The 288,358-nt window shown below is 44.5% G+C and overlaps 2 protein-coding genes and 1 long non-coding RNA gene across 3 annotated transcripts in view; 1 reads left to right on the top strand and 2 right to left on the bottom strand.

Annotated features, from left to right (window-relative positions):
• Positions 1-409, top strand: part of LOC311160671 — a 7,859-nt gene extending 7,450 nt beyond the window's left edge. The window contains exon 2 of the long non-coding RNA XR_014616600.1: positions 1-409. This exon is cut by the window's left edge and continues 4,087 nt beyond it. This is a non-coding gene — a long non-coding RNA (uncharacterized lncRNA).
• Positions 410-54,696: 54,287 nt separating this feature from the next.
• On the bottom strand, positions 54,697-74,943 carry EXOG (exo/endonuclease G). The gene is made up of 6 exons (XM_084203299.1): positions 74,792-74,943; positions 73,520-73,669; positions 71,799-71,938; positions 69,993-70,069; positions 66,864-66,978; positions 54,697-56,122 (listed from the first exon to the last, which is right to left on the bottom strand). Exons 1-6 carry the CDS (start codon positions 74,937-74,939, stop codon positions 55,661-55,663), a joined length of 1,092 nt encoding a protein of 363 aa, XP_084059425.1. The 5' UTR covers positions 74,940-74,943; the 3' UTR covers positions 54,697-55,660.
• Positions 74,944-85,620: 10,677 nt separating this feature from the next.
• ACVR2B (activin A receptor type 2B) lies at positions 85,621-185,906 on the bottom strand. Its single transcript, XM_084201958.1, has 11 exons — positions 185,444-185,906; positions 107,409-107,616; positions 103,326-103,435; positions 100,904-101,055; positions 98,845-98,988; positions 97,612-97,755; positions 96,616-96,764; positions 92,927-93,041; positions 91,187-91,325; positions 88,742-88,872; positions 85,621-86,049 (listed from the first exon to the last, which is right to left on the bottom strand). Exons 1-11 carry the CDS (start codon positions 185,493-185,495, stop codon positions 85,855-85,857), a joined length of 1,539 nt encoding a protein of 512 aa, XP_084058084.1. The 5' UTR covers positions 185,496-185,906; the 3' UTR covers positions 85,621-85,854.
• Positions 185,907-288,358: the final 102,452 nt, after the last annotated feature.

Here is a 288,358-nt window from a genome sequence, read left to right as displayed (position 1 = left end):
GGAGTTGCTAGGCAGCCATGGCAGAGCAGCAAGCAAGGACAAATAAACAGCTCAAGGAACACGAGCTGCAGCAGGGTAGACCCTGCCCCTGCAAGCATGTGCAAACCACACATTCTGTGAGCAGAAAATTATGCAATTAGGAGAGGAGTAAGGCAAACTGCTTATGAAGCTGCTCTGAAACTTTTCAGCATTTTTTTCCCTTTCAGAAATTTCAGGCAGGAACAAGTCAGTACCCAGGTTCCCTCCTACTCTCCCCTATGGAGCAGAGACACAAGGGACTGGCTCCATTTCTATTATAGGACACTCTCCAGGAGAAAAATTCAGCCTGGGAATTTCAGAAACTTCAGAGCAGTTCAGGTTTTTCATTTTACAAAAAGCACCATACTTGTAATTATCAATTAAACGGGGGGGGGGGGGAAAGGTACAATATTTCACACTGGCATAATCTTTCCAGAGGCTCAAGAGGACACTGTCTCCACTGTCAGAAGGAACTTTGGTTCCTGATATCCTGACACCTGTTTCTTTTGCAAAACTGACCATATAAGTCCTGATTTCACTCCAAAAATTACCAGGTGCTAAGACATCCTTCTGCAGCATCTTCTGACATAATTCATGTTGGTGCATGGGCAACCAGGTAGAGGTTATAGTCATGAAGGAGCAGGGATCATGGAGAAAGGTGCATTCCTCTCCTGGGAAGAGGAGAATTTCCCCACTGGGAAATTGACCCTGGGCACTCTGAGTCTGGCTTATGAACAGCATCCTTTGGTGGAGCACCATGGGCTTTATGAAGCTGGATATATCCAGAGCTGTTCTTCAGCTGCAAAGTGACTATAATAAAGTTCAAAAGGAGATGTATGTCAGTAAATGCAGCAACCACTGACCTTGTTTTTTGGGTTTTTTTTACTTTCAAAAGCAAAACAGCTGTTTTGAGTTGAGTCTGACAAGGCTGGAATTTTGTCACAAATTTACAAGTTCTTGACTTGGAAAGAATGGTTCATATTTATTAAAAAAATCTTTCAAGAAGCTTAGTTTTCTGGATACAAACAACAATCATGAACTGCCTTAACAACATGTCATTTTCTTCTGGAATACTTACATGAAGTGCTTTTCATCTATTTGAAGATGAAAGAACATATTCATTAAAACAAACAAAAAAATAAGGCTGAGTAATTATTTTTGAAGTGGGGGTGGGAAAAAAGGTATCTAAAGATGTGGCAGGTTTCACATGCAACTGATGGGTTTGATTGTCTAAGTGAGAAGGTCTGGGTCTGGTGGGGCACCAACTGGTACAGCCAGAGAGGAGTAAAACACTTCATGATCTCCATGGTGTGGCTCCAACCAGGGCAGAAAAACAGTGCTAGAAGTGCTCCTGTCTCTATAGTGACCTCAGTGGGAGTTTGCAGCATTTCTGCAGGTGTCTGCATGGTAGACACCTTAACTGAAATGAGAATAATCCCCTCCCAAGGTGGTCACAGCAGGCAGAGAGGCTGCACTGCTCTGGGATCAGCTTTTAGAGGGAGTGGTTGGAAGATGAGCTCTGTCTCTGCACTGGGGCTTTCTGCCTGCTGTCTGACCCCTTACAGAGCTGCCTAATGCACCAGATATTTGGGAGATCTGAGCCCATCCAGCCCTGCCATATAAGGGATTTCCCAGAGCGTGTCTCCATCATGCCTGTTGGGTATTATCTGTATAACCCCTTCAGGCTGGATTATCTCCTTTACTGAAATCTGTTCCATATAAGGGGCTGGGAAAGGGCTGTGCTCCTCCATCTGCTCGTGCCTTGGAGTGGTGAAAGGACTGTGTGCCTGCAAGGGCTTGGCTCCAGCCCCAAACCCCCCCATGCTGACAGGGCTGGAGCAGTTGGCATGGGATGGGAGTTTGCTCTCCCTGTGATTTGCCACCCTCCAGACCTTCCCTGTGAAAGCTCTTCAGAAATTGGGTGGTTTGGTTGGATAATGGTCTGTAGTGCTGGGTAGGTGATGCCCAAATGCTGATGCAGGGTATGAAATCAGCTCTGGAACATGGCATCCCTGGGAGAAGTCAACATCCTGAAAGTGTGGTCAGTTTTTGTTGCCATCAAACTGCTACGATTCATTTTATTTTCTGGCAAATGCACTGTCTAATCTCCTTTGCAAGTACTAAGATGCAGTAGCTTTAGGTAAGATTGATGTACAACAGCAAATGAGAGACTGTTGTGCCTGCTACATTCCACCCATTCCTAGGATGCATATTTATAAGTTAATGGCACAAAACAACCCCTGGTCAAAGCAACTTTCACATCCCCCCCGTGAGTATGTGGTCTGTTTTGTATATGACTGATTCTTTATAGAATTTTACTCCCATAAAAGCTTTTCTTTCCTCATTTTGTACATGTGCCAAGTGGCAAGGAAAGCCAGAGGCAATTAAAACAAATATGGCTTGAATTACAGGCCATGTGATCAGTAAATGGGTTAAGATGTGCAACAAGGAGAAGTAGATGTTGTAGAGAATCCACTTTCCCATCATTGGCATTGGCCTGGTTCTCTTGTGCTCACCCCTCTCCCTGTGAGCCAGGGTCTCTCCAGCAGCACTCCATGCAAAGGGGATGAAGAGGGCTGCACCTCCATCCAGTGCCTGGTTCCCATCATCCTGCAGAGTGGAGTCACGTCTGTTAAAAGGCCAAGTTTTACCTCCCTAGCCCAAATTCCAACACCTAATTCCAATGTGGTTTTTTCTGTGGGTGAAAGCAAGTAAAGAGCTTCATGTCCCCAAAGAAAAAGAGTAAGAATATCAAAGTACTGAAGGATGGGGAAAAATGAAAAAGGGTTGTCCATCTTAGACCTCTGCTGTCATATCAGATCAAGTAAAGCAGAAAAGGTCAGAATATTTATTATTTCAATAGTGCATTTCCTCTGGTGAACTCTTGTTCGTGCCACCCTCTTCCCTGTGATAAGATAAAAGGATTGGGATTTGGGGGAATGCTGAGTCCTGCACAAGCACTGAGGAAGGCCAAGTGCAAGCTCAGTCACATCCAAAGGGACACCTTCAGGGTGTGCCAAATCTTTCCATTCATTTTGACACAGATTTGAGAAGGGAATTGAAGAAATGCTGTATGCAGAGTGACCCCAATGCAAGTGTTGATCAGGAAAGTATTGATATGTGTGCATATTGATATGTCTCTAGAGTAGGGCATGAGATTCCTGCAAAATGTCAAGGAGGAGAAATCATCTGGACATCACTGTGGTGCCCCTTTCTTAAGGCAAATTTCTCTTCCACACAACAACAATCCTTTACACTGTTGTGATCAATACATTAAACTTTGTACTCAGCCCTTTTCCATGAAATTCTGGGCTTAACCCTCCTTTTGCATTACATTTCTGGTAACTGGGATGGACATGGGCAGGTCTTGACATCACCAAGGGTTTGAGTCACAGTAACACCATTAATCACCAGGGAAAATGATGTCCCAATAGAGAGCTTTGAACAAAGTCACACTTCAATATCTTCAAATTGTTTAATGTCCTCAAAAGCCAGGGCTTGGTCCACATCTCTGATTGGTCTGGCACAGAACCATTTGAATGGATAGCTGGTAATTCCCCTCTGGCTTTTGGCCAAAACTCTCCATAAGAAATTTTTATTCAGCTGACTTTCTTCTTTCTTTTTCTTTTTTTTTTTTTTTTTCTTTTTAAGTTGGCAAAATAATTTTGAAGACTAGGAAAAAATGCTGCCTTTGGAATGGTGCCTGTGCTTCCCTGAGGTGAGGGAGATTAGGAGAAAGAGAAATCTTCCTTCTTTTACTATCAAGGAAAATTAGCCAGACAGCTTAATTTGAAAATTCTATCTAAAATTATGCTATTTTCACAACTTTTGCCATTTTTTCCTCGACAAAATGTTTATTAGCACTTTTCCTTCATTGTCCTATCACTCGTAGGGGAAGGAGTCTCTGGGTAGAATACTTGTTGCAAAGTAGAGGGGAGAGGTAGCGGGAGGAACAAGGTGACTTTTAGAAATATTTGGGCAAGGTTCTCGGGGACATGGTGGGATTTTTGGGGTGTTGTGTGCAGGGCCAGGATGCTGATGGATCCCTTCCAACCCAGCATATTCTGTGAACAAAGAAGGAAGGAGGGAACATGTGAGTATCTGAGTTAAAGTCTTAACACAGACCACAAATTTGGACAGCTAGGAAGAGGTGAATAGGGTCAAAAAAAGCTTAGTTTATAGTTTAAATAGATAAATAAATATAACATATATATAAATACATGGTTTAAATAGATAAAGAAATATAACATATATAAAAATACATAGTTTAAATAGATAAATAAATATAACAAATCTGCTTACCTGTTTTTCCTTGCCAGATCTCATTGCCCATTGAAAACAGTCACTAATGTTGAATATTTACAACACATACATCAATTTATCAGCCTTCCTTCACCCAGGCTGCTGTGCCAGAGATGTTTTTAAATCTTTTGCTTACAGAGGAAATCTGTCCTGAAAGGAAATTTGTGAGCTGGTCAACACATGCTCTAGGTCTGACCCCCCATAAATTTATGGCAGTATTATTGAGGGTGCAAACAGCAATAATGCAATTTCCCTTAACCCAGTGCAAAGAATTGTGCAATATTTTGCTGGCCTAAGAGGTCAGACTGTCCTCAGCTGGGTCCCTGCTTTGGCAAAATGATCTGGCTTGGCCCTGTACCAAACCTGGGTGATGGCTCCAGTTGTTGCAGTTTGCTTTTTAGGCACCCACCTCACCTCAGCACTGATCCCAAAACACTCTTCTTCCAGTCCAGCAAGAGGAAAGGAATAATCCCCCAGGAGCACAGGTCAGTCCAGTGTGAACTTCTTCTCAATACAGCCCTGTATGATTTGGGGGAAAAAACTTTTGCATGTGGCAAATCCTCTTGTGATGATGAAAACTCTTATTTTACCATCTTTGTGCCTTTTAATGATCACGTTATACTGAGCCCCACCATGCTGCTTTAATCAGTCTCTAGGTCAGCTGTGGGTCGTGTGTGGGTGAGCACAAACTGCCCTGAGCCTCAGCCATGCCTCCTACAACAGGGGTAAAGCTGGGGAGGATGAGCACCAACCAGAATTATGATTACCATGGCTGAATGAGCAGGTACAGCCCTCCTAAGAGGGTGGAAAACATTGATTTTTACCGGATTTATTGCTATTTATGCACATGCTTATCCTGTCTCCCGGAAATGGATACAAAGGTTTCAGCTGATCGACTCATGTGAGTTGAGTAGTTCAGAGTTTGCAGGCTCTGGGCCTAAATCCATGACAGCAGAGCATCTTGCTGCATGCCTTGAATTTATCTAGACCAGAAACCTCTATTTCAGCTTGAAACTTCCCAGACCCTCTGCCTGTGCTTTCATAAGAGGATGACCGTAAGCCCCCGACATATTCTATTGAAATGTGATTTAAAGTTCTGGCAGAAAGGCAAAACTACTTCTTTTTTTTTTTTTTTCCCTAAAAAAACCACAATAAACAAACATAAGCTGCTGCCTTTCTCTGGCTCTTTACTTATTCTAGTAGATGGATTCCTCGGTCAGACAGGTAAGACACAATTGAATTTGTGAGCCTAATGCATATCAGTTCATGCACCCTAGACTAGCTCCCAAAACTGCACATCACACCATCTGTCGTGAATAGGTGGAGGGCAAATGGCAAAAGAAAATCTGCCTTGCAACACAGAAGAAAATCATCAGCACTGGGAAGGGGAAAGGGTGCTGTTACCTGAAAAAAAGGCAACACACGCCTCAGGGAATGAGAGCTCATTAGAGTGCTTGTCTCTGTTTCCTTTATTGTTAACCTTCGTGGGTAAACACAAGCCCAAATGTTCATTTAAAGGATTTTAATGCTCAGCCACACGTAATTTTCAAGCACTTCCTAGATGTCTGTTCTTGCCAGGAGCTGTTTTTTCTCTCCTTCACAGCATTTGGGCTTTCCCTCAGTATCGCTCCTCATCTCAGGCTGTGGAACTCCGTGACAGCCTCTCTCAAAATGCCTCATTTTCTCAGTCCACCTCCTCACAAAACACCACCAGAAGCCATCAGCTTCCTCCCAGAGCTGCTGTCCACAGAGGCTCAGTGTAAGGAACAGGCTGAAACAAGATGGTTTTGAGAGGAATAGGGGGTTTGTCTTTACAAACAAGCTGTGGTAGATAAAACTGGCACTGGGAGATAAAAGAAATAATGGGAAGGATTCCACTGATTGATGAATGGAAATAGAGATTTGCTTTTAGAAATAAACTTTAGGTTGGCTGATAAACGAAATTAGACATTGAAAGAGGAAAGAAACGATGGGGAAGAAAAAGCCCTAAATTCCATAAGGATTAAAAATGAAAAGGAAGGGTTATGCATTAGAGAGGAATCTTTGGGAAATCTTCAGTATCAGGCATATCGAGGTGTCTGTACCTCTCAAGTACCTCAGGCAATGGGGAAAGAGAGAAGGGAAATGTGGCTGGGAAATTGGGATAAAAAGGAGGCTGCGTCCTCCAAAAATTGGAGAGATCCCAGGGGAATGCCCCATGGCCTCTCCCTTTATTGGAATAAAGTAAAAGGACCCCTCTGTCTCCTTTTTGGACATAAACCTCTGGTGTTTGTGGATTAATTTTCCTAACAGTTTCAAGACAGTCTGTACAATCAAGGATCCAAATTACATCAGTCAGGCATTTGTAAAACATCATCACCACATTCCCCAGTATTTCCCCTAATTCCAGGTGGACTCAAACAGTTGTGTGAATGGGTTGTGCCTTCAGGGAGGTTTGGGGAATGCTCCTTCCATATGATACAGGGGTGCTGCCATGCCAAAATCTCTGTTTTATTATCACTCATTAGCCTAGAGGATGACAACATCCCCTTTTAATTTAAATGATTCAATTATGAACTTCTCCAGTGCTTGCTCTGTAATGAATTGCTTGATCAGAAATACTTGAGACGTTGCTAGTCCTGGCTATAATTGAATCTTTGTTCTGTGACTTGAACCTGCTATCAATACTTATTGAAGAACTGAACACACACTTGTCCACTGAGTGCTTAAAAGTGACTCAGGTTATTATGTTGTGGTTGATTTACAACAAAACCATCTGAATTATGAACTGCGTGAGGAAGAGCTAATTGAATTTGAAATGTTAAGGCTGATGGTGCTTCAGACTGTGATTAATGCCAAGTCAAAAGCCTTCCCCAGGGATGTTGGCATCAAGAGATGTTCAACAGCTCCACAGACATGTTTTATAGTGGGACAAGCCTTTCATTGGCAAAATGGGATTTATCTTTTTCAAGGAGGTTAATCCACCAGTTAAACCAGTATGAGCTGCAAAAAGTTACAATGGGAAAGTTGTTGAATTGTGAGAGAATATAGAAAAACAATAAAATGCTGCATCAGGCTGATTTTCTCTCTTTATATTTTAGCTCTCAAATTTATGGAGGCAGTTTTAACCAGGTGCCTACATGCAACTTAACTTGAAGATTTAAATGGCAAGAGCAAGTTTGCTGTGATTGCTACTGCTCAGCAAATGCCAAACTCTACATTATTAATTGAACCTAACAAATAGTTGGTGGAGAGGGATAAATTCCTCCAGAGTCAGATTCATCTCCCTTACCTGAGATATCTAATTTAAGAGGGGCATAATTGTCCTTTGTGGGGAGCCTGTGTCTCATCAGAGACTTCAAAAGGTCCTTTTCATACCTAACCTTGAGAAAAACTATATTGAAGGAAATACAGCTTGGAATGGCCAAGTGAGACAGGAGATAACCTCCTGTTCAGTTGGTGTGACCAGCCCTTGCTCCTGTTTTCTCTGCTGCACACCTGTATATATATTTTCCTCCCAGTGATGAGACCTGGGTGTCTGGCCCATCAATGCAGAGAGCAGAAAAGCTGCAGAGGCACACAGCATGCAAGATTAATTCCCTTCAAATTCAGGTCCTTGCCATCCAGGCTCCTGCATGTCATCAGGCTCAGCTCTTGTTGCACTCAGTGCAGAGGAACACTCACTTTGTGGACATGATTCATCTGATCAGCTTTGGAGGACAAGGTGGGTTGTGCTTCCAAACCTTCTAACTCCCAAACTGCATTGTCTATAAGAAAAGCAGATAAATAATTCATACATGGGTGTTTCCAGCAGTGTTTAATCACATGTGGCCCACTTTCAGTCATTACCACGCTGACTGGGATGGATCCAAATCACAGACCAGAGCAGGAAAGGTTTGGGTGGCTGCTCCTTGAGCAAGAGAGCTGATTAAATGTCCAGGATAAGTGTTCAAATTAGATTAATGCACTTGATGTCAGGTATTTATTTTTAAGGTCTACCACCTCCCTTCTGAAAACATCTTCATGGGGTTGTTTCCCTCAGTACACTTTAGTCCCTCCTCAAACAGGTGATGGATGAGATCCTTTCTTTCCCTCATTTATTCTGGGTCTGTTTCTCTAAAAACAAGACAGCTTTTAGGGGAAGGAAGGCTTTTGCTCTGATTCTGGCTCCCAGAAGTCTTATGCTCAGGAAAGATAAATTTTCAAGGTTTCTTTCAGCTCTGGGGTTTTTTTGTTTGGTTGGCTTTGGGGTTTTTTTTATGAATAGCTGACTTCCACTTTCTATGAAAAGGCACATTTTTCATAGACTTATCACACACAGTTGTCAAGATTACAAGATCTGTTCCTACTGCTTTTTGTGTTGGCAAAAATAATTCCTAACTCCAGAAGAGTCAGTTATTTGTGGGCAGCCTTAAAGGATAGGTTTGTGTTTCTTGCTGAATTAATAGCTGCAGATGTGGAAGCACAGAAAAATTTGAGTCCTTAACCAATCCTACTTCTGCAAATACATAAACCAGATGTTCTTGTGATTTCTAAGCTGACATATATTCACTTCAGTGGAGTTAAAGGGATTTCCTGGGTGGATAAGGATTTAAGCCATTAACCCTGGTCATTCCCTCCTCCAAGCTTCCCAAAGTATCAGCTGTCCTCAGTGCCTTTCTCCTTGAACCCCTCTGTGTTGGACCCTCTTCACCTCTGATCAGTTTTTTCCGGCTACACATTTCGATGACTCTTACTGAAATACTTGTGGGGATGGTAAAATATAGAATAAATATTTTATTCTCCAAGAACCCCATCGTAAGAGCATTATCATGTGCCTGGGGAGGGGTTTTTCATGCAGTGTTTCTGCCTTGCCAGGCTGTTAAAAAAAAAATGCTGAGCTTGCTGAGCATGGGATGACAGATGCCTTTTCTTCTGTAATACCAATATTACATTCCTGACTCAGGGTCCCCTCTGACTGTGAGCTGATGCAGAGGAATGTGTCCATGTCTGCAGCCCCCACCACCACCAAAAACAGGATTCCCCTCACTCCCTCAATAACCAGATTGTGATATTGGCAATAAACTTTGGTGATGGCACAGCATTAACCACTTCATGCATGGTCCCAACAGTGAATAGAAAAAGGTTCAGACTGAGAAACAAGCTCAGGGCAGAAATTTTGTGTCAGCTGCAAGAAAGCAAATATAGAAGAAAGAGCAGATCCAGATGAGGGGGAAAGTGAGAATAAAGAGAAAGGAAAATGCAATATCCTCAAAATGGATTGACACCAAAACCTTGAGCTCATGCCTCACCACACATTTTCTGGTGAAGAACACATTTTTACACTGCTACAAACCACTGGCCAACAGTGGTGATCACTCTGTCTGCATTATGAGATGGAGAAACCTTCCTTTAGCCTTGGCCTACAGGATGTTAAATGTAAAATCTGATCTTTTTCCACAGGCAAATGTGACGCTCCTTGACCAGGCAATGATTGAAATAGTTTTCATTAATTTCCTAGATTAAAACACATCTATACTCTTTGGAAATTCCTGCAAATTCAACCTCCCCCCTCTCCCTCCAGGCTTCAAGTTCCTGTCTAAATCAACTGCAGAAATGGAGTTTTCTCTCTGCCCATGAGCAGCTGAGACAGGCTTTGCAGTAAGGCTGAGAGGAGAGTAGACCTCTATTAAGAGAGGTGGCAGCAAAGAACAACAGAGTGATTAAATGCAAAATTGAAATCATAATGGAAATTGGGGCACTGAAAAGAAATTTTAATTAAGTAAGCAACTGCAAATCAAACAAATGTATTCATTATTTAATCAACTAGTGAGTGCAGAAATCTCAACTAATCAGGAAAGTCTCAGGGAGCAGATAAAGAAACAAATCAAGAAACCAATTTAAAAGCCATAAGAAAATAGCACACATCCTCACTACAAAAGACTGTTTGTCTAAGAAACAGAAGACAAGCTTCTTTTTTTTTCCCCAAACATCATATTTCTTATCTTTTTAAGGCTCTATTTTTTAATTTTTGCTGGGATTTGTGATGCTATTTTCTTGCATAGTTGCTTTTAATCTGTTCCATCACGGAAAGATTGACTGTAAAGTGATGTATTTCTCTGCCTACTTCCTCCCATTTTTCACCTGCTGCACAGACCCCTCGAGGTGTCACGATAAATGAATTTTTACTACAGTAGATAAAACACTGGGTGCCCCGAGCCACTGCCCAGCTCCATGTCTGAGGTGAGACACTGGCAGTGCAGAGCACAAAGGAGAGGTGGCTGGGCTATCTCAGATGTCAGCAGGGCCAGCAGAGAAATGTGATTTATTATTAACTAGAGCTTTGCCACAACTCTGCCACCTTGCTCCTGCTTCAGCAAAGGTGATGCTGGGAACCTCATCTGTGTGGTCCAGAGGAGGGGCACGGAGGAGGACAGAGGACTGGGCACTCTCCTGTGAGGAAAGGCTTGAGAGAGCAGCAGTTGTTCATCCTGGAGAAGAGGAGGCTCCAGGGAGACCTTAGAGCCCTTTCCAAAGCCTAAAGGAACTCCAAGAGAGCTGGGGAGGGACTTTGGACAGGGGCATGTGTCACCTTGGTTTTTTGAGATTCTCTAAGGCTTCTGATGTTGACATTCTTGCAAAGAACTTTCTCACACACTTTCTGTAAACAACTCATTGTTTTGCATTCCTTTATGGAGGAGGAGAGAGTTGATGGACTGTTGGTTAAACCAGTGTCAGTGGAGATGTGGCACTGTCACCCTCCAATCCACTGTCACCTTTGTAAAACTATAAATGTTGGAGTCAGAAAATAAACTGCCTCTTTTCTTCTTCACCCTGAGAGCGGTGTGTGCGTGTTCTTTTGTGTCCTACAGCAACAGGCATGGAGTGATGGGACAAGGGGAAATGGCTTTAAATGGAAAAAGGAGACATTTAGATGAAAAATTAGGAAGAAATTCTTTACAGTGAGGGTGGTGAGGCACTGGAACAGGTTATCAGGGAAGCTGTGGCTGCCCCGTCCCTGGAAGTGCCCAAGGCCAGGTTGGAAGGGGCTTGAAGCAGCCTGGGATAGCGGAAGGTGCCCTGCCCATGGCAGGGAAGTTGGAATCAGATAATCTTTCAAGCCCTTTCCAGCCCAAACCAGTCTGTGATTCTGTGATTCTGTGATTCAGACCTGCATAAGACTGTGCCCCCAGGCACGTTTCCACCCTGAATTTTTTCTGACTGACCCATGTGAGTGCCAGAGCAGGAATTCCCTCCAATGAACTCCTTGCAAAGTCAGCAAACAGCTCAGCATGAGCACAGGGAGCCCTTTCAAGCCTCAGAGCTACTTCAGGGTAACCAAATGAGTCACAAGCAGCCATGCAATTACTTTTCCAGGCTTCCTTACTTAAGGATGTGGATCTGTTTACAAAAAGCATGAATCCAGAGAGAATTTGCCATCATACCTTGTGAGTGTAGACATGTTTGCACTCAACGCAGTTGGGTAGGGGCAGGAGATAAGTTAAAGAATAGTACAAACAAGTCATTTACCTCCCCATCTTGTAAGTATAGCCTGTCTACAACCTAATAAAAATCACATCTTTAATTAGTGGCTTCATTCAGCATTGTGTGAACAGTGATTCACTGTGCCAAGCCAGAGGAAACGGGTAAAAAATAGACCTTGCATGAGATAGCTGAGAAAAAATAAAAAAGCTGTAAAAAAAAAGGAGTAAAAATCAGCTATGTAACAAAGATACATGAGAAAATATGGTGGGGCTTTTAAAACACAAGTGTAGCAAACCCTTACATAGAACTAGAGGAAAGTGAGTCCACTTTGCACCGAAGGGAAAGGAGTCTGATTTTACCCCCAGACTCAGGGACTGGGACAGCAGATCTCTGGTTTCTTATTCTTTCCCTGTGGCTGGAGCACAGCTCAAACACTTTTTGTATTTCTGCTTGTCTGCATTATCTGGTTCCTCCTACTGTCAAAAGAGCCAAGTCCTCCACACTCACAGTTTTTCTCCTGATCTCACCCCTTTTGCAGATCAAAGTGCACATCCTCTGCACTGAGGTCCCCGTGGCCTCCACAGCTGCTTGGGGCTGCAAGGTGCAAACCCCCTGTTCTGCAGAGGCAGGGCTCAGGAGGCTCAGAGCAGCTAATATCTTTTTAAATTAGCATTTCCAGGTACTTCAGGGTCTGACAATAGCACTTCCCAATGCACCCATCTTGGGAGAAGCAAATATCCCAGCGCTGTGAGAAACAACTGCTCACTTTGAAAAATTTAAAAAGGTTTATTAAACCTTGCTCATTCCTCAAGCTGATCATACAGCAAATTTAGGAGCCACCAGGTGCAGTGTGGGCTGCAGATGTGCCTCAAGGGTGCTTGCAAGGTCATGCTTTGCCCTCTCTAAAATTCAACAGCTCCTCATGCCCGTCCTGAAGGTCCACAGCCAAGGAAGCTGATTATTTTGTGGAAGACTAAATCTAGTTCTGCCTCCAACAATAGGAGGGGAACCTCCCATGGTGAAAGGGGTGAGAACCAAACGATCTTTAGGGTCCTTTCTAACCCAAACCATTATAAAATGTGAAATACAAAGCTGTGTTTCGTGTCTGGTACAGACAGGCAATGTGTGTACTTGTGATTGTGATATGTGTGGACACCAACCATGGGATGGCTGCAAATTCTAATAATAACTGAGGAAAGTAAAGCATGGAAGAAGGCCTCTGAACCCAGCCTGTGTTTGCAATTAACCTGGATTGATTTAGGAGCATTTGAATTACAGCATTCGAGATGTTGCTCTTTGGTTGTAGTCAGGCCTTAAAGAGTTCTGCAATAATAACCTTTTTGAGTATAATTTTAAAATATTGTTTGTATCCTTGAAACTATAGCTTTGGAATATACATAAAGGAAATATGCTTATCTCACTCCTGAACAAAACTGAGAAAAACAGCTTGAGAAAGGAAGATGGACATCATCTCAAGGATTTACAACTTCACCAAGGGAAGCTGGACATCACTGTTATGAGATTTATAGTCATTGTAATAACAAGGGGGACCCACATCTGGGGAGCTGGACTTCACCAGAGGGGATTTGTCTTTATTCTTGAGGAAACTGGACCAACGTCCCGGAGGCTGCCACCACCATCTGGGGATCTTCCTTTTTGGGACACATCCTGAGAAAAACCAAATCACAATTGTGTATAGAATTGTGATGTAAACAAGTAGAAATAGAAACTGCTGAGAGAGCCTCTGAGTACCCCTATAAATACCTGTAAGCCCCAAATATCGGTGTGCAGTTGGAGGGAAAACTGCCTCCACTGTACTCAGCGCTGTTTTGCTCCTACTTTACCAGAATTAATTAGTACATTGATTGTTGCTTGAATATTGGCCTAGTCAAACTTCTTATTTACAACAATAAGAACCAATTTCCTGGGCTCTGTGTCTGCAGAATCGTAGAGGATGCTGAAGGGGTGATGTGTGCTTCATTCCCTGGTGTTGATGCAATGTTGGTCTTTGAAATAATTGCATTGTAACTGGGCTGGGCTGGCAGGAAAGGAGAAGTGTGATCCTGTAGCTTTATGTTTAGGGTGCTTTGCTAGGAAGAAGGGTAGCAGACTTCCAGTTCCACTTAATATCTTACTGCTTAATAAGGAAAAAGTTTTGTTTTGTCCAGCTCTGCTGTGAGCTTGGTGTCCCAGCATGGGAGAGAGGAAGCATTGCAAGACCAATGGATGCTTACCACTCCTGTCTCTAGAGGGTCTGTGGAGCATCTGCCCATCAGGAGCTCATGGACAGTCATGGGAAAGCCCAGCTCAAGCTTCACACAGGTTTATTTTTTGCTGAATCAGAGTTGATTTGTCTTAAACAGCAGAAATCACTACAGAAAATTAATTTTACACGGGTCTCACGCAGCTGCCTAATGCTGCTCAGAGCAGTCTCATCACAGGACCTGCTGCAGTGTCCCAGCTCCAATTTTTTGCTGAGGATCCCTGATGTTATGGTCAGCATCCCTGTGCCCTGCAAGCTGCAAGTGCCCCCACAGCCCAGGGTTTGCACACGTGCTCTGGTGCTGCTTCACCACCTCCAGCCAGCATCCCAGAGCACCTCCTGCTCCCTCCTAACCACATTAGCAGGAGGTAATGACGTTGTTGGGATCGAAAGGAAGCAGCAAATTGGATTGTGACCCCCTGGCAGGATGGGTGTGATGGGTGTGCTGTCAGCCAGCACACGCACACGGGGGGACCTGGGCTCACACACACTCCAGGGCTGGGCTCTGCAAACACACTCCCTGGTAATTAGGCAGAGATCAGAAACGAGCCTCTTAGTCTGCTACGGGAGGCAATGCCTTTCAGGGCTAAAAATAAATCTATCAGCTGGAAACTGGATGAATAAGACTGGTTTTAAGGAGGGTGAGGTAATTTTTGAGTTACATCATGCAGTGGTGTTGCATCCCATTTGATATACTATGAGAGCATATAGCAATTTCAGCTCTGCTCTAAGACCATGTTTGAGTGAGCAGACTCAGGAAAGAGGACAGAAATCTCTCCATGCCCAGAAAGCTGCTTTATGAACTTCTCCATCCTGCAGCAAAGAGGCATTTTTATCCCCAGAAAATCCATCTTCCCAAAATCCCTTCTTATATGTGGAGCTGGAGGTCAGAATTGTGCTTGCTGGAGGGAAATCCCAGTCAGCACACATCTAATTATGCTGCTGTCTTCCAGATCCCACATAGCAGCTCCTGATAAAAGAACAGACAGGAGAAGTTGAATCAGTTGCAGGCTGGTTTATGATTTTGCATTATTAAGCCATTGGGAACTGCCTGACAAGCTGAGAGCTTAGTGAACTGAACTCTCTAAGACCTGCTAAGTACTCAGGAGGCACTATGCAAACCCACAAAACAGGAGCATTAATCATCAGGCAGACTTGTCAGGATACTCAATACATGAGTGACAGATGAGAACTGAGCGGAAAAGAGGGAAGGGCAAACAAATAAGAATTAGGAGCATTCCACAAACCCCTCCTCAAAATGTTAGAGTTCTTCAGAACTTTCCTCTTTTTTTTTTTTTTTTTTTGAGCAAGCCTTTGTTTTTTATGTCATAAGGGCATCTTCATGCTTTAGCACTGATTTCACTGGAATTACTCCAGATTTACTGCGGTCTAGCTGCACGGCATTGGCGCTTTATAATAATGTGCCTCATTAGCAGCTACTTAGAGTGTAACTGAATTATAGCACATCTAGTTCTGGGCAGTTGCTGCAAAACGGGGCACTGACGTGACACCTAATAAAGTACTTGTTAGAGCCTCCTGGGAGTTACAATGCTGTATTATTTACGAAGTGCCATTGTGTTTTAGAAACAGAAGACCAGATGTTAAAATCTGTTTTATTTACACGCTGTCACCAAGGATTAAATCCATTGTCTTGGCTGAGAATATCCCAATCTATGCAATGCATATGTTGGAGTGGAGCATCCCTGGAGGCTCAGGGGTCGGGCATGCCAGGGTACTCCAACACCATCTTTGGAGACAGAGCAATTCAAAAGGGATGTGGCCTGGTTTGAACACTGAGACAGATGTTGAAAAGTAGGGGATTGTGTTCTTCCCAGATCTGACTTCCCACAAAGCTTTTTTCTGATAACTCCTGCAGCACTCCTGCTGGCTGAAGGGTGCTCTTCAGCAGCAGGACACCTCCTAAACAAACAAGGGTTCCCCTTTGGGACTTTTGGCAACAAACAGATTCTTACCAGTTGCTTTTTTGCTTTTTTGTTTTTTTGGTTTTTTTTCCTAAGAAACAAACCTCTGTATACGAGCTCTGAGTGTGCACTAGAAGAGGTTTTTGCTGGGAGGAGATAAATGCAGTGTAAACTTCAATCTCCACAGCAGCAACATGCCATACCCACACTTGCTGCTCCTGCTGCTGGGTGCCCGAGGGCAGCACGCTGCCTGGAGTCCCAGAGCACGTAGGCAGAGGTGTCTCCTGCCACCTAGGAAGTTTAGCCTGGTCCTGCCCCCAGGCTCTGCCACCAGGCTGTCACATCTCAGTGCTGCAGAGCCCTCCCTGCCCAGTGTCCCATGAAGGAGAGCCACGCCGAGCTAGCTTCAGAGTGCTCTCTTGGGGGAAAAGAAAAATAAAAATAAATTTTTAAAAAGTGGATTTGGGAGCTCTGAGGATGTTCTCCTCCTTGAACTGAAGCGGATCCAGCTTTTCTGAAACCCACACATTGGTGGAGTGTGGTGTTTGTGAGGTCCCCAGGACGAGGTGAGAGATGAGAATCTGACTCCATGTTCTCAGAAGGCTGAGTTATTATTTTATGATATTATATTTTAAAATGATATACTAAAACTAAAACTATACTAAAGAAAGAGAAAGGATACATCAGAAGGTTTAACAAGAATTATTAATAAAAACTCATGATTGACTAGAGAGTCTGACACAGCTGGACTGGGATTGGCCTTTAAGAAAAAACAATTCACATGGAACCAATCAAGCATTCACCTGTTGTAAACAATGTCCACACCACGTTCCAAAGCAGCAAAAACAGGAGCAGCAATCAGATAATTATTGTTTTCATTCGTCTCTGAGGCTTCTCAGCCTCCCAGGAGAAAATCCTGGGCAAAGAGGATTTTTCAGAAAATGTCATGGTGACAGTGAAGCATCTCTCTTGCCAGGCTGGTGCCCAAAGTGCTGCTGAGGCATTTCTGAGCAGGCAGCTTTTGTGAGCTCCCACACATCCTCAGCCATGGGGCCCACCACTCCCCTGGGCTCATCTCCAGCTCTGAATATCACATTGGGTAAAGTCACTCCAGTGGAGATATTTTCCTTTTTTTTCCACCAACACATAAAAGCAAGAAACACCTTACCCTCAAAAATGCTCTGTTTTTCAAGGTGCTTTCCTGAGGTGAATTGAGCATTCCTGGAGCCCTCCCAACAGGTGTGACCAGCAGTGTCCAACAGTGTGAGCTGCTGTAAGCAGCCAGGGCAGCCCCAGCACCACAGAGGTTGTGCTGCAAATGTTAGAGCTCCCCTGCCTGAAGCTTTGCTGAATTTTTGAAGAACACCTGAAGTGGAAGCTTGGCTGACCACAAATGTTGACCTGATTAAAGTAAGCACTTCACTAGGAAGTGGGTTTGTCCCTGGGCTTGTTAGAGGACTCTGGGACTTGTTCTTTGCTTGGGTCCTGCTCGTGCAGTTGTTCACCATCCTCACTTCCCACTGGCTTCCATATTCCCACTGTCCCTGTGTTTTCCCCATGGGAGGGAAACAATTTGCCCCATGAAAGTACCACTGATCCCCTTCCCACCCTGCAGCCAAGCCCCACAAGTCTCTCCCAACCATCATCCCTCTCTGAATTCATGCTGACTGCTCCAGGGATTTTGAAAGATATAAGTTTTGCTAAAATAACTCTGTAGGCAAAAGGGTTTAGTTCATTTTCTAGAGGGAACGAGTTTAAATTGTGAAATGCTTAAAACCCAAGACTGCTTTTACTTCCACAACACTGAAGGAAGGCAAACTAGAAATCCTGAGATGGATTAACTGAAAAGTTAATTTCTGTACAGGAGGCCACTGTGCTCACATCTGCCTTCGAAGTTTTCCTTATAAAAAAACCCAAAGAGGCTTGAAGGGGGCAAGGTTTTGGACAGGATTTCACAGTGGAAACCTCCAAAACCATGAGGGTAATCAGGATGGCAAAGGCTGGGGTGGATGTGATGGTGATGGGAAAGATGTGTGCTGATGTCTGCAAACAATTCCATGGTGGGTGGATGGGTGTTGACTTTGATAAGGATCTTTATCTTTGGTGTCTACCAGCTTCAAGCCACAGAGTTGTCACAGAACCCTGACAGTTTGCCAAAGGATTGGTACAAGCCCAAGTTACTGAACCTTGGGGGAAAAGGACGTGTTTAAAGGGGAGAATGTGTGGAAGGCTGTACCTTCCTGGTGCCTTAGCAATGGGGAAAGGAAGAGGGCAATGTATGGCCAGGAGTTTGAGATAAAAGGAGGCTGAACCTGCCAAAACCTGAGACAGAAAACCCCGTGGACAATGTCTCCCTTTATTCAAATAAAGTAGCAGGGCTCCTCTGTCTCCTTTGTGAACACTGGTTTTTCAAAGTGGGATTTTCCATACAAGGGCAAGGTTCCTCTTGAACAGGAATTCTGGAGCTCCAGGAATCCATCATCCAGCACTAGGGCAGCAGTGGGCTTGTGCAGGGACATGGAGTAGCTGATGAGCTTTGGATAGGACCAAAATTAACCTGTGTTGCAAAATGTCCCAAGAGAAATGCTCTATAAAAATAATTGCTTTCCTGTAACTCCTTCAATCTCTAACAAGACACATCCCACGTGGGGTGAACCTAAGAGTGCATTGTTCTCCCTCTGTGGAGACACCTGGGTGTTGAAGGGGTTTGGGACCTGGTCCCAGCCGTGCTCCATGAAGGTGGGATGGTCATTCCTTATTCAGGAGAGATGGAGGTGGAAAATAAGCTTTTTACAATGAAAAGAGCTGAGTTGCAAGACTGATCAGGGGAACATGTGAGGGTGATCAGAATGATACCATGCAAGAAGAATCTGGCTTTAGGACTGGATCCAGAGCATAAACCTGTGCACTGGCACTGGAAGACTTCTGTGTGTTTAGGAAAAATTGGGGGAGGAAAGAATTATTATTAAATTTATTATTTATTGTATGTTATATATCATTACATATTAATTATAATAATTATATGGTTAATTAGACTTGAATATTGGTATATAATATGCAAGTATGTGTTGCAATATTTTATTTATTTATTTGGTTTTTTATTGTTAAAAAGGTATAGAACAAGTTAGGAAAAATTACAGAGAAAGGTTGAGGCACTGACTGGAGGAGAGAGCCCAGAAGAGGAGACATGTGATCTTATTTGGTTCCTGAAGTGCTGAGGCACCAAACATGTGCAAGATGACAGACAGTTCCCATCCCACCTGGAAGCAGCCTATGGACCCCTCAGCATCCAGTAACTTCTTGACTCAAACTGGGGAACAGTAATTCCCACCTTGCAATGAGGGCAGTGCTGTGACTCTGATGGGTAGGAAAGGCTGTCTCAGAGATAATTTTGCATTTCTCAGGCCTGTGGCTGTGTCACACACCCCTTTACACACCACCTGCTGCGGGGTTCTCCTCCCAGATCCTGCTCAGCTCAGAGCTGGGATGTTCAATCAGCTGTTTGAGCACACCACGGGCAGGGAGTGCATTTCTCCTCTGCTGAAAGCTCAGGAGGACCTCCTAAACTATCTGGGATAAATTAAACCTTGACTCAGCTCCAGTGGCACAGTGAAACTGAAGCAAGGATGGATTTAATCACAGGATGGCTGGTATGGAGGGGCAGAAGGGTCTCCCTTTGCTGTCCTTGCCATAATGTGAAATGGTGCCGGAGAGGGGAAGCTGCCTCTTGCAGGTAACTCCAAAGAGATGCCTGGGAAATATTAATGTACTCCCTGTTCAGATGGGTACAAGCTGCAGTGGCCTCTGTAGGCGCACACAAAATCCTTTTGTAGGAACAGCGCTTCCGAGCTGTGATATCTTTCCCCTGAGGCTACCAGCAGGAAAGTGTGACGTTCACTGGTTTCCTAAAGCAGCCCTGTTTGTAAACACAAACGGAGTTTTACCTTGGGAAAAGCTCTCCCTGCATTTGGCAGCACGTTTAGCCTCGGAGAGCGTTTTGCCACAGGGAGCATCCGGACGAGGCGGATCCGAGCGGTGACCCTGGCAGAGCCCGGCTCAGGAGGGGACGAGCAGGAGCAGGGGGCACAGGAAGCACAGGGTATTGATTTCAGACTTGCAGGCTCCTGCCAAAGGGAGGCTGTGAGTGCCCTGTCATGCCATGAGCTGCTGTCATTTCCCAGAAGCGAGGCCGTGCCGTGGGCTCCCCTCGCTAATCCGCGAGGCACATTGCCACGCTGTAGGTTTGTTTTGGGGTGGCGGGCAGGGGGGAGGCAGGCAGGAGATCAAATTATCCTCCTAGGCATGTACACAGGCACATTGCCCCCCTCCTGCCTCTCCAGGATCTGCTGCCTGCACTGGGCTCACAATAAGAGAGCCTCACTAAATGCAATCAGCGGGGGAATGCAGTGAGCGCTTTTCCCCTCTCCAGGAGTGCCCCAGGGACAGCACCAAAGAGCTGAACCTGTGAGCAGCTGCCTCCTGTGAAGCTGCAACATTTGTGACTCTGCTTCTGACTGCTCAGTGCAGGGCAATTCCCCCAGCTGGGGAAAAAACCCACCGGGGCTCCCTGACGCAGGTGTCCCACAGGAAGAGCTGTGACCATCAGTCCCAAGGGGCTCCACGGGGACTTGTGGCAGTTTTTCAGACCAGGTGAAGACTACAACCACCCCCACAACATTCCCCAGACATGTCCAAGCTGACCTGTATCTCACTGAATCCACAGTGGGACCATCCTCATCACCCCAAAGAGAGCCCCACCACCATCACCCCAAAGAGAACCCCACCACCCTGGCCCTAAAGAGAACCTCATCAGCATCACCCCAAAGAGAACTCCACCATCCTCACCCCACAGAGAACCCCATCACCCTGGCCCTAAAGAGAAACCCACTACCCTGGCCCTAAAGAGAACCTCAACACCATCACCCCAAAGAGAACCCCACTACCGTCACCCTAAAAAGTACTCCACCATCATCACCCCAAAGAGAACCCCACTACCCTCACCCCAAAGAGAACCCCACCACCCTGACTCCAAAGAGAACCCCACAACCCTCACCCCAAAGAGAACCTCACCAGCCTGTCCCTAAAGAGAACCTCACCACCCTGACCCTAAAGGGAACCTCATCACCATCACCCCAAAGAGAACTCCACCATCCTCACCCCAAAGAGAACCCCACCACCCTGACCCTAAAGAGAACCCCACTACCCTCACCCTAAAGAGAACCCCACCACCCTGGTCCTAAAGAGAACCTCATCACCATCACCCCAAAGAGAACTCCACCACCCTCACCCCAAAGAGAACCCCACTACCCTCACCCTAAAGAGAAACCCACTACCCTCACCCCAAAGAGAACCTCATCATCCTCACCCCAAAGAGAACCCCACTACCCTCACCCCAAAGAGAACCCCATCATCCTGGCCCTAAAGAGAACCCCACTACCCTCACCCCAAAGAGAACCTCACCACCCTGACCCTAAAGAGAACCCCATCACCCTGACCCCAAAGAGAACCTCATCAGCATCACCCCAAAAAGAGCCCCACCACCCTCACCCCAAAGAGAACCTCACCACCCTGACCCTAAAGAGAAACCCACCACCCTCACCCCAAAGGGAATCCTGGGGAGAGCACGGGGATGAACTTGACCCGCTCGTGCTGCTAATGAGTATGTGTGTGCAAACACTGCCCTCTGCCTCCTGCAGGAAGGTTTCATTGTTGGGCTGGGGATCTGATGGGTTTTTAATTTTCATCTCCCATGATTACAGAGATTCCTCCAGCCTGGCTGCACGCCAGCACACAAAATGTTGAGAGCGAAACGCTGGAGTGCCCGGCTTGGCACTGGGAGTGCCAGCCCAAATACTCAGAGCCATGTGGTGAGTGGGCTGCACAATTCTTCAGCCCTACAATAAGGAAAACCTGGAGATTTTCTTGTATGTCTTATGAAAGGGAGAAATTTGGGCTTGTTTCACCCTTTAGGCTCATATTTTCCAGCATTTCTCTCTTAGGGGAAAGGTTAGGAATGTTTTTGTTGGTTTTAACTAAGTTGAATCTCTCAAGGGAAGGGGAAAATAAAATGCCATCAGACCTAAATACCCAACCAGAGACACCTGGCTCTGATTCCCAGAGCAATCCTGGAGGACCAGCAGTGTAGATAAGCACAGCAAAGCCAAAGCTGAGCAAGGGAATGTGGGAGTAGAGCAATGAAATGATGTTTCCCAAAGTGACAGCTGGCCCAGGGCATGTCCAGAAGCCAAATCTGTGCTTCTGTCTGGAGCACAGATGAAGTCCCCAAGCCTGGCAGGCTGTTCTCAGCTGGCCCCAGGAGGGTACATGAGCTGTGTCCCATTGTTGATGCCCCTGGACCTCTTGTGGGGTGCCCACAAATCACCCAAAAGTCATCCCTTCCCTTCACCCCGTGAAGGGCAGCACAGCCAGAACCTCCCAGCAGAAGGGAGGTGCCTCTCCTGTCACATTTTGGGAAACCCCCTTGGCCTTTTGTCAGCATCACCTATGGCCCCTGATAGTGTCAGGCTGGAAGAGGAGGCACAGGGAGCAGCAAAGCAGATCCTGTGAAGAGAAGAACATGCATGGAGGTTGCACCACACAAACTGCTCCCAAACCAGCCTGCAAGGAGAGCTGGATCTCCCAGCCATGGTCTGTCCTTCCCCAGCCTCTGGTTTCTCTGCTGAGGGGGCAGCTCTGCTCCCATTTCATGCTGTTTTGTCATGGAGGATATCACAGGGAACTCTCCTCTAAAGAATGCATCCTTTTTTTGGTGTTTTTTTTTTTCCCTTTCCGGTCAATAAAACTGCATTTTGACTTTAGGGTGAAGATTTGGATCAATTCTCATTTTCTACAAAATGATTCTTTCTTATACACCAAGGAATAGAATTGAAAATGTAATCTATCTTGTTGAGAGGTAGAGTCAGGGTCATGAAAATTAACCCCCAAGTGCCATTTAGTGTGTCTTTTCACATGCCAGCAAATAGCAAAGAACATATTTGGGTTGCTAAACAGTAATTTTGTAAAAAATACAATCAGTTTTGCCCAGGCCTCTGAAGGAATCCTGCCACTAAGTCACTTTTTCTCCACAGTGTAATAATAAGTTAAAACAACCATTTTCAGCCATGATTTGCTGGCAAATACTCTTGCCAGGTGAAAATTGGGATCTGGGTGACTTCATCTCGCAGCATTATATTCTAATATTTGGCTATATAAATTGAAGCAGAACTGGACTCCTTTAATTAAACAATTTCACTTTCAGAATCCATAGGATTCCAAATTGAAAAAATACAGAATAAAATGCTATGAGTGTTCTCATTTAAGGCCAGGAAAATGTGACTTTTTAAAATGACTCAGACTGATGAAGAGAGAATGAGGTGTAGCTGGGCCAACAGAGATAGCTTTGAGGAGACACTACCCTGATATTGCCTTCAGAGTTATAATTTAGACTTTATACTGCAAGCAGGGGTACTGGAGGCAGACATTTAATTCATCATGTCACTTGGACAGTTGTTTTTGCTGATCACCAGAGATAAAGCTCATAAAGGAGTCCTGGGCTGGATAAATGGGCAGTGTGTTCCACCGGGGTGTGCAAGAAATGTTGAGGTTTGTGGATGAGGAAGGAGGATGTGGAAGTCTTTCTTCACTGAAAGGGTGTCCAGGCTGCCAGGGAAGTGGTGGAATCATCATCCCTGGAAATGTTCAGAAATGTGCAGGTGTGATGCTTGGGGACATGGTTTAGTGGTGGGCCTGGCTGGGCTGGTTTAATGGTTGGACTTGGTGATCTCAGAGTTCTTTTCCAACTTTATTATTCTGTGAAATAGGACAAGACCTAGGGATGGCTCCTCCTGGCGCAAAGATTTTGCGTCAGCACCAAGACACACCCATGGATCAGCTCTGCAAAAAGCAGCTGGAATCTCATCTGGGTGTCAGGCTGATGGGGGGAAATTCATTATGGAACTCATTCTGTGGAATTCATTCAGCAGTTGTCTGCCAGGGGCTTGACCCAGCACTTTATTGTCTTTAAAGCAAGGAGGGTCTGCTTTCCATTGCTTTGTGCTTTCCATTTGGACTGATTACTTAAAGCAAGGGGAAAAGTGTTACTCAGGAGATTCCTGGTGATGGATGGCAGCAGTTTATACTTTGTGAATCAGGTTTGGTCATGTCTCAATATGCTGTTTTCAGGATCTGCATGGTAACACAGGGACTGTGATGCACCACAGCAGTGATGTGGGGAGCAGGCAGGGAAAAGATTTTTGTTAAAATCTCAAGGCTTCAATTCTTTGGGAAAAAAAAATAGAAACAGAAAATGAACAAACAAACAAAACCCAACAAAAGCAATCAAGCAAAAACAACAACAAAGCAAAGAAATAAACAAACAAATAAAACCCACCAAAAAACCCACCAGAAGGAAGGAATTTTCACAGAGGCACTGGAAACAAACTAGCCAAGTTTACAAAGAAAAGAGCCTTTGGATTCCATTCAAATGATGCATAAAGGAGAAAATTTTGAAACCAATTTTTATCCTCAGCTCTGAACTACATGGAAGAGGTCGGCTCTAAATGACTATTCTTTTATTTGGCACCTAAGTTCCTATAGGACTTGAGAAAGTCCAGGATATCTTTGTTCCAGCATCTAAAAATGTCAAATAAAAAACCCTCACAAGAGTTTCCAGGCTGAAGGAAAGAAAACATTTAATAACAGGTGCAGTGGATTACTGGGAAATGATGAAGTGGTATCTGTCAGCATAGTGGCCATGATACTTGTCCATCAAAGACTTAATTACTACCCAGGGCTCTCTTGCAGCAAGGCAAGTTCAAAGGAGGGCAATGAGGGCACTTTACAGATATTTCTAGGTGCCTATAGGAAAACACAAAATTGCTTGTTTAAAAATTGTATGAGTGACAAGGAGAAGGTGTGGGGCAGGTTAGAGCTGGGAATTAGAGACAGAAGGAAACAGACAGGAGAGGTCTTGGAAACACAATCTGATTGCTCTGCCTGATGCAAAAGGAAGGCAAAGCAGGGGAAAGTTAAAAGCAGAGAGGTGTGCCAGCCAACACAGAGGGGTGGTGAAATGCCAAAGGCCAGGGAAAATACTGCTGCAAATTTGAATAATGTAAATTTGGAGCAAACTTTTGCCTTTTAGGTCTGTGTGACCATAGGAGCAGTGGTGTCTGCTGGATGGTAGGAAGAACCAACCAGAAAGAACAAGCAACAACCTGTGCAGGGACAGAATGGAGGGGTAGAATGAGATTCTTATTAAGGGCATTGATAGGAACCCAGTTCATGCTGTCCACAGAGATTTGCCAGGGATGGAGTCAGCAGCTGAGTTTGGATGCCCAAATGCCAGTGAGATAGCTCAGCCCTGAGAATCAGAGGAACCCATTTGAACACCTCCCTGCCTGTTTCTGCCATCCCCACACTCAGCAAGTGCACCTCTGTAGAACCAAACCCAGCAGAGCCACCAACGTGCCCGGGGCAGGGGCGCCCATGGGTGGGAGATGTCTGCCCGAAACCACCCCCTGCCATCCCCTGCTGTGACACCCCTGGGTGACGAGGAGAGATGCCCCCATCACAAAGACATCACCCTGCCCAGGTCCCTGGTGGCCTGTGCTGTTTTCAGGGACTCTTGCAGCGGGTTTGTTCAGCGCTGTGTCAGCTTTTCCGCTCCCGCCGCAGCCGCTCGAGTGCTGCTCCAGCACTTCAAAAGGGGCTCTCGGAGTGGCACTGCTGCAGCCACCGAGCAAGCTGTGCTATCTCTCTTCAGGGATAAGATAAGACATCAAAGTGATTGATTCCCAGCTCTCCACGTCAGAGCAGAGTGTGGGGGCCGGTGACAGCCCACGCATCCCCCCATCCTGCAGGAGTGTGGCTGCATGTGGGGAGGGCTGTCAGATTCCCAATGGCTTTTCTTTTTTTGGTTTTTTTTTGGTTTTTTTTTTTTTCCCCATCTTTATCTGTTTCCTGTTGGCAACCAAGCTTAATTTGTGCTTTTGAAAGTATTTTTTTACCTTTAAATAACAATAAGGAACGCCCACGGAAAAATGTCTTGGTGCCCTGACAAGCAGATTTTCAATGGGAAATGGTGACCACCCAGCAGCAAAAAATGATCATTACAGGCACATAATCCATTCTATCAGTCCACCAATCACCACAGCATGAAATGGCCCCATTAACACCCCCCAAGACCTAATCATTCACCTTCCTCTAATACCCTGTCAAATAAACAGCTCATGGAAATGCCTGCTATTTTTGCTGGATGCAAAAGCCTGCCTGCTAGCCAGTGGAAAAATGAGGGAAAGTTGTAGAAAAGAACTATTCCCTGATTTCTTTTAAATTTCCTAGCAGATAGATGTTGATGGTCTACTTGAGAAGCAGCTGTCAGGCTGTTTTGCCCTCCCTCTCCACTCTCCTTGTTGCCTAATACCCGTGGTATCATCCCTCCTCAGCAGCACTGGGACGAATACGTTTGTCACACTGCGAACCCGAAGAGAACGAGGACATCTCTTATCAGAGCTGAGCCACCCTGAGAAGGTGCTGGCTGATGGGAGATAAGGAAGAGGCTTGTTTGAGGGACCTCTGAAAGCTCCTTATGGCCTGTTGTGAGGTATCCAGATACAGGCTGCCACAGGGTGTCTGAGACTATGTTTAATACGTGAGTTTTTAACAGCAGGAAGGAAAATGCATTGTCCCTACTTCCCCCCAGAGTGACTTCTGGGCTGCCATAAGGTCCCAGGTTTATGGTTCTCCTGGTTGATGGATATTCTCACCAGGGAGAACTCAGCTTGCTGTGTTGATATGGCATTTTTAGGGACTCTTGTAGGTTGGTTTGCTCAGCCTGGAGAAGGGAAGACTGAGGGGAGATCTCATCACGGTCTGCAGCTTCTGTGACCAGTGAAGGCACCCAAGGGAACAGTATGAAGTTGTGTCTGGGGGAGTTTAGGTAGGATATTAAGAAAAGGTTCTTCCTTCAGAGGGTGGTTGGGCACTGGAACAGGCTCTCCAGGACAGTGGTGACAGCACAAAACCTGACAGAGCTCAAGAAGCATTTGAAAAATGCTCTCAAGGCACAGGGTGTGAATCCTGGGGTGTCCGGTCAGGGCCAGGAGCTGGATTCGATGATCCTTGTGGGTCCCTTCCAACTCAGCTTCTTCTGTGATTCTGCTCCTTGAGTGAAGGTCCCCAGCCAATGTTTCTTTCACATCCTTCACTCGTGAAGCCCCCATTCCTGGGGCCCACACAAAAACACCTATGAAGACACAAAATTAGGAAACTACTTGGGAAAACGCAAATCTCTGTACAAAACAGAGTATGGAGGTGAATAGAGTGGTCCTGGAAAGCCAGAGATGAATAAACCCCACTTGTTTTTCATTGAAAAACATCGAGCTGCCTAACACATGGTGTGGAGGACCGAGGATGTGCTGCCTACTGTCCTAAAATCACCTCCCGCTGCACAGCAGTGACCAAATAGATGTGAGAAATCGAGTCCTGAGGCAGCTGGACTGGCAGAAAAGGGAAGGAAAAAAAAAAGAAAAAAGAGAGAGAAAGAAGGATTACAATCAGTTAAGCAGCAGAATTCCTCTCCGAGGAGGCAGTCAATAAGGCAGGGACACGGGATACGAATAGCCTGGAGGAACACGCTGGCGGCTTTAGCGCTTTTCCATTAGCGCGGAGGCGCGGCTCAGCCGGACACGCCAGCTCGCTTTCCACCGGGGATCCTCCCAATCAACAGCTCAACCAACAGGTGCAACCTGGAGCTTAAATCTGCTCAGGGCCCGTGGAGAGCTGCCAGGGCAGCGAGGAGAGGAGCGGCGGCCGAGATGAAAGCGGGACACACGGGCCCCAGGGAGGGACAGGGAGGAACAGAGAGCTCCAGCCCAGCCCCAGCACCGCGGGCTGGATATCCCCTGAAACATGAGTGGGGCACAATCACAAGGGGAACGCTTCAGAAAGCTGTGGAAACCACAGGAAGTGGTTATTCATAGCCATAGCAGAGCGCTGAGGGCTTGGCAGGTGGTCCTTTCACAAGAGGGATGTACCTGTTTCGCAGGGGAAAGCGAGGTCTTGCCCCTTGGTGAGAAGGGGCAAGAGAAGGTCTCTGCTGCAGGAAAAATGCCATGGCAGTGGCTGGATGTGTGTCCTGCTCTGCCCCAGCCTTTATGTGGAACCATGGGCAAAGCCTCCCCGTGCCATCCCATTTCCCATCCCACATCAGCAAATGAGTGTCGCCACATTTCTCTTCACAGAGAAAAGCAAGGCACAATTCTTCCCAAGAACATTTCTGGGTTTCACATTCTCTGAACCTCAGAGAAAGAAAAAGCAATTCTCATCTTATTTGCTGTGCCTGTGTCGTGCCAAAGTAGAATGCAACATGGAGATTGTTTATCCAAAGTGATGGTGTTTTGTTCCTTGGCCTGTGTGTGTGTGTGGGACTGTCAGCTGACAGTCACGAGGTTCAGTGCAGTGGTGAGCAGAGTGGAGTGCCTGGCAGATTCAGTTTAGATGTAAGGTAATATAGTGTAATATAATATAGAATAACATAGTATTATAAAGTAATTAATTAGCCTTCTGATATCAGTGGAGTCCTCCTCATCATTCTCTCCCCTTGTTGGGGGTAGCCTGCAAATTCGATAAATGATTATTGATTATTTTCTCTCTTTCTCTTGTGGCCAAGCATTGGACTGATGAGGCCCATGGGAATCCTGAGATGGTTTTCAAAGAAGCCCAGGAGCCTTGAGTCAGGCTTAATGCCCTGCCTTGTGACTTCTCAGCTGTGTGGGCAAAATCTGGTTTTCTTAGCCCTAAAAATGCAGGTATGGGACATGCCTTGGGGTCAAGAGGATCTTCCCTGAAGAGCAGGACTTCCACTTCTTCCAGCAGCCATGAGATCCAGCAGCAGCTTCTGCTTTGGGCTGGGTGTCACACATCACAGAACACACCAGGTCACGAGCCAGCATTTTGGTCACCACTATCAGGAGTTTCAGAGCTTTCATCCAAACCAAGGCAGGAGCAAGGCCATTTTCTCTCTCTGGATGGGTGACTTCCCATGAAACAGCTTTGTTTCTGCCAATCTTGTCCTTTGTTTGCCTCCCTAATTTGGGCTTCTGTATTTAATCTAGAATTCAGTTACCCGAAATACCCAATTTTACAATAATTTCCTATCCTGGGAGACACCAGAATGTAACAGGCTGGTGCAGAATTCTCCTCAGTAAAACACAAATAGTTTTCAAAATGGTTTAGCTTTCAGGGGAAGGAGGACATTGGACCAAACTCCATCCAGGAGCAGCACTGAGGATGTTGCCAGATTTTGGGAAACCCCTGAGGATGATTCCAGATTTGAGGCAGTTAGTTCTCTGGTCAGAAAAACTCTTTCTCTCTGGGTGTAAGGATGAGAAAGGTGTGGTGTGTGTTCCTTCAGGGGGGTTGGGTGGCAGATGCATCTCTGATGTTTTCTTTGAAACAACTCTTTCTCCTCCACTCAAGTGGAAAAAGAGCTCACAAAACCTGAATTTCCAGGGCACCTTATGTCTCTGGTAGTTTGAAGCCCAGAACTGTTCCTGTATCTGATGCACGAAATAATTTGTAGGTGTAAAATGATCAGAAAATCCCCCATTTGCTAGGCAATAAATATCATCAGTGCTGCTTTGTTCGCTCCAAGAGTCTGCAAAAACAAAAAGGCCAAAAATTTGAAAATGTAGATTACCAGCAAACCTTAAAGGTCATCTTGACACATAAGATATTTAATGAATTCTGGATTGATCTTTTTCTTAGTTCTTCTGGAATTGGATAATAATGATTGTATTTGCACAGTCTTTTTTAATTTATTTTTTTTCTGGAAACAAAGTGTTTGGTTTCATTAAATAAACTGGGGGCTTTGCTTTGGGAAGTTTAATTGCAACTAAAATATGGATGTAGATGTTGCAATAATCCAGTTCCATTATTGTTTCAGTAATTCAAGTCATCTGACATACAAGAAAAGAAAGTAAATTCAGCTTTGAATCGAAAGCTATGTAAATTTGGCATTTTTGACTTCAGGGGATATTTATCAGCAGATTATTTTTGGGGAACTTATGTACATATGACTAGGATTGCATTTTTAAAGAGATTCTGTACAGACACCAAAATAAATGGTCAGTGCTTGTGATAGTCCAGCCTGAAGATCCTCTAATAATGTAGGTCCAAGCACTTGAAAAAACCCAGATCCAGGGCTTCCTTACACAGAGGTCATGGCATTTTTATAAATGCTTAAATCTACACAGGAATTATCACTAATTCCAACCTCCAAGAGCCACATTGAAAATGTGCTTATTTAAAATTGCTATTCAGCAGTTCCTTAATTACAGTTTACAAAGCCTGAGTGTGCAGGAACTCCCACTGGAAGACCTGTAATTTTTTGGCAAAGGGCAGAATTGAAGACGTGGCACTTTTTTTCACGCTCCTGTAAGACAGCCTCGGGAGCTTTCTGCCATTCAGCCTTGCTGGTCCTACACTAAGGCACCAAACCTCTCCAGATTCTGTGTGCAGCTCCCTCCTGCCCAGCTCAAGGCTGCAGGGCCCATGGGATGTCAAATAAAAAGTCAGGATGAATATTGTAGAGTTTAACCCATGTGAGCCAGGTTTCCAGGGGGATTTATGTCCTAGCACTGACTGCAGCAGTTAGTCCTGTAACAAGTGTGAAGCTTTTGAAGCCTTATCTTCTCTTTATCAGTTCAATAATACAGGCCTCTGCTTAACCAGACTAAATGGGATTGTAATTGAGTGTTTTCTTAAAAAAAATCAATGGCATGGAAACGACAGGGTCAGTGTTCCATCTTCCCAAATGATGGCATGCACCCCCCAAACACATCCATGTGAGCAGTGCATCTCTAGTGTAATTATCACTATTATAAATTCTTCTGAAATCTGCATTCACCTCTCTTTTTTGGGCTATGGGTAGGCACACACTTGGGGAGCAGGCAGGGAATTATAAATGTTGCAGCTGGTGCCCATCACCTCACCCAAAAAGCCTGGGAATGCTGCAGGAATCGCTGGGCACATCCTCATGACCTTCCCTCACCGTGCAGAAAGGCAAATCAGATGATCACTGTGGTGTCTTCTTGTTTGTGTCCTTGCTAAAATAGAAGTCACCCTGTTCCTCACCCCGTGGTTGGTTCCCAAAGGCAAGGGCTGGCTCTCACATGGCTCCTCCAAAAACCCACGCACTGCAGTTTGGATGGGCTTTTGCCTGCCCTGATCTGATTGCAGGAGACAGCTGGCTGTGGATCTGCTTGGGATGGGGCTGTCTTTAAGGGCTGGCCTGGTCTTTGGTCTAAACAGAGAAAAAAAATATCCCTCCAAATGAGTTGGAAAGGCTGGGACTCGATGTGAGCCCTTGGCTGCTTCAGAGCAAGCTTCACCCATCCACAAACAGAGCTGTGCCTCAGACTTGGCCTCAGGCACCCTTGGTGTCCCAGTCTCAGCCCTCCCTAGCAGGAGGGGTGGCCTGAGCAGTGGTTTCATGGTGCTGGGGTCCCAGCACAACTTGGATGACCCAAGCTTGGAGATGCTTCTGCTCCATCTCCCCTCCACGGATGGGATGGGTATTCCCAGCTCAGCTTCTGCAGGTGGTTCATAGTGGCATCAGGGCTCTGTTCCTGAATTTTTCTGCCCTTTCCCATGCCCACAACCCATGTCCCTTCATCTTCCCCTTCTCAGTAAATCCCTGTGCACTGCCTCAGGCCACAGGGCTGATTCTGTGCTGTGTGCTGTAATTCCTGCTGGATTTCTTTCCTGAGCCTTAAAAGGCTCATGTTGCTCCCACAACCAAAACTGAACTTGCTTTGCCATGCATGCTCTGAGCCCTTTGCTGGATTTCCTGGCCCCTCTGAAGAACCTCTGCAAATCTGTCCCCTTTTCCTACACATCCCCTGTGCTTTCCCCACATCATTCTGTTCACTGTGTCCAGACTTACCAAACTTTGAAGCTCTGGCTCAAACAGGAACATTTTTAAGCTGTGTGAGCACTCTAGAGTTAAATCCCTCTCCAGACTTCCCTTTTATTTTTTTCATTCTTTACCCAAAATAAGGATGTCTTTTTCTGGTTAACTCATGATGTCTGCATCCCTCTTTGCTCCCAGCTACAGCCCAGCCACTTCCCAGTAGTAACAGAGAGAGAAGAATTCTGTGCAGTGTGAGCAGGAGAGGCAGGGGCTGCTGTGCAGCAGCATCTGCTTCTGGGGCCACTGCTCATCTCCCCTGCCCCTTCTCACCTGAGCAGAGCCTGCATGGATGACTCAGAGCTAAAAAAGGTGTGTGCCCAGTTCTGTCTGCACAGCAGAAATCAAACCCTGTGCTTGTGGAGCTGGAAACTGTAGAATTTGTACCAAGGTCAAAATGCAGTAATCCCTTTCAAATCCCAATTCAGTGAGGAGGGATATCAGTCATCTTCCAGGTCATCACAGCCTCCCTTCTCCAACCATTGCTTTCCAAGCTTTGTTTTCCCAACCTGAAGTTTCAGGAATTTTCAAAATATTGCAGTAAGGCAGTTGCAGTTTCTGGGACATTGATGCCAGTTTAACCAATATAATGGAGAAAACCTTTAAAAATCCTTTTCCTTGTATTTTATTTTCCAGTTAAAAATTGTGCTTTTCCCTTTAAAAGAGCAGCTACTATTAAAATCAGATGTTCTGTAGCCCTCATAGCTCTAGGATGGGCTAATCTTGCCCTACCCATGTTACAGCACATCAACCTCAGCAGCATCAAGGCAATTTTTTCCCTTTCACCTCCAGGCTTGTGTTACCCATGAGCTGATGGAGGGGGATGCAAAGGATGTGGTTTGACTTTGGGGTGAGCTTTTTGGGGGACCATGTGCCTCTTGCTTTGCCACTGAGCAAGGCAGAGCTGTCCCTCCACATCCCCTCTGGTGTTTGGCTGCCTTGGTCCCCCTGATAACCCAGCAGTGCCCAGGCTCCTTCAGACAGTGCCCTGGCTCAGCATCCATCCATCCCCTGGGCTCTCCAGGAAAAGGGATATTGGAGAGAACATGCTTCCCTTCAACTCCCCCTGGATCACTCAGGCTTGGAAGTTCTCCATTCACAGCTGGCTGCAGCAAAGGTCAGGGTTTTCTGTCAGCTTTTTTCTTTCCTCTCTCCAGCCTGGGGAAAAGCAGCAGAACCACAGGTGATGCAATTTGATTAGAAGTTCCTGAGGCTTAAATTAAACAGAATTATTTATCAAATGTCCCAGCCATTAGCCCTGTCTCTAGTAACAGCCATGCCAGGACCTCTCCCTCTCTCCTCCAACATACATTTCTCTTCCCTTCCAAAGGTTCAGTGAGATAAAATAAAATAAAAAATAAAATAGAATAAAATAAATAAAATAAAAATTAAAATTAAAATTAAATTAAATTAAATTAAATTAAATTAAATTAAATTAAATTAAATTTTAAAAAATACCTGCCCTCCTTTTCAAAAAGAGGGAAATGGCAATGACAATAACAAACAAACAATTGAGGGCAGAACTGGATGCTGGATGCTTTGCATGGCTGACTGTGCTGCATCCTGGGGAGCTGTGATGCCCCTCCAAGGACCACAGGAGTCTTGTGAGGGTGGCAGTGCTGCCCACTGCCATTGATCTTTCCTTCATCCTCATCCTCAGCCAGCCCAGCCTTCATCTGTATGAACAAATCAGAGACCCAGGGGGTGTAAGCTCACTGCCAGGCAAACTTGGGGTGATGCAGACTGCTCTCAGCACTCATACATTCCCTCAATCCCTTCCAAGGACTGATGCTCCCTATGCCACCACTAATATCCACCCCATCCTCACTGAGGGGCACCCTGAAGAACCCAGGTCTCATGGCTGAGACTGTGGGCATTTCATTATTTTCCTTTTGAAATTTCTCTTTAGTTATTTGTTTTATTTTATTTTTTTGTTCTTTGGTTGATGAGAATTTAGGCTTCAGGAGAGCTGGACTTGTGCATATTTCACCTCTGCCACAGCAGCTGGGCTTTATCTGGGGTGAGACCTTGCCATGAATGTCAGACTCAGCTCTGCCTTGTTGCTGGTGCTAGGAGCCCCAAGTCAATCATCAAGTTATTTTGCAATGTAAGGTAAATCTGTAGCAGCTGGTAATGTGGCAAATGATCTCTGTGTTGCTGAAAGAAAATCAATAAACTGTCTGAGCCTGGAAATTTTTACTTCTCTGGCTTTCACATTTTATCCCATAGGTTCTGTTTGTCTGATCGAGGGTTTTTTTTTCCTCTGGGACAAAATCAGTGTGACAGACATGAAATTTCTGTTTACACTGAGAAACTTTGTTCTTTTCTGTTTTCCTGCCTAGGCAAACTAAACACTTTAAATTTTAGTCATCTCCAGCATGCCTGCCCTGCAGGAATGTTACTTGTGCTATTTGCAGAGAAATGATGCTGAATAAAAGAGCACAACTCATCCCTTGGTATTTTACACTTCCCCTACCCTTGGCTGATTATCAGAGATTTCAGTTCTATTTAGTACTTCTTCCCAGCTTTGTCCAAATTATTTGTCTTCAACAATTTTTGTCTTGAAAGCTTGTTCAGTATTCCCTGTGGGAATCCCAGGACTTCCACACCAGCCAGGAAATGCTGTGAGTGCAGCCTGCTCCAAAGCAAATAAATCAGCTTGCACAAGGAGAAGTGGCAGGAAAGTCTTCCCTCTAAAATATCATTTACCTCTTGGGCCAAAGTTTAGAACTGCTTCTGTTTGACTTACAGCCATTTATCTGTTCCCAAATGAAATAACCACACAGCCCAAAGCTGTCAGAAAATGTAGAAAACAGGGGGATAAGAAACCCACAGAGCTTTTATGAAGTCTCTACACTTATTTACTTATTTATATGTAAAAAGACAAATTTTACAAATACAAAGAAGGTATGGGTTTACCATCTCTAAAGAAGAGAGGTCTGTGTTTCATTTAATATTTAATTACAAATATCACCCATAAAAGTTCTTTTAAGCTCTTGTTTACTAACTGGAGGCCTGTCATGATGCTTTGAAATGATATTCAAAGGGAACCTGTGTTGAAATAAATGAAGTAATAGACATGATTAAGATAAACATAGCAATTGTCTGATTAGGTGCACAAGTAATACAATAAATACTATTTGAAAGTGTGTTCTGACTGCTTCCTGAGCTGCAAGGCAAATAAGAATTTAAAAGCAATGAAAAATGCAACTCAAAATGTATCAGGCCAGAATTGTTCTTTAGATAAAGGTCCCAAGGCTTAGTGGTCACTTCTAAAAAAAGGAGTTCAGGCCTTCTGAGTGGGCCCTACCTTTGACAAAACAAGCCATCCTATGTCTGCATTAAATCATAACCTGAAAATAAAGGGCATTTCAAATGTCACAGTGATGTAGCTCTCTGACATGGCTGTATTTTGCTAAGAAACCTATCTTTAGCTAGATTTCTCTTTAAAGTTTGCACAGGACTCAGCATCCTTTTGATGTTCTGCTGCAGCACCACAGAGATAACCTCAATTCTGGCCTTTTTCCCCTTGTCTGAGCTGGGCTGCCCAGCCTTAAACCCATTGTCTGTATGTGGCAATATTCCCTTCATTGAATATTGAGACATTGAGGGGCTGGAGTGTGTCCAGAGAAGGGCAACAGAGCTGGAGAAAGGTCTGGGGAGTGAATTTAGCAGCAGCTGAGGGAGCTGGGGGGGTTTAGCCTGGAGGAAGGAGGCTCAGGGGAAACCTTCTCACTCCCTACAGCTCCTGGCAGGAGGGGGCAGCCAGCTGGGGTCAGGCTCTGCTCCTGGGAAGCAGTGACAGGAGGAGATGACAGCCTCAAGCTGAGCCAGGGAGGGTCAGTTTGGACACCACTAAAAAATTTCTTCCCAGAAGGGGTGGTCAGGCACTGAGTGGGCTGCCCAGGGAGGTGATGGAGTCTCCATCCCTCGAGGGGTCCAGGGAATGATTGGACTGAGCACTCTGGGCCTTGGTCCTGTTGACACAGTGTTGATGGGTCAAAGGTTGGACTTGATGGTCTTAGAAGACTTTTCCAACCTAAATGATTCTGGGATTCTGTGAAATACAGATTCTATTTCTCCTTTTCCTTAATTTTGCTCTGGTCATTCAGACCCAAGGTCAGTGCAAAATGTCACAACTGTGCTCATGCAAGGTCAGTCAATGCCAGTAATGTGCCTCAAAGTTAATTACCCCCTACTTATGGGCAGGGGGAGCAAAATTATGAATATGATCCTGAATTTAACAAACACAAAAGAGCATCTAATTATTTTGGTTACATTGTTATCCCCAGACACTTTCTTGTTCTGGACAGGATCTGCTCCTCTAGGGCACGAGGTAATTGCTTATTTCCTTGTACACTTCAGTGATGGCTCTGGAGTAGTTAATGATTTATTAGGAGAGCTGGGAGTGTTCAGCTGCTCTTCAAGTCAGCCAGCATCGCTGTGCCCAGCACCTCTGATGCTGATAACAAAAAATCCAACAGCCCAGAATCAGGGTCACTAATCAGGAGTGCTGCCAGGCGGTGACACAGTGATGACACAGGCTCTCTGCAGAGATTCCCCTCCTGCCACGAATCAGGCTTTGGGAAGAAAAGATAATTCTGCTGTTCTGAGGACTCTCCTACCCCTTGTTTACCTGCTGCAAAAACCTCCTCCAAGCCAGGGGAAGCCCAGCTGCGTTGGCACAAAGCCTGTGGTCTGGCTGGAACTCTCCCCAGACTTACAGGTTGTCAAACGAACATTTGCATCAATTTAATTTTCAATGACTCATGACTGAGTGATTCAGTCCCTCTCTGGACAGACTTCAAATGGACCTGACCTTTCTTTCAAAGCCTGACTTCAGGTGGGGGATTTAGAGGAGGAACAGGACAGTGATTCAAGCACACACACCAGGGTCAGGGGACTTTAGCCTGACAAGGTGCAGCCCACAGAGGAAGGGCTGGCACTGCACAGACACCCCTGATTCCTGCTTTCCTGCTGCCTTGGATCCACTAGCATGGATAGGGATAGGGCACTGCAAGGCAGAACAAGAGCATTGAGACTGAAATGTGTCTGTGAGGCAGGACCTACCCCTTGTGTGAGACTTTCCCTGCTGAGCCTCTTTGCCCTTGAGGTGTCTTTTTTACCCAGGACAAGCTGGGACACACTAATGTTAACTATCAGTAGAAGGGAGTACAGAGAAGTATTTGTGGGGACACACCAAATTCTCTGAAGGCACAAAGGTCCATCCCTTTTCAACCTCTGCCTGTGTTGCCTCCAGACACCTCTCTAGTGCACAGAAAATTGATTTAACACCCAAGCAGTCAGGCAGGGGAGTTTGAAGAGCAGTCCCTGTGCAGGGGACTTGCAGAGGGACTGTGGACCCATAACTGCTGGGGAAACAGGGGGAGCTGCAGAACATGGTTTGGAGGATGCAGAAATCATTGTGGGGGTGATTTTTGTGCTTTGAGAGAGGGGGAAGGCAAAATTCTGAGGGAAGACAAGCACCAGAGCAGGACCCCACTGACCCCTGGGTATGATTTGCCAACCCACCCCTCCAGAGGCATCTCCTGCTCTCACAAAACCAGCAGGGGAACAAACATCTAAAGTAGGTGCTCAGTCAGTCTGAACTCTCTCTGTTGTCAATGCTTGTCCAAAGTTGCCAAAATGTGGTTGCACAAGGCTGGGCTCAGCCTGGCAGTCCCTCCTGAGTGCAGCATGTCACTCTTACCATCACCAGCTCATGGGCCACCCAACTGCAGCTTTTTGAGGATGCCCTGGGCAAAGACACAAAGTCTACATTTAACTCATGGAGATCATCCTCCACACCTCCCTTCCCTGCCTGTGTCACATATTTTGTATCTACAAAGCTGCAGTATTAAATGGTTTCTCTTAAGCACCTCCATCTTTACACCATCCCAAACGGTTCAGAGGAAAACTCAGCTTGGACAAAACCTGCTCCAGTCCTCCTGTGCTCTCCCACTCTGCTTCTTGGAGGAAAATTAAAGGCTTTTAAGGAATAAGGAGGAACTGCTGGGTTTAGGAAGGTCCTGGAAAAGTTACTACCTTGAGCCCACCCCACCAAAGTCAGGTCTCCTGTGCTCCAAAGTGACCCCATTCCCATCACTTCCCTCCCCTTCTTCTTGTGTGCTCCCACTCTTCAGCATCCTCCCCATCAAAAATCCTCCTTGCTTCTCTCAAGAGCTCATTTCTCTCAGTTGTTTGACTTACACCAGTTTTTGGGAGCCACCAGTAGCCTCTGTACCCTGCTGCAGCCAAGAGGGGCACGAGCCTGATGTGGAACATTCTGTCTTCTCCTGAAGGCCTGTTTTTTGGGAACTCTCTGTTTTCAGAGGTTACTGGCTTGCTCTTATCATGAAAGCTGCCCCTGGCAACACTCGTCCTTCCTTGGTGAGGAAAACATCCCAGGCCTGAAGTTACATAAGTGTCACATGGGTTTAAGGCATTTTTTCCCCTCTCACTCATAAGTGTCAGCCAGAGTTTCTTATCCACAGGCTGGGAGTCCAGGAGCAGTTTGTGTTTCTTTGGCTCCCCTATCTCATCACAGGGCACTTTTCACTTCAGAAATCTCTCTTCCCTTCTCAGGCTGCTCCTCAAGTCAGGAGAAGGACAATCAACTGATGTCTGAAGGAGGGGGGACAGCCCAGAAAGTGGCTTGTCAGGGGTATTTGTGAGCTGGAAAGATGCAGGGTTCTGACCCTTTCACCTCACATTTCACTGGAAGGGGTTTGAACTGGTAGTTTTCCCAAGCATCATCCAAAGGGGCACCAAAGAAAGTCCCTAAAAACTCCTGTGAAAACTGCACAGCAAGAGTCCCTTTGCTTGGCAAGTGACTGTGCTCCCAAACCTGTAGATAAGCATGAAAAGCTCTGGAAAACAGAGACAAAAAGCAAGAGAAATAAAAGTAGTCCCAGGCTGCCCCCATATGTGGTATTTTTGGGGTCTCCCATAGCAGGAAGGAAATGATGAATCTGACTCCATGTTCTCAGAAGGATAATTTATTATTTTATGATATTATATTATATTAAAGAGTGCTGTACTAAACTATACTGAAGAATAGAGAAGCGATACAGACAGAAAGCTTAACAAGATACTAATGAAAAACCTGTGACACTCTCCAGAGTCCCAACACAGCTGGCTGTGATTGGTCATTAGGTCAAAACAATTCACATGTTGGACAAACAATCTCCAACCACATTCCAAAGCAGCAAAACACAGGAGAAGAAAATGAGATAATTATTGTTTTCCTTTTTCTCTGAGGCTTCTCAGCTTCCCAGCAGAAGAAATCCTGGCGAAGGGATTTTTCCAGAAAATGTGACAATGACACCCATACTCGAGCACTGAGCCAGGCTCAAGCTGGAAAAGCCCAGCACATCTTTGTCCTTTGCTCTGTTGTGGGAATGTTCCTGCATAAGCATTGCCAAAATCTCCCAGAAACCACAACCTCTCAGGGTGGGAAGCTGTGGTTTGTTCCACACAAGAACACAAGACAATCACAAACTGGAGTTAGGCTCAAATGTCTCACAAATTGGACAAGATTGATAGGATGGGAAGAGGTCATCCCATTTTTTTCCTGACCAGGAAAAATTCCATTTATAGTGGTTGTGAGCAAGACACTTTTAGAGGGAAGCACAGGATTTGGATGAATGCTTCTTGTACCTCTGAAATTTGCCTTGCTGATCTGTAAACTGTTCCTATGACTCAGCCACAATTCCAGCCATGGTTTAATAGAGGCCTCTTTTTCCTCCTGCTACATATGCCTGATTCACCTCTTTTCACAGAATCATAGAATCATTAAGGTTGGAAAAGACCTCCAAGATCAAGCCAAATAAAATAAAATTCAGCTAAATACATCCTATGTCACAGAAGCACAGCTGCTGCCAAGCAAGGAAATACTTTCCAGAGCTGAGGTTTGTGTTCTTTTTCTCTCTTTCTCCTACGTGCTTACACATTATGATTGGCAGAAAAGTTTAATAAAAAATTGAAAGCTTAAGAATTTAAAAGTTTAAAAGTCAAAATTTAAAAGTTTAATCTAAAATCAGAGTCCCACTGTGGGCACTGTCATGTTAATGACTCAGCCAATTCCCTTAATCCTTTAGAAGGGTGGTTTACCTGGTTTTAGTTTAAACAAATATTGCTTTTTTTTTTCTGCTCTTCTGATCCTTTTCAATACCTTTACAGCTCACCACTGGGCTCTTTTGATGTGAACTGTCACTGATCAGGACTGATGATACAGTCAAAGTGTGACATGATGGGTTTCTTCACACCTCAATCATCCATATGTTGATGAGAGCAGTTCCAAATCAGTTGTGTTACTGTGCATAAAACCCTGTGAAATAAAATATTTTGATACACAGCTTGTTTTGAGGTTTTATTTGGTTGGATTTTTTTTTGTTGGTTGGTTGGGTTTCTTTACAGGGTACAGGAATATATCTTGTTTAATATAAACTCAAAATGAGGGAATAAATGTAGACCAAAAGCAACTTAGACCCTTGGGGCACCTACAAATAAGAGAACAGCTGAGCTGCAGCATTTAGAGCTTGGTTTATGCCAAAATGACTGTCTTTAATGTTTTTCTTTTGGTTTTTCAGTTAAAGTTTCAAGAGATTGAAATTCCCAATTAATTTTACTCCTCCAGAATGTTGTAATGGGTCATTAATATGTGCAGTTTATTAAGCAGGCGATAATAGCATTACAACAGGAAAAGAAGGGAAAAAATCAGTGCAGTAACTCAATCAAGTGGCTCAGCCTGAAAAATGGGGCAAAGGCTTCTGGGTTTCACTGGCTCCAGGTTTGACCTTGAGACAGCCCTGTCCATCTGTTCATTCATCTTCAAAATTAGAGGAATGGTGGATTTGTCTTTCCAAACCAGCTGTGGGTCTGGTGGTAGATAAAACTAGCACTGGGAAACAATGGGAAGGATTCCACTGATTGATGAATGGAAAAAGAGATTTGCTTTTAGAAATAAACTTTAGGTTTGCTGATAAATTAAATTAGACATTGAGAGACGAAAGAAACAATGGGGAAGAAAAACCTCTAAATTCCATAAGAATTAAAAATTAAAAGGGAGGGTTAGACATGTATATTAGAGGGTTATATAGAGGGAAATCTTTGGGAAATCTTCAGTATCAGGCGTTCCAGGAAGTCTGAACCTCTCAAGTACCTCAGCCAATGGGGAAAGAGAGAAGGGAAATGTGGCTGGGAAATTGGGATAAAAAGGGAGGCTGCGTCCTCCAAAAATTGGAGAGATCCCAGGGGAATGTCCCATGGCCTCTCCCTTTATTGGAATAAATCCAGAAAGGACTCCTCTGTTTCCTTTTTGGACATAAACCTCTGGTGTTTGTGGATTAATTTTCCTAACAAAAATTATAACCTGCATTATGGACGTGCTGCAAACTTCCAGTCCTGCCTAGGGAGACCTTGAGGAGCAGGTGATGAGTGGCACCTCGGTGCCCTTCCCAAACCGAGTTTGCAGCACAGCTGGCAGGGAAATCCTGTCAGCAGAGACAGGAGAGCAGTGCCTGTGAAACCACAGCAGCACCCGCCGTTCCCTCATTTCCATTTCTTTTAGTAAACTTTTCTCATCACCATTGATTGTTCTGCCCAGCGACCAGCCCTGGATCAATTACCTGAGCAGGCATCACGCCCCATCACCTGCCTAATTGCATCCCCGAAAGAAATGGTGCTCAGCCCTGTAATGCTCTACTCAAAGGTAATACACTTGTTATGGGAAGCTGCTAATGGCGCTGCACCGCGTCTGGAAACAACACAGCTGTTAAAAACTCATTTGGGAGGAAGACACTGATGGTAGGTATTGAGAGGAGGAGTGATGGAAAGCCTCTGTGTTTGCTGTTCTAATTGTTTAATGCGGGAAAATGGGCCGAGGTTGTCATCTCTGTCTTTGTTTTAAAGACAGAGCCCGTAATGAGAGGGCACACACAGGGAGGAAGGGGCACACGGCCGCTGGCAGGGGATGGCATTGACCCATCAGGGTCACCTCACAGCTTTCCCATCAGCAGCAAATCTGGCTCCACAGTTGCACCTCTCCGAGGAGATAATTGCATGTTTCATGGCAGGCAGAGCGGTCCTTGATGCTGACTCCTAAACAAAAGTGCATCTCAGAAGGGTTTGACACCAGAGGCTGCCAGCACCATTTGGGTGATCTGCTGAGGGGACTGATGTGTGCACAGGGACAGCAAAAATACTGTGTGCATGCTACACTGGGATGATCCTGACTGCCTAGGTCATGTCTTGCTACATTGGGATGATCCTGACTGCCTAAATCATGTCTTGTGACATTGGGGTGATCCTCTCTGCCTAAATCATGTCTTGTGACATTGGGATGATCCTGCCCAAATTATGTCTTGCTACACTGGGATGACCCTGACTGCCTAAATCATGTCTTGCTACACTGGGATGATCCAGACTGCCTAAATCATGTCTTGCTACACTGGGATGATCCAGACTGCCTAAGTCATGTCTTGCTACACTGGGATGATCCTGCCTAAATCATGCCTTGCTACACTGGGATGATCCTGGCTGCCTAAATCATGCCTTGCTATGTTGGGATGATCCAGACTGCCTAAATCTCTTCTGCCCTCAGCAGGAGGAGGAGATCTCTGAGGGTTGAAGCCAGGAAGCTGAAGCTGAACCAGCAGAGTAGGAGGCACCAGGCAGAGACAGGTACCTGAATTCCTGCCTTTCCTGGAGCTTGGGTCTCCCATCAAGTATCTTCAGCCACTTTGAACTCCCATGTGGAAATCAAACGAGAGCTCCTGCTCCCCAAAACAGGACCAGTGAGGGAGCCAGCACCCAGCCTGTGCAGGATGTGCTGGCTCTGTGCATCCTCAGGGGGTGTCAGAGGTTGTCAGATGGGAGGTTGAGTTTCTAAGCAGCAAGGACAGGGTCAAAACTGCAGCTCCTCAATTCCCTCCTCCAACAGGCTGTGGCTGTGCCAAGACTCAGGTTTTCTCCATATCCAGCTCTGGAGCTGGAATGGCCAAGATGGACCACTGCCAGGCCAGAGAGATGGAAAATTAGACCATCACCCTGTAGAGCAGGCCACACATAGGACCATTCCTGAGTTTTTCAGTCAATGTCTGTCACCCCCTAAGGGAATAAGCCCTGCTTAAAGCAGGGATCAGCACCCTCAGAGAAGACTCAGCAGCACCCAAGGATCACCTGAGCCAGTGTCACACGTCACTTCATGCTTAGGATGGTTTTCCCTGAAGCCTTTGATTTTCTTGGATGATAAAATATGGCAATTTATCCCTGCTCCTCCTACACAGACATTCCCCACCATCCCAGATTAGAAATTCCTGGCACACAGAGTAGGGCTGTATCTGCTCATTTCTACTTTCTGCTCACCATTTTCTTTAGTCACACCTCTGTAATATTTAGTAAGTCCTCACTGGTTGTGATTGCAGTCATATGCCAGAAGCACAGACATGGCATTAGTCATATTTCCTCTGGGCTGGAGTAATGCAATCATGGCTGGGTAATTAAAACTTCCCCACAATAAGGTTTGGCTTCATGCTTTTCCTTTTGTATATTTGAAATCTTGTCATTTTTCCCTGCTTATCAGCCCTGTCTGAAGTGGGCAACACCTTGTGAAGGCAGTGCCAGAACACCAAGGAACTAGGGAAGAACAAGTGAAATAAAACCAAACAAAACACACAAAACAAAAAACAAAACAACAACAACAAAAAAAGGAAAAAGTACATGAAAACAGTAAGATAGATGGAAAAATGAGTGAGAGACTATCTGCAAGCCACAAATATCTTGGGCCATTTTCTAGTACCCATGCAAAATGAAGCGACAACACAGCTCTACCTCCAAAGAGAAAAATTCCCTTTTTATGAAGAGCCCCTTTGGAAGTAATTGAGAATACTTGTGTGAATAAGGGTTTGTAGGATCACACCTGAAAACCTTTAAGCCATTTGGGTAGGAACCTCACCTTCTTATTCATACACAGGTGCAGGAAATAAACCCATAAGTCCTGTTGAATTATATGTCATAGCCAAGACCATGCTGGATCTGTTCTGTGCTCCATTAAAAAGAGTGGGTCTACTCAACAGCTACTGGAACTGAAAATCTCACCCTGTTTTTGCAGATACAATGTCAGAATCAGAGGGACCCACGTTTAGGATGAACTCCTCAAGCAAGCCTGTCCTTTTGTGGCTTTAAGGCATAGTCAGGTATGCCTGTACTAGTAAATTAAATGGTGTGAATACAGAATGGCTTGCATTAATTGCTGTGCCTCTTCCTTACAGACTGGCTGCTTTTATCCCAATTTCTCAGGAAGAAAAGCCCCCAGCCCATGTCATCACCCCACCTATGCCCTGGTGCCCCACGGAAGAGCGGCAGGTGGCATGAGCCAAGCTTGGGATAGAAACTGTGCTGCCACTTTGCATGGTGCCAGCATGATCCCTGCTGCCTTGGAGTTCCCAAAAGCAGGTTCTCCAGCCCCTGGAGTTCCCAAAAGCAGGTTCTCCAGCCCTTGGAGATCCCAAAAGCAGGTTCTCCATCTCTTGGAGTTCCCAAAAGCAGGTTCTCCAGCCCCTGGAGTTCCCAAAAGCAGGTTCTCCAGCCCCTGGAGTTCCCAAAAGCAGGTTCTCCAGCCCTTGGAGATCCCAAAAGCAGGTTCTCCAGCCCTTGGAGTTCCCAAAAGCAGGTTCTCCAGCCCCTGGAGTTCCCAAAAGCAGGTTCTCCAGCCCTTGGAGTTCCCAAAAGCAGGTTCTCCAGCCCTTGGAGTTCCCAAAAGCAGGTTCTCCAGCCCTTGGAGTTCCCAAAAGCAGGTTCTCCAGCCCTCTGCCCAGCTCAGGCAGCCCCTCTGCCTGGGCACAACCCCCTCCAGGGATGCTGGGCACAGGACTATTGTGTCACCATGGGGGATTTCACCTGCACCAGGTGTCCTCTGGCATTTTTTGTCCTGTCTCCACTAAAATGTGGTGGACTTTTGCTGCCAGCTGCCCATAGGCAGCCTCAGGAGGAACTGGGCAGCTGCTTCTGCTGTGTCCCAGCAGACTCATGTTGGCAAGCCCTGCCAGGGTGAAAGCAGATCCTTTTGGAGTCTGAGCCCACTGAAACCACACCTCTCCTGTCCCTCAGCTGGAAAACAATACTACACTTCCTTTTGTTAGCCCACTCCTTCTTTCCAGTTCCCAGGGATCTCTGAAGGTCATGAAAGCTGCAATAACAATCTTTAGCAATAGGTCTCTGTTCTGCTTGTGCTATGTGTTGGACACTGCTCAATAAAACATTTACAGGAAGGGCACAGAAACACCCCCTCAGATACAGACACATATATCCCGTGGGTGAAAGATCCCTCTAATTGCAACAGGAAATGTGACATTTCAAATTGGATGGATGAAGGCACAAACCATCCCTGGTGAGGAACGGTCCTGTGGGGATCAGGAGAGGGAGTGGGCAATGGAGCTGCTCCTTTCCATCTCAGTGCCAACGTGCTATGGAGCATATTTTCTTAATTTAATTAACAGGCCTTCCCCCCCTCACACTACCCACTGCTCAGGAAGCAAATCCAAAGTGGGGAGAGCCTGTGCTGCAGCAAAGGTGGGGAGCTGGTTCTGCTTGTGAGAAAGTTCCTCCACTTGTTTGTGCCATGTGCAGATTATCTCCTGATTCCAGGCTGTTGAAGAGGCAGGGGGTTCATTGCCATTGACAGACTTGCAGTTCCCATTTCATTCTTTTCTATCTCAAAAGGGAGGAAATCTGTTTCACATTTATTCGAATACAAACATATATCTTCAATACACCACACATAAAGCTGCTTTACTGCCTGTTGCTCTCCACTCCCCCAGGCTGTCCCAGCTCCTGCAGGAAAGCCAAAGAATTATGGCAGATTCAGACCTTCACCTCAGTGTCAACCCACATAAATGCAGTGGAATGCCACTAGCTGAAAGGCACTTCAAATGACACATTGACACATGAGCACACAGATAACAAATTACCCATCTCTAATTAAAAAAAAAATCTCATCTCCCCTTTCCTCATCACCAACCACTCCCTCTCAGGCACACATTTGCTGCATGGATTATTTTTTCTGTTTTTCTTCCTTATCCTGCCTCCTTTCACAGGCCCAGCCACTGCCATGGGAGGTGCAGGGAGCAAGGCTCAGCCCAGGGTGCCCAGAGCCTGGAGACCCAGCCCAGGCTCAGCACTGATGAGGTGGGCACAAGGTCCACGAGAGGCCACCAGGAAGGGCTGAATGCTGCCTGCTTAACTCAGACTCCTCCAGGCTTGAACATGCCAAAACTGGGACAGTGTTGCCATCACCAAAGACACCTTCCTGCAGACAAGATGAATTTTAGAAAGTCTTTCAGGCTGGTGCACCTCCTGACCCTCCTTTGGGCAGTGCAAGAAAGGTGAGATTCATCCTGGACTGATAAATTTCATCCTTCCCTGCCAAGGCCTTGGCTCAGCACATAAAGGAGAGGAGGACTCCCCGTGGGGAGGCAGGGGAAGCATCAGCAGTGTTTTCAATGAGCAAGCTGTGCAGGATCAGGCATCAGGGACAGTTGGGGTGCTCACATGGAAAACAGGAGACCCCATTCCATGCACTGAGGAAAAACTGAGCACTGTTACAGCTCAGTGAGAAGTGGCTGGTCTAACACCGGGAGCTGGGAAATGTTTCATGGCTGGCACTGGTGGGCACCTTGTCCTAGGGCTCTCCTTGCCCCAGGGGTAGCCGTGGCCATCAAGGTGGAGGGGACAGTGTCAGGAGGGACAGGCACTGTGCTCCTCCCATCCACCTCCCATTTGGTGACAGTTTGGTGACAGGTACATACAAGATAGGGGACACCCCACACAGGGACACAGAGGTGAGTACTGGCATATGGTGCCTTCTTGGGGGTCACATTCACATTTCCTCACAAATCCCTTCTCCCAGGATTTTTCTCTTGGGAAGCTGAGAAGCCTCAGAGAAAAGGGAAACAATTCTTATCTCATTTGCTTCTCCTGTGTTTTACCCCTTTGGAATGTGTTTGGAGATTGTTCACCCACAGGTGATTGTTCCATTGGGTTCTGCTGTGAGTTGTTTTCACTCATTGGCCAATCAGGGCCAAGCTGTGTTGGGACTCTGGTGAGAGTCAGGAGTTTTCATTATTATCTTTTTAGCCTTCTGTAAGTGTCCTTTCTGTATTCTTTAATATAATATAGTATCTTAAAATAATAAATTCATTTTCTGAGAACATGGAGTTGGATGCATCATTCCTTCCTTCCTGCCACAGGGGTCCCAGCAAATACAATACTTGGGCTACCTAAAAACAGAGGCCAGATAAAATTAAGAGAATAAAAAGCGGTTTTATTTATTGTAGGGCCTTCAGGGACATTTTGAAGCCCCCCACCAGGGGCAACACCCAAAATGGACCACAGATCACAGGTTTTCATATTTTTATAAATTTGGTCCATTTGCATATTGGGGGTTAATCTTCCAGTTACAGCTTCAGGTAATTAAGTCATTTACCCCAAGTTTGCTCCCCCCTAACTCACTTTTGTTTACATCTCTTGGGGCCTGAGGCAGTGAGGTGTCCTTGATTCCCAGGCCTGGAAAGGAATTGTGTCTGACCAAAATGGGAAAGCAGTAGCTGACACTCTTACGGAGTTTAGACTTACACACTCAAGAATTGCAGGATTACAAATAAATGAAAACATAAAATTTCATTTTATGAAATCCTAAGGCATCAGATATTTGCCCACAGGACACTGACCATGGGACAGGAAAACCTGACTCAGGGGAAAAAGGGATCTGGTTGTGAGTGGCAGCATCATCCTGGGAGCAGGTACCAGGCTTTGTGCTCAAGGGATGTCCCTTGGCAGGGTGCCACCACTGCCAGGTGCTTCCTAGCCCCTCACTGGCATATCTTGCTTTTCTTGATACGTGTCATTTCAGTATTACAGTACAGCTGTACTTGAGGTAAAAATTTGTTGTCTTGGCGGAAAGGGAAAAAAAAAAAAGTAATTTACTGTGAAGCACTGGCTGAAAATCATTTTCTGAACCACTGCACAATTTTAATCAGACAACCATACTGTATCCAATCAAGGGAGGATTTGTGAGGGGGGCAGAGGGGTGTTTCACTGTGGCCTTCCCCAGAGGACAGTAAATCCAAGCTCTGCTCAGGAAGACAAGACATCTCAGGCTTCACCGCCTGCCCAAACCTAATTTGCACTAGAATTACATGGCCATTACTAATGTATACAGTGACTCAAATTGATTACCTTGCTATTAGTAAGAGCAACATGCTGGCTTTGGTGATGGCAGCTTCCAACAGAGGAGGAGGACAAAGGGGTAAGAGAGAAGTGAAACTGCTTTGTACCTGGAGATGGGGGGGTGAGGGGCTGAGGAGGACCATGGGGGTGAGGAAGGTCATGCTCTGGGGAGAGTTCAACATGAAAAAGAGCGTGCAAATGCCTGGACTTCACATCTTCTGTGCTTGTCACATGTTGCATTAAAAAAAAATATTCACCTGGCTTAATCTTCAAGTGCCTGAAATCTCAGCACCTGTAACAGGAGTGTCTCTAAGTCAGGACTCCTAAGGCCATGGGAAATCCCAGATCTCCCAGGCTTCTCCTGTTCATGTGTGCAGCACTGGGGGTGCTGCTGGTAGGGAGACCCCAAACATGGCCCTGCACAGCATCACCCACCTCCTCCCAGCACCTACAGCCTCTCTGGGGCACAGACTCACATCTCGCAGCACCCACAAGCTCTGCAGAGAATACTGCACCCTCCCTTGTTGGCCCAGTGGTATCCAAACATTCTGAGCAGTTTAGGGACAGTAGATGCACTTTAGCAGGAGAGTTCCCATCCCTCTTTTTCCTACATCCCCACTAAAGATGTGTCCCCCTGAAACTGGGAATGTGGAGTTCAAATCTCCAGTGAAAATCAGACACAAGGGTGGCTGAATATTGGCCTCCAGCGTGCCCTGGACACCAAGCACCCGGCAAGGGTTCAGGACAGGCAAGCCCAGAAGTGAAAATGTTGCTCTGCTCCCAGTGGGACTTACCCTGATGGCAGCAACAGTAATTTCTTTCCTGAAATCTCCCACACGCCTCAGCACAGATATCACATAACAAAAACACAACCCTGGAGCCAAAACTCCTCTCCCACACAGCCACACACCAATCCCAGCTCCACACAAACACACATTTTACATTCCCACCCACAGGAATCTCCCCACACTTTAAAACACCTGAAGACTGGAGCAGAGACAAGAGAGGATGGGGAAATTTCCATGATGGTTTTTGCTGCTCCTGTTTAGCTTTTTCCCTTTAAACTTGCTTGACATTCCTGGATGCCTGTGACACAGGACAAGGCAAGGAGTAAGGTGTTGTCTCCCAGGATTACACACACCAAGCAATCTCTGCATTTGCTTTTTAACCCTGGCAGAATTTGCAGGGCTCCAAAGACGCCACAGAAAATGGGGAAAGGCAGCCCTGTCACCAGCATGCCTCCCACCAGTGAGGTCCTGAACTCTCAGTGAGCACTACTGGATTCTGTGATTAGATTTCCCTCAGCTGGAAAGTCAGTCTGATGTATTAATAATACAAAAATACCAGGGTAGTATTGTATTTGTGGGGTCCCCCATGGCAGGAAGGAAGGATGAATCTGACTCCATGCTCTCAGAAGGCTAATTTATTATTTTATGGTACTATATTATTTTCAAGAATAGTACACTAATTTATACTAAAGAATACAGAAAGGATACTTACAGAATGCTAAAAAGATAATAATGAAAACTCCTGACTCTTTCCAGAGTCCTGACACAGCTTGGCCCTGACTGGCCAAAGAGTGAAAACAACTCCCAGCAGAATGCAATGGAACAATCACAAGTGGGTGAACAATCTCCAAACACATTCCCACAGGAGCACAACACAGGAGAAGCAAATGAGATAAGAATTGTTTCCCTTTTCTCTGAGGCTTCTCAGCTTCCTAGGAGAAAAATCTTGGGCAAAGAGATTTTTCCAGAAAATGTGAATGCCACAGGGTAGCAGTAGGAATAGCAGTACAGATGTCTTCAGGGTGCTGATAAATCTTTCTCTGGAGCTCTAGCACACCAGAGCTTGAGGTGAGCTGATGCCTGCAGTCAGGGTGATGCTCTGCAGTCCTGCAGTTCCCACTGAAGTGGCTCAGGTTCAGTCCAAGGGACCTGCTGAGGGGCACAGTTTGGCATCCTCCCCTCTAGCAATGCCATCAGTTAGGTCAGCTCTCTCACCACTTTCGAATCTCCCATTTTAGTTTTCCTTGCACCTTACGACACCCTGTAACCAAATCCAAGCTTAAGCCCAGTTTTGCAGCCAGGCTGCCTAATCCTGTGTCCCACTGTGGCTCCCTAGGAGGTGGCCACGGCCACCTCACTTTTGGAGGCACTGCAGAACAGAGAGTCATGTGGACAGGAATACCATTTTTCCTAATATAAGGAAGAAAAAGTAGGCTGTCAGGGAGATGGGATGGGATGGTCTTTCTCCATGTGGATGTATCCAAGGTGGGACAGGACTGAGGGCTGTGAACACCAGCAGCTCAGCATGAGATTCCCTCCCTGGCTCCAGCCTGCTCGATGCTGAGCGCCACCCCATCAGAGAGCTTCTAGGGAAAAGTTGCATGGGCTCTTATTTGTTGTCTTGGGAAATATTCATTCTTGACACAAGCCAAATTTACTTCTTTGATCTGCTAAATATTTCTGCTCTGTTTCTTAAGCAGAGTTGCAGAGTGGGAAGCATTTCCTTCTAGACCTGTTTCCTGCCTCTCTCCACACCCCACTGATGGAGACACCGGGATGGCAGCTATCCTACTCCTCAAACCACATTATCAGCCTCGTGTTCAGCTCTTGGGAGTGAGTATTTTGGGAATACTATGTTGCCACAGATGTTCATTTTTCACACAGCAGGTGGGGAACCTGCCCTGTTTGAATGGCACGATGGGAAAGACCGGTTGCTCCATCATAATTTACAACACGGCAAAGTGGGGGGTGTTCAGCACCAAAATCCATCCCAGAGCAACCACACACACACACTTCAGTTATTTTAAGCAAACACTCAAAGCTCTGGTTCAGTCTTTTCCTCCAAACTACAGCAAAAGCAGGAAAGCCATTAATTGCATGGGCAGATGGTTATTAGGAAGTGTGCGAGATCTGGCTGCACCACCACTGTGTGGGTGGAGCTGATGAGATGGACCTGTATCAAAAAATAACCAAAAAAAAAGAGAAACAGTGAAACATTTCCGACATTTCCTTTGCTGCATGGTGAGAAAAGCTTTTCCCATGTGACTGCAGAAGACAACTCAAAAATAACAGCAAAATTGCTCCTCACCTCCCCACTGAGCCAAGTTCTATGAAATTCCTCCCCAGCCTCACTGCTGGGAAACAAACACACGGGCACCAGGATGGGCACAGGAGGCTTTGGGGTTTCCTTCTCCAAGCTGGCAAAGGTTAAACATGTAAAGAGACCCAGGTGCTACAGTACCAGAGGTGCCACTGCTCTGCAAACTGCCTCCAAAAAGCCCCCACCTCTTCCTCTGCTGTCCTCTGCTTTACCCACCTGGCTGGCCCTACCTGGGGAATCATCTTTAGAGCAGGTTCACCATGGAGACTCCCACCAAAACCAGACAAAGCAAGGCTGATTTACTTCCAGAAACCCACTCCACCCACCAGCACAGATGACAAAAGCACTTGGCAGGCAGGATCCTCTGGATCCTCTGGGGCTGACAGGGCTGTGTCTTCAGTGAGAGCCCCAGGGACAGCACGGCTCTAGCTGCCCAGTTTGGCAAGAATTGTACAAACTGGGAGTTTCCACCCAGAAAGGTCGGGGGATTCCAGTCCATGAACCAAATAAAACAAGGCTGTAAAAGCACATCTGCTCGAACACCTCACTAAACCAGGTGGTGTGCTGAAAGAAGCATGGAATCATGGAATTGTTGAGGAAAGAAATCGTCAGATTTCTGGTTATCTTGTTGTATCTTCTGCCCCTCCAATTGTTCCCTGGTGTATACATCACCTTATCTAGCAAGAAACTGCTTCTCCATAGTTTAGTGCAGCACTCAATACAATTGGCAAAGATCCATCTTCAAAACTACAGGATAAATTGAAAATTTCTCTGAAATAAACCAACCACACAAAAATTAAAAGGAGAACTTTAAATTCCACCCCGCTCTCCCCACCCAATTGTTTTTATTGCTGTAAATCAACAGCACTGCAAGACATCAGTGCAGGGTTAAATCCTCAGTTAAATCCTTACCAAGAAGAAAATTCATGAAGAAGCTGGGGACAAAATTGTCTTTGTAGCAGATACACAACTTGGATGGTCAAAGTGAATGCACTTCCAGATATTACTGTCAAAACCCTTATCTAGGAAAAATCATTAGCTTCATACTGCTCTTGATTTAACACTTCAATATAATGCTTGAAACAGCTCATTTTAAATGGGTATTTCAGCATCACAAAGAGAAATACAGTTATTATGGGCCAGAGACACTCGAGCCATGTCCCCCATCATTTTGTCTGCTGGGGCTGACACTGTGGAAGGAGTCTGCCCTCAAAAGGCCAAACACTAAAGTGCACAGAGCACAGCCCGAAGTCCATGAGCTCAGCAGCAGCTCACCCCGGCATTCCCTTCCCATCTGCCTCTTGTCTCCCACCACTTTACCCTGATTCTAGTCCACCAGAAACAATCAAGAGCAGCCAGCCAGGAAAACACCAGCAAATCACTGTATCGGTCTGTGGACAGCCTGGCTGTCAACTTTCCCCTGTGATTTGGTTATTCATCTTCTAAAACAAACATAGAAGAACCGTGAAGTACAAAAAACCAAATTTCTCCATTTCCAGGACTCCTGCTGTTTAGCTGCAGCACAGAGGTTTGTTCCCACTGTCACTACAGATGCAGGTGATTAATTGTGCCACAGGAATGACAGATGGACACAGAGACCAGCACAGTTCTCACGGACCTTGAATCAATTACTCACAGAGGTGGCTCAAACAAGTGTGGAAAACCTCACCCCTTTGCTATTACTCATCTTGTATTTCCTACTGTAAAGAAAGCACATTTTTTCTGCTCCATGCCAGACTCCACAGTTAATTGAGATCAGGAAAGCAGCAGGAGGGGAGCAGGTGAATGTTCTCTTTGGCACAGAGCAGCTCTGGAAGTGGTTTCACGGTTCACCACCTGCTGCTGCCCTCTGAGGGGAGCTGAGGAACACCAACCACGCTCAAACAGGGCTGAAAATGATCCCAGGCCATGCTGTAAGCCACAAGGCATGGAAATTATGGTAATTGGGGCTTGCAGGAATCCAAGGGGGCATGTAAGGCCTGAAGAGGTTCTCTTAGGGAGCAGCTGTCTCCATAGCAGGGCTCCACAGGAATGCACTCAGTGCTTCTGCTGCTGCCACAGTGGTGAGCTGTCAGCAGCAAGGGATGGTACCTGGAGCTCCTCACACACACCTGGAGCTTCTTACGCACACCTGGAGTTCCTCACACATCTGAACTCCTCATACACACCTGGAGTTCCTCACACACACCTGGAGCTCTTCATGCACACCTGGAGATCCTCAGGCACACCTGAGCTCTTCACACACACCTGGAACTCCTCACACACACCAGGACCTTCTTAACACAGACCTGGAGTTCTTCACACATCTGGAACTCCTCATGCACACCTGGAGCTCCTCACACACATCTGAGCTCTTCACACACACCTGGAGCTCCTCACACACATCTGGAGCTCTTCACACACACCTGGAGCACCTTATGCACATCTGGAGCTCCTCATGCCCCCCTGGAGCTTCTCACACACATCTGGAGCTCCTCATGCTCCCCTGGGGCTTGTCACATACACCTGGAGCTCCTCACCACAGCTGGAGCTCCTCGTGCACACCTGGCACTGTCCCAAGGCAGGTTTTGCTACGGCAGGACCCAGATCTGTAGCACTGAGTTCTGCTTCAGCCATCCATGGGCGTGTGAGCACCACAGGGGAGATCTGTAACCTCTCAGCTGAAGGGTGAGGAGGAACGTGAAAAGCTGAATTAAAAACCATAATAACTGAAATAATGGGCAAAAAGAGAATGCAAAGGGCAGTGAACAGGTACCTGTTTTAAAGGGTGACACCACAGCAGTGCTCAAAGGCTGCCTGGACTCCGGTGAAGCACTCACTGGACAACCAAGAGGCACGTGAAGAATTTGGCATTTTGTTATTCTAGGCAAGCCCCCCCTTCCCAACATCTCCCACATTCTGCAAAGGAAACGTGGCTTCTTGTTTTGCAATTTACTACTTTTGATACATTTGATGGGATTTACAACCACGCTTCCGGGCTAAAATCGAAATGAGCAAACATTTTGTCAGGATTTCACACAACTTCTCTCTAATTCATGTGAGCAGCAGGCTTTTATGATGTCCTTAGCTAGTGACATTTCTCTGGATTCAAATGTCTGGATTTTGAGTACATGTTCTTGGCAAACACAAAAGTGTCATGGGAACCATGGCTTGCTTTATGAAGTGATCTGCTTTGGGCTACTGCAACTGAGCAAAGAAGGAAACTACAGAGTTCTTAGAACCTCCAGGTGATGATTCACAGCATCCAAATAATGCTCCTGACTCATCCTTTATGAAAACAGCCCCATTCAGCCAGGCACTACATGACCCTTCTTTCATATGAAAACTACTGAAGGTGTTTTTATGGCACACACTCCAAATGTCTATCAATTCTCACCATCAAAAAAAAAATTCTAAATACTTCCAGATTTTATTCTTTCTTTCCAGATGTAAGATGTCAGAGTCACAGTAAGTTGCACAAATATAGTAAGAAAGCAATGAAAAAAAAATTCATTGAATTTTCCAAGTAGATGCAAATCCAAAAAACATCAGTTACCACTGAAAAAGAACTGGAACAAGTTTTGTTGCAGTTTATAGTCCAAAGGCAGATGTTGATAAAAAAGCCAGTGACTACAACAACCAAAAAGAAAGTAATGCTCACCTCTGAGATCAAACAATATGCCAGAAAACATGTTTATCCAAACTTAGTGGTGAAAATTAAATATTAAGCTTACATTAATTTGTGAAAACCCACACTACACTGGTAGGCACTTGATTAAACTTTAGTTCTGTTGGGGTTTTCTTACAAAAAATTGCAGACTTATACATGATGAAGTAAGTTTGCTGCAAATGATAACTGCGAGCTCCTGACATGCTGAAGTATCCAAAGCACAAAGATCAGGAGAGGTTTTGGTTAATAAAACGAAGGGAAGACCAGATTATGTCTTACATGTCTCTAACAAAAGAGTGCTAAATGAAATATTTTTAATTAATTTTCAAAATATTCCAGAAAGTACAATTGCTTCTACAGCACTGCAGTGAGAGAGATTTGTGGGCGGAATTCCATTTAAACACGTTCCAGCTGTACTCCCAAGGTGTCTACTGTCTATTTTTGTGATATTCCTAGAAGGGATTCCACACAAATCCTAAGTCTGACGTGCCAGGTGGAAAATAGCACAAAGCCTTTCCTGGAGGTGCAGTGATCTACTCAGGCCACAAAAGGGTCATTTACACTTCCCATATCTAAGCAGTGCAGCAAACCACGTGTCTGCATCGTGTTACACAAGAATGAGCATTATTCCAAGCCCATTAGCTTCCAAATATTTCTTTATTGTTCTCACAGCTCAAAAAAGGATGATTCAAGGAGCCCTCGTCTTCGCGTCTGCCTTCAGTTCCCCTTTCCAAAAACCCAAACAACTTCCTGAATACTCAGCCACCTCTCCCCTCTCTAGCTGCTATTGGGTTTTCCTGCAGCAGCTCTTCCTCCTTCTTCTTGTAAAGCTTCAGGAGATACTCATCAGGCTCAATTCCTGCCTCCTGTAGCTCTGCCATGGCTTTCTCCAGCCGGCGCAGCGTCCGGGCGCTCTGCACTTTGCGGGCAGTGATGTACAGAGTGAATTCCTTGAAGCCCATCAGTTTGCAGGTATCCACCTCACAGATGTTTTTAACGTCTTTGGTCTTGTCCACCTGGGGGAAGAAAACTAAACCTGACATTCTTTCCAGGTCTTCAACGCTGACTTGGAAGTCAGTGAGCTGGTGGCTGAAGCCTATGGGATCGTTTGGCACCACGAAAGCCCCCAGCACCAGGGGCTCTGAGGATGTTCTGCTCCTCCTGGCCAGGATCACCTTGTACAGGTGGGATGGTACAGCCACATCATCCTTTCCAATCACCTGCCAAAAGGAAAGGACTGTTACAGATAAAAAAATCATAGCATTGTTTTGCTTGGAAAAGATCTTTAAAATAATCAAATGCAATCATGAATCCAGCACTGCCAAGACCACCACTAAACCGTGTCCCTAAGCACCACATCTTCATGGTCCCTCTCCCTGGAGCTGCTCTCCTCTGTGTAACTACAATAACTTATACAATAAAAGTTCCTGACCTGATAGTTCCAAATCATGGAGGTTTTAATATACATTTCAAATCAACTCTAAGTTACTGTCTGTCACTTTTTTTTTCTCTCTCTATTACCCAGATCCAGGTAGCATTTAAAAGCTACTTTACCTAAGTAAGCATTTTTTTTTTGAGGGGGTCCAGATATAAAGTACATTCAGTGACTCAGTATCCTCTTGGAAGAGAAGCCTATCCAAAGAAAATGCACCTATTTCTTCCATAAATTCCCTACAATCCAACTTCAGTGCTCATCCATGTCGAGTTTCTTCCTGTGTCACTCAGACCAGGATCCACGATTCAAGGGGAGTCCCAAGAGTGGAGGATCAGGACTGTTAAAGTCTCACACTTTAAAGTGTATAAAGTCTCACTCCACCCTGTGCCAGGGATAACTCCAAGGGAATACACCTACTGATGGCAAATGTAATCTCTCTAGGACTCAAGAAGTTATGCTCATGCATGCACTGAACTAAGCTTTTTTGTTTCTTTGCTATTGGTGAACTGAATCTGTCATCTTAAGAGAGTGTAACAGGCTCACACATGGAAAATCTGAGTTTTGCATAACTCTTCTGTAAGTACCCTTCTCAAATCCATGCTTTTATTCTAATTGCAATGGAAGAAAAAGATGCAGATCCCTTACAAAAACTACAAAGGCATTTTATTCTGTATATAAAATCCAGTAATTTGGTGCTGTTTCTAGAATTTGCAATACCTGCGAAAGCAAACACTGACTGTTTTTTTGATTTTTTTGACAGTTTTTGTTAGATACAGTTAAAATACCATTTCAGGGAAAGCAGGTATTTATCACACTAATTGAAAGTGTCAACAGTTCAGACATGCCTTGTCCACTCATATATTGAGTATAACTCAATCACATAATAAACACTTCCTATGCACACTTTTTTCTGATTATTCAGCCCTTCTGCAAATGGAAATACATTTTTAAAATTAAATTTTGCCTGTGGCTATTGAACCAAGATTCATGTTGGTCTATTCCAATATTAATTAAATTTGAGTTACAAATGCTTTCAGTGATTTGTGTCCTCTACCTCTGTTGCCAGTTTTTTAAATGAGTGGTCCTAGAGTCTTATTGGTTAGACCAAAACCAGACAAAGTACGTTCAGGAGAAAGGGAAAACTCTGATAAATTTTTTTCATGTTTTATGCAATAATGTAGTAGAAACATTACTCCTGTTTCTGGAAAACACATGCTCTTAGATTTCTTTACTGTGTTCTAAAATACATGCCTCCCTTGCCCTAAATTAGGCTATTTAATAGTTTTGCTGTAGTTTAAACTTTTTTGACTGGGTTTTTTCAGGGGGTGTGGTTTTGTGAGGGTTTTGGTGGGTTTGTTCTTGTTGTGGGGTTTATTTGTTTGGTTGGATTTGGTTTTGATTTTTTGAGGGGGGGTTGGATTATTTGGTTTTTGTTTTCTTACAGAAATTGTCATGGTTATGCCACCAACCTTCTCCCAGGTAACACTCTGCCTAGACATCAAACAGTCTCTGAAACTGGTTAAGGAAAAAATGCCCTATGCCAAATCTCCTCTCCCTTTCAATGATGACAGATGTGTTGATAGGTAAATGAGAGCTCCTGAGTGTCAAAGCACTTTGCATTTAGCATTCTGTGCATGTGAAACCAGAGCTACACCTCCCCAGGACCAACACCATAAATAATCAAAACTGACTTGATGCACAGGTAATGCTCAAATGTACTAAAACCAGTGCAGCAACACACTGTTGTATCTGGTGAGTTAACACTGAATTACAAAATAAATGGTGCTGGGAGCTTTAATCTATTTGAGATCAGTGGCATTCGAGCCACTGAGAGCTTTAATCTATTTGAGATTAGTGGCACTCGAGCAGGGAAGTACCTGCAAAATACTGGGGGTGAGAGGGAGGGAGCCAAGAAAATCCCTGGAGGGGAGAGTAAGGAGTTCATATTTCCCTGTTCATCCAAAGGCACCCAGTGATGACACTGCCAAAGGCTGTAGGCTGGGGCTCCTTTTCTCCCCTGGAGCAGGGAGCTTGCAGAGCCTGCACTGCAATCCCACCTCCTGCCCATTCCTAGGGCAGGGAGGAAGGTGAAGAAGAGAAGGAAGGGGCAGTAGCCTCTTGAGACAGGGCAGCAGTGAGGCTAAACCCCAGCCCTCAGCATCTCCTTGGGCCAAAAATCTCCTGACCTGCAGCATTCCTGCCTTTTCCAGGCCTCTCTGCATACTTTTCCCCACTACAAATCCATGGATATGTAGCAGGTCCTCCTTAGCTCAGCTCCCTCCTTCTCCACACCTCCCACACACATCCACATCCCAGCATCCTCGCTCTGCTGCATAAAAGACCAGAGGAAGGGTGAGCACACAGATGGAGCTGCACAAGGATCTCCAATTAGTGGGGGTACACGGAATATGTAAAACAAACAGGTGAATGCATGTGGAGCGAGCTCAGGGAACTGGGGATTGAGGCTGAGGGCTGAGTGGGTGGATAAAGAGGCTGGGGAATGAATAGAGCTGCACACAAAACAGTTAGGTATGAGATGGAAATGCTGAACGCCTCAAGTGGGTGTTAAGGGAAAACAGACCCGGTTCTTATGTAATATTATGCAAATATATATATTCTATGCAAAATAATGCACATTTATGCACAGTATGGGCACCTAGGAAGAGAGAGGAGAAGAAACTGAGAGGACTAGTTCAAAATGAAGGAAGGGCTGGCCTTTTGAGAAATCTGGATCTTAATTCAGCTCCATACATGTAATGGTCAGGTATGTAATTTATGTACCATTTCAGTTCCATGTAAACTCTCTTTTGAGAATTTTAATAAAATTCAAGCAGTGCACAGGATTCATACTAACTTCTCTGAACAGCAGCAAACTACTACAGCAATAACTGAGTGTTCATAGTGTTAAAGCAGATAAAACTGTCTTCAGTTGCCCTAATTTCCAGAGTGCACAGGTGTCCCTTCCTTACTCAGGCATAAAAGTTCTATCCCCAGCTAATTCTGTTGGAGAACACCATCAAAGGGCAGTGCCTGTTTTCTCTGACAGAGTAAATATGCATGACTAAGAATAAATATCTTTTTCTGCAGTTTAACACTTTTGTGCACCATCACCAGTAATTTCTGCAGTGTGACCTAATGATTTCTGTTAAAAAAGGAAATGCAGTTCTGGAGCATGGCACAGTACCTCCATCATGACTCCCTGTAATATCCCAAACTCTTCTGTTTTATGGGAGTAAATAGAGAAGCTGCAGAGCAATGTTTCCATAGAGTTGCCTCCTCACCAGCTCAACTCCCCGAGAAAGAAGTGTGACACTACAAAAGTGAAATTTGGAATAGAAGAAAGAGGTAGAAAAAACAAACTCCACAATTCCATTTCCTATTGCCACCTAGAGGATTTTCCTCCTAAACTTCAGCAGCCTCAATCCCTACCCAGATCTGCACCATCCCATTTATCTCAGTGCTTTGCCTGGCAGAGGCAGAGAGCATATGCTCCTATTGTAACAGGATGGAAAATGGTTCAAGAATATCCAAGCACAGATGTTGACTTTGATTTGCGCCTGTCCATCCACAGGCAGCAGATGATCTTTTAGAAATCAAGGCCTAAAACAGCTCTCTGTCCCAGCTGGAGAAGAACAGGAGGTTTTAAAGAGCATCTCTGATTCTAAAAGGAATTTTGTGCCCCAATACAAGCAAGAAAATACAGCAATTGCCTGTTGAAATCACTGCTGTCCCACATGCTTTCACACCATGTTGGTAACAGCCAACAAGGCAAATTTTTGTGCAATTCATTGAAAATCCCCATTTTGCTATTGCTATAAAATTTTGCTTAATCTTCCGAATTTTCAACAGGCTCATGCAACATGAAAAAAAAAAAGGCACTCAAGCTAAAAGCCTTCTTTTTATAGCATTAAATATATTTCTTTCCCATCATCATTTGTGAAATCAATGTAAAATTTCAGATGCTTTGCTGTCTGTATCAGTTCAATGTAAAAATGTGCATTGCCCTAAATTTTTGCAGCTACTTTCATTTTTGTTTTGTTTCTTTAACTGAACTCATATCTCTTAATAATCTAACATTATCATAATGTCATTTCCAGAGCAGTGTTTATTATTTTTCTATCATTACTGACATACCACAAATGTGTGTGAATTTGTTATTGTTCTCAAAGTCCAATTAAACATGGACAGCTATCATGAGGGCAGGCCATTAAAATGTGTGCAATTCCTGACATTCAGAGATGTCACTCAGAGAACTGATGTCACTAAAACAACAAACGTGTTTGGTAAGCAGTTGTAAAAGAAACCTAAAGAGTTCACAGGGACAGATAGGGACAGATAAGGGCAGAACATTTCTTAAACCTGAGAGAATTCAGAGCTTTGATAAATTCAGTCTCACAGCCAAGTCACTGGATTAGGATTTGTCTTAAGCTTGGCTCTCCTCCCACTTTAGGTCAAATCCTGCTCTTGACTGCAGATTTTAAAAACAGAGAAAGCAAATTTGATAATACCTGTGGTGTCCTTAAATATCAAAATAAGTTTAAACACCTGGCATTAACTAATGCCACCTTCATGGGAGTAATCAGATAAATTACAAGGCAGTCCCTAAAAATGTCAGTTTGGAGTTTATGAGATAGAAAACTCCATGAACAAGTGAAAAGTAATATAAGAAGTATAATGGCAGAACAGCTGAGATTATATGAGAAGAAAACAGAGTGTTACTATTACTGGAAATTCTACACACAAACCATTGTTATCAAATTTTAATTTTACACTGGACTTGTTACAACTTCCCAGACTGCAAAAAAATTATCTTCCTCTGCAAGGGTACAGATCATTTTAATAAGAAAGGGCTCATGAATCCAAAAGTAAAATTTTGCCACCTAGTGACCGAAAACTGAAAATTCACTGCACAGAGAATGAGCAGAAGGGACTAAGGAGCTCTTCATCAGCAAGAGCCAGCTCTAGATTGTCAATTACCCGTGACTCCCTCAGAACCTGGCAAACAGAAATCACTCTCAATCATGTCTTAACCACCAGCATACACTGCAGAATTCTTGCAGCAGACAGTACCACCATCAAACACTGGAAAATATCAGCTCCAGAAATTCCCTTGACACTTCAATAGCTGTTTCTTCACTCTCTGTGAAATTCTAACCTGAGTTTAGAACTGAGCCAGAACTGCAAACAGAACTGTCTGAAAAGAAGCACACCCAGCTCCTGTGACAGAGTCGTTCCCCCTCCACCTGGCAGTAGCAAAATTAACATCACATTAATTCCATCACATTTCTTGGTGGACAGAATTCAAGGAATCATTCCTGTTCCCCAAGAGTGATACTGACCAGGTCCATCAGATCTGTAGATAACATCATTCCTGCTGATGTGACACCATGTTTGACAACCCAGAGCTTTGTTATAATTTGATACTGAATTCTGTAGAGAAACAGACTTTCTGGCAGTACAAAACATTCCATTTACTATCAGTGTAACTTTATTTACTCAATCATTGTGACAGCATTAACTGCCTTCACTCAAGTTCCTTCTGGGTTTGTTAGGCAGCACTGATTCTGCCAAGAGTGTTTTCCCCCAATATTTGAGAGAGCTCTGTCAGATGGCACTGAGAAGAACTGAGGGGTGTGAAGGCAGACCTAGCAACACACAGACCACAAAACACTACAGATAAAAATCATAGTAACAATCTGCACAGCCAAGCACTCCAAAATGCAAATGTAAGTACTTCAGGAAAATTTAATTTGTTATGGCTGGTCTGACTGTTATTGCCAAATCATTTGGCAATCCTAAAAAGGGAAGGAAAAAAGAAAAGAGATGGCAAAAAACCTCCTATTCCTGAATACAGAGTTATGACATTAAAAGACAGATGCCTCAACCCCTTTTTATTTTTCTTTAATAAAGAAGGTATGTGTGTATATATATATATATATATATATATATATATATATAAAATTATGTAATAAACTGTATTTACATTATGACAGATTACTTCTGCCACAGAATTCACTTAGATTAACTTAAAAAAAGAATCCACCACAGTCCTTAACACCTCTTTTCCTGTAACAAGCATAACCTTCAGGATGGGTACACTGCTAAATAAAAGCAATTCCAAATAATCTCTCCTACACCTTCAGTGTCTCTTCTCCCACCTTAACTCAGTGTCCATTCCATTCATTTGTACCTCACATCTAAATTTAGGGCTGACAGAGCTCTGGTGGTTTACACCAGCTGATCTAAGACTGAACCCTTTGCATAAAGTTTATGGGACATTTACAATGGACCCGCATCCAGTCGGAATCTCTGTAGCCTTGGGACCACTTGGAGCAGACAACAAACAAGGAATAGTTCCCAGGCTTACTCCTCCCTTAACAAGCATTCCTTCCCCTATAGTCTCTCAGTAGAAGACAACCTCTACTACTTCTGCAACTTAACTGGGTAAAACCATGCAGTACCATCTCATATTTGAGAGTGCAATTTGTTTCCCAGTTTGTTTCCAGTCATTTGTCACAGACAGAGATGACAACTGTACCTTCTGGAATGATTATTGTGCCTCTCTGGCCCAGCCTGGTGATCAAATTTAGAATATTAAACAACAAACACGATTCCAGTATAAACCTCGTGTACCAGTAAAAAGTAGATTAAAATGTCTTTTTCAAACAACAAAGAAAACATTATCTAAACTGCATTTTCAATTGCCAGCCACAGTTAATTCTTCTTAAACTAGCATTCACTAGCATGGCCTTGGGAATGGGGAGGGTGGAGCACTGAGCATGATGTAGTTAATTATTGTAAAATTTGTATTCAAAACTCCAAATCTGCTGACAGAGGAAAATCACTAAAGTGATAGTCACTGGATAGCAATAATATATAAAACAAGACAATGTCATTTTGATTTGATCTGGACAAAGATGAAAAACCTGCATCTGCCTCTCCAATGACACAGAACAGATTTTTCCTGTTGGCATTCTATTCTACATATATTCTCAAAATACATTTTTCAGATACCAAGCACAATCATCAATCTCCTCTTTGCAATAAAAATCTCCACTGGAGACAGATGAAATGACAGAACATATCTGAGGATATCACAAGTTAAGCCAATAGACAGAACAATGCTGGCATCTAAGGAGTTCAAGGTTAATTCCCTTTCAGGAATTAAAGAGCAAATGGTACCAGAGTCCAAGCAGGAACTGGGAACAAAGCCATGACCAATGCTCTGTTTCTCCTCTATAGTGATCTAAAAATAACCTTTTTGGATGCCTGATGAGAAAAACACCAGCATGTAAAACCACAGATACATATTTCACCATTTCTTTAGCCAAAAACAAGGCAACTAAGATTGAAGAGAGGATCTGAAACAAATCAATGCAGACACATTCACTGTAGCACTTCAGTGTTTTTTTTTTCTTTTCACAGCTCTGTCTGAGAGAGCAAAAACATTAGAGAGGAGCTGAGCCTTAAGAGTGGCATTGGCAGATTACAGGTTGTGAGTTTCAGCACTCTCATGTGTACTGCAGCACTTCTCCTTGAACAGCACGGACAAAGGAAAGGACATCTTCTCACATCAGCTTCTCATGCCCAAACAATGAGGACTACAACCCCTTTCTGAAGTCATTTGTGTGAACTCTGCTGAGTTCACTCTGAAAGATAGCTAAGAGATACCTTCCCTTCACAACCATTACTGTTCTTCCTTAAGGGGCAGAATCCCAGACTACCAAAATCAATGGCAATGACTGCAATTATATCCAAGGTGTCTGTTTGAAAAGAACTACTCTTCAGTGCTTTGACACGTTGTGCTTCCTCGTCTAAGTGTATGTGTTGATAAAAGAAAAACAAACAAACAAACCCAACACACCCCTCTACTCTGAAGTTTCCCTCCTCAAAGTACAACTGCAATGCAAAGCACAAAAACTTAAGCCATGAAAAAATTTGAAAATAAAAGAACCCCAACATTCTCTGCCTGTACTTATTTAGAGGACTTAAACCAAACAGCTTAACATTTTAAACAAACAAACAAAAAACCCACAAAATCATTATTTTACTTTTCCCACCTGGAGACAGCATTATCTGTACTTAAATGAAAACCAATTTACATAATGAATCTCGCTGTAGGAAGCTGAGTAAAAGGATTTATGAATGTGAAAAAGTGGTGACACACCAACAGGAACACCATCACTTCACCATTTTCAATCCCATACTAAACTTCAGTTCTTAGTAAGACCAAAACTGGTAAAACATTCCTAAAATATCTGTGTTGTCATCAAACCCAAAGATGATGAAGACAAAAGACAAGAACTGAATGAGATCACAAGCATTACAGTGTGGGCATTTTGTGCCACTATTATTTCATCACAGTATCCAGGTATCAAGTTATTTTGAATAAAGTCAGTAAGATGCAGTGTCTGCTCTGATTTTTACCTGTGGAATACTAAAATTTACATTTCAAAACCAAGACTGAGAATGACAATCATTTTTCAAAAAATGCAATCTTCCTCTTCTAAGTAAACACTTTCTCTAGAGAAGAATGAGAGAAAGATGAGCAAGATTAAAGTGAAGCCATTGATACATGGAGTTGACAGATGATTTAACTTCTTCCTGGAAATGATTTCCACTTACAAAATGCTCAAGTCAGCTCAGGGTTTTTAATTCTTTGCTATGTAAGATGAATATATTTTTTAAGGAAGAAAAATAAATGCAATATCCTGACAGCTACAAGGAAGCAAATCCCAGCAAGCCGTGTGTAAGCCTGGAGAACTCTGTACCCTTCTGAGTGACAGGAAGCCAAATGCTCAGCTGAAGATTGGTGAGAGAGAACATCTCCCTCCTGCTCCCAGCTGTGTGCTTCTGGACATATCTCATGCTGTCACCAGGAAGCACTGGACTACTCTGTGCTGCCTCAATCTTCCTACAGCAGTACAAAACTAGCCCAGCAAACCCAGAATGGTTTTGTATTGCACTGGATTATCAAGCATTTTGGGGCAGGATCTGACAGTCATCAGGGCTTGCAGACAAAAGAAAGGCAGAGGAAGGCCTGGAAAGTAGAAAGGGCAATGGTGAAATGAGCACCCATGGGTGGCACAGGATGACTGCCAATCTAAAGCTGGCTTTGCCACTAATTTATCATCTGGCACTGGTCATACCCCTTAACCATGGCTTACTTATCCACTTGAAAAATGTGGAGCACAGTCTGCACACCCCTCACAAAGATGTGGTGAGAGCTGAAGTTTGGAACTGCCGCTAAACATAAAGAAGCTAAATTATTACTACTGCACTTTCATATGCTTAACTCCCCCCAAAAATAGCAAACCCAAATCCAAAACTATGATTTTGTGAAAGTTAAGGTTTGACATGTGTGGCTGGGGACATAAGAGACAGTTTCTCAAGAAGCAAAAAGGTAAAAGCAAATGGGAAAAATCATATTCTATCACGACCGAGTTCCAAGTTCAATCAAAAGGAAATCAGCTGTGTATTTATACACAGGAGAAATAGTGCCTAACTCTTACTGCTAAACAAACCAGTGCTGGGAGCTGAACATCTCTCCCTTTTGTGTCTCTCACATCCCTGTGAAATAGGGGGTTGTTTCAGCAAGCTCATCCATTGCTCCTCAGAGAAGGAGCTGGTTGGAAGCTGAATTGCTCACAAGCTGAAGTTGCAGTTGATACAACTACATATTTTCAAGGAAAAGTGTTTCTTTCAAGAGGTGCAAAATGCAGCATTTATTATTTGCATTATTCCAGCTTTCATCTGCAACTGCACATAGCAATAATACCTCATTGCAGTGGGAGCAGAAGTAACACTCCCTTGAGTCACTTACCATGCTCAAACCCTACAGATGTCTAAACACAATCCTACTAAGAGTAAGTCTGGGTGAGCAACAATAAATTCACCTCTCACCTTCACAGCCTGTCCCATCTGCCTGTCAGTGATGGTTTCTACAGATTATGCAAGATAAACCTTCAGAGTATTTTAAGCAGGTAATAAAAATAGGGAACTAAAAGAAGGGGAGTATCAGTACCATTGACACTGCACTTGAGTGAAGTCTTCCAAGTGGCTCTGGCATGCTCAGAATCTCAACTGCAAGGCCTCAATCCAAGTAATGCCTCAGGTGTAGCAGCAAACAGCTGCTTGTGAAATTAACAGAGCACTGACACTCCAATACCCTACAGAGTTTTGAGAGACCCATCCTACCTCTGCATTCCACTGTTTCTGAAGCACATGAAGAAATTTATTATATAGATGCCTGTGCATTAGCAAACCCCACTGATTCTGACTGGATAAACAGTTCTACTGCTGACTGTGGAAATGAAATAGGTCTCTGTAAATAGACAAATTATTTTTAAATTATGCTTTTTTAGGTACAGGCAAGATGTAATGCTTCTGCTAATCTTGTCCCAACAACTATTGCACATTTTACACATTTTTCCTGTACTAAGATGCCCAACTTTTGTTCTGTCATGATAACTATTTTAAATAAATAAACACTCCTGCACTATTATCCCAGCAACATGTATACATACCTGATAAGTAACACACTTCTTTCCATCACCATCTGTTTGAGGCAAGGTAAGAGGTCCAGAAACAACCCAAACATCTTCAAATCTCTCAGTCAGTTCCCGACAGTACATTTCCATTCTGGAACACATTTGTCAGATAGGGAAAAGTCAGCTAGGAAGATTTAATCTTTGAGAGACACTATAAAGGGAAGGGTGAACTACTGACAGGGAGCATTTGTCCAGATTCATCTGAGTGATTCACAAGCCAAAATAGGTAAAATGTAGGCCCAAGTCCTGCTTCCCATTTGTCCTCTGTAAATAAGGTTCATTTATTTACAGATAGACATGTGTTACTGTACACATCCGAAAATGGTTTCTGCAGCCTTAGCACATGTCTGAATAGCTGAGTTCTCTACTTACACCCACACCTGACACTAGAAATATACTGTTGGTGGTCACTTGGGATTGGAAAAATAGAATTGTTCTAAGCAGCAAGCTGAAGCATTTTTACTTTGAAAGGTTTTATCATATTATTGGATTTGTGTGTTTATCCCCAAGGAATCAAAGTCCTGCAACACAGTTCTTTCTGTAGTTCAAGTTTCTGTTTGCTATTTCCACTAATTCTACTGGTTTTCTTTATAGATATAAAGCTGTTCCCTAATAAAGTAGTAACTCCAGAAACACTACCATATTTTTGCTTTTTAAACTGATTCAGTTTACAGCATATAACATTTCTCAAATAAGAAGGTTCCTGGATCACACCTACTTTACAGAAAACAAAAGATTAACAAGGCTAGGTTGGATGGGCTTTGAGAATCTCATCTAGAGGAAGGTGTCACTGCCCATGGCAGTGGGGTTGGAAATAGGTGATATTTAAGGTTCCTTCCAATCCAAATAATTCTATAATTCTATGAATATAGCACATTTTTGATTTAACAGCCCAACTGTTAAAGAAATCAGATACAGTGAGCAAGCATTGGTCCTCTACAAAGGTGAGTTGCATTTCACACAAATGGACAGAGTATAGAACAGATTATCCCAGCTAATCAGGCTGCCTCTGAAATGGGGAGGTTTCACCCCCTTCTCTAATTCCTGCTCCTCACACCTTTCCCTTGGGCCACTTCAATATTCCTTATCTGTCAACTCTGAACAAAACCAGTATTTTTTGGTTTTTTTTGTGCTGGGTTAGTGAGTTAAATCAGCAAGAATGAGCCACACAAATGAGAATGAGCAAGAATGAGCATTTTCTTCACGTGCTACACTGAAGCATTGACTACAAATGAATTCTTTTCCTACTGTCACCAGCTTTGCTCCCAAGCAGCCCAGCTCCTCAGGCTGTCTCATGGTAAGGAAATACAAACACCACCTGGAAAGAATGGGAATAAATGCAGTTAGGGAGCAAACTGCTTTTGGTGGCAGGAGGGTCAGAGGTCAGATTACAGTGACCATGAAATCAAAACCATGACACTCAAATATCATTTGAAAAAGAATGAGGAATACTAAGGTAGAGTTGGAGCATACCACAGAGCCAGTCCAGCAGTTTACTATTAACAGCTTGCTGGATGTTTGTAGTCCTGCTCTCCCCTTTCCTACTCTTCCCTTTATCTGTCCCAGCTGACCACTCCTAATCCATCTTCCATGCTGGCTCTAGAACTCATCTCATGAGTTGATCCAATTTTCTAATATAGCAAAAACATAACCAAGCAAAACAAAATGAGAATCAGTTTTTAACTAGGCTAGCAAATGAAACTGACTCACCACAGTCAGGCTATTACCAAAGCTGGAAATGGGAAACCAGCAAAAACACAAGGCAGGAGGGCAAACACCACTTTAGAAAATAAAAGACACTTCTACTGACTAAGCTGCATTGTCTGCCTGCACCTCAGAAAATAAGTCAAGAAGCAAGCAATTAAAACAAGAGAAAGGAAGAGACTATTGAAGCTAGGAAAGGATGCAAGACATGTGAAATACAGTATACTTAAAAATATTTATTATTAATGAAATGACTTAACAAAAAAAAGTGGCATTATTGTCTTTTTCATGAATTTAAATTCTTGGAACAGGGTGCTGGGGTTGGGAAAAAGTGGCAATAATTGCTTAAATTGCAGGGTTGATAGTGCCAGAGGAAACTTTCAAACACTCCCCATGATTTCCTAATTAGGCAGAGATCCTCCTTAAGGGAAACAAAGAGGGTTTCCCTACCTTGAATTCATACAAATGCCGAGCTTTGGTATAAGGAAAATTTATGCTCAAATACTTGAGTTATTAAAAAAGAAAAAAACCCTCTTAAAATGTTATGGCATTTTATTTGTCTATAAAACAGTATAACCTTACTGAAAGGCTCATCTGATTTTTTACACATTCCTGTAAAACAGGAAAGCAGTGAGCAGATGAATGATGACGCAGTTTTGATGGACTTTTATTACAACACTGTATATAATTTTGCTGACCTTCCCTTGAGTGAACTTTGAGAAATCTATCATTTTCCCCCCTGTTCCTGAGCCTTCACATTCTCTTAGTCCTATGCAAGAAGCACTGGATGAAGGCTACTTTTACTATGTTCTCTGCTCAGAGGAAGGGAAGAACAAAAATCTTACATGAAGTAAGTTTAAATTTATCAACCACTCCACCTCAAAGTCAATCCAGTCAGCACTCACAAGTGACAGAAACCCTGCCTGACTGCTCCTTGGGAGCCAGGACCTGAAGGAACACCTCAGACCTGAAGAGTGATGGCTCAGTGGGGAGCACTCAGTTCTGCAATTCAAAGGGAACCAACATCCACACGCAGACATGGAAATACTCTCACACTGCAAGTGCTTCTTTGAGGAAGACCTAAACCCTCTCCTTGCTTCTGCTGGAACTTCCTTAAGGACAGTTAAGCCTGGTACTTTTTATCAGCCAGAAGAAATAATTCTATCAATTTTAAATAAATGTCCTCAACAGTTTGACTGAATAAAGAACTAAAGTAGTTGTTACACTGTTCTTTCACTGAGAGGACTGAGCTGCCTTTCATTTCAGAGAAAGGTCCTATGACCTCTACAGAAAAACTGTTCTAAAATACTTGGATGTGAAGAACCTTTAAAAATAAAGCATTTTTGATTGATGCTGCTGCCTGGTATTTTTCACTTTGTTTACTTACAAGTAATTTCTCACCTGTTCCAAAACCCAGCATTATTTTCATAATTCTGAGGCACAATGTTAGACAGATAAAACGTTTCAGCCATAGCTCTCTGCACAGAGAAAGAAAATACTGTAATTTCACTGAAACAATCATGAGCTGAAGACACGTTTTAGCAGTTTGTGGATCAGAATCCCATTTCTAGTTTAGTTTTAACAACTTTTAACACAGAAAATCAGAAAAACCTAAGTCAGAAGACCTACAAAATTATTTATGATTAAGAGGTGCACAACTGAGGTGAAACCTTGCAAAGTTATCTACTTTTTTTTCCTGGCAGAAACGGCATGAGAATGCCCAACTCTAGAGGCACAGGCATTACTATCACCCAGTGTCAGTTTGGTAATGTCTTTGAAAGCAACTAGTCATTTTTCATTTTGAAAGTGAAGGACACTTTAAAGCATGCTTTTCATTTATTTGACTGCTTAATGGCTAACTTTTTCTTTCTTTTACAAGAAAAAGTTTTATTAGATATACTCATCAATATATTACACATATATAATGTACAGGCAATGAAATGATTTATGAGACCATAATGGTCAAACATCCATATATCTGCTTAATTTCATCTTGTAGAAGTGTCATAAACATCTCTGAACAGAAGCTCACATACCTCCAGAGGTGAAGGACCTGGTGATAAATCACTACACATATACAGGGAAATACAGAAAGAAAAAATTCCAAGATCTTACTCTAGAATTTTCACAGGTCCTGTATTTTTCACATACTACTACTGCAAAGTGATGGGACTGACAGAACTATTTAGGATAATGAGGAAACTACGTCCACTAATTAGACTGTGAAAATAAATTTTTATAATCCTATATCTGAAAGACTGTATCATCTCACTGCATTTCAAACCAGGTCCAGGATCTCTGTGCACAGGGAGCTCACCAGCAAAAATACCCCAGATATCACAAATAAATCACAACAAAGACATTTCCAATAAAAATAAAACTACTGATTCTTTCATTTACCACATGCCACTGTGCTGTCACTCCACCCCACTTGAATACTATCTGCCTGGAGAAATACAAATTCAAACTGCTTCTTAATTAACAAATTGCTGCATTAGGCACATTTCACATGAGGATCCAATAAATTCAAAGCTGCTTTGTGAGTCAGCCAAGGCATTAAGGCATGCTTCTTTTACAGCCTGAATAAATGGCAGGTGAAGACATTTTATAGACTGAAAGAACTATGGCAAAAGGGTCTAATTTACCTCATACACATTGCAAGGAAGGAAAAAGCCTTTTAAATCATCCAGGCAATCCCCTTGCCAATACAGAACAGTACTTAACAGCATCTTTGCTTTGCTCAATCTAGCCTTAAATATCTCAGCAGCTGCTGGCCACAATGATATCATTGTCCCTGTCTCCCTTTAACTGAGCTTTGAAGACTTGCAGGGTTTTCTTGGTGAAGGTTATCTTCATTTTACATGTCGAAAAAGTGACATGCAAGAGGCTGAGAACACTTGCTTAACACCACACTGTTCAAGACATCATCTCTGCCAAACAAGCTGATGTAGGTGTGATTTAATGAAGAGAGGTATGTCACCAGAGCATGCACCTGATTTAGATGCCTGAAGCACACTGGGAGAGCATCCTACACTGCTCAGTCAGGAACAGACCTTGTAACTCCAAATCCAGCTCTGTGCATCAATAATGACATCATGCTCCACCTAGAAACAAACACCTGGGAACATTGCACATTACTTCTAAGGGTCTTTTGACCCTTTCCAACTGATAAACACAAATTAAAAAGATGGGAGGAAAAAGTCCTACTGTTGAAAATTTGTTATCTCCTGCTGGTGCCATGTGTCCTCGTGACCATCCACTGCCAAGGTAGTCTTCATTGGCAGCACTGAACATCAGAGGGATGTTAGGGTCTGGTCTGAATTTACAGTGCCTTCGATCTGCATCACCTGAATAAAAACACATTATTAAATGGTCAGATTATCATGAAACCATCAAAATCACAAGACAAAAAGATCTAATTCTGCCATATCTTGCCAGATGACCCATGCTTAAGGATTCAGTACATTAATCTGAATTCTGTACATCTCATTTACAGGTAATGTTAATTTCTTTCTGCCATGTGTGTTAAATATTTAAGTTCTTACCAATAAAATAGATGGGGTTTTATTGCACCATGACTATTCAGTCTTCCCCCAACAAAACAGGTCTGCCTCAAACCTCAAATCAAGTAGCTACAGACATAAATCAGAATTGAATGCCTCAAGATGTTTAATTTCAACTTGAAGTTAGTTGTATCTGATTATCTGGAAAACATTTTAACAATTCAGCTGTTAAGGCCCACTTGAAATAAGCCTGTTTTCTTCTCAGAAAGAAGTGGAATCAATGATGCTACTTAAGAGTTGGTCATAATGTTTTCAAGATCTTGCTTTTAATTTTCAAAGGTAATTTGAAGACAGTGATTTATATACATTTAGAGGGCTATTGCTTTCATAAAGCATTTTACAATTACATGGTTACCTCCATTACTAATAATCTGCCTTATAAAAACTGAACTAATGCTATAAACTTAATTTACAATGACTGTATACCACTCATATTTCATTCACCACTGACACCAAAAATTCACTGAGCCTCTGTCTTGCATAAAGAACAGGAAAAGAGTATGAGAACTGTATCAGAGTAAATAATGGCTGCAGTGAGGAGCTAATGCCCAATCTAGCTCTGAAGAATTGATGCCCTTTGCTCAGTTTTTATCTCACAAATGGACATTCTCCTCCCATTCTGAGCAAATCTCTAAGATCTGTACATTAAAAGCTCTGCCTACCACTGGCATTGACTCCACTGACTTAAATTGGACCTCAGAACTAACTCCACTGCTAAGGAAGCAGAAACCATTTTTATGCACTTGAGCAACTTTGCAGATCCAAATCAAGTAAGGAAAGGTTAATTTTCATTGTTTCATCTTCTCTCCATTCCTGTTATAAAAACTCAAGTTGAACTTCCCTCCTTGAGATCACTACAGGACTTTTCTCCCTGACTGCTCCAGGGTCCACCTTCTGTGAGCAGCAAAGGTCATTCAGATCACCACAAATGTAAGGAGATAAATGTTGCATACAGGCAGAGATATTATAAAAGAAATCCCTTTAAAAATATGGTTTAGGCCCTGCTACTCTAGCAGTTAGCTTGTAACTTCCCATGTGAAAACACCATAAGAATGAAAGTCAGTTAGCACAACAATCTATTCTGGTAACAGAACCCTTCACACCTGCAAAAACATAAAGTCTATCCCATGAGAATCAGTGAACAAAATATGCAAACTATACAGGAAGAGAGAAATTTGATGGACATGTAAAATGCCATTTACTAACCAATGAACTGAGTGGCAAGAAAGTTATGAACCAATTACAGTTATACACCAGGTCTTGAAAACTGTATAAAAATGAGCTGTAACATTAAAAATTGGCTTTTCTGCATGAAGAAACTGAGTCCTGTCTACTTATTACTACAACAAATAAACACCTACATACCCAGCATCTTTTGTTTTGAAATGTGTTCAATCACCCATCTAGGCACCCGTTTTGCCTGGTCATAAGACAGTGCATGATTTGTGTAACATCTGGTCTCTGTTCCAGCCTCAGGAAATCCGTATCTTTCCAGCACAGCCTCTTCTATTGGTTCTAAGGAAAAAATAAACAGAAAACCATCCAAAGATGAAATGTGATCATTAACAGGACAGTAAAAAATACCATCTCAGTGGGTTTAAACCTACTGCATAGGGAATTACTTGAGGTTACAGCCATAATTAGGACCTAAAATATATTGAGAGCTATCCAGTGAAACTCTCATCTGCCAAAATAGTTGTGGTTCTCATCATGTTTTAACATGAGGATCTTAGCTCTAGGACTAAGTCATCTATCTACTCTAATGACTACAAAAGGCAGAAGAAAAGCTATGAGATATTTTCTTTCTACAGAAGGAAAGCTCTCAAATGTATAGGGACAAATCAGGCAACAAGGAGTTACAGACACAAGTGACCAAAACATACATTTCACCCTTTGGAGCTGAAATTCAAATTCCTCACAAACTGAGATTTACAAGGTGGGCACAAGCAAGTCCTGCCCTCTCTGGGAACGCTTTTACTCTGCTCAATGAATGAAAGTTTCGCTGAATTTTCACTATTTTTTCAAGCAACATTTTTTTTTCTCATGGAGGAATATTTACATCCATCTTACTGTCTTGCTCATTCTCCAGCCATCTGTCCAACAGCAACTCATGTTTTTAGAGCCATTCTTCCTCTCCTTTCCAATAATCATCCGGTACTTTTAAAGCCTTGAAGCTGTAGAGAAAACCATTCACTCCCTCAGGTGCCCCAAACACCTCTCCCCACACCTGAGCCCCACCAGACCCCAGACCTGATAAACGAGCCTCAGCTCAGGGCAGCAACAGCTGAAATTTAGCGATGGTCTGACCCGAATTGTGTGTTTAAAACTGAATATGCATTCCTCTCCTGCCGCCAACACTCCGCCGTGAGCAGGTGCAAAGGGAAGCGCTGTTAATGACAAGCTACAGCCCAGCATCCCCAGACAACCTCCTCCCCACTCAGCCCGCCGCAGGCACTAGGGGAACCCCACGGCCTCCCGGCAGTATTTGGGCATTCCGAGAATGGGGCAAGGAGGGAAAAGGCGCTTCTGAGGGGAAGGAGAGAGTTCAGGGACAAAAGCGGCTGTGGGGAGCGGGGCTCCGGGACCCGGGACCGCGCTGAACCGGCCGCTCCCGCCTCGCCCGCCCGCGGCTCTTACCCTGTGCTGGGTCCCGCCCGGGGCCCGGCTCCGGCTGGCTCTGGCTGCGGAGGAGCCGCCATGTAGCCCAGCAGGACGCAGCAGCCCCGGCCGCGGCCCCGCAGACGAAGCCGCCGAGGAAGCGGCGGTGGCGGGGCAAGGCCGCCATGGCGGCGGCGGGAAGGGAAGGGAAGGAAAGGGAAGGGGCGGGCGCGGCCCCGCAGCGCCCCCTCACGGCACAGCCCTGAGGGCCCATGGCGGCGTCGCCTCCGTGCGGGGACACCGCGTGAGGGGCTGAGGCCGGCGGGGCTTCCCCGATGGCTGCGGAAAAATAAAGTGAGTTCCTAAACGGGGATACAGGGACTCTAGTGGCTAAACTGCCCCCATCCAGCCCGGGCTCCAAGCGCAGAGGATCACTGAATCATAGGAACATAGAATGGTTTGGGTCAAAAAGGAGCTGTAAAGTCTTTAGCTGGAGAAGATCACCTCCCTTACGAGGAGAGACTGCGGGAGCTGGGTGTGTTCAGTCTAGAGAAGACTGAGAGAAGATCTCATTAATACATTTAAGTATCTCAAAGGTGGGTGCCAAGAGGACCGTGCTGGACACTTTTCAGTGATGCCCAGCCACCGGATGAGGAGCAATGGCCACGAAGTAAAAGTTTCACCCCAACATGAGGAAGAACTTCTTTACACCGAGGGTGGCAGAGCACCGGAACAGGGAGGTCACAGTTTTCCCTCTCTGGAGACATTCCAAACCCACCTGGACACATTCCTGTATCCCCTGCTCCAGGTGATGCGGCCTTGGCAGGAGGGTTGGACTGGGTGATCTCCAGAGGATCCTTCCAGCCCAGACAATTCAGTGATTCTGTGATAGTCCAACCCTTCTGCAATGACCAGGGACATTTTCAACCGGACCAGGTTGCTCAGAGCCCCATCCAGCCTGACCTTGAATGTTCCCAGAAATGGGGCATCACCACCTCTCTGTGCCACCTACCTCACCACCCTCATTGTAAAACATTTCTTCCTTTTATCTAATTTACTTCAACCCTCTTTTGGTTTTAAACCATTCCTCCTTGTCCTGTCTCAACAGCCCTTGTTAAAATTTTGTCCTTATCTTCCTTAAAAGTCCCCTTTAGGTACTGGAAGGTCACCAGAAGATCCTCTCCAGGCTGAAGACTGGTATGGGGTTGGCTTTAGTCAATATAGGGTGATGTTACATTGGGCTTCTTTTCAGGAAAACCACCAGCCTGATTATTACTATTTTTCCCTTCCAAATGCCTGATAATGTTCATATTTGCCTCATATCCACCCAAACTAAGCATTTTCAACCCAGCACCAAGCCAGAGGCAATTTTCTGAAAAATAGGATTGGTTTAGCAATGGAAAACACCAGAATATAAGGATTTCTTGGCCACACCATCACTTTACAGCAGGCAGCTTTCCTGGAGAGGTCTGGCCATGCTTCAATGTGTGGCTGAGGGGAACTTCATACCTCATGTGAGGATTACAGACCTCAGTGTGGTGCTGTGAGTACAGGGAACTCAGGCTTTTTTTTTTTAATTTTAATCTTTTTCCTGGTCAAGTTCCCCTGCCTTTGGCTTCTGGCAGTTGCAGCTACATTGCTGGACTGCCTTGATACAGCTTCACATGCACATATTGCCCTGTGTGAACAGTTCTTTGCTAGGAGTGATAAGCAGTGTTACCACAGTGCTACAGGAGGCAACACACTCAAAAGGGAAATGAATAATAATAATAATAATAATAATAATAATAATAATAATAATAATAGTAGTAGTACTGGAACAGAGATGTTGTGGATGGATGTCGTGGATGTCTCATCTCTGAAGGTGTTCAAGGCCAGGCTGGGTGGGGCTTGGAGCAACCTGGTCTAGTGGAAGGTGTCCCTTAGCAGGGGAGTTGGAACTGGATGATCTTTAAAGTCTCTTCCAACCCAAACCATTCTATGATTCTGTGCCACTTCTCTTTGGAACTGTTTGCAAGTGGTGGGTAGAAAAGGCAGGCTTCAGCTATGCCTCTGCAGGGACTTTTTAGGGATTTTGGATAGCAGAAATGCCATTGAAACACTAAAAACACTCATCTATGAAGAAGGAAATCCTCCAGCTGGATGCCAAAGACAAATAACAATGATTTTTAATGTCACACCAACGAGGGAAACAGTTATTTGTAATTTACTGTTTATTTTCATATACAAAAAGATAAACTTGAAATAGTTCTTTCTAGGTTTTTTTCCTCCTATTTGTTGGGGTGTAGCTGCTTCACACAGGGCAAATACTACATTCATACTGGTTTATTCAGACACCCAGTGCAAAGCTGAAGCAGCAAAACTCCAACTTGGCAGATCTAATTTCAAACTTGAGACTCTCTCTAAAATACCACAGTAAAAAGGAACAAAGATCCACTGCAAATTCATGAACTATGATACAATGTTCTTTCCAAAATGTCTTCATTTCATAACTGCAATACAATGGATGTCTGCATTAGGCCATTTTATACATACATTTTATATATGTATACTTCTGCAGAATATCTATATATAAAATGTACATATATGAAAATCAGCACACTTCAATCCAAAAGGGGTTACAGCAACGAGCTTAACTCTCTATACTTTTTTCTTTAACAGGATACTTTAGTATAACTTTTGTTAACTCAGTAGTACAAGCTATCTCTGTTCTACATTTTTATAGCTACAAGAGTGAAATATAACCTACAACATTTACATTTCACATATCTTGGTATACAAACAGTACTTAGTGAATTTGAGCCAAGGACCAAAAGACTCTTTAAAAATTATTTCACCATCTGATAGAGCTTCCTGTAATTTACACTCAGTCTATTCTGCAATCTTCTAAATCATTTAATCTCATAGTTTGAGTTTAAATCCATTCCAACTGGGAATCCTGGAGAAACAGGTTACTGCAAACTCTTATGTATACTCTATATATACAAGTTAAGTAACACAGCGTAATAAGACTTAGCTATTTATCCTAAAACTGATATACACATATTCCACTATGCTAGACAAGTCTTAGGATTTTATTTTATTTCTTTAAATAAAGCACAAATTTAGAAGTAGCTGGTAAAACTTACAATAGCATGATTATAAAATGACAAATGGTTAGGGTGAGATTTCTTCCTGCTGGTGCCAAAACATTTTCTTGTGAGTTTTTGTACTATGCTGTGTTGTTTAACTGTATGCATCTAATGTTACATGCAGAAAGCTCTTTCCACAAGAATTGACATCAAACTGTACTTAAGTCAACTTTACAGTACAAAATTTGTCAAACTTAAGGACGAATGTGAAAATATTAACAGGTGAAAGATCAGGCTTTCAACTCTATCATGAGGATCATGCAGAATTCATAAGCAGATAGTTTGAACAGATTGACAATGGCATTGTGCAGGCTTATGGCATAGAATTGAGGCCAAAAATGTTACTTAGTTTGCAGTAACCACCTCCTTCAATCCTCACCCACTACGAGATTGATTTTTGCATCATAGTTATTCCATTGGAAGGCCAGCAGCCTTGCAAAATACCTCCTCCTGGGAGATTTTAGTACTGTGATTTACCAGAGATAATAATCATCAACCATCAATAGCCATAGAAACATTAGGCAGTCAAGAAAAAAAATGGGGAAGGGGAAATATCATGTTCTCTTCCTTTAGGAACAGTAAATTAATTACTATCCATTCATTACCAGTAATTAAATGAATTACTAGTAATAGTAAATTCATTAGTATTTGGAAAGCTACAGGAAAGCTACTATGCTGTCCAAGTAAAATACAGGCTAATGTTGTATCAACTACATGGATACATTAAAAAAAAAACAAAAACAAAACAGACATTTGGGAGGGCAACACATTAAATAAAAAAGGTAATTTTAAAAATGGTCCCACTTTTATTTTTCCCCAAAAAATATATCCTGAACATAATTCTCTTCAGCAAAGTACCATTAAGAAGTTGCTGTAGTTGAAGGTCTGATTTTATGAGTTGGTTCTTGGGAGTAGGTATTTGGAAAAGCAAAGGGCCAGACAGGTTCTAGTCTTGCCAACATATTTTTGTTATCCACAAACTTGCTAAGTCCACTTTCCAAAGCTATGAGATGCTCAAATCTCCTTCTCCTCTATCATGGCTGGATTTTTGGTTTCGATTGTTTTTTAGTTTGGAATTTATTTTGGTGTTCTAACAGACGTGGCAATGCAGAGATGCCAGTGACTACTGAATTAGGATTTTCATTGACTAGGATGGTTACTGGTTCAACTTCAGTTCCTCAGAATACTGGAAAATTGAATTAAGTATGGCCTTCCTTGTCACAAAAACAGAAGCTATGGAATTTTCCTAGAACATGTTTAAGTTTTGCAATACCAACCTTATTGGAATGTTATAAACTGAGTTTTTGTTTCTTTTAACAACTGGAAAGACTAAGGGGCTTCTGCTTCAAAATGGGCCAAAAATGCAGAAGTGGTGTTTTATTCATATCATGTGCCCCATTAAAATACTGAAATAAAAGGCTAATAAAGGAAGCACTTTTCAGAAAACACTTTTTCTTTGTAGATATCCAGCACAATGCCATTATAGAGCTTCAAAAAAGCCCTTTTGGTTTCAATGTTGGAATACAAAATAAGTTTTGCTTTTTTCCTTCAGTCCTTGGGGATCACTTTCCATTTACATATATATATCATATATATACATGTATATATGTATATGATACATATATATAAACACCCATATAGAGCAAGGTTCCTGTTTGTGTATGTTACAATATTGTAGTATCAAGGAGAATCCAGATAGCAACACTGTTTAACATGAGGTTTGAGGTAATTGGTTCTTGAAATACCTGGATCACAGACTGCATCCAGAAACGACAGCTGGGCAATGAAAAGTGGTTTTTTTTCAGACAGAGATTTAAAAAAAAAATAAAACTAGTAAAAGAAAAAGAAAGCTTACAGCAGTTGCTTTTACATGGAAAAATAAAGGCACAACAGAATAGCATTACATTTCAGAACAGCTGGATGGACATAACACAAGTATGGTCTCTTTCTGTGGAAGTGTCCTGACAAAAACCATTGCTGCTTATTCCATAGGCTACTACTTCAGTCAGGGAACTGAGCATCACCCTAAAACAAGTCATGGAAAAGGAGGTCCCATGTAAATAAGGGACCAGGTGTGCTTAGAAAGTGTTCCAGGAACACACACACACACGTGGTCACAGAGGGTTGGATGGAAACTCTCCTCCGGGTATCCACAGGGCTAGGACTTCACCAGGACACAGCTGAGGGACTCAGTAATTGCAGGAGTCTGCTTGAATTAGTGAGCACTAATTGCAAAAGGCACACTGTCAAACCAGTTCCAAGGCAGTGCCATGTGTTGTTTGGTTTAAAGCTTTTTTTCAGTACCTCTCACCTGCTGACACTGTGCTGTCGTGGCTGAGAGGACTGAAAAGACTGGAGTGAATATTAAGTTAGGTTACACCCCCCCCCCCCCTTTTTTTTTTCCTTTAATACTTTTGTAATACCTTGGATTGCTTACACAGATTGGGGAGCTCTCTCTCTTAGTAGGACTTTGGACATGACAGTGCTCCTTTTCTTTAGTGCCTCCAACACAGACTATTAAATCTGATTTTGAGAGAGCAGAGCACATAGCTGTGTGCTCTGGTGAAGCCTGATCAGTTGTTTCACTTCAGAGAGAAGGAATTTCTAGGAACTGGTTTTATCAGGATTCCACTGGCAACAGCTCCTTACAGATCATATTGTCAGTGCAGCAGACACAGCTGCTATGAGCGGATACGGCAGCGAGTGAGATCAGCCCGGCTATTTGGCCTCGGTAAATTCTTAACACCCTGACTTCACAACTCACTGCAGCACCACAGCATATGCCAAAAGACACTCTGCCCACACATGGCTACTCGCATGAACACGTGAAAAAACTCCTCCTGGGTTAACTGAAGATGGCCATAGAAAAGCAATAAGCATCTTTAGCAGAAGGGTTGTGACATGCAAGATAATCTAAACATGTACTCAGTGCTGTCCTCAAAGCATGTCCAAGTACATCCAAACTTTCTCCTCAAACTGTTTTCAGGCTACACTTGTTCTATCCTCTAGACTTTGATGTAGTGCACACTTAATTTAAACATTATATATATATTTCTTTATTTATTTGCTGTGCATACACAGACCTTTCTCCCTTTTCCCTGCAGAAACATATTAGACATATTACAAAAATAATTTGTGGTATAAAAGAATTCTCACACAATGTAGAATTTTTGTTTGTATATGTAACTAAAATATATATATATTTTTCCAAAAGTAAAAAAGTCAAAATGTCCTTATTTTTCCTCTACTATATAGTCTATTTTATTTACAATGTTACCAAACAATATCCTGTATGTAAAAGTGACAAAACTTTGTGGGACACTTCCTGCTTAGCAACTTCCCAAGCGGAGTGTGGCTTGAAGAGGACTGCAACAACAGCACTGTCACACCTTATCACCCAGCACCTTCCTCTGCAGTATGAGTTCCTTCCATGCTAAGTGAAACCAGACCTTTCCCTGCAAAACAGGGCAAGCTCTGACACTCTGCCTAGAAAGTCCTACAAGAGGAATCAAACATTTCAGTGCTGCAATGTTGAGGGAGATCAGGATTCCTAACAGCCAAGCCTGACCCAGCCAGCCTGGAAATGTCAGCTTCCACTGAAACCACTGACTTCAAGTGGGAACAGCAGGGAGTCAGGAGACCCAAGGAAACACAGGGGAGTTACTGGGGGGCACTCACAAACCTTCTCTTCAAAACAAAGACCTCTGCACTTCCATAGGTGTAACTGTCTAGCACATAAAGATATCCTGTAAGAGGATTTCAGCAGAATAAAACGTGGGTTATTTTTGTCTTAAATAGAGATTTCTTAGTGATCAGGACCAGCTAAAATCCTTAATTATAATGAATAGGCCTGGTACCACTTATCTGATGGTTAGGCTGGTTTATAGCCATCTCTTATAAAATGCATGTACATTTCAAAATAAGCCATATACAATTTCCAGCCTTGCTGTATTAATGCAATTTCATCAGCAAGTCACAGCTCTACCATCTCAAAAAAACACCCCAGTTTTAGTTCCTGTGGTATTTCCACTTTAAAATGTGGAGTCAAATTTTCTGCACCTGGAAACCATCCCAGCCAGTGCAATAAATTCATAAAAGGGCGTTCCACCAGAGAGATGAGGAATCCTGGCTCCTAAAGTCAAGGAGAATTTTTACCCAGGATATTCAGCAGTAATATTCACCTAAGAACTTCCATATTAGAGAGGGAAATGACCAATAAAATTCTGCAACCAAATTTTTGAAGAGCTTCTTCCTCTAACTCTGAATGGGAAGTGAAATTCAGCACTTGGGAAATAACCTAAGAGGTGTTGTCACCATCTTATTCAAGGGAGTGTTAAAAGGAAAAGAGCTGCAGTTGCTTATGACAGCTACACCTATGAATGTGCCCAATTCCTGACTTGGAAAAAGCCTCTGCAGTACCAAACAGAACCAAATCATGTTGTCAATGAGAGTTCAAATGGATTAGAGGTGAGGAAACTACTTGCTTGACAGCTCAACTGCTGAAAGACCAACAAGTTAATCAGAGCTTGTCTTTGTTAATAAAATAAAATAAATACCATTTTTAAAACCAGCTTTATCCAAATTGGTACACAATTAAAAGTTCAGGATTTCTTCTATGCTGCAATAGCAAGACACACGTACCTACATACACATAACACTTGTTATCCAGCACACACCCAATTTGGAAATTCTTTTTCCAATCAGTTTCTGAATCCTGCTGACAAGATGATCTATAAGGAACCATTACACCTGGAAGATGTAACACTTTACAATCAACATTCGGTCAAGGTTTGTACGGTCATGCAGTTCCCCGCAGTAAGATAAGCTACATGTGAGAATTTGTGTTTATGCTTTCTCAAAAGAGAAGATTTCAGACACTGTTTAATAGGCTATTAAAATAATATGGCACTTTCAATAAATACTTTAAAGCTTCTTAAAGAAATCAAGATTAAAAAGCAACTGCTGTAACGAGTCTGTTTTAGCTATAATATGTAATGCTGAAGGAAAAAATCCAGAAGAGCAAACAGATATTAACAGTTAAAAGACAGTACAGCTTTTTTTCTTTCTGCAGCAATAGGAACTGGCTCCCACTCCCTGGGGAAGGGGAGCAAGCCCACCTCGAAACAAGTATTCACTCAGTCTTAACTGCTCTACGCTCCACCCCAACCCTTACATCACTTCACTTCTAAGACATAGTCACATTTTCATATAAATCTCAGTGCAGAAATGTATTAAACATGAAAAATACCGATCCTGCAAACATTTACAACCACACTTAACATTAAGTGAGTGCCTAATGTCATGACACCAGAAGAGCTACCTACACCCTCAATGCTAAGCATAGGTATGTTGCAGCATCAGGCCCAAAGGTGCCAATGGCCACCGGGGACATTGGCTGGGTCAAAATGGTATCGTTCTGTCTGGTTTTGTCAAGGTTTTCTCAACAGAAGCACATCAAGAAACAGAAACTTTCAAACCTACACACGGAAACACAGTTACATGTGTGTACATACTAATATGCAATATACATTCAGTAACTTGAAAGAATAGGTTAAGACTTTATTCAGATAGACAAATTAAGGCAATTCTCTTAATGTCTCTTCAAGATAAAGGACCATGTCCTCATTTGTGACCTCTAGGTTTTAAAGCTATACTTTTCAAGAAATATATTTCAATTTTTTTTTAATATTTTCTCCAATTAGCAGTTTCTTTTGCTTAATAAATTATATCTGTGCAAGGGTGCACACTGATAATTTGGCAGTGGAGAGAAGTCCAATTCATTTATATATAATACAGACTTTTTACATTTCCATTACAGGGTGATTAGTTTGGGACTGCATTTTGGCTTAACACAAAGAAAAATTTAGAAGATCTGGCCATCCAATGGACATAACTTTGTCAGTCTAGCAAGACACAGAATTCATGTTATATTCAAAGAAAAAAAAAGAAAACATAATTAAAAAAAAAAAAAGGAAAAGAAAAAAAAAAAGATGTACTGTCCTTTCATTAAAACAGACCAAAAAAACCAAAAAACAACACAACACAGAATGGAAACAGCCTTCACAAATAAGAGTGAATAATGCCCAGGTACCTTATATAGGCAGTTATTCCACAACTGTATACAGTTATTTACAATGGTGCTTTATTAAACAAAACAACAAAAAAATGGTAGCACTTCCTAAAAGATTTTGGAACTTTTTTTCTTTTTTTAATTTTTTTAAAACTCCCTTGTCATAAAAGCCAACTTACATTAAAATATACTTACTACAAGACAACACAACTAACAAAATATATAATAAAACTCATACAAGTAGAAAATTTTGAGGTATTTCTGGTTTGAGGTGGTCTGTGGTCATGAAGTTTTTAATTTTTTTTCAGTTTAAACCTCGGAAGCCACGTAACGTGTGTGTGTATGTTTTGTGTTTGGTTTTTTTTTTTTTAAGTTTTTTCTTTTTTTAAACATTGCATGTTTTGCAAATTAAAAAAATATTTCAATGTTGAATCAGCAGCATTAGGAACATTCACTGACTAGAGCGAGTTTATGGCATAATAAGAGTAACGGTATTTTCGAATATGCACCACTTTAAGACAAAAGAGTTTCATCACAGAGTAAGGAGAAAGCAGCGTCAAAGAAACCAGTGGGAGAGGTGCTGTGGGAATCACTGCTGCTGCTGAGCTGCCTCAGCTCCCTGCAGCCAGGCAGCTCTCAGGCTTCTCAGATGCTACAGGAGCCAGCTGCCACCATTCACTCCCCCAGTCCCAAATTAATAAAGAAAAAAAAATTATATAACCAGCTTTCACCCTTTTCCTCTTTCCACCATCTGTACCATTAGCTTGGGCTGAAAGATAATCAACCCAAAGCCAAATTCTCTCAGCTGACTCACACTTAAAATGAGATGCAAAAATTTTCTCATCTTCCAGTATTGACCAAAGTGCTTCTGAAATCACACTTCCTCACCTGTCCTGATGACATTGAAAGCATCCTTCCTCCTACTACCTGGAATTGAAAAATAAAAGCTATAGTCCTGCTTTGTTCTTTTACCCACCAACCCCAGACTCTGGAGGAAGAAACAAGTGCCTGTCTTCCAACCACTGCCTCTTTAACTCCACTTTCTCCATACGCTGCAGCTGTAAATACTCTGCCCAGAAATGTCCTTCCCCTCCTCTAATGGTTACCTGAGAAGTAGCTCCATAGCAAATGATGTTTCCCCAAATGCTGCCAAGTCCAACGTCACTCTCCCCACCCCTATTCTACGCTCCCCCCTTCAATTATACCATCAAGAATTAACATTCTTTGCCCAGTTACTTTTTTTTTTCCCATGTTACAATGACACCCGTTAGATCCGTAAAAGACACATCTGCTGTTTTTTTCTGAAGCTCACTTCCAAAAAAAAAATTAAAAAAATAAAAAAGGAACTGAACCCAAAACCAACATGGGGAAAAAATGCTTTTGAGGAAGGTGTATTCTTTACATAACAGTCTTAAGTTTCCTCCACAGTTTGCAGCATTGCGTTTTCGAAGGTGGTAGGTGGTTTTCCTTTATGTCACGTAAGCTTTATGTCACAGATGCTCCGCTCAGAAGACAAACTGATAAAGAGAAACCCAGAAAACTGAATAAAATAAAAACAACTGAAGTGAGTTTGTTGAGGTTCTGAGGTACCTGCACCTTTTCTGCATTCATTAGTCGGCACCTGAATGCTTGCTGAAATGTCCTTTTTTTTTAATACAGTAGAGCAATGTGCTGGTAAAATTGATCCAATCCAAAAAAATAATAATAATAATAATAACAATAATAATAAAAAGTCAAGATAAAATAGCAGCTGCATTCATGGGTTTGTTGAATTTTTGTGATTTTGTTTTTTTGTACTTTTTTTTTTCTTTAAACTCTTTTTCTTGTTGTTTTTTTTGTTTGTTTGTTTGTTTTTGAATCCGCTGAGTCTGGAAAGACAAAAGTGAACCAGGACCCAGCGCTCAGATACTAGACTCTTTGGGTGGCAAGTCCACGTTGGTGACGGACGTCACGATGGAGACGAGGCAGTCCGAGGTAGTGCCGTTGACGGATTTGCGGATCTGCGCGATGCGCTCCTCGACGCAGCCGGCCGAGAGCCGCGCCTCCGCGTCGTGGTCCCAGCACTCTTCGATGGTCACGCAGAGCTGCGCCAGGCCCTGCGGACACAACGGCGAGAAAACACCTTCAGCAACATCGCCTGCCCTACCATGAGCGTCGTGCAGAATTCATGACCAACATCGCCTGCCCTACCGTGAGCATCGTGCAGAATTCAGATGCAACATCGCCTGCCCTATCATGAGCATCATGCAGAAGTCGTAATTAATGTCACCTGCCCTACCATGAGCATCGTGCAGAATTCATAACCAACCTCACCTGCCCTATCGTGAGCATCGTGCAGAATTCATAACCAACGTTACCTGCCCTACCATGAGCATCATGCAGAATTCATAAGCAGATAGTTTGAACAGATTGGCAATGGCATCGTGCAGGCTTACGGCATAGAATTGAGGCCAAAAGTGTTACTTAGTTTGCAGTAAGCACCTCCTTCAATCGTCACCCACTACAAGATTGATTTTTGAATCACAGTTATACCATTGGAAGGCCAGCAGCATTGCAAAATACCTCCTCCTGGGAGATGTTAGTACTTTTAGTACTGTAGCAACGTCACCTGCCCTGGGGGAGGCTGCTAGAACCCTAGTCACAGAAAATTTTAAACTTTCTAAAGTAATAAATGCCAACCCCCTAAGAAAACACTGCATTTAACCTACAGCCGTAGAAAAAACATCCAAAATTAAATGATAGAACTAAGATTATACGTGTATAATTTAAATAATAATGTGTAACATCACATAATAAAAAGCTTAAAGCTTTAAAATATAATAGTACAAAACAAAATAGAAGCTTTTGGGGATATAGGTAGGGAGAGTGACATTTGTTTATAATATAAAACAAAATAGAAATTTTAAAACAGAAACTAGTCCTTCTTCTTTACCTTCTTCACCTCCTTTTTCATAAGTTTAAGTAATATTGTGGAATTAAATAATCTACATTACAAAACACAAGGAGTTAGTTATTAAGTTAAAAATAAAAATAATTTAAGTATCATTTCTTGATTTAAAAGCTTACCCTTAAAAACCCTTACAAAAAAGGAAATACAACTCAATTTTTTACCTTATTAGTAAAATACTATAAAACTCACAACTTATGAAACTATAATTTAAATAAAAACTAATAAACATCTTAATCCGAACAAAAAATACCATCTCACAATTTAATCCCAACCTTAACAAAGAAAAAACAAAAAAATCAGCATTAGTGGTGTCCCATGTGAGGATCAAACTCACAACGTTCAGGATGCCAAAGGGATTTTTGCTTTTGTGTTTCCTTCATACATGTTCATAGCTCTGTAGACTATTGCTGTATAATTATATAACTCCTAGCTAGCTCCAGCATTTTTCCTACCCTGATAGGCAGAAAGACAAAACACATTCCAAAGGCTCCTGTCCTACCTTGTGTTTTTCTGGGAACCAAGGATGCACTACCCTCCCAAGCTACACTTTCTCATAAACAGAGTACAGCTGTTACCAATGGTGGGCTCCAGAAGAGGTTGAACCAAGAGGGGGAGTTACCTCATCACCCGTGTTTCTAACTTCTTGTTAATTATGCTAATCAGCTAAACTTATAAAGCTGCATTTGCCCTATGTGGGGTGGGCATTTTTCCACATCTGCCCCTGGAGGCCTCCAATCAAAGACCAGTTTTTATATTACTTCCTGTGCTAATATTGTCTCAAAAGTGTGTTGTTTTTATTTTTATATCTTTAAGGCATCATGGGCACCACCTTGTCAGTGGGTGGAGAGATCCACTCAACACAGCCAATGCTCTAAAAAACCCCTACAAGTATTTTTTCTACTGTATGCCAATTACCATGAGATAAGCTTCAAAAATTTCTTTAAATATGTGTTTTCATAGTTCTTTTTAAGCACCTGCTTTCTAAGGCTTGGTCGCATTCTGCCCCAGAAGTGCTTTTTTTAATATCAAAATAAATCCCAAGATTCAGCAGATGAAGCTTTAAAAGACAACAAGTATTAAGATTCCCATGGTGAAACTGTGAGAGCTGGCAGCACTGTATCAGTTACTATGAAACCATTTGCTTTGTTTGCAATCACTTCTCTCGATATCCCCAAAAACCTGAATTCAACAGTGTTTGAAGAATGCAGCTCTTATTTGAGCCCTCATTTGAAGTGGAACACACTTTTTTTCCTACAATCCACAGCTCTCCCTAACTTCTGGGAAATGAGTCTAGCATATCTGTAGCAGTTTGGGCAAAATAGAAGCATTTGACTTCTTACTGAAGCCCAGTGAGATGTCATCATCTCTTATCTCCCCGATCTAAGGAAAATCAACTCTTTTATTAAAAACATGAGCCTGAAATGAACTGCCTCTGGGAAACCCACACTACATTTTGCTTCATTGTCTGCTTGCTTTCACATCTAATTAATTTTTCCTCCATAAACTGCTCCAAGTCTTGCATGGTATCTAGCTTGTGAGGGGTCTGTCTCCAATGGTATGGATGGTTTTGTTTTTCTTAATGAAAGGACTTTATTTTCCATTTTTTCACCATGTTAAAGGAGCCCTACTAAAGCACAACATGCTCCACATTCAGCACTAGCTGATTATTCAGCTTGTTTAGTCTCTAAAAACAAGAGATAAAAAGAAAAGGGAGCACAAAGGTGTTGAGCAACCCCTCATCCCCCAGAGCTGACTGGCTAACACTGGGAATGCATAACCAATCCCTTATTCCCATCACACAGGAAAATATTTTGCACAGTTAACCAGGAGGGACGTACAGGATGTTTTAGCCAGTGATCCTTGAACACGGGGCGCATCTTCTTGTGAACCACCACTTCTTGCAGGTCCTCAAGGGATGGGTGCTGACCTATTTCTTCTTCAAAAGGCAGCATGTATTCATCCACTGGACCTACAGTGCACACAGAGAATCAGGTTAGGGTAGGAATGGCCTCTGCAGGGCCACAGTGTCCCCATGCATGAGTGAGTTGCAGCTCTGGAGCAACTCAACCCACTGCAACAAAGGCTGATGTTCACATGTCACTGCAGACAAATGTGATTTACATTCCTCCTGCACAATGGTCTCTGCTGTCCCTGCTGCTTGTCTGGCCGTGCATTTTCCACCTCGCTGAGTTACAAATCCAAACCCTCAGCCAGGCTTCCAGATCCCACCATTTCCTTGAGGAAGTTTGCCAGGTAATCCGTGATTTATTTTAATATAAAGAGCAGATGAACTCATCCTCCCCACATTTTAACACAATTCAACACACAATAACCTAGAGAAAGATTTCAGTATGAGCATAATTTCATTTTGGCACTGACTAACAAGGTCAAGTATATACAACACATAATTTCTTGCTTTGTGATCTGGTTTGTTCATAGGTTTGAGTCAGCCCTGACACACAGGAGCCAGATGCAGTTGTCCCAAGTACTGGCTCCTAAGTGTAAAATGATTTCTGAATGCTTTACTTATACCAGTTATGGCTGTGAACTGCCCAGGGCCACGGGAATGAGACAACTGTTATGAGTATCAGTGCAGATGCTGGATGATAGCAGTAACTTCTGCTTATTGAAACATCATTTGGCTTTTGGCAATGTGTAGATGCTCTCTCAGAAAGAGCAGCCCAGCTTAACTGATGGGCTTCTCAGGGTGCTCCATGGCACCACTTATGGTTTCTCAGTAGCAAAAAATGACCTCTTTTTAGAGTGGAGATACCTCAAAAGTGTCTTTCCAGACTAAAATAAAAGAGCTGACCACTTCATCTGGTCATGAATTGTGACACCAACAGCACAATGTTTACTCTAAAGAATGAAATCACTAAAGTGGCTTATCATTATTCTTGTTTACTCAGTGGCAGTCACTAAACCAAACTGAAACACTTGCTCCAATCAGGGTCACTTATGACTTTCCTTTTCCTCCAAGTGGAACCCAGGCTGTGAAGAGCTGCACTGGTGATCTGCAAGCTAAATGTGCTGTTTACACAGCATCACTTCTGAGCTGAGGTGCAGATGAGGCTCAGTGAAACTCCCCATCATCCCAAAGGAAGTCTTCCCTCTGACTCAGTGGTGCTGTGTGTGGCACCTGGGGTATCTCAGCTGCCTGGATTGGCAGGAGATCACAAACATGACAGGAAAAATGAAAGTGGATACTTGGGGCACCTCAACAGAGAAGGGCATTTCCTATATGAGTGATTTGTGTATCACTGTTTTACCCTTCTGTGCTCCCAGCTCCTCCAGCATTTTACCTCATTGGACTGTACATTTCTGAAAAGGAGACATTCTATTACCACACGCTTATGGGAGGCATTTTAATTATAATCACGCTCCTCAGTCCTACTGTAATGCTAACAAAATGTAATGCTAACAAAAACATTTCAAGTCTAGGTGAGGTGCTGTTGTTTTACAAACTTGATTTTCAGTTCAGAGCACCCATATCTATACAAGAAAAAAGTTGGAGGAAGCAGCCTTGGAGCTACTACAGCGATGTGACTGCTTCCCTGTCCTGCAAATGTCAAGGTCACTAAAGGACAGATGTGCTGACTGGACAGAAAAGATGGCCCACTTCACAGCATCATTTTAAGATTTAAAAAAAAGGAGAAAAGAGACACCATGAAGTTCATTACTTTTAGATCCTCCAAAGCTGTAAATGAAGCAACAAACCTAGCCCACTGCTGAGAGAGGGCTTGATCAGCAAAAGATCAATAACTAATTACTTATAATAGCAGGGAAATGGGCTTGCTGACCCAGGAAGATCCTTCCAGCCCTGTGTTCCTGCTATTTCACTAAGGTGCTTTCCATTCAGGCTACCCCCCTGCCCTGCATAATCCAGGTGACAGCCAAGCTGGCTGTGTGGCTCTTCTCAGGAGCCCAAGACATGCCCTGGTCACAGGCAGAAACGTAGAGTGCCACTGAGAGCAGCACAGAGCAGGCTCAGGAGTAAAGGACACCTCCTGAAAGGATCACCTTCTCCCTCTGAATTCTCAGCAATATGCAAGGTAACCAACACAGTAAAAAGTTCTTTGAGGTTGGAGAACTTACAAAGGTTATGATATACAGAGAGTAACACCTTATGTTAAAAAACAAAGGAAAAACAGGTTAGCTGCTTTTAATAAAAATATGCCATTGATTTTTTTTTTTTTTTTTTAAAGAGACAGATCCATTCTCTGGGCAACTGTACCACACTGAAACAGAACTCTCCCCAGGGAAGAGAGGATCTTTGTTCTTACCATCAACTGCTCTACATCTGGAGACTAGCTCCCACAACACCAGTCCCATTGCATACATGTCTATTCTCAGGAAGGCGTCTCGTTGGAAGTTGATTGCTCCCTCCAACACTTCAGGAGCCATGTACCTCCTTGTTCCCACCTACAGAGAAAAAACACAGCTCAAGTCACATTGCATTTGGGCCTCTCAGCCTCTGCTGCTTGGAGGTGAGTGACAGCTGGTTTCATTAGCCTGGAGGCCACTGCTGCTAAAGGTGCACCTTGCTCAAAAAACAAGCAAAGGGGACCTGTTTCTTCTGACACTGATTCTTATTAAGATCACTCCAGTCCAGATAAGCAACATAAAGGAGGAAGCCAAAGTGCAAGGCTACATGTGTGATACTCATTCAGTGCACACTATTGCTCTGGCAGAACACCCTGCATGAGAAAATGCTGTCTTTGGAGACACACAGAACACCCTGAGGTCAATTCTGGCTTGGTTATCTCAACTGTTGAAAGCTCAATCCTCTTTCACTCAAAAAAAAAAAATCAACAAAAACCTCAAAATTCAAACAAACAACCCCCTGAATAAACAAAAACAGAATTAAAAAAAACAGAAAAGAGAAAAAATTATATATCCTGAAATGGTAGGAAAAGGTGTTGGTTTGATGCCCTACATAAAACAAGTCTCCTACATCCACAGAGGTAGTAAAACATGAACCCTGGCTTGCCATGGTTTGGAAAAGATCTTGTTTTGAGGGAATAGACATTATAGTGCCTCCATTGTTATATTTAGTATGGTTCATAATGTAGGAGAGTAGACAGGACAGCAAATAAAAAAGCAGCTTTCTTGAGAATTGAAACACTTTTAATAATTTCCTTTAAGGATATTCTCATCTCTTCTTGTTGTTAGCTGAGGCAGTGGGGACAGAGTGAAGCCAGGATATAGAAAGATGCGCAAAATACTGGAAAAGTCAAAAAAAGGTGACAAAAATGAGGAAAGCTGAGTAAGGCTAACCCAGGAGAGTGTTCATTCCTTCTGAGACAAAGGTAAAAAAGGGAGACTACACTGGAGATGGGAATTCAGAAAGCACTGGAGGCACAAGGAGGGGATGATGGACTTGCTGTCCTGGCATGAGAGCAGAATGAGGGGCTGCTTGCTGCAACACAAAGGCAGAAAATTAAGAACCCATAAAATTGTAGTACATTGTTTACACAGTGCACAGCCAGTTGTGCCAAAGGTCACTCAAGCAGCCAGCCTGGCTGAATTCTTAAAATTAAATCAATAATTTTAGGATTATTTATACTAGTATTGTGGTATCAGTATTAATATTTAGGAACTTTAATATTTGTGTTATAGACTAGAGAAGTGGTATGTGCAGCAGACTCCAAAACTAAACACTTTTAAGATTCAGCTGGGCTGTCTTGCCTTGCTTTGGTCAAGAAAGGTTGGGCCAGATGATCCTTGAGTCCCTCCCAACATGATATTCTGTGATTCTGTGGATATTTATACCGAAACAGTAAAGAGGTAGTGAGCCCTGTGCCTGAAGGAGGAAGCCACTTGACCCCAGAGCAATCAGAAAGTTTGAACACCCTCCCCACTCACTCAGATTAAAGCAGCTCACAGAATTAATGTCTGAGCACAAGTTTTTATGGAAAAAATACACATCCCAAAGAGAATTAAATGCATCTACACAACCTAGCCCCCACTCTAGAGAAGCTATGGTAAGGCCAACTTTTTAAAAAGTTAAAGGTAATGATTACCTGTCCATGAGTGTCCCCTGGAGGTTTTCCAGGTTCAAACCGTACAGCCAGTCCAAAATCAGCTAGCACAGCTGTCAGGTCATTCTTCAGTAAGACATTTTTACTCTTGAAGTCCCTATGGACAAGGCAAGAAGTAAGGGAAAGGTTTATCATGGCATGTGTCTAAATCACACTGCAGGACTCACATTGTCTATAGGCTCAGCAGCTCCCAGTAAATCAGCTCCTTTCTTCCTTTCTTCCCAGAGTCCCAGCACGGCCAGTGCTGCAAACTTGGCTGCTCCTCACTGCCCTTGCCCCCAAAACAACAACCAAGCAGCCTGAGCTGACCAGCACAGAGTCAGCCAAACTCTATAGTGAATTAATCTCCAAATAAAATCTGGTCTGAAGGGGCTCTTTTAATTAGAGCAAGCTGTATGTAAGGCACCATTTCTTGCTCCAAGCACCAGCTCTGGACGCCCATCTTCTGGGCCCTTCTCATTCCCAAGAACAAAACCAAGGCAGGTCGAGAGAGTACATTACTCTTTATCCTAGTAAGGATGTTTGCTCCTATCTACAAAATTATATCTTTCTGGAAATCAGCAGATGCTGGTGAGACTCTCTCCACCCTGACTACATGCTTCAACAGACTTTTGCCATAGTCATCTATCAGCCTTCTGCTGTAATTGTTGGATTGATCTTCCCTGGAGAATTCAGAGGGCTGGAAAGCAAGCAGGGAAGGGGGTGAGGCCACACAGGCACGCTGTCAGGGTCAGAGCAGGCAGCTGACAGGCAGGTGTAAGAATTTGCACTAGAGATGGCGGCTCTGTGCTGGAAGGGGACATTTGTGTCAGTCCTGTGCTGCAGAAGGATCATTTCAGGGCAGCTCAGGTAAATCTGCAGGGGCTGGGAAGGGTGGGGGGTGGAGGAAGATCACACTGAGATGCCGAACCAGTTGAGCCCTGTTCCCTGGGCTTCCTGCATTTTCATCTGAAAAGGAATGTTTGGCAATCTAATTAAATTACAGACCTTAGACAGCAGATGGCAATTGTCCTGTATGCTCAGCATTATAACTTCCCTATCATCAATTCACTCGGTGACCCTGCTGATTGCAGGACATTGCAGGCCTGCACAAAATAATTAATGAGGGCAGATACGATTGTTCTGCACTAGAGAGACCTGTCAAAATTCTTTGTGAAGAGAGAAACTGCTGGACCATAGAGAAGGGGCTGCTCCCTGCAGCCTCAGATGCCAGAGCATCAGCTCAAAGCACTGCAAGCAAAAATCACCCAGCCCCTGATTCTGAGCTTAAAATATCAGAGGAGAGGATTTATCCTCTCTAAGCTAAACACAGCGTGATGGGCATTTCTGGCTTGAGGATTAAGATGGGGAAGTGGGTGTGAAGTTGGAGGGCACTGTGCAGACAGTGAACCCCAGCAGAAACCAGCCTCCATCAGCTCTAGGGACTCAGTACAGCTTTGCAGAGCCTCCCAAACATTGGTACCCCTCCATTACACAGAAGAACTGCATTTCCCACTATCTGGCATCTCAGAGACTGCCTGCTTCCATGCTATAGCAGTTTCCCTACAGGCTTAGGAAACAGCCATCATCTAATGACATGGATAAACGCCTTTGCTCGTTCAGCTTTAGGGGATTATGCCCTCAGGATGGTACAGATTGTGCACGAGATTTTTGCAAAGCAGTGGCTCGATGAGGACCACACAGAAATTATCAGACAATCTGCCTGAATGATGAGGTTCCAAGGTGAAACAAGATGTAAACCACCATTACTGTACCAGCATGTGCTGCTGCTTCTCACCTGCAGTGCCCTTCAGGCATGCAACAGTTAACTCCTACATCTTGATACACAAGCAGGGATTTCCCTTTGCAATTCCATTTTTTCCCCCCATTTCCATACATTTCCCCATTTTTCCATGCTTTCCTTCCTTCCTTTCACAAACCACCTTGAACTGGCAAGTCTGAGCTGCAATGCAAATGTATGCAGACCAGGGAGAAGAACTTAATCCAGGCTGTGCCAAGCAGATTTCCCATAACATCATATGCATTAGACCATCCTAAAATGGTCACTGCCACAGAAAAGTGGCGTGAAAAGAAGAATTTTTTTTTTCATATAGCACTTCAAACTAGGGAATACAGAGCAAGCAGACTATGAGCAATGGGTGAGTTAATTCGATTGAGACACTGGAGATTTTATTTGCAGCTTCCACGTGGGGGCACTTTTGGACCAACAAGTGATTCCATAACCTTAATCCTCCTTGTAGTGCCGGGGGCCGGAGAGGAGTTGGCTGAACCCCTGCCCAGCAGTGACTGGGGAGTCCCACCTGGCAACCCCAGCATCTCCATCCATGTGCACTGTGGGAAGCCGCTCAGAAACACCCCCCACGCCCCCCTTTCTAGATTTAAAATGCATTTAGTGTTTTCTTTCAAAAATAAAATTAAAAGCAGTGGGGTAATCCGAGGGAAATCCCTTGTGTCCTGAAACCCCTCCTCCACTACGTATGTGCTAAATTCACACAAATGCTGCATTCTACAGCTTTTATCACTCGCTAAATGGACAGGGACACTAATGAGCACGATCTGTTGCTTTAAAGCCTTTCTATAGCCTTCCTCTGTTCCCCACCCTCAGGAATTTTCATCTATAAACCACTGCCTTTATTCTACAGGGACAAATGTCAGGGACACAGGGGTCAGCTCCAGGAGCAGCACAAAGGCAGCTGCAGGTTCTTTCAAAAGCCCCCAGCTCTCCAAAACTTTCAGGTTTGGGGAGGTAGGGTGTTTTGGGGGGAGGGATACCCAAGCAAAAACAGGGATTATCTTGCCATACATGAAGCCAGGCCTGCTAGATCAGGTACAAATTGCTGCAGCTACGTGGTCTTTAAGTCCCTCCTAGATGAAATGCGGTGGGTGGCGGGGGAGTATGGCCACGGATTACAGTCTGTAAATCCCTTCTGGAAATCTCCCCCATCCTGCCCCGCCACAGCAAACCATTCAGAAGAGATGCTTTAATCTAGGGCAAGCAGTGTGGGACTTTGGAGAAGGGCTGAAGCATGAGGATGGTTTAACCCAACTGCTTTTTTGCTGTCCCCTCTGCATTGACACCCAGGTGGGTTGAAGCATGTGCCAGGAGGTCTCAGGAGCAGGGTGGCGCCTGCTGTGGTGTCTCTCCTAAGCACCCTGGCACGATTTGGGCCTTTTAAAACTACAGGGATAAGTAACTAGCAACCATTTCCTGACTTTCCACAATTTCTCCATTTTTTACCTAATGATCAAAGGCTCTGTGGGAAGACACACAGTGGAGTTATCAGTCTAAATCAGGGAAAAATAGGGTCCAGCTCCTGGTACAGCCATAGAAATACACAGACAGTAATGTGATGGATGATATTAGCAAGCCAAGTCCTTTCAAAGAGAGGTTCTGCAGCAGCAGAATTCCTTTCTACCAGAAGGGAAGAGTTGATGGAAGAGGGAAGCCCCTACTCTTTGGACATTCACCATCAGCCACTACCAACTGCGTTATTCCACAAGCAAGACACTTACTTGCCCCTCACCATTTTATTCGTGGTTGAAAAAAATTCTTGTCTTAGCACAGGATTTGCTGGGTTAAAAGGCCTTTATTTCCTTAAAGCACTTAAAAAAACTTCCTCCTCCATTCAACAGCATCATTTTAAAGACAGTGTCAACAAAGGAGGCATTACCTGTGTGCTATGGCAGGTTTGTGTCCTTCACCTTTGCACCAGGGCACATCTTCATGAAGGTAGGACAAGCCACGGGCCATTGTTTCTGCAACATGGCAGAGCTCATTCCAGCTGATAATGTTGCCCTTCAGGTAATCTGTAAGAGAACCCTGCAGAACAGGACACTGTCAGTTCTTAATCATAGACCCCTCTATATGACAGACGTGCCAACTCATCAGTTTATAGAATGGCTTAGAGAGTGCTTGAAAAATCTGAGCCTTGACTTAATGGGGGGGGGGGGGGGGGGGCAGGGAAATCACTAGTGAAAGCAAAAAGAAGAAATAAAAATCAGAAGTGTCCATGAGTTTTCAGCCCTTGACAGCACAGACCTCCTGATGTCTACTTATCTGCCAGGGAAAGAGGTAAGGAAGGGAAAAAAATCACCTTTAACCAGAGCAATTAATCCAACTTCAGCAAGGAGAAAGCCTTCCATGCAAGATGAAGCATTGCATCAGCTGGCTGTGGCAATGATTGACTCAAGAAGACCTTGGATTTACCAGGGGGATAACAACTGCTGGCTCAACCCCAGATTTGCACGTTTGTTTTAAGTGTTAGTCATGGTTTATAACTGAAGCAATCCATGAAGGGAGAGATGTGCCCCAAGCCTCAAAAGCAAACACGGAGCCCATCTGCAAGGGGCAAGTTGGGTCTGTGAGATCTGTCTCCCATGATGCTCACCTATGCACATCAAGACATGGTGACCACTACAGATGTGAGCTGTGGCCTTTTGTGCCCCTCTCCCTTCCTAAATCCCACTTTGATTAATCTTTTGTTCGCATAGGAAAGCTTTGAAAACTAAAGGAAGGGCATTTGAAGCAGAGGAGCAGGAGCACTTTGCCACCACAAAATCATGGCCCACCAGCAACAGACTGGGGGGATTACAAGGATTATAATCCTGCTGTATCACAACCAGCTCCCTCTCTGCCTTCCCAAAATGTACATGCAATGATACATTACCTTGTCGTGGAAAGCTGTGATCAGCCAGAGCTCTGTCTCCAGGTTTGTCCCCCTTTTCTCTGCTGCTATAAATTGCAAAAGGTTTTCATGCTTCATGCCAGGAGTGTTGAAAATCTCCCTCTCACTCTGCCAAGATTGCTTATCCTGAAGCAGGGAGAAAGGCACCATCAAAGATCACACTTCCCTTTAAAGCAAACAGCTCCTTCAGTTCAGTCAGAGCTGCTCACACTCCTCTAAAAATCATGCTCCTGTGTTAGGATGTGATGCATCCGTTCAAAAGGAGGCTGTTTTCCCTAAAGAAGAAAGACAAGTTGCTGTCCTCAGTCCCCTCTCCAAAATGATCCTCAGCTGTTCCTAAAGGACATGTGTGGGGAGCAGAGAGGAAGCCAAGCCCAACCTTACTGAGAAATAATATTTTTCAAGATTTCCTAAGGATTCTTGCAAGAAGAAAGCCTGAGCAAACAGCACCCAGGATCAGCCTTGCAGTGTAATTGCTGCAATTGCAAAATCTAATCTAGGCTCTATTGAATATTTACTAGTAGGTCACAGCTGGCTTGGACAGAAGATATGCAGATCTCCTTTAGCAACGTATGACAATAAATATGAGGTGAAAAAGTGATGCAGGAGACAGCAGAGGAGCACAAAGATGTTTCTTGTAATTTTTATTTCACTTGACTTTTGATTGCTTTACTCTCTTCATCTGCAATTCCTAGAGAATCAAGTCAGGAGTGTTCAAAGGTTTCCTAGAGCAGAAGACAGGAGCTGACAGAAATACTGCAGCACAATTAGCTCTCACAGCACCAGGGCTCTGCCTTTGGAGGCTGTAAACTGCTTACAAGGTTTGGATCCAGATTTACAACCCACCCAGGCAGGACACACAAAGCCAGGGTTCTGGCCCTTTGTGTGCACTCTGGGCACTGCAGCTGCACCCTGCCTTGTGGGATTTAAACAACACAGGCATTTGCAGGGAAGTTACCATACCCTGTAGATTTCAGAATGTGCTTGTTTTTGCCCTTCTTGCAACAAGTACTACTGCAGGAAGCATTTGGTAATGAGATAATGCAGGGAGAAGTGTAGGAAGGAAGGGTCCTTGAACTTTTTCCCCCAGCAGAAGAGCCCAAATGCATCTTTGTTGTGGTCTCAAAAACCATAATCTCTACAGGCACTTAGAGCATCTCAGCACCAGTGGGGAAGCCCCTGGCAAGTAAGAACCTAATGCAGTGTCCCTCTCACCTGAATAGGGAAGATTTTCACTGCTACATAGTCGTTCATCAGCTGAGCCTTCCACACACAGCCAAAGCGTCCCCTTGCCTTGATCTCCAAGAGCTGCAGGGGCTTTAGGCCAACCAGGGGAGAAGGGGGTGGTGGGCCAGGATCCTGCACAAGAGAAAAAACACTGTCACCAGCTGAAGCTGGACTGTAAAATAAAGGGAGGGGAGAAACTGAGATACTGCACATGAGGAAAGGAGTGTGAAGTGACATTTATTTAATACAAATTATTTAGGTACACTCTTTGCAGCAAGAACAGCCTGAAATTCCCTGTCTTGCTTGCTCTGTAGGGTTTTGGTATAGAATATGTAAAACAATCACTTTGTGACACTACTGCCAGCCATGCTCTGGGCAAAACCTGAATTCTCCTGTGTTTTCAAAGCAAAAGTTATTTTGGGTGTAAAGCACCGATGTCCTCAAGGCTACCTCCTGCTGGAAGTGGGAACCTTTAGATCTTTGTGACCAGAGAGCCAACTCCATCTAAAACCTCCCACTGCTCTTCACTACATTAGCATGTTCCATGCCACCCCAGCCATGGGCAGTGAACAGGTCTGTCAGCATCACACAGATCACATCTGTTTCAACTCTGCATTTGTCCAGGAGAACAGTGTGACCCTGTAGAACCTGTGGGGTTGGAGCTCTGTCCTACCTGCTTTCAGATGGGAAAGGTTCACAGTATCATAGAATGGTTTGGGTTGGAAGGGAACCTTAAAGGTCAGCCTCTTCCAACCCCCCTACTATGGGCAGGGACACCTTCCACTAGGCCAGGTTGGTCAGAGCCCCATCCAATCCAGCCTTGAACACTGTCAGGGATGGGGCAGCCACAGCTTCTCTGGCACTCTGTGCCAGGGCCTCACCACCCTCACAGAGAATTTTTTCCTAATATCTAATCTAAACCTGTTCTCTTTCAATCTGAACCCATTCCCACTTGTCCTGTCACCATATGCTCTTGTAAAAAGTCCCCCTTCCATCCTTCTTGTGGGCTCCCTTCAGGTACTGGAAGGCTGCAATTAGGCCACCCCAAAGCTTCCTGCACCATTCTCTCAGGGTTCATAAAACCTGAGCTTCATCAGGGAAAGCATCTTCCCTCTTCTCATAGAGCTGGCAGGAACTTTATCATCTCTTAGATCTCTGATGCTCTACAAAGTTGTCTGAAATCAGGCAATGGGTTTGAGAGTTTGGGAGGGAGGGCAGCCATCAAGCAGGGCTGTTTTAAATCCCTCCCTCAGCTATCTCAGACAAGGTGGTAACCCCCTAAACCCATCAGTCTGACACTTCCATGGAGGCCAACTGTCCCACCAACTTCAAAAATTAGTGAAGTGTCGGAACCCACGGAATTCCTCTGGCTGCCCTGGAGGACTCGAGCCTCTGCCCAGGGGGCTCAGAGACCTTGGCACAGGGCCCAAGACCCCTGTGCCTGTGATTTAGCCCTTGGAAAAAACAATTACCAACCTTTATATGAAGAATTACAAGTCAAGAAAGTTTAAGTAAAATGATAGTTAATTTATCATGGGGTGAAAAATAGATTTTTGAGGTTTTTAGCGTGGGGGCTCGGGGTCACAAGATGGAGGAATTTGGGTGTGCCTTGTCCTTTTTCTTTCTTCTTCCTAGCCTCCATCTTCTGGGTGATGTTGGCATTTTTAGATTGGTTTAGAGTAGAAGCTCACTGTGTAACATAGGTGATAGGTGTTGGGAAGTTAATGTAAATAGTGTACTATAGTGTTTCTATAGTAGTTTTTAGTATAAGATAACACCACCTCTGAGGCGGGCAGTGTGCCTCAACCGACCTGCCAGACAGACCTCGGTGGGCCGGAGAAAGAATTTTACAGATAAGAAACAATAAACAACCTTGAGAACGAGAACTGAAGAGCTCTGACTCCTTCTTCGACCTCCAGGCTGGGAAAAAAGACTTTCTAACGCATCTCAGGGTCGCTCTGACCAGCAGAGATTGCGAGAAGAAGAAAAGTTAGGCCACCTGACAAGAGTTTTGCAAGGCTCAGACAAAGAGGAGCGAGTCCCTGACCTCAATGATGTCCACGTGGCCGTAGGGAGGCTTGCGGTGCCGGTACATCCAGAAGGCCAGCAGGATGGCCATGGACAGCACGGCGATGGGCAGCAGCGAGTACACCAGGATGTTCAGCAGGGAGGGCGTCGGCGGCGGCGGCTCGTATATGACTGTGAGGAAAGAGCAGGGTCAGAGAGGAAAGAGGAGCTTCAGGAATGCAGCAGCACTGTCAGCTGCACATCCAGAGGCAACCAAACCCCGTGTGTCCCTCCAATCCAAAGATGGCAGTGCTGGCTGGCATGTCCCATGATGAGAGCCCCAAGGTTCAAAATCATCTTTACAGTCTGATTCGTACTGATGGACAAACCTTTTTCCTCTGTGTTTATGGTCTTTAGTCATATTTACACTGGGTGCCAGCAAACCAATGCTACATGGACCACCTTTGGTGTTTGACAGGATGGCTGGCCAAGCTCTAGCTCCACAGATGAAAAACATCCCCCGTGGTAATTGTAAAGGGGCATGACTAGGTGCTAAAAACATAACTGAGGTACAATTACACCAAGAATCTGCATCTTTATACGCAAGCTAAACAGGAAGTGACATCTGAAGTTTTGTCCTTGTTTCATTCAAGCCCAAAAATGCCAAATTTGATGCAAAAATCTATTTTTACAGAACCAAGAATTTCCAGTTCTTGGGGTTCAAAGGACGCTTCAGGAAGGAATTTGGTCCATACACCCCATCCATCAGAGGGATTTATAATGAAATGTGAAAGGTGTGGAGGAATGGTTTTCAGTATTGGCCAAGTGTCTACCAGCAAACTGAAGCTGAAAACGAGTTTTCAGGGCTTGAATGAGTTAAACATATGGTATCTAAGCCTGATGCATTGGCTAAGGTTACCCAAACATTGGTTTTTGGCTGATCAATGGGCAAAAGCACGTTGCTGAGGGCAAACAAAACAAAAAGACATAAACATGACATCAGATTCAACTCCATGTTCACAGTTCTTGTATGTAAAACAGCAGCATTCAGAAGGCTCCATGGTTTTCTCTTCTCCCTAGAAGTAATGTTAGTAATGGAGTTACAATGGCCCAAACCACACTTTGCAAGCTGAGCCTCCATCTGACCTTTATTTGAGCTAGGTATTTCTTGTTGGGATACATAAAAGCAGAACATTTCCTCCTCTTAACCCCTCCAAATGTATTAAGACAGCACGAAATCCCTTGCAGCATTGCTTTACCTTTCACAGTGATTGACAAGTTGTCAGTTTTTAGTAAAATGCTGCCGGAGCCACAATCAAATGCACTATTCCCACAGTAGTTCTTGTTCCAAATTACATCAGTGCAGTTGAGACACAAACAATGGGAATACTAAATGGAGCCATGTTGCTATGTTGGAGACAGGGAAGGAAAAAATAGCAAGACTTGCCAAATTAAACAAAAAAACTGTGAGAGAAAGAATATTTGCTACTAGGTTGCTACGGGTACGTTAATAACAGGAGATAATATAACCCATGTAAACAATTAAAAACCTATCAGGACAGCCCAGGAAAATCTGATAAAGGTCTATTGGAACATCTCAGTAAATGCAGATAGTTCAAACCAACCTAAGGAAAAGATTCACCTGTTTTAATAGTTTTTATTGAATGATACTTTAAATATTATACATGATAAAAGAATCGCTGTTTTTCTATTAGCCTCTGAAGAAGGTCCTGCTATTACTTTTCTTCCTTGATGCATATCCACAGACTCTGAAAGCTGACACACACCCTTTCCCTTTCAATCCCCAGACCAACAAAACAGAATCAAATGCAAAAATTCCAGATGGTCAAGGTATCTGGAAACTCATGACCTGTGAATTTAGTGAGGAAGGTGTTAAACACCTTTTAAGAGTTTGAGGCTCAATCCATGCTTTATAAATCACTCTGCCCTCTTCCCCTTGTGTGGGATTTTGTTTTGTAACATCCCACAGTGAACTGTCCTCATAAAGAAAACCTAACCCTTACTGATGGTATCCAAAGTGTTGGTACAGCCTTAGCCATAGAGTGAAACAACCTTAAAAAACTATTCTTAAAGAACTGTAGCAAAAGGATTTCTGACTTCATAACCAAAACATCCAACAACTTAATGTTGACATGAAGCAGAATCAGGGGAGGTTTAGGACAGATATTAGGAAAAGGTTCTTCACCCACAGGGTGGTTGGGTACTGGAACAGGCTCCCCATGGAAGTGGTGACAGCACCCAGCTCAGAGCTCAAGGAGCTTTTGGACAACACTCCCAGGCACATGGTGTGGATCTTGGGGGTTTCCTATGCAGGGCCAGGAGTTGGACTCGAGGATCCTTGTGAGTCCCTCCTGACTCAGGACATTCTATGTTTCTATTAAAGTCGTTGGAAAATGAGTCTAAGGAAAAGACCCCAACTCCCCAGCCTCCCAGTCACTCACCTTCTGGGCCGGTGACTTCAGGCAAGTGAGTAAATTTCTCATTGCAATAGTTGCCCTCGCAGCAGCAGAAAAACACCTGAGGGTTTTCTTCTGTGGCTACACACTCCTGCCTGCACCAGGGAGGGACAGACACAGAATGAAGGGGAGAGAAAAACATTGTCAGCCAACTCCTTCCTCTTGTCTTTGGGAGCCAACCTGCCCCAAATTGTCTTCTCCACACACCTTTTCCTGCACTGCACAGATCAGCAGTCTCCACTTATGGAGAACAACTTGGCACTCAAACACCCCTGTGGATAGCAAAGACCCTTGAAAAGACTGCAAAGGAAACAAATGCTTCCATATGTACTGAGGGCATTAGATGGTGAGTAATAAATAACAGCTACTGCTGCTAACAGAATAAGAAGGAGAAAAACGACAGAGAGATGCCTCAGTCCCTGAGCAGTGACTTTCCCACAGCCCATATGAACACTGCCAGGGCAGAGAAGTATTTGATGATGCAATTAAAGATTGTGCTATAAAGCACACACGACGAGGGCTGAGCTAAGGCTGCTCCCACAGCCTTGAGCATCCCCAGCTCTGCACACTCGAAGGGCACCAGAAGCAGCAGCCAGAGCCCTGCTGCAGCAGGAGAGAGCTGCAGGTCTGAGGGCATGCAGTGATAGCTCAAGGTAATGGCTTTAAACTGAAAGAGGGCAGGTTTAGGTTGGATATGAGGTACAAATTCTTTACTGTGAGGGTGGTGAGGCACTGGAACAGGTTGTCCAGGGAAGCTGTGGATGCCTCATCCCTGGAAGTGTTATAAGGTTAGGTTGGATGGGACTTGGATCATCCTTGGTCCTGTGGAATGTATCCCTTCCCATGGCAGGGGACTTGAACTAGATGATCTTTAAAAGTCTCTTCCAACCCTAACCATTTGAGGCTCCTGTGATTCTCATTTTGTTTCCAGCGTTTTTAAGTTTAATTTTCAAGTGCAATCTCCTTCATAAAAAGCTTATTTCTGCACAAAAACCTTTAAGAAAATCAGGTTGCAGCTCTCATTTTCTGCCTCTGCCTCTTATCCAGGTACTGCTACAGCCTTCCCAGCACTGAGATTTCCTTCCACATTGTGCAAGGCCTTAGGGGACTTCCATGGATCAAACCAACTCCACTTCCACACATCCTCCCTCTCCCCACAGATCAATGCCAAAAGAGATGTGCAGTGATTTTTGCAGTACTTTACCTGTCATGTCTTTCTGTTTCTTAAATGCTGCTTCCCTTCCCTGCCACCTTTTGCTGTGCTATGCTCTGGTTTTAGTTATTATGCTTGCAAAGCTCCTCTCCACAGAGAACTGTATCAAACTGTTTCCTGAAGCCCAGCTAAATTATATGCATAACTTCCTTCCCTCGACCACTTGGAGGAAGTAGCAAAACAATCATAAGCGTTTGACATTATTACTCATTTCTGAACCCCTGCCAAGCCTCCCTTTCTGTGTTATCACTGACATACTGCCACGAGAAGAATGGAAAGGGCTCTCTTCAATCCTAGCACTGGGTAGTTTTCAGTGTTTTTCTCCCTTTGGGGGAAAAAAATGGATATAGCCAAACTGTCTCTTCCAAGGTCTCAGCTGGGAAGCACTTGGTTTGTTTTTCAGGCTCTCATTTTTTTCAACTTCAAAGCAAAAAAGCAGCCATTTGACTTATTCAAATGAACAAAGATGTTTCAACAAGTTAAACAGCGTTTCCAGATGCTTTTTTGTGAAATCAGATAACAAGCCCTTTGGATTTAACAGCATCAGTGTTGGAGCCTTCAATAGAAAACACATCCTTTGCTAAATCTGTTGGTTAAAAAATCAAACTAATGAGTGAAAACAGCCTGCTCCACATCTGCAGTTCATTATCCCTGTCTCTGAGTGAAGCCATCCAGGTATGCATGACATGTTACACTTAGCAAATACTACAGCTGAGGCAGAGGGAGAGAATGACACATTTTTCTGTGGCAGCTTTCAGAGAGGTTCACGTGCTCTGCAGGGGAATGTGAACATGACCTCTCCAGCAGGGCTGTGTAAATAAACGAGAGCACACAAGTTGATTTTTAAACACTACCTTTTTCCTATAACCTTAAATGTACATGTGCCACGTTCTTGTTTCCTCAAGATAAAGAACAGAGTAAGGAGTTGTCACCCTCAACAACCCAACCCTTGAACTCCAAAATTTTTCCACCTTCTGGTGACAAAGGAGGCAGCATTTGGCACATCCCAGCATGTGCTGCTCCAAAAGCAGCTGCAACAGCCAGAACAGGACCATGCCCTGCATCCAGGGACACAGAATACAGGTGCATCTGCCAAGGCTGCTCCCAGAAACTCGGCATCCAATGGTGCCAGAGACACAAAGGGCATCAGCAGAGCACCACTGATCGAAAAATCATCTTCCTAGCCACTTCTGCCACCTTGGGATCCAACACTGCCTGCATGGAAGTCTGCCAAGCACACTCGAGGGAAGAGAAAAAATGAAAAGGACTGCATTTAAAGAGGGTTTACTCCTTTATATAATTAAAGATAACCTTTATTTCAAATGTTGCATTTGATATTTTTACTGTTTTTTAATTCTCAGAAGGGCTTTTAGCTTTGACCTGGAACTTGTGGCTTTGAAAAGTCAGGCAGTGGAATACTGGATGCTCAATTCTAGGGCTGCAAAAGGCTGGTGAGGAGCCCTGGAAACTTTTTACCATTGTAACAGAGCAACACATTATGACAGAGTTTAAGAAACACTACATCCCTGCAGAGACACTCAGTGACAATACAAGTGTCACTGGATATGAGAGCAGGCACTGAAAGGAGAATTCTGTTTACAGTAAACATTTCTGCTTGCAAGTAGGAAACTCCAGTGACCTTCTATTCTCAGAAGAATCGGCATTAAGATGACTAATGGGCCAAGGAGGATTGATTTATTGGGAAAGAATAAAAATTTAACTATATATAGAGCCTGGCTACTCAATTGGCAAGGGAATAGGTGTGGTAGGAAAGTAACTCTGGCGCTAATAATAGAACAAAGATGAGGAACAACTTACAGTTGAGATAAGCCAAGACAGCAGGCACAAAAGCAGGGGAAGTGTACAGCACCAAAGGGAGAAAACACTGCAGCCATGGGACAAATCTAGTTCCAGCTTAACCCCACAGCTTAGCACCTGATCTTCTTAAAACTTTCAGAACGAGACGCTACAAAGATGCGCAGCTGAGAATTGCACAAAGGTGAGATCGACTCACATCGGTGTTATATCAAGGGAAATCCTTCAATTTTATGTTGCTAATCCTTATTGAAAGGGCTGGGCTTGGCTTGGTTGGTTGGTCATTGGTTTGGGTGTTTTTTTTAACAAAACCCCTGAGCTCAGAGCTACTCAACATTGTCCTTTTCAACTGCAAAACTTCATAGGGCTGTTTTCTTTAGCTGTAATTCTTTCCCCCTTTGTAGAATTGCATCAAGGGAAGTGAGAAAAGACTAGTTAATTTTCCCAGCTATTTAATGAGCCTGGAGCCTTCACACTACAAAACCTCACTCCTTTTCAGCTTGCAACAAGCAGTGACACACAAACTCACATTGCTTTTGCTCCCCACTCTTTCTCCTGGCCCTCCTCTTCACTCAGCCAAAGAACAGTGGAACTTTTTGCAACATCACAAACGTCAGAATATCTCAACCCCTAACCACCCCCAGATATCTGTGCTTTTCTAGACAGCTCCAAATGATTCCAAGTTTTCACTTCTATCACCAAATGCTCCTGGAAGAACATATTGCTCTTCATTTGATGGTACAGGACAGGTTTTTCAAAGAATGCCAGAATTATCAAAGCTTTGCTGGGGAAAGAACAAACAAAACAAAACACAACACAACACAAAACCCCTAAAAGTGATTTTTGCAGCTTCTATTTAGAAAGTCAAAGCAGGTAAGTGACAATTCTGAGAGCTGCATTAGCAACAGAAGCAATTACAGGGAACGCTTTTGCCAATTAACTTGGACTTGCCTTCTTTTCCTCTACGCAAAAAAATCACGAGCTTTTACACTTAGAGGGTCAATTAAACCTGTATTTGGCTAAACCAGCTGGGCTATTACCTGTCATAGCAGTTGAAGTCATCTAACCAGCAGCCTTTCTTCACCAGCTCGATGGAGCCCGAGTTGTTTCTCCAGGAGGCGTAGCAGTGCAGCCGCTTGTCCTTCTCCCCCTCGCAGCGCTCCACGCCGCTCTGGTTGGTCTTCTCCAGCTCCCAGTTGGCATTGTAGTAGATGCACTCCCTTGTCTCAGCCTCCCCGTGGCCTGGCCCTGAAAACAAAAATCAAGCCCCAAGAACATTCAGGTGAAATCAGAAATAGGGAATTGTATGGGTCTGTTTTAGGTGATGCATTTGATGCCCTAGGAGCTGAGGAGCTCAGCATGAAAGCTTCAGCACAGAGTGGAGATTATTCTTCTCCTCTGGGGTGAGGTGGGAGATGGAGAGGTCAGGTTTGCCTAAGCTCACACAGTATGGTAAAGTCAAGAGCCAAGCTGAGACCTTCCCAGATCTCTTCTGGACAATGCTTCAATCTTAAGACCCTAAAACAGGGGATGCACAAGGCAACACATACCCAGGAACGTCTAACATTCACAGAAACCTTGTTTAGGAAAGACAGCCTGCCAGGGTGCTACTTGATGCTTGCTTGGATGTCATGCAGTGGAGTTACTCTCCCTCTGCACCACTACTTTGGGAAACACCACCTTAAAATACCCAGCTTCTTCCATGGTTATAACTGAGAACAGATAATATTCATCCTGCAGAGGAAGGCCAGACCAGTGGCCATTCCTCACTTAGATCCTGGTTCAGGCTTACTTGGGTAAGACTCCATATGATAAATGTCATGGTTTTAGCTGCATTTGACACAGCTCACGGCACCTCTCCACCCAAGCAAGACCTTCAGCCACAGAAAATTCTGCTGCCCAAACAACACTGGCCACCCCAAACGGGTGCTTGGCCACCCCAAACAAAGGAGTCCCCATAGCCTGTGGGTCTTCCCTCCTTTAGAGCCTTGTACCAAAGGACTGTGGAGCTCCTCCTGCCCCAGGGAAGCAATTCTCCCATAGCCACCATGGGGCAGAACTGAAATACAACTGCAGACACATCCATTAAAGACAGAGTCAAATAAGGGAACACTGATATTTGCAGGTGACCTGTTCTGTCCCAAACCTTAGAAATCCTCTCTTCATCTGGAAATATTCTGCTTTGTGGCATTTTGAGGATTAGTTTAAAACAAAATGTAGAATGAAACAAACACACATCTTGTAAGCAGACAAACACAAAAGATACCATGAGCCCTGTACCATGATGATTCTGTAAATCATGAAACGCCCTGCAGCCATCTCTCCCTGGGATTACCCAACCTAAGGTAAGGTCAGGCCTGGCCATTATTTTGATGGATTGCAATCATGGAAAATGTAGGTATCTCAATAAAATGTGTTGACAGCTGGGTAGAAAACACAAATAGGTCCCTCAGGATGGTGAAACAAAAGTGCTGTTCTCCCAAAATAGCCAGACCTCTGTGAAGCCTAGAAAACCACAGTTCTGAATAAGCTAGGGGTGATGGATCCAACCTGCTCCCAATCCCAACACCTGGACTCAGCAATGGGTAATTTTCATGGCACAGAACACTCATCACACTGGGAAGATCTCTTTGCAAGCTGCTGAGGTGTTCAATCCTTCAATAACACTTTTTAGGAAGACTGCTTAATCTGCATCGTGGGAGAGACTGCAAGGGAATAAGGGTATGAGAATGTCATAAAGCTGACTTCTGAAACTGGAAATTATATTCAAAGCACACACGAACAAGAGCTCAATTTCAATAGCACCTGCAGGTTTTATCAGCTCTTGCAAAGCTCCATCAGAGTTTTCCTCTGACAAGTTGCTTACAATAATGAAAACAACCTACCAATATCCCTCAACACAGAACAATGTCAATATTGACACTCCTTGTTAAAGCCTTGATATTTGTTCTCTTGATACTTACATCGTGCTTCTTTAGGGCAGATTAAGCATTTTTGCTAAATACTTGTTAAATCAGCAGGAAAGCAAAAGAGCTTTCTCTTGTGTGTGGGGGTGGAGAGCAATATCTTTTTACTTATAAAGGAAATAATAAATATCTTAACTGCATAGAATCATAGAATGGTTTGGGTTGGAAAGGATTTTTAAAGGTCATCTAGTCTGATATCCCTGCAATGAGCAGGGACATCTTCAACTAGGCCAGGTTGCTCAGAGCCCCATCCAACCTGACCTTGAACACTTCTAGAGCCACCACCTCTGTGGACAACCTGAGCTAGAGTTTCACCACCCTCATTGCAATAAGTCATATGTCTTCCTGCTGGTACCTGACACCTAATCCTCACTCATGATCTTCTTCTCCACTCCTGGAAATACACTTTGTGATATCATTTTTATCATCCCAATCTGAATATCGCTTTTGATCAAGACAGAAATTTCCTCTCCCTCCCCAACTCTGTCTCCCAGAAAGCTGGAAGGCTTAATGAACAATTTCACTGGAAAGCAGCCCCAAAATCTAATCCTAGCTCAGCCACCATCATCTGCAACCTCAGGCAATATTGTGTAGCCTCTGTTTTCCCCACCATAAACGACAGCCAATGCGATGCGCAGAGCTGCGGTGAGATTTGATATTTCCACTGTGCTTTGCAAAGGGAATGTTGAAAAGATGTGAAGCAGGAGCTGTATCGGCTCTGGGACCAGCAAACCAAGGCTGCTAAATCCTGTTTTGAGCCCAGGCTCCCTTCCCCCAAGACAGTTGTCTTTTCTGGAACAAGTTTCAGCTGAAGAGTAAGAGCTGCTTGCAAACACGCAAACCCAACTCTGCAAACAGCGGCCGCGCCAGGAAAAAGGCCTTTCCCAGTTTTCCCTCCCGCTGTTAAAGTTTAGATGATTTGAATAAAAGCATGCATAAAGTTTGAGATGACTAAATAGATGTATGCTTTCTTTATAACAGCTCCTAAGGATGCTTGCATTAAGAAGACACTTTAAAAACCTGTGTGTTTGTTACCTGCTCTCAGATCTCTTTAAAAGCCATTTGGTAGGATCCTCGCCCCGCTGGGTGCTCACGACTGCAAGAAACCCTTCTGTTTGTACCCAAGATGGTCTCAGCAGGAAGGGGCACGGCTCCAGGTCTGGGTATTAATTTACCTGCTGCTTTAGCTCATCAAGAAACACTCACACCTTGCTCTGTAATGGATCACGCAGAGACCAAAGTTTGCAGCTAACTGCCTGTTCTGCACTCACTGCGGTAAAACCCTCGCCGAGCAGAGGGAGGGGGAGTCAAAACAGGGGCTTGTCCCTTTGAGAGAGAAAGGTGGTGACTAAGAGAAGGAAATCTGAGCTTTGCTCATCCATCCCCAGGGAGCTGTGCAGATTTTCCTGCCTCCTCTTCCCCCACTGAGCAATGGATAGCCCCAAGGCCACCGTAGGTCTGTAAGAAACACTGAGCTGGACATTAGGTAATGGTTTTAAATGAAAAAATATTTAGATTTGATATAAGGATGAAATATTTTTCTATGAGGGTGATAAAGCACTGGAACAGGTTGCCTAGGGAGGTGGTCGATGCCTCATCTCTGGAAACATTCATGGTCAGGTTGGAGAGAGCTCTGAGCAACCTGATGTCATTGAAGATGTCTCAACTGAAGGAGAGTGAACTAGATGCCCTTTAAAGGTCCCTGCCAGCCCAAACCATTCTATGATTCTGCCAAGTGACAGAGGCATGGATAACCATGTCCTTCTTCTCATTTCAAGTTGAAGAAGAATCAGAGGGTGTTCCCCCAAGATATGTGCAGGAAGCACTTGTCTCCCTGCACTGGGCACAGCTGATGCATCAGCACAACAAGGATTTGACTGGGCTCCCCTGTGCCCCCAGCAGTACAACCTGGCTCAAGAGAAGTCTTGTACCAAACCTGAGCATCTGACAGGAGTAACACCATTCATTTTGGCCAAAAGGGCCTTTCCTGACACAAAAGTCTTTCAGTGCAGTCACAAACCACAGCTTGAGACAGATTAAAGGGGTTGTGTCCCCACCGTCCTGCTCTCCCCCTTCTTATTCCTGTCATCTCCCTCATAGCAGCCTCGGTACATGGGAAAGCTCCTGAGTGCCTTCATTTGGTGGCACTGCCTGGTAACATCCTGCTCATTTGGGAAGGCAAATAAACACCCCAGAGAGCTGCTCAACTTTTGGCAAAAAAATCAATGGCACTTGGGTGCAACGAGATATTAAAACCTTTGCTAAGCAAGTGTTTGAAGATCTCTGTTGGAACCTGGTCTCATTTATTGGGCCCCCATTCCTCTCCTGCCTAAGCCTATTCCACCAGCCACAGAGCAAAATTTGGGAAAAAAAAGTTGCAAAGCAGAAGCATGTATGTGGGGCAGGAGCATGGACATGGGGCAGGAGCACAGCATCCCCTGCACTGCATCCCACTCTCAGCCCCAGCTCTCTCCATGGAAAAGAGCCTCGTGCCAGCAGCCAGGCAGAAACAATCAACTTTTTAATATCACAATCCACAAATAGTCATTTAAGCAATAAAGCCTGACGTCCTGTTTGAAATCAAAGTCTCAGGAAGAATCAGGCTTTGCAGGAGCAGATGGGTTTCTGGCATCCCACTGCATCCACCCAGCGCTTCGGGGATGACGCAGCGTGGCTTGTCCTCGAACAAAAGCTGCACAGAAATACCTTTACACAAAATACCGAGCCCAAAGAACTCCCATACATCACGCAGGCAGAGGGAGGCTACCCACCATCACCCATTTTTGGGGTGGAAATCAACATTTTGACCTCAGTCCTGAGGAGCTGTCATTATGCTGATTCCCCTGGGTCAATTTTCTGCTCCAAATGACTGGAGTATCACTAGGTTTTTGCCAAGCAAGACCTCCAGCACCCATCTGAGGCACATAATGATGGGAAGAGCAGTCGAAGCACCACGCGACATGGGAAGACCTCTCGCCTCTACTTGGGAGTTACAAGGCACAGAGGGAGCTCATTAAAAAAAGATCCTCGTGAACTGAAGGACTTCAGCCTGCTGAGACATGGGACCTTGCTGCTGATCTGAGACTAAACCCTGCTCTCCTAATTTGGAGTCGCTGACAGATCACTGAGGCTGTATCATTATCCAACAGCTTCTAAATTATAGCCAAGATCCAGTGTAGCAACTTCCAGGTCTAGGTGTTAGCAGTTGCCAGGCTCCTAACTCATAATTAGATACATAGGGAATATCTTCCCCAAGGCTGAAGGCTGCTATAAATCTCAGCTCTTTATCTCTGCCTGTCCCCTTTTGAAAACCTAAAATGAAAGTATATACGAAAAGATGGGATGTGTCAAAATAGTCTGCATAAACACTGAGTGATTTACCAGACAGTCTGTTTGCCTGACTGTCAAAACCACCGGGCTTTCTATATGAAGCAGTGTATGCAACTGAAGTTATTTGCAAACACTTCGTTATGTCCCTATATAGCTATTTGTACATGTAATTTTATAATATAAAACGGAGGAGATTGTACACTGAATTGGGGTAATTGCCCTCTAATTTGGAGGGTAATTGCAGGCAGCAATTAAGCAACTGCGGATGCATTCTTGCACGTGTGATTATGGAAGTCGGGCCCTTTGTTTGAGGTTTGGGTTTGCTTTCAAGAGCTCTCCCTCAAACCCTGGCAGGATGAGCAGAGCTGGGAAGTCAGGAGCTGCTGGGAGCTCACCTTGCAGCACAGCATCTGCTGGGATGAGCCACTCACCCCCTTCCCAGGGGATGCTAAACCAGCTGCCTCCAAACCCACAGCTGCATTTTGGCACAGCCTTCAGGGGGGGACCACAATCTCAGCACGTGTGGAGCGCTCTCGGAGGCGCTGGTGGGGAGGGAAAGGCAGGGAAAGAGGGCTGCTGCCTCCCAGCCCTCCCTCTGCCAGACACCTGCCCAGAAATCACGTGCAGGACTGCAAATTAAAGAATTTCAAATAGTTGTTGCTAGAAATTCAAAATCAAGCCAGATTGAAGAAGGCTTGCAACTGGGAATGTTTGGAAAATGTTGCTCTGGAGAGACCACCCAGTTGCATCTCTCCAAAACGAATGTGAGATTTCTAAGCCTTGCTCCAGCACTTATTCCCCAAGCAGGGTGATTTCATTCCTGCTGTACTTACATAATAGGGGCTAAATACATTTTTAGGCAAAGCATCAAACTCGTGATGACATCTGTGGTTAAGCACGTAACTGCACATGAGGATTTGGAGACTTGTTGCTTTTATCCCCTGTTCTTTCACTAAAGTCTTTAAACAGCAGAGCAGAAACAAGCCCCACTGACTCTGCAGAGCCTCCTTCTCAAGCCAAAACTTCACCCCACCTTTGGGGACCTCAGTGGGCAGGGTTTGTCCAGGCAGAGATGCCCCAGCCAACCAGCTGGATGCAGGGATGGCTAATTGGAAGCATTTATCAGTGCAAAATGTTTTGGTTCTTAAGCCAGATCAGGTAAATCTGGGCACAGGCAGCACAGAGAAAGCAAAGGTGTAATGCCAAGGGAAGGTAGTACTTGGAATTTTGATTTCTGTCAATAGATTTGGCTTATCCCACAGTAAAAGAGCTCCAAGTTTTCAAGTCAATCAATGGCTGTTAATCTATTATCTCAGCATATATCGCCATGGTAACCTGCAATGATGCCATTGACAACTACTCTCGAAAGGACAGGAGGCTTTAAGACATTTTCTTTTAAAATTAAAAAAGGAACTTTAATATTAAGAAATACATCCTCCCTGCTCACCAGGGATGACAACTCAGGGCTTCTAAATTCACACCATGACTCACACTTCACAGCTTCCACGGACATCTGTGTAGCAACCCCCCCCCAATATATCTCTTTTTTAACTTGGGTTTTAACTCAGTAAACGATAAGAAAATTATTCCAAAGAATTAGATCTTCATTAGAATTTTCCCCCAAACAGACTGCAAAACCTGTTTTATAAAATGTAAGGAGTGTGTTTTAGGACCAGCTCAGGGAAAGGATGGTTTCATTGGTTTCATTTCAACGGTTTCATTCCTCTGAATAATTTCCCTGGTATTTTAAGTCAAACAGGATGGGAAGGAGAAGGATCTGGAGAAGGACATGGAATATCCCAGCTCCTCACAAGGCCACAAAACCAGGCAGACCCTGCAGAGGGAGGATGGAGCCGAGTGAGATGACAGCAATACTCAGCTGAGTGAAATATTGAGTGTCCACACACACATACATGCACACAGAGCTGATGAGAGTAATCTCTTGGCCCAAGGGGGAGGATCACTCAGGAAAAGGTTTAGTAAATCATTCCTCTGGCCAGGCAGAGTGATCCAAGGAGGTTTGGCCAGGTTGCTGGCTGGCCTGGTGCACAGCAGGACAGAAACATTGCCAGCAGTTAATCAATTTTTGGAAGCAGAGCATTTTTGACTTGAACTCAGAGGGTCACTTCTATATTTTATTTAAAGAAGAGATCATTTTAGTTATCCATTAGAAAAATCCTATTTTGTATCATTTCAGTTAAGGACAAAGCCAAAAATGTAATTACATTTCTCCCTTCACATCACTAACTGTATCTGTCTCCCCCAAAAAGGTTTTAGTTCTTTAATAAAACCATCAGGGAGATCAATCAAAAGCATTTAATGCTGTGGTGCTTTTGCAGTTCATGTTTAAATGCACTTTGGGTCACAAACGAGGCAATTTGGACAGCAAAGCTCAAATCAGATTAGTAATAACACACAAAAAAGGCCTAATTCCTAATTTATTTTTCTTTTTTTTTTTTTGTTGCACAGATACATACTCCTCCTCAGTCATGAGAGAATGAAATCAAACTCAAGGCAGCCCCAACAAGCACGAAGTCACAGATCCAAAAAGGGCAGTGATGCTGCCTGCCTGTGCATGGCATGGGGTGCAGGAGAAGCTGCAGATCCCATCCAAACCCCCAGAGCTGCTCTCTGTCCGTGTGTGGCCAGCCCTGATGATGCCACCCCAGGCAACATCTCTGAAATGATGCTCCTCCATCCCCCAGTTCACTAGAAGACACCTCCAGGCTTCCTTTGCACAGCCACCCCAAGAAAATCCCTTGCTCCACAGAGGAATTCCATAAGGACGGGTTGTGTTTTCTCCCCCCAGACCATGAGTTTCCAAACTGGCATAAAGTTATTATTTTTTTTTATTTCTTTGAGTTTGAGGTGTGCATTTATAAAAGCATTAAGCAGGCCATTTATTTGGCTTGTAACAGCACTGACTACTCTTTGGCATGAAAAATGGCCCCTTGTGGGCTGAGCACTCTGCACACAAGCTACCAGCAAGGTGTCTCAGCAGCCAAACTTTGCAGCCTCTGAAACAGAAAATATGAGAGCTTAATTGCAAGAGTAAGGTATTTCCAATTACACTCCTGAAAATCAAATAGAGGGCAAGCTTTGACCAGATTCCACAAATCACAAAGTAAAATATGCAGCAAGTTCTGAAATGACATTTAGAACACAATCATTTGTTCTCTCCATTCTCCTCAAGAGCCAGCAAGGGGTCTGCAAAGAGCATGGGAGGAGGAAGTGAAATCACATACGTTCATAAATATTTTCCCCACACAGAGTGAAGTTTGGAAAAGCCTTCAAAGCAAGCCTGGAAAATGAATTTCTTCCCAGGCAGAGGAATGAGGGTATGGGAGCATCTCCTTGTAGAGTGCAGAGGTTTAAAGAACAGCAATAATCATGTGGTGATGCCTTTCCCAGCTTTTTCACATGCATCTGCTCCATCCCACTGTCCTCATCCCACTGTGACACTGCCACCAGCAGAAATGCTTTTCAGAGCTCCTGATTTTTAAGGTCTTCTCCAGGGAGAGAGTGATGTGTGTCCAACAGAGCACAGCACACCTGGCAAGCCTCAGAGAGCTTTGGTACCAGAACAGCAGCACCTCAATTCATAATCTACACAGGGTCCTCTGAGACTTATCAGCAGGGACATTTCAAATATGCTTTAAAATGTGCTGAGTCTACTAAGATTGGGCCCCAAGTGCTTTTCTATTGATTCTGCTTGACATTTCCAAATACCACAATTCCAAATTTAATTCACTGGTAATTGGAAAAACTGTAATGCATGTAAATGGACAAGAAGATGTGGGAAGTCCAAAAGGTCAAGCATCAGGAAAACGTGTCCCCAAGAACTAAATGATGCTTGTTTGTGTTTCTGTCACCCTCTTCTACTTGAATAATCAAAGCTTGGAGCTGAGCAGTTTTCTCAGCAGGATGGAGGAAGAAAGGCAAAAAAAACCACAACCACTCTAAACCATGGAACTGGTTCAAAAATCACTGTTTTAAACTCCATCACTGACCAGAATTCAAACACACCATAGAGATGAGTCACTTCATCAGCAGATTACATGAGCAAGTGGGAAACTCAAGGAAGAATTAATTTGAAAATGTTCTCAGTAGAATAAGATTATCTCTACCTAGAAATCAGGTTTCTAAGATTTCTGCTACATCACAGCTTCTCCTTGCCAGCCAGTTGAAGGGGAGGCAGTGACAGAGGGAAAACCTTAGAGATGATCTAATAGTTCAAACCTCAGATCCAGCATGATGATGGATGGCTGTTGGCAGGTGCCAACTGGGGTCTCTTCTTTTCTGACCTGAGGAAACCAAACCTTCAGAGGAACCAAGGGCTTCAGTGACAAGAAATGGTGCAGAGCATGCAGGGGATGCTTGCCCAGCTCTTTGCAAAGAGGCCTGAGCTGCAGCAAAGCTTGAGGGTTCGCTGTGTGGATGGGGAATCAAGCCCTTTTGGGCAAAGACCATTCATAAGCTATACAAAATACACCATGACAGAAATCCCCATATTTCCTCATGTTCTAGAGAATGAACATACATATTTTACATTATAGCTGCCAGTCTGACCTGCATTCCCCCCAGCACATGAGCAGTCACTGATGCTCAGACACCTTTCAGCTCAGAGGGTAAGAGCTGATGGAAGTGCAGTGCACAAAAAAGCACAAGCACAATTTATAGCCAGTCTTACATTGATGAAGGACAAGCATCCATTAGCACATCCCAAAGAGAGATTCCTCCATCCAGCCCACAGCAGTACATGTGAAAATACTTGATAACTCCTTGGTGCAAGCAACATCTTTTGCATCACACTCTAGACCTTCAGACCATTCAAGGTTTGCAGAAGAAACCACTGATTTTTAAAATGCTCTTTCCCCAGTGTACACTGGTATTTCAAGAGTTAACAAGCCAGCAGAACCCAGCCCTAAAAAGAGAAGGGAGGCAGGAAAAAAGCAAGACTCTGGCCCTTGCAATCACAAACTAGCCTTAAGCCCTCCAAAAGGAAGTAAAGACATTCCTAAAATTCCTCGAGGATGAGAAGCAAGTTGCCAGCCAAATCAGAAGTCCATTTCTCCAGTCTTTATGCTCTTAATGGCAAATCCCACATGAGCAATTTTAAGAGCCTCTTTTACAATGGAATTTTCTCCCAACAGCACATCTAGGACTTGTCTCATGTTTACAGAAATGCACCTTTCTCCTTTGGGTCTACTGAAAAAAGCTGCTGTCAAACGACCTGAGGAAGGAATGCAGCACAACCCAATACCATCATGCAATTTCCAGTGATTGTTTCTCTTACAATAATGAAAGGCACGGAAGAAATGTCTGGATAACTGCAGTGATTCTCCAAAGACAAGTTATAAAAGAGATGCTGAAGAGATTTTATGTAAAGGGGCATGGGGGGAAATAAAGTCACTTATTAGCTTTTATTTTGATTGCATGCATTAAGCAGCATCCAGATCCCACTTTGAAATAAAAATGGTTTTGAGCAGATTGTCCCAGGAAGTTGAAATCCTGCCTGTTTCATGGGTGGGAAGCAATAAAATAACTGTGTGCTCTGGGACAGGTCTTTTCCTTCCTGGTTTTCTCACACCAGAGGAAAACTAAAACACTAAAACACTAAATAACCGTGTGCACATGGAGTGAAAGAATGACTTACCCTTCATCCACATCCAAGCTTTCTGGATGACCTGAGCTCAACAGCTCCAGCCCAAAATCTGGGTACATTCCCTTCCAGTTCAACTTTCTATTTGGATGCCATTTAGTTCCCATGGTGACCAGGGTCCAATATTACATAAAAGAGCATAAAGTAATATTCTAAGATTCAGCACAGTACTCTCAATTTCCTGACCTTGGATAAGTGGGGATCTCCACCAGCACCATCTCTGATGCTGCTCCCATATATTTAGATGCTGATGTATGTGAATAAGGAGATGAGGGTGCCCTTGTCTGGGCACTTTCAGAGACACCATGAATATTTAGAGGGATTTATCACTGAAAATGCAATAAGAATCCAAGAAAAGAAGACTCCAGGGAGATCTTACTGCAGCCTTTCAGTGTACAAAGGAGGTTTACAAGAAAGGTGGGAGAAGACTTCTTACTGTAGTCTTAGGACAAGGAGAAATAGTTTAAAAATTAAAGATGTTGAGTATAAATTAGGAAGAAACTCTTTCCTGTGTGGGTGATGATGCACTGCAATGGGTTGCCCAGAAAAAATGTGGATGCCCTATCCCTGAAGGTGTTCAAGACCAGTTTGGATGGGATGTGGAACAACCTGGTCAAGGTGTCCCTCTCTGCCCATGATGGGGGGGTTGGAACAAAAGAATCTTTAAAGGTCCCTTCCAAATGTTTCAAATACTCCTCCATAAGCTGTAACAAGACCATTTTTGGCTGCAGTAAAACCCTTTCCTTTTTCCTCAAGAGCTTCATCAGCAAGATGCAATAATCACTTGTTTTGGTCCACATGCTTGAGTTGAAAGATTGGAGAGGTGTCTGCAGGAATGTACACACAGAGGACTGGCAGCTATAGAGGCATGAGCAAACTACAACCCTGAACACATCTTTTCACTGCCTCCCCTTGCTCAGATTTACCTGGGGGACACAGGCATGCAAAGTCTCTAATAAAAAGGTACTTTCTGTGACATTACTGCACACTCCTGCTCATCAGCAGGAACAGAAATGGAAGACATGCCACCAGTAAATTCCATTTTTCACTAAAGAAAATAGAAAGTTCCAAGGCAATGTGAGAAGCCTCACAGAGACAGCAGCCAGCTGAGCAATAAAACCACTAATCTCCCCACTAGGTTGGGGCACATGGATCCCAGAGCTCTTCAGCAAATTCCCCTGAACTTTGGTAAGGCCTTGCAGCCATCTGGGAAGAGCAAACAAAACTTTTGATAACTTTTGGGAAGGTGCAGGACCATCTGTTTCCACACCAACAAGCAGGTGAACACCCCTGCTTGGTGTGTTGGGAATCCCTCCACCTTTATATCTTTCTTTGGGAACAAAGAAAAGACCACAGGAAAGTGTCAGCCCAAGCTGCCTGTATGTATTTTCCATGGGCATCATGTCACAGTTCAAGGTTTTCAATATAAATACTTTAGTACAGGATTCACTTTCTTTAATACAATAAACCCAGGAAAACATAACCTGCTGTTCTGGCTATATCCTGGCAGCTCTGGTGAGCACTAAGAGAGGCACTCTTCTTCTGAATGCTGCTGAATGAAAACCAGAGAATAAAACTGCTGATCAACCTCATCATCTCTACCATGGCCCCTGCTTGGCAAGAAAACAACTGCTAAGAGTGAAACAAGTAATGAAGGATGAAACAAGTGGTAAAAAAAAAGAGATGAAGGGTGAACCATTCACAGCTGGTGGGATCAGGCTCAAAGCACACCTGGAGAAGGCAGTTCCTCACCTAAAGGGCAGCTGATGTGGGAAACCCCTCCTGAGAAAATTCCCCATAATGTTTTAAGAAGAATCACGTGCACTTGCTTGTTCTGCTGCTCCTCCCCTGTCACCTTTCAGCAAAAGGTGGAGTCAGACCACCAGGCTGGGTGGGCTTTTGTTCTGGCCTAGTCTGGCCACTGTCCAGTGTTCCTACACTAAATATCATCAGCCTAAAAACATCATTTAAGAATAATTCAAATGTTGAAAGACCCAAGCAGCTACTGACCAACCAATTGCACTATGTCATTGACTGCAACTTTGCTCTTGATTTCCATCCCCATCCAGACAGCCTGCATTTCTTTTCATGTTGGGATTTGAGAAACCCAATCCCCCTGAACAACTGCCCTGAGCCCAGAAGTGCCATTTGGAGCTGACAGCTGCTGAGAGAAGAAAACAAAGCCCTCTTCCTGCCAGAGTCCTTCCCTGATACCCCTGCAACCATTTCCCAAGAGACAGAGATTTTGCACAGGCTTTTTATCTCTTTGCTGGTATTTTCCATCTTAACAAGTTTTTAATGCTTTATGTAGCAAGGATGCCCCTGCCATTTAAAGAGGGAAGCATGCAGCAGTAATTATTCATTAAAAACACATCATAAGTGACCTTTACACTGAAGCAGAGGAAGCCACGTGCCTGCCTGGCTGTATTCTGGAAGGGCCAGAAGTTTCAAAGGGAGCAAATATTTTCATGAAGGATAGCCAGCTTAAGCTATCTTGAAAAGGTGCCTCATTCTTGAGAGAACAAAAACTGTTTAAAACCTCTCAGATTAAGTATCCACAAGTCAATATACAGTTTTGAAAAATCCAGGTGGAAAGGAGAAGTCACCATAGTGCTTGGTCCAAGCTAGCACCACACAATCCCCTTTCCTCTCAACACAGTGAAAAATTAACATTTTGTCAGCTTTGCTATACAAAATACAATTTCTAGACAGGACAACTAACGGGGACTAGCTGTCTGACCATGAAATATGAAGAATATTGGTGTTTCTACTGAAAAGTAAATCTACAGACTGAATCAAACTCCAAGGCATACCTACAAGCCTTACAGCAAGAGCTGGAGCCCTTTGTTTGCAGCAGCTGTTTTAGTGGGATATGCAGGTTAGTTTTGCTCATACAAGCCACACATCCCTAATGCAGCCAAGATATAAACCCTGGTTTTGCAGAAGGAGGTAAAGTAGCTCCTTCATTCCTGGAAGGGGACGAGTCCCACCTTCGGGTTGTGTTTCAGGCACGCATGTAGGAAGCAGAGCACCACACAAGCCAGTGAGAAGCAGAGCCAACACACACACAGAATCCAGGCACCAGAATCATTTGCAAAGCAAAACTAACGTCCATCACTTTATGCATGATTACATTTTCAAAAGCAAGAAGTGTTAGGAAATATTTTTGAAGACAGTCAGTAATGTTTTGCAAGAATTGCTGACTCAAGCCCTTGATCCGGCCATTTAGCTGATGACTAGAAAACAGCCCTGGCTATGTTTATTCTTTAGACAAAGTCCAGCTAAAAATGCATCCAGGCTTCAATAATCTGTGTAACAATGACCTCAAAACCCCAAATACAACACTGCATTGCATGCAGCTTTCCCAACAGGATGGAGCATTGTCAGGGCTCACACCCAGCTATCCGCTTTCCATGCACAGTCTCCCAACACGGCATTTTCATCTTTAGACCACTCTTGGAAGTACTGCACTATTTCATTTCCATTTGCATTTCAATATGGCCCCAAGGGCTTTACATACATCTGGTCCTGGCTGTGTTGAGATTCTTCCCAAACACCATATTGCCTAAAGATGGTGAGACAAAGGATGGATGTGGTGCATTTTGAGCAACCTCATGCGTCGGCTCTCGGCCAGAGCAGTGAACAGAGCATCCTGCATCCTACCCCGTTTCACTCTGCAGGTCTCCATGCCAGCTCTGCTTTACAAACAGCAGCAAATGTCACCATCCCAGTTATCTCAGGTGGGGAGAGCCAGAGGAGGAGGCACAGCTCCAAGCTCAAGGTTATACATGGAGTCAGGAACGAGCCACCAGGAATATTTGACTCATCCATGTCAGAAGATCCCAAACTTTCCATGTTACCTAAACAACAAAAGCCTAAGGGAAGACACTCCAACGGGTCTGCTGTGCACAGCTTGGGAACTACAGCTCTCACACACAGGCTGGGAGCTATTTATCCATCACCTTGCTGTAAGTGCTTCCCTCTCTTCTCCCATACAGCCCAACCCAGCAGCAGTTTTGCTCCCATCATGCATGTCACCTTCAGTGGGAGAGGACTTCATATTTTTTTAAGACATTCATATTTTTGTACAGTATTATTATTTAGGATCTGTGAGCTCTTCCAGAGGGTGAAATCCTGCTTTTTTCTAGTCTGAGAAGTATTTTTATTCATGCTTGCGGTGTCTCCCGCTCCAACGCTGGCCCTAATTCCCCTGGCACACCCACCATCGTGGGGCTGAGCACAGGCAGAGATGATAAATGAGACCAAGTGCCTCAGACCAGCCATGAGGCTGATTAACCCTCTCTTCTCCTCAGAGAGCTCAGGTTGGACACATCAATTCTGCTTGTGACATCCAGGAGACTGGCAGTGGGGAGATGGTCCCTCCTGCCTGGAACAGGGTCAGCATCTGGCTGCTGGTAAGCAGAGAACTGCAGACAGGAGGATTCTCAGACCCATTTTAAAACCATCTTAAAATAGGGTGCTGCCTCTCAGTCGAGCCAGCAGCACCAGCCTTGCCAAGATGCTGAAGCTTTCACTCTTCACATGGGTGTTTACTCCTCCCCAGTCACCCACACGCCCCAGCCCTTGCCAGCCTCCACCACCGACTGCTGAGCATCCTTTTGGCACAGGTGTCTCCAGCAAGGGCTCACTGACGTGGAGCACAGCACACTTACCTCTCCATCTGTAAAATAAATATATAATTTTCGAAGCAAGGACACATATCAAAGAGCACAGGATGCAGCACAGTGACTCATGCAAGCAGCAAAGTAGAAACTTGGCTGCATCCGTGCCCGCACAGGGCATTCTGCATCTCTTCCTATAATTAGTCCTTCAAATGCTAGAGGGGAAAGGAACAAATTCAAAGAGGTTTTACTTCCCAATTATTCACATATTTCCAAATCAAATGGTTGTCTGTCAGAGAGCAACATGCCATTGCCCTAGGATATCAAAATGCAAACTGAAAAGTCTCTCCAGGAACAGGATTTGCTTTCATTACATTTATATCACCTAATTCATTTTAAGATTATATATAATTAGTCTCTCCCTCCCTTCCCCACCCCAATCCAATATACTCTCCCAAGCAATTTCAGAACATGCCACACATGCCAATGGCACTTCTAAGGCAGCAGTCTCTTGCCTTTCAAACAATACATGGAATTTTAATTTCTTTTTTTTAGCATTTTTTTTCTTTGAATTGCCAAATCTTTCAGGTATGCATCAGTATTTATATCTTAATTTTTTTCTTTTTGAAGCAAACACCTCTAAGGAACTTTTTATCTTTCCTCATTTGCCTTCTGACTGAGATTTCAGTCTGCCATCCCTAATGTTTCACAGCCATTTTCCATCACCATCAGACTCTGTGTGCTACCTTCATTTGAATGTCTCCATTTTCATTTAAAATCCTCCTGATTCCAGCAGGTAAACCTGCAGTAAGGTTTAATTGAGAGAAAGCCAAAATTCCTGGATCACTTCCCCACCAACACATTATTACAGCATCGCTCCCAGCAAGGATGAAATTTCCTTGAATCATGGAATGGTTTGGGCTGGAAGGGACCTTAAAAATGTTCTCATTCCAATCCCCTGAAATGGGCAGAGACATCTTTCACCAGACAGGGTTGCTCCAGAGCCCAGTCCTGCCTGGCCTTGAGTACTTCCAGGGGTGTGAACTAGAAAAAAGTGACCCCCCTGATCCTGTAAAAACTCCCAGCAAATGCATGAGGAAAGTCTGGAGACAGGCAAGGGTATCCTGACCAGCTGTGAATAGAAAATAATTATTTCATTCTTGTTCATCTCCTAATAGGGAAGGAGGAGGATCTTTCCCCATGAGGGAGAGACAGTGTTTGCTGCTGCTTCCTGCTCTGCTCCACCCTTCTGCTGTGATTTCCCTGGATTTAGGGGGAAAAAATCACATCAACCATCAACCACTTTAGCACACATGATGTTGGGGCTGGATGAAAAGCATCCCATTTCTACCAGAGGTGGAACAGCACATTATCAAATACAAGGAATCTGCCTGGAGTGTCACTGCTGTTATCCCAAACCACTTGTTGGGTTTAAGTGAGATGAAATCCAGCGTTTCCCTATGGCAAGAAGATGCCACAGGGGTGTGATGAGTCCAGGATCCCACAGCATTTTAATGCTTTCACTTTCAGCTGCAGCCCTGTACCTCTTCTCTTCACTCTTTTGAAACAGCAACAAAGCAGGAAAATCAGTTTGAGAGCTTCTTCCACTTTGCAAGAGCCAGTTTACACAAAAACCCAAAAAGCCAAGGGGTATTTCACCCAGTTTCCACACAAGTCCTTGACCCTGGGAGGCTGGAACTTGGATCAGCTGTTTGGCACCAAGGCTTTGAGCACCTCTAAATGACCAAGAGAGAAACACCAGAGCTGTTAACTCGGTTAACACACAGCCCTAATGGTAACACTGGAGTGAAGATGAGCTCATTTTATCACAGAATAAAGGTGAAGACAACCTCAGAGGAAGGAGCTGCTCTGTGCTGAAATAGGGACCAGCACCAGCAGGCAGGGTTGTCTGGATGTATAAACACCCAAAGCAAAAAAAGCATCACGACCTCCCATGAAAAGAGAAGGCAAGAAAGAATATAAAAGGGGAAAAAAAATCATTATTAAACTCTATCAAGGAGAAAATGTGGCATCCTGCACTGCTTCCAAGAGGACCCAGGAGTCTAAAATAACATCAGTTCTGAGTGTGAGGACACTGGGGACAATGAGCCTGCCTGGCATCACTGGCACAATGCCAGCTGTAGAGGCAGGGAGAGGATGAGGAGGCAGCCTGGGGTGGAAACTGCTGCTGCTGCAAAGGCACCTCAAGCCCTGTGAGCTGGGAACTCCTTTCCCTACCCAGAGTCTGCCCAAAGGGGTCAGGGAGGGGAATTTCTGCTTGGGCATGTCCACAAGCACCAAGAGAGGAGGGGGTGATGGAGGGGTGAGGCAGCCCAGCTCAGGCACATTGGAAGGGGAAAGAACAGTGATGGCTTACACCCACCACAGATTTATGTGGGGGTTTTAGCCTAATGAGTTCCCAGAAGCACTTTGAAAAATTCCTCATCTCCTCACACGACCCTCAGTGCAAGCCTGCAGAGCCACCTGTGACAGAGCTGGCTAACTCAGAGCAGCCTGCTGCCAGCACCCCAGAATATGCTCCTTTGCAAGGAATTTTGATTGATCTTGCTGCTTTTTAAACACTGATCAAGATCAGGAGCACCAGCTCGCATTTCTGTTTTTTTCAACTGTTTTTACTTCTTTTTCTCCAACATTAAAAACACTTGTTCCCCTCACTGCAATTCCTCAGTAAATCCCAGCATCTTATTTCTAGATTTACTCAATTTTTTAACCAGCTACTCACTTTCAGCTGGGAAGCAAAAGTGCTGTTTGTTATCCCTCCCTCCTGGCTGATCCTCAGGTATGACTGACATATCATCTGCAAGGGATTTTCCACATCATGGGCTCCCTCTTACAGCTGCAGCTGCCTGCAATGGGTTTGTGGCTTGTGCCCACGTGGAGCTGCTCCAGCAGAGCTGCTCAGGCTCCTGTTCCTTCTCAATACCCACAGGAGAGCCTGTTTAGCCTGCAATAATACTGTTTTGTTTCAATTTAGCCTCGTGGATACAGAGCAGTGAAATAAACCAGATTAAAAATTAATCTCCACTCCAGATTAGGAATATCTAGATGGATGCAGCCATTTGGGAGCAGCTATTTCACATTAAATCCATATCGTGTTTTAATTTCAACAGCTCATCTGATCACATCTGCAGCAGCCCCTTCCTAAAAGCTGCAGTGCTGAAAAGCAGGGAAGCTGCTGAGCTCCTGCAGAGAGTTCCTGCAGTCAGGAACTAGTAACACTTTAAACCAGCTAGGCAAACAGGGGCTGTGCTGAGCCAGGGCATTACAACAGTGGTCCAAAGAGCTCTGCCCAGTGCAGCATCCAAGGAGCTGCTGGCAGCAGCTCCAGGCAGCTTTGTGTCACTGGAGGAAAGCCTCACGTGGATGGGATTTCACTGGTGATTTCCCACCTTCCCAGGGACTCAAAGTCACTCAAGGACTCAAAGAGCACAGCACTCAGCACAGGGACACCTTCTCCACTTCTTTTCTTTTTTTTTTTTTTTTTTTGTTTTAGCACCAAGATTTGCTGGTTGCATCTAAATTCCCATATTCCTGACCTGTCCCCTTCTGAGAGCATTGCCTTGCTCACCATCAAGGAGAGTTTGCAAAGCAGAAATGCTCTCATTTTATCTGTACTGGAAATCCCTCCCACAGCTCTGGGAATGCCCTCTGTGTCTCCCTGTGCTGAATCTGTGCTGGATCTGGGTCTTCTAACAGTGATCACCACGAAGGCAAAACATGCTGAGACCTGCTGCAGGACAGGAATGAAAAGCCTTCAGGAATGCTGACTATCTGCTCTCCACAAAATCTTTGTTGCAAAAAGCTGCAGACAGAAAGATCAAAGCACATGTGGAAGTCCCCACTGACCCGAGCAACTCCAGGAGGAGTTTCCAAGTGCCTCAGCAGATATTTCCCTTGGATTCTGGAAGCAGGGCTGAGTCAATATCATGTGCTTTTGGGAATCCCTCCTTGCAAACCATCTGCCTAAGGGGTGGCAAGGACAGAGCTCATTGCAGCAGTGTTAAAAATCCAGCAACTTTCTCATGCTTTTTAGCACACAGGGAAATCCAATGAATCTGCAAATGTTTTCTGTTGCACAAGAGGAATCCCAAACTCAGGGCATCCTCAGTAAGACACTAAGAAATTACTTTTTTTTTTTTTCCTTTTCTTTTTTCAGAGGAATCATCTCCATCAGCCAAATGTGCATTCCAGGTATTTTCTCTGGTGCTCATCTCACTATCCTAGGATGGAAGATTCCTTCATTATCACAGGATGAAAGATTTCTATCCCCTGATTCTTATTTCCATCTTCCACTTAGAGAGGAAGGACACAACTCCTTCCCACACTGTCTTCCCATGCTGGACTAGCAGGAGAACTCAGGCAGATGGTTTTCAATAAAAACCCCATGATGCATTAGGTTTCTTGGTCCTGCTCCTTCAGCAGAGCTTTCTGCCACATCATGGGCATCCCTTCAGGATTTGGAATTGATTTACCCAGTATAATTTTGCTCCTCACCTGACTGTGCTGTTTCCAGCTCTACTGACTGCTAAGCAATCTTAAAGGCTTAAGTAGCCTCTTATCTTGCAATGGATTTTAAGCCTCCAGCAAAAAAAGACAGGTTGTGGCTATCAGAAAATCAAGTTCCTCTGTCCATGCTGTGTAGAAGGTTAAATCAGTGCACAGTCCTCTTAAACAACCTTAACACCTAGGAAATCTCAAGCCCATCATGCTAAACTTCTGCTGGGTAATTCCTTTTGTCATCCCAACTCTTCCCTGAATGGTCAGCCTGTGGCTGAGTATCCCACAGCAAATTCCAAGCACACAGATCCATCCTAAATCCTTCTGAAGACAGCATCTCTCCAGCCCTGTTTGACCAGGGCAACGGAGTAGGTTTGACTGGTTGCAGTTTAGTCCTGTTTTTAGAATGTGCTTGTTGAAAAGAAAGTGAGAAATACACATCCCACCCTCCAAAAATGAGATATTTTGGAAAGTAAAGCTCAGGGCTCATTAGAGACGAGCTTCACTTAATCACAAAGCACTTCTCCCAGCTGGCCTGAAAAATGCCATGGTTAATCCAGCCTCATTGCAAGTGGATATTTTTTGATAATGCATCAGGTGCAAAGCAGTAATTTCCTCGTGACGAGGCTGAGTTAGGAGGGGCTGCAGCTCCAGCAGAGCAGACCAGGATTTCTTTCCATCTATCCCCCTCTGGGGAAGGGGGACACATGCCACTGATTTTCCACATGGGCATTTCATGGGGTAAAGATGATCCCTTGACTGTTACACAGGACAAGCAGACCATGCTGTGCCTCTTTGGAGCCGCTGCTCCTGCGGGAGGGATTTCCCAGCAGATCTGAGCCCACCTCTGCCCTCTGCAAACCACACCCCACGCTCCTGTGTGAACGAGGTAAGATAATGGGACAGAAAGGGAGATGAATAGCTGAGCAATTACATGTATATGATGTATTATGTGCATTTTTCCTCAACCAAAACAAACCACCTCCATTGTTACTGGCGGGATGAGTGTGTACTTTACATTCCCCACGGAACAATTGCTCTGTTTCAAGAGGGTGGGAGATTCAGAAGGTGAAAGAGACGTGGTCCTCATGAAAAAGATACTGTCCTTGAAGCAGTGATTGCAATGACGTGTGCCCATGAGAAAACACCTCCCTTAAAAGCAGGATTCCAGCTGTAATATACAGTGATATAACAGTATTTCTATTATAGGGTCAGAGCCCATCTGAGGGTGACACCTCTAACTAAAGGCAGAGATTTTCCTATCAGTTTATGTAGGCAGAATCAAGCCTCTGTTTGAAGGATTTCCCCCCAAAAGCAAAAGATCTGCCAGGTTTCTGGATGCCTTTAATTACTGCAGCATCTCTGTTCCAAAGCCAAACTGCTCACCCTTTTACCCTAACACACAACAGAGATTTTCCTTTGTTAACATTAAAACATTCATGCCCATAAGTGTCTGTTCTCCATTTCATTTACAGCACAGTTAAACTGAGAGTCCCTGGCCAAACAAAATCAGCAGCCCAGTGTTCAAAGTGTGACTAATCTTCCTGTACATTGTGAAATTACAGACAGATCACAAGCAGGTTTTTTAAACGTGATTTCCTACAACTTCCACTTTTTTTTTTTCTCTCCCCCTCCATGAAATCCCTGTGGCAAGTACCATTAGAAACTACAAGTCACATTCAGCAATCAGTGGCTGGGTGGTGCATGCTCACCCTCAGTCACTAACACAGCTGGCCAAGTTTGCCCAGCCCAGCTGTGGCAGCTCTGCCAGTGGTGTGCAGTTTGTCTGTCCCACAACATAAATCACAGAGATTCCTCACTGATTTTTCCTTCCATCGACATTTTTCATCTTTTTAATTGTTTTTTTTCTTTTTTAACAGGATGATGTTAATATAAAACACCAAGTCTTGATGAGAAGACACTTATTCTGTATTTACAAAGGAACACAGACTAAGTCACAGCAGCCATGGGAGGAATTAATACAATGGCAGCTCACATATTTCCATACTAGGGCCAAAATAAGCCCAAATAGAAGCAGCACATCTGCTCCCACTATCCTCAGTGTATTCTTCAAACAATGGGAAGAAAAGCCTGGAGAAGCACTGACCCTCACTTCATTCAAAGAGTGCCCCTGCTCAATTCATGAAAGTTTGCCTTTCCTTTTCAAGTGAAAAGGCCAGAAGAATACTTAGGAAACCAAAAGATTGCTTGGGAAAAAAAAAAATCATTTTAATTGAGGGAGGCTTCAAACCATCAAACCTCATAAACTTGTGTTAAAAGATTTACAGCAAACTAGCGTGCTGGAGATTTGATTTTTTCTCCTGGGTTTTTAACAGCAGAAAGCAAATACAGTTTTTAACCAATTTTCCACAAAGAGATTTACAACACTAATGTGCTGAAGCATAAACTGATACAGTGACAAACCCCCTTTCTCCTTGAATGTGCTAATAAGGTTGATCCTTTCTCCAAAGCTTTGTTCTTGGGAGGTTTCTGCAATGAGTTCACTTCTTTCACCAGCAGAGCCCTGCTCATGTGGAAAACATCGGGCTGAATACATTCACTGCTTCATCTGGCCCTCAGCATCAGGTCTCAATTGGGATTTGGGGTGGTGGGCAAAGGACTGGACAGCAATGCAAAAGAAAAAAAAAAAGAAAAGAAAAAAAAAGAGATGAAGAAAAAGAAAAAAAGAGGGAGGGTTGCTTTTACAATGCAAAGTGAAGCATCGTTTAAAATGAGCTGTCTGGGAGTGGAAACAGCTATCACAGGGCATGCCAGTCCTGGACTGCAGCTTCCCAGCACCTTCATGTTAATGAGCAGCAGCATCCACCTGCAGAGTCATCCCAGCTGGCCAGGAAGCCCCATCCCATGCCACCCATTTATCAATGACCCCACACCATGAGAGTTTATGTAACAACAGAAACACTAAACTGAAGTTACCTGCAGGGGTAAAAGGCCCTAAAGCAGAAAGTTAAGCCAAATTTAAGAAATCCCACCCCGCTGAGACACACAGGGGAGTGGTTTGACTTTTCAAGAGCAGTGAACTTTGCACACACAGCCAAAGGGAGACAGCGAATTCTCAGGGTCAATATCCATCTTGCCCAGTAACACAGCAAGCCAGGCACCTTGCTCAGAGAGGAAGTTTTGGGGTCACAGAGGGATTCCTGCCCTTCTCCTCAGCCTCCACCTCTGTGCAGCAGCAGATTGAGGGTGCTCCTCAGTGTGACAAAGGTGCTCCATCCTGCAGCTACCAAAGTTCAACTCATCCCAGTAACCTCCAGGATTTTGCTTTTCCAGGTCTCCTCAAGCAAAGCCAGCAGCCTCCTCCAACTCATGTTGCAAATAGCTGCCCAGAAGTCCTACTCCATGGCCATCAGTGGATGCAAACAAAGGTCAACAGGGACTTTGGCTCTTCTGACACCACAGGACAGCATCACTTTGAAGACAGATGAAGTTTAAAAACAAACAAAATCCCTGCGACTCCCAGCTGCTCTCCTATATCGGAGCTGTGGCCAAGGAAGGATTCCTCCCGCAATATTTTTAGCTGAACACGTGCTCCATTTATTTCTTGAAGACAAGAAATCTCCTCAAGGCTGTGGCAATGAACACATGTGACAAGACATTTTACTCTTTCCCACTAAAGAGCCTTGGAGAGAAATGTGAGGATAAGTGCACTAGCAACATGGGACAACAGAGATTTTCTTTAATATCTCACAAGTTTCAAAACCTTTTTTTCCACCCCAAACCAAGAGTCATCTCCAAACCCCTTTTACTCATCTGAGTTCCCAAGGAGGAAAATGTATATTATACAGCACTTTCCCACTTTCACAAGTGGGATCACTGCCATATGAGCAGGACCAACACCTGCTAAAAAATTATCATATGCGTGGACCTGTGATTGCTCCCAGCCCAAGGCACCTGCAAATATTTCCAGTGCTGAAAATTGAGCTGCCCAGGGATGGAGAACAGAGGCTTTGCATCACCCAGCCCACTGTTACCTGCCAGCTGCTGTAAGGTGCAGGATGTTGTCCTTGGGAAGGGACTAAACCCCATTTAAACCCCCCTCCCCAGCCAGACTCCTCTGGCTGGTATCCAAACTGAGTACCATGCCCTAGATGTGGTCCTTGGGAAGGGACTAAATCCTATTTCAAGCTCCCTTCCCAACCATATTCCTCCATCCAAGCTGCATCCTATGGTGCCCTGCTCTTGCTGCTGACTGCTGGTTAGAGCAGTATTTATGGCACAGCTCTTTCTCCATAAAATAAACATAAACGACTTAGCAGCACAAACACGGGCTGGACACGCAAGACAGAGTATAAATAACCTGCTTACCCTTAAAACCTTTTTCCAGCTCACCTATGCCAAGTGTTTGTGCAGAATCCCTGTCTCAATTTAGAAACCAAATGTATTTTGAAGAGGAGCTGACACCGAGTGTCCCCCGCCTCCAGGCCAGCAGCGCGGCCACGCCGGCGCCGCTGACGAGCGGGGAGCCAGATCCTTCCAGCTCATGGTTTCACCTTCCCAGCAGGGAAATACTGCAGGGGAAGGGCAAGGAATCAAATGGAGATGAATGAGGAGGCTTCTGTTTAGACATGCCTTCTCCTTCCTTCCTTCTAAACGGGGCCTCAGAGCAGCCTGGAAAGGCAGAGCGCAGCCGGAGGTGCTGGGATCCACAGAAGGGGCAATGCCAGCCTGCTGGCAGCACTCAGGTGAGCTGGCCAAGAGGGATTTGAGGCTTGGCCCTGAAGCCCATGGTGTGCGTGCCAGCTGCCTCTCAAGCCCATCATGAGTTCAGATGTAAGCAAGGCTCTTAAGGACAGGAGTTCTGCTAATCTGAGCTCATCTCACCCAGTGCCACCCTGCTGAACGCGAGACATCGACTCCTTGGCACCACAGTGCCAGCCCCACCCTCACCTCTTAGCAGGGGCATTTCAATCTTTTATTTGGTCCCTTTTGTCAGAACCCAAAAAATTCCTCTGACTGCCCTAAAAATCTCAAGACCCTGACAAAAAGCTCAAAGACCTTAGCACAGAGTCAAAAACACCTGTGCCTTCGATCTCAGCCCATAGCAACAATTACCAACTTGGTGCAAAGAGTTCCAAGCCACAAAAGTTTGAATAAAATGACGGTGAATTTATCACCTAGTGAAAAAGTAAAATTTTAAAGTTTTTAGGATGAGAGTTCAAGAAGCAAAATAGAAGAATTTAAACATGTCCAGTCTTTCTCCTTCTTCTTGTGCTCCATCTTCTGCTGTAGTAGTAGCATTTTTAAATTAGTTTAGAGTAAAAACAAACTAATATAAGTATTAAAAAATTATTGTAAATAATGCACACATAGTTTTTAATATTAAAAAAACCACCACCCTAAAAGCAGTCAGCGTGCCTCAATCCAACCTGTTAAACAGACCTCAGCAAGTCAAAGAAAAAATGTTATAGATAAGAAAAAAATAAACAACCTTAAGAACAAAAGCCAAAAAATCCTGTCTTCTTCAGTCTCAAAACTAAGAGAAAGAGACTTTCTAACACCTTGAAGTCATCTCAACACCAAAAACCTCGTCACCTTTCTTCTGTTTAAAGCTGAAAGCAGCAGTCTCTGGCCAGATGTCACAGAAAGAACAGTTCATGGAGTACAGCTGGGGCCCTGCAGCACCCACCTTCTCCCCACGTGGCTTTTTGGCTGTGAAACGTGGTTCCTGCTCATCTGAGTCAGGAACAGCTCATGGATGAGCTGGCACTGAGCTCCATCACTGCTCTTGGCACAGCCCACCCCAGGGAGGCAGGGATGACACCAGGCAGAGCTGATGGAGGGACAGCACACCCTGGCATTCCTGAATTTTCATCTCTGGTACCAAGGATGGAAGGCCAAACTCAAAGTTTACAAGCTGAAGCTGTGTTTACTCATGCAATAAGAGATGCAGGGGGCGAGATTATCACAAGATAATCACTCCCTTGATTTGTTATAAAGCAAAGCCAGCTGCTTCTAATTCCTGCATGGTACCAGCTGCTTTCCAGGAACCCAGCAGCACAGAAGAAGTTTCAATTGCTTTCCTCCTCAACTGTTTCATTCCAAACTTTAGAAAATAATCACACTGCAAACAGTCCTGCATCCATGTCCCAAAAGCACTCGCTGCTTAAATGGGATGGATTGCTGCTTAAACATGAAAAAAACCACCCAGTCATACAAAAACTACTCATTCAAGATTCATCTGTGCTCAATTAAAGAACAGAGGAGCAGCTGATGAAAACATTTACAAGCTATTATTAAATTTTACCAGGTGGGGAAGCCAAGAGGAATCCAGATATTCAAATTTTTGCCAGGATTGATTTTTATTCCAGGCGCACAAATAAAAAAAGCAGTCGTAGAAGGTTGTTTGCCTCAACAGAATTGGTACGTGCAGCTATCAATAACCATTGCAATAAATAAAACATTTGCAAGGAATAAAATACCTGCATAATCAGAAATTCAATGGAAGTCATCTTTCCTAAGCACAGGGTACATGGCCTGGCACTAATTACTCATACAGCAAAGTATTCTGGGACACAAAATCCAGGGGGACAAATGGGAACAACAATGATAAAAATGGTGAAAATGGGGACAGCCCAGATGGGTCCAGCATCATCCCCACCTCCCACAACATGGGCATAAGCGGGGAAATCACTGAACCTGCTGAACTCCTTCCCAGTGAGGGAGAATTGGCAATTCCCCAAGAGTGATCCCAGAAGGAGCAAATCTCCATTTGCCTCATTCCCCAGAACAACCCTTGGGGACCAGCTGTGATGCCCATGGGTAGCAGGTCCCCAGGGCACTCATGGGGCTGATTGTGTGTTCCCCAACTCTTTGGGGGACTCTGCTGGGCATCACTGCTGCTCTTTGAGCCTTGGGACAATTCCAGCAGCTTTTTGTGGCTGTGAATTCACCCATGACACTTGTATGAAAGGGAACCTGCGCTGCAGAGCTGCAGTGGCAGGGATCAGGTGAGAGCCATGCAAGCTTCCCTGCTCGTGTTTCCCTAGCAACTCCAGCTGCTGCTTCCCTGTCCACATCCCCTTCCTCTCTCCAAAGCAGGCCAAGACTGTCTCCATCATTCAGCCACACAAAGCAGAGACATGGGGGGCTCAGTCAGCCCTGTGTCCATTCCATGCAGATATTGATGGAGGATGCATTGGCATTAAATCCTCTCTCTGCACGTGCACTAAACCTCCCCTAGAAACGCAGGAGGGAGAGAAGAACTATCTTAGCATCCCATCCAAAGCCTCTAGCACTTGGTAAAAAAACAAGGAAGAAGATGGAAGACCAAACTCCAGCACCTGCTGGTAAACCTGGATGTGCCTGGTCAGGTATCACCTAAACCCAACAATCACACAAGGGATCCAACATCCTTTAAAAAACAGATCTAAGTCTCTGACCTGGACAGATATCAAGGTATTTAAGTATTTTTTTTTTATGGCTGAGGCCTACAAAGCTGGAGAACGAAGCACAGCCTAGGTAGGCACCCCAGACTCCCACCCACCATGCCCTTCCTCTCACTCAACACCAACACTTCAGCTGTTAAACCAGCTCCTGACACTGCTTTTTCACCTCTCCCTATCATGAAAATCACCCTTGGAGTTCAGGCATGAATGCCCAAACTCAGTTGTGGGCATTAATCAGGCTCCATCCATTCAGACCTATCCTACAAGAGAGGAATTTGCTTAAAAAGCAGATATTTAATCACCTTCTGCTTCCCCCAGCATTGTGGCTGAACCACCCCTGGCTGAAGTAGCCAGAGCAATAAAAGCTCAAGTACAGGCACAGTGATATCAGTGAAAAAAATACCAGATGGGGGGATGGTCTCACCCAAAATACCCCTGACTGACCAACAAGGGTTATTGGATATAGTTTTGGAATGTATTTTGTCCTTCACAGAAGCACTGACCTCTTTATTTATTAATGTCAAAGGTGTACGTGAAAAAAGCTGGAGGTTTGTGAAAATTCTTTTAGACAAATTCTCAGGGAAAGAGGCAGCTCAGGACTTAATCCTCACCTAGCTAAGTGAGCAGCTGTTTAAACTGAAACTAAAATGTGCTCAGGCTCCTAGGCTTTGTGGAAGCAACCTGGCCTAGTGGGAAGTGTCTCTGTCCATGGCAGGGGTGTTGGAAGTAGATGATCTTTTAGATCCCTTCCAATCCAAACCATTTTATAATTCTATGAAGGCACACACTGTAAAAAACCAACCAAACAACAACAAAAACAGAGCAAGAAATGCTACAGGGGAGAGGAGGCTCCCAGTTTTCTCATTAGAAGATATATCAGATTGCAGCTAAATCTAAACCCGCACCACAGGAACACACCTTCATCCCCAGTGAAGCCAAAACTAATCTTTGACCCCTTGGATTAAAATAAAAAAAAGATACACCCCAAAAGCTCATCTCTCAATAATTTACCTGACCTCTGGCTATTGCTCCTGCTTTTATACCAGTGTAGAAAGAAGGGATCAAGTTAAATCATTTTGATTAGTTGGCATTAAAAGAAAACCCACTGTGATGCTGGGCCATTTGGTGCTCAGTGCACACATGCTTTGCTGACCAAAAAAAAAAAGCCTTGAGATGTGCTTGACAGTCCACACTCAAAACTCAGATGTTTTAGGCTACAAACCACACGTGGCCAGAATGTGAAAGCACTCCTGTGGCAGAGAAGCTGACAATGAGTGGAGCTTCTCAGTCTACCTCCTCAACTGCACAAACTCCATCACAACCAGGGATGAAGTCAAAATGCTGTCAATAAAAAAGGTGGGGAAAGGCAGCAGCTGTAGAAGTCTGCAGGATTGCAGCAGCTCTGGGTGCCCCATCAGCCAGAGGTTTGCTGGAGGGCTGGTCCCTGGGACAATGCCTCCTGCAGCTCCATGTGGCAGCTGGGCTTGGCACCCCAAAACCCCAGACAGCCCAGATGGGAGAAAACACCTGGCCAAGGTGATGGCAGAGCAAATCCCTCACAAGCCAGCAGCAGGAACACACAACCTTCAAAATCTCCCTCTGCTGAGGTGGCACCAGTGTCAAAAGGCTGAGCAGGAAAGCAGAGGGGGCAGAGATGCAATGCCATCACCAAACATTTCCTTTAGGAAACGCTTGGGATAAGAAGAGCTCTTGGAAGGAAAGCTCAAGATACAGCAAAGGACTTACACCATTTTTCTTTTTTGAAAAATAGCTAAAGCCTGGAACATTTCTTTTCATCAGGATATAAAAATGTGGATGACAACAAGCATGCTACTTCTCCATCCTATTTACACATGTCCCCCCCAAAGGCTGCCTAACATCTGGTTAATGTCATTGAAAACAACCAATCCAGAGCACTCAGGCCACAAGCTTTAGCCCACCTCTTTCAGCAAAGGCCTTATAGAAATTAATATGTGCTGTAACAAGAATAACAAGATGTGCTCCACTGAACAGGGACCAAAACTGGGACACAGGATGGTTTCAGCCAGAATTTCATGTTCTTGGAGTGAACTGAGCAGCTCCAACAGCAGAATAAATGAAAAGAGAGGGAAGCTTTGCTTTAGAAGAATCAGCATGCTCAACTCTACCCTGCACCCAGCTGTCCCATGGTGAGGGACTCCACTGTAGACACTGCAACTCCAGCTGCAAGGGATGGCAGGCAAAATGAATTTAAGTTGAATTAAAACACTAATGTACCATAACTAGCACTGGCAGTGAATATATGTTTATTTTATATTCATGTATTCTATTTATGGGTGCGTGTGTGTATACGTGATATTTAAAAAATCCAATAGTAAACCTTTCACTGGCCACAAATCTTTTTTTTTTCCCTTCCACAAAAATGAAGCATTGCCTGGGTTAGCTGGCCACAAATCTCTGCAATTTTTTTATATTTTTCCTTCCTTAAGAACAAAGTGTGGTGCAGGTTTGGAGATGAGCACCGTGGATCCAGCACAGCTCCATCACACGTGAATCCTCACTCCAGGGAACGCTCTGCATCAGCCTGGTCAGGTTATATGGGAATATAATTAATCAGGTGACACATCCCACATAAATAACTTATGAGGAGCCTGTCACTTGGAGGAGAGATGGCAGCCAAAAGGTATCTTAATTCAGTCTAATAACTGAATTAAGGAAAATACAAACACCTGGATGAAGCATCCATCTTTACCCTTCAGCTAAGAGGAATCTGTGCATCTGCCTGGCAAATATTCTTTTGTTTTTCTCTTACTCCCTCAGTCCTTTTTGGGAGTGGAGGGTGGCATTTGCAGTAGTTTCAAGGTAGGGCCAAAATGAGTGAAGGCAGAATTTCTGGGCCAGATGGGCTTTCTGCAATGAGTTGTTGGGATCACACACCCACGTCCAAAAAGGCAACTCTACACCACAGCCAAAATCAGGTGAGATGTCAACCACCAGGCAGGCAAAGGAGAAGAGTTTATGAGGAATTTCCAGGAGCAGCAGGTCAGCTATTGAAAGGTAGAATAATCTATAAATCACTCCTACAAAATTAATTGAACTAATGGAATGGCTTTTGAGCACAGTAATCTGACAGTTCCCTCAAAACAGAATATTACACCTTCAAATATTCTCGGTAGTGCACATTAAACAAATTTGAAGTAATTTAATTTATACTAGTCAGGGACAGGGCATCAGGGACATCAGCTCAGAATCACAGAATAATCAAGATTGGGAAGGGCCTCTAAGATCAGCCCAACCAGGAACCCAGCACTGCCTGGTGCACCCATGAGCTGCATCCCCAAGCACCCCATCCACACCTCCCCTTCCCATGGACCCTCTACGTTTTCCCATCTGTGCTATAAGTGCAGAACTCCTCATATCTCCTTCCTTGTCCCCTGCAAACTTCTGCTTTGGAGCTGCCACCAGGAAGCCACTGAAGCTTCCACCCACCTGAGGTCACCAATAAGCCTTGAGATGTGCATCCATCTCAACCCTGAGATGTGCATACATCCACCTTGATACACACACCCTACCCTGGGTTTTTGCACCTCCCTTCTGCCCTCATAATAAAGCCAACTTCTTGTGGTGTTGATTTCTTCTGTGGAGAGGGGGAAGAGAAACCACCTGGAGGTCCAGCAGCACATCACTCCTACAGCCCCTCGTGAAGGGGCACAGAGCATTGCAGGAGATTCATTAAATCTGCAGCTATTACAGGCAGCAGCTCCAGATTATTTGGTATTTTACAGCGCCAGAGCACGGGACACCCTGGCATTGCTCCCACTCTTCAGGCATAACTAACCTCCAAGACTGCTCAGACTGTCAGGAGGCTGATTACATGAAATAAAACACTGCTTTTGACTATTAATTAATATTGACTTCACTGTTTGACCTCTGAACATGTTGAAATTTATAGGATGGCTCTCCAGGTTTATTAGGGCACTATTAATAATCTGAGGAGTATTTGGAGTCAGGCACCTTGAGGAACTCAAAGGAGCTCTTTGGTATGATGCATAGACATCATCTCAGGCTACTTTTGGCTTGGAAAAAGCATTTGGCTAATTTTCAATTTGTCAAGTGAGGCCCTGACAAGTTGGTAACGTATCACAGAGCAGATCTTTGGGAATCTCCAGCGAGCTTTTTCCCAGCCCTGGCTGGCCACAAAAGCGTGGCACAGGGATATTACAGCAAGCAAGATAATAACCAGATGGAGCAGAGCACTCATCTAGGCTATTTTGGTAGATCCACTGCAGATGAACACCATACAAAAGCCAATTATCTGGCATGTAAAATAGTTTCACACTGGAAATTCTGTGTGGTTTTTTTTCTTTTTCTCCTTCCACATTTTTCCTCCAATACTGGGCCTTCTTAATATACAACAGTCTGAATGAAACAAAAAATTAAAAATTCAAAGCAAGCATTCGAGGTAGAACATTTTTAAGTCCGCAGGAAAGTGGAAAGGGTTAACAACTTCTCTTAGAACTTGGGTTTCTATAAAAAAACAAAAAACAAACCCAACCCAAACCACAAATCAAAACCACAACCCACCTTGCTATTTTCAAGCTTTTACTTGAAAACTAGAAAGCATTTTAGTTTCTTACACGTGTCACATATGAAATTGTTAAGGACTGTACTTTTGGGTAGTTTATTCAGTGACAGGGTAAAAACTTATGAGAGTCTCCAGAAATCTTACTTCTAAGCCATCTCATTCTTTACAAATCCCAACATGTTTTTTAGAAAAACCAAATGTGTGAATATGAATCTCCAAACATTACAAAGGGTAAATTTAGTCAGCATGCTTTCTTCAAAAAAATAAATAAGCAAAGGATGTGCGGAGGGAACTAGTAGCATCCAGCATTTTATCTTCTAAATCTATTTGTGACTCAGGGATGCTTAAAAGCAGTGGTCCAAGGCCTGTGAGCTGTTAAAAGCACTTTAAATCCTTTAGGCTGCTTTGAAAAATCTCCACGTCTTTGCCACATGTGGATATTTTGCACTGCAGAGCCAGGAATCAATGCAAGCATTTAAACTTCCTTTTGTCAGGAACGACTTAAATGGGGGAGCAGGGAGGCTTGTAAACAAAACTGCTGACACCTCCTGCCTCCCTGCGAGAGAACCATGATGCAGCACGAATTGAAGGAGCACCTTCAATCTGTCGAGCCAAACGACACCCACAGGGGCTGTTCCTGGCAGAGCTGGGGTGATGCTGCAGCCGTGTCATTAAATCGGGAATTTTTCATGATACCTCACAGCACTCGGGTCATCCTGAAAGATGAAAGGAGCAGCGCAGCTGCTGAGCCTGGGCTTGATCATCATCAGTGACTAAGTGGCTCCTGGGAGTCTCACTCCACTTGAAGATTTCTTGCAGATTGGCTGATTGTCACCTCACTAGCAGATTGTCACCTCTGACGAGCCTGCACTGACCTTCCAGCCCACGGAAATGGGCTTTCTCCCACTGAAACGGGTCCTCTGTCCCCAGAGAGCGGCTGCTCTCCTCCATATCCTCACACCCACATTTGTGTCAGCTCACCACGGTGTTATGGATGGGTAATGAGATGATGGCTCTCGCAATTAAAAGTTAACTATTGTGTGAATATTAAGAAAAGCTTTAGTGATGTGTAGCTATGTTATTGTAGTTTAGATGTCCTCTGTTCTCCCCATAGCTCCCTTTTCCCCCTGTCCTGTTGCCATCAGACAGCCTGGGCTGTCCAGGACAGGTCCAAAGAAGATGCACACGTGTCCCTTGCATGGGGCAGCTGGGAATGGAAAAGCTTGGGGGTGCTCAGGGGGTGGGCATGGCAACTCCTGACCTCCAACCAAGTGACAAGAAAGCAGTCTGAACAGATAAATGGCACAGACTGACAGACTTTGGGAGGGCCAGGGCTGGCTGATGAACCCCCAGGGGTATAAAAGACTGAGCATCCATCCTGAGGATGAACCAGCCATGTGGTATCCAGGAGGGGCAGCTCCCAGCACTGCAGCTTTTTCCTTACGTAGTCCTTGGCTGTATTTTTGTTAAGGTTTAATAAACCTTTTCAAATGTTCAAAGTGAGCAGTTGTCTCACAATGGAAAGGAGCAGCTGCAGTGGGACAGCTCAGTTTGCTCACCAGGCAGAGAGAGGATCAGGAACACAGCACCCCATCCCAACACAAGAACCAAACCCCTGCTTTCCAGCACTGCAGAGCCATCACAGCCAAAGTGATCAGCTCTGCACAGTGAGCTGAGATGACACCGAATAGATACAGCAGAAAGGAGCTTCCAGAAGATAAAAAATAGCACCATCACAAGGAACACAAAAACTGATGAAGGTCTGGGCCTCTATATCAGCATCACTGCCCCTACAGAGCTCTGCCTCTCCAGACCTGGAGGTCACCAGTAACTTCATTGGTGTGAAGGAATGAAGATGCCACAAGACAAGCCCAAAATTAAATCTAGTTTAAATGGCTGAACTGCTTAAAATCATTTATGCCACGAGCAATCAAGCCTTCCAGTTGCCTCCATGTTAAAAAAGGAGAGAAACAGGAAAGAGCAAGCAGCTGTTTGATTTTTCATCTCCTCCCATTCATTGCTACCTCTGCTCAGAGGAGACCTGCATCACACTTGATTTAAATGCAGAGTTAGAGAAGGGCATCTCCTCCTTCCGTGGAGGAAACAGAAAAACACGCCACAAAATTAAAGATTAGCTAATTTAGAACCAAGTTTACAACCAGCAGAGCTCCAAACTGCCAGAAAGAGGCAGGCAGAAGAAAGACAAGACCCAGCACAAAACCTGTTATCTCAAGGATGTTCTCTGATGGGGAAACCAGAACCGGGTGGGGTCTAAGCCCATCAGATACAGCTAAAGCAACCATCAGGCAGCTCGTTATCATTAACACCTCGCTAAGGAAAAGAGTGTTTTTACCTCTCCTTTCAACCCTCCATTCTCCATTTCTCTAGGCCAGGGCATGTTGCAGCAGGAGCTTCTGCTTGGCATTAGAATTCATTCTCCCTGCTGGCTCATTTTTGGTAAAAACCTATTAGTATGAACACTTGAATTTGACAGACATTTGCACTCTTCACTCTTGCAACTCAAGGCACAAGACCTCTCGGAACTCTCTCTCAGAGTAAAATTACTGTTTTTTTCTTAATTACAGCGGTGGCTAATGCAACCCCTGACAGAGAAAAGGTTGAACATTTAATTTGGCAAGGTTTAGTGCCAATCTGCATTAGGCCACAATGATTTAACCTCTACCTCCGTGGCACTGTGCCCACATCACTCTCCCAACAGCACAAATCCCTGCCCTGCAGGTTTCACTGGGATCCCTGGGGCAGCTCTGCCAGAGCTCCCCGGGAGCAGCAGCTCCCAGGGAGTCCCAGGGACACTGTGCAACCCTGTCACAGCAACAGGTATTCATCCTTACCACCAGCACACCATCCTGGATGTCAAAATCAAGACTTTCATTAATTAGAAGGCTAATTACACCTCTAATTAGGCTGTACACACCAATATGCGCCTTTGTGCAGAGTTGTGTTTTTGAGATGTTTTGGATCTCACACTCCAAAGTTCAAACAGAGGAAGTATCCAGTGATGCTTTTGCTGCTGAAATAACCCCACAAAACCCCTCTCCATAATTTCCATGCACAGACACATAAGAAAACATAAGAAGCAGATAAAAATAAATAAAGTAGCAATACAGAAGAGATCTTTTCTTGGGGGATGATGCATCTTTTTCTTACTGAACTCACTTGAAATCTTTCAATCCAACCTGAACCTCATCTCCTAAGACACCTTATACTCATGTAGGATTATCACAGTGGCAATTCATCCTGCATATAACCAGGAGACAATTTCATAAGGCACATGCTGGGTGAGTACATAGCTGCTGCTTAAACTATTACGTTTATTTGTGTGTTTATTTTTCTTGTAATTATTCATTCATGTCTGTTATTTATTATTAATAAACCATTAATAATGCATTAGTTTTTAATTATTATTTCTATTATTTGAGTACCCTGCAAACACTGAGACATCACTTCCAGCCTCCCAGTGCAGCTGGGAAGTGTTTTCTGTGCTCACAGGCATGGGGCTGGGGTACTGGAAGGCAAAGTGATTTAGGGAGAATTCAGGAGGAAATGGGCAAGAGGGGATCAACCCAGGCATTTCCACATGTCCAGCATGTCTGATGACTGATTCACCAGGATGAAGCAAAAGTGGCCACCAACTGTGGCTTTGACATCTATAAAACCAACGTGGGTATGGGGTCTTCTAAGAGGAACAAGTTCATTTTTTTCATGCCCCTTTTTTTCTGGCTTAGCAGAGGAGCTGAAACATGAGGTCTCACACTTTGTTCTGTCATTCAGAGGAGCAGTGTGGTCTCAGTCTCTCACCATTGATGCACCACCTTCCAAGCTGCACCAGGAGATGTGAATCCCTTCTGGGGTGGTGAAACTTGGGTGCATTGCCCCACCTTAAGCTGAAGGTTTTCAGCTCCTAACCAGGAGCATTAGGTGCTCAGAGAAAAAAATAAAACCTCTTATGATGCCAGGTTTTATCTTACAATACCTCAGTACAGTTTAAAAAAAATGAATGTAAAATATAAAAAGCAGAGGCATTGTGCCATAATTTGCAAAAGAAGGCTTTGGCCCCAGAAACAACAGAAACTTCCTAACACCCCGATGTGGTCCATGAACTGTGCAACCCAGGAATGAACCAAAGTCCACACAGGAAGGCAATCATTGCCAGCAGCCCCCAAAGTGCTTTGGCTGTTTGTTCCTCAGTGGCACCTCCTGCTCTCAACATCTCCTCAGCCGCTATCTCTCGTTTATTAGAGGACAACACTTCCCTATCAGCTCCGGTTCCACAAACAAGCCAAGGCCACCCGAGCAGAGGGAGCTCCCAGGGACCAGGCAGCAAAAAGCCTTGCTTGGCTCAGGCTCCTTAGAGCTGGATGATTTAACTCTGACAGAGCTGTGACTGGAATAAGGCTATTAGTCAAAAAAAAAAAAAAAAAACACCAAACAAACAAAAAACCCCAAAACAAAACCCCCAAACAAACAGACAAACACAACAATAAAACCTCCCACATAAATAGCATTTTATCACAGAGATAACAGTGTCCCTCTGGATAGCAGGTTCTTGTTGCCAGCAAAGGCCAGGAGCCCTTGGTGATGCTGGGAGCCCTGGAGGGGTGGTGAGTCCCTCTGCACCCCCTCCTGTCCTCCAGAGCTTCACTCCAGGAAAGGGGAGGAAAGGACAGCACCACAAGCTGATGGTATCTATCTGCTTCAAACCATCTCTAAGGCAAAGGGTGAAAAAAAAAGAACTTTCAGCATTTTAAATGGGTTATACCAAAGCAGAGCAGCTCAGCACGGGCAAAGCAGAGCGGGACTTCATGCCTTCCTCTGCTAAGAGAGGGGGATGAGAAGATAAGCCAGGTGAAGCTGAGTAAGGGCTGGCTTTCAGGGATCACCCACCCCTTAGCCCTGCCAGGGACATCCAGCCCCCTGCGCCATTCCTGGGGGCTGAGCCACCTCGCTGTCTTGGCACAGACACCTTTGGCCAGGCACTCACTCATTTCCAGCTCCCAACACACTGCCCCCAGCCAAACCCTGAGTGCACAAACAAACCCAGCAGCAGCACCTCTGAAATGCCTCCCCCAGCCCCACAGGCAGCATCAGGGAGGAAAGAGCCCAGGAGAGGGATCAGACCTGGTCGGGAAGGCGGTGTCCCCATGTCCACTTCTCTACAGACTCTCCAAAGTGTCCCTTGCAAACTCCCAGCCCAGCCTGACGTTTGATCTCTGACCGGGTGAGCAAACACCGCCGTGCAGAACAAATTGTTCCCTTCTCCAAAGTGGAAAGCCAGCCCTGCACGTCTGGGTTCCATCCGGGGGCACTCCTGGAGCCTCCCAGGGGATGTTGCCCCACCAGCACCTGGGGGTCACAACCTTCACTTGAGTTTAAGACAGGGCTCTGGTGACCTTCTCTGCTCAAATTCCCCTAATGGCATTTCCAGCCAGCAGCTCCCACCCTATTCCATTCCTTCCAGAGGCTCTCACTCTGATCCAGCCACCTGAAAAATTTAGGGGTGGAAGGGGAAAGCATCCCTGGGTCTCAAGCCACCCTGCATTTTGCAGCATCTTGCATTTCACAATGGGAGATCAAAGCAGCCCTGACATCACAACAACACAAAAGAAACTTCGTGCTTCCCGTCCTCCTGCTTGCAGCTCTCTGAGTCCTGCTCCAAAAGCAGAAATTACAAAATCCCAACCTAAACCTCTATAAAAGAAATATCAGCAATTCAAATGAGGTTGATTTTTTTTTGTCCTTTTACTCTAGCCACATAAATCAGATAGTGAAAAATAAGACCATGACACAAAAGACCAATCATAAAAATAGCCCTATTAATTTTCCTCTAAACAGTTCAAATAAATAGAGTGTCATTCCTGCATTTTGAGACTATTCAATTACAGAAGGAAAAGAAAAAATGATCCAGCAATACAGTGATTTAGTGATTTACAATGCAGTTATAGCATTTGAACAGCTATGAAGCAGAAAGAGGGAGATTGATTTATTTTTTTTAAATTAACGCTGCATTACCCGCATTGCAGGATGGTCACCACAATTAGCAGGAAGCTTCAAATAAAAAAGGGGTGGGAAGTCCCCAAAATATTTAAGAGACCAAACCCCACAATGTATGGCTTTTCTGAGGCTCATTGGGGAAGATCTGAGTTTATTCTGGTGACAATAACTGCTAAATCATATCAGGACACAGCACAGGGGACCATAAACATTTGATTCTATTGTCCTGCCACACGAGCAATCATCGACTCATTACCATCACTATGAAAATCCACTGCTGCCATCAGCAGCAGATCAGCTGATCCCTAACATCCTGCTCTTATTTTTTTTGCAGTGCTACTTCATCAGGTTGAAAGTTTTAAGGAAATCTTACCCACTTGAGTAAATCATTAACTGTACCTCTTAAATATTGTATTGCTTTAGCATAAATGTTTCTCACTGAGTTTGCAAACAAATTATCATAAGGAGAGGGAAAAGTGAAAAATTTCCTTAATTTCTACTTTTCTCACCTGGTTTTAGTATTTCAAAACTCATTGAAATACTCAAGCTTCAGACTAAAATTTAGCAAATTCAAAAAGGAAACTTTGTGGTGGTTTTATTGGTTTTAAATCTGAAAGCCAAAGACCCCGAATTCTCCTCATCCCCCTTCCTTCCCACAAACCTGGCAGGCTCTCCAGGCTGAGCAGTGGTTCTCCCTAGAAAGCTTTTCAGGGGAGCTGAAAGAACTGGACAGAGGGAACTCAGGTTTTCCCTGTTCCAATTCAGTCTTTATTGAAAAAGCATCTCTAAATGTTCTGATAAAAACTCATTTAATTCAATAGTAACTGCCATTTAATCCATGCTTCTATACAGCACTTAAAGGTGCTTTTTACTTGCTTCTTTAATATATACATAAAGAGAAAAAGAGATAAAAGTCTTCTTTTAAAAAGTCTGATTAAAAATCAGTTATCTAGGCACTGAGGGTAAAAATGTATTTCTGAAGCATTGATTTTGAGTGTTTTCTTTTAGTTTGCACAGTCTCAGCTGCACCAGTGTGCTACAGTAATTCAAGAAATCATCACCACAGGAAGATCCTCAGGAGCAGGTTTGGGGTTGTGGGTGCTCTTTGGGGTGCCCAAGCAGCAGCTCAGCCCCAGGGATGATGGGGGACAAGGGAGCAATGACAGCCCCATCCCTCCTGCTGCAGAGGGATCATTCCCAATTCCGAGCTTGGGAGTCCAAATCTGCCAGGATCTCGAGCTGTCCTGAGGAGCCCTGGAGCTGGGACACCCATCCACGTGTGTGGGAGAAATACCACTCACTTTTCATAAATTAGAAAGGTTTATTAAACCTTACCAAAAATACAACAGAAGACTGAATAGAGAAAATGTTACGGCTCCCGGAGCAAAGGATTTTTCCCACCATGTGCTCACCCACACAATGGAGGTTTTGCCTTTTAACCCTTTAGCCCCTCCCAAAATTCTGCTCCTACTTCACTGTGCAGTGGTGGAGATCACTTCCTCAAATCCTGATTGGAGGCCAGATGTCACCATAGTGACAAGCCAACCCTCCCAAATGTCCCAACCCCGGCTGTCCTTTGGTAACAACTCAGGGAGTAAAAAAACTTTTCTTCACCTATAGCCATGATATTTGTCTGTTAATTGTGAGAGTCAGTAATTGTATCACTCATCTATCACACGTGCAACACCCCAGCTCAAACACAGCATTTGGAGGCCAGAGAAAAAGGCAGAAGAAACTCGAGTGATGCCAGACACAGGTGTAACATCACACCCAAAACCTACCTGACTCCCAGCACCACTTCACCGAGGATACTCCAGAGCATCTTTTTTAACTCAGGGAGTAAAAAAACTTTTCTTCACCTATATCCATGATATTTGTCTGTTAATTGTGCCAGTCAATCATCATATTACTCATCTATCACACATGCAACACCCCAGTTCAAAAGCAGCATTTCCAGACCAGAGAAAAAGGATGTTGCCCCACCAGGACCTGGGGGTCACAACCTTTACTTGAGTTTAAGAAAGGGCTCTGGTGACCTTCTCTGCTCAAATTCCCCTAATGGCATTTCCAGCCAGCAGCTCCCACCCTATTCCATTCCCTCCAGAGGCTCTCACTCTCACTCAGAGAAAAAGGCAGAAGAAACTTGAGTCAGAAGCAGGTGTAACATCACACCCAAACTCCACCTGACTCCCAACCCAGCACCACTTCACCAGGGATCCTCAGAGCATCCTTTTTTACTCAGGGAGTAAAAAAACTTTTCTTCACCTATATCCATGATATTCATCTGTTAATTGTGAGAGTCAGTAATTGTATCACTCATCTACCACATTGCAACACCCCAGCTCAAACGCAGCATTTCCAGACCAGAGAAAAAGGCAGAAGAAACTCGAGTGATGCCAGACACAGGTGTAAAATCACACCCAAAACCCACCTGGCTCCCAACCCAGCACCACTTCACCAGGGATCCTGCAGAGCATCCTCAGGTGCCTCCCGAGGCTCGAGGGACCGCAGCTGCCCTCAGCATCACCAGCCACCCTGTCTGCAGGCAGCCATTCATAAAATCAGAGCCCAACAAAAGACACACACACGGAGACATCCACACACACCTCTAACCAGAGAAAGACCATCTTACTCACTGCTCTCTCCTTCCCACGCTACCTCAAAACACTCATCTGCTGAAGCAATGCGCTGCTTGGCCGGCAGCCAGCTGGAAGCCAAAAGGGGCTTTTCCTTTCCTGCCGCTCAACCTCATTCAGGCACTTCTTGCTTGTACACAAGGCTATTTATAGCTGCTGGCGAGCACCCAGGAGCAACCCAACCGCAGAGCTCCAGCGGTTCCAGCAACAAAAAAAAATAAATAAATAGAGGGAGAAAAAAGAACCCGAAAATAAATTCGAAAAAATGATAATAATAACGACAACGAGAAAATAAACTCAAGCGGAGCCTGCTCGCCGCGCTGCTCCTGTGGACACTGAAGTGGGTGAGAGTGGTGTGAGGGAGAGGGAGAAGCTTGGATGGGCTGATCCGAGTTAAAAATAAACCCAGCCAAAAAAGCCACGGCAGGGAAGCGTGACCTTTACTACTACTACAGGAGGGAAGCACGCTGCACCCTGCCTGCTTGCGAGGGAGAGCTGCTCCACCAGGAAAGGGTTCTGTGAAAACTGGGGGGGAGAAAGGGAGATGGAGAGAAACATGTATGCAGCAAAAAACTAGATACTGAATTAAAAAAAAAAAAAAAAAAGAAAACAAGAAAAAAGGAAGTTTTTTTTTCTTCATAAGTGGTTCGTTTTTCTCACCTCCAAAAAGAAAAACTCTCATTCCTTTGCACACCTCTTTGGAGGGAGTGACTGAAATATGGTTTTGTGAGAGAAAATGAAATATGGGCTTGTGATGGGACAGAGAAGAACCAGCTTTGTTTCTTGCAGATTTTGATGATAATGACAATCATAATATTAATAAAAATGGTAACTACAAACACCATATAAAATATACAGTATAGATACAATATATACTATGCATTTTAACATATATTGTATATTACTATATATATAGATGCGATATATACTATATATATTACAATATATCCTTTATTATTGTTATTGTTGTAGTTGATATTGTTATTGCTCTTATTATTACTACCATAACTATTGTAACTATTATTATTGTTTTGGAGGGAAAGGCAGTAGAGAGGCTGCAGTTTCATTCTGAGGCAGGGCAGCTTCTCCTGGGGTTTTGGTCCTTTCTGTTGTGACATCCCTGGAGACAGAACATGCATTGTATAGAGAGCACTCAAAATTTCTTCTCTTTTGGGGAAGAGTGGCAGGAACTGGCAATTGTGTGTACTGAGCAAGTGTGTGCACATGAGAACAGTTAAACACATTATAAATTGGCCATTTAAAAAACACATCACACCTCAATAATGGCGGGAAATGGGGGAACAACCCTGCAGGTCAGCAAACATCAGACCCCCTTCTCTTCCCTCCCACTCCCCTATTTTTTCCTCCCCTCCAAATGAAAACACTTTGATTTTGCCAAGACAGGTGTTTCAGATGCAGCTTGAAAACTAATTAAATCATATCTGCAGCTTGAAAACTAATTAATCCTTTATTCCCTATTATAATAGATAATTACAATGCATGATAGGAAACAACTTGTCAGGTTTTCTGTTCAAAATCCTCGCATTTCATGGAAAATAAAATGGGGGAAATGGTTAGGGGGCCTTCCCATTCTTCTGCAGGCCACCAAGGGAGGCTGCTAAAAGGGTGGATTCTTTTGGATATGGCATAAACAAAAACTAGTTATTGAAAACAGCTTGGAGAATGAAAGATTTTTGGGGTGATTCTTGTTCATTTGAGTGCATTGTCAAGAGGCTACTGTGAGAGTTGAACCCTCATGAAAGCAAACAGCAAAATAAAACATCTGTAATTAGAATAACATTCAGGGTAGGGTTCAACGTCTGAAATGGACAATAGAGATGCCCCTTTTGTCCTCTCCAAGACCTTTTCCTGTTCCAGAGTCACACAAAGCCAATAATCCAGTGCCACCAGGAAGGTGAGAAAACACCCACATCCATCAGCAAAGGGCCCCAGAATCCACCTGCCCCCCCCCCCCCCAATTTCTCTTAAATGCTCTGTCATCTTTACTCCCAGAGCGAGGTAAAAAACCACGATTGTGCTCAAAGTTTCTGTAACCCCTTTGTAAAAAAATAAGTTTTCCCTACCCTTAAAAAAAGAGAACTGAATGGATCAAAATCTGTTGGATTCAAATTCTCAAAACCATAATTCAAGAGATGAGGATTTTTAAGGTATTGTTGCACAGACTGTCTATGAAGGGTCTAGGGAAGCAGCAAATAAAAAAAGTCTATTGATGTATTGCCAATATTATTAAAAGGTGCTCCCCAAGGTCTATAAATCCTTAGTAAAAAATGTGGATTGGCCAAAAAAACCACATTGGATGAAACCAATCAGGCACTAAAAAAACAAAGTCATTCCAAAAGATGAATAAAATGTTATGATGTGATTCGCACGCAACAGAAACCAGCGTGCAACAAAACCATCATGGATAGCCATTTTCCACCAAAAACTGAACTAATTCCAGTCTTTTTGCCTCACTTTTGCCTTCTTTCCCACCTGGTTGCTATTCTGCAAAACTTCATGACCTTGATGGAGCTCCATGTCGTCCTTCACTCCTGTTTTGGGGAAGCCACAAAGAACCAAGGGCAAGCAATCCTGCCCATTATTCCTTTTGATTTACATCAATCCTGCCCATTACTCCTTTTGATTTACATCAATCCTGCTCATTACTCCTTTTGATTTACATCTTGGGTTGGCTTTTTATATTTATTTTAGAAGCAGATTTTTCTAAGGAACCCAAAAGAGACAAGCACCTTCCAAGCTCCCCAGCTCCCCACTAAGTCCTCACGGGCTTCTTCTCCAAACTTCTGCCACTGCCTCCCACGCCCCTGAGCAGCACTGAAAACCAACTGCTGCCACTTAAAACAATCCAGAGTACAGTCAAGGTTGCTTTTCTTCCAGAGAAACTCTCTGCTGCTCAGGAAAACCTCCAGAACCTTGCATAGCTGGCAGCAGGGAGAGGGATGACACAAGCAATTAGCATCACAGACAAAGATCTTCAGCCCGTTCTGGTGCCAAATGCACTTAGCAGAGAGTCCCCAAGCAAGACATCCTTGGGAGCCCTCACCAGAGATTGATTGAGGCCCTGCATACCCCTGTTAACGAGGTTAATTAAAAGCTGTGTTACCAGCAGGAAGACTAAAGGGTGTGAAAATAACTCAAAAGGGCCAGCTCCCCTTTTCCCTTCCCGGGGAAGGTGTTATCCAGCCTAGTTTGCCTCTTTCCACGTGGGGATGACCAAAGGTCCCACATCCAACAGTGGTTTTAGACCACACCTCATCCCAGCAAAAAGCATCCCCCACCACCAAGGCATCCAAACTCCTCCTAAAGCAGCCCTGACCCTGCAAGGCACAGCCTCCCAACCCCAAAAAAGGTCAATATTTCACCCAAATGATGATTTGCCACCAACAGGATGAATATGTAAAGAGATGTGGGGAGGGTGAAACAGAAGGAAGAGAGGGGAAATGGGTTTTAAATCAGCACAATTTATGGGTTTGTTATTTGTTGATATATTAGATTAGTAGACTCAGAGGCAATTAAGCATCCTTGATATGAGGATGTCCTGTGGCAAAGCTTACCCTGCTCCCCCTGCCATTTAAGAGCTTGGGATGGAAGGGAGGGAGGAAAATCCTCTATTTTTTATTAATTTTTTATTATTTGGAAGGGAGGGAGGAAATTCCTCTATTTTTTATTATTTTTTAATTATTTTGTGCTAGAAAAGATATTTCCAAAGTTTACACAACTCGTTAAGATAGTAATTTCAAACTAATTCTTTGCATTTATCACTTTCCCTTGGAAAATGGAATTTTAAGGAACTAAGAAGAAACTAATAGCTGTGTATGAAAGAAGAATATTAGAGAGAAATTAAACTCTCTGCCTTATTTTGCCTACACTGATTTATTTCCTGTTTTTCACCCTAACCCAAACCAATACTCTTCTAACAATATTTAGTGAAACCTATAATGGAAAGAAGTGTTTCTTCAAGCATTATATCATCTGAGGACACTTGAACTGACCTTTCATATATATCAGAGCCTATAAGAAAAAAAATCTCATCCCTCCACATACTACTGGCTTCATTTTCATCACTATTGTCAGTATCTCATGGCCCTTTCTACCCATGTGACAAAAACCCCTTCCAAAGCCAGTGAAGCATAGCTTTGGGGATGGATTTGAAATATAGCTGAGGTTATCTCCCAGCTTTGATCACTTGAGCACAGCTCTCTCTCCAATTTGGTATTGCTTAATCTCCACCAAAATCCTAAAGCTGTTTTTCACCCAAACACTCATTTCCTACTCTTTCTGTAATTAAGGCTGTAATGGAACAGCCTGGCAGCACTTAATGCTGTTTTTATTAATGCTGTAATGACTCAAGTTACAAGATAGTGAGCGATTTTCATAATTTTGCAAATGAGGGTGAGGGTTCCCCCCGCTGCTGCAGGGTTTCTTGTTCCCCATCTTCCTATTCAATGGATCATTTAGATTCCAGGGCAACAAAGGCATTCCTAAGGAAGGCACAGCCCTACAGACTTGTCAATTGAACTACACAGTCTGGGCTCAGAAAAAGAATTTTTCAAAACCAATTATATCATAGCCTTCATTTTTTCTGGTGTCCAGTTGGGTCCTGACTCTTTAACACAGCCCCAGCTTTTTATCCACTGAATATAAACCCCTTTAAATTGATACCTCTATTTTTCAGCCCCTGAAGGCACTGACAATACTCACAAGACACTGACCCAGCATCTTGCTGTTATGCTGAAAGCTACTCAGTGGCATCTCTTTTGGTCAGTAGTAACAATATTTTCTTTAAGGAAACTTTGAAGTGGTTTCAGGCAAGTTACAAGACATATTAAAAATGACACGCCATCTGCTTCCCAATGTGATGTTTTGCATTGTGTAACTAAACCAATTTAAGAACTGAAGTCTATTTGACATCTAATTAGTGTGTTTGGTAGCCTGATCACTTGTAGATGTTCTGGAGGGAAAGAAGCACTCTAACAATCTTGATCTTTTTTTTTTAAAAAAAGACAACAATTAAAAATAATTAGTCACAGAACTGCTTTTCCTTCCTAAATATTTTCTTTTCCCCCATTTAGGAATCAAGACATATGTTTCTGCCATGCTACCCTCTATTTCTGGTAGAATGTAAATCTAACCATCCTTTTTTGGGCACCACAATCACAGAGCTTTATTGGAGCTTTATCCCTGGAAAAGGAAGAGGAACATTCCCCGGGTTGCAGAATGAAAGGATCAATCATCAGCACCCAGCACCACATGGTGCCATGCCACGTCACCCCTTTGCTTGCTCAAGTTAATGGCATTCCCCAGGAAATGCATGGTCACCTCCGGAGTGATTTATCCTGGCAGGGGAGGACTAGGGGATAGAAGTGGTAGGTGCAATCCAAACAGAAAGAAAACAGCTCATACCAGAGCATTTAAAATTCAAGTCTACACTCCAGCTTCCAGACTGCTGCAACTTCCTCACGGGGTACTCCAGCACGAGGGGGAAGACTGCAGATAGCAAAATATCAAAGCAGGCCAAACTCAAAGTCAGAATGTGCTGAGATGTGCCCACCACGGATGGGGATGTTCAGATTCACCTGTCCATTGGGAAGGCACAGGGAGAAATAATTAAAAAGCATTTTACAAGGGACTGCCTTTATGGTGGCCACACCAAGGAGAAACGATGCTTTTTCACGCATGAGTGGATGACAGAGAGGGAAGCACACACAGCATCTCCAGAAGTGTGTCAAACATGCCTGGTAGAAATCAAAGAAGACAGCTTCCAGTGCTGCAGAATCACTGCATGCTCCAAATGCAGACACAGGCCAGAAGACCAGTGAGAAAATTGGATTCCAGCATCAGCCATGATCAGCAGCACTGCAGAAGCACAGGGAATTGCTCCACACACCGTCCCTCCAGAAAAAATCCAGAGGTTTTAACCCATGGCAATTGTGTCAGGTGTGGGAATCTACAAAATCAGAGGGGTTTGGAAAAGCTGCAAAAGGCAGGCCTCAGAGACAGCAGAACTGTGATCAGAGCTAAGCAGTAGCCATGAGACAGGTCAGCAGAAAAATTATTTAAAAAGTAGAAAAGCAAGGACAAACAGAACAATGGTCTGTGTGTTAACACTTGTCTAGGATAACTCCCTAAGCTGTAGAAAAGTTTATCTAGCGAGATATTAGGAAGTTTGAAGCTTAATAATGGAGCTCTGTGCATTGTGTTTTAAGGCTCACAAGCAAGTATTGTATTCGAAATAAGCAAGCATTGTTTAACCAAAGGTGCGTGTGCTTATAGTGGTTGGATAGAACCACTGTCAATGTGCATTTGCTTTGTGTGATTCATCAAAAAGTTTATAAAATAAGTTTTAACATTAAGTTCTAGGTCTGCTGCGTGGGATGTGAGCTGCTGGCATCTTCCCATTGTCATACCCATGTAATGAGACCGATGCTGGAAAATAAAACAGCTCAAGGCACGTTCCTGGCAGTCCTGTCCTGTCCATGATTTGTACATAAACCCCCAGCCAGTGATACCAGGTACACTCATAACCTGATGGATCAGCTGGGGAAGTTAATGACAACATCTCAAGCCTTTCCCAGGAGCAGCCACATCCATCCCACCTCTCTTTGGAGACAACCCCATCTGCAGCAGTCCTTGCCCATAACCCACATCTTCTGTGAGACCCAAACCTGCTTGGAGCTATTTTGAACAGGGAGGGAAGATAAATGAGTGAGAATTACAATAAGGCGTGGGTAACAGTTGGAGGGAGGTTCAGATCAGGTCACTCCCAGAGGATGTTGTTCCTGGAACAACAGCTTTGTAACCTTCATCACCTCCTACAATGAAATACGACCACTCTTCTGGCCCGTCTTGTTTTCCAAGTTTTATTTTCTATTGTTCTGTACTAAGCAACTGCCTGCCCTTATCAGCACTGCCTCGGTGCCACTTGTTTTCCTGTTACCTTCCCTTGTATCACTCCAGTTTTTCAGCCCTGCCTGGACATGCATTTGGAAGAGGTGATGAGTTTGGTAGCCTGATCTAATTACCGCATTCCCAAAACGAGTCAGAAAGAATAAAGAAGGGGAGGAAAAAAAGACCATTTCAGCTAGTTAAACATGCTGCTACCCAAAAAAAAAAAGACTTGGAAGGAGACAGGGGAATTTGCTAACTTTCACTCAGTGGCAGAGCAGGGCTGCTTTCAATGTGCCATATTGACTTACCGCTGCTGGAGGCACAATAAAGGCAGCCCTTGGAGTCAATGCGGGCTCCCGCGGCTCTGTGTAAACTCCGCTTAAAATGTATTTCAAGGAACTTGATCTATTGACATGGCAACTGTGAAAACTTGAGGCCATTTGAAATTTAAATAGCATTTCTACCCCCTCTGTAAATGCCAGCCGCGGGGTGGGCCCCACGGCCCTTGTGTGGAAAATGCTTTCACTGGAAGACATCTCCCCCAACAGAATGCCTCCAGACACAACTGCTCTCCTCAAAAGCAGCCGGCACAACTGATTGGGACCCTTTTTTGATGCAAATTCATATTATTCTGTTGGGGAACAGCAGGTGTTCAGCCATGCTTTCCTTTAGAAAAATTAGGACCTTGCTTGCCCCCCCTCCTTCTTTCACTTGGCTCTCGGTTGGCTCTCACCTCGGCACACACTTGGGCGCCTCCTGGACTGGGAAGTGCAAATCAGCGCTGCTGAGGAATGGGACGGTGTGTGCTCTCAAGGAGGGTTTTAATAAAGGTTATCACCTTTATTAAACTCAACAAATCCCCACCGAGGAGCGCTCTGAGCCTTCCTGCTGCGGTGAGCACTCGTCCTCTTCCCAACGGCGTGGCCATCCAGTGTGACACAAGGTGAGGTGAAAATACCAGGGAAGCACTTCACAATCAGTATTTGGTTTGACTCATGGAGCTGGCTACCAGGGGCCTTACCAGCAATTATGCTCCATGAGTAACTTACTCCAACTTCAGGAAGGAGAAGGAAGTCACTGCTGAGTACCATAAAGCCATTGTGGTCCTTATATAAGACATGAAATTGCCTGCCCATGCAGGGAGCACAAAGAAGCTTCAGGAAGGTGCCAGGGGATGCTTATGTTATGGAATTAAAGTGGTATCCAAAGGTCTGAAACAGGACAAAGCTCTCAAATTCATAGGGTTCATCAAAAAATGTGTTGATGTGGTGCTTCAAGACATGGTGGGCCTGGCAGTACTGGATTAACTCGATGATCTTGAAGGTATTTTCCAGCCTTAAGGATTCTATGATTCCATGAAGGGTTCCTGCCCTTCCCCCCTCCCTGCTCTGCCACCTTGTCATTTGCAATTTAATTTGAGAAGAAACAATGGAAAGGGAGAGCAATAGAGATAAGAACAGAAATCCACCAGACACTCAGATAATGTGATCTTACACAGGCACCACCTAAAATTCATCAGGTTTGGAAAGATCCCTTATCATCCTGTGGAATTTTATCTCCAGGATTCTCTGAATTACCTGAGTAAATCTAAAGGGCCTTTTCCCTATTGTGTGTGAACACCAACCCTCTGTAGGGTCCTTGGGGTCCTAAAGAACAATTAGAAGAAAGAAAAGCATCTTCATGGACCCATTTAAGGATCACATGAAAAAGCTGCTGTGGGCACCCACAGCACAGCCAGATAAATGGATGATTAAGGCCAGAATCATCCAAGTGACATGACAAAGTACCATGTTCACCTAAGTGACTGGGGATGGAGCTTGAAAGATGAGGAAAAGGAGTTTAAAAACAGATTGTGTGATATTGGGGATGGAGGACATGTTGAAGGGGAAAAGAAAAGGCTGGGGGATGTTCAAAGAAGTGAGGGATGGCTGGAGTGTTTGTGGGTGGAGAAGAAAGGCCAAAGGAACAAATGCCAGGAGCCTTGACATCAGAGAGCCATTTGTCCATCACTACAACTTACTTTAGAAACTAAAAATTCAGAAAAAACAACAAAAAGGGTAGAAATTTATGCCTGACATCTTCTACTCAACCTTCAACTCAAACCTGTTATTTGCAGTTGAAGGCACCTATTAAAAAAGTTACACAACCAATACTTCATCTGACCGCTTAGAAAATGCTGCCACTTCTGTCTGCTTCAATAATAAAGGAGAAGAGTGATAAACCAAAGTGAGCTTATTTCAGCTCTTCAAAGCCAAAACAAATCAGGAAACCTGTGGGAATATTAGGCAAACCTAAAATTCCTAATTTGAGGCCGGTTTAGTTAAGCACAGTGTTAAGATAGACATCTGAAGTTATAAAATCACAAGACACCTCCAGCAAATTTGCCCCTTTTTATTGCCAATAATGATCACTGTCTCTATTACAGGCTCCAGTTAGGACTCTATTATGCTGGGCTCTTTATAAAATACAATCCACACCATTAAAAATCTACCTGGCTCTCTTACAGCAGTTGGATGATACAAAGAAGAATAGCTAATAAAGATTTGAAAGAAGGTTTAAAAGTCTTCTCTATATTTCTTTTTGTGGAATATTTTAATCAAACAGACTATGACTCAGTGGTTATAGCTTCAATTTTTTTTTTATATTTTTATATAAGTACATCTATAGACATACACATGTGTATATATATATATTTTTTTTTTTTTTTTTTTTTCCTTAATTTTTAAAAAGCTCAGGCAGGTCCTCTTTGGAGCACCTTGATGTAAATAGACAAGCAGAGCCCACAGAAGCAGTCCCAGCAGTTTAGCAGAGATGTAGAACACAGTCTGAGGAATTCATCCACCAAGAGCTGCCCACAGCACTAACACTGAAGTGACAATCAAACATTCAGTAGTGAAAGCTGAGATGTTCTTCCTTTCTTCTCAGCCATAGAGTCATAAAGCAAAAGCAGGGACGTGCTGATGCAAACTAACTAGTTTTAAACTACACCAAACTTTTAGCTCTTATTTTCCACCAAGCAATCAATTTCCACTCATCCACAGCTCCACTTGAAACTATTCTTATTGCAGCAAGACCATTTCTGTAATGGCACAGCACTTCTCAAATGAGGAAAAAAGGCAAAAGAAACTGAGTAAAAAAAAATTTGAGGGCATACATTTATGCTGCTAATAAATACTCTTTGAGATGAATGGATAAACAGCATTTCCAGTAATACCCTGGTCTGCCAGGAGGATAGCTTCTCCTGTGACCAGCATGCATGCAAAAGATGCAGGAGGAACCCCAGATTGCCAAAGAGAAACCTGGGAAATAAATGCAGTATTGAAAGAAGGAGTTTTACAATAAATGCAAAAAAAAACGTGGGAAAAATACTGGTGTTCCCATCATTTCATATGCCTGGCTAAATATCCTTTAACAAATTAAAAGTGAAGCGCTGAATCAAAGTCAATGTCAAAGCACAATGCCTGACATTTGTTTTTCAAAAATTAGTTATTGGCAGCATCTAAAATGCACTGTCACACCAGAATTACAGCCATATAATTCACTTTTTAGCTTCTAAGAAAGAAGGATAACAAAATGTATTGGCCAGTCACACCATGGTTCATATTAACAACATTCTTGACATCTGAAGTTGCTTCATTCTGCCTTTGGCAGAAGTTTGGGGTTTCATTCTTGAAGTTGTATAATAGATACTTTTGATTTGTGACTGAATGGAAGATTATAATCAACCTTGGGACATTCACTCACTCATGGAATAAAGCCACTCATTCCACTATAAATATTTATAATTTTCCCCACATTTGTTAGTATAATTAAAGAGAATGAAATTCAATGCAACAGTTGGGGGAGGGTGGGAAGTAAAACCTGTTATTTACAGTGTCCTCTAAAATTAAATGTATAGACATTAATTGCTTATTACACACACTGTTATTCAACCAGCACCACACAGAGAAAACCGAGCCAAAGAGAGGAGTCTGCTGCTTAGAAACACCCTGCAATAATTTGTCCCAACCGGTCATTCAGACAAGAACAGGCACAGGGCATCTTGTTCACTTCCATCTGTGCCAGCAGCCAATCCAAGAGGCCAGGGCAGCAGCACGGTGTCGTTTTACACCGCAGCACCCCCGGGAGTGACTCTGCAGCGTCAGGTGCCACCAGCCCGATTTAGGAGTGTTTTATACCTCTGCATCCCAAGATAAATTCAATTGGCCCCGTTATCACTATATATAAACCACCTACGAGCACCTGGCAGAAACACAAGGGCATGGAGGTAGGGAATCCAGCTCCATCCTTGCTGCTGCTCCTCTTGGTGGAAAATAAAATAAAGAAACCAAAAAACCGCACCCATCACCTGGGTACTGAATTTGTGAAGGTAAACAAGCACCTCGCCACCAGCTCAGAAATTCAAAGTTTACACTGCAGTCCCCAAGGAGAAGCTCTGGTTTTCAAAAGGGTCAAATATTTTCACTTTGAGGTTTTTAAAGCTCCTCTTCAGTGAGAAGAAGGGAGGTTTTATTCTGGTTCCATCGCCTATTCATTCCTTCTTTAATAATACATGGTTCTGTTAAAAAGGGCAGAGCACTATTTTTAGACCATCCCATAACATATAAGAAGGCATCAGCTAGGGGATATTTTTTTTTTTTTAAGCCTGGTACTGCAAAGGTTTGGGAGTCTGGAAAAATGGGGCACAGGTAGGAGTTGGTCTCAGGTTGCAGGGGAAGATTGGCAGGTTAGGTGAGAAAACACAGAAAATGTGTCTAGCTTTCTTCAACTCTTCTCAAACCTGAGATGTGCCGACAGAAAAGTAGGGAGAGAAAGAAAGAAAACAAAACCACTGAAGTGCTATTGCTTGGAAACCACCTTAATGAAAGGCACTGCAGAGTGTAAGATACTGAACATACCCTGACAGGGAAAACAGGCAAAGGAAATCCACACAGCCACTTCTACCTGCCCTCCGCTACAGAAATAGCTGGATAATAACAATTTCACAGCTCGAGACGTCTGCAGGATCCAACACCTCTCTGAATCTAAAGACAGAAGGAAACCCTTCTGGAAGCATCAGCTTTGAGGCAGGAAGATCCTTCTTTACTGCTACTGCAAAGGACAAAGAGCTTATTGGAATTAAGGGATGTCTTAGTCCCTTCTCAATGAAATACTGGCTTCTTTTTATTTGCCTTGTTATAAATAGGCTTAGATTTCTTTTCTTTCTCTCCTCTCTTTTCAACACGGGAACACAGTACAGAGATAGTTTCTAAAGGATGGTGCCTATGAAGAAAAGAAAAAAGGGGACGAAGGGGAAGGGGAAAAAAGAGATGGAGGGGAAAAAAGAAGGGAAAAAGGAAAAAAAATTAAAGGGGAAAAACAAAAGTATTTTTACCTTTTAGCAGTGAAACTGAACTCCTGCCTCGGGATTTGATAAGCCAGGCTGAGTTCAACTGATAAAGCCCTGACTCTGAGCACAAATGTAGGACATTCAGACACCAGGCTCTACAGCAGGATCACATCCCAAACAATACACGTGGAAAAGGTCACTGATCCAACCTTTACTCATTAAATCCTTCCCAGAGCCCAACAGAGTTTGCTTACTGGATATAATGGCATCCCTCAAAAATGTGTGACACCTGAGCCTTAAAGCAGATCTCTCAACCCAAAAAACAAATGCCAAGCCAGAGGCAGCTATATATGTCAAGGGACATTTTGCTGATATCAACTCAAATTCATTTTAAACCTGCTCTGTTGGATAACTGTGTCCATCCAGCACTCCAGCCCTACCTGGATGTATTCTTGTACCATCACACGGAATGCCACTTGTTTCTTGACCACAAAAAGTGAGAAGCTAAAAAACAGTCACAGGTTGCTTTAAATTGGAGATTATCTCATCTTTAGAAAGCCCAGTGGCAAACGGGTAAATCAAACAAGGAAAATAAAAACAAAGCAAAAGCAACCCAATCCTAAAACTTGATCTACTGTTCTCTAGCCCCAATATCTAAAAAACCACCAACCTACTGTGCACTGTTCACACAACCACGCTGTTATGAGATTTGCATCCTAATCCCACCTTTATTCTTTTCAGGCCATTTTTTAAAGAAATCTCAGTTCAATATGCCCAGGCTTTATAAAGCACGAGGAGAAGGTTATCACTCACTTCCAGTAAAACCGTGAAGTGACTCAGCCACGTGCTACCTCTTTGGACCACCAAAGCTCTATGACTGAGCATCCTGCCCTGTCAGCTGGAGCATTTGGAGGTGTCAATGCAGTGCACTGGCTCTTCCAAGAGCTTACACACGTATCTGCTGAGCCTCCAGCCCAGAAAAAAACACTCCTTTATGTTGCAACACCAGCATGTGTTGCAGGTTAGCTGGGAGTCCAGCTAACCACCAAATTCATCCACGAGAGTGACAGTCAGGGACAGGAGCTCAGCTTCCTGAATTTTTCTGTATCCTCTGACCCCTCCTGCAGCGCCAGCTGTTGCAGCACGGGGACGGGAATAGCCCCCCATTAATCACTCCTCCTTTCAGAGAGAACAGATCCTTCTGCCATGAGCAGCTACTCTACAACCAAGAGAGCCCCAGGGTGACAGTGCTCACCTGCTGAAGAGCAGGAGGAGGGAGCTCTGCCCTCTCCCCCTTCTCCCAGAGCAGCGAGGTTTCCGCACCCTAGATCCGCTTAAGGGCCACCAGGGCTCCTCACCCCCGGGAAGCCTTAGAGAGCCTCAGCAGGAGTACGTGCAAAATCCTCATCAGCTGATCAAAAGCTTTGCTTACTACCACCCCTTACGTAACCAGCAGCATCCTAATTATCCAGCTAAACGTAATGAATTCAGCTGGCCTTGGCTGCACACACTTTCACTAGACACAAACTAAGGAGCCTGGCGACTGACCCCATGGCGCTCCAGTGAAAACTGGAGGGGTTGGGGAGGGGGAAATGCTGCCTGAAACCATCCAAAGTCTGCAACTGAAACGTTAACCTAGATCAGGACCAGCAAAACCTGAGTATTCCCAGAGGAAAGCCCCATTTACTGCTTGGGGTGGGTTTTTCCAGTGCTTTTTGCTCAGCCAGAGATGGAAAAGCAACAGAACAGCTGCAGCAGAGGAGTAGATGGGGCTTTTTTTTTTTTTTTTTTTGTGCAGTTCCCTCTTGCATTGCAAGTAATCTCTGCCTTCATCAGCAAGAATGCTTGCAATGACTGCAGAATGTACCCAAATCTTCTCTGTTGGGTCCCTCTACCCTGACTTAACATCTATATTAAACCTATTTTCCACCCTCGGTTTTCAGCTTTGGTTGTTGTGTTAGGTTTGGTTTTTTTTTGTTTTTTTTTTTAACTGTAGCTCACTGTACTCCATCTGAGCCTCGCACGTAATGAAGTAAACAGCACCACAATGCATTCCTCAGCACAAGCTGAAGCACTAAATAGCTGCCTGGAGTCTGAGGCTGAAGCAGCTGGGTGTTGGATTACAAACGCTAAACAAATGCCAAGGCATGGCCGTAATATGTGCGATACATTGATGACCTACTGTGCTTAAATAACTCCTTGGAAAGCACACCGGCCACTCAAAAATGGCTTTTTACACCTGAGAGAGAGAAGAGCAAGCGATTTCTGCTGATCATGCAGATCTGAAAAACACAAGGGAAAATTTTAGCAGGTGTAAAAGTTCCCCTGGTGAGAGGGGGCAGGGGGAAAATTCAGCCCAGCGCGGCCGGCAGGCTGGGAGGGACAGCATTTCATGCTTCTGAAACATTTCCAAGGGGTGAAATCCCTCCCCACCGCCGCCAAGAGCAAGGCTTTCACTCGGCACAGCCAGGCAGAGGATTTCCGAGGTCGATGGCAGCAATTTGAGCCCCCTCAGGTCCTTGTTTTCCTGCCTGGAGCGGAGCAGTGCTTTCCAAAGCACGTGGAGTCCCCAGCAAAAATCCCCGGCCGCAGCGCACATGGCATTTTGGAGCAGTGCATCAGCATAGCACAGCCCCAAGTACGCCCAAGTAAAGCTCTCCTGGGAGTTTCCTGAGTGCCTTTGGGTTCCAGACAAGGAATGCAGGGTCTCTGACCCCCTGCACAGCAGAATGAAATGAAGTGTTTTCATTCAAACTGCAAAATAAACTAAGATAAAGCAGCCGAAGAGTCAAATTTCCCCAAAATTTTATTTTTACCGCAAGGTAACAATTGCACGACAGCTCTACCCCTCTGAAATCATCAGAGAGGCAAAGCAGGGGAGGTTCTCACCCACAGGGAGGTCACCTAACCATGTCACCACAAACACTTTGTGTGTCTTATCTCCAGCAGTCTTCACAGCACAGGAAGGAGGATGCAGTTTCTTGCCTTCCCAGCACAACACGCCTACTTGGATGCTGTCACAGCTCCCCATCACCTGGCCTTCCCCAAAATCAGAGTATGGCCTAGTTTAAAGATGTTCTTGAAAGCCACGTGGTGTTAGACCACGAGCAACACTTCAAAACCTCCGTTTGATGCTGCAGAGTCGGCTGGGGGAGTCTGCCTTGCACAGCCGCCACTCTGCAACAAGACATGAGCTGCCAACCCTCCCAGGATCCCACTTCTGCTAAAGTGCATCAAGATGGAAGGAACTCTTTGGCCAAGCCTGCAGGGACCTGTGGCACTTCCAAGGTTTTCTGTGGAGGGACAAAGGGGCTAGCATCCACCTCTTCTTTTGCTTTTAGATGCTATGTTCAGTGCAGACTGGAAACTCTCAGTCTGCAAAGAGCATTTCAAAGTGGTTCTAAGGACTCAGAACTTCTTTAGTAACTCAGCAGCAGATGGGATGCAGCCAGCAGCACTTCCCCAGTTCTGCCACCCTCTTGGTCAACCGGTTGGAGGAAGTTACAGACTCTTGAACACACCACTTTAAATCATTTGGAGATTTTTCCTTTAGGAGACTGGAGAAAAGGTCCCTCTTATGTTCAAATATCACAGAAATCCTGGAATGGTTTGGGTTGCAAGGGACCTTAAATTATCTATTTCCAATCCCCCCTGCCATGGGCAGGGATACCCTTCCATTAAATCAGGCTGCTCAGATCCCCATCCAACTTTGCCTTCTGTGGGTAGCCTTGTTCCAGTGCCTTGTCACCCACACAGTGAAGAATTTCTTCCCAATAGCCAATCTAAACCTACTCTCATTTTGAAACCATCTCCCCTTCTCCTATCATTACGTGCCAAAAGACCCTCTCCAGATTTCTTGAAGGCCACCTTCAAATACTGAAGGTCATCCAGAGCCTTCCCCAGGCAACAATCCCAAATCTCTCAGAATTCCCTTAGAGAGGAGGTATTTCATCCCTTCAATGATCATCTTTGTGGCCCTAAATAGCTAAACACCCCCGAGGGCACGACATTAAAGCTGGATTCATTCAGCAGATCACCCCAGGAACAGTGGCAAGGTTGTGTCTGGACTTTGCTGATCCTGGGCAGAGTGGCTGCCTCCAACTGAACTGGGTGAGTACCTGACAGCAGAAAACAGGCAAATGCAGCAAGAAAACAAGAACAAAATTCCTCTCTGTGTGCGCCTGATTGAAAAACTGATGGACTAAGAGGCAACTCAAACTGGGAAAGAGAAATATTTTAAGGAGTCAAAAAGGGCATATGCTTCACAAACAAGAATTTGGCTCTGTCCATTTTTCTTGATGATAATATTCTTCCCAGTGAAAGACGTGAGAATGTAATATAGATGAATGTAATATAGATAAAAACTAAAAAACATCCTAGTCCAAAGAAGAAATACCATCTCATTTAATCCCTAGCAAAAAGAAGATAAAACTCCACAGGAGATGCTGCTGGGAGAATTTTTGACAATCCTTCTAAGAGAAGAGTAACCCAGAAACCTGTGTGGCTGTCCTGTGCTCAGCCCCCATCCAGCCCCCCAGCCCTGCCCCAGATGCTGGGCAGGGGAGGAGGATGGCGAGCCCTCAGTGCACAACCACTGCCCTAATTAAGGGTTCAGATAAACTCTGGGGAAGGCAGAAAATCTCCAAGGCACTGGATTGGGCCTGAGAGCATTAGACTGAAGCAGATGTGGAGAGACCACGAGGGGAAAGAGAGATGCTCACAAGTGCCAGGATGGATTAGGATCAGCACGGGCGTACCTGTCCCCAGTGGACCCCTCCTGCTCCCCGCTGCCTGTTCTGCTGAGTTATCTCAACCACTGCAAACTTCTCCTCTACTCCCTCTGATGCTGGGCCACCAGTTGAGCACAGCAGAGGAAGAGTCACCTCACCAGGGGGGTGGAAAAACAAGGAAAGCTCTGCTGTCAGAGGAAAAGCAGCTCTCCCCACTCAGTCCCCTCACACATGCCATTGTCTCAGGTCACCAAGTGCCTGATGGAGGCACAAGAACCAGCCACCACGAAGGAAATCACTGCCCTTTCATGCTGCAGACTTACTGCCCTCTCCAAGTGCTGACACAGATCAAATTTTAATTTAAAAATGCAGGATTGTGCTTGTAGCAGAATAAATAGTGGGGGGAAATCACTATGGCGAAATGGTGTTTCTTTTTTTGGGACCCACTATGTGCATGAAACCCTGGCTGGTTTTGCCAACAGCTGGTCCACAACCTGCACAGTATTTCCAGAAGTGTTTCCAGTCCAATCTACTCAATTTAGCTGGAATAACTCATTTCATAACGGCAGCTGGAGAGGTTTGAGCACTGCTGCTTTTAAAGAGGAGAAAATGTCTGGATCACTTTTAGGAATGCAAACAAAACTAAAAAAAAAAAAAAAAAAAAAGAAAAAATGAAAAAGAAAGATGCAAATCTTGATTCAGCTGTGATTTCACATTAGATGGCACTCTCAAATGTGAATCTACCAGGACAGCAGCAGCTTTTCCACACAGGGATTTGTACTCAAAGTTGTTATTCCTTAGAAGGAAAATCCTGACTGCCTCTCCCAAATACACACCAGTGCCTGGAAACAAGGGGTAAGGGAGAGCCACCATGTGCACCCTCCTGATGCATGCAAGCCTCCTTGCTTCCCTGGGATGGCTCCCTGAAGATCCCCAGTCTTCTTCACCTTCCTGCTGCTCCCCACAGCCCTTTGGGCCATCCTGATGTCCATCTGGGGGGGATGGCAGTGTGGATGTCCCCAAGGCCACAGCGGCGCCGTGGAGAGCAGCTCCTGTCCCCCAGCCTGGCCGGTGGACCACAGGGAAACAATGTCTGGATTACAGCCTGGTTTAAAGGGCACCCAGCAGGGAATCAGGGGGATGAGTGCTGGGACAAGGAGGGTCAGGAATGTTGGATGAGATGCAGCTGTAGAAGAGGTGTGGGCAGAAAGAGTAACAGCAGAGCACCCGGCTCGCTTGCGGCTGCAGAGCTCCCCTGCCTGAATCCTCGTGGGACAGGGACCATCAGATCTTTCTTCTGGCTCTTCCCACTCTGGCTGCACCCAGCAGAGAGCACAATGAGAAATGCAACCCCAGCCCAGCACACCCCTGCACCCAGGGGGTGTAGATGGGACAGAGGAGCAGCCAGCTCACCAGCCAGCTGCCGGGTGTTGGGAAACGCAGTGAACTGAGACGTCGCTGCCTTTCCTCCTGGAGACGCCACACGTGCCAATGAAAACTGAGAAAAACACGATCTTTCAGCAACTTCTGCTCCCAGTGGCAGGCATTTCGTTGCCTCAAACATCTCTGCACCTGCTCTGCCAGTCCAAGCACCAGGAGCTGGAATAAGGGCAGGGCACCCAACAGCTCCCACGCCAAGGCGGGACCGCTCGGATCGATCTGCTGCCTGCTGATGCTGCAGACTGTGCAGTCCTGGGAAGCTGGGTGGCAGGCTCAGAAACCCTCACCCTGGCACAAAGTCAACAGAAACTATCACCATGCCTCAAAGCCAATGCTTTCACACAAAGACCAAAAAAACCAAGCAGAGCAGCAGTTGTAAAGTCCTACCCAGGCTTAAAAATACTAGACCCCATTGAAAAGAAAATATAATTACAGTATGGAGAGGTGCTTTATTTTCTGTAACCTCTAGCTGAATGCTTCCTAGGGGAGGGACTGCTGGAGCACAAGCAGGATGCACTGGTATCTCCTTCCTCTTGGAAGCACACTGCAAACTTGCAGCTCCTCCACAACAGGGGGCTAAAAAGAGAGCAAGAATCCATTGGTCCCACTTAAAAGGGAACATGCACCAACCACATCATCCATAAAACCTAAGCAGATGGATCATTAAGGAGGTTTCTGTTTGACAGAATGGATGCACAAGTTTAAGTACACAACAGCATCCCAACATGCTCCAAGTGAAGGATCAAACATGTCAAGGACCCAAACAAACCCAGGAGACCCATGGAAAAATAAATCTTCACCACAAGAGTGAAAAAACCCTCATTTTACATAGCTGTAATTCAACCTGAAGATTATTATGTTGTAAGAGTCTAAAGCAACTCTGAACCAGCCCCGCCACTTCCATTTCAAACCTCCTCTTTTCAAATAAGCAAAATGTCAGATGGCATCAGGTCAGCCTCAAATGGGATTTCTCTTCCCCTGCTCTGACTGCGAGCCACTTACCCAGCTTACCTTGAAGGACACGTGCTACAGATCAGCTGAGGTGAAGCCTGGAAGGACACAGGTTACCTCATTTGCAGATGGAAGGTTTGCACACACACACAGTCACCTACCTCTGTGTTTTGCAGAAAATATTATTTTTTCACTTGAAAAATATTTATGTCAGCCACCGCAGCCACTTGAGGAGAAGCTGCAATGTGCTCTGGAGAGGCAAGAAACAAAAAACCACTGCTGGGTTTTGGAGCAATATCCTTGCTACAGAAACTCTCCACAACTGGGTTTTGTCTTTTCTTGGCCAACGCAGGGGCAAGATTTCCAAAGTTTGTACTTTTTCTGACAAATATGGGAATTAGTTCATCAGTCACTTCCAGAAAGTCTGTCTCTTGCACCAAAATCTGATCTGTGTCAGCCCCAGCATCCAGGCCTGGCTAAATGCCACCACAACTCACAAGAGGGTTGAGCCTCATGCCTTTACAGAGAAGGAAACTGTAAGAAAAATTCAGGTAGCTACATCTCACAAAAAGATATCAGCCTGAGACACTTACATAACTTTCAAGCTGCTTCCCCTGCCCTGTATTTCCAGGGGATTTCCAGGTCTGCTCTGGTACCCACAAATGCCCCACTGCCCCCTGCCTGCTCTCAGCTACACGTCTGACAAGAAACATCAACATCTCCAGGGGAAATTCAAAGGGGCATCAGTGCTGAGAATGCCCAGGAACACCTCCCTGTTACTCTGTAATCACTGATCCACATCCCAGGGAACCTGCAGTGACCCCCTGGCATGTCCACACCCCAGTGTGTGCCACCACCTTCCTGCTCCCCCACGTGCCTGGGTGTCCCTTGTCCAGCCCCAAGGGGTGAAAGCCAACATTTCAACAGGAAGGGTTGGCAGAGGGAGTAACAGATGTGTACAAAATGCAGACACCATTAAATAATAGAATCATTTAATAGTTTGGGTTGGAAAGGACCTTAAAAGTCATGTAGTTCCAGACTCCCCCTTCCACTGCACCAGGATGCTCTAAATCACATCCAGTCTGGCCTTGAACACTTCCAGGGGTGGGATCCACAGAGAACCACAGCTCCTCTGGGAAACCTGTGCCACTGGGGTCTCACCACCCTCACAGTGAAGAACTTGTTCCTAATATCTAATCTAAATTCTCCCTCTTTCAGTTTAAAGCCATTATCCCTTGTCCAATCCCTCCACGCCCTCCACAAAAGCCCCTCTCCAGCTCTCCTGCAGCCCCTTGAGGCACCATAAGGTCACACCAAAGCCTTCTCTTTTCCAGGCTGAACAATCCCAGTCCTCTCAGCCTTTCCCCATAGGAGAAGTGCTCCATCCTTAAATGTTAAGTGCTCCATTTGTCAATGTTAAGTCATGTGGTATCAAGATCCGGAGGCAGAAGAGGACAAACAAAAAATAATGGAAGCACTGACAGGCTGCCTTGTCTCTCTTCCTGCAAATCTTCCCGTTGCTCCACTCCTTCCTCTCTAAATCGTGTTAATGCTCCATCTTCCCCTTCCTTCTCTTCCCTGGGAACTGGACCCTCTAAAGCTCCAAAACTGTGATAACCCAAACAAAACCACCCAAACAAAAACACAAACAAAAACTAACACTTCCTCCACCCCCGCAAAAAACCCTAACAAACAAAAAAAAAAAGAAAAACATCCTTCACAGAACTATTCCTTTTATACCTTATCTTTTTAAACAAACTTTGTATGCCACTAAACCCAAGTATTATTTTAAACACTTATTTTCTGGTGCTAGATCAGCTCTGACAAGAGAAAGGAACTGCTGCTTTTCCTTTTCAGATTCATCTGTGGTAAATAAATAGCAGAAAGCCAGTGAAACAAGCTATGAGGGTTCTCTTGCTTTGTTTTGGTTTTGGAGCTTTTTTTTAAGTGCCATTGAAGAAGAAACACCTAAACAAAACCATTACATTCATGGTGCTGACCACAATGCTTTAGGCCCATGAAACCTCAATAAATATTTTTACAATGAAGCCTGCAAGAAGAGATAATACTTCAGACATTTATAGGACTTTTATTTCTCTATAAATGTATCATGAAAGTTGAAAACGCTGAATTATTATTTCTATTTTAACTTTGAAAAAAAATAGGGAAGAAAGGAAGAAAGATGCCAGAATATTTTACTAAGAGGAGGCTTTTGTGGAAGACCTCTCTCAGGAGCTCCCATCAACTCATTCTTGCTGCTTCTTTGAAGCCACATCAACAACAATAATTTAATTTACAGTCCAGATAAAAGACATTTCCAAAGACACAAGGGGCATTCCCAGCTTAACTCAGTCCAGCTACCTGCTGCCTGTTTGGGATCTAACTCCTGACAGCTCATCCTCCACCAAACAAGAGCTGCAGGAGATAATGGTGTCCCAGATACCCAGGGGATGGGGGAGGGATGAGTGCCACACAAGAGGACCCTGCAATGTCTATAAATTGCAGCCAAAAAGGATCTAATCACATCAGGCACTGAAAAAAAAAACAAACCCAAAACATGGCAAATGTGATCCTGCTGGGAAGAGGAGAAGAGCCCAGGACAGGGGATGCTCCAGCCAGAGGGTTTGCTCCAGCTCCCCTCCAAGGCTCTTAGAAAAACAAGGAAGGGGAAAAGAAAAAAGCAAAAAGCATTGCAAGCATCCACTTGCAAAAATCTACTTAGGAGATGATAGATAGATAGATAGATAGATAGATAGATAGATAGATAGACAGACAGACAGATAGATAGATAGATAGATAGATAAAAAGCTTTTGTCAGACATGGTTTTAAGGAGAATAGACCAATTGCAAGTCCTCACCAGAATCCCAATAGGAGAGCCAGAAGATCCCCAAATGGTTTGGGATGAAAGGAACCTTATAGATCATCTCATTCCAATCCCCTGCCATGGCAGGGACACCTTCCATGATCCCAGGTTGCTCCAAGCCCTGTCCAACCTGGCCTTGGACACTCCCAGGGATGGGGCAGCCACAGCTGCTCTGGCAATGGAGAGGATTACAGTGGGGAAAAAGGGAAGGGACAGGTTTCTCCAGTTCTAGGTAGGCTCCTCCAGCTGTGAGGAGCTACAGGCACTTGGGGAGGGGAAGGGAAAGAGTTCATTGCAAACACAGAAGGATTGACAGGACCCTCACAGCAGGATGATCTCTCCAGTGATGGAGATGCTGCAAGAGGGTCCCTGCCCACAGCCCCCATCACTCCTCTCCTCTACTGAACTGTGAAGATTCACTTTAGGACACCCTTCCCTGCAAACTGCAGATAAAAATCTGTAAAGATATCTGATCTGTACCAGGGTCTGGCTTTCCTGCCCAGCACTGCTGATGAGCTCAGCAGCAGTGTCCATAAAAATACCCTGGCAAAATCCCTGCACACACACAGGCAAAAAAAATCTCAGGCTCAGCTGCTTTTGTTCTGGAAAGCGAGGAAACAATTACTGAAGCTGGAACAGACAACTTGTTGTAAAGAGAAAGAGAGGTGGAGAGGACACAAACAAAAAGCAAAGCAACCCAAATAATGAGAGAAGGAGGCAAGCTGCACGAGAAGTGATAAAAGAAAAAGGTCAATAAAGACTCACAAACCAAGCTCATGTATCACTTGCTACTGGCCATGTTTCCCATTAGGAGAAACGTCTGTAAACACTGCATCTGAGCACTGGGCAAACCAGGATGGACACAGGTATGAAAAGGAGGTGACCAACATGAGGCAGGGACAAGTCCAACACCTTAAAGGAGGTGCCTGATCCTGCAGCACCAAGAGAGCTGCTGGCAACAGGGTGGTACCATAAAACAACAAAAACATTCTTTGTTTGAAGAAAGCCAGCAATGACAGGCAAACACTGCCTCTGTCCAACTGACAAGAGCCAACCTGTCCCTGCAGATATGGTGGCATCAGTTCCTGCCCTGTTCTTCCTTCCCAGGATTTCTCACTATCTCATGAGGAGCTGGATTTTTGCAGCTACATCCCTCAGGGTCATTTGGAAGATGTAAAACATTGCTTTTCATTTAAAGAAAAATATTTTACAGCCCTCAAGGAAGGGGAAAAGAAATACAGAAAAGCACAAAAACATGATTAACGTGCATTCTTGCACCTGAAACCCCAGAAAACAAAAACAACTTCATTATATTTGTTGCTGTCTGCTTTCAAGTCCCGATATCTAAAGCCAAGCCTGCAGGTTTTACTGGGAGGGAGAGAGGGAGGGAGGGAACAGAACAATGAACTCATCACTTCTACCATGCTGGAAACAATCTGCTCCTCGGACCTGTCTGTCCAGCGTGGTGATGGAAGGGGATGAGCAGCAGTATTTCACCCTCCCAGACCCATGGTCTACATCCATAATCAGCTCTCCAGTACCTCCACACGCTTCAGGAGAAGATCCAAGCAGATTTATAGGAGGCTGATTCTGGATTACTAGTCCCCAAGGAAATTTTCCTCCCAACACCCACAAGTCAGAGTTTGATTTATACCCAACCTATAATAGACTGTATTCCTTCGAGACAGCTCCTTGTCTTCAACCCCGCTGCCATTGCTGAAACAGGAGATTTGGCTTGGTTTAACAGTTGTGGAGTTTATAAATACCAAAAGCAGCATTCAATTTAGGCTGGAGACAGTTCAACTACCTTAGACCAACAGGATGCCACGCAGTAAGGGACAGTAATGAGATGATGACACATTCATAACCTAAAGTGTTCATTAAAAACTCACAGCCCGAGGAAGCTCACCCCTCCAGAGCAGAACCATTCAGTTCCCCTAATTACCCAAAGAGCAAATCTTTGCACCAACCAGGGAGTCCAGGGGAGAGCTCCTGAAGAGCACGTGGATCCATTAGGCAGGAACTGGGGAAGGAGCAGCCAGGGGGTTGCAAATGAGGCGGTGCACAGCCCATTCCTGGTGCCACTCAGCACCTCAGCATGCATCACACAGCCAGCAGCGTGAGCCTGGGAGCCCCTGGAAGCAGATTCGGGGGAAAATAGGACTCCTGAATAGAAGTTGCTAGATACCAAAATCCCTGGATAGAGGTTTCTCCATCTGCCAGCACAACACAGTCCCTTTTCCAGTTTTCACTTGTTTTTAAATTTTTTAAATGTGTTATCTGAGCAGAGCCACAGCACATACATGGACTGACTGCAAAACTACTCGGTGTTTGTCACATCATCCTTCCAAACAGAGGTGATGGAAGCCACCAAATTCTAGACTCTGCAAAACCTTGAGAAGGAAGCACAGATCTAACTATTATGGCTGTGCAAAGTCAGATCTAACTGCCAGTAACTGGGAAAGATCCATTTATCTATCCAACTAGAAAAATATCTGCTGGTTAAAGGAACAGCAGTCAAACAAAGAAATGGCAAGCGTTGGCTATGTTTTACAATGCACAAGTGAGAGCCACAAAAATACGTTCCTGGGAGTGCCAACATCCCAATGAAAACAAATCCCAGAACACAAAAAAAGGGATAAAAGCACAATACAAACCTCTTTCTTTCCCCTACAATTCTGCCCCGTGACCGTGTGCCACAGAAACAAATCTGGCTTGGGTAGAAGGCTTTTTTTCCCACCAAAAAAAAAAAACAATTAAACCTCTTTTGTTTGTGTTTAAAGCAAAAGTAATGCCAGCCACTAATAAATTTTGGTTTTGTGGAGTTTTATGGGTCTTTTTTTATTGTTTAGGAGCACAAACCAAACTGAGTGGTTGCTCTTTCCAGAATGCCTCCTCACGCATCTCAACACAAGATGAGGAGATTGAACACCCTGCTCTCATAACCCTGGTCACAATCAGAACCTTTCTGGGAAAGAGACACCTCAACAAGAGGACACCAGCAACTTTTCATCCCATTTCCTTTTTCAGACCCTTTTCCTTCATGGGGTTCATGGAGCAGGAAAAGAAAGGAAAGCCATAACGCGAATGCAGAAACAGAAGTACATTTAAGAAAAGAAAGCACCAAGATTGATTAGAGTGTTCCTCTGCTTTAATAAAGAGCCTAATGATGTCCAAATTATAGCAAAGCTCAATTGTGTAACCAAGGAGCCAAGATTTCATCCTTGATAAGGACATGGATTTCTGTCTCGCAGGAGAAGCCTGCAGTTCACTAACAAAGATGACCTTTAATATTATACCCTTCAAGGCCACAATTAGCTGGAGAAATACTGGACTAACTTGGCAACATGAGTTTTTATACACTGTGCTAATTTTTAGCAGAAACTTGCCAAGACCATTACCATCATCTAACAAGACAAAAAAAAAAAAAAATACAAATATAAACCCCACTGCTCTCCAGACCCAAATTACTTTCCACAATTCAATGCAGTTTTAATTAAGATGATTAAATTACAGCAAAAATTATTAAGATGATATCCCACAGCAAACCTCTAAAGGTATAACACCTTAATCCAGAAAAACCTGTCATGCACATATTCATGATAAAGTATTCATGAAAAGCTAGAATTTTACACATGAACCAATTCTACATCACTCAAACAATACCTTGGGAGATATTTGTCACAAGTAAAAAAACAGTGACATCCATCAACAGAGCACAGTTTTTCCGAGACTACACAGAAAGAAATCTACGCAGAAAAAAAATTGAAAAGGCTACAATTACTTTGACAATGTTTCTACAGCTCAGAGGAATTTGGGGGTTGAAATAAGTGGTTTCCTTCTCCTTCACAGGGCTCCCAAAATCAATTTTATGTATAATTCTTTTTTTATTTTCTTTTTTTTTATCAGAAGTCAGATAAGATAAGAAGTGCATGTGAAATCAGGTCACTGCAATAATCATGCACGTGGTGCATTTCCACTATTGCCTCTTAACTATGAGGTTTAAATGAATGAGCAAAGTCTCAGATCCATATTTCACCAGTAGAAATTATTAATATAAACATAGCACAGCTCAGGTTTTAACCTTACCATCCAACTGGGCCTACTCTCCTTTGGAGAGGGGTAAATGGTATTAAATCAACAGACAGCGTTCAAAAGGCATGGATTCCATTAAAACCTGGGAAAGGATCCTGTGATGGGAGCCCTGGACATCAGGGAGCTGCTTGTGGTGCTTCAGCAGTGGATAAATTCCAGCCTGTGATCTTCCAGGAATGGTAGCTTCAGCGTGCCTTTTAAAAAAGCTGTGCCACTGTGATGAAATGAAGTGACAAACCAGCAATTTCCAGGTGCAATCTTCTGGAAAGCCTCCATGGGGGCAGGTGACAGAAGATGGTGGGAGAGCTCTGCAAAGAGGAGGCTGTAACCCCAAATTGTGTCAAAAGTTGTGGCTGAATACACGAGGAGGTACCAGGCAAGGAAGCTTTGCCTCACTCTGGACCTCTCTGCCCCCAGGATTGATCCACACCGAGAGTTTTTGCAGAGTTAACTGCATCAGAATGATGCCACACAAAGTAGATCCATTCCCAAAGTGCAGATCCATTCCCAAAATGCTGCTACACTTTGCATCTGAGACCTCTTCGTGTCTCTTCTCTGAGACAAGAGACCTCTTAGCTCTCAGGATGGGTGGGGGAGTGGAAATCACGAAAAAGTAAAAGGAAAGAAGAAAAGAAATCTGCATATTGCATTTTGTGGCCCATACTAGGAAGCTACTAACACCTGAATCACACATGCAGGACACAAAACCCCTGGAAAGCTCACAAAGAACAAGTGCAATAGAAAAGCTTAATGATTTTGTTTTCTTTTTGGTTTGTTTAATTATTATAGCTCTGAATGGCCCAGTCACCAGGCAGTTGTAACAGAGCTGATGAGGGCTGAGCCCCAGCCCAGGTGACAGGCCAACTTTATATTTTCCTGAATTAGACGAAGAAAAGTATAAATCGAAAAAGATAAAATCCCAACATAAATCCCCCACCAAGGCTGCTATGAAATAACTCTTTTGTTTAATTATTATGAGTTGGATAGGCAAACACAGGATCCCGATGGACAGAGAGCAGCTGTTACCATAACAGAACGACATTCATCTTCCCTCCTCGGGACCCTGAAATCCTATCAACAATGCCTGTAAAACGACTCTCAGCTCCCCCCTCTCCCACTTTTTGCCTGTCTTTCATATCCAGACCTATTTTTAGCCAGCTTTATTTTGTTGTACCACGCTTCAAAGCTGTGCACGTTAGCTCGTTCAAAATCATTTCCCTGTACAAAAAGCTTTGGGGACCGCAGTGGGGTGCAGGATCAGGGCAGGTCCCTCGCCCAGGGTCTCCCCTTTCACCAGGATTCATTGAGAAGGAGCCCACAGACACAGTTACCCAGACAGATACACTTGCATCTCATTTACCTCTGAGGCTCACAGTTACCTTGGAGGGTTTCTTTTAGCTGATACATAATAAGCAGTCGATCCCCGCACGATTGCATGGGAAAGGAAATTTTACTGCCAATTAAGAAAAGAAAAAAAAAAAAAAGAAAGTTTCTCATGTTTGCTTTTAGCAACACTAACTCTGTCCCATTAGATGATAACAGGAGCCGTGTATCTAGAGGAAACTTTTTACAGCAATAAAAATTAGCTGTTAAAGGCTTCCATAGTTATCTAAGGCACAATATAAATGTTAAAATACCCTCCAGGAATGGGCACATGCAGCCAATCTCCAGCAAATGTGAACAGGCAGAGTGTCAGGGCATCAGGAGACAGCAGCCCTGGGGACAGCACATTCAGTGGCTGGGTGGTTTTTTCCTTTCCTTTTTTTGCTTTTTAGCATCCAGCAAAATCCAGGCTGAATGAGCTTTGTGCCACCAAGCTGTACCCAGGAGAGGAAACACCCAGGGACAGCAAGTGTGCTCATCAGAAGGCTCCATCAGGCACTGCTGGTCTTTATCACAGATCCAAAGAAGCCTGGAAATTGGGACTGGAGGGACACTGTGTTGTTTCAAACACTGTAAAAGGTGATTAAAACCTACACAGGAATTTCTTGCTATTGCTGAGCCCTTCCACAGGGCCCAGCTTAATGATTTCACTTTACAAAGATGCTCCAGGAGCTTGAGGAAGAGCCTATGGCAGTAAAACAACAGCTATCAGATCAAAACATTCATCTCCATGAGTTTGGGGTTGTTGGGGGGATTTTTTTAGCTTTTTCAGAGGTTTGCTTTTTTTGAGGGAAGGAAGCTGAGTTCTGTGTTTTGGTTTGGGGTTTTTTTAAAAACATTTGTCTTTGAAATATTTCAAAGGAAGGCCAGGAACAGGGATGAGACAGCTCAGTGGCAGGGCACACCCCATGGCAGCATCCCCACCTGAGCTTCCACTCAGAGGTGGCGATGCCATGGCTCCAGAATCCTCACCAGAGCTGGGCACTCAATTCCACACCACACCTGGCAGCAGCCAGTGCCAGCATCCCAGGAAGGCAGCCCCAAGCTTCAAAAAGCACCATCCTGCTTCAGGCTGTGCTAAGCTTTATCTGCATCCTAGGCTCCTTACATAAAAAGGAATTTCATGGCAGGCAACTGTTCCAGGTGTGTCAGCACCAGTGCCTATTGCCCCCCACAAAAACTCACTTTTTAAGAGCCAGCCAGCTGAGTGTTTTCCAGCACAACTGCAAAAGGTATTTGGAAAAATGCCTTACCCCAGGTGTAAGAATGTGCTTTCACAGAAGCTCTCCTATGAAACTAAAAGTGCCTGATAAGCTGTGGGTGCATGTGAAAGCCAAGGATTATGAGTTCAAACTTTTGTGCACCCAAGAGCTGCCCAATAGCTGCTGCTGGGCTGTAACTGGATACTCTCACCACAAAAACCCAAGGACAACTGAATTTCTCAGCCTGCAAATATACAGGGGAATTAGCATTCTTAACCCATTAATTACTCTCAGGAACTGAAGTGGCCAGACAAATCCCACTGTTCCAGTTGCCATACTGAGGGGAAATAAAACCCCAAACCATGAAAATTTGAGAGCTGGGAGCCTGGAGGTCACATTGCCATGGCTCAGTTGTCCCAAGAGTGAGGACAAAGCTACCACCAGGATAACCACAGATCTGGACTTTGCTGAGCAGCTGCATCCCAAGTCAACTGCACCTTCTCTCTGCTGAGCAAGGGACTCCTGGAAATCCGTGTGGCAATGCACAGGGCTGAAGCAAAGCCAATGCCTTCCCACATTTGAGTGCCTTGGCTCTTCCAAGACCAGTGCCACAGGCTCCTCACAACTTTCATATTGTAAAGCTCAGCTTGCTGCCTCAGAGAAAGGCCTGGGCATCAAGTGTGCAAAGCTCAAATTCCCTCTTTTCCCAGAAGAAGAAAGCACCAGTAGCAAACAGAGCAACTGGAGGGGGGAGTTTGCAGACAGCTCAGCCAAACTGCAGCAACAGCCACCAGCCCTCAGAAGCAATCCAGAGGCTGCAAAACATAGGAACAGCACTAAAAGGGCTTAAAACCCCTGCAACATTCTCATTTTCTGAAATACTTTTAAAAAGTCACAAAAAGGAGATGAGTTTTTGATTGAACTTCTCTTCACTTCAGACCCATGGTTGCATTCCTCCCTCCCCAGGAATTCAAAGCAGTCAGCAGAGGTAAATTATGTATAAGCAAAATATTCCTAAAAGCCAAATTTTAGAGGTTGCAGCCATTACACAAAGCGTTTTTAAATAGCTAAATGTCGAAGAAAAGAACAGTTAGTGACCTAGATTGACCATTTGATAGATCAGGCACAAATGGAGCTAACTTTATCCCTCTCATCCACTCAAAGGCTTATCATCTCACACCTTAGAGAAATAAATTAGGAAGAAGCATTGCATTAGCACTACTGGCACCACACAGAAAATTTCAAGTTCTGCTACCACCAAGAAAACAAGTTCTATAATGGGAAAAAGCTTTAAATAAGATAAATAAATAATTAAAAAAAAAAAAAAAAGCAGAGGCAGTCACAGCACCTAAGACCCTACAGTGTCAGCTACTATGGAATTTTTAAAATGACAGCCTTTGCTGCTGTGGTTTGGGAGTCATTCAGCACAGGTCTGGGATTTGGGGCTGGTCCAGAAAGTGCCAGACACACGCTTGTTTCCCCCAGGTTTTGTTTATTTCTCTATAAAACTGACAGCAATACATTCCATTTCCAGCTTTACTGGAGGAGGATTAACTCACCTCCTCTGCTCCCAGGAGCACCTTTTTCTTCTCCCTTTGTCACACAAAAGTACTTATTAGACATAAGAAGTCCAGTTCAAAATCCACATCTAAATTTGCCTGAGTATCCACTTCAGTAAAAATTAATGGAGCTGAGATTGTAAAGCACTGCATCTTTCCATGTGCTTTATTCTCTTTATTTAAAGAGGAGGCATTCATACACTATATATTACTGTGAGACTCAGGCAGGAGAAAAAAACCCAAAATGATACCTCTGGTTTAATAAAATTACCAGAACATTCTATTTTCCCCAGCAAATTTAATTCCAGGTGGACAAAAAAGGAAAATGAGGTGGTCAGAGCACCAGCCCTGGACCCAAGAGGATGGGGAGCAATGTCCTTGCCACTGACTTCAAGACCTCAGAGAAGTCACTCCCCCCAGGGAATAACTGGCAAATTTTTGTTATGCTCCCAGATTAAACACCCAGAGATACAAGTTTCACTCCTAGAAAACACTTCCAAAGGTTTATTTCAGCTCCTCAATACACCCCAAACCCACAATGAAGGCAAAAAGGGGCAGCCAGGGCTCTGCAATCCTCTGAGCAGAGCTCCCCGAAGTCCGAAACCGAATCTGGGGTGAAACGCACACCGAGGTGGAAATCGTGGAATTATTGATGAGAAACTCATCATTCACATGGGGCATTCACATCCTCCTCCACCAGGCACCAGCAGGATGCTCCTTCCTCTCTGCTTCTCTCTGCACACCTGTATGAGCCAGTCCCTGCTTGCAGGCTGCCCAACCTAAGAGAAAAGGATCTCTCCAAGACTAAAAATACAGCAACCACCTCCAGCACAATCAGAAGAAAATAAATTTTAAAATCTCATAAAGTGGACAGTGCACACACAGGTTTAAGCCAAATTTTATCCCATATAGAAACATTTCTTCATGCAGATTATTCTTTCAGTGCAGGTACAAAATATTGGGTGTGACCTTGGCTGAGCCACTTCGTGATGCAGCAGGGAGCACTTGCAGACAGAATTTTCTCTCTCTTGGCCCCTCTGCTCAGGGTTTTTGGGGCAGGGACCTTCTCTCTACACAAACAGCATTTTGCAGAAAGAGGAGCTGTATTTTTCTGAGGCACCTAGACACCAGCAACAGATTTTTTTTCTTAAGTAGCATGATGGACCAATGCCACATGCAATAACCTAATCAGAGTAAAAGATTCAAATACTGGCAAAATAAGAGGCACTTGTGTGCTGGAGGGAAGCATATTATTTTTTTTACAGTGTGCACTGACAATTGCTGGTCTTAACTTTTAGTTTGAATTGAAGCTATACCATAGTGAAGAAGGAAGATGACAGAGAGAAAAGGACATGAAACTGGTGAAAAAGACCAACAGTTATATTCAAATCTAAGCATAAAATGTGCTGGGTCTGCAAAACATAGGCAGAGTGTGTCAGAGTGTTTCATTTTTAATTTACTTCTTTGCCCCTCTGACTTCAGTGACTCCAAGAAACCTTACAAAGAAGACTGGCGGGGACTGATGTATATTTTTCTAATATACCTTAAAGGAACAAATGACTAATGACATCCAAAATTATTTCAGAATGAAGGAATAATGAAGAGAAGAGATTAGACATTAGTTGATCCTCAATGGTTAATGGAGGGGAAAGGGAAGGGGAAGAGTAGAGCTTATACTGGTGAATACTTCGGCCACAAACACCTCTCTTAAACACATCCAATTTCACTGATGTGAAAATCTCCACATGAAGGAACAGGCGAAAAAGAGCTTAAGTGGGAACAGGGTGCAGAATGCCAAGTGCTACACTGAATAATTCAGATCCAGGCAGTGCTATTGGCCAGGCAGGAAAATCACACTCCCCTGCTAGTTCTAAAATCAAAGGCCAAGGAGGGATAAAAGAGAAAGACAACACCTCTTTAAAGCAGAGATTACACTCCGTGGTTCCCATTTCCCAAGCTCCCACAACGTTTTGTTGCAGGGAGAGCGCTGGAGCGCGGGTGCTGCGGTGGTGCCAAGGCACAGCACCTCAGTGCCCACCCAGTGCCCACCCAGTGCCCACCTCAGTGCCCACCTCCCTGCCCACCCCAGTGCCCACCGAGGGTCCTGGGAAACTCAGCCACCTGCCTCGGTGACAAGGCTCGAAAATGCCATGCAAGAAAATGCCAATTCTGCAGCAGGCACCGACCAACCCTGACTTCCCCAGCTGCCTCCATGAGACTTTCTCACTGCACAAGCACTTCTCCAGTTGCCTGAGGGCACAACCCCATCAGGGCTTTCATTTGGGTGTAGATCACTGTTCAGCTCTAGAAGGTTCTCTCCCCTACCTGCACCCTTCCCAAATTTCAGCCACACTTCTCCAGTGCCAGCGGACAGGGCTGGACATGTGAATTTCCAAGGAGACATCAGAGCATCAGTGTCCTTCCTTGCCTGGGCCCTGCAGAGCCAGAAGCTGGGGGAGAGCAAGACACTTTCACAACTTTTAGACCGCTGTCCTGGGTGTGTTTGATAGAAAGGACATTTCTATTTACATTTCATGGGGCTTGAAGGGTCCTGTGCTCCTAAAATCCCATTTAATTCTGACTATTCTAGTGCAGCAACACAAAGTCAACTACTTTAACACTAAATTTTAGAAATGTTTCTAAAAGCAGGTCCTGGAACATGACAGCCAAAACACCTCCTGCTACAAGGCCCCAAAAATGGAGTAACTTTGGCTTCTAGTTATTTTATTTTAAAGGTGTCATGGCTTTCTAGGAACAGGCAACTTTGCCTTTGGGCAGAGCACACAAACACAGCCCTGACAGGTGCCCAGACTCAAAAAATCTCTGCCATACCCCTCCTTCACCCTTGATAAATAAAGATAAGCATCCCTTGATTCCTTTTACACCTGCAACACTTCTGCAGGAGGGCCCATCCCATGGAGAGCACAGCAGCAGGATTCCTGGGCCAATCCCATCATTCCATCACCAACATTTCCAAAGATGCTCTCTTCCATCTCAGCCTGTGCACTGGAGAAGCCAGGGAGCCCTCCTAGGCTGATCTGCAAACCAAGGAGTGCGTGCATGGGGAAGGGGGAGAACGGTGGGAGGGAAAGAGGAGAACAAAAACAACAACAAAACAGAAAAGAAAAGAAAAAAAAAAAGGCGGGGGGTGGGGGGGGAGGAAAAACCAGTGAGGTTGGCCTGCTTCTTTCTTCTCTATCATCTATTCAGTGTCAGCAGGGGAGGTCCACAACTGTTGCGTCACACGGAGCACAAAAAAGCCTGACAAGCGTGTTTTAGCTGATGGAGAGCAGAGTGGACAGGAGCTGCTGACAGCTCCGCGCGGGGACTGCGAGCCCTCGGCTCCAACTGGCGGCTCCTTCCCATCGCATCCAGCGAGCAGGAGCCGCACGGGCTGCTCAAAGGCACCAGCCATGGCACAAATTCCAGCCTGTAAATACTTTAGTTAACCCCCCAGCTCGGGTTAGACCCTCACTCTGGTGCAGGGATCCAGGATTTTTAATGCTGCTTGGTCCACAGGAGCCAGAGGAAGGATGCAGGAGATGCTTCGAAACGAAGAGGGGGGAGCTAAACCACAGGTTGTGCAGGACCTGGAGAGGTGTTTATAAATAATGTCACTAAAAATAATGCACTGATCGCTGGCATCTCTAACGCAGCATTTTCTTCTCCACAGAACTCTGACAGTGGTTATGTCAGTGGTATAATTATCTAGATTTGATAGCGGATTAAAAAAATATATATCCTAAACACCTGTTCAAGAGTTTTGTGCTTTTAAAGGCCATTGCCATTAACCTTGGGCCAAGCACTTCATTGTGTTTAATTAGCAAGCTAATGAAGCCAGTTTTATTCCCTTTCTCAAGCACAAGAGGATAAATACAAGACAGTGAAAGAGGAGACCAGATCCATTTGCAGCACAGTTCATTGCTGCATGGCATTACTTAAACTTGCACCGAAATAAAAGTAATGTAATGGCTTGGAAAACATGTTAGCAATGCATTCTGCAAGACAAATCCTTTTACACCTTCTGTATTTTCTCAAGCTCATCGATTAAAACATGATTTCTGAACATTTGGGCTGCAGAGAATTTGCAAACAAAGGGCTAAAAATAAACATAATGTTTTCCTCAATGAATCCTCAATATTCCAAAAAACTAAGCCTAACAGATTTATTTTATTTCTAAAGAACAGCAGCCCGTGCTTGCTTTGTTACATCCAGCCAAGGTAGGGATGAGAAGCATCAACAATGGAGGTTAAGTGATTTTCGAAAAGCCCACCACTTTCACAGAGTCCTAACATGTACACACACAAAAGGCATACTTCGAGCAAAGCCCAGTGCTCTGAATCCCAGCAACACATTCCAACTTTGGGTATCGCAGCTTGTTTTTCTTTTTTTTTTTTTTTTTAAACTGAACAGCTTTAGGAAAAACTGGACAATAAAGATCACGTTGATAAATAGTCATAAATATCACAAGAAAGGCAGAAAGGCTTTAAAAGAGAGGGAGGGATTTACAGAATGGCTAATGCACTGATTTAGTGATTCAAAAGGAAATTTACAAATAAACAGAATTATATTCATTTTCTGGGGTTTCTTTATTGCATTTTCAGGGGGAGTGAGGAAAAATTCAGGATAGGTATGCCCTGTCAGATTATCTTTTTCATAACATGATACATTTAAGAAGCTTTCAGCGTGGTTTGTTTTTTTTAAAAGCAATTGTCTTTCCCCCCCTCCAACTTAGATTTCAGCCACTCTGTGCACTCAGCCATAGGATCAGGTTAAATACCAAAACCAAACCAAACAAAAACCCAACGCCATACCCAAAAACAAAACAAACAAACAAACAAAAAAAAATCCGGAAGCCATCTCTTTTATTGAATCACCCGAGATAAAAGGATTCCAAGATATATGGAAAGAAAATACATTGACCATAAATCTCCTTTATGCACATAATAGAATTTTCCAGCCAGGAGAGCTGTTGTGATGATAGCGACGCCGAGCACCAGGAATGCTGCTGGCACACACACAACCCCCCCCGCTCCCCCCCCCGCCTGCTCCTTCCAAAATACCTGCTCTCCTCAGCACTGCTATGTAAATACAAACCCGCACAACCCCCTTCCCAACACATGGAAACAAAGCTGCGTACAAGTGTCCCAGCCATCAGATAAGAAAGCCCGAGCTGGCTTTGCTCGCTAAGAAATTAATTTATTTTTATTTTTAATTTATTGTCCGCTCCCTTTTTTATTGCCGCTCGCACGCACTTTCGGTGTGACTTAAAAAAAAAAATAAATAACGAAGCGCTGGCACCGCGGGTAATGGCAGAGGCAGGCGGTGGCAGCGCATATTTAATGGGCACTCGGAACAAAGGAAGCCCGGCTGCAGGAGCGCCCCGGGGCCGGCTCCGCGCCCGCTCCCCCCGCGGCCCCGCCGGGCAGCGCCTTCCCCGCGCCGGGGGACCCGGGCCCGGCCCCGCACACGAGGGGAACCCCCCCGGCCCCCACCGGCACAATGGGTGATGGCAAAGCCGCCGGGAACTCCCCGGCTGCCCATCGCGGAGCGGGCACGGCCGCAGCATCGCTGCCTCCCGCACCGTGCCCCCGGGAACCCCCCGGCCACGAACAGCCCCCTCCCGGCCCCGGACCCCTCCCGCGTCCGCACAGCCCCCGGCCGGGAGATGGAAGGGACGTAACAAGTCACTGCCCAGAGCCGGGGCGGGGGGCTCAGCCCCGAGGGGGTCGTGGTGACCAGGCAAGAGGGGAGAGGCAAAATTGCTGCCGCGCCGGTTTCTCCTAAGGAAAATGCGGCGATAATGAAAAAGAATAGGGGAAACAATAACAATAACAATAATACGAGGAATAATTAAAACAAGGAGGGAAAGTGGGGAGCGCGGGGATTTCCAGCGTGCCCGCGTTTTCAGGTGGTGGAGGCAGCACAGCGGTGCTGACTGCTCCCGCCCCACCGAGGGCTGCGGGATGGGGCACCCCATGGAGACCCCTCCCCGCCTCCCCAAGCACTGCCCGGTGTCCCCTCCAGCTGCCCCGGCCGTGCTCGGGCTTTGGGCGAACTTCCACCCGCGTCCCCCGGCGCGACGCGCACCCCGCAGGTTGGAGATGAAGTTTGTAGCCCATGTCCGTAAAATAAATGGGATGAAGAAGATACAAAATAAACACCCTCCTCCGCCGCAGAAGCCTCCTCCGGAGGGATGCTCCCCAGGCACCCCCCGCCGCACACACCCCCTTTTTCCCAACTTTCTCCCGACTCCCCGCGGAGCCAGGCAGCCCCAATAGGCTCGTTCCGTGCTAACCCTACGGGACCGCGGGGTCCCGGGGGGAAAAGGGGAACCGGGGGGTGCCCGTCGGGGTGCAGGGGGGTTCCCCCACACCCCCCCGAGTTACACAACCGCAGCCCGGCAGGAGCGGAGCGCACACATGGCCACTACCTGAGAGACCCCGCACCATGCCGGAGCGACCCCAGGTCTCCTCCCGGTGCTCCCAACTTGTCCCCCCCCCGCAACATCCTCGGCTTCTCCCCCACGCCCCCGCCCAGAAGTAAATGCCCATTTTTGCAAAGTTTCCTCGAGATCGCGCCGTGTTTACATTGCCATGAATTCCCACAGGCTGCCTGGAGGGAACAAAAAGCAGCACGGGAAAGCTCGTCCTGCGAGCAGGGAGAAAACGGAGAGGGAGGGAGAGGGAGTGAAAAGGAAAAAAAATATTATAATAATAATAACAATAAAGGAAATGAAGCCGATGCAGCGGTGGGGGGTTTCCCCAGCTCGGGTGCTCTGCTTCGGAGGGTGCTGGAGGGTGGCTGCAAATAACCGCACGGCCCATTCAATTCTGCATTTGGAGACGCGACCGAGAGCCCGAGCGGGAGGTAAACACGCCGAAAGGTTCTTACCTGCACAGAAAGTTCCCCAGAGCACGGCGAAAGTCAGCCACGAAGCAAACATAGTCCTTTACTTTTTTTTTTTTTTCCTCGCGTGCACCTCTACCCCAAGGGAAACAAAAATAAAAATAAAAAGATCGAGCGCGTGAAAAGAGGCGGGGGGAGAGAAGCGCGGCTCTGCCTTCCCTCTCGCTCTCAAAAAGAAAAAAAGAAGGAAAAAATCTTGGGGGTAGGGGGTGGGAAAAAAAGAAAAAAAAAAACAACAACAACAACAAGAAAATCGGATTTAATTCCTTCGCAGTTGCAAAATTTATCCAGTGGAGACGAACAGACCCGGACGGTTCGACCTGCTCCTGCCCGGCCCTACCGTTCGCTCCCAGCTTTCCAAGAGTTTCTTTCCCTGGGCTTTTGTGCTGGGAGCGCGGCGTGCACCACACACCGACTCCCCCTCCTCCTCCTCCTCCTCCTCCTCCTCCTCTTCCCCTTCCCCCTCCTCCTCCTCCCAACCCAGCCCCTCCGGCTCCCCCAGCAGCGAGGGGCGAGCGCGCACACGCACACGCCCCCCCCCCCCCCCCCCCGCGCGGTTCCCGCGCAATGCCCGCGCAGCCGCGCGCGGGTTGCGCGCTCCCCCCGTTCCCCCGCGCACACGCGCGCATCCCCCCCCCTTCCTCCTCCTCCTCCTCCTCTCCGCGCAACCCACGCGCGCTCCCCGCGCCGGCAGCGAGCGGGGCGGCGGCGGCGGCGGCAGCGGGACCGTGCGCGGTTTGTACGGACCCCGCATCGCGGGAGGCTGCGGAGCGGCAGGCAAGGGCCGGCGGAGGGGGCGCGGGGCGGCCGCGGGGTCCGGAGGAGGAGGAGGAGGAGGAGGAAGAGGCGGCGGGGGGCCGCGGCATCGCGGGGCTGCGCGGGGCGGCGGGCGCGGGGGCGCGGCGGGAGGTGCCATGTGCGGGATGGAGAGGAGGGAGAGGGAAATTAAAAAAAAACCCACAACGCTGAGGAGGAAGGAAAAGGGAGGATTGATGGGGTTTGGGGTTTTGTTGTTGTTGTTGTTTTGGGGTTTTGTTTTAATAATTAAAAAAAAAAAAAAAAGCTGAACCGCGTCCAAAATGGCTTCTAAAAAAAGGGAGAAGCCAGCGCGGAGCCAGCGGGGAAACCCGGATGTTGGATACAAAGAGGCTGGAGGGGGCGGTGCGGCGCGGGGGCTCCGCGGGCGCTGAGTGGGGAGCGGCGCTGCCCGTCACGGCCGCGCCCGCGGGGAGCCCCGGCTGGAGCGGGGCAGGAGGGTGGGGATGGGCAGGGTTAGGGGCAGGGGGCTGCGGAGGGTGTGTGTGGATATAGGGCAGGTTTAGGGGCAGGGGGAGTCCGTGGATATGGGCAGGTTTAGGGGCAGGGGGCTGCAGAGGGTGTGTGTGGATATGAGCGGGTTAGGGGCAGGGGGCTGCAGAGGGTGTGTGTGGATATGGGCAGATTTAGGGGCAGGGGGAGTCCGTGGATATAGGGCAGGTTTAGGGGCAGGGGGCTGTGGAGGGTGTGTGTGGATATAGGGCAGGTTTAGGGGCAGGGGGCTGCAGAGGGTGTGTGGATATGGGCAGGTTTAGGGGCAGGGGGCTATGGAGGGTGTGTGGATATGGGCAGGTTTAGGGGCAGGGGGCTGTGGAGGTTTAGGGGCATAAGGGGGCAGAGGAGATCAGTGCAGATATGGGCAGGTTTAGGAGCAGGGGGAGGGTGTGTGTGGATATGGGCAGGTTTAGGGGCTGGGGGCTGCAGAGGGTGTGTGTGGATATGGGCAGGTTTAGGGGCTGGGGGCTGTGGAGGGTATGTGGATATGGGCAGGTTTAGGGGCAAGGAGCTGCGGAGGAGAGATTTAGAGGCAGAGGGTAGGAGTGAAGATTTAGGGGCACAAAGAGGCAAAGAGGTGCATGTGGAGAGGGGCAGAAGGTGGGAATGCAGATTTAGGGGGCAGAAGGGTGTGTGTGGATAGGGGCAGGGCACTGCCGGGGGCGGGATTGGGAGAGGGTGTAGGGGCAGGAGCTGGAGGGAGAGGTTTAGGGGAAAAGTGTGCTGAGGGTGTGTATGGATAAGGGCAGGTTTAGGAACAGAGGGTTGTGGGGGGATGGAGGTTTAGGGGCAGAAGGTGGCTGAGGGGATGTGTACATGGCAGCAGTTTTAGGGGCAGGGCTGGAAGTGGAGATTTAGGGGCAGGAAACTGGGTGTGGAGATTTAGGGCCAGAATGTGGCAGGGAGTGTTTGTGGATAGGGGCAGGTTTGGGGGCATGGGGGTGGCAGGAAGAGATTATGGGGCAGGGAGTGGGGGAAATGCAAATAGGGCAGGGATTGGTGGAGTGGGCTGGTGGGAGAAATTTGGGGGCAGAAGGCTTGGGGGTGGAAAATTTAGGGACGGGAAGGTGGAGGATATGTGTGGTTAGGGGCAGGTTTGCAGAGAGGGTGCTGTGGGGCTTGGCAGTGTGGATAGAAGCAGGTTTTGGGGCAAGGGGCTGCAGGGGGGAGGTTCAGGAGAAGAGAAATTTAGGGGCAGGGAAAAAGGGAGGTTTAGGGGTAGGGGGGTGGTTGTAGGGGCAATGTATGGAGAGGAAGGTTTAGGGGAAGAGGGTGGTGGAAGGTGTGTGTCGATAGAGCAGGTTGTGGGGCAGGGATGGCTTAGGGGGTTTAGGGGCAGGGGTTGCAGGAAGTGCAAATAGGACATGGAATAGTGGAGGGAGCTGGGGAGTGAGATTTAGGGAAGTGGGTGGATCAGGCCAGGGGGTGGCAGAGAGTGTGTGTGGATAGGGACAGAGATTCAGGAGGAGGAGGCTGCTGGGGACAGGCTTAGGGGCAGGGGGTGGCAAGGCAGAAGGTTTAGGGACAGGGGATGGCTGGGGGCATTAGGAGCAGGGAGTGGGAGGAGTGTGAACGGGCAGGGGGTGGCAGAGGGGGTTGGGGGGGAGCTTTTAAGGGCAGGATGTGGCTGGGGGGATTTGGATCAGGCAGTGGTGGAGGGTAGGGCTGTGGATGGTGGGGTAGCACGGGGCAAAGCCATCTCATTTTCTTGGAAAAGTTCTCTGGCCCCTTGCCTTCCCAGTGGAGAGGGCAGCACAGCCCCCACCAGGGCAGGAATAAACAGTGTCCTTGTAGAAAAACAATCCTTCTCTTCCAGGCAGTGGGAATGTGTGCTCCCTGCTCATGTCCTGGAGCCCCCTGCACCCCAACAGCCCCTTGACCCCAGGATCCAGCAGGAGCAATGGCTCAGTGCCAGTGTTCAGGCTCCCCAGGGCAGAAGGGACACCTCAGCAGAATCCATTTTTAGGCCATTTCAGGGTCAATAAGGTTTTCTCCATTGCCAGGATTACAGGAATTGAATGCTCTCCACAATTTCATTTTAATTCTAACTAAATAATATGGCTGTAGGGAGCAGCAAAGGAATCTTAAGGGAAAGGAGGAGAAAGGGGGAGATGCTGAAGTCAGGTCATTCTCAAGACTTTGGGTCTGTGAGGTCCACTGACTCATCAGAGAGAGGAATGTGGCATGGATGGATGCTGTGCACAGCAGTGAATCCCAGGCCAGCTCCCTCAAATTCGTCTGATGGGGACTAAGGCTGAAAATATTCCTAAACTCATTTTCTTTTTCCTCTGGAGGGAGATAAGAGTAAACATGAATCATTCTTCTAAAAGTTTGAAAAGCATTTTGTTCCAAGAAGAAATATGTAATTTCTTTTCTTCTTCTTCTTACAGTAACAAGTTCACAGAAAACTTCAGGAGGCTTTTACAAAGGCTTGTAAGCACTTTGAAGCTGGAGACTGTTTTTATATACGTACAGCACTTGCGTAACAAGGTCTCGACAGTGAATGGGATTCCAGGGTGCAGTTGCAATAAAGTGATTAATAGTATCATTCATGGTATCATACCTCATTCATAGGTTTCCTGTAAGTTAAGAGGAATACATTGGCAGGAGCACAGTGGTTGTGACTTTAAACACGATACTCTTGGGGGGAAAAGTTACAGCTAACACATGCACTGAAGGGCAGTGCAATTAGTAAAGAGATGTAAAAGGCTCAGGAAAATATTTTTTAGAGCAAAAGCTCACAAAGATCAAGTTCTGAGCTAGTTCTGTGGCACAGAAATAGCAAGGTGGATATTGACACACAGCTGCTGAAACCAAGAACTGAAAATAAGATGTGTCTGTCAAAGTGATGGCTCAGGGGTGATCATTGTTTATTCAGAAACTCACAAGGAGGGTCTGGGTTTGTTGCTTCTTAATCTCTGCACAGCGAGGACTGGTTTTGTCACCAAAATGTTTGCCACCTGCTTGTGGCAAAAATCACTGAGAAGGCCAGGCAAAATGCAAAAGGGAATGGAAAGCAGTTGTCAAAGGAGAAGTAAATGTCCTAGCTGTGGGCTGCAGCAGCTCAGGATGCATTTGGAGCCTCAAGAAGAGTGACAAATAATGTGTCAATGTTTCCTATAAAGCTGCTTATTTCATTTGAAAGCAAATAATGAGTCAATATTTCTGTATATTTCATTTGGGCAATAAGTTGTTAAACAGCTACCACGTGGCTGAAGTATGGAGAAATACGTGGGGTGATAAAATATGACCCAGTGTTTCACTGTACCAGCATCCCCATGATCAGATTTAGCTGGGTCCAAGAAAACATCAGCCCTCGGGAGCAGGCGGGGTGAGTAACACGGGATCGCTGGGGCTGAGCGCTCCCTGGCCAGCCCTGCTCCTATTTTTGATCCGAGCTGTGCTATGAAAAGCTCCATTCCCCAGCACCTGAATGGCTGCTCGGCAGGCAGGGGCTCGGCAGCGCGTTCATCACGCGCCTGTCATCGCTTTTGAGGAAACGGGCCAGGGCGATTCGGATGTTGTCCTAAAGCCAGGCACAGCCTGGCCCTCCTGCAGCAGGGCAGCTCCTGCTGCAGGGCACAGGCAAGCTGATCCACCCACCACAGCTCAACCTCGGGGGATTTTTGCCCAGGGGTTTATGACACCCTGAAATTTAATTTATTAAACTCCCTCCCATCTTGTTTGCTGTGGTGTTTGTGAGGGTCCCCAGGACCAGGTGAGAGATGAGAATTTGACTCTGTGTTCTCAGAAGGTTGACTTATTATTTTATGATACTGTATTATATTTTTTAAAATAATATACTAAAACTGTACTAAACTATGGAGAAAGGATGCATCAGAAAGCTAGAAAAGAATGCTAATGAAAGCTTGTGACTGACTCCTCAGAGTCCAACACAGCTGATGGTGATTGGTCATTAATTAAAAACAATTCACATGTTTGGATAAACAATCGCCAGAGCAGCAAAATATGGAGAAGCTGGGGCTTCTCATCTTTCCAGGAGAAATCCTGGTGAAGGGATTTTTTCAGAAAACATCATGGTGACAGTTTGTGGCGTTTCACAGCGAGGTGTTTACTTGCCCAAAAAGCTAAAATGTTTTCTCCTCTTGCAACACAAAAGCCCAGGAGTGAGTGTTGTCACTGGAGATAATGTTACAGCCTTGGCAAGATGACACTTAAAAACTTCATCAGCCTTCCAAGAATTTCGGAAATAGTGGTGAATAAAGGCAGCAAGTGCTAAGAGCAGGCAGTGCTTACAAGAAGTGCCCTTACCAGCAGCGCTTGCAAGAGCTGTTTTTTTCATTTTCACTTATCATTAGAGCTGCACAGCCCAGACTGCTTTTAAATAATTATGCTTAACAGTTAAAAAACTCTCCCGTGCTAAAATAAATTTTAGCTGAGGTGGTTTATGCTTTGCAGCCTCATATGACACTCCATCTTTCTCGTGTGACTCCTGTAACAAGTCAAATTCATGTATTTTGATACGATGCACGTGATTAAGATACTTGGATCGCTTAAGCCTGCACAAAACTGCAGTGCTCGCATGTCATTTATCTTAAAATCCTATTGTAGCACTCATGAAGTGTAATTTCTTCAGTGAATGGAAATTTATACTGACAGAGGTGTTATAAAACATGGAAAATACTAGGAGGAGAGGACCCAGCATTTTCTTTATCTCTTCAAGTGTTCACTAACGGGGATTTATTTTTCAGCTCAGCGTTGGTTCATTGCAGGTTACAGAGCCCTGGTGCAATTAAAGGGACCCATTTCAAGACTTCTTAAGCAAAACTCACATTACTTGCAACAGGTGGGAGCTGTGTGCTGTGGCCTCAAGGCAGCAAACTGGTTCACAGGCTTCACTTTCCACATTGGTCCCTAAAGCTACTTGCAGAAAATCACCCAGCCTAAAGAAACTCCTGGGATCCCAGCCTCTACCTCCCCGTTTTAAAATGCATGGGTAAGAAAAACCAATTTATATTCATAACCTTGAGTAAATAAATTGTCACTTTAACTACACATTTTATTGTAATTAAGTGCTTCCCCGTAATAACCAACCCACACCATGGAGCTGTTTCTTAATATAACAGTAAGGCAAGTTTTCAGCTGTGAGCAGAATTAGGGAGCCTTTAAAAGCACAGACCAGTTGATACAGCAGGGTGATGTTGCACAGTTCTCAACATGTGGAGGAAAGGTGGGTTTGCTAAAGAGCTTTGTCCTTATTTTCAACAAATGCTGTTGCTGTGTGGTCAACAAAATCAAATCTCACTGGCCAAATTTCCCAGTAGGGTTTTTACCCAGTATCAGCCTGAGTAATATCCTCTGCTCCCAGTGGATTTGCCTAACTCCAAAGGGAACGCGACTGAGGCAGATTTAGACCTTCCCCAGCTTTCTAAGGACTCGCTGCTGTCACCTCTCCATAATGCAGCTACAATTAACTTTGCAGGAATTTCTATATTTGAAGCAGCTTGAAATCAGAGCCTGAACTTCCAGACGTGGATGCAGATAGTCTTTGCTACTGTCTGTGCGAGCCCTTGGGCTTCACGCTAAAAAAGCCCACCCTTGCTGACAAATCTGCCCTTTGCAGTCTGGCTTCAGTGCAGCTAGCAAAAATAGCAAGTGATACAGCAGACAGAATGGGCCCTAAACTGGATTTTTTGATAGCTTTTCTTAGCTCCAGACGAAAGAGCGAGGCATCAGATGTTGACAAATTAGCAGGGAATATACGGAGCAGAGGGATTTGTTACTGAAATGCCCACAATCCAGCAGTTTTGCTGTCCCCCAGAATCTGAACTTTTTTCCTTGGTTTTCAGCTCTGTTTTGATTAGAGTGTAAATACCAGCCTCTGGCACATGTCAGCTGGCATCAGAGCCACGTGCCAAAGCTTTGTTCAGGTCAGAGCTTTAGTGTCATTTTACTCATCCATGGATTTTGTTAGGACTTCTGGGGCATAGCTCATTATTTTTACCACTGTAACCAGCAGTTGTTGTATAATTACTCCTCTTTAAATCCAGAAGAGCTTGTCTGGCCTTTTGGGTGGGGAACTTAATTGCATGAAGGCTCTGGAGGATGGTTGATGCTGGATAGTGGCTGTGCTATTGGTGTGTTACCTGCCCCCAAAAAGGAGAATCCAGGCTCTAATCCATCCCCCCAAGTCATGCCAGCTTGCTGGGTACCACAGCACACCCACACTCAACTTGGAGACTCCTGTGCTCAGACAAGGAGGATAAGGGACACCACATGACTAATTCTGCAATGACAGCACATGTTTAATTGGTAAAGAACTGCATTTTCTATCCCTTTTTAACTCAGGTCACAGTGCCAAAGGACTGCCTGATGTTTGAGGTTACTTTCAGGTATTTTCTTCGTTGAGATGCGCTGTTCTTAAGGCTACTGTGCTTGCCAGCTTTGTCTTATGCCCTCAAGCACTACTCTGCCTTTTAGTGTTGAGAAACCAATATTCAAATTCCCCTGAAACAGAGCCTGTGCTGCTTTCACAGCTCACAGAGGGTCTTCCCTCAACCTCAGGTACAAAAGCTCTGGCTGCTCCACAGCCAGTGAAGAGGAGTCAGGAAAAGCACAGTTTAGGGATGGATGGATGGATGGATGGATGGATGGATGGATGGATGGATAGATAGATAGATAGATAGATAGATAGATAGATAGATAGATAGTCAGGAAAAGCACAGTTTAGGGATGGATGGATGGATGGATGGATGGATGGATGGATGGATAGATAGATAGATAGATAGATAGATAGATAGATAGATAGTCAGGAAAAGCACAGTTTAGATATAGACAGATAGATAGATAGATAGATAGATAGATAGATAGATAGATAGAGGCAAACTACAATCCTAAACTTTAGGCATCTCAGGCTTTTAAGCTCTCTGCCTTTACAAGATTCCTTGTAAAATACAAATAATAGCATTGATGAGGTGTAGCTCATAAAAAAGTAAATATTTCTAACTTCCTAGAGCATGTGTTGCAGCCAGTTGAAGTCAATGCAGGTCAAATTCAGTGGAAGGAAGGTATTTCTACCAGCTGATGGTACGTGACCATTGAAAGAGTTTACCAAGTGCCACGGCAGCAAAATTCCTTCTGTTTAAGACTGCCTGGTTGCCTGGCAGGAAAATGTGTTCTCAAATTGGTGTAGTAACACTGGAATCACTTCTTGGTGACAGCCCTATTGACTGACAGCCTCCAGTAATGGCAATCTATTAATCTCTTGCTCTGTGGCCATAAAGCATTCTGTCCTCCTTCCATTAATAGCCGAAGGTAAATAAATGCAGGTCCATCATTTTCCTGGCATTCTTGCTGTCTGCAAAGCCTCTGCATGAGAGGGACAAGCAGAAGGGCTAAAGAAAATGTCCCCATGGTTGGCAGGAGGCCAGCCAAGGTGTGACACTGCAGGTGTGGAGCTGCTGAGGTGCCCTGGTCGTTCCACTTTGCTGTGCACAGCAGCCCACGCTGCTGACACTGCCTGGGGCAGGGCAAGGAGTGAAACCTGCTCTGAGCTTGGAGAGTGTTTGGGCCAGGTCAGGGCAGCCTGAAGTGCTGCCTGCCTTTGGGTGGCTGCCAGCAGAACCTCTGGGGTTTTGCAGCACCTGAAAAAGAGCCTGAGAATACAGCAGCCCTTGAACCTGCAGAGTGAGGAGAGCCCTCGGACTTCCCCTCGACCTTTTCTGCTTAAGTCACCATCCCCTGTGAAAGAGGATAGGAGTTATTCACCCACATTGTGTTCAGGTGTTGGTGTTTTACCTGGAAATGCAATGCAGGTCTTTTAAGGCACATATGGTGGCTACAGCAGCCTGGAGCCAAAGCCTGTCATCTCTCCCTCCCTCGCCTTCCTCTCTCCCCAGGTGTTTAGTTGGCAGAATATCTTTCAAATTCCACTGTTTTATTTTAAAAGCACGATTCAGGCTTTTTAAGCTGGTTGCAATTAAGATTTAACAACAGGAAAGTTCTTCCAGAGGTGCCATGTCCCTTTGAAATGGCTTTGGTGAAGAAAATCATCCATATCCCTGCTGCAGCCAGCTGGACTGCACTGCAGGGTTAACTCTCACTGTTACCTGTGGCCTTGTGCCTCCTGACACACTCAAGGCATGTGTGGAAGGACCAATAAAATATGTCCTGGAGTGTTTGGTGTATTTTTAGAGTTTGTCCCAGATTATTGGCCTTTGTCCCAGATTTCAGTGGTTAGGGTATAAGAATGCCCGATGGGGCTGAGTGCTTCCTGCCTTGCTCTCAGGAAGGCTTTAATCAGGAAAAATACCCTCTCAGAGAAGGCAAATAATTAAGTTTTTGTGGCAAATCCTCTATTGCCATTAGCAGGAGATGATAAACACTCAAGACCACAGTATAAATAGAGCAAGGCAGATACACTAAGATTGAAAGTGCAACATTATTGTGTTACATGGTATTGAGTAATGAATTGGACATTATAACAAGGTAGTTTTCCTTTTTTTCTTTATTGACAGCAGAGTTGGCTATTACACTGTAAAGTGCCCATCTTGTGTGGAAATGCTGGTGTAACCCTCCTGGGCAAAGCTCATCCCACATCCTGGCAGTGTGCAAGCAGGGAGCTAATGTTGGAAGGGATCTTCACATATCATCCCATCCATCCTCCTCCCTTTGGCATGGTTGATTGACCTATGGCATTCCTGGTAAATGCTCATCCAAGCTCTTCCTGCAGTGCTGGAGCCTCCCAGGGCATTAAGAGTTTCACCTGCAGAACTTTTTCCTCCTGTGTAACCTCTGCCTTTCCTGCTGTAGTTTGGTCCTTACTGAGCACATGGGGAAACAATTCCTCCATTTCTCTCTTCTCCAGCTTTTATCTCTCTTCATCCTGCCAAAGCCAAACAATCCAATTCTTTTGCCCCTTCCTTGTATTTCTGGTTGTGCAGCATGACCCTCACTCCATCCCTTGGCTGCACACCCATTCCTCAGGGCCTAAATTTCCTTGCTGAAGTCCTGGACTCCCCATGCCAACATCTCTGTCATCCACTCCTCAGCTCTGGGGGGTTCCTCTGGATTCATCCCTCCCAGTTGCACTGCAGATCCCTGGGATGCTGAAGAGCTCTCTGATGGACTCATCCAAGCCATTTCTGGCTTTCATGTTCTTCCACCGTGCTCTTGCCTCTTTACCTGCCTACCAACTATTTCTTGCCAAGCTGTGTCAGTGCAGTTTCTGCATAGGACATTTCAAGTGTCATAACAAATATGAAGTGTAAAAACTATTTGTTAAGATTCCAGTAACTGGTCCATCAGTTTTGTAGGGAGGTGAGAATGACACATTGCCAGTACAGATGCAGAAAAAGTCCTGCTGCACCCAGTCATGCCTATGAGAACTTGCTTTCCTTCCCAGGTTTCAGCTCTTGGACATTTTGGCACGTTATCAGTGATAAATGTATTCACAAGTGAGAGCAGACAGCCCTGCAGGTTGGGATGCCAGGGTATTATGGGTTCTTGGCATCAGCAGTGCCTCTCTGTGGATTTCAGACGAATGAAACAGAAATATTTTTATAGCCAGCCTCAAGTTTTTATCTATTTGTGGGTGTCTTGGTGCTCCCTAAATAGGGATTAGGTCCTTTGGAAGGAAGACTGCATTTTATGTCTTGACTTTCCTGGGCCTTTATGCATCCAGGCCTCTCCTGCTCCCAAAGGCCACTGATATTGTCCTTTAATTTTGCCACTCATTTGTGTTGAGAAACAGGCACTGGCAGCTGGGAAATTATCAGTAATGCAGGATGCAAACAATCTGTTTTCTATTCTTGTGGCCTATCCGTGCTGTGGGATGGTGCACAGCCCCTTAATCATTCACCTGCATTTGTTCAAATGCTTGCAAGTGGCTACTGATACCAGGTGAGAAAAGAATTCAATAAAAATGGAGGGAGAAAGAAGATTTAAGAAAAAAAACAAGGATAGCTTGAGGCATGGATGAGAAGGGTGAAGGACATATGGCAGAGGTTCTGGTTGGGGTATTCTGGTATCCTGAGTTCCAGCTCAAGATTCTGCAGAATTTCTGATAGGCTTTGCTTTACTTATCTCTTAAGTCCAGATCAGAATGGGAACAACAGACTTTATCCACAGAAGTAATTAAAATGTTGCACTCCCTGGCAGGGGAGTTAAAATCAATTTCTCAAATGCAAGAAGAAGAGCAATTGGCCAGGCTTCTGCCATGGGGAGAAAGATGCAGGACTGTGATGCTTGGGAGTACAGCACAAACCCAGTGCTGCAGAAATCCAGGAGCTCTCCTGGGATGCCTGTACTGAGGGGCACTTTGCAGAAGACATGGGACAACCTCTCCATTTCACTTGGCACTGGCCTTGGCTCAAGGACAATTTCCACACCTCAGGAAGCATATGGCTCAGCTGGGAATAGCCCAAAGAGGAGCATGAAGAGTGGCTGGAGGTGTAGAACATTTGCCACTGGGGTAAAGCTGAGAGAGAGAAGTGTGTGGCCTGAAGAGGGGACTGAGCTGAGACAAAACAAGTTGCAAATACGTGTGAGGCTGATGCAAAGAGGAGTGGCACAACGTGTCCTTGTACCTTCTGCAGGTAGGCTGAGTAAAGGGCTTCAGCTGCAGCAGGACAACACAGGTGAAAGGTCAGGAAAAATTCCCAGTTTTGGCTAGTTCAGCTCAGGGATATTCCCACAGGCTCTCGTGGAATTGGCACCGCTGGGAATTGTTAGACAAAGCTCTTGCAGGGATGGTTGAGGTGTTGTTGATTGAAGCCTCTTAAAGGGATTTATCCATCTCTTTTTTTTCCTATTTCATCCAGTTGCCACTGAAATCATTGGAATTCAGTTCTTCAGCGTTTGGGAAGTCCTGCCACAATAGCAATCCCCTGTTTGTAATCAAGAGGATTGCAAGAGCAATCAAATGCATATTGAGCTGATGTGCAGCTCCCAGGATTGTGGGGGCACGGAATCAAGCTGAGAAGGACGTGTGCTATAACTGGAGAAGCTGGTTATTCTAAAGGATTGGAAATCCAGCTTTTCTTTCACAAGGAGATGCTCACGTGAGGAATATCACAGGTTATATTTAGTGTTACAGAGGCACAAGGGAAATCTCATTAGAGCCCAACAACAATGATCAGTTATAAAGGGAACAGGGGCAATTTGTAAGCTCTCAAAAAAATAGTGTGTCTGTGTTCTGCCCTGTCTTCACTGCCTGCTGCTGCTCAGCTTTCCTGAGAGAAAGGTCTGTGCCTGCCTGCTCAGTTAGCCCTGATACATCACGTTTTATTTGCTGGGAGACTTCAACAATGAGCAGCAAACACTCCTGTTCCTATTCTAAAGGCATGGAAACTGCAGGACAGAGAAATAAAATGACTTGCACAGAGTCACAGAGCAATTTCATGGCAGGGCACAGACCAGAGTCCAGCTCCCTTGCTCCCAAACCCTTGTGCCAGCCTTTCTTTTCATTGACCCTTATTTTAATCACCTTCCAATAAATTCTCTTGGCCCCTTCCAAGTTGACTTCCATGGGAGTAATGCCAGGTATCAAATGAAGTCACCCAGAATATCAATGCAGAAGAAGGAAGTATTAGATGCAAAGAAAGAACTGATGGAAGGGGAAAAGCAAATTTTACAAAAAAAGAATAAAAAGGAATAAGTTCTAGTGCCAGTTCCATAATAGCATTCCCCTTTTAATTTGTGCCTGATCAAAATTAAAAAAAAATAGATTGCTAATATTAATAAGTGAAATGAATCTTGAATTTTATAATAGCGGAGGAAATGAAAGGACCAAAGTAATATTGTGTTGTTAACTGAGATTTTAATAATGATTCTGTCCTCAGTTGGTGCATTTATTCCACAGAAAGTAAATCATTAATGAAGAGGAGGGGAAAACAGTTTTGTGGTGTGGTGATGGATTTTTGAAAGAAAAGTCTAATTTTGTTTAACTTGTAGAAACTCTGAAATAAGCTTGGAGCACTAAACCTAAACTACTGCCACCTCAAAAACAGGTGGAATTTAGCCAAGGGGCTGTCAGTGCCTGGGGTAGGATGGAGAGATGTCCAAGGCTCCATTCCAGGAGAGGTGGGATGAGGGAAGAGGTGGGTTAGAGATGTTGGGGCTCATCCCACATTTTCTGTGGAGTTTTGCAGCATCTGCTTCCCCCATGCCCACTGCAGTGGGGAGGGTGGACTCAAACCCCTCTCAGTTCTCTGAGGATATTTGACTTCCCAGGTGAAGGAAAGTGCCCACCAAGGCTGATGTGGCCACTGCCCACCACCATCTTCAACCACATCCAAGCAGTCCCCAAAAAAGGGCTCCCTGGAGCCCCAGCCTGTCACTGTCATATTTACTGGAAAAATCCCTTCACCAGGATTTCTTCTCCTTGGAAGCTGAGAAGCCTCAGAAAAGAATGAAAACAAGAATTATCTGATTGCTGCTCCTGTGTTTGCTGCTTTGGAATGTGGTCTGGACATTGTTCACCAACAGGTGAATCTTTGATTGGTTCCATGTGAATTGTTTTTAATTAATGACCAATCACCATCAGCTGTGTCAGACTGAGGAGTCAGTCACGAGTTTTTATTATCATTCTTGTTAAACCTTCTGATGTATCCTTTCTCTTTCTCTAGTATAGTTTTAGTACAGCATTTCTATAACATAAAACATAACATAACATAACCAATATCATATCATAATCATATCATATCATATCATATCATATCATATCATATCATCATCTCAGCCTTCTGAGAACATGGAGTCAGATTCCTCATCTCTCACCTTGTCCTGGGGACCCTCACAAACTCAACAGCAGCCCATTTCACACTGAGCCCCCTGGTCTGAAATGCCAAGCACAGGGAGTTTCATGGCCACACAATGGTGGAGAAGAAAAACGTCTCTGTAGCTGAGCTTTGCTGCCTGAGAAGAAGCAAATACAGAACATCCATCCCTCTGTGTGTGTGAAGGAGATGGGGGAAAATGCACAATTCCCTTGGTTCCTTAATGAGCGCAGCACCCCGACGATGAATGTAGAAATTTGCAAATTAAACCACATTTCTGTATCTAAATTATCAAATCAATAAAGAGATGTAAACATTAAACAACATTATATGAGAGCCTGGAGTGTCACCACAAAAAATTAAGACTATGTAATTAAAAGTACAATGCAATTTATTTTTATATTGTTCTTCATTCAAATCAACAAATCTTATTACTTACCCAAAAATGTAAAGCAGGCTGCAAACTAATTCAAAAGATGAAGACAAAGTGGTTATTGAAAAACCTATGTTTCTTGTTCCCTTACATCTGGCAACAGTCATGATTTAATATTTTAACTACGGTAATAGGTTATACTGCCAAAGAAAAGTGCATTAATTACTATGGGAAACCTAAAGAAATCTAATTAAGAGCAATAAAATCACTCTTATTGACTGGGAAAAATAAAACTACGTAAAGGGAAATGAGGGATGAAAAAACTGACAACACACAAATACTAATAAATGTCTGCACAGGGTAGGAAACACACTTGTGCTGTTACTGGGGGTGTGGATTTGAAGTCTGGCTGGAGATCACAGTTTGGCTGAAGCTCTTCTCTCACCCACTGGAAGCACCTTCTAATTAGCTGCAGCTCGGGGAGCTGAGTTTGCTCCGAATGCAGCCCAACATGTCCGTGCAGAGTCAGTCCCACTGGCAGTGTCTGAAAAAACACACTGATGTAGGAGATTGAGCTGCATTTCTGGGTGGAGTGTGGAGAAATGGAATCATTATCTCGATGGGTGCCATCCTTCCTGCAAAGTCAGAGAGGACACGTGTGGGGTAGCAGCTCTGTGTCCCAAATACTCAGCGTGTCCGGCCTGGGGACACCACAGGGAGGAATCACCACAGGCAAATGGGAATCCATCTTTCAACCAGCCCCAGCCCTTTGAGGTTGTGTAAAAGGAACCTTTCTGTGTGAATATCCACCCCCTTGTTTGCTCAGCCCCAGCTCAAGCCATCTGCTGGCTTCACCATAAGGAAGGTGCTCCCCTATCCGTGCGTTCACAGGATCCCCAGGGATGCAGGGCTGCTTTGGGAGCAGGTGCATCTTGTATTGGCCAGAAACAGCAGCCAAGCGTGTTAGGGAGGTGTTTGCCTGTGTTTTCCAGATGTGAACCTAGATAGGATTGCCTGCTTTTGTCATTGTGGGGACTGGATTCTGGGGCTGGGATTTTGAGATTTCATCCCTCATGGTCTTGAGCATTCTTGTGATGGCAAAACTTATTTTCGGCTCACCTTGATTGCTCTCGTTCCTAAAGATCTCACCAATGTCTAAGTGTCTGTAGATGTTCAAAAGGGAGAGGATGCCATAGGGTCAACATCTACGCTAAACACTTAAACAAAAACATGTGGTTTAATTACTCCAGCTGATATTAGTAGTATTAATGCCTTTTCAATCCAGAGGTAACCCTTTGATCATGTATATTTACTTCACACATAAAATAGACTGCAGCAGTTTGGCCAATTCTCTGCTTCTGGATCCAGTAGCTTGTACATCATTAATATCTGCAAATATGATAAATGAGAGGTATTAACTTTGCACAATCCTTCCAGAATTGCAAATCTTCATCAAAGGCTAGGGGAATTGTCTGAGGAATAAGGATTTCTCGATTCAATGGGTGCACCCTGTGTCAGAGAGGAAGAAACAAAGTGAAATCCTTGCGACAGATGATGCTATTATGGATGTGTACTTGCACAGAAAGCCAGAAAAAGGACACTGCAGCACCTCAGCTATATTTTGGAGGTATCACTGACACCCAAAGTTGCACAGTTTTGTGCTCAAAGGTAAGCATGTTCTCCTTTCCCACCTTCGCCCACAGAAAACAAGGTTGCAAAGCAAAAAGTATAGACAGGGGTTGTTTGAAGGAGTTTTGATTGACTGGGGGTTATTTTGCAACACAGAAACATCTGAGCAGCAATGCCTTTTGATTAGCAACGAATTTTTATGTTGAACCTTGCAAAACACACAAGGATTACTCAGGAAGAGTGTCACACAGACCATGTGCAATTATCTACACAAGGGTTGCAGAAACAGCCTTTAGGTATAAAACAGGAATAAGCAAAGCTTAAATTCACTCTTTGAGAGGAAGACAGAAGGGGTTTTGATGTGGTAGCATCTGAAGGCCATTGTATCAGGACTTGCCATACTGTACATGCTCCACTAATCCAGGATCCTTAGTCATCAGGACTTTGTATAGTCTGTGTGGAGCCCTGCACTGCCAGACACCCAGGGCTGTGCAATCTCAGCTCACACAGCGCTGTGGAAATGGGGCTTGGGGTCTCAGGGTCACACAGGGGCTGTGAGCTGTTGCTCAGGGGTGAAATATTTCAGCTACCTGAGTTTTGGGACTGCCACTCTGCTGTGGCATCCTTCAGTCCAGCTGTAAATCCCAGTGCACTCTGGGGTACCGGGAGAGCTGCACCACCGAGAGCACCACGGAGGGGGAAGGTCATGAGGGTGGTGGTGGGATTAGGCTCAACTCATTTTAGGTGTTTACAGAGTAGGCTTCTAAGTGGGAGCTGTCACTCTGGGCTTTCCAGGCAGAAATAGGAAGGTTTATTATGGAGAAGGGAGGTTTATTAAGGAGAAATAGGTGGGTTTATTATGCCATTCATCTGCTCTGTTTTAAGCATCTCCTTTAAGGAGAGATGAATCACTGTGGATTCCATCAACAGTATTGACTGGCTCTCCACTGACTCACAAGGGAGCCACAGGTGACCTGCCCAAGAGCAGATTTCTGCTTTATTGGGGTGAACCTGCCGAGAGCTTCGTGCCCATGGTGTAGGACTTGGCTGCTCTGAGCAGCTCAAACTGTGGCATTTCAGTCAATAACTGCTTCAGCAAGCTCAGTATTTTTGGAGAAACGGCACCCCTCAGGAGGAGTTTGCAATGTTAAGTAGATAAAAGAAACAGCAGGTGGGAAACAGAGGTGGCCTGTTTTCAGTAGGAAATAAAGTCTGTGCTTCCTGCTCCTGCACCACATGCCTCAAAACCTGCGTCTCTTTTACAGCAGGTTTTCATATCTTCAAGGAGAGATTAGTTCAGGTGTGAACTCATCATACTGGTGATTAGTTCATGATGACTACTGTCATCTCCCTCCAAACCGAAGGGGTCCTGGTTGCAGCCATATCTCATTCCCTGTGGCTATTGCTGCTCCTTATCCTCAGAGCATCAGCTGCTTCTGAGGGAGTCTTGGGCCATCAGGAAATAAACTGTCTGGGTCATCAAGAAAGCGTGTGCCTGAAAGAGAGGAAAAAAAACCCATCAGACTGTAGGAGCAAGAAGCAGAAAGGCAGCCCACACGTGTAAGAGTGGCAGCCTCTACAGTGTGGTGTGTGTCCACACGTCGCTCCAGAAGCCATCTCCCTTCGGCTGTGATCGCTCTCAACTGTTTGCAGTCTGTGTGCCGTGACGTGCATGGAATATTACTACAGAAATGTGCATTCTTGTTAATAGGTATAGTTTAGGATGATTGTTAGCAGAGCATAAGGCCTTATTGATTGAAAGTGGCATATGGCAAGGATGTATAATGATTCACTTTGGCTGCTAGTTCGAAATCCTATTCACGGGTGGAAAAAAAAAAAACCACCCCGCTCTCCTTTGCAGTCAGGCTTCATTCTTTCTGCAGCATGTTTTTCAAACTGGGCTATTTTACAAGTGATCCCTAGGAGAGATTTCCTGCTCTCCTGGGTGTGTGCTCAAAGCTCTTTTCAGTCTTGCAAGGGCAGGTCACAAGAACAAAAGCTGAAGTTATCATATGCCTCCCTTTGAGCAAAAGGTTGTCTCGCAGTTCTCTCTCTAAAACTCTTTTTCCGGGTATTTTGTGTTTAGGAAAGGTAGTGGTCTTGAAAGTCTGATCACAATAAATACCAGGGATAGGCACAAAGCTGGTTTCCAGCAGCATTGCTTGGTGCCTGATGGGAAAGGGTGTAAATCCTCACCTGCAGCAACAGCCTTTTGGGAATGGTTTTGGTATTTTTTCCAACTGCATTTTTGAAAGACAAAGATGCCAGTGCCTCAGCAGGCTGCAGGAAAAGTGAGCTCTTCTCTGGATCCAGCTTCTCTTCACCGGGGGAAAAAAATGCGTGTTCCTACACGGCGTTAGCAAATACGGAGTAATTAACCTGAGGTAAAATCCCAGTGAAGGCAAAGCAGACAAAGTATTAATAAATGTGAACTGACAGAGATAAGCCCTGAGGACCTCATCTATCTTCCCCGTGTGTTAGCAGGTCCAAGTGAGGCTGGAGTTGTCTCACCTGGTTTGCCTTGTGCAGGCTGGCAGGGTAAGCACAGACCTTGCGCTGGGTAAAGGTGGCACCTCGTGTGTGCTGAATGCCCCCACCTCCCACCACTGGGGATTCTGAGGGATCTGTTGAACCTCAAGAGAGTTGTTCTGAAGGATGACAGCTCAGAGTGGCACTGTCCTGGTGCTCAAGAGCAAATACAGCTGGAAGTGTTCCAAATACTGACCCAAACACCCCCTCACCCACCGCTGCCAGGAGGGCAGTGCAGGGAAGGGTTTTGCCAGGTTGGCTGGATGTTGGAAGAGAAGGTGGTTCCAGCAACTCAGAGCTCTCTGGCAACCTTCACTGAACAGGGAAAAGCTGCAGGAGCTGATCCTTACCCAAATGGATCGGCTCATGCAGGAAGATAACTCACTGACAGAGGAAAAGTGTGTGATCTGTGCCATTCCTATAGGCCTGCAAAACTCCTGACCTTTATCTGGCTGATGTGCAGCGATATCTGAACACTTTTCTTGGCAACAGCACCGAGAACAATTCAAATGACATTCACTTCACTACTGGAGGCACAGCTCTTGTGTTTCCCTACCAGCAAATAAAGAGCAGAGCCTTCATATATGTCTTTTCTGGGAACTGATGCTTTCTAGGAATTGCTTACAAAGAATTAAGTAATCTATTTGATTGTCATCCAGAAGTCCTGGGCTTGCTAAATGATCTTGCACAATTCTTTTTATGCAGGAAGATATTCCTTCAAGATGGTCTCAAGGATTTGCCTGTAGTAGGCAAAACAGGGCTCCCTTGAATAAACTAGCTCTGAACAGACAAATAAATGGAATGTCTTTCATTATACCTGTCACCAGTTTATTTACTCCATGTCCTCTTTCTGCCATAAAAGTCTTGAGTGATTTCAGCACAGTAAAACATCTGCACTCATTTTCAGAAAATAACAACAACTGCCAATGTATGAAATCACTGTTTTCTCAGAACGCCTATTGTTCAGTGTCCGGCCCTTATTGTTCCTCATCTCCTGTGAGTGGTTTACAATCAAATCTGCTTTATTTACAGTGGAAAGCAAAATATGTCAGAGCAAGACAATTGACTATAAGCCTTCAGTCAATAACAGCTTATTTTTTGGTGCATGCTAAAGTGTAGTCATTTCTTGTGTTCATTGAAACCGGCAGCAAAATTCCCATTTGGAGGTGTCAGTTCAGTCCTGTGCCAGGTGCTGGGCTCCTGCTAAGCCTGAACTGGTGCACCTTACCATGCACCTTCTAAACCTGGAGCCAGCACACACAGACCATCCTTCCACAGGCTCCATGAGCCACCCTGCAGCGAGCACTCACAATTAAAGACTTGTATCAAACAATACTTTAGCATTGTTCAACTGGTTTGGTGCTTAGGGACTTTTGTAAGATACTGAGCTGTCAGCAGACAAATCATCTCTATCCCACAGTGTCTCAGTCTTTACTCTTGGTTTGTGGCCAACATCAACTCCCACTGAAGGCCTTTCTTATATAGTTTTCCAGTGAATGCTTTCCATGGGGTCATCACATCTCAGAGATAAACACTGAAAAGCTGAAGCATGCTATTAAGCTTCTTAAAACATTAGAAAGACAATCATTTTGACAGAAGAGATGTTAATCACACTTCTATGAAAGCTTTTCATCTTCAAAGCATTTAACCAACATTAATTACATGTAATTGGCTTTTCCATGTACATCATGCAAAGCACACCTTTCATGTCACTCGCTGCTATCTTGCCCAGGATTTCTGAGACAAAGCTGTTCCTCTTCAGTGCAGCACAGCTTCCTGAAGCCACCTGAGGCCTCATCTTGCAACTCCCAAAGGGCAACATTTAAAACAGCAGTTGTACAGAATATAAATACCCCAGCTGAACTGGGAGATCTGGGGAAAAAATAAAGCCATCCCACTCAGGTGCCTGCAAAGCTGTGTCTCCATTTCCCTGGCAAAATCATCTGAGGAGGCTCCCTGAAGTTTTGCTGTTGCCCGTGCCTGGGGATGTCCCTGCCTTTACCAGGTCCCACAGCCACTCTAGTGTCTGCCCAAAATGCCCAGGGAGCCCTAGCCAGAACAAGGTGCTCTCTGCACTCCAGCAGCACTGCATTTGACAGGGTGAAAAGAGAAGGGACCTCATTTCCCATGGATACCTTGGCTTTAACCACTTACCCCAGAAGCTGAGAACTTGGGTCCATTCCTTTCATCTGTCAGGGGGTGTCTGAAACCCCCATCTCCACCACCCTGCCTTGCTGTACTTCCATGACCTTTTCATTGAAACAAATGCCACATCCATCCACAAAAAACTTGAAAAACTTTAGCTTTTTATTCCAATTTACAATGTGTGTGAGACCAAAAAAACCCCAAAACTTTCTTGCCCAGTCAACTGCCAGGATTCAACTAGGAAATCCAAGTTGGAAGAGCTGGCTAGTATTCAAGCTCCCTGTAGCTCAGGGCTGAAAGAAAAGGATTTTGGAAGCATAAGTCAAAAAACCATAGATTTCACCAAAAAAGGATAAATAAAAAAATATCCAAGAAAAGAAAGAAATGTTTACAGGGATTGGATCACAGAGAATTTATTCTGGATATGAGCACTGGTTGGAGATAAGGTTCACAACAGGTGAGAAAGCAAACCCAGGCACTCTCTGGGATCAACAGCACCACTCAGGTCAGGAGATAGGTGAAGGTCCTGGTAAGTGTCTGCCCTCTCTTTGACTGCCTTTCAGAAGGCAATATTGAAGGTGATATTATGCTTGTTTTCATATTGAGTGTGGAGCCATTTACAAGCTGATTAGCTCCATCATTGTTTATATATGTAGCTAATAGAGCTAAAAAATGTGCTGTTAGTTCAATGGCTCATAAAGGTATGAAAGCTCCACCTGGCAGCCTGGCATTCCTGCATTGCCTCGAAGCAAATAAATGTACTTCCCCAAAAGTTCAGGACTTTCCTAATTTTTAATCTTAGCTCTCAACTTTTATTCTTAACCCTAGAATAAAGCCCAGAGAATAAAACCCTAGAATAAAACCCTACAAAGCCCAGAGAATGAGTTTCCCATGGAGTTGTTTGGGTCTGGGATAATAAGTTCCAAGTCTTTTGAACTCTTCATCCCTCATGGGCACCTGCCAGAAAAAGGGAGACCTGCCTGGTGTGGTCAGGATGGGCAGAAAATCAGCTGTGCTGTGCAGCAGAGGATTCAAAGCTCCCAGAGACCCGACCTCAGATCCCAGAGAGGGAGATTTTTAGAAAGGCAGGTTCCAGTGCAAGTCACAATTGTGCTCCTGAATCAACAGGATCCTCTAAAAATTCCACAGAGCGTCACCTGTGCCTGTTTATTTTGCAGCCTTCTTCAGCCCCTTATTCTCAAGATTATAACTCAGTTATTGGCCACACAGTTGTGTCAGACTACTCCCACCCTGGGAGTTAAGTAAATGGTTAAGTGTGTTATTGGTTCAGAGCTAGGACACTCTCCACCTTGCTGGATTGAGCCCTGTAATCTATTCATATTTCCTTTTTAACTCCTGCAAGTAACCCCAAACAGGCTAGGAACACTAAGTGCAAAGTTGCAGGAGATGACTGTGGCAATTTCTGAATGACAAGAGCATTTAAAAGAAATGTCAAGAGTCTGTGGGCTGCAAGCTTTTATGTTTCAAGGAGAAACAAGAACAAAGGAGGGACAATAAATCAAACAGCAGCAGCTTAGCATGCTCCATCTCTGAGAGTTAACCTCTTGAAAGCCACGGCCCAAGACAGCGAGGGCCACAATCCTTTGATGGGGTCCATTATTTTGTACAAAGTGATGGAAGCAGCAGGGTGGGCTCCTCCATGCATGCCCAGGGGCCATGTACACTGTGCTTTGCTTGACATGTGCTATGCATTTATGGGTTAACATCAAACATGAGCTGATTTATAATTTTTAATCAAAAAAGGATTATAACCTAATAAATCCTAATAACGTATTCTGTCTGGAGGTTATGTGGTGTAGTCATATAATATACTGGTAGCTTTGCTCTCCTGAGCCTGGAAGATGGTGTAAAGTTTTTGATTTGTCAGTAAACTGTTCCTTGGAAATTCTTAAGTGGATCAAGACCCTCCAAGCACCGTGGTGCAAACGATGATCCCCTTGGGTGGAGCCTCTCCTGCTGTCACAGGGTTTGAAGAACTTGAATGAGACACACTTGGAAGCTTGCAGCATCTCTGTGTGGTATCTCCTCTCACTTTCAGAGGCCAAGTGTTTCTGGTTAAGTGCTAATTATTGGCAGTTAACTAGTTGAATCTAAGCATTAGACATATCAAACACATCACTGATGTTAGAGCCCTAAGGAATCCTCCAACCTCCAGAGGGTGAGGGCTGGTTTGTAAGGGCACAGCATTTTTTGAAGTTAAAAAATTATGACCACACTAAGAAAGACTTAACCCTCACTACTGGATTTCCTGGGTTTTGGTTCTCCCACGCAGACAGACAGGTATTATCCTGGGGAATCTGTGAGTAAGCCAGACCTGTCAATTATCAGAGGGGATTTCTGAGCCTTCTGTTCCCAAAGAATGATCATCTTCCCTCCCATCCATACTCTGCCTCCCAGCAAAAGGCTGTCCTGGAAGAACATTTACTTCCCATGAGACCTAATTAACATTACAAGGCTAATGGAGACCAAGCATAGAGAATTTTTTAAAAGTCCTTTGACTGCAGAGCCATTTTTAAAGCTGCTCCTCCCTTCTCTTTGTTTTCACACAATAGCTAAACCACCACAGTGGGGATAGGGCAGGGGTGAAGAGGTCCAAGGTATTTTCAAGTTAGTTTTAACTATCTTGCTGTTACCTCATGCTCTTCTGCTATGTTTGCACCCATCTGCTGTTTTTTTCAGCCTCCTCCTAAAGCTGCCTTCTAGCCAGGGATGTTCTCTTTGTGTGAGAGCAAGTGCACGTCCTGGTAAAGCACCATGGGTGGTCAGGAGAGACACCTCAACAGAAACTCTCAGTCTTGCCACATCTTCACCCCTGCTGGAGGATAATGTCACCAGGAGCCTGATCCCAACCCTAGGAAACTCCAAAGGGCTTTGGAGCTATTCCTTTAACATTGGTTGACTAATTAAGGGAAGATTTCCAAGCCAATCAGACAAAGAAATCCATCAGGATCAACCAATCCAAGTCAGTAGAATTGCTCCCACCCAGGTGTCACAGAGTCACAGAAACAGCTTGGGAAAAAACCTCTGAGACCACTGAGTGCAGCCTTTGACTGAGCACCACCCTGTCAACCCCACCATGGCACTGAGTGCCCTGTCCTGCCATTCCCTGAACACCCCCAGGGATGTCACTCCACCACTTCCCTGGGCAGCCCATTCCAATGTTTAGCAACCCTGACCAAGAAGAAATTTCTCCTCAAATCCAACCTGAATCTCCCCTGGTGCAGCTTGATGCAATGTCCTCTCATTCTGTCAAAAATGAGAATGTCGAGAAGTTGCCCTGTGCCAAGAGGAGAGGATATTTCTCAGAGGTGATCCACTTACAGCCCTTTGGTTAGGAAATTTTTTTTCCAATACAGCTGTGATCTTGCAGATATATATCTGGAAAAGGCAACTTTATGAGCTTTTTTTCCACCAGGCTACAGTTGAAAGCTTCTACTTTCTCCAGGGTTCAGCTAAAACTAGCCTGGGCTGACAGTCCTCAATTGCAATCTTTTGTGATACTCAACTAAATGTGCTTCCCAATAGGCCTTGGACATGGAATTCATGCACCTTCATCCTAATTTTACCAAAGCATCCCAAAATACTGCTCCTGCCACACTCTCTGTGTAAAGAGGACACACAAAGAGCTCTTCTCTCTCCCTGGCTCAGAGGAAATGGTTGCCTTCAGTTTTTATTGTACCAGCATTGCCTGTGTCCCTATAATAAAAGCATCTGCCTGGTATTTTCAAAGGCTTCTGGGAAATAACAGCTGTGCTTTCACTGTTTCACTGAAATTCAGGATGAAAAGGGGTGTCTGTCTCCCCACCTAGGCCCAGGCATCCTCCCCATTTCTTTCCTTGCACTGTTTGAAAACATCTCCTGCCCTTCACTTCTTTATGGTTCCGGTACAAAAGCAATAAACACAGCTAACAGTGCTGCTCCTCACAGCCCAGGAGCCAGCCAGGCTGTGCACAGATGAAGATGTTAGATCTGAACCCATTTCCTGGGAAAGAGGGATGCCTGTGTGAACAAATGAAAGCTCAGCCAAGTTCTCAAATCAGAAATTTTTCTGAAATCTCTGAGTGAGATTTATCCAAAACAGTGTCATGAAACTCCAGATTTCCAGGAATGAGACTTTTTGGAGCAGGCAGAATCCACCCCAAATCCCTCCAATTTAAAGACTGCTGCAATTGGAAATTAAATTTAAAAAAAATAAATCTTAGATTAAAGCAAAGTCCAACTGCAAACAAAGAAATGAAAAGCAGAGAAGTGTGCCTAATTCAGACAAAGTGCTACAGAGAGTAGCCTTGTTCATTGCAGCCATTCCCCTCCACCAGCATCTTCCTGGGATGTAAAAACTGGAGTTTGGAGAGCAGGTAATTCACAGATCCAACTCAGCTTTTAATTCTGCTTTGCTCTCAGCACATCTTGACCCTAGCCCTGGTCCAGAAGGATGGATGGATGTTGCTAATGGCTGCATTCAACAGGCAGAGCTCTAATCTCCTCTCCCCTCCAGCCAGTCTGTGCTGTATCTGCAGCATCTGACTGTGCCCTTAATAGGCAGCTGGATGAGCCCATCTATTACCACCACAGTCCTGGCCAAAGCCCACAGGCTTTCAAGCCTAAAATGGGGAGCTGCCACAGTTTGGATTAAAGAGAGCAAAGGCTGTCTTGGTGGAGCTGCAATAGATCTTTTCTCTGAGGGTGAGATAGCGAGGGAGCCGTGCCGCAGACACCCATGGCTTCTGTCACCCAGCTGGCCAGCCCAGGCTCTCAGGGTGCCTGCACAGCCAGCATTCTGGGGAGCTGGAGATGCACTCCTGGGGTGCAAAACAATGCCTGCATTCCTGCTGGGTGAGACACAGAGAGCTGGGAATTCTCAGGGAGGTTCTTTACCTGTGAATGTCCCTTGGCAAAAGCAGCTGCGAGAATTCGTGCTGCGGTTCTGGGTTTACAAAGTCTGAGAGTGTATTGCAGGTCTTAAGGAGTTGTTACCATTTTTTATGAAGGCAAAACACCCATTAAGGACTTCTTTAATTGCACATAAGCCCTGATCTTTGTAGCTCCAATTTTATAAAATGTGTTCATCTCTCATTGCCTTAACCCATCAGAGGTTACAGAATTGCCCCCAGTTTTTTAAGACCTGATTTTTCAGTCGTGTTTTAGAGTGTCCTGGGACTGTGATGAAAAATGAGCCTTTAGCCTTGCTCATAAAGAAGTGATAATAATTAGAAAATCTCCTGGCTGGTGCAGATTTTATAACTCCATAGATACCACAGTATTAACATTCTGTTTGTCCACCTGTTAGAAGAAACAGATCTGAAGAGTCATAACTCTAAAACAGTGGGTGACAATTTAATGAAAAATTGAGCTCTGCATTTAATTTCCTTTTAAGTTCAGTTGAGCATTCTGTGAGATCAAAGGGGCTTTGTGGCTTGCAAATGATCTATGATATCAGAGAAACAGATTATAACCCAGGCACAGTTTGGTATTTAAGTAAGTATCTGCTTTTAATACCGATGTTTAAAGTAGGCTAATGGAACTAAAGCACAAGGATAATTTCCTATGATACAACTCTATAATCCAGTTTAATATATCAGTTGAACACTAAAAGCATATTTTGAATTTATTTCAGTGCTTTGGCCCCCCTGTGGAAAGCATTCTGAGACACCATAAAACATTTTTAACACAACAAAAGGTCCTGCCTTGGTTTGTAAGATTTCAGAGCAGGGACTGCACTTATGCACTTGCAGAATGTGTGCAGAAATGAATCTCAGTGGGCTCAGTGTATGAAGAATAGTTAAGCAATAGCAAAACTGCATGTCAGTGAGGACTTACTTTTAGAGTGGGTTCTGGAGTTCTGCTTAGAAAGTTGCTATTTTCCCCCTTCACATCCATGCTACACAATTGTGGGCAGGGGGGGCTTGAAAAAAGATAATAAAAAGAAAGAAAGCTATTTAAGGTTTGAAGGTGCTTCTGTTTTATTTGGGTTCTTTGTTTTTGTTTTTTGGTTTTTTTAAACAAATCCCTACAGAAGCAGATATTCCATATTTTCCTTTTCAGAAATGATCTTGCTCCAAATTGCACCTGGCCAGGGGTTTCCCTCCATGCTACAGCCTCTCTTCTGCTGCTTGAACTCTTCTTCCTCCTTACTGCCTTAAATTTATGGACAATTCATTCTTGTTTGTTCTCCTGATAGTGTTGTCCTTCAGGCTATCAGGTCTATTCCCCCTTAATGTTTACCTTCCTGATAGGCCTGTATGCCATCATTATGCACATCTGTCTTTCCCAGGCAGGAGGAGTCACACCTTGCAGAGCAGTTTGATGTTTCCCTGGTCAGTGGTCCTTCCTGTCTCCATCTGAATCCATCAGTTTTGAACACCAGGGATGAGATTTGTACATGCTGTTCCACAGGAGGCTGCACCAGCCACGTGTACAGCGGCTTTAATGCAGCTGCAGAAATGTCTCCTGATGCATCACAGGCTTGTGTTAGCCTGACATGATGTGTTGGGATGTTGGTAGCTCAGACATCTCATTATTAACCCCTGCATCTGGGTCTGCAATCTCAGCAAATCCACAGAATCTTTGATTATGCCAGGAATTAAAGGAACGTGCGTTCAGGATTTCACCCCCTTTCTGCTATTTTAATCTGTGAGGTGATCCAGACATTCCTGTAGGATATCTGGAGCCCCTTCAGGACTGAAAATGCTTCTCAGCTTGGTGTCACCAACACATTTCTTTCCCTCCCTTCCACCTTTGGTGCCAAGATCTATCTGTGTCTTTTGTCCCCCAAAGAAGTTGCTGTTCCACTCAACTGATTTATATCTTTCCTTGCCCTTCTCATAGTCCACTGCTTATTCCTGTTTTTGCCAACTAACTCATCATTTCCTAGGTGCTCTTGCATAAAAAATGAGAGGTTTAGGTGGATGGAGGATGATGAGGAAAACTCCAGGTCAAACTAGCACCAAATTTGAAGTTAGATCCATTTTACTAATGCCCACAAGGACTGGTCTGCTGCACATCTTTGGTCTGGAATATCTGTTATCCTTTCTGTGAAAACAGCAACAAAATCCCTCCTGTTTCCCTGATTAGAGGCACGTTGGAGGTTTTGATTTCCTTGTCACTGATTTGTAGAGGTGGTAATTTTGAGGCTCTTGTGATTAAGGCAGCTCTTTGAGGCGCTCAGGCAAGGCTATCATGGCTGGTTTGGGATGCTGTTGATGCTGTGTAGTTCTGCTACTTGCAAGGAGCAAGGCTGGTATTTTCAAACCAATTCAGAGAATATGTGAAAAATCAACAGGACCTGAAACTTGGCTCCTCTGCTTTGAAAGTCTAAGTTTACAGCCACAATGCTTTCACATCCCAAATTCTACTTCTCATATCCCCAAATGAAGGAGGAGGCATCTAATTAATCACAAAAATGCATGGTTGTTAAAATAGGTATGTGGTAAATGGATGCAGGAATATCCAGGACATTTGGGGCAAGTCAGTACCACATAGAATTTACTTGTGCTCCTCTGCAGCAGCAAGTGGGAGAAGTTTGACCATTTCTGATGGCACTGGACAGATAGCTCCAGGGAACTGAACATGCTAACTGAGAGAATTTGCTTTGAGGAACATTATTGGACAAATGGATACAAACCTACTGCAAAACGAAGAATGAAGTTTTGGAAGAAGCTGAAGAATAATGATTTGAGGTCTGCAGTCATCCTGTAATGCAGAACAATGGGAAGAGACTGGTGCTGGGAGCAGGGCAAGAAGGAGAACAAAGACCTCAGACTGTGTCCCAAAGACTTCTTTAACATCATTGACCCTACTGACCCATTTTTAACTGAGTTCTCTGTTCTGAAGATGGACAGACTGTGGTCAGCAGCTTTGCTTGGACAGGAGGAGCAGGAGAAGCACAAGGGAAAGTGTCTTAGGATAAATTAAAATATAGAAGTATCAAAACTTGGCCATCAGTGGTAGAAGAATAGGATAGATGGTTCAGTTTTCACCTCATTAATCCAGTTGTTCCACTGGATAAACAACTCTGCCTTGCAGTTAATCTTCAAATAAATATGCTCTTAAAATCCAGTGGGTATTTATCTAATATAGGATAACTGTCTTACTGAAGCTAAATTAAATGCTTTTGGATAAACTTAATTTGGCCTCCTGTTGAAATGGTTTTCTGAATGAGATGGAGAGGAAATGCTTAACTCTTGTTTGGAGTAATGGCAGTCACTGGTGGCCAAATACTCTAAATAGTCTGTTCATGTTCCCCGTGGCAGAACTGGGTTTTAACTCCTCACAGGAATTGCCAGTCCCTCCTTAAATCTCTTGAGACCTCAACCACTACAACACCTGCTGGAACTGAGCTCCACAAACCCACCACATTTTCCATGGTGACATTCAATCTTGAATTTCCTGCCTTCTACTCTTTTATTTTGCACTATGCAAAAAAACCCTGAACATGAGCTCCCTTCCCTTTGGAGCCCTCATGTTCTCCAGCCCAGCAGGATTTCTGGCTCCCTCCTGATCCTCCCAGCTCTGCCATCACCCTGCCTGATGCCTTCCCCAGTGGGCTCAGCAGCCCCTCAGCCTGCAGGCTCAGGCACTTTCACACCTCCTGGCTTCCTCTCACCACTCCCCCTCCTTCCCTTGCCACAGGCCTGGCAGCAGGAGCTTTTATCACAGCCCTTCTATTTAGCTCCCTTCCACAGTAAACACCACTTATCTTTTCAATCTCTCTCCATATAAGATTTTTTTCCCCCCCAAGTCTCAAATTATTCTTGTCATCCTTATCTGAACATCCTTTAATTCCCTTGGCAGTGACTTATAGCATTCCAGATGAGAGAGAAGCCTTGGTTTTATACCACACTGAAATTTACTCCATCCCATTTCTTACACATCCTAACCTTTTGTTTGCCTGTTTGACAGAAGCTGCACCCGAGCTGAAAACTTAAGTGAGAAGGGTGCAGTAATGATTCAGAGATATTTCCTGTTGGTCAGTGCTGTTACTAAGATAATTCATTGTTTCTAAAGCTTTCTGCAAGGGCATTCCCCCTTTGAGCTCATATTTCCAATGCAATACTCCAGATAGGAAGCTGCAAACCACCTCCCAGTGCTGCCAGCAGTTCAGGTCCTCGGGGGTGGAGCAGGCACCTGTAATTAGTGGCTGCAGAGATAAACATTCACTAGCCCCCATGGAGGACAGCTATTGACCCAATAGAAGTTAACATAACTCAGGAATTTTTTTTCCCTAATTAAAATCTTTGTGATTAGCAGAAGTTTTTGAGAACCTTTTGAAGTCCTTTTAAATTACCCTGCCATCTATCACTGCAGCAGTCTCATGGTAGTGCTGCATCTGCAGCTGAGAAGCATTCTCATATTCCTTGCTACCCCTTGTATATGGATTATTTTCCATTCAACAGCAATGGTTTAACTGAAGGATAGCAGGGCAAGGTCTCTCACCTTGATGTGGGTTTATGTGGTGCGTAACAAAGTAGAGACCTTGATCCACAGCAAAGCCCACAAAATAAGGCTGCTAATACTGACTTGTCAGGTCCTTTCATGCTGTCCACTTGCCTATTTCACTTATGACCTTCAGAAATTCTTTATTGCCTATTGTGGACACAGGAGTGATGTTAGCCATAAATTTTACCACCTTGCTTTTCCATCCTTTTCCTGTATCACTCTCTCTTCTCTTTTAGTTTGTCTTCTTGCCTGTCAGTCCTACATTTTGGGTTATTTTGGATTCAAGTGTTCCCTTGTTGAATATATGTTCTAACATGCCATGCACTCTTCCAAAAATAAATATAAATTAATAGTGCCTTTATCACACAAACCAGCTCACTGAAGTTAAGAGAACTGATGGAAAAGGGCCCAAGGTAAATAACAGTAGTAGAATGTGTCCCTAAGAGTTTGTCTTAATTAAAAGTATAACTACACACATTAAAAATTTACAACTGAAAAGGTTATGAATGTGCAATGTTTAATAACAGTAATGCAAAAAGGTGATATTTAGTTTCCAGCACTCGCATGAATGCTCATCCTCTGAATTTAGAAATAACTGTGGCTGTGTGGTTTGATCTGTAATTAAGATTTAATTAATCCCTAAAGCTCAGTTCAACATAGATTAGACCTATATTGATTTGAAATTCTTTACAGTTGCACTCCTGGTACAGCAAACTCACCTGCTCCTCACGGTGCTGTTCACAGCATTAGCAATGCATGCAAGGGGCCTGTCTGACCTTTAACAGGGGTGCCACCAAGAATCCTGGAGAGAAAGTGTCCACATCAAGGGAAAATCATCCAGCTCACTTTGCTCTCTATGCCACAATGAGCAATTGCTGATGGGACATCACTTCTCCCAGAACTTGCTCCTCAACTCTTGGGGCTGCATGGTAGGAAACACAAACCAGTGTTCATCACAGTCCATGAGAACTCTTTCCCCTTGAGCACAAGCACGCAGCCGTGGGTCTGACCACGAGTTTATCTTCTCACAGAGGAGGCAAAATCCCCACAGTGTCACAAGGCTTTCATTGCCAGTGGTTACCAGGACTGGAGGACATAAGGGCACATCTGTATGAAGGTAAATTCTACTCTTTCCTGTGAGGGTGCTGAGGACCTGGCAGAGGTTTCCCAGGGAATCTGTGTGTGTCCCATTCCTAGAAATGTTTAAGGCCAGGCTGGACAGGGCTCTGAGTAACCTGGGATAGTGGAAAACTGTTCCAGGGGGCTGGAACTTTATGATCTTTAAGGTGTCTTCCAACCTAAGCCTTTTATGACTCTATAACTTCCCAAGGCAGAAATAGACCAAAAATCTTCTTGCAACCTCTGTTGAAAATCTCACTCATGGAGGGTACAATTCCCATGGGCACCCCTCACTTGGTCATTACAAGACCAAGGAATCTTGAGCCTGGTTTGTGCAAATCCAGCTTTTCTGGCTTGAGCAGAGCTGCAGGTGATTGTAATGGCTTTACCCAATGACCCTGGGAGTCAGTCATTCAGAACAAACACCCCAAGCTGCAGATCTTGGCCATGCTAAAAAGAAATAGGGAACAACAAAATGCTTCTCCCAGACTTTGCAGGAGTCATCCCACAATAAGATCAGGGAATCACAGGAAGGGACTTCTCACCCTGGCTGAGGACTTGGAGAGCAGCTCCCTCCCCAGGGTCTGCAAGGGCCTCTCATCTACCTGCTGGTTGCAGAGCTTTTGCCTGAGTCTCTTCTCCCATGCCTAACCTTGCTGCCTCAGACAGTGCTGTGCTGAGCTGAAAGGCTACCTGAACCCTCAAAAAATCCTCACACAGATGCTTGCCCTGTGCCTAACAAGCAGCTCTTCTTATCCAGCTTCTGAGTGAAACCATCTGTTAAACAACTCCCCTGATCCCCATCAGCTCTACAGGGGCTCTGGAATTACAACTGCAGTGAACCAAGGCAGTCAGACTTAAAATGCATTATTAGGAGAATTCATGGGGACTCCATAATATCCAGAGAAATTCTGCTTTCTAGAATTGTTTGGTTGAATATTTGTTTTCAGGACCTGCTGGCTACCTATTAGCAGTGTATTACCCTGAAGTGGCACTTCTAAAATAGCAAATTAACCTCCACAGGGCAGACAGCATCCTGCCCACAAGAGGATACCTGGAAAATGAACAACATTTGTTTTCCATGTAAGACTGCCTGGTAATGAATGGCAGCTTGTTACAGCCATTACAGACAGAGCAAAAGGGTGTTGGGCTCATGACTGTTGCAGTGTGGTTTTTTTCCCCTGGGTGCCTCCATATTTTAAAGGAGGCTTCAAAACAAGGTGGAAAAAGTCAGAGTTACTGTTCAGGGGTGACAGCTGGTGTGTAGGGAAGGTCCAAAGGCAAAATCCTGAGCTCCATCCCCCAGTGTGTAAGGAGGGGAATTTCAAAGGCACCCACCTGAGAGTGTCCTGGCTTAGAAGATGTAGTAACATTCATCTGTCACTGCAATTGCAGATACAAAACAGGGAGTAAGAGTCATGATCCCTTCTGTTTAAATGCGCTGGCACCACTGCAGGTGGAGGTGATGGCTTTCTTTCAGCTCCTAGAAATGGGAAACACTGTGTAAACAAGACTAGAGGCTGCAATGTGCAGGTTCCTGAGGTCTGAGCTCTTTGTTTCTGTTCCTAAGGAAGGGGCACATCTGCAGAAGTGAAGAACATGAAGACTACAGCAGCTTCCTTAATCCTGCTGGTGATTCACACAGCGGCTCTGCCTCAGGGGGAACAGGAGAGATGGTTCTAGGGAAATCATATGGACAATATGTACTGCCTGAGTTATAAAAGGAAAATCCTGGTTGCTGTAGACAAATCAAAGCATTTTTGCTTTATATCAACTGCAATGTGCCATGCAGTCTGCTGCTGGAGGTGCAAAGGAGAATGTTGCTTGTAGGGCAGGGCTGATTTCACCTTGCACCCCAGCACCTTAACCTGGGCAGGCAGAGAGCTACACCCCCAATAACTGGGCAAAATTATTTTTAGATTTATTCTTTTCCCTCACACGATAACCAGAAGACGTGGTTATGGAGGTATCAGCACACTTTGCCTTTCAAACTCTCAATCTAAAAACCCTGTTCAGTTTGGGAGGGTGATTTAATTGTTCATAGCTCAGGCTATGTGAAGTCCTGTGAGGATCAAAGCATTCAAGCCTAAAGAGTTTCAGTTTGGGTTTCCTCTATTCCCATGCAGTCTGAGAAGGATTCTGTTACAGGGTTTTCAGTTTATGGCTCTTACTGCTGCTTGAGGGATCTGTCTGAAACAAGCTGCCCTGTTCACAGATATTGCATCCGTGGTGGCTTTCCCTTGATGAAGTGACCTCCAAGGTTGGCAATTTCTGCCACCACTCAGGACAGGGGAAACTGAAAGGGATAATTAGCCTGCAGAGAAGAGCAGGCAGTCTAGGCCTCCATGTATTCCAAATGTCTCCTGAAGACAATTGGCAGAGCTTCCTTAAAAGCTGTCATCAAGATTAAACCCAAACTTTGGTCCATCAGTTTTCATGCTGTTGAGATTGAGATCCCGTTTAAGGTCTGTACGCCTTCCTGCACCACATGACTCCTGAAGTTCACCTGACACAGACTTTAAATCAAACAGGAGCTTTCCCCCTCACCAAAACCACCTCCATCATCAGAACTCCTGGTCACCTTGGCAGTGTGAAAGCAGCTAAAGATCCCCATGTCACGTTTTAACATCACTCTTAAACCCTGTGCACACTCGACACTGACACACCATCAGAGTTACAGAGCTGCAGGAACACACACCTGAAAAGCTGGGTAACATCCTTCCAGAAGGACCCCAAACTTCCACACCTTCCCCTTGATCCTTTGTTGTGCATTCAGTAATCCCATTCACTGGAAAGGGTTTTGCTAATACAGTAGTTATTTGATTTTCACAGTGCCCGTTTGTCAGATACTCACCTAGGCTCTTTCGAGGCCACCTTCCACCACAGAAGAATTCCAGCCTGGAAGAACAACCTGAGTGGTATCTGGATCTCCATCCACAGAGGTTTTCATCTGAACAGATTGCCCTGAATGGACACAGATATTCACTCTCTGTTCTGTCCCAGGTGTTTTCTCTAATATTTCACATCAAGTTCCCTGCACTTGCCAGAGCAGTTCAGACCAAGAGAGAGGAATTTGTGCAGAAGAGAAGGCACAGTGTCATTTGGCAACTAAAACAGCATTCACAAAAAGAGTCAGTTCCCAAGCACTTTCATGTGCTACTGCCACAAGTATCTATGCTGACCAAAATAGGCTCAGAGGGTACAAAAAAAAAAAAAAAAAAAAAGGACAGTAAGGAAGTTCCATTCCCACTTCTGTCTCTGTGCCATTTAAGTCATCAAAACTTTCTCAAAGTGTAATGAAGCTGGGAAAGCAACGAGATAAAAAGCCATTTCTAGGAAAGGAAGACCAAAAAGCTTCCAAAATGACAAATTCCTCATTTTCTTAATTCATTTTCTCACTGAGAATTTGGAGCTGCAGAACATGTACCCATCGGTGATGAGAGCAAAGGTAATAAACATTGCCATGTAACCTTGGCTGTTCCCTGCAAAATGCAGTTACCCAGAAGCCCAACCACCTAACATAAAAGGAAACTATCCACTTTAATTAGCAGAGCAATCAAAAGACTCTTACACAGGAAAGCATTTATCACCAAATAGAAAATGAATGATACTTTAAAATTAGAATATGCAGAATTCATAGCCAAAGGCACTCAGGGGAAAAAGAGCTTTGCACCAAACCAGACGGGGATTTTTTTTTTTGGCTTCAGTCTAATGAACTTTAACAATAGATATCAAATTCTGTCTGGCAGCACATTTTAGCAATGGATCTGATTTTTCAGAACTACTAAGCGAACCTCCCCAGTTACAGGAAGAAGAGACTAGCATTTAGAAAACCCTTATTAACCTGAATTCAGATCTCAAACCCAGGTCCTTGGAAATCTAGTTAGTAAAAAAATCTTTGCCTATATCTTCAAAATACAGTACAAATAAGCAGCAGGGAAAATAAATTTTAATTTTTCATGTTGATGAAGATTTTTTTGTGCCTCACTTAAATAAATGTGCAGGAAGAAACCAGGTAACACCACATTTCATAATCAGGAGTTTGGGCAAAGCTTGAATTGGAAGATGACCTTGTCTTGGACTTCCTGTACTTAACAAAAAAATTGAAATGCCCAAAAATCAGGGAAGAGCTAGATAAAAATACCTTCCTATCAGCTTGGAAGCTTATAGGGACATTGAAGTATAGAAAACTGGAGATGTTTTGAAAACAGTAGGAGATGCTGTCACTAAGAGGTCAGTCTTCCTAGAAATCATTAAAAAGTAAAATGCAGAGTTTTCCACTGGTTTTATAAATCTTGTCTTGCAAGGCAGCTGAAAGCTGTGGGGACTAAGCTTTAGCTCAGCCAAAATGCAGTTCCATACCAAGGCATTTCCATAATTACTGCAAAAAGACAAGTAAGTCAGCCTGTAAAGGCTTCCAAGTACAGATGGGATTATTTGATTGCAACATTTCAAAATGCACAAGCTTTGGTTCATATCAACACAATTCACCCAAGTTGCCTTAAGTCTGCAAAGTTAGAATCCCACAAATTGCATCCAACAGGAAAGTTGGTCTAAAAGGTAAGTAAGGTCTTAATGACAGATTTACTCACAGTTGCTGTTTAGCCATTAAAGAGCATAAAGAGAACAAGACAGGGTGTGGGTCTGTTAAACAGAAGGGAGACAAATCAGGAAGTCAACCCATATTCAGGCTATTTGTTTTTTGCTGTCTTCAAAGGCCCTTTAAGAAGATCTGTGATTTTTACAGACTCACTGGAGTTTTTATGATCTGCTGACTGTAACTTTTAGAACTATGATATACAAAAGTTACTTTGTCCAGGGAACATAAATTTGGGTCCCCAGTGCATTGCTGCAGCTGCATATTCCTCATCTCTGGGACTGAGCAAGGGATATCTGTGCCTTTGGTTACTGTTGAACTCCCAATTCTTTTTTACCAACCTTTATAAGCAGGCACACACATGGCTTAGCTGCAGCAGATTTGCTGGATCAGAAAGTGCTAATGCAGAACTGTGTAAACAAGAAATTCACGATCCAACAAGAAGGTCCTTGTCTGAACCCAGCCTCACTTCACATCTCCACGCAACCAAGCCACCCTAATTCCATCTACTTCCAGTTGATACTTGCCTTTTGCTTTTGGTATCCAGGATGTTCTCTGCTTCAAAGACATTATAACCACCAAGATAATTCCTGAAGCTCTGTGCACTAAAGATATAAATTTGTCTGCAGAGATTTTAGAAGCCCTTAAAAACCCCTGTAAATTACCATGCTGTTTGTGCAAAAAAGCCCTCTTAATGCTTAAGTGCCCTTGGATGCCAAACTAGCATGGCCAGCACAGATATGAACAGGATAATCTAAATCATCCCCTGTTACATCCTGGTGGAACAATGACTTCCTCGTGGCCCAGCAGAAGATTTGAAGAACTTTGTGCAGCTTGCTGGAGAGAAGTGTCTCACCCAATAGCAGTCACAAGCTATGGAGCAGGGAGGGAGGTGTCTGGGTAGAGCCTTGCAGAGCAGGTCTAGTGCCATCTGCCAGGAATGGCCTCAGAATTACTCAGGATGACAAATCCATCACCATTTTTCTGTTCATGGTTTCAATGGAAATGGAGCTGGAGGTGGCCCTTCGGGTGGTCATATCCTATGGCTGATTTTTATTGTTTCCAGATCTAGATTTAAATGCCCCAAGCAATCAAGCTGCCACTGGAAATCCTTCCATAGTGTAAGAGATTGCTTTGTGAAGAAATTATTTTGATTTCTAGGGTTGCATTCCTCTGGCCCAGACTTCACCCTCTTTAGACTGTCTTATGAACACTACAAAATGGACATGTGGAGTAATGGGAGATGCCAGATCTACCTCTGGATGGTCTGGATTGACTGTGCAGCACCACATTGGTGCTCTGGCTTGAATCATGCCTTCAGTACCCACAGGAGCATGGGGATCTGCCCAAGCTCATCAGGCCTCCATCTCAGTTGCAGTCACTGCTCCAGATTTGGTAGAGGCACTCTTTCCAAACTTCTACTCTCCAAGGTAACCACATCTCCAAGGTTACCTGTGCAGGACAGTACAAAGGACATGGCTTTGCAGCAGAACCAGATGCAGATGTAGCTGGAATGATTCCTACCTCATTGAAAAGTGTTGTAAGTATCTCCACTGTGAGTTTGCAGGGATTTGATAATGGCCTGAAATGAAAACAAGAGTCATCCACAAAAGAAATGTTGAAAGTGTTGTACAGGCCATGGAAGCAGCAGTCTGACTATTTGCAGCATTAAAGGAAACACTGAGCTTCTGGTGGTGGTTTGCAAACATGGAAAGGAAAAGAGAAAGACCCTTTTCAGAGAGGGCTGGAGGCAGCTCTGCCACAGGCAAGACTTGTGTTGTCCCCATACGCAGCCAGCACAGCTCCTGCAGTTCTGTGGAACCATTTGGCAGCCCCTGCCCCTCAAGCTGGACCTGTGCAGAAAATGGGATCACCAGTTCCAGATAACCTGCACTTACCCTGAGCCCAAAACTTTCTTGCCAGCCTTGGTGAAGGAACTCATCCCTGGAAAAAGGGATTTATACCACAAGGAAATAAATGGGATTTATGAAGTCAGTCCCTCTGCAGGGAGATGCAGTTGGTTGGGAGCAGTGTGGAACATATTGTTCTTTGGCTTTGGCATCCCTAAGACCATTCTGCCCATTTGGTCTCACCTCCCTCATAATGCAGACTGCAGACTCTCCCAATGGGAATCACGAATCAGACTCTTGACTTTCAGCTAATTTAGTGTATTTTCTAGGAACACATCCAGACTTGATTTAAAGCTGTCAGATGATGGGGAATTTAGGTAAGTTGTTCCAGGAGCTAAAAATGCCTATGGTTATGTGTGTATGCTCATTTTTAGTTTGAATTTTGATATTCAACTTTCAGCTACCATATTTCATCGCGGATTTGATCTCTTCTGTTGGGGGGAAAACAACCCTATCCCAAATATAAGTTGTAAATATATAGCACATAGTACTAATGCTGCTGGTAGTAATTCTACTCATGAGGAAAATTTACTCCACTTTGAAAGTGAAATGGGCCTCCTTGTAGTTACTGAGCCAGGAGAGTTGTTGCACCCTTTACCTCACTGAGCAACAGCTTCCCCTGGTAGCCTTTAATCTGTGAGATGAAAGAGCCTTCTAATACTGTATCAGGAAATTTACCTGCACAGTGTGATTAAGTCTCAAGTAAATTTCTGTTTGCTAAGTTAAACAGAATAAATCTCTTTTCCCCTCCCTCCCCTTTTATGGCTGGTGCAGAAGCTATGGGATGTTCCAAATTCCAGAAAACCCTGATTATCTTCTGTCCAAAAGGCATTTAGCTCTTTCTTTCTCAAGTCAGAAATTGCTAAAGATGTACATTTTGAGATATGCTGCAGACAGGGATTATTTTTTTTTTCCTACACTACATAAAATAAGGAGACATGAACAGAATGTCTATTAGGAACACATATAATATGAAAGCATAAAAATCTTCTTGTTGTTAAAGACTTTTATAAGATGCTGTAGGATCGCAGGCTATTTACTCTGACATCTCTGCAAAAGTTGCTGAAGCTGCCAACATTAAAAAAAAAAACCTTAGCAAAAACAGTGTCTTTAGGGATTTCTCCAGCGATAGTTCTTTATTTATGACTCCATTTAAAAAATTTAACTCAACGCATTTGTTTACTTATGATGGGGTTGGCTTCCCCCCATCCCACATGCCTTTGTAGGGGAACAAAGGAGTGCCAAGAGCTAGCCCTATAGCAAGCAGCCTCTTGGGATGAGTTAGTGCTCTCTCTCCAGCATTTTTCCCATTATGCCCAGGGCAGGCAGAGAGTCACAGCCTGGCATGTAGGAAGCTCAGAGGAAATGAATCCCTCAGGCTCATCTGGGGGGCTCCTACCCAGCCCTTGTGCAGGTGAGGCAGAGTTCAGTGCTGCTGGATGGGCACAAGGTCAACTTGCAGCACTGGAGGTGGTGGGGGGAAGATACTTCAACAAGGGGAAAAACAGTCCCAACCTGAATCCACCACAGCCAGCAAACCCTGCCCCTAACAGCAGCCTCAGAATTAACACCCCCTTTTCACCCCACAATGGATGCAAATCCCTACCATGGCCATAAAGAGAGGGATGTACCTGCTCCTTGCCCCAAGTCAGAAAAACCTCAGGTGATTTGGGGGGAAATAGAGCCAAAATGCAGGTTGGGAAGGCAAAAACAAGCCAGGATGGGACAGGGAATGGCAGAGATGTGCTCAGTCAGATCACCAAAACCTGCACCCACTGGGATTTCCGCAATAGCTCGTCAACATGGAGCTGATGCCATCATCATTCTGTGCTTGAAACATCCAGAAATGCCCAAACAGAGGCACCCCAAAACCTGCTGTTAAAGCTTCCTGTACCTTAAATACCCTTGCAGTTTGCAGTAGTAAACGAGTGCACATTTTTTACATTAAAGATGGAATGAAAAGGTTTTGAACGCCCTGGATTTCTGCCTGGCTGCAGGACTGGATTGTGTTAGAGAAACTTCACAGAGCTTTAAAAGGGATTGTGTAAGGGCAGCCATGCCCCTCCGAAAAAGAAATGCCCCTCCAGCCTGAGTTTTGTTTCCCCATTGTCTCCCTTCAGCAGCCCAGTAATCCCAGTGCTTTGCTGTTTTGCTTTGTGCTATTCAGAAGGGAACCCCTTACACAATGGGACCCCTTTGGCACAGGCAGGACATCAGGGGTGTTGAGCTGTGAAGAGCTCTCTCAGTTGTAAGCCCGGTCAGAACCAGCACGGGGTGTTTTTGTCCCCAGAATTTGATTGAAACAGGGAGGAAAGAAAGGAAGGAAAAGGGGAAAGAAAAGGAATGCAGGGGCCAGAAGAGTATGTGCAGACCTCTGAAGTCTCGCTAGCAGTAGGAATGTCCCATTTCCAAGTGCAGCCCTATGGATGAGTGAGGGAAGCTGGAAATCCCAGTGCTGACTTCCACAGATGCCTCCCAGGCTTGCAAAACCCCTGGCCCCAGGGAGCAGAGGATGCTGAGCCCTTCCTGAACCTCCCACAGCCCTGGACATGCCATCAGGGACAGCATCAGCACACAATGCTCATTTCCCACCCGTCCTCTTTGAGGATGTGTTTTTGCCACGCAAGGGCTGAATGTGAAGCTTGAATGTCTCCTTAGAGCAGTGATGATTTACCATGTTGGAATAAGTCTGTAAAGTGGCTTTTACAGAGCAGCAGGCCTCCAGCCAAGGGGCTTATTTTTTTTTTTTTGTACATACTTCTGAATGGCAGAAATTGGCATTCATCTCTCCAGGCAGGTTTCTGAAATGTATACTGTCCTTTAAATGACTCCTTAATATTTAATATCATGGTAGGATGAAGTCTGATTTTATGGTTAAAAATGTCAATTTTCACAGCTGATTGAACTTGTTTAAATGGCAAGCAGTTTACTTGTATTGAAAACCATATAAACAAATCAACTTATTTACTGACATTAAAAGAAGAGGGTACTTTATACTCCAAAGCCTTTCAGTTTTTGAAACTGAAAATGAGCTCAGATGACTAAGTTCATTTTGCAGTTTCCCCCCCAATGGCAGATTGATTGTAGTTTATAAAACAAGCCCATGTATCTGGCAGCAAAAGGAATTGCTTAAGATGCTAAGCCACCCTTTCAAAAGTCCTCTGTAATTAATTATCAGCTGCTTGCAAGTCCATTCTGTTTTTCCTTTTGTTTGTATTACTTTAATGGTGACTATAACATACATATAATGAGGAAAGCTGTGTCTTATAAACATACAAATAAATCTTAAGACTTTAAGCAGGATTAGGCAAGCTAAAAAAAAACAAAACCCACCCTGAAATCCAGATGCGTGGAATCACAGAATCAGCTTTGTTAATGCATTCCTAACTCTGAAGCCAATTAAAGCATTCATGGACATGAAGGAACCAGAGTTCATACTGGCACAGATTTCCTCTGCCTCTTCATAAAAATAGCTGGAAGATCCAGTCTGATGTCTGTGCTCTTAAAAAAAAAAAAAAAGAAAAGGAAAAAGAAAGGTATTTTATTTTGATTCAAGAGATGAGGGAATATAAAGAGATTTGGATGTGGCTAACAAGGCTCCTGCCTCATTAATTGGTCTAAGGATTTTCCCAAAAGTTCTGGTGGCCATTAGAGGGCAATGCACTATCCATAGTGATGTCCTGGAGGCAGAGCAGCAGCAGGAGCTTCAGGAGGGGGCAAAGAGAAAGGAGGGAAGAAGTGACAGGCAAAGAGCAAAGCCAAGAATGAGGGCTTGGGTGGTGTCTGGAAGATGTGCTGGATGATGTGAGCCAAAAACAAACAAACAGAGGGTAACATGGAGCACCAGACCCCTGACAACATTTGGCTGGTGGGACCTACAGGTGTGCCCTCAAAGGAGGGTAGCCCAAGAGGAGGCTTCTTCTCAGGGCAGTTGTCATCACCAGCTGGGTGACCCTCATGCAGTATTCACAGGCAATGACCAGCGGGAACTCGGGGTTCAACTGGTAACTGAGATCATCCTTTAATATCTAAAAGGCCTTAAAATTTTGAGCTTGCAAGTGGAACAACCATCTGCCTCTGAAAGCTGAAAAAAGTGAAAAATGTTCGTCTCTACCGAAGTGTTCCAGGGACATGATGTTTTTAAGGCACTTGTGTGCCTTCCAGTTCTTGCCCCCAGGGCAACTACTGAATTTGCTGTCTGAGGCAACCACTAAGGCTCCCCTTGAGAATACCAGCTTCCCATCACCTTCCCACAGTGCTGATGGATCTGCTTCTTTGGAGACTTTCCTGGAAGCAGCCCAAGATGAGGAAACCAATCCAACCTGCAATGCCTGGAGATGCCCCCCATCACCCATCCCAGGGGTCACACAGGTCCATACCCTGGCTCAAACCCCTTCCAGGAGATGTCAGCGCTGCCCCCCTCCCTGGCTTGAGCCTGCAGGGCTGCTCTCAGCAGGCACCTGGGATGTGGCCTCCTTTTCTTTTCAGAAGAGGGTTGGCCCATGTGGATGACAGCACAGCCCTGCCACTTGGCAGGGAGATGGGAGGATGGATGGCAGCCTGCTGCGGTCCCTGGTCCAGGCAGAGCCTCAGGAAGCACAGTCTGGGAGCTAAGGATCAGCCCTGTGAGCCTTGCTCACCAACCACCTTTTTATTGCACAGAGCTCTGAATGATGGGGCAGAAATTGTTCAGCGAAGAGAGAGTGAAGAAGGCGCTTGGATATCACGGAGACAGCTGCTTTCAAGAGAAAAGTAATTTGTCTAATATCCAATCTGTCACCCTCCATTCGTGCTGGAAAAGTGAGGAGCTGCTGGAAACTAACCACACATATGGTGACATTGCTCCATCATTAGCTTGGGTAGGAGACAAATCTCCCTGCATGGCTTTGGCATGCTGCACTGCAAACACTTATCTCTTGGGCTCGTGTTAAAGACCGGCCAAGATGGACCCTTCCTTCCACCTGCTTTCACTCACAGGCTGTGTTGTCACCACACAGCCTCCATCAGGAAATAAATGTTTCTCCTAACTCCAAGCAAGTTGTCCCTGGAAAAGTTAACTGGTTACGCTGGGGAGCTGTGTGCCATGTATTCGATGAAGCAAAGCCCAGTATATACACATACATACATACATATAAATCTGCAGTTTTGGCTCCCAGTGTGACTCCTCCCCAAATCAAAAAACACCTCTGGAAGAGGCATCTTCAGTGGGATTTTAGAGTGTGCAGAAATCACCTTCTGGGTGGTTATGGATATTTCCTCTGGTTCTTCCTTCACTGCAGTGTTTTCCTAATAACTGTCTCCAAATGGAGCTCTTCCCACTCACTGGGATTTCCTCAGGCTTCATTTTGAAGGACCAAGGAGGGTGAGGAGTATTTATTACACTAATAATAATAATTAAATAACTACTAATTCAATTACCATGTCTAATAATGATGATAACTGCCTGCAAATTGTTCTTTCAGGGCTCTCCCTACAGCAAGAGAAATTTTATGGTGGCTCTCCCGAAGACGCCTGAGGACCATTGCATAAATATTAATGGGAAGGGGGGGTCTGGCTCTCCCTGACAGCATTGAAATACTCAACCCTACTGGACAGAGGCTCGTGCACAGCAGTTTTGAGGTGGGTGGTGTAGCTCCAATATTAGCAGAGTTATTCCAGATTTGCACCACAGCAGGGGGAGCAGAGTCAGGCTCTGCCCATTTAGCAGACGCATCCACCTGGCTTCCCGCGAGCCTCGACACCTCCACGCCAATATTTATTTCCAACCCTTCTGACTTTCCTCTGGCATTCAGATGTACAGCCAGCCTCTGCTAAATATTTTATTTATACTGTGTGTGGCTGGAACAGGTTTGTGCTGGGTGAGGGGTGGGCTGTGTTTGAACACACTCCGTCTACAAGGCCCTTCTGTGCGCGGCAGCCGCGGCGCTGGCTGCGCTCCCCTCGGCAGCTGCTCTCGGTCCCAGGTGTGCACAAACACCCTCACCTCGTGTTCATCTGCCAAAGACAGCAGCAAAGCTTTGAAAGGGCTGTGGGATGCAGATCCCAAAAGACAAACACCCCCAAAAGGAGATGTTTCATGAGGGCTAGCTGGCTCCTGTCTCCTATCTCCAAAAACAGCAGATTTTGTTTCTGAAGGTGCAAGGGCACAAAACCACTTTGGAAGCAAAATAAACTTCAGGACTAAATGAATGATGTTTTCTTGGAAAAAAAGGACCAGGCACAGTGAAGTAAAATAACATAATCTTTCCATGACACCAGTCTTCCCCAGCCTCGCTCCTTTCTCAAACCACAGGACAGCCTTGCTGTTTGCCTAGGACAACCAGCTCCCAGGTCATTATTCTGATGCACAAACACGCTGCCAGCTCTACAGAGCTGGCTCAGCTGCCTGGGTCGTGGATGAAATTTTATTCCAATAACACTGAGGCGGGTTTCTCTTTATGCTAATCCCCTATGCTTCAGGGTGTCACAGTGCAGGGGAAGCAGAAAATCATGCTTTATGAGTGTGATCAGTCTGCAGACTCAGTATCACTTCCCTCCCAATCTCACCTGCCACAGTCAGCCAGAGATCATAAATACACCCCTAATGCCACGATTAGCATACGCTCTTGAAAGAAAATTGTGCTTGTAGCAAGAGTCCCCAAGGGCCAATATCAACAGAGAGACATTACAGACAGAAACTGGAGATCAGGGCTGAGCTTTCAAGTCTGTGCTCCCTCGCTAGGCAATGGTCTCTGCAGAGATTATTCCTGCTTTTATCAGGAACAGACATTGCAAAAGGACTGCACATGGTGACTCTGCTTTGACTTATGGTTGAACCATCTTTTTGGTGGGGCAATAATCAATGCCAGGCTTCCAACTGAATAATTATAAAAAACCCCAAACCAACCACCCTGTTATTTAGCTTAATATTCTTGCTCTTTTCCATTAGTTTTATAAACTGCTCCTGGCAAAGGGAACCAACTCTCCTGCCAGCTCTGACGAGACAGATTGACAGGGTCCCTGCACGAAGCAAGAAGGACAGATGAAGGAGAGGAGAAAGCAAAGGTGAGGAACAAACCTGGTCTTTGATTTGGGTGTTTGCCATCTCGAAACAAGGTCCCATTTTGCACACCATTTTTTCTAGTAGAGCTGGGCACCTGCTTAGGGGTTTGCAGCTGGGGTACAATGCACTGTGAACCCTCCCTAGCAGCTTTGGAGGAGTGTGGATTTATCTACTGCCTGCTCTAACAAGCCTTTGATCTTCCTGAGACTCCTAATGGGATCCAATTGCAACCATAATCATAAATAAGTGAAAAATATAAAATAGGTAACAAAAGCTGCATAAATGTGTTGCCACTTGAAGGTTTCAAATTCCTCCCTTACTCAGCGTGGTGCACCAAAATAAATGGAAACAGCAGACCTGCTGAGGAGGAATAGTGACATTTTGTGGTGCCTGATTTGTGATGCAAAGGGGATGCTGGGGGGCAGTGGGGACAAATTTTCACTTTATATTCTGCTCAAATGAGACAAAGATTACAGTTAGGAGTCAAGTACTATCAAATTATTTATTGGATTCTGTTGGGGTGGAGAAGGTATTTGCTCTTTTTTCCAGAAAAAAGTATTGATTTTAAGGATGGCTTTGATATCAATTAGGCTCAACATGAGAGACAGGCAGTCACTTTGTATAGGGAATTTAATTAAAAGCTCTGTACTTAGTCAGAAGAGTGTTCTAAGGATAAAATTGTTTTCCCCCTTTGGGTCAATTTTCTGTTATGTTTGTATAATGCAATTAAAGAAGGACCCATGCCAAGCAATACTCATGCCTGGTATAAAGCTGTCCATGCATAATGACTGACTTCTTGGACTTCCAGTCCACAATAGATTAAAGAGTGTTAGCTGCATTTAGATGTGGTTATCTTTTATTTTATTGCTACAAGAACAGATTCTCACAGACACACAGCTCTCATAAGGCCCTACAAGGACTGCTTAGGCCCAAGTAAGGAAATTATGAGAAGGGTGGAATTCCTCAAAACTCTTTTCTTTTGAAAAATTAGAAGTAAAAACTGACTTGGTCTGAAACAGTTGAAGTTCACTGTTATAGTTACTAATGAGGGGCCCATCTCAGAGCTTGTAACCAAGATTAATATTCAATATAAAATAAGGGCACATAAATGGGCAGATTTTTTGGATAAGGGGCACAAATCTTATGTTGGCCTGGAGCCAAATCAGTTACACTGGGTACAAAAAGGTCATGCACAGAGCTGGTTTTCAGCCCAAGACTTCCCAACACTTCAGTGAGTTTTGGAGCATCTGTTGTCTGTTTTTCCCTGCAAAGATCCTCAGGAAGGATCTCAACAATCAACTGGCAAAAGGCTGAACCAGAGCTGGCCTCGGAGGATCCTGCAGACTGCAAGTGCTGCAGTCCTGTGACCTCCCTGCAGACTCCTCTTGCCACTCTGAATATGAAAAAGGGGATTGTGCCCTTGACTTACACACATGAGGTTTGGGGCTATGGGGATAGAATCATAGAATCCCAGAATTGTTTGGGTTGGAAGAGAACTTAAAGATCATCCATTTCGGGCAGGGACACCTTCCACTATCCCAGGTTGCTCCAAGCACCTTCCAACTTGGCCTTGAACACTTCCAAGGATGGGATATCCACATCTTTTCTGGAAACCCTGTTCCAACGCCTCACTACCCTCACAGGGAAGAATTTCTTCCTAATATCTAAACTAAACCGACCCTCTTTTAGTTTAAAGCCATTCCCCCTTGTCCCATTACTACATGCACTTGTCCAAAGTCCCTCCCCAGCTCTCTTGGAGCCCCTTTAGGCACTACAAGGGATTCTAAGGTCTCCCCAGAGCCTTCTCTTCTCCAGGATGAACAATCCCAATTTTTTCAGCCTAACTCTATAGGAGAGGTGAATATCCAGCCCTATGATAATCTTTGTGGACTCTTCTGTACTAGTTCCAACAGACCCACATTTTTCTTGTGTTGAGGGCCTGCACTGCAGATGGGGTCTCATGAGAGTGGAGCAGAGGAGGAGAATCACCTCCCTCAACCTGCTGGCCACCCTTCTTTTGAGGACACAGTAGGATTTCTGGGCTGCAAGAACACATTGCCTTGATTCTGAATTGGTATGATTTTATATATGTGTGTGTATATATATATATATATATATATATAAATATAGAGGATTCTGATCCTACATCTATATATATGATTCTGAATGCATTTTGAATACAGCTCGTTTCCTTTTTGCATATGGTATCCTTTTCTTAAAAACTATTTCCATCTCCTCTATTTTAACTCCTTATTAGAGATGCAACAACTAACACAATCCTGGTCAGGGGGGAAAGGCTATCCAAAGCCCTTCTGATTTTCTGGGAAAGTCACAGTCACCTACCTCTTGTTTGCTGGAGGATACACAGCAACTCCAGGCTGTTTCTGTTGCAGGAGAAGGCAGGATACCCAGGAAAACTCAGCCCTGCTCTGAGTCTGCCCCCAGTGAAGCTGGTGGGAGACCCTTCATCTCAGCAGAGTCAGAGCTACACTGCAGAAGAACTGAGAATCCCAGCCCTGACTTCAGAGGAAAAGTGCAAAGCCAGACAAGCACAGGAAAGAAGCCAAAAGAAACTGGCATTGTGGAGGATGATTCCTGCCTTGTATACTGCAGTGTTGGGTACCAGGGAAAATAAACACATCAGACAGATATGTAAACAGAGATGAGAAGCACAGACAGACACAGGAACACACGGGGCTGATGCCAAACCTGCTCGAGTCAATGAGAACCCAAGGATGGATGTACCAGATGACTTCAGAACAGGTTCAGGTAACAGAAGGGATAAGGGAAAAGACCCTGCTCACTAGAGTGTCTGCTCAGACAGCTCAAGCAGACACTGAGCTTCTCAGAACACTGCACAAACATCTCCTTTACCCCTTTGTGCTCTGCTGTAGCACGTGCAGTCCCCACACATCCTCCTGGAGTGGCAGAAAGCCCAAAAGAGCCTCCTGCAGCACTGGAACCCTTGCAGCATCCTCTGCAGATCCTCTGTGCTGGAGAGGGTCTCTCTCAGATGGAGTTTATTACACATGACAAAGCTGGTGTAAATTTGCTCTGATGCAATTATGGTTTTACAGCAAGAGGCTGCAAATCACTCAGGAGCCTGGCTGCCCAGTGGTGCCTGGGATTTTTGGGTGCAGATAGGCAGCAAAACACCTTGGGGGATGTTCATCCCTCTTGCCTTCCCCTCTGTCTCTGTCAGGGATTTCCAGCCTGTGCTGCACCAGCCCCATTCCCTCACTGCTACAGCAGCAACAAGTTTCAGGACCCTTTGCACCCGTCAAAGAACGTATGGAGGCTGTGACCCCACAGGAGGCCCCGTGTTCCAAGTGATTTCTCACTTGAATGCCATATGGATATGTCAGCACATGCAGCCTTTTTTTTTTTTTCCTCTTCCCCTCCAATTTCCATCTGCTAAGAGAGAGCTGGACTGTAGGGCTTTGCAAGTAGTAGATGAAAATGTTAAAAAGCTGAAAAAAAACCCCACAGTGTTGTTCAGGGGACATAAAAATAATGTTGTTTGTTGGATCTGATTTTTCTGCTGTACACAAGGAAAATGTCTTTTCTTCTCTCCTTATACCCTTTCAGTAAATCCTTCAGTCTAGCAGAAGCAGTTGCCTCAGGGACACACCCAGACACACAGAATTCCTTCAATTTTAGTGGGGCCCTCCAAACCTGGCCCTTTTGGGAGCTGAAATGTGGCTGGTTCACTTGCTTCCACTGATTTCCCTGGAATCAAAAGCTAGCCTGTTGTTCCAGCTACACAGAAAAACACCAACCTCTCAATCATTATTATTCTGATATTTCTTTGGGGTCCTATAATCATTATTTGCACTCACTTGAGTTATTTCACAAAAAATGTGGACATCTTGGCATCAGACTTATTATGCTTTGCCATCATAACGTGGATCCTTAAGCAAACTTAAGCCATGGATTGATGACACACCACTTCTGGCTTTGGGGTCGAAGTTTTGGATCTAAAAGACCCCATGGCAGAGAGAATTGGCTTGGTAGGGGCTTATTATCTGTTCAGAACTATTCAGAGATTCACTCCACATGAGGAATTGTTCTGTTGTTAGTCTTCCCACAATTATTCTCAACCCATTCCTGCAAGTTCATGGGAGGTATGGGGTTGCCCAGACTCAGGTCTGTAGATGTGTCTGATCTGGCCTTGCAGAGACCTGACACCAGAGACCATGGAAGCATGATTTTAAATTTGCAGCCACAGAGTTCTCCTCCACAAGATGCCCTTTCAGCACGTTAAGTTTCAAATATTTTGTAAAAGGAGAGGTGTGGGAGCAGGGGCCGCACCTGAAGGCATTTGCAGCGAAGTGCATTTAACCAGCCTTAGAAATGAAGGAAAGATGAGCAGATTCCTAATGACAGGCAATATGCTGGGTGATAAAAGTGTGAGATGAGCCACTGCCACCCAGACTGCACTAAAGAAAGATGCCCATTACTCCCCAGAAAGAAGAGACTCATTTACTCAATCATCATTTGCAGGTAAAGCAGCAAAGGAGGTTGCACAAGACAAAACAGACCAGCACAGAAGCCCTCCCTTGTGGAATAAAGTTCAACACAAATGGAGCACTGTGTACCTGCTTTCAATGCATTTTAGCTGTGCCCTTTAATCAGAAATCTGGCTAAAAGGGGAAACCTCTCACTACCAGCAGTCCTGGGAGCCAGAAATCCCCCAGGATGGTCCTCGAGTGTTATGGGTTAGGACTTATTGGTGGGAAGGAGCACCAGCAGCCTCCTCAGCCAGTGGGACCTGCCTGACCCTTCCCACTCCTCCCTGCTGAGCTCAGCTGCAGCCCTGCTGCATAGAAATGCTCCCTTACACATCCAGTCCCCATCCCACTGATGGGAGAACACATCTTTTTTCCTATTTAATTCCTCCACACACACAACTCACCCTGTCAGTGTGGGACATCTCCCACTGGGGGATGGGGCTGCTGACACACAGGTGCTTGCAGGCTGTACCTCCACATCCATTCCCCCAAAACTCAGACCATTTCTGCTCTCTGAGCCTGTAGCAGCAAGATCAGAGTTACCCTCCTTGGAAAAACTGGGAGACCAACACTGAGAAGAAAGCCCCGTCATGCTGTTTTAGAAAGCACATTTCTACCAGGCTCACATGCCAGCCTGTGTATTGTGTTCCCTCTTTCTGCCATCCAGTGAGGAATCCTGCAGAGACAATGATGGTCCCTGTGTCTTCAAGCAGTGCAGCTCCTGCTGGCAGCAGGGCTGCATCCAGCACCCAGCAGAGCATCCTTCCTGCTCCCTGTACCCACCACCCATGGAGGCTCAGCCATCCCCCCTCGGGGTCACAGCAGCTCCTCACCCCAACACAAAGCTCTCTGCTCCTCATATGGCACCTCAATTTCTCTGCCCTCCAAGCCTGCAAGGATCATGTTGGGAAAAAACAGCAGGCCCTATCCCAGCCCACGCAAGGCAATGGGAGTTCTCCCACTAAATTAGGTCCCCAAGGCGTTTGCCTCAATGGCCAATAACCTTTAAAATGAATTATTTTTCTGTGCTGGTTTCAGGAGGCCCAGCTAGTACAGCTATTTCAAAAGACACTGCTACAGGCATGATCTTAACATTTAATTACATAACATTTTAATAAGTGCTCGAGAGCATTTGGATATGTCTCCCACCCTTTCTGATTCTGCCAGGTTTGTTTCTCCTAAAATAAATTTGAGCAAACAGTGCAAATCAGGGTCTAGTTCTTTCCAGCTACTAAGATCTCCTTAAATTTCCCCAATGAGTACAGACTCTCTGCAATAGACAGATCCTCATTCATTTTGGGAAGAAACTGGGACAGAGAGAGTGGGGGAGAAGAAAAGACAGAGAGGAAAAAAAAGGAGGCTTATGTTTCAAAGATCACTACAGGCCAAATATTCTCAGGCACCCTGGCTTTTACAGAGAAATCCTTAACAGTATAAAAATGGAAACACTTCAAAGATTAAATAAATAATTTAATAATAGTCTGCTTCTCCAAAGGGTTTTGAACAAGTTTTAGATTTGCCAGTGAATGTTTCCCTTAGGCTGTAGGCCAGTGGAAAAAAAAAGACACAGTGTGCCTCTTCTTTCGTAAAATGTACTTTGTGTTATTTTATTTCTTGATAAGATTCAGAAACAATTCTTTCCCCTCTCACCCTGCCTTCACAGAAAAAAAAAAGGTTTGTGGGTTTTTTTTTTAAGAAAAGCCAAGGATTGAACAGATGCAAATGATCCCTTACATACAACGCACACTAAAATAATTGTTGAGATAGATCCAAACCCATCCAGATTGCATATTTTCCTTTCTAGTTGTCTCACTTACAATCACCCACTGAGAAGAACATCAGATTCTTCAGCCAGGTGTGTTTAAAGGGAAGCCATTTGAAGATCCCAAGAGCCCTTTGTGTAATTAAGAGAGTATTTCTAAGCAAGACTCTGCAGTATTTATAGGCTTGTAAGGAAAATGCACAAGAGTAAACTGTGGCATTAGTGGTTGCAACATACTTGATAGGTCAAAGAGGCTGCTATTCAAGCAAAAAAAAAGCATTTATTTGGCAATCACATGAACAGTAGGAAGAACTGGGCTGCATTACTGTCCTCTTCAGTCAGTACACTAGTTGGCCTCTGCATTCTACATTGTTTAATCTCAGTTTAAACACCATTTCCTGCAATTAATTACAAGGTAAAAGAGATGAGAGGCTGCCTTTGTTTTTGTGCTGGATGTTGTGTTTTTCTTGTCTTTATTGATAAGTCCCTTAGGAATTCCAGAACCCTGTATCAAAGAGCAGGGAGGATTGCCCTCAGTAGAGTAGGATCAGGTTAGGGGACGCTTGAAATATCTGAAAATACAGAAATCCTTGGAACCTTGTGGTGTGCACTCAGGAGCACTGAAGGACCTGGCCAAATGTCACTCTATATTATTTTTGGAAGGCCATGGCAACTGGGACTGGTTCCTGAGCACTGGGAGAAAGCAAATGTCACCAAGATCTTCAACACACTCCAGTCAGCCCTGCCTTAATCCTTGGGATGATGATGGAGCAAATCTTCATGGAAGCCTTTCCCAAACACTTGAACAAGAAGAAGATGGTGGATAAATATTTAATCTTGGGTGTACAGAAGATGGAACCAGATTCTTCTCAGTGCTGTCCAGGGACAGGACAAGAGGCAATGGGCATACACTGAATAAATACACTCCATTTAAATTAAATAAAAACTTTTTTACAGTTAGGGTGGCCTGTTGTAATATGACACTCACACGCTGAGATATCCAAGGCAAAAAGTGTGTTTATTTTTGGACTTTGATATTTATAGAATTCCAAAAGTGACCATGGATTGGAGGATGAAATTGCTACCTCTCCAACCACACTGGTCAAACCAACAGTCCATCAATTCTTTCCTCCTCCAGAAGGGAATGCAAAACAATCATTATTTACATGAAAAGTGCCTGAGAAACTCCACTACAAAAATGCAAACATCAGAAGGCTTAGAAGAACTTTAGAAGAACAGGGTGAGAATGGTCAAACATTGAAACAGGCTGCCAGAGACTGTGTGCCAGAGATACCAAACCTCAGCTGGAGCAGGTCCTGGGCAACCTGTGTCCCTTTTCTGGGTGGGGTACCCTGTCCCCAGCCTTTGCAGAGCAATCCCCACCTCACTGAGGGCAGGGAGCTCTCCTCACCAGAAGTGGACCAGCTGCTTCTGTGGTTTTGGGCGTTACAGGCTGTGGGGCAGACTCCAACAATGATGACAATAAAACCAGTCCTTTCCAATGATTTCACCACCTCTTTATTTTATTCTGTGGTTTTCCCATGTTATCTAGCACAGGTGCCTGTGACTTCTTTTCCTGATCCATTACCCTCTCTGTATTAACCTCTTCCTACCCAGTAGTTTTCCTTTATCAAGGTGTATTTAGACATATCTGGGAAGTATAAATCTTAAGCCACATTAATATACTTATACCCAAATTCAAGGGTGATAGGGAGGTCCATACTAAGTCCAAAAGAGAGGAAACCAGAGGAAGGGGAGTGATGAATGATGAACAAAGGGTAGAACATCTCCCTTGCACCATAACCCTTTCTTCACTTTTCCATGGGCTGCAGCCTTGCATTCAGCATGATGCAGATTGCCTTTGAATAAAGTTTTTGCAAATGAGATGCTGGCATAGGGCAGGAGGATCTTCCTGCAGATATCCAGTCCCTCAGTGCTGCAGGTGTCAGAGCAGGAGACTCCTGGGCTTTGTAATGGCAGATTTGGGAAGGAAGAGGTTGTATTATGGCAAAAACAAATGAGAATGCTGGCCTAAAAATTTGGGTAATGGCTTGACCCTCTTGAACTAGCACAAATCAAGCATTATTCTGTTGCCATCCAGTGAGTTATGTGGCTGTAAAACTGGTACAAATGGAGAAACAAGCTCTACATCTTCCTGACGTTGTGTCAGTAAAAAAATATTTTGACTTATTTTGTCTGTGCCACCCTGATATTTACCACCTTAACTGCTTCCTTTGACTTTTTTTTTTATTACTGGTTCACTTTAAGCTGTTCTATATAGATACACAATATTACCTTTAATGTGCAAGACCATCCTTCGGTCAACACATGATTCACCAGCAAGATGAAATTTGGGCAAAATGGGGAATTTTCACTTCTCCCTTTCCTGTCTCCTGATTCCTACCAAGCATGGGATATACATGGAGATAACATACTGGACCAGATCCTTATCCTTGTTGCAGCCTTGGCACTGATCTGGATTTACACAGATGTAGCAGAACAGAACTGAGCTTGCTGTCTGTCTCTTTTTCATGCACACACATCACGATTTAGGATTTTGTTCTGACTTCAAAGCAAATGCAGGATGTAGATTAATATGCTCTACCTCAAAGGAAGTTGTCACCAGGCACACAAAGTGCTTCTTCTTTTATGATAACTCATAATTTATCAAAGAAAATCAAATCAATTTGTTGGTAAAAGAAACATGTTTTTCATGAATTTAGACCACGAAGGAGGTTTCGATGACAAAGCAGGAGAAGGCTGAATTAATCAGACTTGGCATCTAACACTTAGTGGGGAAGAGCACAAAGCTCAGCTGTTACATTTATTCTCCTGGGAGCTCAGTCCCCAGACGGCAGCCTTGTCCCCTGGTGCCACTGTCCCTCTCCTCCCATCTCCCTGCTGCTCCTTGCCCTCTGAAGATCAATAACTGCAGGGGGTGGATGTAAAACTCCAGTACACCCTGGTGCAAATAACTGCTGGGGGTACAGGTCACTGGAGATGGGGCCAGCAGCTGATCCATGCAGAACACTCCATGTCTCTGTGCTTCCATGGTAGTGTCCCCTGCCACAGGCACAAAAAATGAAGGCCAATTTCATAACGTACCCAGAAGCTGTCCCTCAAAGCTGGGCAGAGTTTTCCTCTCACCTCCCATGTTTCAGACTCAGGGTTTCCATTAGTGACCTCTCTATTTAGTTCAGAATCAAGGAACTTTCTGCAAACACAAAACAAACAAAAAAGCTGGAAGAAGAATAAGACAGATGATGGCATCAAATGAAAGGAAGAGCAGAGCAGCATCCTACAGCTTAAAGAGAAAGGTGATAGCTAAAATAGTCACGTCTAGCACACATCCAATCCTGGGGCTGGATCCCAAGGGACATTGTGTGCAGACAGACAATACAAAGATTGTTATGAACAAGGATTACTTCACCACCTCCTGCAGCCACTTCAGAAGAGAGTTAAAGGTAAGGCTTGAAAAGTGCCTCGAAAAACTGCAGCATGTCTGAGGGCAAAAAGTGTTATATTTATAAACCAACAGAACTGAAAGCGCTGGTGCTGGAAGAAAGATACTGAGTCTCAGTCTCAGGGCAGGTTCAGGTAGAGCTTAACTATTCCTGGTGGTTTTTAATCTGTTTTCTTTTAACCTCTTAACTCCTCAGCAGTGAAGATGCTACACCTTCCCCAGGAGAGATCCAAACAGGGATTGCCAGGAGGCAGCAGGGAGCAGACCCACCTGTTTTGTTGCAGAGGAAGGTTTTAGCTGTGCACAAGAAAGCTGTGCTGTGCTACCTGTCCTCAGGGCCCCAGACCATTTCATTCACCAGCCCACTTCTAATAAAGCCTTTTTATATTTGCAAGCAACCTCCTCACCTTTTTAGCAACATTTTTTGGTAGTTCTAATGGATTTTCTCTGGCCTGGAGGACCAGAGCTGCACACTGCACAAAAGATGTGGGCAAATCTTTAGTACAGCATGCAACTTTTGGAAAGGTTTCATTTTTCTGTTGACACCACCTGATAAGTAGTTGGCAACACTGGGCAGTATTGCTGGAGTCTTGATAAGCTTAAATTTAATAAAAGCACACATTCTTGGGATCTCAATAATTGAAAGAGTCTGGTTACAGCAATCCAAGAGAAGAAAGGATGATTTTCCCTCCTGGCATGGTTTTATGTAATTGTATTATTACTTGTTCCTTTTTGAAACCGAGTCAAATGAAATGTGCCCTCTCATGATGCATTTTTAACATGCTGATATAATTCCTTAAGTACAATATTCATGGCACCAAAATGCTCTTCAGTATTAATTACTGTGACAGTGACACAGACTTTTTTTGTCAAATGCCTTTGCAGCTTAGCTGGTCAAGGCTCCTTTTCATCATTCATACTCTGCTCTCTCCACAGTAACTCCTGCTAAGCCTGTGATGCAGCCTGAACTTAGCAGATGGGCCAGGTTACATCATGGAAGAGCAGAAATACAAAACTCTGAATCTCCAAAGTCTGCTCTGGAGACAGACACGATGTAAGATCCTTGTCAGGGTGAGCATAAACCACATCCTCTCAAATTTGTTCTTATTAATAAGAAGTAACAAGACCAGCTGTAATTTATATGCGCTGGTTGGTCATGTTTTTCTTTGTACAAGCAGCCAACATATGCTTTCAGTCTAACATCACCTAGTTCAAAGAAAACAATAAAAAAGGACAAATGTCAAAGGACTGTGAACATCAGCTCAGCAAGTGTGTCTTGTCTGTAGCACGCAGTGGCCGTGCCAAGGTTTCAGTGACAGCCTCTTGCCACATGGGCAGTGATCTGGAGCTGCAGAGGAGTGGCTTGTGGAAGACAAGATGCTGTAATTTCAACCAGAGCCTGGAGCAGTTTCTCTCCCCTTCCATGAAGATAATCACTACTGTGCAGTTCTTAAACTTCAGGCTGCAATAATAAGGCCAAGATCGTTTTTGTGCCAAGATCAGTTTTGTTTGTTTTTAAATGGGAGTTCAAGTCTCCTCACTATTTTCCTTCTGCAAGATCAAGCCTGCTGATTATCTTTCACTTGTCTGGGCTTGGGACTCCAGCCATTCACGTTTTTGTTCCCCAGTGCAAGTTTCTAGTCTGTGATTATTTGTGGCAAGTCTTTCTTCAAAAACATCCACATTTACACATAGTAATAATGTTTGTATTCTTCCACCTCCTCTCTGGGCTTCATTTCAATGCTCAAGTGTTGCTTAAAGCAACAAACAACATGCAGATATGTTAAAAAATTCTTGGGTGTTTTATTCTCCTCCTTTCCATGTGCTGGTGTTGATTTGCCTTGTGAAAATATTCGCCTTCTGATTTTGTCTTTCAACATGTTTAGCAGTGTCTTCCAAATTGCCCTGTGTGAAGGTGAAAAGCATAATCTCTGTGTTATTAAAGCTCAGCTCTCTCAGAGGGGTCTCTTTCCCTCAGCTGAACTAGTTGATGCTTTCAGAGGCAGGCAGCACCCTGGGGCATAGCAGCAATGAGAGAGTGAAATTTCAGCATTGATGTATCTAAGAAGTAAACAAAGCAGTGCCCAAATAACATGTCAGAGCTCCATTTTCTTAGGCTTATCTTTGCTGGACCTCTGCAAAGCACTACTAATTCTGCAGTATAAATTCCAGGCAGTTCATTTCCAATGATGCCATCAATGTGAACAGTTTTAGGAAAAACTCTGGGTGTTGCACATGTCCACCGTGCCAGGCTCAGAAGTTCCACTGAATTAATCCTTCTGAATGTAGTCAGTCATGCCAAAGTGCTTTCCAGACAGAGATGAAAAATCATGAGAAAAAATTTAAATAAAACCTATAGCATGCTAATCTTCTGCTCATCAATCTCCACCCACTATTACATACATGCACCTTAAAATTGTTGCTCCTAAAATGCTTCAAAGTTACAAGAAGCTCCTGTAAACTGCACAGTCTGATTCTATATCATAAATACTAAAAGAAAAAAAGCAAACCAGAGTAAAAATATCAACTTTGCTGACAGCAATGACCCTTACACCCCTTTTACACCCCTTGTTCCTTTTACCCCTTTGTGCCATCCACCTTCTCCTCAAGAGGACAGAGCAAGGAAGCACATCTGTCACTCAGAGTGTAAAAGTCAAAACCACCAAACAGCTTTTAAGCAGTGCACTCCTTTTTCCAATCTCAAATGCAAGAAGGTCATTTGCAGTCCTCAGGGTTCTGAGATTATTTATGAAGCAAGAGCCACTACACTCATTGCACCTCCTGCTCTCAATGGGACTCATCGTTCAGAGCTGTTGAGCAGTTGGGAACAATTACAGAGGATAAACTGAATGAAATATGTGATGCTGTGAATGTGTCAAGATTTCAACCAGTGGAATTTACATACATGAATAAATATCGAATACTGTTTAGTAATGACACTCCTGCTTAGCCTCTCTACCGAGCATCCTGCAATGTAAAAATAATTGCCACCTTTATTATCAGTTACCAGCCCTAACAGCAAGCAAGAAGCAGCTTCAAATCTGTGAGACAAAGGGGGAATTAGGAGATGTATCTCCATTAGCTTGTGCAAATAGTAAAAGCTCCCTCTCAGCCTCTTTTTTCAGCAGGGAAAGGAAGCGGACTGTAGTTTTCTCTTTGCCTAAATTTAGACTATGATGAGCAGAAGCATAAGCATGTTGTGGATTAAGACAAATTTCCCCAAGATGTTGTGGTAGAAGTATTAGGACCAAACAGAGGGATTCTAAAAGTCAACTGAGCAAACCTGTTATTCACAGAAGAGGAGAGATCTCCAGACACACAGTGATTTCACAATCCTAGCTGGGGCCTCAATGTTCAGGGAGGCTAATTTCCACCATGACTCAAGCCCCAAACAACTCTTTTGCTCAGCCAAGCACTTCCTTGGCTTGCTGAACCTGGCTAAGAGTCCATCGGGTACGAACGCAACATCTGAACGGGAATCACGCAGACACGCGCCAGGAAAGGCGCCCAAACTTTCCCCAAAAATCATGTGCTTTGCAAGACAGAAAGCCATGTGGGGTCTCAAAAGCCCATAGCTTTTCAAAGGGTAGATTTCTGCCTACAGGTCCTCATCCAGAATGAAGTGGCAATGGGTTGCTTTTCATTTTGGGCTTGGTCGTAAATTTCCCTGACTCCGTGCATCACGAAGAGGGAAAGACATGTATAACACAATATGAATGTGTTCAGTGTCCCAGGCCAGGGTGCTTCCCAGCAGTGTAAGCTCAGCAATAGAGGAAATAAGCATAACATGTAGGAGAAAAGGACAAAAATGAATCAGATTTTACGATAAAGATCACATGGTCCCAGTTCAGGGCAGTGTTGCTGTCCAGGGTAAGCTGGAGAACATTCCTGAGATAAAAGCAGCCAGTCACTAGTGGCCAAGAAAGGACTTAAGCAAAATGCCCAGTGGGCTGAAAATGGCTTGAAATCAGTTTCTAAAAGAGGTGTGATCCTTGAAAAGGCAGAGAAATGCATTTGCTGTCTCTGAGTTCTTGGATAGCTCTTGACCATTTTGGAAGGAACTTTAGCCCCAGTGTAAAGTTCAACGCTCATCTTTGAGTGTTTGTCCTAAATGCAGCGCTGTGGGTTTGGTCCAAGGCTTTGCTCTGTGTCTCCTGCACGAGGAACTCCAAGTTCATGCCTCCAACTGGGGATTCAGGGTGCTCTGGCAAAAATGATTCTGCCCTTCTCCCATCCCATCCATCCTGCTCCTTGTGCAGAGCTTTGTTTCCTATGGTCAGCCTTAGCTCTTCCAGGAGCTCTTTGCACAGGAGCCTTTCCTGTTTCTGAGAACAGGAAGGCAAAATGGGTGGATGGAAACATTTGTTCATTCCTGTTTTTCCTTCCCTTTCACATCCCAGTGTCAGTCCTAAGGCTCTGAAGCTACATCACGTTCTCTTAATCATCTCTTGCTAGCTCATTAATTCATCAATTGCTATTGTTTGGTCCTGCTATTAAATGCAATTAATTGCAGGAGCTGATGGAGCAGCACAGTTGGGTTCCCTCCCTGTGGCTGTGTTGGTGTGTACAGACCTCTCAGGAGCCCACCAGCACCAGCCCCTGGGCTGCACCAACCTCTGCTCAGGTGTTTCTGCCCTGGCAGCAGCTCTTGTGGAGGCAATAAATGGAAGGATTACAGATTTTCCAGCCACAGGTTGGAGTTTATTGCAAAATTCCCCCAAATCTGGTATGACATCGACTGGCTTTGAGCTGCAAGGTGAAAAACACCCATGTTGCTGCTTTGTCCATCAGATGTGTCACCTGCAGGTTTAAACATGGAAACATTGGTTTATCTTACCTCACCTTCTATTTCAAGAGGACACCCTCATGAAGCCTCTAAACAACAAATTTCCTTTGAGCCACACTCCCTCTCTGGTTAAAAAAAGTAATTTTTGTCCTTTTTCTTCCCCCAGTGAGCATAGAGGTTAAGGAAATTTCTGTTTCCACTGGTAGCTATAATGTAGAGGTACAGATATTTTATAGATTCATACATGTGCTTTGCTGTGCAACCTTCAGCTTCAGCAGGATGGGCTTGACCTGATTTTTATGCCAGAGTTACAAGATGGATCAGTGAAAAGTAATCAGGGTCTGGACAGTTTTAAATCCCCCCCAGTGTGACAAAATCAAGATCATGAGGAAAAGCATCTATGCAATTCCTGGGCTGGGAATACATACAGGTCCCAGGTAATTATTCAAGTTTCCAAAGGACTTCCTAGCAACCTCTGGGTCTGGGGATTTCTTTCCATTCTAATGAATATTTGGTTGGGTAGAATCCAAAGGCAGTTTACAGAGTGAAACTTCCTACTTGCCACAAGCTATTGGCATTTTCATGTCCTGTTTATATGTCAGCTGGATACTCAGAAGTATTGTTTAGGGTTTGAGGGAGAGGTGTGCTGTTTTAGAAGCACAGTTTTCACAGAGGAGTGCTCTGTGATTTCTGAAAATCACCTCTCTAAGGTGTTTTAATGTGCACACACACAAATAATGGCATCAACCCCACTGAGATCACTGTATTTGTAAATCTTGGCCAAGTCTGTGCTTAGTAAATATTTTAATGCTATTTTATTTTTCTTTTTTCTTTTTTTTTTTCCCCTTCTGTATTCTGACACATGCAACTACCATCTATGCTAGACTACAGAGACAGACAAAGGATTTTATGGGCCACACACAGGATCTTTCCCCCCTAACATTTTCTTTCATCCCAGTCTGGTCCAAAAAAGGCTTGGAACACATTTGCATGATGGTGTCTCACCCTGCCTGGAGTCTATTCTGTCACTGTTCTGGCAACAAGCAGAGTTTTCAATCTGGCACTTTATACCAGCTCGGGGTACACTTAAAAATGTGTAAACAACAGCAAGAGAGAGAAACTTCCTTCAGCATTTATTTACCAGATAGATAGGGTGGGAGATGCCCTGCTCATTTCAGTGAGCAATATGCATTTTATGACCTTCTCATGAGTCTTTTATGCCTATTATGATCAGTTTGGTGTTTTTATCAAATAAAGAAAAGCTACTGTAAAGAGCTAACATTCAAATAACATTTAAAACTGAGATAAAGTGACAAAACTCTGATGGGCTGACGTTATGACTGGCATTTTGTCCTTTGTTGGGAGTGGCAAAAGGATTGAAATGCAAGGGGGAAAAAAAAAGAAAAGAATTTTCAACCTTCCATTTAATTATGGGAGACTCTGTCAATTAGTGTCACAATTCATAATTTTTCTGTGCTGCTGTTGACAACCTCCACGTGCTCTGTGGTGTCTGCATGGAAGATTTGAGCCCAGAGGCTCCCTGGGTGGAGGAAATGTTTTTTAATCATACCACTGTCATACTCTGCAGTTCTGTCGAGTGGAAGAAGTTAACCTCAGTTTGAAACTTCATTTTTATCCCTGGTTTCCTGGACAAGGGGCTATTGCTGCCTTTAAAATGGGGGTGAGGATCCCTGGCTAAGAAAGGGTAAAACAATGATGACTCTAGAGATATTGATAACTCTGGAAAAAGTGATATTGATCCATGCATTTTCCCCTCCTCCCCTGCTTTCATAATTGAACAGTTATGAAATAAAGTGTTCTTTCCCCCTTCTGTACTTGGAACATGGTGATTTATCAACATAGACAGTCTGAGGCCCAGCAGATAAAATGCAAAGCGTGAGCTGAAGTAAATAACTGAAGTTCGCAGCATGAACTAAATCACATTTTATTACCTTTAATATTTCAATTGCTTCTTAGCATGAGAAGCAGAGAGCAGGATGCATTCAGGAGCTCTAAACCTCCCTCTCCTTTGTGTGGCTTTAGCCATTCTCCTCCTTCTCCTGGGGAGCCATCCATCTCTGCATGGAAGAGCAGGGATCTAAACCCACCCTCCTCAGGAACCAGCTCTGGGATGTGGCAATTTCAGGATTCTGTAACAGAGGGAGTCAGGACTCCCCAACAAGGCATTCTGATCTTACACACCACAGGTTTTTCCCCAGTGGGTGCATTTTTCTCTCTGACATTTATGGAGAGCACCTAAGGCCCTTCAGCCATCCTACCAACAAACTGACATGCTTGGCAAGATCAAAAATCACCTTTTCTCCTGCCATTCTCCCAGTAGTTCATTAACTAATATCAGCTGTGATTTCCATTTTGAATCTGGCTGACCCTGAGGATTCTCTTGGTGTTTCAATGCATTCTTTCCTCTCCAGCAGACCATCTCTAATGTGTTCAATCCTCTCCAATAAATCAGTGTCTCCTGCATGGGTCAATTCAGACTGAAGCCTGCAGCTGCATGCAGGCTGGATGGCAGCAGAACTTCTCACCTGGCTCTTCCATGGGCCCTCCAGAGAAGTGAAACACATGGGAATTAAAAGCACACTGGATGAAAAACTGAGGGCTGTAGCACATTAGCAGAGACCATGACTAATTTACTTGCTGCAGGAATTTAAGCACTGAGCAGTTTGCTCACTTTCTACTAATTCTCACTCCTGAATCCTTATGAATCCTGAATGAAGAAAATATTTTTGTGTTGTACCACCACCAAGTCAATTATTTGATCCACAGATTCACAGATAAATAACCACAGGAAATGTTTATTAAACTGATTTTCATATTTCAGCAACTGAAAGAATCACTACATTAAACTTTGATACACGATTGCTGAACATTTAAAACACTTCTACTCCAAAAGTTTCCATTTTTCATGTTTAGGAATTGATTTAATTCTCATTCCTAGAAAAAACTGTTTTGGGAAAAGCGATTCCTTAAAATGACTGACTTTTGCCCCAACAGGAAAAGAAGGAGGAAGGGGTTATAGCACAAGATATTTGGGAAAATCCTCTGTCTTACAAACCAACAACTGCAAACTTTAATTCAACTGCTCTCTCAAAAGGTTTTGCAATTTCACACACGAGTTTATTGGCAGTGTCTACTGAATGAATATGAGGATGATTCTTTTAAAAGAGTTTCCTGGAAAATGCCACCTTTGGTTGATATTTTTCTTTTCCAGGAATTCTGAGAGTTTACACAAAAGATTCAATGGAGCTATACACACAGAGGAGTGTACGTGTTATTTTCAAACCACTCTGCTGCTACTTTCTCACCATTTTATGCTTTTTACTCAGCCATTCCAATCATCTTTTCATTATCAAACAAATCCTTAAGAATTTCCTCTGGCGACTTATCCGCTGCAACAAGAGAATGTTTTCCTAGAGCAAGGATGAATCAACATTAGGTAAAAGCTTCATGATTTTACAGAGGCTTTAAAAGGCTGGAGAGCACCAGGCTGAAGCACAATGTGCCTTTGGAGCCTCATTCTCCTTTCACCCACCACGCTTAATGCAGTCACCCTTGTTTTACATCCAGTCTTCCAAGAAGAAAAGCTTGTGGAGGTGCCAAGTGTTTGTAATTCCAGCTGAAGCCATTAGACTGAAGGATTTCAGCAATTCTGAATCTCAGGTTGTGTCTTCCTTCCTTTTGCTTCCCTGACTGCTATAAAGGAGATCTTCACACTTGTAGCAGCTGCTGCCTTGTGCCCATCTCCCAGCACACAGACTGGCACTGCTGCCATCCCAAACCAGGCATCCCCAAAGCCGGTGCAATCGTTTGGGGTGCGCTCTCACCCATGAACCCTTTGCTCTCATGGGCTTGGACAGCTCATCAACAACAGCCAGGTCAAAGTTCTCCATGCCACCTGCCAAAAGCAGGTCTCTGTGCAGGCTGGTCCTGTGCCTGTGTCTCAGGGAGGAGCAAAGGAGCAGCCCTGGAGCTGCTGGAATTGCAGCAAGGAATGGGGAGACATGGGTCTCTCCATCCTCCCCTGCCCATTGAACTGCCAGCAACAGATGGATTCTTCCCTCAGAAGGTTTCTTTCCACTCACACCAGTGGCACCTTTCTCCCTTCACAAATCACTCATTACCCCAATCCTAATGTGTCTTTTCTTCCCCAGCTCACCTTCCTCCGAGGAGAAGATTATTGCAGTGATGAACAGATTTCCCAAGCAGGGGTATAGTTGAAAAGCAGCATAGAGGCTGAAAAATTGCATTATGCATTAGGCATTATGATATTTTAACAGGGCTCAGTAGCACTTTGCTTCCAATCACCCAGAGATCCAGCTATGCTTCTGCACTGGGAGCACCAGTAAATATTTGATCTGTTCAATCTGCAGTCAGCCAACCAAACAAGGACTGGCTGTTCCACCAGCCTCCTTATTTCCTTATCCCATGCTCTTTGGAGGGATTCTTAAGTCAACAGACTCTCTCTCCCTCACTCCTTCCCTCCTTCTCCCTCAGATAATGGATCTCAGCCCTGATTTCACTGTTAAACTCCATGGCAGGATGCAAAATGCCAGCCACAGATGTTGCCTACACTTCATGTTATTGTATGCGCATAACAAATTCCTCACCAAAAATTTCCAGGGCTGCATTATAACTTATCCCATAATGTAGGAGAAGAGTTAAAGCCTGGGGATGGGAGCTAAGGAATCCTCAGACACACAAACATCCCTGTGCACCGACCCTCTGAGCTGTTCCTTAGCATGGAGAAGAGTTATACCCTAAAGTTGTGGTAGGAGTAGTAATAATTTCCCTCAATACAAATTCCCCACAGTACAAATTTAGCAATTCATTCTCCTTTGAGTGGCCAAAAGAAGCTCAGAAACTGTAAGATTTTATAATTAAAGAGCTGGAATAAGGCTTGAGAGAGGTAGGCTGATTTCTCTTCTTCAAACTTGCATATTCTCGAGAAACACTTCACTTCCCCAGACAATGCCGGCTGATGTGACTCGTGATTTCGAATGTTCCTCTTGACATACACAGCTTTTCAGAGCTTGAAAGCACCTGGAAAGTTAAATCTCTGCCTGGCATCTGCAGGAATCCACTAGGGTAAAAATGAAGAAATTCAAAGCATCTGGCCATTGGAAATGGCACAGCAGCACCACAGCAGCTCTGCCCAGCAAAGGACTAAGTGTGCCATTGAATTAGGACCAGCAAAGCATCCAGGCTCCATGTGCACCCATAATTAAAATCACAGCTTCATGTCCTGGGCTGGTCTGCAGTGATCCACATGGCTGCCCTGTTCCTGGGGTGGTTTTTGGCTCATGCTCTCTGTCCCTGTCAGGGGTTTGTGCACCTGGCCATGGGCAGGAAGCAGTTTGGACACTGCCACTCTGAGGCTGGGAGGAGAAAAGAGGGAAAGAGGGCTTAGAAATACAGATATAAAATGTGTCATTGCTGCTGGCTTCAGGTGAGGGAGCAGTCCCTTGTTACCAGCTTCAGCCACAGCCACCATCCATGGGTTTGGGCATGGGCTTCTGGAGTTTGGGGAGTCTGGGCATCCAGAGGTGCTGGATCAGGACCTTCTCTTCGGAATGCTCAGGCATGGCCAAGCAAGAGGTGGTGTAGTCAGAATGGTCAAGAAAGAGGTGTCGAGGTCAGAAAGTACATCTGGGCCCAGATCAAGGATTTTAGGTCTTTACCTCCCCCCAAAAAGGCTTTAAAGTTCATATTTCTGCTGTCTCTCAGTTCTCTCTCTATGAAGGAACAAGCCCCAGATAAATAAATAAATAAATAAATAAATAAATAAAGCTTCTGTTAGATACTTTCCATCAGGAGAAGTTAAAAAGCTAAAAAAGCTGGGAGATGTTACACGTACAGCTGGTACATTCTTTTGCTGTCAGTTCTCTCCAGCAATCAATATTATGAAATGTTATGATTATTATCAAATATAATTATGTTAATTTTGAAGCTGTTATGAGCCCCATCCACTGCCGTCATTACACTTTGAATAAATGATCTGAGTTTTAAAAAAATAACCAAAAAAAAAAAAAAAGTGTTTAAGACAAAACTCCCTGCCTAGCTGTTAACTAGCAAGGAAGATTTAGGTAGGCAGACGGATCCGCTCCTTGTGGTGTTCAGCTTGATAAATCATGGCTTTCCTCCAAAGAGAGGCAGAGTTCAGTATTTCACACCATGACAGGTTCTCTCTGTACTTTGTGGAAAAGGTTGCTTGGATCAGAACCAAACTTGCAGCTATTCAGGGAAGGTGGTGGAGTTTCTAAAGAGGCATGTCTCCATTGTGGGATGGGGCTGCTTGCTGCAGGCAAGCTGAGCCCCCAGCCCCACAGTGCCAGGCCCTGCATAAACACAGGGGAGAGACAAGGCAGCTACAGATAAAAGCTGTATGGAGAAGCTGGAGGAAGAGTGTAGCTGAGGTCTTGCTGGCCAGTCCTGTGCTCCCTACCCAGCAGACCAGATGTTTCACCAAAAAGCTTCTCGGACCTCTAGCAGGCAAACATCACATTCATTGCAAGAGTGGTAAGGACCTGCCAGGTTTCCTTAATGGCTACAGTTTTTGAGATCAGGAATATCTGACCATGAGAAATTGCGGAGGGGAATTTTAGGACATCATCAAGAGCAAGGGCTGCTGTCCCAAAGCTGCACTTCTTCACCCCATGGGATCTGAAGCTTCGTGCTGCTGTTTCTGCTGCTCTCCAACTCACCCGGATTTCGTTTCACACTTGGAGCTCAGCAGTGTTTTGTCAGGAGGGTGGTGGAACCCAGGGCCTGCTGATGCTGATTTATGGCTCTGAGGTGCAGAAGCCAGGTGCAGACTTGCCAGGGGGTTCAGATCTGCTTTCCCCTCTGCTTTTCCCCCTGTCCAGGGCTCCCTGCAGCCGGCTCTCCCCTGGGCATGTGAGGCAGGAATGCCCGCGCAGCCTCCTGGGGATCTGGGCTGCATCCACCTCTCATAAGCTGGATGAATCTCACAGTTTCCTGCTATTTGCATGCCAGTGCAGAAAAAACACAGACTGTAAGGCTGAGATTTGCTGCTGAGAGTTTGGGATTTGCAAGAATGCCAGATTCAGAGACACTCCAAAGGGCAAACAGGGGGTGAAGGCACAAAGGTCAAACAAGCAAAAAACACCCCCAAATTTTTGCACCAAACCCTGTGAGCAAAAACCACCCAGCTAACTTCAGCTCTGAGGTGCAAGCATGAGGCTTGCTTCCCAGGATTAATAAATATACACTCTGCTATTTCAGACCGAGAACTAAATAAAGCCGCTCCTGCTCCTCTCATCTCACAAGCTAACAAAATTAATGGCAGCAGTTTGTTTGAGCCAATCACTCATTAGCCTCTTTTCCCTGCTCCCTAAACCTCCATAAACACAGGCAGAAATCCTCCCTGAGAGACATCTAGGCTGCAGTCAGGTTTTGCTTCTCTCCGGGCCGGTGTGAGATTATAATGCTTCTCAAGGTGTTCCCTTCCTCATAATGAAGCTCCATCTGTTCTACAGATGGTAAAGATCACAAGAACCAGCACTAAATATCCCTCCCCCACCCAAGAGTTTTTACCTTATGGTAATGTTGCTCTTTGTTTTCCCTGCCTTTCCCCCGAGCACGGGGACACCTCTATTGCCCCAGCCAGGCTCGGTGCTGGGGGCTCCCTCTGCACAAGGATTTTGCCCAGGGGAAAGGAAAACTTTTCCACTGATTTTTCAGGAAACTGCACAGTGGCTACCTTTAAATGCTTTTCATCTCCTCTCCTCCCGACTGCTGCTCGCACCAGCCCCAGCTTTGCCCCCAGCAGACAACTCCCTTTCAAGGGCAAACTGGAATGTGTCATGGCAAGGACCTGGCAGGTAAGACAAAAGGAATTCAGGAGGTCAGATCCTCAAGGATGGGAGAGAAATTTATAGGTGTTAACTGCTAGCCTCTGTCCCACACATTTCTGCATGCCTTTGGCTCAGGAAAAGATTTTTATTTTTTGTTTTTGATACCTGCATGAGCATTTGAGCCAGTGGAGAGGCCAGCAGGGCAGAGATCCTGGGTGTGCTGCAAGTTTTGTCCTCTGGTGTACCTTGCTGAGCACCCAGACGTTGAAGTAGAGAAAATGGAGTCATCCTTGATGATCTTGCCCTCCATACATAATCCAAATAATTAAATTCACTTAGCTAGATAAACAAGTTTTAGTTCTGAAACAGGATAACCACAGCGGATCCTTAGACAATCCTCTAAGGCAGCTGGCAATGGACTAACTTCATTTATGTGGTTTAACATTTGCTTAGCAGAAAATACTACTACTTTTCTCTTCTTGACAGGTAGATAATCCTAAGAGGTTTGACTACCACATTAACATCCAAACCACAAATGATGGGTAATCTGAAAAGCTGGATTTTCTGACACACATGCACCCTTTACATCTGCTTTCTACATCAGAGCCTGAATTAGTTCTAATGTTGTGTTTGTATTAAATATGTGGATTAATGGAGCTCAGCAAGAGTCCTGAATTAGCTCTTCCTGTCTCCAGTGGATTTGGACTGCAGCTCTCCATGCAGAGACAGATGTGCTACTCGTTATATTTTGTGTTTTGCACTTGGGAAAACTGTGGCTCACTACAAAATCAACAGTTGCCTGCTCAAAAGAAGCAATTCCAGACATCTCTTGGAGCTAAGTAAATTTGGAAGTGGCAGGGATAAAGTCCTACAGGGGAACATTTTGAGGCTGTTGGCTCAGAGTGTAGCCCACCAACAGTGCCACCGCTCAGGGAGAACTGACCCCTTTCATGCATAGCAAAAGACCAAAGTCCTGATCTGGGAAGATTTAATGGCACTGGGGAACCCAAACAATGAAGATATTTTGCTTCAAAGTCCTGGCTCTGTCCCAGATCAGGTAATTATTCCCACTTATCTAAATTTCTTCCTCCATTTTCCCTGCCATTTAGCAATTTTCTTCCTTTCCTGTTCCAAAACAGCAGTTGAGCAGCCCAGCTGTCTGCTGGATACTCACTGTCCTTTGAATCAGGGCTACAAGTCTCCTCTGTGCGGTTTGAAAGGCACCTTGGGACCTTAGGAATTGGGCAAAGGAAGAAGCAATGTGCAAGTGATGGGTTTCGTTTCCTTTGTTATTGGTCTTGTAACTGGGGCACAAGATCTTAGAAGTTGAGAACAGCTAAAGCAGCATTTCCCTAAGTTCAGAACTCTCTGAAAAGAAAGGAAAAATCCCAATGAAGTCTGCCATAACCAATTTCTCGTGGCAAATACCTTGCTGAAATAATAGAGTTAGCAGGCCTGTGACCCAGAGAGCACACATGAGCTCATGACTGAGGTGATGGTGACACCTCTGGCTACCTGGCCATGGTGTGGAAGTCACAGGGCAGAGCTGGGCTTCAACATCACTTAGGTAGAACCCAGAAGTGCATCAAGCTCTGAACACACAGACTGGGGCATCACAGGTCTGGAATTGCACCGGACTGCAGGTGCTGATGCTTGAATCAGGACCAGGGTCAAGGTGACAGCAATGCCATCCCATGCACTGAAGGCCTGGAGCTGTCTGCAGGCACGGACAGTGAGCTGAAGAGTATCTGCAGATGGGAAATGGGGAAAGGGAAAACCTGTCTTCCAAGCCTTCTGCAAAACTGAGCCTGCAGCAACGCGTTCTATAGGTTACAACGAGTCTGAGGTGACAGCCTCTCCTTTTCCTTCCTTTAAATCTATATTTAAAAGCATCCAGGATTCACAGGATCAAGCAAGAGGGGCTTTGGCTTTGCAGCCCAGCAGTTGGGAGGGACAGATCTGCATTGGTGTGACTCATTCCCTAAGAATATCTGCGTCTCTCCATTGACTGTGCAGGGAGCCCAGGGTGACCAGCTTGGTGTAGATGTGTGCTGTGGAGATGTCTGAAATTAGACGAAGTAAATCCCATCCCCAAAGCCAGCCTGGTGGGAGGCAGTGTGGGATGGTGTAATGCAAGAGTCTACATGTGAGCTGGAAGTCTGCACTCCCACTGCCAGCTCCGGGGATCTGCCGAACGTGGTCGGCGCAGCCTAGGAAGCGATTTGTCTCACTGTAAAGCAGACTCCTACGTCTGGTCAGTGAATCACTCTCTGCACACCCACATTTCTGCAAGATGGATCCTATCCCTGAAGTTAGAAGAGATGAATCTCACCCCTCTGTCTTGTTCCTCTTTTTTGTGTCTGCTGCTGAGTTTCCGACGTGCTGCAGCACTGAACGGGTTGATCGAGTTAGGTTTTGCTTCATTTTTCCTGCATCTCCAACTGAACCATGATAAAAACATTTTGATGTTTGTTTTTCAAATTCCATTTCCAAGCTGAAGTCAAGCTCCAAATCTGCCAACCTTTCCTCAGTTTGAGTGAAGCCCTTCAGTATATACACACCTCAGCAGTGCATCAGGACCTTCTTCCCCCTCCAATTTCCATGCTAAGCTTTTAAAACTCTCCATTTTTGCAGAGAGCTCAACCTGGCTGGCCCTTTTGGTCTGCAATTGAAATAACACACATCTTTTCAGAATTTCTTCTTCCCCATCTGCATAGTACAGAATGTTTCAAGGGGAAAGTTTCTCTTATACAATTGCATGTCAGGTGCACAAATTACAGAACTAATACAGGCTGTGATTACATTTAGTGTATGAGTTTTCAAGGCATATGATAATGAATATTGATAGAAACTATTTCTTCAGTAAATGATTATTTTCTCAATAGTTGGTGTAAATAAACCCACTTGGATATGAAACAGATTTTTTAATGTCTATATCAAACAGTGATGCATTTCCACAAGAAAAGGCACACCTGCCAGTATACAACAGTAGAAATGTAAATATTTGCAATTTTTGTGATAATTAAATCCAATCCTCCAGGCCCAATTCGCAGCATGTGAAGGCAGAATTTGGGTTAGTTAGCTAACAAGGAAGGAAGAGGCACAAAAGCAGAGAGACTGAAATGAAACTTGAGGAGTCAGCCTGGGAAGGCAGAGTCTGCCTTGACCACCTCCAGGTGCTTGTAAGCAGATGTCACAGGTGAGTTGGTCACTCAGAAAATCACTGCCTCACAGTCAATGGAGACAAACAAGTACCTAAGGCAGGATTCTCTCACCCATTTTAAATGCCTAATTATGATGAAATGAATCACTGGTTCCCTGAGCTAGACCTCCACTGACCAGAGAGAGAGCTGAGGGTGACCAGCCAAGATCCAAGCAATTAGTCTGATGTGCATAAGGTATAAGAGCAAACCTTATAGTCTGGTAACTTAAAAAGTATAAGAGCCCATCTTATTATCATGCCTTTTAGATTAAATGCAAATTTGGTCAATTTTAGAAAAAGGGAAGAGCCCCCAAACTTTGATTATTTATTTATTTGAGGGACTGTATGCCAGTCAACTTCCTCTTCCACTCCCTTTTATTGCACTGTAGTCAGATGTACCCTCTCTGAATTGCTTCACTTAGCAAGTAACTCTTGTGTAAGGATGCTGTTATAGAATTGGAGAATAGTAGAGTGGTTTGGGCTAGAAGGGACCTTAAAGACCACCTGGTTCCACTCCCTTGCCATGGGCAGGGACACCTTCCACTAGCCCAGGTTTCTCAAAGCCCCATCCAACCTGGCCCCGACAGGTGGTGGGCAAGAACACCAACTTTAGGAGGATATCAAGAGAAAAATTCATAAAGGGAAGAGAAGGCAAAGCAGGGCAAGGGAGGAAAAGGAAAGAGAAAGGAAATTTGTGTGAAAATGCCAGTGCTTTTCTGCCAAAGTGGAAGTCTTCTTCAGGAAGCAGATGTTTTCCCTAAAGAGCTGTGTTTACTGAAACATTAAAAATAAAAAGGAGTTTTGACAGATTGTTTCTGGCCTCCTACTGTTTAGTTGCAGTCAAATCTGTCAGTAAGAAGTGGACAGGGGACTTGAGGGAATATCTGCAGACATCTATTCTGAGGAGATCAAAGGGAGCTTCACTGATGAATTTGCTGTCCTACTGACTCATATTTTCAGAATTTCTAGACACATGGAAGGGTGTTAAAAAGATGAAGGGGTAAAAAAAAAAAGAACAATGTGCTGCTCTTCAAAAAATTACAAAACGTAGTCTATTACATCTTCCAAACCTGGCTTCAATATCTTTTAAAGGGAACAAATATTGAAAGAAGTGAAAAAGCTGTAACAGACCTAATAGCTCTTAAACTATCTGTACCTGTGGGTTATGGCCTTTTTAAAGCATCTAATCATCCACCTAAGCCACTGTGTGATCTTCTCATGCTCTCAGTGTTGCTTCTTTCCCTTTCCTTTCTCTGCTGCATCTTTGCTGCATTATTGTCTATTAGATCACAATCTCTTCAAGGCAGGAATCTTCTCTTAGCGTTTGTACAAGCAGGAGAGACATCTGTCATGACTGGAGCCCTGAGGGGCTGTCATGAGACACAAGAAGGAGCAGGAGGAAAAGTGGGGTTTAAGAAGAGAAAATAAAACGCAGACAAACTGGGTTGATGAAGGTTTTTGTTTGATTGCACTGTTAAAGTGTCTGACGTGCTGCGCCTGGATTCTGCATGGTCACTAATTCTCGGTGCCTGATTCCTTACCCAGTTGACAGAAACATAGGAAATAAAAAGCAAAGTACTCCAGAGTAGGCTGCTGTTTTCCAAATGGACTCAAGAAGCTCAGGTGAACTTTGCATTAAACCAATTTGTCTTCATGAGCAGAGAAGCAGAGCACCACAGTCCGGGTTTAGCACAATGCTTAGACACGTGGTTCACTTTAAGAACTCGTGGTTCGATTTAAGAATGTGAGCAAGATCCTGAAGCTAATGGGATTAATCAGAGGTTGTGTACACTGGGTGATACAAAGCATGCCTTGCTTGATATCACTGTAAAGTGTCACCAAGATGAGCCTTTCTGAGGGAAAACATTTTCGTTCTCCATCAGGTTTCTTTTCCTCTTAGTGAAGAGGATGAACAATTCCTCTTGACTTTCTCGGACCCTAAAGTGCCTTTCACAGTCATTATCTCTCTTTTAAGAACTGCAAATAAGGCAAATAAAAGCAGAGGCCAGACCCAAAAAAGACATTTTAATATCAGATGCCTGCCCCAACCTCACTCATGCCAACAAGACTGCTCTGTGCTGGGTGTGTGCTGGCCCTGGTTCATAGGTCTGAGTATTCCTAATTCACTTCAGCAAGACCCAGATTCTCAAAAATAAGGCAGTTCACAACTATTTTCTCTCAGTGACAGCAATGGGGTTAAGACCTTTAAGAGGAGCCTTCCCTACCTGAGGTGCTGAAACACGTGAGATCACATGGCCCAGGTAAGTGGCTTAAAATTGGCCACTTTTAAGGAATATAAGTTCAATGACTCAAAAAAAAAATTCTTATTCTGCAGCCTGATTTGGACACTTGGGAAGGGCTAAGGTGTTTTGGGGCCCTATTTGCTTTCAGTCCTGATTACAAAATTGATATTAAATGGTATTTTTAAAAGACAAACGACTCCCTGAATACAAACCCAAGCTTCACTGGCATGATTCTATTTTTCCTGCTGAATAGTGCAAAAAGGAGGAAAAGGAGAGAAGGAATATAAGTCAAAAGGAAAATTCAGACCCGTTTCTCTGCTGATACGTGGATTATTTAAGGAATATGTTGCTTTTTTTGGTAGGAGAGGAATTCAGTGACAGATTAGCCCTGGTGTCAGTGAGACACACACATGGCTCAGTTCTAATGCTGCTGAATTGCCAATACAAAAGATAGTAACTCTACTAAAGCATGAACCCAAAGCTCTGATCTTCAGGAAACTGGTAGGCAAAGCTGTGGGAGGACAAAAAAAAATTTTAAAAATCCCATCTTGTTTGCTAAATCAGTTGGTGGGTGTGGTAACATAGGGACTGAACTCACCAAAAGCCATGCTGGAAATCATACAGTCACTTTTCCCCAGGCTGAGCTCAAGACTGTGTGGTCTGTCCTGTGAAAAGGAGATGAGAAATCCAAAAATAAACCAGCTGACAGTAAGTTGTGATCAGCAAATCATACATATGTAAATTGTCTCTGACCCTGAGAAGAGCTGCCTCCGCAATATGATAAGGTCTGAAACCTGATTCAAATTTTTCATAAAGGGCATTATTTTGGAGGTGATCCTTAAACAAGCAAAGCAGGCAGATCATCAGTCTCTTTCCTCAATAGGCAGAAAAATAGGTTACTGGTGAGAGGGACTTTGGCCAAATGAATTTATTTTGAATTCAGACACTGAATTTCTTTGTATCTCAGAGCTCTCTTTAGTGGCAGTGTAGTTCTGGGGCACAATTATATAATTATTATTGTACTGTAATGCTCAGGAATTTCCTTGCCATTGCAATCTAGGTGATAAAGGCCTCTCACAATGCAATATTAATAATATCAGAGTATGCTGGATGCTGTATAGTGTCACTGTCCTTCACTGTGTGCTTTTGGCCTCAGTGAGATGATGGAGCAGAATGACACAACCCACCTCCATGGCTAATGCACTTTGGCCATTAGTATTTTTAATGAAGAAAACTGAAACAACAGAAAGACTCAGAGTTGGTTCCCACATTTCTCAGCTACCAGAGCCTTTTTTTTGGTATTTTTTTTCAAGAAGTCTGAGGGTTTTCTATTAACTGAAAGCCAAAATTATTTCTGTTTTGCTGTGAACAAGACCAGGAGCTGGAAGGGTTTCCCCTCTGCTCCTCATGTGAACCATGATCATGGAGCTTGGAGGAAGAGAAGGAAAGCTGGGTCTTCAAAGATCCTCTGTGCTGGTGTTTCCTCTCTTGACAATATTCAGATCAGACCCATCTTCCTAAGTCTTTCTCCTGACTTCTGTTGCTTCAGATCTCAGAGCCAACCACTTCCTTGCTGTTTTCCCAACAGATGACCATCTGAGAGGCTGCAGATGTTTCAGCAGCAGCATGCTCTCTTGGAAGAAGGATCACTACAAGCTTCAAGGCTGCCCTTGCTGTGGCTGATCCTCTCAGCAGCTGTGGATTTCACCAATTTCCATTCAAATATCCTGTCTATACAGTGGGATGGGCCAGTTTGGATGGGAAAGACTGAGTCACAAAGGTCAGTCTGTCACCTCTAATAAACAAGTCTTAATGCATGCACCTCCAGAGTCATCTGGGAAGCCAGGGAAAGCCCATTCTTCCCATCCTCCTGCGTACCCACCACTTTGCCTGTCTCCTTGCCCAGCAGCTGGACCTCATCTGCCTTGCTGCCATCCTTTGAACTAAATTCTATTTCACCTCTCATCAGTTGTGCCCCAAACTGCCTAAAGATCCCTCCCAAGGAGGGATCCTCCTCCCACCTCACTTCCCACCTCCCTGGCCTGGGGCAGATGCAGAAATTTCATCCCTTTCCACCATCAGCCTCAACCCTTCTCAGTGTTGACTTATTGCTCTGAAAAGAAGGAATAACTTTCACCTGCCTGAGCCATTCTAACCATTCTAACTGCCACATCTTTTTTTTTTTTTAGTTTCTGTCCCACCTTAACTATTACCCTCAAAAAACCCAGTGGGGGAGAAGGTGGAAGATGACTGGGAGGGAACAGCTCTGGGTGCAGAGGAAGGACATCTCCATGTCCTCACTCCCAGTCCTGCTCTGCAAATGCTCTTTTGTGTGAGCTCTCCCTTCCACCCCAGCACGGTGGGTGTTTCTGCACACTGTCCCTCTGAGTGTTTGTATGTTGTGCTAAGTAAGCCATCCTTCCTAAATTAGCCTTGTAGCTCTTCCCCACCCTGTCTCCAGGTACATCTTCTCCCTTCCCATTTCTTTCTCCCACCTACAAAGAGAGAACATTCCTGATTTAGTAGTCTCCATGCTTCTGCCTGTGGGGGTGTGAGCAGGGCTCGCAAATGGAAAGGACAGCTCCAAGACACAAGTATTCCTCTGTTTTTGGGCCAAGGCTGACAGAGGAGAAGGAAGGAGGGTTGCTTTCAGGTTCAACTGAGGCCAAGCAGCTCTCAATTAATCTCCTGTTCACGACAAGGGCTGCAGCATCTGTTGGACACCCAGAGCTTCCCTTGGCTTTCCAGAGAAACAGGCTGTCCTGAGTTCCTTCTGTGCTCTGCCTTAGCCCCAAGCAGCCTTGCTTGCCCTCACAAGGCACAGAGCAAGAACCAGGGACCTTACAAACCCCAACCACACTTGAAAAGATGGGATGCTCCAAAAAGACTCTCTTTAGCTGTGCCTAGCAAGCAAAGAGAGATCTGGGGATGCCTTGGATGCTGCATCCAGCCACCTGAGTGACCAGCCCAGATACACCTGCACAGAGCTGTGCACCTCTGCTCTCCACCCCAACATTCACAAATTAACTCACACATGCAGACCAGGCCCTCACCAGTGCCCATGACCACACACTGCACTGAACTGTTACCCAGATCTGCTCAATGTTCTGGCTACCATTTAACTCCATTTTTTATAAACTCTGCAAAAATGTACATGAGAAGTCAGACTATGCTTAGGTTATAGAACTTCCTCTGGCAACCCCAGTCCAAGACTTAGCTGATGCTCTACAGAATCAGTTCCAGACACCTTCAGAGTAAGACCTGTATCTGCCTTCAGACAGGAATTAGATTCACAGTCTATGAATTTATACAGGCAATGAAGAGGAAAAACTCTAAAATAACCTGCTCACTGTAAAAAGACTTGAAGAAATTTCCAATGAAAGCATTTCCAGGTGGAACATAGCTTGGAATCCATTTTTATAACCACTAGCACTGGGGTAGTAGACATTTAACACCCACAGGAATTTAAAGGAGTTGTTTTATCTGCTGGAAGAAAACTGTGCTATTCCACTAGTGTGATCAAACAGACTGAAATTTATAGGATGAAGGAAGAAAGCTATTTGAATTGGATCAAAATCACCTAAAAGTTCAAAAGGGTTGGATGTACAAGACGTATAGGAACAGGACATGCAAAGGTCTGAGTTTTGATGCTTTGTGCCATTGATGTGAGACTGGAATCTTGACATATGTCCTTTTTTCAATCTAACATTTTGTTCACAAGTGTATCTGTAGCTGGTGCCTATAATTCAGTAATGTATTCAAGTAATGTTAGTGTAAGAAGGTTTATAAAAATACACTCAACCACTAAAGCTCCATTGTAACTAGACAAATCTGCAGAATCCTTATCAAATTCAGTGCCTATTATACAGCATATGTAAGAATATTACAGCTTCTTTCACCCTGGCTTCAGGTAACTACCCAGACTTTAAATCTGAAACTCATTTATTTATTACCTCTAGGTAGACATATTAAGCTCATTGCTATTCTCATTAACAAACAGTGGTTTTCCTGTACATTACTTCAACGGCCAACTATTTTTATAATTAGCTGCAAATTTTAGCTCAAAGTCCTGTCTTAAGCTTTTTTAACAAATTCAGACCCTTGGTTTTGATCCAAGTGAAAATCCAGTGAAATTGGTGGAATGGCTTGCATGGACTTCAAGGGGTTTTGGAGCAGCTCCTATGAACATGCCATAATCTGTTCTTAGAAATGTGGTTATTAGTAATCTCATCCATGGATAAGCAATACTGTTTTCACAGAAGCTAAAACTGCCTATTACTAATCTAAACCAATGCTTTTCATTAAAATGTTCTGCTTTCCATTTCCTATAACTCCGCAAATTTTTGGCTGTATAAGAGAAGGTTTTCCACATTGAGTGTTTGCCTCAGGTGGATTCTTTTCAATCTAATCAAAAGCAGTCCAGGGTTTTCTAAGAACACTCTTGGGGAAAAAGAATGGGAGAAAGTCCAGCTTACTAATATTAAATATCACTATCTTTTTTTTTCCCAAAACTTCCCATCACCTTTTGCCTTAGGATGACAGACTTGATATTTGGGGGGAAGGGTGTCATTTTTCATAGCATCTTTTACACCCCATAATTTGCTGTGATTTTTCAATGTAGTATTGTTTCTCGATATGCTGTTCCAATCTCTGTCTAGAGGAGAGTAGATTTTGGGAGAGAAAGACTATTTCTACTTCACGCTATGTTCATTCAGCTGCCACTTTGTATTTTAGTCTAGGTGGATCACAGAGCTGGCAAACACTGTGATCCTCATGCCCTGGAGGGACAGCAGAGGCAAGAAAAGCCATCTTCCTGAGAGCCTGTGAGTTCTCTGTTCCCCTTCCCTTCCCTTCCCAGAATGGGCTGCATGTTTTAAGAAGCACTCACTTTCTTACTATTTTGCCAAATGTTTTTTCTACCAAAAGCTGAGGCTGTCATTCCTTTCTGCACTCATCTGCCAGAAAGCAAAATCTCTAGAGAGCTGGATTTGACATCACTAAATAACATATCTAAAATCATATTTTGATAGCAATTTATTGTTCTCTGAACATCAGTGGGATACCTTTTTCCACAGACTTTCATGGTAACTTGGCAAGGGTTCCTTTCCTGTGTCAGGTTTTTACATCAGTGGCCTTGAATACATGTTGTCCTTTATAATATGGTGGCTGGACAGAGAGAAAATTTTGGAAGGCAAGCACACTCAAACAAAAGGAGACACCTCCATGTTCACCTGACATGAGCAGGAGGCACAGGGAAAACAAGAAGTGGCCAAAAGATGACATTTCACTTCTCCTGAGTAAAGCAGAGGAAAACCAGGACCCTGTACAGACACTGTGCCACGGGGCTAAGATGGAGAGGCAGCTGTTCATGGGTCTATGGGAACCCTGGCATCACTCCAGCTAAAGTGAATCCAGTGTCTGAACAACCTTGTTGGAAATCCAGCTGTGTGTTCATTGCACCCCAGGCTCAGGAACAGCGTTCAAATGCAAAGGATCTCTAAAGTCCAGTGGGGTTTTTGCAATTCAGATTTTTATCCTGCTGGCAAATGAACACTGCAAATCTTGAAGGAGGAGGAAGTCTCTGCTGCCCTGGCCATCACTCCACCTCCAAAGGCTCCACATCCAGCAGTGAGCCCTTGCTGAGCTGGCAGCCCAAGTGGCACATGGCTGCTGCTACACCAATCCATTACTTTGCAAGGCACACAGTGAGTGTACAGCTCTAAAGAAAGCCAAACTATTTCCCATTGTGTGGTGCTGGATATATCAAAAGCAAGGGAGAAAAAAAAAAAAAAAGAGGAAAAAAAGAGAAAGAAAAAAAAGAAAGAAAAAAAAGAAAGGTAAGAATATTCCACTACAAGCACAAAAATGTTTACTGTTGTTGCTGTTGCGCAGCTCTGCACCCAATGTGAGACAATTCCTTTCTCATTAAGTCATGATGAATGATAGACATGGCCAGAGGCTAAAACTGGTTCTTAGATCAAGTGTTGTGAGAAATGCCTCTCTACCACCAGGCAGGTGAGATCATTTCTTTTTCCCATTATACCAGTTTCTCCTCTCTGTTCCTGAGTTACACAGCATGATTTGATAGTTTCTGCCTCTAAACTATTGACGTATATTTGCTTTGAGAGGGGCCTCCTAAAGCGTGAAGAATGGGCCAGAGAGCTCCTAACTACTCACAAAGAGTGTGGCTGTTAGGCTGGAGCCTTTATAGTACTTAACTCTTTGCCAGGTGTTATAGAATTAGGGGACTCCAACTGGTCTTGGAGGATTTTCTTCAGTAGAAGGGAGAAAGCAGCTTTCCTGCATTCTCATCCCATCAGCTGCAGCCTCTCTTGAGCTCTAGATGTTCTTTAGCTGCCTCTACCTCTTCAGACCTTGTGCTTGCACATTCCCAGGTGAAAAACCACCTGCAGCAGTACTGCAAAGTGTCCTTCAGAGAGGACAGCAACAGCTTCTTCATTGAAGGAGCCACTCAGGAGGCTTTGGTGGACTGATGCTAAGGAGAACAGGATTTTGTTTCTGGTGCTATTTCCAGGTGATTTTGACCATAAGCAAACAGTTCCTTCCCTGTACTTCTCTCTCTCAATGCCTTGTTTGTTGGGGCCCTGGCTCTGCAGATTTCCTCATGCATTAGGTCTCTGTGTGCAATATTAAGCAGAGCTATGTATTTTTGGAGGATTGAGGCCTGAAGATTGCAAAGGAAAGTCTTTACAATTAATCAGAAGAGGTGTAGGGAGGAAGCCACATTGATGATTCCCTAATCACCAGTGCTTGTCCCCTTCCTTGATAGTGATGTCCAGACCTTAAATGTTACAAGCACTAAGAATTTTAAATTTTTCATTCTTAGCTGGAAACTTAAAAAGGAATAAAATCTTCTGCTTGTTAATGAAGTGCACATGAGATTTGACCTTTTTTTGGGACAAGGAAAGAGAAAGTTATGCAAATCTGTGTTTGTAAACCTTGGGTTCTTGACCTGGACGTGTTAGAATGGATTGCTCACCAGTGACAAAACAGAGCTGGAGGTGAAAGGGCAAATTTTAAACCTTACGTTATTTGAGGAAAACAACAATTCAATTAAAAAATACCTTGCGATCCCTTGGAGAGGAATGTGAGTTGCAGAATTTGGGTCTGGATCTCAGATTCTCCAAGAGTTCCAGGCTATTTATTCCTGTTGAGAGTTTTGGCTTGGATTGTTGGCGGGAAGAGTCAGCCATGAATTTTGGATCTAACTTCAGACTATACTATCATAAGTTCCAAAGAACTGGATGTTCTCATCTAGGAATTCATTTTTTTTTCTTTAAAAAGTGATTCACTCAGCATGACTAAGGGCATGTCTGCATGGATGGACGAACAGCTCCTTCCCACTCATCCCACCAGACAGCTCTTCTCCAGGGGTCATATATGGCCACCTTGGCATGGGGCTGCATGTGGGTTAGTAGAAGTACTACCAAACAGATAGATGCCTCAAGTAAATGCTGCAAAGTGTAGGACAGCATTTTCCTCCTTAATATTCAGAAAATAGAGAATTTTCTTTTAGGTATTTAACAAGAAAAAGAAATTAATCTGAAATATCTGTGTGTATGCATACATATTCTCAGATACACACGAAAAATCCCTTTGATAAACCCTTTGACTCTGATCCTGTCCATTTGAATGGAACCCTACATGTAAGTGCTTTGCTGGGTCAGAGCCACTGCCAGGAGAGTGGAAAGTATTTCCTATATTATTCTAATTGCACAGCAAAAGGGATTGTAATTAATATCTGCATTGCATTCCAGTATATTCAACCTGAGGTACAAACAAAGCTCCAGAGAAACTGCCTATATGGAGCTTCAGAGTTTCAAATAGAAACTTTTCAGTTTAAGGGTAGAGGACCCATCACCTAAGAAAAAATCAATCTTGCAAAGAAACACATAAAACTCTTCATCTCTAATTCCAGTGTGCACGAGGTATACCAGAGGTGGTGACTGAGTGTCCTAAAGTAAACAACAAAAGTCTCTGACTTGAAATAAAGCCATTGCGTTCTCCTAGCCAGACATTTCAAAAGTATTTCATTTCCCAAAGCAATACTTGCAAATCCCATAGACCATATATTAAGGCACAAATATATAAACAATTTTTAGTTATTTACAAAAGGATCTAGGTAGCTCAAATCCTGCTTCAAATGAGACCTAAACACTTGAAATTCATCAGAAGTCCCAAACAGGCTGTGTATACACCAAGATTGTCTTTTTCTGGAGCTGTCTAAGGGCACTAAGCCTCAAAGCTTGCTGGCTGCATGGGTGTGGTCCCCAGCCATCACCAGACATTCCTGATTTAACACATGATGGCTGTCTCTTATTTCGCTGGAGGTACAGAGATGTGATCAGGGCTGCAGCAAAGATGGTGACAGAGGGTGGTGGATTCTCTCTGTCAGTGTTTGTGGTGTTAATTTTTCTAGCAATGAAATTCTCATCCTTAGTGGGATGCCTTGGATGCTTCCCAAGGACTGGGGAAAGGAGTGACTGGTGGTCAAGGGAAAAGACCTGGGCTTGTGGTCCCTGCTGCAGACCTTTCCACTGTTCCTCCCTTGATGAGCTGAGGAAAATGACAGGGGATTGCCAGGAAGCCAGGCCTGGAGCCCAGCTCTCATTTCCTCCAGCCCAGAGCCCTTTCAGTCAGACTAAAGTTAGATTTTTCCTTCCCCTCTGGCCAGCCCTGTGAGTCTGCCAGTCCTGGCAGCCCCAGGAGAGCAGTGAAGGCAGAGATTGTCCCAGCGCTGCTGGGACACTGACTGGGGAGGACAGAAGGGATCCATGTCCCTCCTGCTGAGCTGACCAGGGTGTTCCTCCTGGCTGGATGTGTTAAAGCAGGCAAGAGGCACCCAGGGCTGAGGTGTTTTAGGAGAACTGGGCAATATCACCTCCATTCTTACCCAGGATGAGGCAGCTACAATTCCATTGAAGCAGCATCATAAACATCAAGCAGTGAAGCTTGGCCAGTGGCTTTCACTCTCATAACAAGAGTGGACAGGAGAAGCCCTTCTGGTTCCTGTGTGCCCTTCATGCAGGAACAAGACAGTGTCAGGGAAGAACTGCACACATAGGGAAGCTATCATGCCAGATTAGACCTACCTCTTCTATCACTCTGTTCCAGATTGCAAGGCAAGATGTGTTCTATTGCCAACTGTATGGCAGTTGTCTGGTGCCAAGTGGGCAATTCTCCTTATCTCTCTTCCTGAGTGATCATAATCAGGGTCCCTCAGCAGGGAACATCTGCTGATAAGAGGTTATTGAATGTCACCACATGACTGATAAGAACTATAACATCCCATTGTGAGATGCTCCGCCCAGAGGGAGGAGCCAAGCATTCCTACCCGGATATAATCTGGAGGTTCTGACACACCAGCACAGCTCTTCTCCACTGGACTCCCCAGAGGAACAGCAGCTGCTTCTACTTCCATGGATCTGCAGAGGAAGAATTCACCCCTTTCCTACAGGACCCCCCTGCTCCAACAGAACCACTCCTGACACTCCAGGAGTTCTGCAGCCCCTTTTCCAACTGGACTGCTACCAACACCCTGACCCACAGGGTGTCAGGTTGAGTTCTGACTCTGACAGTATTGTTCTGGTGTATTGCATTGTTTTATTTTATCCTTTTATTTTTTCCCTTCCCTATTAAAGAACTGTTATTTCCTGCTCCCAGATTTTTTGCCTGAGAGCCTCTTATTTAAAATTCATAGCAATTTGGAGGGGTGGGGAGGGTTTGCATTCTCCATTTCAGGGGAGGCTCCTGTCTCCTTTAGCAGGCACCTGTCTTTCCAAACCAAGACACACTCAAAATCAGGGAGCAGAGTCCCTGACTCCCAGATTCTCAGTCTCCCTGAACAGGGCAATTTGGTTTTCCCCTTTAATTCCCAAACAGGGCAATAGCGCCTGCCAGGTTGCACGAAAGGACCAAAGTTCTCAGAACTTGGCCTAAAACTAGTGAGCCTCAATGGTAATTATACATCATCAAGCATCTTCATGGTGAGAGAACATCAGGTCCTAATGGGCTTTTTAGCAAAGAAATTTTGTCTGCTAGATTCAACATGTGGAGGTTCAATTTATTTTGAACAGAAAAATGCCCATGTTCCTTTCCTAAAAGTCAGGTAATGCAAAAATTTAGCAGAATACCAAGAAAAAAGAAAGATTCTCCATGGATGGTGTTATCCCAGGCAAAATGAGATTTTTTTTTTTTTCAGGAAGAGAATACTTAGCTAGATGTACCACTAGGATATACCACTGATAGAGTAACCATGGGATTTTTAGTTTTGTTTTCATGAACTGTTCTAAAGGTTTCCTGGCCTAAAAAATGAATAAAATTTGTTCTCAGTTTCTATAGCCATTCGACGGTCTTATGAAAATCAGGCAAATTTTATTTGATTATGTTTAGATTTTAGGTGTCTGCCAGTGAAAACAAACATTTGAAAACATTGGTCTTACACAGAAGCAAACCTCAGTGCATTCCTGCATGGGAAGGTCATGATTTGTGCTGGGTGGGCAGGTAATACCTTCTAATATTAATTTCCATGTGCAAATATTTCCACATTTCCTGAAGACCACTATTTGAAAGCTATTTTTGAGTATTTCATTTAAGAAAATACATTCTGAATTGTTTCACAACAAAATTGCTATTTATAGGTTTATTCGCTTCCTTTCACATTATTTCTTGACAACTCATTAGTTGCTGTGGTTTATTCCTGTCATATAATGGGGTCACAGCAGCATTATCAAAGTGTATATTTTTGTTCTTAGAGCCTGAGAAGCAGTTGTGATTTAATATTGATTGAGGCATCCTATTTAGCAGCCCATCCTCTCAGAGTTGTAATGAAATAGCTTTGTGCTTCGAACAAGGAGAAAAGATGAGATTTCTGTGTTCTCTCAGAATAGTGGCTGTTTGCAGTTTCTTGGAAGAGATTTCTGAGTATCACAATAAGTGGTACAGAAAAGGCATGTTTTTCTTAACCAATTGAAGTGCATAAATTGTGCTTCTCTCTTCTGAGTGTTCTGGTGGAGCTGTTCTGTTTTCCCCATGGAATTTGACCAGAACAGTCTAAGCATGGGAGAAAGTTCACCCCAGTGCAAAAGAAAGACAAAAAATACTCAGGATATGCCCCTGTGGGTGCCAGGCTCCATGCTACAGGCATGGCTGGATTTTGGTATGGCTCTGCCCAACAATCTCACCACTGCAATTCAGCCAGCCCTGTTTTGACCACTATGTAGAGAAATCCAGAAAAACACCTGTGTGGGGAATTTCTGAAGATTTCTGGACATTCAGATTGTTTAGCTTATGCCTACCCTTCAATTAGCAGGTCAAATGAAATCCTCATCTCCTCAAATCCTTCCTTTAATTCAAGGTTCATTCCTGTTTCACATGTTGATTATGACTTTTTATTTTCAGGGGGGGCAGAATTCTACCATTGAACTGAAATCCATTGAAGTCACTTCTCTGCGGCAAATAATCTGAAATTAACTCAGTTCCTGAAACTGGATCCCATTTGAAACCTGGACAATCATTTACCTGAGTGGGAGAGATGAGATGCAGAATTTGGGCTTGGCCAAAATCAGGGTGATTATTTTGGAGCTGATTAACTCTGTTTAAGCTGAGTCCAGCTCTGATCTTCCCAAAGGAAGCTTAGCATCCTGGAGTCCATGATTCTGCTTGGATTCTGCCTTAGTTCACATCCATCTTGAGGAGCAATAACTCAAATAATATCAACTGTTCCCATACTGGCCACGAGCAGAAAGATAGTGAATTTGTGAACCCTTAACTTTACCCAGCAGGTTTCTATACCATGTTGTAAGCAGCATGCATAACAACATACACTGAGAACACTAAAATCATGCTGCTATTGAGAAAACACAACATTTTTCAGGATTCACCCTTTCCCCTTTCCCATAAAAATTAAAAAAAAAAAAAAATAGAAAAAGAAACCAAAAGGAAAAGAAAAAGATCTGACAACAGAATGAAAATCAAGATGAAGTGTTTATCTTCAGAATGCATATGGTTTAGGTAGCTCCAATGTGACCTTCTACTCAGATCTGACCTATGAAGAACACAGCTAAATTATGTATAATGGTTTTGTGATGAAATGCAATGCCAATTATAGGAGTGAGATGAGGCCATAAACATACTGCACATAAAAATCAGAGAAGGAACTTAAATCCCAGTCCCAGAACCAAAAGATTAGTGCTCTAACCACTGACTGTAGTCAAAGCTTCCTTCTGGAAATGAAGGTTACATTTCTGCTTGTATTCCTGCTGTGTGGTAATTTAAATGCTTTCAATAATATGGAGGTAAGAGTTTTCATCCTTTTTCTTTAGGAAGTCTTCTACTTTTAGTGCAATATTTTTCAATCAAAATTCAGGCAATTTACTTGTAAGGCTAAAAATGGATAATGACTTTTCGGTCAATTGCTTTTGACTGTCAATATGAAGCCTGCATTACCATTCCACAATATCATTAAACAATCAATAGCAATTAGTGTCTAGTCAAGCCTGGTGTTTTAATCATTTAAATCAAAATGCCCATAATTGTTATTGTATGTAAATATTTGAAGATGTTTATAGTGGAGATGAATTTTACCCATATTGCCAAGAGAGCTAGATTTAGAGGGAGGAAAGGCAGGCTTTAAGCCTCATTCCTCCTCTTGCTGAGACTGGGACAAAAAGAGGTTTGGGACCTTTCTACATCTTGGGCCTATCAAGGGCCATGTAAGTTTGTTGTTGAGTGACCACTGAGTTCTGGGGCTGTCAGAGCTTTGCTTTGCCTAATTTCACAGAGGCTCAGGAAACCCAGAGACTGCACAGTGCATTCAAGCCATGGGCTGAATTTATTCTCCATGTCACAGATCAGCACAGGCTTTTTGTACACAGGAGAGCTCCCGGCTCACAGAAGCTGTTGTGGATTATTTTGGGCTAAAACATCTTCAGGGCAGCACACAAGGACCTGGAACTCAGGGCACTGGATCCGGGGTTCTCAGTATCTCAGCTTCCACAGGGGTATTTTCTGTAATCATTCTGCAGAACATGTGATAGGATTTCACATTTAGGGACATTTTGCTGATGGTGCTTTGTGCTTGTAGCAGTGATCCTTAAGCAAATGACAGAGCAGCTCTCCGCACTGCTGGCTTTACCCAGAGTTGTCTCAGCTGAGCACAGGGAGTTACATCCAGGGCTGCTATAAAACTCAGCAAAACCAGGCAGAGAATGAATTTGTCCCATTGAACAGACCAAGAATCTTTCCAAGTAACAGCATGTGAATTGCTTTTTAATGGGGTGGACTAAAGCCTCACAAGCCGCAGTTGCAGGGGTCAGCTGTGCGCCGCCCAACCTGCCACATCCATGTTAATAAATCCACATTTATTTGAACGCTTCCAGGAACGGTGACTCTACCACTTCCCTGAGCAGTTTGTTCTAATGCTTTGCAACAGCAAAGAAATTCTTTCTAATATTCAATTTAAACCTGGCCTGCACAAGTTGAGGCTCTTCTCTCTCATCTTAATGCTTGTTCCTTGCAAGAAGGCACTGGCCCCCCCATGGCTACAGTCTCCTTCCAGGTATTTGCAGTGATAAGGTCCTCCCTGAACCTCCTCCAGGCTAAACACCTCCAGCTCCCTCAGCTCCTTCTCATCAGCCTTGTGCTCCAGACCCTTCACCAGCTCCATCCCCTTCTCTGGACTCACTCCAGTGCCTCAACATCTTTGTTGTCATGAGTGGCCCAAAAATATGAGTAACAAGTTCATCCAGCCTGATCCATCACCCATTCTCCTGGACAGAACAGCTCCCAGTGATGCAGGAAGGATTTTCCATAGTCAGATGTCATTCAAGCTCGTGGCTCCCATTTTGGAATCCATATGGGAAATAACAGCAGGAGAAGGTGTTTGGAGTTGCATAATTGATAGTTTCAGATGATTAAAAAGTCATTAAAAGGGTATTAACTGGATAAATAGAAGTTTGGGAGAAAGACACAAAAGTCATAATGTTCATGATTTGGGTGTAACAGGACACATTAACAACTGTAGCATTTGATTAACAGGGTGATTTATATTCAAAGGATTTTAGGAAACACAGAATGGTCTATGAATTCTGCCGCAAACTAACATGACCACTGCAATCGTTAGAAGGCCAAAGAGATAGGGAAGAAAATCAGGAAACTCAACAGAAAACAGCACAGGAAAAGCATGGATCATCCCAGCCTGTGGCTGGGGCTGCCACGCAACCAGGGCTGTTCCATGAAGGTGAACCAGGCTGCTACCACAGGCAGTACCTTCATTTTCCAGTTAGCACAAGCAGTAAAGATTAACAAAGTGCTGCAGGAACATTAAAAACAACCCCATGTCATGCACATCTGTTCAGAATATGGAAATACAGAATCTGTTTTCTTTAGATTCAGGTCCTGGAAGCCTAAATATTTCAACCCTGCTTCTTGGCATTCTGAGCCACCAGTAGCAGTTTATTGTCCTGGTTACTAATCCAGGCTCCAGCCTGGGAAAGGCTTGCATGTATGGTTAACAATAGGCTCAGGTAGCCCCAATTAAGTCCATGTGTTCAGGGTGTGACGTCCTTGCAGGATCAGGGCCTTAAACCTTCAGTAATTTTTGTCTGTGTCAGAGCTCTACCTCAAATAAAAAACAGGAGGTTCCTTGTCCTTACCTGGGTAAATGATGAGGCAAAGCCCAGAAAACAATTTACACACATAACAAGAAGGTGTTCAGCTCCATAGTGGACATTTTGTGCTTGACATTTCAGTCCAGTGAGGTCTCCATGGCTCAGATGTCCCTAATGTCCCGTGGATACTTTCTAGGAGGACTCTCTGTTGCAATCTGAGCATCCCTCTGTTAGACATAGCATTTCTGGGAGTAATTTAGTCCTGGCTGCCTGAGAAACCCAGTTTTGTTCTTCTGGGATGTCTGAAAAAATTATTCCCTGTATAGTATGAATAACCAGTGACTACTTGGAAGCACAAACTAGCTGACCAAAAGGGAATCTCTGCACAATTGGGATTGCCAGTTCTCCCATTACACACAATTCCTCCTGGCTCTGGAAGCTCATGAACAATCAGGTTTTAAATGTTACTTTCTTGAGATTATTTTCTTGTGTAAACCATCAAACTGTAGCCTGAAATAGGTTCAGCAGAACCGATGCAAAATATCAAAGCCAGCCTCCTACACCCTCAAAGTGTTAAGAGCAGAGCCTGCCTTTGGAATCTGAGCCCAATTTCCAAAATACCACACCAAAGGAAGACGCAGCACCAGGATACAATGCCCCCAGACAGAGAGGTTCAGAAAAAAAACCCAGAAAAAGCCATTTTACATTTCAATAACAACAGGTTTTGTGTTCAAAACACCTCTCAGAAACTTAACATAGCTTCAATTAGGACCTTTATTCATTGAATATCACAATTATACTATGCTTAATGACTAAATTAACAGTAGCATTCATGAGATTCCTGGACCAAAGACAAAAGAAGACCTGGTTGAAACGTTTCACCTCCCAGTGTTGCTAACACTTTGCCACTTTATTTTTGCTCTCTCCTTCCCCATTCCTCTCCTTCTATTCCTCTGCAGCACGTGCAGTATGTCTTTACCATTTTGGCATCTGGGGGTATCAGAAATGAGCCTGAAAGTCTGTTGAATATCTCCCAGAATTAGTTTCCTAATAGACGTTTCAGCTAAAATTTTTCATCTGGTTCCAGTCAGCATCCAGGTTTTTTAAAAGACAAGCCAGCAGTACTGGACAATCAGTTCTCAAAGCTAAAGGCTCTCCAATAACATAGCAACAGAGGAAGAATTTTAATAGAACCCACAGGAATTTAGAGACTACTTTTTTTTTTTGCTGATATCCTTTTTTGCCTCTCTCTCTTTTTTTTTTTTCTTTTTTTTTTTTTTTTTTTGTGTGTGTGTAAAGACAGACAGGTTTTCCCTTTTGGTGGAGCAACAGGCAATTCCCATTCATCTTTTGAGTTCAGCTATTCAGACTAATGGCCCAGATGCACATACATTGTTTGATTTTTTAGTGAAGTCACTGCCCAGTTTCCAGGCTGTCCATGGGGTTCCAGCAGTGCTATCACACTAAATTTTGGGACACCCTACCTTAAAAACCAGCAGTGCAGCAGGACTGACATGTGGACATGTGCAGCCAGAACCAATTTCCTGGGTCACTCCATAAAGGGCTTTGTCATTCTTACAAGTGAACTGCTCCCATGCAGGGTGATGTCAGAACCCCTAAAGGAGCTGCTTCCACAGAAACACAAGGGGAGGAGGAGACAGGAAGATCAATTGAATTAGAGGGGGGAAAAAAAGATGCAATGAAAGATTTTCAACAATTTTCTGATATAAAACAGCTCTGCAAAATGAGAAAAGTGGCTGTGGGAAGCAGTCAGAAATCTGCTCTTTATCCCATCTCAGCACTGCTAAATGGTGAGAAACTTGGCAGAGGGCCCACACTTTTACTTATCTTCTGAGTCTAAAAATCATGCTGCTTTATTCTCCCTTCTTATTTCTCTGCTAGGCGTTGTGCATAGAAGGGAAAACACTGCCTTAGGTTTAAATTCAGCAGCAGAGACTGTGGCATTTGGGTATTTTATTCCATCAAAATGAGCTTTTCTTCCAAGGTGAAGTGTACAATGTAACATTACTTAATTGCCCACACCGCTTGGTGGATGCTGACACGTATTGTAGAAATGTTAACTGTTTTACATTTCAATGCCTTCCCTCTCCCAGCCCTGCTACTCCGCTGCTTTGCTGGGATGAATCTGGCCAGCTGCCAGATAGGAAGCTTATTTTTCACTGGTGATCATAACTCTGGCTGCTTGTAGCAAATAACGTAACCGGCGGTGTTGGGAGGTTTATACAGGAAGCCCCGCTGCGCTGCCTTAATTGGGATCACTCTGCAAGCGGTGGAGTAAAAAGGCATTAAGTTAAGATAAATGAACTGCTTATTGGAAACTACGAGCGTCAAGTTCGCAGATAGGCAGAGCGAGCGCTCCTCTCGCTGCTCTCCCGAGCCGCTCCTTCCATCAGCGCCGCGCATTCCTCTCCTCCCGCCTGGCAATGCCGCTTTACAGCCCCGGCCGGCGTTAGATGTGTTTGTCTGCCCTAAAGACCGGATGGCATCCTGGGGCTGACTCAATTTCCCCTTGTTCTCCGTGCCCCGCAGCCCTGTCGCAGTCAAACTGCGGGGGCTTTTCTCTGGGCTGGAGGCTCGCACACATCTGGGCTCCGGTTCCTCTCCTCCCCACGGCATGGCAGGGGACTCAAAGCACAAGCCACGGGCCCAGGGGAAGAAGGCAATAAACATTTACATTCTGTGGCTCTGGGGTGCTATGTGACACGGTGTCAAGCTCGAGGTTGCTGCAGCCAAGACCAAATCTCGTCTCTCTGTTGAGGATGCTGACTCCAGAGACATGCAACACGCAGCCCACAAATCCTTCCTGCTGTCATCCCATTGTCTTCTTGGGTCCAGGCAAATTGAATCCAGGGATCTGTCCAATTTTCAGGGGGAACTGAGGAAAGACACATTTACACAATCCTACAGAGAACAAAATTTCACATCAATGCATCGGTCCAGCAACCAGGGCCCACAAGAGGTGCTGAGAGCTCTGAGGAGGACCAGCTGAGCTGCACTGTGTAAAGAGACTGGCTCTACCTGCAGTAATGCAATGAGGCAATGTTTCCAAATGGTCAGAATTAGGTCAAAAAAAAATAAAAATTGAAGACTCTTCTAGGTGCTGATTTACTCCAGGGTTGTTAAATTCAATTCAGGTCCCTCTCACTCTTCTATCAAGCTGATCTGAACCTGCACTTGGCAGAATCCACACCAACACAGGAGGTGACATCAGAAACCTTGACTCATCACCCATGCAGATCATTGTCTCCCCCTGGAGCTAGGAAACAAGGAGATTAGGAAATCCTTCTGACATTATTCTTGCAGCAGCACACTGCTTTGTCCTCAGATATGAACCATGAGGACAAAAGAAGACCTGATTTAGATGATTTGTTCTGATCACAAATTCCTAAGGCTTCTGTAAATTAAGCATTTGGGACAGACCTTTCTCTTTTTGATAGTGAAACAAGTTCAAACAATGCAAGGACTCTGTGGGCACTTCCTGGAGGAGCTGAATTCTCTTTCCTTCTTCACTTGGCTAGGAAGGATGCCCTGAACTGCTTCAAACTCAAACTCTCTCTGAGCTTGCAACTAGAACTGTCTTGTAGGTGCATAAACTAGGGCAGCTAAATCACATCTCAAGCAATATGGGTGTAAATCCTCCACCCTGTTTCTCATAGGAATTTGCTCCCCTCTGCAGGAACATCAGTTCCAAAGAAAGGTGCAGCACCAGAAGGCCTCCCTACAAGTGACCACTCTTCTTTCTCTTCCATGGGACAATCAAACACCCTCTGCAGAGCTAGACCGAGGCAGAAGAGTTCCTCAGCCTGAATCTTCACCCAGGTGAGTGCAGGAGAGATCCCGTGATTTTCCTTGGGCCGAGATTTGGGAAGCAGCTAAAGACTCACCAATGCTTTTGGAGGACAAACTGCGTGCAGCAGAGTGTACAAATCACCCACTGCTGCACCAACAGCCCAGTGCTTTCCAGGCTGGCTCTGCTAGCCACACTTCAATAGGAAATGCACTCATTCTTCATGCAAGACAAAGGTCTGACATTATCCTTCAGTTTTAAAATTATTTAGGGGGCAGGACAGAGAGGGGTTTAAATCAGGGTAAATTATTCTGTTTCACCTTTTAAGTGTAATATTTTGGTTTGTGCTCAATGTTCAAGGAGGATAACTGACACCTGGGTGATCCAGCCCCCATCCAGCTTCCTCTGCCTTTTCCTGGAGGTGAGGACAGAGATCTCTCCATTCAAAGCCCTCACAGCCATAAACTGGTGTTTCACTCATGCTATTGTCCTTTGAGACTTGATGGCAATTCAGCAATAGCTTGTTTACAACCAGACCCACCAGCGATCTGAGTGATTTGATGAGTGCTGCTCCTCCTCATGTAAATACCTACAGCTCACTGCTGCTCCACCTTCCAGAGCTCATCATCAGTGTCCTCCCCGCTCACAGGATTTGGATGTAACATCAAGTTTGATCCCAGGAAAGAAGTCTGCCAGGCTTTGGTCAAGTCATGTTGATCCACCCACCTCAAGCTGTGTCTGAAGACTCTTAAAGGAGGAATTCCCTGGATTTGGCCATGCTGAGCCAAGGATTTATGCTGGTGAATGAAGGTCTTAAGAAGAGACAAAAAGACCAGCTGCTTGCACTTTGGAGCTTTTTAAGTAGATGGGAATGCCTGCTCATTGCCTCCACTGCAATTAGAGGAGCAGGGTTTTGTTGACATTCTTTGGTGAATAGATGAAATCATATCAATTTGGTACTTGGCCCAACTTGCTGCTTCCTCATCCTGAAAAAAAACAACTTTACAAAGCCCAAATGCTGACCTGCCATGAGAGCAGCAGTTGCATTTCCTTCTTGTAGCTGGTTTTTGCACTTGGACATGATGGCAGAGAATGAGACCCTGAATGATTTTTTTTTTTCTCCTCTTTTTTTTCACAATCAGCTCCCATATCCACAGTGGGTGGATAGGGGTGGATAGAGGGTGCTCCCTGTAGCTCCCACAGCAGGGACCAGACACCCTCCAGTGCCACTGCCCTGGAATTCCCACTGCCACTGGGAATCACAGTGCCATGGTGGGAAAAAGCTGAAGGCCATCCTCCAGCCCAGGAGAGAGAGACCTGGGAGATGCTCCCAGTCACATCCACCTTCTGCAAGGGGGGATGAAGAGCTGGAAGGAGTCGTGCTGGTGCTGCCATGAGCAGCAGAGCAGGGAGGAGGCAGGCAGGGAAGAAGACCTGCATGCCACCACTGCCTTCTTCCACTTGGGTGACAGGTGACAAACTGCACAGTGACATCCCCTGCACTGTCTTGACAACCCATCAGCAAGCTGCAAACACCAAAGTGTGGCATGATAAGGGGCCTGGCATAAGGGCTTAGCCAAAAGTGCAGGTAGGCTGGAGGAAAGTCCACATGCAAACGTGACAAGGGTGTTATGTCCACAAGGCTCAGAGATCTCCATTTTGGCCAAATAAGAGATGCCTTTTTTTTTTCTTTTTCATGGACTGTAATGTCACAGCAATATTTATCCAGAATACATCAGCACCCTCAGTTCAATGTCTGTGGGTGAGCTCTGACCCATCCACACAACCCCTCAGCACTCCCCTATTTGCTCCCCACCTCCCTCAGCCCTGTGCATGGCACAGTGTCCTCCTGTGTGTGATCCCATGGATCCCACCATGGTCTGCATCCCTCACACCCCCCTAGAAGCCCACCCACCCATACACCCAACAGTGTAACACCACAGCCCTCCTCCTCCCCGAGCCTCAAACCTCACCCACCAGGCCTGGACTGGGATTCACCAGGAGAGAGGGATGCTCAGCTGCTCCCCATGGGTACCTCCAAGCTGCCTGTGCTTGGTCTCATCCTACCACAGCTTCTAATCCCTGCCATGCAGCTGGGACCAAGCTGACTGGCCCAGTCATCCCCCCTATGGGGTTCCTTGAAGGCATCATATTGCAGATTCATGCCAGGAGTCCAGGAACCCACTTCCATCAGCAGGGAGATAGATAATGGTGCTTCAGGGAGGACACACTTTGAATTTATGAGGATCTAGAGACACTGAAATTTCCCCAGCAGAGAGAAGGAGCAGACAGTGAGGAAGGCTTAGGAAAGAGATTTGTTGCACCAACTCCCATGTACTTCAGGCATGGGAAGGGAGTACTTGTGGCCTCTCCAGAAGCCTCAATTCCATTTCACACAGCTCATGAACACAATGTTTCTTGGCATTGATAGGGAATGACGTTCATTTCTGGTCCATCAAACGAGTCTGAAAGACTGATCCAGCCCTTGGAAAAGTCTCCTAATTCCTGCTTCAAAACACTGAATAAAAAGCACCTGCCCTGCCCAAAACACCTCACCCCAGGCTGCCAGTAAATCCTTCCAGGGCAGATATCAGCTCCAGGCTCCATCTTTGTGTGATTTTCTCCTCTCTACACAGTACAGCTCCAGAGATGCTTCTGTGGAGTTGTTTTCCTAGTGCCTCTCCACCGAGGTTTGATCTGGTTGTTTATTGAGCTTTGTACAGTGTTGGTTATTTAAGGAATTCAGAAGATAGAGGTGAACACTTCCAGCCCAGCTGTGCTTTGAGTTACCAGGACAATCATTTAGCATGTCCCAGGCTCCATGGGGCTGTTTGCCAATTTAAAGAGTTCCAGCAGGCTCCTGTTAACCTCCCTCTATACTAAAGTGAAGTAATTTTTATCCTTAGTTCCTAAATTTCCACAGAAGTTCTTCAGTCATGCCCAGAGCCAGGCAACCTGCTGGCTGTGAGCAGTCTCAGAAAGTCAGCTTCTTTTCCTGTTTGTGCCTTTGCCACTAATAGATGCTGATCATTCCCAAATCTGCACCTACTCACACTTAATATACAAACCTATGCTGACATCAGGATTGCTCACACATTGATCATCACAGCTATGAATAGGAGGATCCTGGCTCCTCATCTGCTCTTCCTGCTGCTGGGACCATGCACCTCATCCCATCCTTTAACTGCATGATCTGAGAGTCACACAATTGGACAGTGGTTTGGGTTGGAAGAGAACTTAAAGACCACTCAGTTTCAACCCCCTGCCATGGTCAGGGACACCTCCCAGTAGACTAAGTTGCTCAGAGCGATCCAAATGCAAACCCACTGCTGTCATGTGCTGACAGCAATGGTTCCCAAGACTTCTATATGGTTATTTTTTGGGAGGCCCCCTATATGCACCCTGAATTTCATCTTCAAATTATATGGTGAAGACATTGCCACCCAAACAAGTCTGCTTTTTGCTGCTGTTCCTTTTCCTTTGGGGTCCCCAGGGATGTGGGATTTCCCACAGACCACATGCCTCGGTCCCATAAAGCAAATTTCTTGCCCATATCTTTATATGGCTTTTATGATCCAGCAAGGATAGGGAGACACCTAAATTTTGCCCACACAAGAGCTCATGTCTGCTTACATGAAGAAGGAAAAAGAAGATCTGGAAGGGAACACAGTCACTGTCAGGTCCATTTGGGGCCAACCTCAAAAGCTGGACTTCAGCGGTCTATTCGCTCTCCTTCTATTTTTCCAAAAATGAGCCAATTTTCCTAGATATTTCTATAGCTTCACTTCTCAACCCATTCTAAGCGAGGTCCATGACAGCAGTGAAGACAGGCTGAGGAAATGTCCAACACAGCTGTCACCAAGGTGACAGTTTCCTCCAGGCAGTGACAGGCAGGCGCCCTGTACAAGAGGTGGCAGCAGACGTGCCGCAGAGCCGGACACAGGTGTGTGCACAGGGACGTGGGGAGCCCTGGGTGCACTTTGGCCACCCTCAGGTGGTTCTCCAGCACTTTTGGGGTCTCACATGGTCGACTTCCAGAGTCACCCACACAGTCCACAGCTTTCCCAAGGAATATGGGAGAAGGGAAAGGGAAATGAGCTGGCCAAGCACGCCCATGGGCCACGGCATGAGCAACACCGTGGAAAAAGCACAAGTCCTAGAGCATCAGTGTTTTGTGTGAGTGATGGGATGGCAGTCTCATGGATACTTCCAGCCCTGCCTTCCTGCACATCCAGCTGCAATCAGTATGTCACAAGAATCCGGAGACAGTCAAAAAAATTACAAAAACATGGCGTGGGTTTTTTTCCCTTTCCATGAGCCACCTGCTCCCAGTCAATGTGGAGCGCAACCCTTTGTGAAGAAAATCCAATAAACAAAACTGTAAAGCATCTGTCCTGCAACTGGATCCCAGCCCATGGCAAAGAGTGAATCTGAGCCATGGCAAACAGCTGGGAATAGCATTTCATTCTTGTACTGTGCCTCACAGCTTGTACACAGCTTCCAATCAAAATCAAAAAATATAGGGGGAAAGAGAAAGGTAAAGGAACTCTGCATCATGAGAGGTTCAGGAAGTAAAAGAGGGATATGGAGTTTGCCACAGTTTTGTCAGGACCACATACTACAGGTGAGCAGCTCAGCTCTCTGCTCTTATTAATTTAAGATGTAAAATTTCTGAGGGATTTTATGCAATTAGGAGGAAAAAACCCATAGGTCAACTTCCCCTACTGATAAAGCATCATCCTCAGCAGCCAGAAAGCCTTGACTTAGTCTTTCAGTCAGAAGAGTTCTGAGTCCTGGTAGGCCAGGAGCTAAGCTTACAGCATTCAGGGCTAGATTTAGGGAGTTGCCATGTCAACACACCTCCACCGTTAGCAAGAACACCTCAGAGACTGGGATGTGAACTAGAAGCCCTATTTTTAAGTCTCCATATTCAAATTCAGCACAACATGAACCTCGGACAAAATTTCCCCTGTAACTGGAGAAATGCTGTCTGCTTTACCCAAGGTGAAATTCGTTCCACAGCCCCATGACCACCTTGGGCCAATAAAGTAAAAAAAAAAATGTCCTTCCTGCTGAGCAGTGGCTGCAACATCCTTCTTCCTTAGAAGAATATCAGCCTATGGAAAAGTAAATTCACTCAGATATAACATTTCCGAGGTGGTGATTCTTCTCTCTCACTCTCAAAATGGGGGAAAGCTCTTTGCCAGTATGTAATTTCTTTCCTAATCACATTGCAGTGTCACATACCAGTGAGCTAAGGGCTCCCACAGCAGCGTTATTCTCCGGCATATGTGACTTTGTATAACGTGTGCTTCGCTCGGCAGTCATCAGCAGCAGAGAGCAGGGGCATACTTCTTCCTCTATGACATTATTAGGCATTAAGAGCACTACATGGCAGTGCATTTCAGCTTCTTTATTTTCTCCCAGTAAAAGCAGCTTGGCCACCTGGTGTGCTGCACACACAGTTAAATTCCAAATGTAATGTATTTTGTAGCGAAAGAGATTAGAAAGCTGCTGTAATGAATCTCATTACCAGTGTCTTTATATCCTCATCTAGTTGGAAGCAGAGATCATCCAGACCTAGGTACTGTACATATTTAAAATAATATCATCTACCCCTCAACCCTGTCATTACAAGACAAATTGTTTCCTTTGGCCTGATGTTCCAGCCATGTTTTTCTCAGTCTTAAAATATGTTAGCAGCCAGATTTTCTCAGCAACTGAAGGCCATATTTCTAAGTGCTCAGCACCCACAACTGGGCTAGATTGTTTTACAAGTGTTTGATTCCCATTTAGACACCTAAAATAAGAGCCAGATTTTTGGATACGCTCAAAAGCCTCCAAGATCTTCCAAAAATCTGGACCTAGAGTTACTTCAGTAACTTGCCAAATTAGTGGAAATTAAAGTAGACAGCATCTCATCATGTTACTCTCTGCAATGATAAACAAGCAAATTTACTGTTGTATCCATTTCAAAGCCCCATCCCCCCTTTGAAAGGCAGTTATTTACTGGTCTTATTCAAAGGCAGGACAACATTTACAACTGTGATTTCTGTGTTAAAAAAAAAAATCCATATTTTCATATGACTCTTCATATGTTCTCAGGAGAAATATATAATTTAAGCTATATTTGATCAACATTTCCAAGGCAGTTCATTACATACAGAGGGATATGTCCAGGAAACTTCAACTCAGAAAATGAATACTGGGAACATAACTTCATCTGGTGGGTTTGAGGGCAGAGTCCTTTGCACGTTTCAAAGCTGAATGCACGTATCCTCCCCTGGACCATACCTGGGTTGTGGCAGGCTGGTCTCTCTCTTCCTGACTTTCAAGTATATGACTGCTATAATGTCATGTGAAGTGATGTGTAATTACATCACTTTTTTGTGCTGGAAGTGCTTCATAAGACTGCAATTGAAACACAAAGATCACCCCTCCCTTTCCATCCCACCCCCGTGCTCTTCCCTGACCTTGTGCTTCAAGAATAGATGAGGGCCAAAACTGATTATCCTCTCTCCAAAATGTTTCCAAAATTCCAAGAATTTTCATATGAGCCTGACAGAAAGTCTCCAGACTGAAAATTATGGAGAGATTCCATCACCAAGTTGTGCAGGAGAATTTTTAACCAGCTCCAGCCAGGGTGAGGATTGCTCTGAGCTAAGCCTCAAATTCTGCTAGAGCTGCTCCTCTTCTGCACAAGTAACTTAATGTTTATTAGGCAAGCAAATAAGATTTACAGGCTATCATCTGGGTGGTTGTAATAAACAGAACATTTCAGTTTCAGCGAGACACATTCCCTTCTACTCCTTCCTTGGATGAACTTTCACATTTGCTGATTTATAAGCATTGAGATTTTTAGATCAGCCAACTTCTGACTCGTGCTTCTATTTATCTATTTATTTACATAGACTTGTCTGATATGACTGTTCTTGCATGTGCTGTACCACATCTCAATACAGATTAACTCTTTCATCTACTCCAAACACTTCGGTGCAAATACACAAATTGTAGAAGAGCATTTGAACTTATCCACAGTGGATCTTCTGACTGGATGGGAACATATTGTAAATATCCTATGGAAGCAAGTTTTGCCCGTTTTAGAGGTAAGTAATATATTACAGTGTAAAAATATAGCAGATTTGGATGATAAAACTTGTCCTATAATCAAAACTCTGAAAAAAGACCTGGTTTTAGTTCCCTGATCTGATAATACAGATTTTCTGTATGACCTTGGGCCAATTGTTTAATGTTAGTTCCTCTGATGAAGATAAAGTCACCTCTTTCCTCCCACTCTGTCTGATGGTATGGTCTGATAGTATAGGCTCTTCCTATTTGTTGCCATGCCAAAAAATTAAATTTAGGACTTCGGCTCTGCAGTATTTAATAACAGAAATATTTTAAGGAGAGCAAAGGGCCCAGCCAAATGTGCATGCACCATTAAGAAAATCTCAGTCATTTCAGGTGACAGATTCAGTGCCAAACAGTAACAATACTCACATACATATTCTAAAGAGAGCTTTCAGGTTTCCTCAACAGCCTGTTCTACCAAGGCTGGTTCTGGAGCACCACCCCGCAAGCCCTGAGGGCAAAGATATGCTTTGCAGATTATTTAGAGACTACCAAACAGGGAGGAGATCTGCTGGAAGATGCAAGGAGAAAGCCAGGCGAGTGCAAATGCCATCATTTACCGATAAACACAGAGCACATTTTATTTTTGGGTCCATGAAGTTTGTTAGGCACAAGGATTCCCATCCCTGCTGCTATCCTTCATCTCTTGCTCCAGTCTATCAGCATTGTAAGTCAGCGCATCTGGATGTGAAGCACTCCCCATCTGAGCGGGCCATTCATCTCCTGACTCCACACAGAGCATGTGAAATGTCCAGAGATTACACACTGCCAGAGTGAGAGATTCCTTGATGCAATTAAAGCCTGGAGAACACATAAATCCTGGATTTAAATGATTCCATCCAAAGAGCCACCACACACAGCCCCCTCCACCAACAGGGTGGGCTCAGCACCCCTGAAACCAGCCCTGAATGCGATGGAGAAGATGGTGTTTGGACCATGGAGAGGGAGGTTTCCAGGGTACAGCCTTTCCTAACAGGCTGTGCTTGAGAAGACAGTGATGGGTTGCTCTGACAGGTGAGGCAGACCTGGTGAAACAGCCCAGGGAAGCAGAGTGAGGAGCAGAGGTGAGATGAAACAGCAGTATCTGAATAAAACCCATGTCAGGGAGGCGGTCATGCTGATATAATATCAGCAATGAGAGGGAGAATGTAAGAAAAAGTACATGGTAAATTAAGCACCAAGGCTGTTAAAGGTCCAGTTATTTTCCAGCCAGTTGCCTTCTGATTGTTCGTTAAAGTACAATATCCAGCCCTGAAAAACAGCCAGTGAAAGTTCACTCATTTTTCCTGTTGGCAAGTGGTCACAGGATCTGGAGACAACCTGCCTCCCTGGATCTTGACTCACTGCAGTAGTGTGGTTGGCCATTAATATTCATATAGAAGCTAATGGTGCAGAATTGGGTGTTTGCATTCGTCCTTCCTGGTGTTTCCTACACTTGAATGTGGGCAGCACTCCCATTTTTCATGGGACAGGCACATAACTTTGTGCTGTGCTCAAGCCCTCCCAGAGACAAGATGGGAACTCCTATTTTCCATTTAAAAAACAAACCAAATAAAATCATGCATTCCTCAGAGCTGAGAACTGAAGCATGTCGTCCACGTCAAAAACACTAGAGGACAAGGAGAAGAATTGATTTCTGTTTGGTAGAAATCTTATGATTTTTAAGCCAGGTTCCTGATTGTGGCAGTGCTGAACGTGATGTTTTTAGCAATTTCTGAGTCATCAATCCTGGTTCTCCCGGCAGGAGAGAAAAGGAGATGCACAAACAGCACTGTCCTAAAACACCATGTTTACAGAAAAATGAAAGGAAAAAGAGGGTCTGTGGTGGCTTAGGGGGATGGTCATAAAGCAGCTATCTCTTCCTCACTACTTAACCCCTCAATGCCCGTGGAGGCAGCCTTGGCTGCAGCCCGAGGATTAGCAGGGTATTGACTCCCCAGCCTCACCCTGCCATGGGCCTGCAGGAAGGGAGGTGTCCACTCCAGCAGGCTCAGCAGGGCACTGCTGAATCCCTTGTACTGCCCACGTGTGGCACCAGGGACGGCCACTCAAATCCCTGCCAGGCTGAGTGCAACCCGGGGCCTCCTAGGGCAGCTAAAATCCCTGACTCCACTGCCAGCCCCACCTGTGACCGTAGCAAAGCTGACTCTCCTGAGCGTGCCAAACTCATGCAACTCCTGCCTTGCTCTGTAGGAGCTGCCAGATGTGCAGAAGGTGCAGATGCTTCACAGCTGCATGCCCAGAGAGGGGCTGAGAGCACAGGATGCTCCCCACGCAGGAGGGGTCTCCATCAGCACCCACAGTGTGGGGGTGTTCACAGGGGTCCCAGGACAAGGGAAGAGATGAGAATCTTGACTCCATGTTTCAGAAGGCTGATTTATTGTTTTATGATATATATTATGTTAAAGAAAACTATATACTAAAACTATACTAAAAGAATGGAGAGAAAAAGATTTCATCAGAAGGCTAGCAAGGAAAAGGAAAGGAATGAATAATAAAATCTTGTGACTGCTCACAGCCTCGACACAGGTGGCTGTCATTGGTCACCAAGTAAAAACAATTTCACATGCTGGGTAAACAATTCTCCAAATCACATTCCAAAGCAGCAAAACATGGAGAAGCTGAAGTTTCCCAGCTTCTCAGGAGAAAAGATCCTAATGAAAGGATTTTTTTCAGAAAATATGCCTGTGGCACCCACAGCTGGGCTGCCTCCTGGAAGGGCTGCAGACATCAGCCTGTCCCTTTCCGAGCCACCACCGAAGGGCTGTGACACCCTCCCTGCCGCAGGAACGAAGGGCAAGAAGCGCCGCGCCCGCATCCCGCCGCGTGGGCACGGCCAGACGAGCTCGGCGGGCTCTTCCCTCTCCCCGCAGACACCGCTCCATCTCCGGGGACGGTGACGGGGAGAAGCAAACAGCTAGAGATGCCGGCTGGCTGAAGGTAGGCTGCCAGTGCCCCGTGCTAGCCTTGAAATGCGGGGCAGCGCCGTCCCCGTTCGTGCCTGGCAGCCGATCCCCGCCGCGCCGCGCCCCTGCCCGCCGCTCTCGCACGGGGAACTCTCGGGGCACGCCGCGCTCCCGGGTTGGCGTTGATTCATCTGCCGAGCAGCGCTGCGGGGCTGCGGGAGCTGGCAGGAAGCCCCCACGCTGATTTTGTCAAGAGAGCCGGGCAATAATGGAAACGACACCTCGCCATGTTTGCAAACAAACACTGCCTCCTTTCCTGTTTAACACCATCTGCCACCCAACCCAATTTCCCTGCCCCCATCCCTTCCCAAAAATGACAGCCAGAGACAACTCCAAAAAGCAGCTGCTAAGCCAAACCGTGCTCTTTTGTCTGAGTTTTGAGAGGTGCTGGCAAGGAGGCTGCGGTCCCACGCACAGCGCGCACCTCGCCGCACGCTCACGGCTGAGCAGCCGGCTGCCGTGGGGGCTTATTTATTTCTTTACTGCATCACAAACTAGTTCAATGCGGGTTTGGTTTTGGGCTCTTCCACTTTTGGGCCGTCCTGACCTCTCTGCTCTGTGGTAGGAGCTGGTGTGGACATGGAGATGGAAGGAAGAAGAGACTGCACTCCCCATCTCCATCAGCAGATCAGCTCAGCTTTTCCCTTCGCGGGTCCTTGTATCTTTCTCTAAGAGCGATTGTAGGCTCCAGACCTGGGCTGATCGGGTTAGGACAAGTATCTGGCACCCACGCAATTGCAAACACTTCCCCAGGGCTGCTGCACTGACTGATGTGCCTCCAGGGAGCAGATAAAAGTCTACCAGACTAGCCCGGCTTTTCTGATATGCTCTCCTTGAAACAAAGAAGAGGGAGTAAAAGGAAATAACTTCATATAGACGAGGAACACGTTTACCCAAAAAGGATCAAGCTCCTCAGGGCCTCAGCCAAGGTGGGGGAAAAAAGCCATTCCTTGAGCAAAGAGACTGTTTGGTTGAAACAAACCAAACACTGCTCACAGCACTGCAGGTGGGAACCTGCTGCCTTATTCAACACAGAGCTGCAGAAAAGAGACAATGAGAGTGCTGCATTCCATAGTGCCCTGGTTAAGATATTAACAATGCTGTGATATCCATCATCTATTGCATTAACAACTAAGATGATTAACTAGAGTTAATACACTGCATTAAAAGTCAGAGCCTTGTTCATGTCACTTATTTCATGCCTGTTCCTCATGGCACCTGTGTCCTCTCCTTCACATGACAGAGGCATGGCAGGGGAGGCCGCTGAGGTCACCATGAACATCCTTGTTCTGCAGGTGTATGTGACCCACAATACAAATTTTTAAACCCCAAGAGATCAATCCCACATCCCTTGAGCATACCAGTGGTGCTGGGGCAGAAGGAGAGGGTTCCTTGCAAGAAACCACCCTGATGGACTTCTCAGGTCCTCATCACCTTTGAAAATATTTTAGACAAAAAATACTCAATGCATTTGATATAATTCTTGGTTTCTGAGTGTGAAACAATGTGCACTGTGCACAGAACATGTGTCCAAGCTACCCATTCCTGTACTGGGGAAGGAGATTCCCTGTCTTTTTTTGAGTGACTCCATCTCTGCAATAGCAGTGGTTGGTGGAGGGAGGATGCCTACATTATCCTTCACCTTACAGACTATTCCATTTTTGGGTGCACTGGCCAGCCTGCCTTTTTTCCAAAGAAGGATCCTTTCACTAGGC

This window comes from Fringilla coelebs, assembly GCF_963513975.1.
Source record: "Fringilla coelebs genome assembly, chromosome: 1".
NCBI classification, from domain to species: domain Eukaryota; kingdom Metazoa; phylum Chordata; class Aves; order Passeriformes; family Fringillidae; genus Fringilla; species Fringilla coelebs.
This window is presented reverse-complemented; position numbering and strand designations above follow the sequence as displayed.

What these genes read in the sequence shown, in the direction of transcription:
- EXOG (XM_084203299.1), bottom strand. Translation starts at nt 74,939, where the DNA reads ATGGCGGCCTTGCCCCGCCACCGCCGCTTCCTCGGCGGCTTCGTCTGC. An exon ending in CGGGCGGGACCCAGCACAGG is followed by an intron (nt 73,670 to 74,791) that starts GTAAGAGCCGCG and finishes TTTTTTCCTTAG; the next exon opens with AACCAATAGAAGAGGCTGTG. An exon ending in GAGATAACAAATTTTCAACA is followed by an intron (nt 70,070 to 71,798) that starts GTAGGACTTTTT and finishes TTCTCTGTGCAG; the next exon opens with AGAGCTATGGCTGAAACGTT.
- ACVR2B (XM_084201958.1), bottom strand. Translation starts at nt 185,495, where the DNA reads ATGTTTGCTTCGTGGCTGACTTTCGCCGTGCTCTGGGGAACTTTCTGT. An exon ending in GACTTCAACTGCTATGACAG is followed by an intron (nt 103,436 to 107,408) that starts GTAATAGCCCAG and finishes TCCCTGGTGCAG; the next exon opens with GCAGGAGTGTGTAGCCACAG. An exon ending in ATCACTGGCTAAAACATCCT is followed by an intron (nt 86,050 to 88,741) that starts GTACGTCCCTCC and finishes TTGTGTCCGCAG; the next exon opens with GGCCTGGCGCAGCTCTGCGT.